At 33.7% G+C, this 253,432-nt stretch overlaps 14 protein-coding genes and 3 long non-coding RNA genes across 21 annotated transcripts; 8 read left to right on the forward strand and 9 right to left on the reverse strand.

The window, feature by feature from the left end:
• Positions 1 to 1,092: 1,092 nt before the first annotated feature.
• Positions 1,093 to 10,078, reverse strand: LOC138318170 (phospholipid scramblase 1-like). 2 transcript variants are annotated; one of them, XM_069260331.1, is made up of 10 exons: positions 9,947 to 10,078; positions 6,820 to 6,874; positions 6,316 to 6,411; positions 5,728 to 5,805; positions 5,319 to 5,398; positions 4,939 to 5,069; positions 4,412 to 4,532; positions 3,983 to 4,085; positions 3,698 to 3,756; positions 1,093 to 3,321 (listed from the first exon to the last, which is right to left on the reverse strand). In XM_069260331.1, the coding sequence occupies exons 2-10, from the start codon at positions 6,848 to 6,850 to the stop codon at positions 3,277 to 3,279; spliced, it is 744 nt and encodes a 247-aa protein (XP_069116432.1). In that variant the 5' UTR covers positions 6,851 to 6,874; positions 9,947 to 10,078; the 3' UTR covers positions 1,093 to 3,276. The 2 variants fall into 2 exon arrangements, with proteins under 2 accessions (XP_069116432.1, XP_069116440.1); XM_069260339.1 differs by having other exon boundaries at positions 9,884 to 10,028.
• Positions 10,079 to 16,803: 6,725 nt separating this feature from the next.
• Positions 16,804 to 39,870, forward strand: LOC138307938 (xanthine dehydrogenase/oxidase-like). The gene is given in 30 exon segments (XM_069249196.1): positions 16,804 to 16,840; positions 17,375 to 17,484; positions 18,484 to 18,610; positions 18,992 to 19,053; positions 21,989 to 22,124; positions 22,680 to 22,850; positions 23,095 to 23,171; positions 23,683 to 23,776; positions 24,134 to 24,240; positions 24,601 to 24,779; positions 25,224 to 25,368; positions 26,291 to 26,468; positions 27,215 to 27,393; positions 28,056 to 28,175; positions 28,812 to 29,033; positions 29,521 to 29,584; positions 30,375 to 30,444; positions 31,732 to 31,819; positions 32,143 to 32,229; positions 32,766 to 32,957; positions 33,160 to 33,305; positions 33,600 to 33,681; positions 34,291 to 34,386; positions 35,256 to 35,384; positions 36,214 to 36,288; positions 36,552 to 36,604; positions 38,017 to 38,131; positions 38,619 to 38,705; positions 39,166 to 39,333; positions 39,630 to 39,870. Coding segments are annotated over 30 exon segments (3,549 nt in total). The 3' UTR covers positions 39,783 to 39,870.
• A 1,574-nt stretch (positions 39,871 to 41,444) lies between these two features.
• Positions 41,445 to 61,440, reverse strand: LOC138318181 (RING finger protein 207-like). 3 transcript variants are annotated; one of them, XM_069260351.1, is made up of 17 exons: positions 61,328 to 61,414; positions 60,329 to 60,384; positions 59,274 to 59,477; positions 58,183 to 58,294; positions 57,281 to 57,425; positions 56,832 to 56,913; positions 56,484 to 56,559; positions 55,884 to 56,056; positions 54,650 to 54,791; positions 53,710 to 53,810; positions 53,227 to 53,328; positions 49,731 to 49,899; positions 48,638 to 48,823; positions 48,020 to 48,071; positions 47,507 to 47,624; positions 46,134 to 46,226; positions 41,445 to 45,701 (listed from the first exon to the last, which is right to left on the reverse strand). In XM_069260351.1, exons 1-17 carry the CDS (start codon positions 61,352 to 61,354, stop codon positions 44,444 to 44,446), a joined length of 3,096 nt encoding a protein of 1,031 aa, XP_069116452.1. In that variant the 5' UTR covers positions 61,355 to 61,414; the 3' UTR covers positions 41,445 to 44,443. The 3 variants fall into 3 exon arrangements, with proteins under 3 accessions (XP_069116452.1, XP_069116461.1, XP_069116470.1); XM_069260360.1 differs by lacking the exon at positions 60,329 to 60,384 and having other exon boundaries at positions 61,328 to 61,440; XM_069260369.1 differs by lacking the exon at positions 61,328 to 61,414 and having other exon boundaries at positions 60,279 to 60,384.
• Positions 61,441 to 63,744: 2,304 nt separating this feature from the next.
• Positions 63,745 to 75,344, forward strand: LOC138318197 (uncharacterized). Its single transcript, XM_069260383.1, has 3 exons — positions 63,745 to 63,883; positions 66,254 to 66,332; positions 68,777 to 75,344. Exon 3 carries the CDS (start codon positions 68,877 to 68,879, stop codon positions 74,097 to 74,099), a length of 5,223 nt encoding a protein of 1,740 aa, XP_069116484.1. The 5' UTR covers positions 63,745 to 63,883; positions 66,254 to 66,332; positions 68,777 to 68,876; the 3' UTR covers positions 74,100 to 75,344.
• A 4,657-nt stretch (positions 75,345 to 80,001) lies between these two features.
• Positions 80,002 to 103,966, forward strand: LOC138308823 (uncharacterized; the record flags this gene model as incomplete). The annotated part of the gene is made up of 17 exons (XM_069250202.1): positions 80,002 to 80,099; positions 83,461 to 83,695; positions 84,721 to 84,807; positions 85,304 to 85,529; positions 86,350 to 86,447; positions 87,211 to 87,247; positions 87,808 to 87,892; positions 88,690 to 88,783; positions 90,212 to 90,289; positions 91,453 to 91,598; positions 93,403 to 93,443; positions 93,814 to 93,919; positions 96,596 to 96,763; positions 97,385 to 97,508; positions 98,400 to 98,528; positions 99,289 to 99,340; positions 99,620 to 103,966. Coding segments are annotated over 17 exons (2,649 nt in total), but the record flags the coding sequence as incomplete, so codon positions are not given.
• A 2,311-nt stretch (positions 103,967 to 106,277) lies between these two features.
• On the forward strand, positions 106,278 to 109,385 carry LOC138318205 (isatin hydrolase-like). The gene is made up of 2 exons (XM_069260395.1): positions 106,278 to 106,494; positions 108,224 to 109,385. The coding sequence occupies exons 1-2, from the start codon at positions 106,334 to 106,336 to the stop codon at positions 108,915 to 108,917; spliced, it is 855 nt and encodes a 284-aa protein (XP_069116496.1). The 5' UTR covers positions 106,278 to 106,333; the 3' UTR covers positions 108,918 to 109,385.
• Positions 109,386 to 119,533: 10,148 nt separating this feature from the next.
• On the reverse strand, positions 119,534 to 121,965 carry LOC138318222 (uncharacterized). Its single transcript, XM_069260418.1, has 3 exons — positions 121,820 to 121,965; positions 120,718 to 120,778; positions 119,534 to 120,455 (listed from the first exon to the last, which is right to left on the reverse strand). The coding sequence occupies exons 2-3, from the start codon at positions 120,776 to 120,778 to the stop codon at positions 120,232 to 120,234; spliced, it is 285 nt and encodes a 94-aa protein (XP_069116519.1). The 5' UTR covers positions 121,820 to 121,965; the 3' UTR covers positions 119,534 to 120,231.
• A 3,292-nt stretch (positions 121,966 to 125,257) lies between these two features.
• LOC138318213 (uncharacterized) lies at positions 125,258 to 127,622 on the reverse strand. The gene is made up of 3 exons (XM_069260405.1): positions 127,442 to 127,622; positions 127,039 to 127,096; positions 125,258 to 126,179 (listed from the first exon to the last, which is right to left on the reverse strand). Exons 2-3 carry the CDS (start codon positions 127,094 to 127,096, stop codon positions 125,791 to 125,793), a joined length of 447 nt encoding a protein of 148 aa, XP_069116506.1. The 5' UTR covers positions 127,442 to 127,622; the 3' UTR covers positions 125,258 to 125,790.
• A 5,141-nt stretch (positions 127,623 to 132,763) lies between these two features.
• Positions 132,764 to 136,547, forward strand: LOC138309670 (uncharacterized). The gene is made up of 3 exons (XR_011206304.1): positions 132,764 to 132,860; positions 133,301 to 133,361; positions 135,334 to 136,547. It is a non-coding gene; the product is annotated as an uncharacterized lncRNA (long non-coding RNA).
• Positions 136,548 to 140,650: 4,103 nt separating this feature from the next.
• Positions 140,651 to 141,115, reverse strand: LOC138309677 (uncharacterized). Its single transcript, XR_011206305.1, has 2 exons — positions 141,059 to 141,115; positions 140,651 to 140,737 (listed from the first exon to the last, which is right to left on the reverse strand). It is a non-coding gene; the product is annotated as an uncharacterized lncRNA (long non-coding RNA).
• Positions 141,116 to 144,193: 3,078 nt separating this feature from the next.
• On the reverse strand, positions 144,194 to 145,233 carry LOC138309682 (uncharacterized). The gene is made up of 3 exons (XR_011206306.1): positions 145,116 to 145,233; positions 144,603 to 144,651; positions 144,194 to 144,326 (listed from the first exon to the last, which is right to left on the reverse strand). It is a non-coding gene; the product is annotated as an uncharacterized lncRNA (long non-coding RNA).
• A 15,072-nt stretch (positions 145,234 to 160,305) lies between these two features.
• On the reverse strand, positions 160,306 to 165,452 carry LOC138318227 (isatin hydrolase-like). Its single transcript, XM_069260430.1, has 2 exons — positions 165,174 to 165,452; positions 160,306 to 161,844 (listed from the first exon to the last, which is right to left on the reverse strand). The coding sequence occupies exons 1-2, from the start codon at positions 165,356 to 165,358 to the stop codon at positions 161,160 to 161,162; spliced, it is 870 nt and encodes a 289-aa protein (XP_069116531.1). The 5' UTR covers positions 165,359 to 165,452; the 3' UTR covers positions 160,306 to 161,159.
• A 10,486-nt stretch (positions 165,453 to 175,938) lies between these two features.
• Positions 175,939 to 183,079, forward strand: LOC138318238 (uncharacterized). The gene is made up of 6 exons (XM_069260440.1): positions 175,939 to 176,201; positions 176,774 to 178,020; positions 179,475 to 179,538; positions 179,783 to 180,395; positions 181,302 to 181,516; positions 182,480 to 183,079. The coding sequence occupies exons 1-6, from the start codon at positions 176,144 to 176,146 to the stop codon at positions 182,788 to 182,790; spliced, it is 2,508 nt and encodes an 835-aa protein (XP_069116541.1). The 5' UTR covers positions 175,939 to 176,143; the 3' UTR covers positions 182,791 to 183,079.
• A 2,707-nt stretch (positions 183,080 to 185,786) lies between these two features.
• On the reverse strand, positions 185,787 to 191,004 carry LOC138318247 (MICOS complex subunit Mic10-like). Its single transcript, XM_069260452.1, has 4 exons — positions 190,906 to 191,004; positions 188,906 to 188,962; positions 188,188 to 188,294; positions 185,787 to 186,494 (listed from the first exon to the last, which is right to left on the reverse strand). The coding sequence occupies exons 1-4, from the start codon at positions 190,976 to 190,978 to the stop codon at positions 186,477 to 186,479; spliced, it is 255 nt and encodes an 84-aa protein (XP_069116553.1). The 5' UTR covers positions 190,979 to 191,004; the 3' UTR covers positions 185,787 to 186,476.
• A 29,468-nt stretch (positions 191,005 to 220,472) lies between these two features.
• On the reverse strand, positions 220,473 to 230,192 carry LOC138309669 (uncharacterized). The gene is made up of 7 exons (XM_069251166.1): positions 230,138 to 230,192; positions 227,400 to 227,620; positions 225,169 to 225,312; positions 223,898 to 224,051; positions 222,939 to 223,187; positions 221,063 to 221,251; positions 220,473 to 220,825 (listed from the first exon to the last, which is right to left on the reverse strand). Exons 1-7 carry the CDS (start codon positions 230,190 to 230,192, stop codon positions 220,614 to 220,616), a joined length of 1,224 nt encoding a protein of 407 aa, XP_069107267.1. The 3' UTR covers positions 220,473 to 220,613.
• A 2,650-nt stretch (positions 230,193 to 232,842) lies between these two features.
• On the forward strand, positions 232,843 to 238,091 carry LOC138318264 (C-type mannose receptor 2-like). 2 transcript variants are annotated; one of them, XM_069260476.1, is made up of 6 exons: positions 232,843 to 233,058; positions 234,632 to 234,925; positions 235,741 to 235,914; positions 236,379 to 236,489; positions 236,817 to 237,077; positions 237,373 to 238,090. In XM_069260476.1, the coding sequence occupies exons 1-6, from the start codon at positions 233,004 to 233,006 to the stop codon at positions 237,528 to 237,530; spliced, it is 1,053 nt and encodes a 350-aa protein (XP_069116577.1). In that variant the 5' UTR covers positions 232,843 to 233,003; the 3' UTR covers positions 237,531 to 238,090. The 2 variants fall into 2 exon arrangements, with proteins under 2 accessions (XP_069116577.1, XP_069116583.1); XM_069260482.1 differs by lacking the exon at positions 235,741 to 235,914 and having other exon boundaries at positions 237,373 to 238,091.
• Positions 238,092 to 239,012: 921 nt separating this feature from the next.
• On the forward strand, positions 239,013 to 244,181 carry LOC138318255 (C-type mannose receptor 2-like). Its single transcript, XM_069260464.1, has 6 exons — positions 239,013 to 239,316; positions 239,856 to 240,128; positions 240,429 to 240,602; positions 241,415 to 241,549; positions 241,886 to 242,146; positions 242,431 to 244,181. Exons 1-6 carry the CDS (start codon positions 239,262 to 239,264, stop codon positions 242,589 to 242,591), a joined length of 1,059 nt encoding a protein of 352 aa, XP_069116565.1. The 5' UTR covers positions 239,013 to 239,261; the 3' UTR covers positions 242,592 to 244,181.
• The last annotated feature ends 9,251 nt before the right edge of the window (positions 244,182 to 253,432 follow it).

The following is a 253,432-nucleotide window of genomic DNA, read 5'->3' on the forward strand; positions in this document are numbered from 1 at the left end:
GTTTGTGTTTTAATTAACAATAATATGTATGAAATATTCAAAAAGATGCGTTTATTCATTTTTGTGCTTGTGACCTGATTTATAATTTGGTAACTTGATAATTCAGTTGGTACATATCATAGATTACTCTTAAAACGACAATGTGTGGATTTATACCAAATATTGAGAGCTAAGGCACGATTTGTTACAATATATAAGAGTAACAAACTCGAAAAGTTTAAAATTATCCCCACATATTCAATATTATAAACTTTAGGTATTGGCATTGATTTCTTGCACTATATAAATGATCATTTACTAGTAACATCGATTATATTTCAGTTCATTTCATTTTAAAATATTTTATTAAATCATTCGATTAAATAGGGATTTGGCAGGAGGCTATGTCTATATAAGCTCTCTTACTGTGGATACAAACATGTATATCTCAAAATCATATAATTACGAATATATGTAATTTTCCAGACAATACTGAAATTAAATATCTATTTAGGATACACTTGTACGTTATACTATGATAACACTCCGATAATGAGCAGGTATAAAACAGCATTAAATATTACTTACCATAACTTTATTCATCCAAAGGGAAAATCAAAAACAAGTTTATGAACAACATACAAAGAGTATGCACACAGGCTGTGATCAGGGATTTATTTATATTTCAATATTTTAGATGCGCACACAAAACACTACAGCTTCTTCTTTATCTCCGTTTTCTTTATTCGTCTCCGTTACAAAAGAGTTCCAAACATATCGTAATAAATGCCGCATGGGACAATTTAGTAGGTCAATTAGTGACAGGAAGCAAACAACCACTTTTAACATCTTCATCCATTCCATATACACAACACACCATCAGTAATACGAATTTGGTATTTTTCCAGAAATCACTACTTTTATTAACAAAACTGGAAGAAAACACCTGTAAGAACGACGGAAAGAGGGAACGGTGTCTACAATCAGAATGCCATACAAAAACAAGATTCCTGTGTGTCAGATTGGTTAGGTCTCCTTTCAATGAATCAAGAATGCTACCGCATAAAATTGGGACTATATAGTAGAGTATAAATAAAACTAATGAACAAAACCCATGCTTCAATAAATGTTTAATAAGTATTTAAAAAACTACAGTCTTGACATTGAAAATATAAATAAACAAGTAAAATATACTAGAAAGTTATCAATCATAAGATCTTACCAAACATTAATGAGTCGGTTCCGTAATGGTACTTTGTATCATATCGTTATGTGTAGACATGCTGTATTAAAAGGCCAGATAATATACAAAATTTGTAAAACGCTTTTTCAAAGGGAATATGATCTAAATCTGTTATTTCAAATTGACGAAGCTATAGGCATATTTCCTACAAGACTTGTAGGGAACGTCTTTATTTGGAACACGGAAACGCTTGTAAGCACCGTGTCTAGTTCTTTTTTTTTATTAAAATTACTGTTATCACAAAGGTAATTCTATTTTCGTCATTTTGCATAAAGAAATAAAGATTGTAAATTAAGGAAAAACACAATGTCATGACTGTTTCCTTTATAAATAAGACTAAAACGATTTCTGTCTGAACAAAAATTCCGAAGTTATAAAGCTAAACACATGCGGGATAACACCAGGATTCCCTTATGTTTCAAAGACAATTCGAGAAAATAACTCTGTCTGGGAAGACAATTCTAGATGTATCCCTCCACAGAAGGTTATAGTTAGTTCATTATACAAAACGATGGTAAAATAAAACTATTGATCTGTTATATTCAACACTCTGTACGGCATATTCTTATGATTCCTCTTTTTGTTAAGTATGGCAGATTTGTCGTAAAAAAACAATATACATATTTGCTATTTTGACGGAAGTACCAAACGACGTCCACTTCCGATCACGTGCGGAACTTCGAATGGGTTATATCCTCTCACCTTCCAATATTATGCAATAAAGTTTAATCAATTAAATAAGAATCCTAATCTCAATTCTAACTCGTATAAGTTAATCTTGTAAACATACTTCAACACATACTATCCATGTTTGCCAGATTTGTCCAATTGACAGAAATATGTAGCAGTTCGTGTCATCTATCCAAAACGGTGCGTGTTTATTAAAAAGTTTACGAAATAAAAAGAATTAACAAAGAACATGATGTTTTCTGCCATAAAGGTTAAATGTGAAATTGAATGCAGACGATAACATTTAGACACTATCACATTAACAGCGATAGGTTCGTGTATACTACCAATTCTTCTACGAGCAAAATCGCTCCAATTCAAAACTTTTCGAATGTTACAGAAAAGTACAGAGCGTTGCTACACAACTATGGTATCAGTTTGTCTAGAATTCTGTATGACATATTTTTTACTTCATCAGGGTATGAAAGAAATTTTGTTTGCAAACTGTGTGAATCCGCGTAGCGGTTTCTCACAAAAGTAATAAGGTAATATAGTTTTATTCTCCATTTGTTTGCTTTTATACTTTCACTAACTAAAGTTAATCTAAAATCTGACAGACAACACAGATAAGTAACATTAGTAATGTACACAGTTTTATCACTAAACAATCAATATTTATTAACGGATGACATTTCTCTCTTTTTATATACATATGTATAAAATATCTCTATCAAAATCTCAAAAAAAATTCAAAATTAAAAAAAAAACATCCTAAATCCAACATCAAGAATCAATTATAATTTTTTATTAGTTTACTTTCAAATATTCTATCATATGTGATGCCATGATATAAGCCATTAAGATCATGGACAACATGTACTATACTGATGAGGACATTTCAAAAATACATATATCCAGTCTAGAGATTTATTTTATCAGTTCCTATCTTTTTTAAAGCAAGGTTGATAAAACTGTAACCGAACACGATAAACAAGTGTCAAAAATTTCTAGTTCCAGATGATACATTTCGGTAAAACTTCTTTCTATCAGGCATAACTAAAGATTATTTATACGGAAATATTTTTTTCTATAAAAATATGAATGATAATCATCTTAAGGTCATTGACATGCAAAAATCTCCATATGAAATAAACTGTACGGCCGATCTTCGATTACTGGAATTTTTTATAAACATGATATCTTAAGACTATCTAAGAACATATTCTATATATCGAAGTACGTACACACATAATTCAATTAACATCGATATAAAGATAACGTGTCATTTTAACATATATTGACATAAAAAGGTTGACAATGATATAAAGCCTATTTTATTTTATTTTTCGATCTGCGTGGGCCGTAACATCGTCATACAGATGTTTTTAACCTCCTCCGCCACCGTCGTTTCTCTCGAAGATCAAATAATCCTGAAAGAAAATTGACATTAGGATTTTTTCTTTTGGTAATAGTACTGATAATTTCTAATTGAACTCCATTTGTTATTGTGATACGATTATATCATTCTATGTAATAAGATTACAATAGTAACACAAGCATAGCGCAGGCCAACACATAACATAATGACAGTAAAAGAAAATTTAGTTTGTTATTTGAATCGTGAACAAATAAATCTTTATGAAGATTATGTTCTGCGAATAGTTTCAAAAGGTTTCTAAATATAAATGTCGTGATGCAGAACATAACATTTTCTACCAGTAATCATAAAGAGTATTTGACAACTGTCAGAACAAGTATGACGAAGATTTATGAAATAAAATTAAACAGAAATGAGTATATATTCACCAAGACAAAGACAGATCCGAATATGGAGAGTTTTCTCTGGACATCCATGCCGGGAGGATCTAGAAATAATAATATTAAGAAGAAAAACGTTGGTCGGGTTTTCTTTATAATTACACATGGATATATTTGTGATGTTTCTCAAATTCAGAGAACAGAGCATTTCAATTTCAATCTTATTTGTATATCTTCCTGTTTATGTCATTCTATCATGGTACTCATCTAAGTGATGAAAATAAATACCAAAATACTGTTTGCAAGTCCTTCAAATGATCCCAATGTACTTACAATGGCAACCAAACGTGTTGGCATAGGTACAACACCCTCTACCAATCCCATCCCAAATCTTCGTCACTTTGGCGTTTGCATCAGAACCACCAGGGTTGGTCAGCTAATTTTAAAAATCAGATACTTAATAATCAGGATTTTAGTTTTTACCTAATAGATTTTTCCATTTTACTATCTACAAAATATTTAATACCAAGACGAAACGTCCAAGACTCATTTATCTGACATGGAGGAATTTACTTATTGTCTTAAATCATATGGAATAGGTTAGTTGTTTAATTCATTGGTGATAATTCGTTGCAATGTATAAAATGCTATATCAGATCTTGAAAATAACATTAGATGCAAAAAATACATGTAGATAATTTTGATTCCCCGCGAAAAACAAGAACAAAATAGCGTTTGTGCTTGTCATTTATGAACACATACCGGGTACTCTAAATCGTCCGTACATCCGGGTCCTTGGCAAGGAATACAGGGTCCATTTATTTCATACATTTGTTGCCCAGATCCATCGAACACATGAAATTTCGGGAAACAGCAATAATACCTTATGATAGAAATTAACATGATATTAAAATATGATAGGAAAAAGGAACAAATACGCGCAGTCGTGTCCCGACAGCGTCAAATAGAATTACGAATAACATAAAAACCGTCAGTGTCAATAATATGTAATAGTCTAAGAGTGGTGATAATGGAATTCATCTTACCCGAAACTTTCAGTGTATATCCGTGACGAATAGTAGCCATCCTTAAATTTTCCCTACTTGCTACAAAAACCTCAATTACTAAACTTTTATTTAATGCAAGAACGTAGCTACATGTTACATTTTTATTTCGCCAAAAAGAAGATTGTGTTTATTTATTTTATACGTGTAATCTTGTAACTAGTTCTGTAAGGGAATTAAGATATATTTTGCTCAAATATATTTGATATATACACCACCACTTACATTTGGCGCGAACGCGAAATGTTATGACCTACAGGACTATCCGTGAACATTTCAATGGCGCAACAGTCGGCACTAGCACAACAACTTCCGCCCGCGCAGCATTTGAAGTCTTTCCGGACTTGTGCAATCTCCTGAAACCGGAAGATCAATATTGGTAGAAAATGAGTTTGCTTTGAGAGTATAATATTATAAATGGTTGCTTTTCTCTTTGAATTTAAGAACTGACAGCCCTGACTGAGTATATATCATATACTGGAAAGAAGCAATAATTGCATTATAACAGTTATATAGCAGCCACTCATATAACGTTTGCTTTGGTGTAAGAAGTTCCTTTTGCATCTCTCAATATCATATATAGCTATCCCATAATTATATCCTACCTGACCCGACATATCTGTGACGTGGAGCACGAGACCTCTTTGTACCGGCATGCAACATTGTCTCTCACACGTATCAGATTCTGCAAAAAACACGAGTAAAACATGCAAAGATTTTCTCCTATATTCTGACCCCAGTAAGAGGAAACTTTTTTGATGGACTACAATTGTAATTGGAAACTGGTTGTCCCTCATCTTTTGGTGTGGTAATCAGTCGATATGGTATCAATACAAAATGTTGATTCAGCAGTGTTCATATTCAGAATATAATAAAGTAAATCACCCTACTATTTATCTATGTTTGTGTTGTTTGCAATACAGATTTGCTTTCACAATCAACATGCAATCGAAGTTAGTTTTGACGGGGAAAAGGTTATTTTTGTTTCCTATTTAGCAAAATTTCTATCATTACCTTCTTGGACCCTCATGAACGCTCGATCATTTTCGTCACACACTTCATATCGGTTTGCCACCTCCCATGGAGTCAGCACTGAAATGTTCAGCATATTTTTTACTCAATTTATATTCTAGTTGATTTAATGTATATCATGCATTTACTTTCATGAGAGTATACCTTATAGAATTGGTCCACTAACTGCAAACCAAATGAGTTTCATATGCAATCACGTTTAGCGTATTTAGTATTAAACATTCATTTTCTAAGTCTGTCAGTAACTTGTTCTATATTTAAAACAATGATAGATATTCGGATATTCAGGTTATTGCTCGGAAGTTTAATCTGAAAATCGTATACAATATTTACCTTTCACAAAGTAAGTTTCTATTAAGCGGACAAAAACAATGCTTAGAAATATTGCTTCATGTGTGAAAAAAATATCTCATTCAATATAATAAATCCATATAATATTTTTTCTTCATTTTTTAACAATATTTTACACAAATGAAACACGTATGTGCTATAAAGAGTATTAAAAAACATTTTCAGAAGCATATTGTGAACTTAATACATAAAAGTCACACTACGACCACTTATACATACATTCCGCTATGTCAACCTTCTGCCGGATCTTAATGAAGTTCAAACTTGCCAAATACTCCAACGCCCCCGTAGCTCCCATGGGATTTTGACTAAAACCTATAAGGTAAGTTTCCAATAAGGAGACTGTAAGATATATGTATTTAAAACAAAGACAATTAATTTGTTTTTGTGTAAATGTCCGATCAGGTGTGTCATTACTTTACGTGTGAATCAATTAAATTTTATCATTTTGTTCATCTAAGAGTAGAGGGATTGGAGGTAAAAATGTTGTATATGAAATTTTTACAAAATAGGGTCGGTATTTGGATTTGTCAAAATAAGGTAATACAATGTACACGTAATTAAAAGAGGCGGCTTTTAACATGAATCTTCTAATTTGAGCAATTTCGTTGCGGTCTACCAATTACGAAATCATTCAACTTTATTTTTATATTAAGGACAAGAATAGATTGGAGATTAGAAAGCATCGCTAAGACATTATTCAAATAAATAGAAAATACGTGCCAACTGGTTGCTGCTTCACAACTCCGGCCATCTTGGCCCTTTGTCAGCCAGAAATCTGAAAACATAAAATACATGTACATAAGCATTGAAAATAATCTTAGATGTGCATTAACTTAGTCCAGGTATGGTGATTTCAGAGCGTGCCAGGTTTGTGAGTTTGGGGTAAAGCCGGAGTAACCAGAAATAAACCACCGTTTGAGGTCATTACCTATATTACTGTATATTGTAATGACTACTTGCCAATAGATAATTGAACCGATCTTTGCTGGATACTTTACACTGATAGTGGATAGCATAAAACGTGCCCTCGGTTTGGTGTTTAGTTACCAGACGGTCCGAAGCCAAGGTTGGGAAAGGGAGACGGGGTGAAATATCTTAAATGTCTCAAATAGAAATTAAATAGTGATCTAAATCTTGACTTTAAACAACCAACCAACTAGTTTGTGATATTTCCGCTAAACAATTTAACGAACTATGAACGACATTTAAAGTCTTGTGTATTAAAATGTACATTTGTAATCGATGGCGCTTATCAGGTAATCGATGGCGCTTGATATCTCTGTGTACACATCATTAACGTACCATGCTCGAACGGCGTAATGACCAACTTGTTCGTAGTGCTGAGAAGGGTTCGGAGTTGGTATATATATATATATATATATTGTTATAATTGTTTTACGCACATAATGGGAATATAAGAAGAGATACGACAATCGATGGCATGCTCTTAAACATTCAATCGAAATGACAAAATAATGTATGTTGTCAGACTGCTGTTTATAATATAAAGTAAATAATTACTTCAAGATCATTTCGTATATTGATATAAACCAGACAAGCCTGTTTTCAAAAGTATCAGTATACATATAAAACGCTTCGCCTCGCAATCAATATGTGGAAACAATTTCGAAATACCACATCACGTATTGATGACGTGACTGCTCAACTAACGTAAATGAACTTGTTATGCCATGTTTTTTTGTGTATTTATTTTATTAATAGAATATCCTATTGTGAAAAGAAAAGTATATTGTTAGTTTCATAACACAAGGTTATTTGATAATACCATTACAATGTGTTAGTACTATCTTTAAATATCGCTTAGTAAATCATGCCCATTGTTGCTTCTTAATCCTGATTTCACTGTGAATGGCGATACCCACAACTCTATCAAAAAACATGTAAGCTTGTAATCGTCTATGAAATGTAGGAAGTGGTAACCTACACCATTTTTTCGACGAATTGAAAATATGCGTATAATTCAACGGATCACATAACATTATATAGACCTATATTGAGTCATACGTTTTGATCGTTATTAATATTATCCTGCTGTATTGTAGTGAAAAAAAAGTGGAATACCGTTACAAAATCAAATATGTTGCGATTGAGTGAGTTTTGACTGATGTAAATGTGTTCCCTAAAGATAAATTAGATCTACATGATTTCATGGTAAGGATACCATTGACCTGCTACCACATTGACATAATGTTTTTTTTTCTCGACTGAGAAATTGCTTAATATTATATGACTCGAATGTAACTCCTTAAACTTTCACCTGGACAGAAAGAATCCTGATAATTGGCCGCTATGTCCGTCCATTGCGGATAATTTTGAAATGTAATTTTGTAATTCAGAAATTGTACTGCCTCCCGCTAACTGTTCTCATCTCACTTGACATGTCAAGTTAGTGTTTAATTGTTATTGTTTCTTAATAAAACTTTTATTTGCATGACCGAAATGTTGAAATGGTTTTAGTCGCTGAAATGTTTATTTTTACAAAAAGTAATAACTGATCAGTAGTGTAGCGTTTATCTTTTATTTATCTATTCCAACCATTCACTCGGAACTCTGGAATAACCATTACGTATCACAAACATTTTTACTATTTCCTCATTTCCTTTCAGTATTATTATATTACTTTTATTATTATCCTGCAATAATTAAAGTTATAGCCTATATGAAAAGACTACTCATGCATTGACGCTTTGGTGTAATATCCGTTGAGAAGGATTATGTATAGGTAAACTAAAACCTACTTCCATATCATCACATTCATGTTAAATTTTCATGTATTCTACATGTCTCTATTTTTATGAATACAATTTATGTAATTTAAACAAAGGATGAAACTTTTCTTTCATGTCATAGCTCTTGTCTTGAACATTTGCCAAATACTATATATAGTGCCGAGTATCACGCAAAGAACCTATTTACGGTCTCATCCGATTAAGATTTGTTGTGCGATTATCAGAATATGGTTTGATCCAACAATGCTTGAAGCATATACCTGTCGTGAAATGATCCTAAGATTCTAATTCAGTCTCTTATATGTTGTGATATATATGAACAAATCTGGTTGGATGAGAACGTAACATTCGACAGCTCGGGGAACGAAAGCCGAATATCATAAAACATTTACCAGTTTCCCATTGCAATTTGTTTACCATAATAGCACACAGGTATACTGTGCAGACGATCGATACACGCGTAATGGACTTGGTCAAACCAAACGACAGTCTCTAAAGCTGGTATTGACAAATAATCCCTTGTTGTGAACGATATAATCTCCAGGTATATCGACATTTTGTATAGAATTATATACACTGGTGACCTAGGTGTTGTCTGACGTCAAACATTCGATAGATATATATGGCTTGCATCTATCAAAGTAAATTTCAATCAACCTCTAGAAAATGATAGTTAATGACCTGAAAATGGCTGCTGTTCTCAATATATAGGAAACACGAAGCGTTTGAGGAATTGGGTCACATATCAATAATATTTATAGCAACAACAGATCATGAACTTAACTAAAGCTATCCTAGCTGTGGTTATTTTTTTTGTTTCTATAGAAAACTGATTGATAATATTTTACAAGTCTACGGCCACATTATATCATCCCTTCTGATAACCGTATCACTCCATGTACCAGGTGAACTCAAGCGCATATATATAATTACTTACCTGTCCATAGAGCATATACATATATACATTAAATGATTGGAAGTTCATACAAACAATAGATAAAGATGTGATTCAGGTCACCAGAAATCCATTTCACCTGATGTATTACTGTTTCCAAGATGGCAGCAGCTATACCAATGAAGATAAAAGCTATGCTTACCCTCACTAAACAGTAATATGCAGCAGTTCACCTCCGGCCACAATCCACCCGTTCAGTGTTAACAGGCTATTTATAACGTCCAAGTAGGACTGTTTCACAATGCAATTGATACCTGGGCATGAGGGCTATACATGTATAATAAACATAAGAGGGGCACCAACGGGGTTAGCAGAGGTGAACATTTTAGAAAATAAATTATTAGCACTCATGTATGTATTATTCTATATGAATACTAGAACCGTGTATTCTATTCAATCTTTCAGTTTTGTTATACATGTATACCCGATATATACCCCATTTCAGCTTACTTTAAATTAAGCAAATATCGTCTCAATTACACCCTCATTTCATTATCTGTACAAAATTGAAATTGCGCAATACTCATTAAAAAACTAAACTACATAATAAAATATTGAGCAACATTCAGTTCGTACATTTTCAGATATAATTCATATGCTATATATGTCTTTTGTTTTATGCTCATAGTTATGTTCATGATAGAAGCAGAGAGAAAAACTTAATGTCACATTTTCTCCAACAAATAACGAAATTAGTTTCATTTGTTGCAAATAAATGTTTCCGGATGTGAATCATCGTAAGGTTTTAATCGCGTCACTTTTTGTCGGTAATGAACCTCAATCACTGGTTGTGTCAATTCCGTTTATAATTCTGAATACTTGTAAAGCATCAGAACCAAGCTTTTCAAAAAGTGATAAGCTTATCCAGTTGATTGGTGAAATTTTCAATTATTATTTGTTGCAAAATCTGTGATTATGTCTGCTCTAAAATGTGCATGAATATATATAATGGAATAACTCATAATTTCCTAACATTTTGTTAGGTTTGGTGGTCAAGAAATTATTTTATTTTGATTTGAAAATTGCCGTTAAATTTAGACTAGCTTAATGATCTTTTGAATAACTGGGTCCTAGGTCTTTTGTGTCTCTATGTATAGTAATCTGCGTTGACGTAATCGTTTGGAATAGGGCAAGTCAAAAGATCCTTCACGAGGTTGGTGGTTTCGTCGAATATATTTCAGTCGCTGAATATCCTTCCGCAGCAGTGTAACATATTCAGAGATGTGGTAATACAGAAGCTGATAACTTAAAGGTCCTAGAAACTATAGACCTTATGATAAGGCTTTAATTTCCTATCAGCAGCCAAGATATTTTTTTTAATTTCTTTCATACCCCGATGAAGTTAAAAATAGTAATATCAATGCTTAAATAATTACATTTAGATACTATGGTGGCAAGGGAAGGACATATAAAATTTTAAAAAAATGTGTCCAAACGCAATGATTACTTCAGGTGATATAGTATATTGTTACAATATCATTATATATATTTAGTTAATACATTCATTGAAGTCTATGGGGGTATTCCGAATTTGCATATTACAGAGATATCTGCACTTGCGGGTAGGCATTGATTGTGACGTCATGTGTTTGTGAGCGTAACGTGATATGTTTCAGAGAAAACGACGTGAATTGCGCTCACAAAATAATGACGTAACAATCGATAACTACCCGCAAGGGAGCTAACTCTGTAATATGCAAAGACGGAATAACTGATACCAACGTCGTGACCATTATGACGTCACTAATGAGACATGGCAACGTCAACTGATCACCATCAAAATGGCTGTTCCATTTTGTGGAGTATGTCGTCGATGTTAAAAGGGTTTTCTGGTCTAATTTGAGCAATGTAATTGCAGACCCCTCTAAATGAGTTCATAATGTTAATATAAGCATATATTTTTAGTTTGTACTGACATGTACTCAATAACCATGCTTTCTAGTATTATCATGATCAGTGTATAATGATAGCACAACACGCGTGGCGATTCTGTTGTTACGTGAATAGCCAATGGCGTAGCATTGCGGTGGGAAATGTGGGCTCATGACCTCACTTTTGGTGGGAAGATATGAATGACTCAAATACAACCAGCTGTTCAATCAAATTCGTTGAAGATGACAAGAGAGGGTTACATTATTTACACTTGCTCCATTATCATTATACCCCCATGACGTCAACAAAATAAAGATCTATTCCTTAATAAACTGTCTTTCGACTGGAATTGATGGTTTATATAGATGCTTAAGCTTTGCAGACAATAATCTTATAATGCGCGCTAAGATCGTCTACAAAGCTCTGCCATCTATATAGATAATATAATATGTAGGAAGATGCATTACAGCGCCATGGCAAACGTGTTCGCGATTTTCGAAGATGGTCGACATCCTTTGAGAGAGCATCGCTTAGTATAAAACATTATGTGAACAAATATAAAGGTTGTGCACTTACCTAGTATTGTGTGGTGTTACCTTTTGATTTCCTACCTTTGATAATGTTTGTCCGGCGAGGTATAGAGTTCAGTTTGAGGAAAGATTATGGCAGCACTGGCGACAACAATACATATGTTACAAAACTCCATCTTCTGCAGTACAGACTAGAACACCACAGACTTATTTGTATGTGTAAAATGGTAGGGAGACTTACGATAAAGACATTGGCATTTGAAGTATTCAATGTGTAAAACATATAAGTCAATATTTAAAAAAACAACGATAATCAAAATTATTAATATTTTAGCAGCAATACTCAAATACCACAGCAAGTCTAATTGTGTGAGACATATTGCTCTGTACTCAGCGTTAATACGGACGTTTTAATCGAAAGGCCGCTTACATGACATGGCTCAGTACAAAAGGGTTGATTGGTCTATTAGCCTATACAATGTATCATTTAAATGTCTAATGGCATTGTAATTGCAATTGCAATTCATGCTTGATATCACATTTAAAATATTGAAAATTTGGAATAAACATAATAACACCCAATTTGCATTATTTTTACTGCTAAACAACTTTCCTTCGTATGCGTTTTACTTTCGCTAAAATTATGATTCACGTTAAGGATTAATCCGCAAATTAATTCATGTATCTACATCACTTAAATTAAGCAGATTAATAAAAAATGCATGGCATTGCGATATCAATAAAGCATTTGTTTCAAACATGGAAATTGTATGGCATTGATATTTCTAAAAATAGGTGATCAAATATGTTACACTGATCCATGGTCTTCATTTCATAAATGAAAGGTGGTGAAATATGCTAATCTATTAACTTCGTACATCTGAAACGGGCGTATGCACTTAATTATATCTAAGCTGTTCTTTGCTGTAGACAGTATGAATTATAAGTCGTGTGCAAAAATGTTTGTTTACTATGTAGAGACACAGTTAAGTTAAGCATTCCGAAATTATATTTTCAAAAGTATTAATGTTCCCTTATACTTTCTCGAAAATTAGTATTCCTTCGGTATCTATACAAATAAGAAGCGATATCTTGTATGTGCATATCTAAGTAACAGATCCATGATTATTTGTAAACAGCCGTATATATTAAACTGTGCAGACGCAGATGTTACCTCCGTTTATTTTAAAATTAACAATTTTTAGGGAAAATGCTCATTATGTACGAATCAATATGGATTAAATATCTAGAAAATAAAACCAAAATATGAATTTATCGTCGTTAGTTTGTCTTGTTCTCTGTGCATGATGTATGACGGATACCAAGCTGTCAATCAAATAACACGTGACACATTTTGTCTTGTGTATGCTAGTATGTTTGCAACGACATTGCATAGGTATATGTGTGTTTGTAAGCACGAGGCATACTGACTGGCGATCAGTCAACTAGAAATAGAGAGAGTCATAATATTTCAGTACCTCATTTGGCTATACAAGGTAAGTTTAATGTGCTTAGAAATAACTCAAGCAGATACGAGAATATCTACCTATACAATATAGAATCTTGGTAATATTTGACATGCTGACATTTTGTTCTGAAAAGATATCTTTTCATATCATTTCATTTTGTGATCGTATTAATTACGCTTAGCATTTCACTAAAGGTAGGATATGTAATATTACAACATCATTGTTTTCGCGCAAATCTATGCCTTTGTTTGGATTTCTCATATCGCAAGGCATACATGTACACGAGAAGTTGTACAATTGTAAAAAAGCACTTTATTTGCGCGCTTTAGTTGTCTTCTCGAAAAGATTGTAAATTAATGACGGTGATCTAGGACAATGATACTTCTACGAAAATAATCGACCGAATTATTTTGAAGAAAAATATTTGCATGTAGCGTAGGATTTTGTGTTTAACCTCAAAACGTTAAAGAGTCGGTAGTTATCAATAGTGGAACTGTATAAATTTAAAAGTTATCATTACGATTACGACAAAGGAGTAAATGGTACATTTATCGATCCAATCATCCAGGATAGCTTTGCATTAACTCCTCGTCAGACTTCACTGGGTCAACACAATTATGGGTAAAATTTGAACATCATTTTGAGAAAGCACGTTGACTTAACTGTAAAGCAGGCAAATTACAGAATTTGAAATAACAATAGAGGATCTTGACGCCCACCAAAGAATGATCAACGTCTCACAATTGAAAGTAGAATCTTATCTCTGCTTTTCAAACTTTTATTACATTTTATTACATATGAAATTTGAGAAAGATCCTTTCAGTACTTTCTGAGATATATAACACTAAAAAACTTCAATTATCAAAATCCAGGATGATGGCCAGCTTGCTGACCGATCGATCCCAAAATGCAATATGCACAACTAGACCCCTAAGGAAAAACCTACACATGAAATTTGAGACAGATCACTTCATTACTTTCTGAGAAATAGCGGTAACAAACTTTAACTACCAAAATCCAAGATGGCTGCCTGGAAACCGTCTTGTTGACTGATTGTTCCCAAAATGCAATACGCAAAACTAGGGTCCTAGGGAAACCTACATGTGAAATTTGAGAGAGATCCTTTCAGTACTTTCTGCGAAATAGCGGTAACAAGCTTTAACTATCAAAATCCAAGATGGCGGCCTGGCGGCTATCTAGTCGACCGATCGGTCCCAAAATGTAATATGTAAAACTAGGGCCCTAGGAAAACCTACACATGGAATTTGAGAAAGATCCCCTTAGCCCTTTCTGGGAAATAGCGGTAACAAGAAATGTAAATGGACGGACGGACGGACGAAGAACCACGGACAAAAAGCGATTTGAATAGCCTACCATCTGATGATGGTGGGCTAAAAATACAACGAAAGATTTTATGTATGAATAAATTGACTTGCGGATACGGCTTTCTTAAAACTTATCATTGCAAACATGTTGCAAAATGGCGGTATATCTTCCTATATCCCATATTCATATATGAAAGATACTTAAAATATATCGACACAAGAATGGCACCCTCCATTCCATATATAAGACTATTACATTATGTATAAGGATCGTTTATCTGAATATGAATTATTGATGTAATGTATGTTTTTAAATTATTCCTGTTTACATATTCGATGCCAAATGACTATGCTTGTTCATTTTCACATTAACAGGTCTTGGGTAGGATGGATGGATCCGGAGATATATTAACAATTTATATCAATGGTACAAAGGTATATAATTTTTAGAAATAACTTTATTAGGTAATATGTACTTATTCATGACCCTCGAGTTGATAAATCATGTTTTTCCACCTGAAAGTAGGTCGATTTAAGGAATATACTTTTATTTTGTTGATGTTATGAGGGTATAATGAAAATGGAGTGTAAATTATGTAACCCCGGCGAATATATTTACAGTTTTTCACGTAAACGGATATTATTTATTCTTGAAACGTTTGAGTTTTTTTATTAAAATATCCATATTTTGTTCTCTCCGTCATTTATGTGTTCCCACCAAAATCGGGGTCATGACCCCACGTTGCTACGCCAGCGACTATTCCCATAACAATAGAATCGCCGCACGTGTTGTACTATCATTATACACTGATAATGATAATACTAGAAAGAATGGTTATTGAGTCAATGTCAGTGCAAACTGTAAATATATTGGTATAACAAAGAGCATAATGATCAATATACTCTAAATCTACTAGTTCAAAACTTACTGCTGGTATGTCGTTAGTTTGTTCTGTGTTAGATTTGGTACACTGAGTAGAAATCTTATATGCGCTATTTCCATTAAATGCTTGACTATGAAATGATTGCCATGAAATTTTAGATTACTTGTCAACGTAAGGTTAACTGATAATCTTTGAATCTCTATTTAATTCATGAAGAAAATAAATGTTAACCAGTATGACTTACAAAGTTGCCCTTTTTCCTAGCACGAGATTCCTCATCCTAATCCATCTACAACACTACTCCAGTATTTACGTGACGGCCGTATCCTTTTGAAGCAGCATACCTCGGCCATATTGATCAATTATGGACCTTTGTATAGGTCAACAGTATGTTTTTTTTTCACCTTGGTAACGTAAATTAATGCCAAAGGGCTTTTTTTTAGATAATATCAGATTCGATCAAGGCGATATATCACCACATGAACCCAATCAAAGGTTCTTTATATGTATATTAGAATATGTAGCTTCATACACAAATGCCAACAAAGATTGTCTGCTGTGCCAGTTAATTACAAGAAGAACGATGGCCATATGACTCAACCATGACGTTATGAGCAAATGGACATTACATAATTAATAAACAATAATTAAAACCAACAACACATAACAAATTATACCAAAGAGCTTATTAAGTAATCAATCGATTACGACATCGTTAATGGTCGATCGTCTGACATTTGGCAGATTTGTTATTTTACTTAAAAGAAAGGAAATCTAAATTGATCACCAATTTCTCAATTGACATTAGAATGGACATGATAACACTGCAATATATCTTGTGCACCTTAAATGCATTAAAGTCGGTTTGACTGGAACGAAGAATGGATGTTCCCAAGGAGGATGTTGGGCCTGTACTGTGATGACGTCATGGTGGATCCCAGGTCGGGATGATGTTAGGTATCCTTTTTTAGTAGATCCATATGATAAATATTTATATCTTATAAAAGCAAATTTCGTACGTGCTGCTCTCGAATGTTCAATTTACAAATAAGACGAAAATCATTTCAAAAAAAAAATCAAAGAAATAAGAAATTCATTGGAATTGAAATTTATTTCTAGCATTTTGTATGGTATTGGGCATTAGTTTAATGACTATTTCCATTCATTCTTAAATATTTTTATAGGATGCAAAATTAAGCTATAAAATGAACGGGTCTTAATTCAGTTCTTTATCACAAGATCTAAACGTTTTCGGATAAAATCTACGAGACGGATATAATAGATTTCTGAACAGAGGTGAGTTCATATGAATTTTATAATTGTCCTTCATCTAAGCCATGGCAGCCATTAATTTCGCTTATTTCTAAATCTATGACTCGTAATAATATTTAAGTTATTATATAAGAAAACTAACACATATAATGTGTCATAGTGATAACAAATGGTATCACAGAAAAACAAATACGTCAATTTATCTTTGACTCTGTACTGATACAAAAATGTCAACGCTTGTATAACTCCACTCTGTTATCTTCATGGTTGCGCTGTCACTACAATTGAGGGCTTAGGAAGTCAGCAAACTGGACTACATCCGATACAGGTAAGGAACTGTGTCAGCAAATGTGTCAGATACAAATACGTGTATGTCATTTATGGACCACCCTGGTAGAATAAATAATACCGTATGGAATGAACCAAAGGTCCTTAATTTTTATATCAGATATTTAGTTTCTATGGTCAGTATTTAATCGTCATAAAAACAATATCTCATGTCATGTTAATTACCAGTCGAGAAAGGCATTGACCATATGACGCCATTCTGAAGAACTCAACGTTTGCGTAATGAAGTTAACAGAGGAATAATGACTTAGTGAAACATCAAGTTATTATTCCTTTTTGAACTTGATTGTCAAACACTGCATTCTTCAGGGTTGCATTCTTTGACCAATGCTTTGCTAGTAATTCATATGCATGTTAAAGATTGGTTATGACATTTTTAAAAGATACAAGACACAAGAATTTAAAATAATGACTTCAACCAATGTCCATAATTGATATATATTATAGATATACTCATATTCTCCGCTATTCTCATTGATAAAATTCAATAGAGTACGTATACCATGCGAATGGGTCAATATCACTTTATTGCTCATTTCTTACATTTATTTTTCTTTCGATACACAATCATAGCTGCGTTACGACTTTATATCCTCTTTGACCTTTTATCATTTCTTCCAACTAGTTTTCGGTTATGTGACGGATCTTGTATAAACAAACATTTTTGCGTTATCAGGCCTAATCACTTTTTCTCTGCGATTTCATTGCGCATTTTACTGTTGAAGAGCTATATTGATCTCTTTACTGAAATATCTTTTCGGCAATTTATTTTTCTCAGATTATAATCGCTTGTGATATTATATCGCAAGTAAGTTAGTTTACATTAATGTAAAACAACACAGACTTTGCCGCAAGCGTCTTCTGGCGCAAATGAAGACAAAAGGCAAAGCAAATCTGTCTGGTTTTGTTTTTTATGTACTAACATATCCATATATAGACTGTTAAACCTGTTTCCTTTTATGGTGACAATTCCCATTAGGAGAATTTGGTGGCATGTCATGGTGTCCAGTGTGGATATTGTTCCCCCGGAATCGTCATGTCTGTATACACACTCACACGAGGGGGTAGGAAGCCGACACAAGATCGTCTAGAACAAACTCTGGAAGGTACGAATAACTGATCATGATTCGATCATAATTTAATCTTGTTTGCAATGAAGGTTTCCGTTATTATTTTATAAACTATAATGACGTCATTGTCGGTTGTTACGCCCATCTAACAAAAAAATACAAATACAACATGTGGGTAAAGAATGACTTACCGTCGTTTAGTCCCTTCTTCCGCTGATTCTGTATGACGTCACAAAAATCATATTAAAAGATGACGTCACGATAACAGGAATGTGGGACTAATCGACGATAAATCGTTCTTTAGCCACATGTCGTTTTCGTTTATCGAAAACATCGTATTAAGATTCATTAGTATTGAGAAAGTGAATTATATATATATAAATGTAAATAATCTGTACAATTGCAATGCGTTTTCAGGTAACCTATGTCGATGTACTGGATACAGATCTATTATAGAGTCGTTTAAACCTTTCTGTAAGGTAAGCTCTGTGTTAATTGTTATGAGTACATTTAGCAAAGAATGTGGAACATAAATTTGATATTTTAAATATCAAAAGTTTCCACTTCACGAAATGAAATATAACTATTATTCATCAAGACATTTTACTAGATATAAAGAGATATAAATGAGATATATAGATAAAAAATACAGTAAAACCCCTATAACTCGAACAGCAGGGGACCAGATCAATAGTTCGAGGAATACAGGGTATTCGACTCATCCGAGGTTGGTCATGATCGACCGTTGACAGTCAAAATTTCCGGTCTCCCTTGACAAACAATATATTGCAATGACATTTTAATTACCGTAATTTCAGCATTTTAGATTTTTTTGATGAAAGTGTATTTGATAGCAATATCAAGTTGAAAAAATATGTATTACATAATTTGAAGGTTTGAAAATACTGATGACAAAGTAAATCAAATGTAAACGATCGTCAAACGTAGTACAAAATACCATATTGGTTGAAACAGACAATGTCCACAATTTCGATGATTTAATTAACAAAAATCATTTAACACATTTACAAAATAAATACACACTATAAAGTTATTAACCAACATAGTTATGAACAAACAACGACACCTATGTCTACCTTGTAAAAGCGTTAGGTTACACGTGTTCACGAAGAAAGTTACGAAAATACAATATGCGGGAAAAGATACGGAACGCACTGATAAAATCTAACATGGGTCAATGTGATTTGTACTTAGCACTATCAAATTTTGGTATCGTTTATATCTTTTGAAGAAAAAACAACACAGAAATAAAAAAAAATATTGAACTTATACAGGAAGTCGGACGTCAGCGATTTCTTCCAACTCATTTGTCATTTCACGAATCAACATCTTCCGTATTTTTGTATTTAAGCGAAGATTATGACGAGAGAGACATCGATAATTCAATGCCTTTTCTGAAATATTCAAATAAAGTTTGCATCAAACAACGACTGGCGATCGTGAAGGTAGGTAATACTGACAGCGTTAATCCCTTAATTAGCGAAAGGCTTGATACGACACCTGTATAAACACAGGTCGTGAGCTATTATCCGTGACGGTCGGTGCAATCAGGTGTGACACAGGTAAAATTTATCAAGGGCCGAACATCTGTTCGACGAATGCATGGGTAGATACTATGCATTTGCTGAATCGGGGATATATTTCTGTTCGAGGAATAAGGGGTATTCGACGAATAGCTGTTCGAGCTATCCGGGGTTTTGTTACATAGATTATATAGGGACACGGTCGGGACCGTACGACCAGTTCGACGAATAGGGGGTATTCGAGGAATCCGGGTTCGAGTTAGAGGGGTTTTACTGTATTTCATGACTATTTATGAATCCTTTTTCCGTTTGGTTCTGTCATATATAAAAGAAAATGAGAATCAGTTGTTTAGAAGCATTGCGTCATCACCACGGAATCATCTGCCAAAACTGCAGACGTCATCACAATATGTGTTATTGTCACGTCACGTAATTGTGTGTATTGGGTGTGGACTGTCTTCCATTGTAAAGAGTTGGTTGTCCCTTCCCTAACGGCCAAGGAGTATTCCTGCTAAACACGGCAAAAGTTGAATTTCGAAAAGAAATTATAGCCATAAGAACTATTTTAGTCTTTTGTTTTCCAAGACAACGCCAAAGGGATATTGATTACCTTGATCTTGTTGGCAATCTATTGCTAATTGATAATTTAGCGTGAACTAAATCTTGATCGATTTTTTGATTGAGGAATCCTTCTTAAGTTACCTCTATTTGTTTACTATGTTGGATTGCTAATTCATCATTGTTTAAGTCGACTCTTATATATAAAATTTACATTACAATCTAAAACTTTAAACATACACAGTCAATTTAATAGGTTCATTTCTTTTTTATTGTCTTCTAGGAAAAGGCATGCGGTGATATTGAAGATATACATAAAGTGATGGTAATAAGTATCAATGAATATTATTGTTTAAAACTGATGTTAGACAAAATTGAACAATTCGTGACCTCCCACACATTTGTCCTTCCATTAAGAGTATATAAAACCACCTTAAGAAAATCTGAACTTAAAACTCTCATATTTCGGTACTATGTATTTTGAGAACAACGATTGTTACAGTAGACATGCAGGGTTAATTCTTGTTCTTGGTGATGGTTAGGTGGTGTTAGAAATTCCAATACATCTCGAAAAAATCACCTTTCATGATCACACGTTTGGGCATCTAGACACTATACTATTATTCCACACTTGGATTATGGAGTTGTACATATTTTTAATCATATCTAACACATTTCGTTTACTCTGAGTCTCACCATTATTATGTCAGTTCTCGTATTTTTATGGGAAGCAATTTCTCAAAATTTGCTGCTTATGTCTAAGTTGTGATTCCCGCACAAAAAATATTACGTTTTCCACGAGAGTATTTTTGCTTCATTGCAGACATGTGAACAAAAACGTCACCAAAAGAATTTACCACTGAGCAACTCTCAATTTTCTCACGACCTAATGGTAATTATATAAATAATTTAGCTTTTTCAAGTATGCATATTATCGTTTGCAAATGAACAATGCGTGTTAATCCAATGAACGTACCAAACACCAATCATAAATATGTATATTATGTATAGGACGTAAACACGTTTTGATATTCGGCAAAAGTCTTATTTCAAAGTTATGTAAACAAGATCAGAAAAGAAGTTTTGGAAAGCTGTTAAAACTAATATGATCAACTGGATGTTTGAACGATAATACATTTGGCAAAAAAATTTTGACATTTGGAACTTAAAACCTTTTTATTCATAAAACAAAACTTTTTGTTTTTAATTTTGCAAAAATCAAATCTAAATTCGCAAAAAGTAGAATCTAATGTAAATCAATCGCTCATTTGAGATGATTATCAACTGATATGTATTCGTCATTTTCAAACAGAAACTTGCTTCTTCCAAAATCGTACATTTTACTTCTGGGGATAATATTTGGATTCGCCCTACGAATCTACAGGACGTTCTTCGATTAATGAAGGATTTTCCAGATGCAAAACTTGTGATGGGAGCAACCGCGATAGGTGTGTTTCCATAGAGTGTTGCAATATTTGTTGGTCGCATGCAATAATGGCTATTCACTTAATAAACCCTGTGACGTTACGGTTTTATCCAAAATGCTGCTTAAATTCTCAGTAAAATTGAACGCAAACTTTAGACACCAGTTTTCATAATTGGATGATTGATTTGCACTCTCTGTCATATATTTTTTACTGTAGAAATCAAAATGGCGGGATATCTGTAACAATAACGGTGAGGTATAAGAAAAAACCCATTCATATGTGGATAGGAAAAGATTGGCATTTTTTACCATAGGGATAATAAAAATCTGGTATTACCTAATTTTATGACACTTGGGTAGAATATGTCTATCCTTTTTATCTACACGTCAAAGAGTCATGATTTGTGAGACAATCCAAACATTTTTATATATAATATGCATGAATGATATTAAAGATTTTAAGTAAAAATTCACGCACCGGTGTAGTTATTCTGCTTCAAAAAAACAAATATGATTGATTCGCTTTTATAATGTTTATTTCTAATGCAATCCCAATGCAATTGACTTCGATTCACAGGCGACAGTATACGAACAGGTCACATGACCGGAAGTAAATTAATATGCTGCTCACATGTGCAGGAAATGAACGTGATACGAAACCAAGATAACTGTCTTGAAGTTGGTGCTGCCATTGATCTAGCCTACTTAGAGAATTATTTGGAAGATGTCATCTCCACTTCAAAACCAGGTGAGGATAATATTACAACATAATTTCAGTAGGCGAAAAAAGGTCATTAAATGTACATTAAAGACTCATATCATCTTTAACTACTTATTTGATTTTAAAGCTAAAAACCTGTTTGAAATTTTCCACCTGATAATTTGGTGAATACATTTTTAAAAAGTGTTTAAAAAGGGGGTCATTGCTTGTCTGAAATCACATTATCCTAAAATTGCCTACAAGCGTAAACCGATATATAACTTTATTTCAGACGAAAGAGATTCCTGCTTCCAGACACTGAGGAATAGTTTGAGATGGATAGCATCAGATCAAATTAAGCATACAGCGGTATGGTTTCTATTAAATGTTTTGTCGCGAAGTATCATACCCGATATTATAGTCGTAATATCTATCCCTGGAATGTGTCATTGCAAAACTGAAGGCTCTGTGTGCGACCAAAGATCAGACAGGTGCAAGTAGTTTGGCTTTGTGATGTACATCAACAGAATGAAATAACGAAACACTGTATTTAATTATGTGGCGTTTTACTTTGACGTTGGATGTCGCTATCTGTATATAATCTGCCTTACTCTCTGCAGGCCTGTCATTGGTCGGCTTTTCCCCCTACTGAACTGCCTTCAGTTTCTCTATTGCATATCACACGGGTGGAATTAACTTAACGACAGTGATAATATGAACATATTTGCCTACAAACAGTAGTACCCACGAATGGTCTATACAATACAGTATCCAATGTCTAATATAGGCCACTTAGTGATATGTAAATTTTTTGTCTTTGTACTCTTTTACTCTGTTTGTTTGAAGCCTTCTTTACTTTATCTTTCTATCCTTTCCACAGACAATAGGCGGACACATTGCATCGAGTAATCCGCGATCAGACCTGCTCCCAGTGTTGGTAGCTCTTGGTGCTTCCGTAATGATAACATCTTCTAGTAAGTTTGAATAATGGAGGAATCGTAATTTGTATTTTCCTCTCAATAGATTTGGAATTAATGTGAACTGATATCATGTAACTTTAATTTCATGGTTTAGTAGACATCGCAGATCTAGCTAATTATATAAAGAAATTGATAACAATATTGAAAAAAAGCCAAAATCTATTGCACAGTGGCTATCTCGATAGTATAGCGAAAGTAGAATAATGTTTTAAACGGTGCTTTCTGATAGACGGTACATACGAAATAAAGCTCGTTCAAAACTGAATAATATATATCAAAAATGGTAATCATCACCAAATTAACAAACAGTCGGCCTATACATCAATTTTACCCTTTTTATTATATTACAAGGTGGGCAGCGTGAGGTTTTGATTGATAGGGATTTCCAATCAGAGCCGTGGACAACTCGTCTTGGCACCAGTGAAGTCATAATATTACTACGTATACCTACAGCACATGTAAGAAACTATTTGATTTTTTGGAATAAAGTTCAGTATAACACACGAATAATTTATAATATCTTTTGTACCTGTAATGGAAACAATTGTGTGGTTATTTAGGGACCTTTTTATTTTGTGTTTTTATTTTTTGTGAATCGAACACGGAAATAAGTTGCTTGACAGTATTTTCCTACTAACATTTAGCGATTTGAAGCTTGATAAATCTATACTACATGTAATTGTGTTATAAAGCAGACTACGATAATATATTTATGACATATATAAATTTAGAGATATTTCTACTGTTTCCTTTCTTGTAAAATCCATATCGAGCTTGAATATAATCAAAAATATAAACGTTTTTTTTATTTATTTCAGCTCTGTAGAACGTTTTATTATAAACAGTCCAAGCGGAAAGGTTTTGACTACGCTCTCGTGAACGCGTGCTTTACAGTTACTCTAGCAGACGACAAAGTGACGTCATCACGACTTTGTTTTGGCGGAATTGGACGGACAGTCCTCATAGCAACAACAACCGCAGCCGTTCTTATTGGAAAGTAAGTATGCCTTCACAGAATATAAACGAAATAGTAACAATTGATTTATTGAGTGATTAGTTTTCTTCGTTGATTTATTCCATCATGCATTAGTTATAAAAAATGTTACTAAATTATGAATTATAATTGTTTTCCACTTATACCAACACGTGTTAACATATTATAGAATATGTGTTTGCATCGAAAATAATGGCATAGCAATTAAAACTTTTGATATATAAAAGCTAAAATCTTAAATTACTACAATAAAACTTACCTTAACGAACACCTCAGCATAAAGTCTACCTGCATAATAAGACCACTTTTCTAGGATCTCAATTGACCAATTTCAACACAATTGAACCAGTGTATAAAGACCACCTGAATATAAAGGCAATACTTCCTCTGTCTCTTCGGTGCTTTTTATAGACATATTTGACTAAATTATCATGTATGATTGTGCAGAAAACCTGATGCATCGTCCTGTAAAGAAGAATTGGATACACTGACAGAAGAAATCAAGAGTGCTCAAACAGAAAATGTAAACAATTACAAACTTAAGCTGTCATTGGGATTTTTCAAGAAGTTCTGGAAACAGATATCAAATGAGGTATGAATGCCATCAAACAAAGAACGCATCTGTTGATTTCCTGCGATATATATATGATAGCAGTGGAGAGTCATTTAGATGTTCTGTCGTCTGGCGCAGTGATAGTCAACTACCGCGCGGTATTTAGGACGACAGCCGGAAACGTAAGACGACCTGCGTTATGAAAATTGACATTTAATTTAATTTAATTTAATTGTTCAGAAGTTGATGATGCGTGTAGTATTAACAGTAAATTGATAACTTTTGCGACTCTACAAAATTATAGATCTCGTTTTACATTCCCATTTTAAAAATTAAAAGCTGTTTCGGAAAGGTAGTGGGCCTTTAATTGTGTAAGTACAAATTAAAGGAACACAAATATTTAAGTCCTACTTCTTGCTGTAAATCAACTTACTTTCTCAGCGATTTAATTACGCGAATTGGTTCTTTTGTTTTTAAGCTGTTATTAAACGTATCTTCGTGCGTGGTGATTTTTTTCCCGATTTCTAATCGCATGGCGCAATATTTAATCCACAATTACTTAGTTTACAGTTTTCCTTTGAGATTAAATTCCCAATTTGTGATAATAATGGTTAAGTTCGATTTATATTGTATTTTCCACCAGGAAGGAACAACCAGTGCGTGTTAAGTTGTTTATATCACAACTTGAACAATATTGTGTTCACATAACATTATATCGATTGAATTCCTTAGAAAGTTTTCATCTAGATAGTCATTCTTCTTTTACAAAACTATGCGACTAATATTCACATTTAGTGATTTCAGATCTTATATTTCAATATAAATTTAAGATTTTTGATTTAGCCAATATAGTATGATAACGACTTTGGCAATACCTGCGATTGTTATGTTTTGCCTGGTTAATATAAAGTTATAAAAAAGGTATTTTGATTAAATCATCAAAATGAAAATAATCCCATAGGTACATGAACACAAGGACGCTCATGATTGGGGAACAGTTACTGGTATACAGGCTTGGGAGTCAGCCTGTCCTACACATGCGGACCACGATGCCGTGGGACAACCAATTCCCAATGTGGCAGGGTATTCTTTGGTGACAGGCGAAGCAACATTTACTGCAGATATCCCGCCATCGAAAAGTAAATATCTTTCATTTGTATAAACCACATAATACCTTTACCTGCTTGTATTCAACTATGCAAAGATAAATACTTAAACAAACACAACTACTTAATTTATCGTGATGCGTGGAAGGGGACTATAATTTGTAAACTTTTGATTTCATTTTTTAGAAGTGGTAACGGAACAATGTTACTTCAAGCATACACTTTTATGTAATGGTTTTTACTTTCAGTTTTGTGGTAAAATATTTTTTGGTTTTCTTGAACAGACGAAATGCGTTCGTATTTACTTTCATTATTGTATATAGAATATAGTGGTCAATGACTGTACGAAAGTAATATGTTCTGGCTGATTTTGGGGGACAAAAATCATCAATTTTGTTTTAATCAAATGATGCATGTGGCTGCCACCATTGATGACTTAAAAGAGCCAAAAAAGAAAACAGAAAAGTCAGAAAAGTATATAACAATATAATAAACGTGACTTTACTTATTCTTTATGAAACAAAGCTCCCATATATGTACCGAAAAAAAGAGGCTTGGGAATATAAAATTTGCCTATTTTGTTTTCTTTAATGCATCCAGGCGCGAACATATTAACAAGTAAATATTTTATATGTGAATTATTTCATTGTAGTTGCTCAGTGCCGAATTAAGCACGAAGCAAACAATTTAAAATCTGCTCAGCGAAACAATTTAAAATCTGCTCAGCGAAAATTTCCGCTCTCCAGAATATACACATTTACGGTATATCTCTTATTCAGATGAGTTGTACGTCGAACTGGTGTGCAGCAAAAGAGCGCATGCTCGCATTCTTTCATTAGATGTAACAAAAGCAATGCAAGTTCCTGGCTACATAGACTTCGTGGATTCGAAATGGATACCCGGGACGAACAAATGGGGCCCGTATGTTCAAGATGATGTTTTATTTGCAACTCAAGAGGTAAATTTGATATTATATCATTACTTTATGAAGGTTTGTTTACTTGTTTGCATGCGTTTCGGCTAATTTCCGACATTTGTCCACTAACACTTCACCTGTTTTGTAAGGCCGAAGCTTACGTAGGGCGGTTGTCATATATTGGAGACAAAAAGTGTTACAAGATCGTAACAAGATCTGAGGCTTTTGGTAAAAAATCAGACTCGTTGGTTATTGCATCAACGCAGTCATTTTTATGAAATCATTACCCGACCAACAAAACCTATCAACGGCGAATTTCACAAATTTTCCATTTGCACGTGCGATATGAGAATAATTTTAACATAAGATGTGTTCAGAATAACGAAAAAAGATAATTGGAAATGAAAGCTATTTACCTTTTCGTTATTGCATATTTGTTCAAACATATCATTACAAGTCCTCCTGGACCATTTCTTGGTTTCGATATCGAATACATTGTGAGACGGTTAACAAGAACCGCTGGTTGGGTGTGTTTTCCGGTTAGTATGGTTTTCTTCGCCTCCCTAGCATGACACGTCCTTAAATGACCCTGTCTGTTTTTGTGCATCATGTTTAATCTACAAAAATAATTAAGTAAAATGAAAAACCTGCAAACATTACACATAAAGTATACCAAATTTTGTCATACTGGTTTACTTACTAAGGTGCATTACTTCGGCCAGCCAATGGGAGCTGTAGTGGCAGAGTCAGAAGATGCAGCAAAAAAGGCCGCAAAAATGGTGGATGTGAAATATGAAGATCTCCCTTCCATTTTGACAATTCAGGTATTTAATAAGTTTTATGAAAAGTAATTCTAAATACTAAATATGTATATGATTTTTAATACATTATTGGTAATATTCTTTCGTATGATTTTCGTCGGAAGTATATGACGTTTACGTAAGGAACAAGATCTATATGAGTGTAAGTAAAGGCAATCCCAAATATAACATTTTAATTGACTTCTGTTAGCCTTTAGTTTTGGCAAGCAAAATAATGGACTTGGTTTGTACATAAAAAAGATGAGCTCTTGGAGTAGAAGTACACTTATTATATAGTGTTATTGAAAAACCGTTGGTCAAATAAAATCTTTCAAAATGGCAAAATATTTCTTACCACCGACAGAATCGCGTGCCATGAGTATTTATAACAAATTGTGCTTCATTTGAAAAGCGAATATGTGATCTTACTCGAAAGAAAACAACAATAGATTCAACACACTGCATGTCCAATCGAGATAATGTTCTATTGTAGTAACGAAATTATATTAAGCATATGTGTATTGTATTATGGATTTACGATGTCAATGTATAGTACCATTTCGTTTGCTATATAGCATTTCTTCATAAAATCGCGAAAAACAATTCACGTATATAACGGTATGTCTTTTGTATGATATTTCATACTTTTATCTTGAAAAGGACGCTATTGAGAAGGAATCGTTTCTGCCATTCAACACAAAACCAATACAGGACGGAAATCCCATGCAGACATTTGGTATATGTGACTTTGTGCGTGACGGCGTGATCCAGTCAGGTTATCAGGAACATATGTATATGGAACCTATAGCAGCAGTCGTATACCCACGTGACGGTGATCAACTTGAAGTGTTTGTTACAACACAGTCTCAGAAGTTTTGTCAGGTATGGCGTATATTGTGTATCAGAATTCAATATTGTTTTTGTAACTATCAAGTTTTTTTAAAACTTGGTTTTGGAACTAAATTGTCATGTATTAGAACGTGTGCAATCATTTATGAATTAAGTTATGAAGAAGATTTTGAACATTATATAACATTAAAATATATAGTATATCTTGTTATTATGTACTTTGATAAATTCAATTAATATTTTTTACCTATTGTATGTATACCATCACCTGTAAATATTTCATGTTGATTGGAGAAGGCTTCTTAATTTGAAATAATATTTTTATTGATTTTATTTGGCTATATCCTAAAAACCAAAGTTTCTTTCAATTGTTCATATTTCATTAATTCCAATTTCTGTCAGATAAACTATAATATGCAACAGTAAATTACCACTCAACGTGTCATTTAAGATATGTTTATGTATATACAAAGATAAAATAGAAACATTTGCATAGTATATATAATCTTTTGTTTGATAGAAAACACTTTCAGAGCTTTTGGGAATTCCTGAGAATCGCATAACAGTAAGAACGAGACGACTGGGTGAGTACATTTAGAGCTAACTATAGATAAATTGGTATACCTAGTGACTGGTTCTGAAGTATATCATATAAAAGTACATACTGTTTACAGTTTTCTTAATTTGTAGTTATTTAATATGTAGAATTCGTATCATAACAATACCTTATAAAACTCCCAAATGTAGGACTCCCTAATATTCCCACAATGAACCCTGCCTATGAAAAAATAACAATTTTCTTTACGGAAATGATAGTTGCACATCGTTTCACGATAACAAAACATCGCTAGATCAAGCGGCGCTTTTGTTGAATATAATTTACATATTTAACCGATTTACTTTAGAATACTCTTTTCTTAAATCAACAAAACATTAATTGAAAAATGAGGTTAAATTTGTACTTATCTATATACTTACATATATGCTTTACTTACACATGACCTTTCTGTTCATATATCCATCCACAACCTTGTCAATAGTGTTTCCGTACGTTTTTTTTATAAAAATGGCTGCCATCGTGAGAACACAAACAATTCCGACATTTTAATGGAAATCGATGGTTCACACAAGATTTGTGTCACGTGATTATTGATGACATTAATTTTGAAACATTTCTGAAAACGAGGTTGTCAAAATACCAACGGATATATGTATAACGTCGTCGTTCAATCTATGTATGTTGCTTATTATTTAACGGTGATTGTATAGGGAAATGTATTGTCAAAACGCCAATGTTAAAGTAGATAGGAACTAAGGCACCAGTTTCGATATTATATCTGTAATATTAACACCAGAAGCTACGGATTAATTCAGGTGGTGGTTTCGGTGGCAAAGAATACAGAGTGATGTTTGCCTTAGGTCCTGCGGCAATTGCGGCAAACAGGTAAGTTCACTGATCATTCTTGAAAATAGGTTTAATTATTCTATTAATTATTTTATTTTTACAAATATAAATAATTATTCTTTCTTTGTTTTCATACTTAATCTGGCTTTCTGATTGCCCGATGCATTTTTAATGAACCCTTCCAATCAAAAAGTAAGCATTGAAAATAAATTTCGTTTGTAACTTTTGAGAGAATCGCGAATTTATACAGTTTGCAAACAAAATTTCTTTCATATCCCGATGAAGTTTAAAAAAAACCCAACGGCATAAATACTTATATAAAGAATTAAATGCGTTGAAAAAGAGACAATGAAGACTTCTTTTATAGAAAAAAGTCCCATCATACATCAGCCATGTCTTGATTACGTAGCCTTAATTGTTACATCAGTCTGCATTAGAAACAGAAACGTCAAACTATATCATGCTTACTATAATCGTTATTGTATCAGGGCGGGATTTAATTACACTACTGATGTTACACTGGAAATTTAGCTTGATACCTATTTTAAGTTTCACCATTCGCCTTAGACCTCTGACATACCATGAATCCAGAAAAAAACCAGTTGTTTTGAATAACACACACTTTGCAGCTGACCTAAGGGGTCTCCATTATTTTGCTCATCACTGAGTAGCTGGGATATGGAATATATTGATACCGTTCTTTTATTTTGTTATTCAATCTTTGATATTTTAATACAACATTGTTATTGACATGTGATATATAGTATTAAAAATCAAAAGAAAAGTAATCACCGTGATGAGAAAATGAGAATAAAACACAGTATCAGCTATGCAAATTATATCAATATGTAATATGCGTTTGTATGTATGTATGTATGTATGTATGTATGTATGTATGTATGTATGTATGTATGTATGTGTGTGTGTGTGTGTGTGTGTGTTTGTTTGTGTGCGGCATGTATGTATGTATGTGAGGGTGTATGTACGTATGTATATATGAATGTATGTATGTATGAATTATGTATGTCTGTATGTATGTATATAAAGTGTTTATTGCATGTTTGCTTGCATGTAAACGTATAATTGATAAGTGTGTACTGTATGCATTTGTTAAAAGTGTATATTGTATATTGTGCAGGTGTATGTGTTGAAGTAGAATAGAAAAAGTTTAAAAAAGAAAATTTGCTATTAGATGGTGGTTAAGTGATTCTCTACTGCTTTGAAGAGAAAAGAAAAAAAAAGGAAAAAAAAGGAAAAAAAATCTTTGATATTTTCAAACGGTTTTTCCGAGTACTCTTTAAATCTTTATTATTCATCTCATCACAGATTTAGAAGGCCAGTACGGTGTGTATTCGATAGGTCTATAGATATGATGATCAGTGGAAAACGTCATCCTGTTCTTACCGAATACAAGGTAAACACCATCTTATCGGGGCATGTTAATATTATATAGCACTGTATCAGCCAATCAAATGACATATAACCAGATGACGTCATTTTATATTTCAATTTATCTTTGTTATTATTGGAAATTGTATTGATGAATATAAAGCTCAGTATGTTATTTGAGTATCCTGCTAGCTACCGTTTCCAATTTGAATTACCACAACATTTAGTATTTATTTTACCATTTAAATGAGCTCTTTGAAACAATCATAAATCGCATAACTTTATTAGCGATTCCTCGGATGAGAATATATTAATTCATTTAATCTGTCAATATAAATCCGTTATCAGGTTGGATTTAGTAAGAGCGGTCGCTTAGAAGCGGTTACACTACAGATGTTCATCGATGCTTGATATTCTGTAGATACATCAATTTCGGTAACGTATAAACAATATAGATTCATTTTTTTTGTTTTGTTTTAATTGTTTAACCATTTTCCTTCTTTTTTTCATCTAAAATTAACATTATATGCATATGTAAACCTCTGTTATAATGAACCTTTTGGGACCAACGACATTATTTCGTTATAGGAAAAGTGCGTTATACACATATAATAGACCTTTAAAAACATTGACGTGAATGATAGCTATTACGTTAAAACCACGAATTCGTTGTAAGCGTACATTTATGTCCATGATGGTAAGTAGATAGATTTGAATCTCGGTCTCAACCCGAGTCATTTCATCTTTATGTCCAGTTAAGTCTAATTAGCACACATTTCATTTTCCATTGAGCGTCCCTTATTGTTTATCACTCAAGATACATTGCTGTCTTCAATGTGTTGCAAGACCACCACGACTTATTTGTTCTTTATACAAAAAACATCTCCGATATTTTTACCTTTTTGTGTCTATACAGCTGACTACTAAGGCATTTAGTAATGTTGGTCACCTGACTTCTATTTACTTTGAAGGTCTTGAACAAAGCCATGCTACATGTAGACGGTAGTTATAAACTCCCTAATCTTAGAGTGGAAGGGCATGTCTGCAGAACCAATACGCCTTCAAATACATCATTTCGAGGATATGGGGCGCCAGAGGCGGCTTTCGTTATAGAGTCAATTCTTGCAGATGTAGCGGAAACACTAACCATGTCATTGGAGCAGGTATTTCTTTAACTCAAAACTCATGTTTGAAAATATATGTTGTTGTTTGTAATGAACTTTTGTTTTATGTGCTATGGATATTCTTTGAATAGAAATTAAGTTGAATGAAACTGAACAGAAAACATGCTCAGCAGATTTAATATTCTGTCCGACTGAGAACCAGGGCAAGGGGGTGGAAAAGTTTATAATTGATTGATTTCAGGTCCAATCTGTGAACTTGTACACAGAAGGCGCCTCGACCCACTTCAACCAACTGCTGGCGAAGTGTAATTTGGAACGATGTATGGATGAGTGTCAGATACAGAGTAAGCTTGCACAGCAAAGGGAAGAAACCTGTCTCTTCAACAAGTAAGCATTTGGTGATAATTTCACCATGCAAGTAATTACATAATATCAATTTGCTGGGGGAAAAAACTGTTTAATAACAAAAAAAAACCATGAATTTTTTTCTCGTGATCGGTTACAATTTATGAAAATTAATTTCAACTAAATTTATCCATGTACAATAAAGATGTGTAACTGTAAATCACGAATTTAAATCTAAAGCATTATGAAAAGGTATTTTTGTATTAAAACTCGAAATTTAGTCGCGACACGAATGATTTTACAGTATAATTACGCTATACATGAAACGTATTGCAGGTCTCATAAGTACAAGAAGAGGGGGATAACTATGATGCCATGTAAATCTGGTGTTACCGCTTCAGTACAATCATCGAATCAGGTAAAATACCTAGTGTTTGTCATACACGACTGAAACAAATAGCTCCTTCAATAAAGCATTAAAGATATGCTAATATAAGAAATTATCGATAATAATATCAAGCAAATGGAGACAAGTATGGCAGGTCAAACTTTGCAAAATTGAAAAATATATAAATTCGATAAAAAACTATATGTTCAATATTCTTCAATATTTATGTGATATAAATATTCATGTTCAATATTTTGAAATATATATATGTGATAAAAATATATATGAAATTGTTCAATATTTTCTATATATAAATGTTCTAAATATACATATATGTTCAATATATACTCAAATATATGTGCGATGTTTTCAATAAATATATGCAATATCTTAAATATGTATGTGATAATTTATAAATACATATGTGATAAATTAGAGATATAGCGATATGATGTTTTTTTGTGACCTTTGACTTATAATAAAAACTTAAAAAATGTCATTAAAAATAAAAATAACAAATAAAAAATATAAAACATGTTATTTATCAAAATCAGGATACAACATAAAACATCTGATATATTTCATTTCTTCTTCAGTGTATAATATATCTGATAAGACTTATTGTTTATTTCATTTTAGGGAAGCGCTCTTGTGAATATCTACTTAGATGGATCGGTTATGATATCGCATGGAGGTATAGAGATGGGACAAGGTCTCCATACAAAAATTATTCAAGTACGTCACAGTTTCGTATTTCAATGTTACAGAGTTGTCCCCCTTGCGGGTAGGTTATCAAAGTCCACGTCGTTTTCTTTGAAACGTATGAATCGATCAATACCTTCTAGCAAGGACAGAATATTCTGTAATGTGCAAAAACAGAATAGGCAATAATACCTGATACTTCCATAGATTTATCGTTTGTGAAGATCTTTGATTGCACTTAACAGTGGTTTGGCTTTGTATTTCTGATTCATAAAGATAATACTATACCTCTTTGTTTGGAATCCAGGGAAGTATTTACATTTTAAGCATTTAAGTTTCTAAAATTTCATTTCAGAACGTTTCAGAACGTCAAAGGTACTTTTCATTATTAGGGAAAATATAAATACCCCATTTAATATCACTTCGGAGCCCTAAAACCGTTAAAAAACATAAGTCATACAGAAGTAGTTTTAACACTGCGAAAAGACAATGTTCTAATGGTATCTACTATGAAAGTAAAAATCCTAGATATGATATTATATGATATAAGATATGAATATAATAGCATGGAAAATAGGGTAATATAATAGCCACACATGTGCTTTAAACATGCATTTTCAAGAACTTCGTCATCAATGAGAAATACATGAATATTTAGTATATTAATAATAAAACAGCGACAATGAGAATAATAAAAAGACAATGAATTATGTTATTTTATAGATATTATTAATAGTTCTGAATAATGAATTTTGAGTGCTCTATCTTCACTGAAGTATTGCTACGTTATTTTTTAGGCAGGAAGTGAAATTGAAAGTTTTGTCTCGATTGAATATATGTTTAATTATGTTGATATAGACACATTGTAGTAAAAATGAATGATTCATATTACCATGTTGTAGATTGCTTCAAGAGAACTAGGTGTTCCGATTCATATGGTTCACATTTCTGAGACTGCGACAAACATAATTCCCAATTCTGTATCGACATCAGCAAGCTTCAGTGCCGACATTTACGGATTAGCAATTCAAGTAGGTCATTTATGTATCCAAACGTAAGACAGCAAACATTTCCACTGACATAAAAGAAACATGGTTGGCAGTTGTTCAGAAAAGGGTCAAATGTCATAATATTAATGTCTAGATTGTGAGATGAACAAATTGCATTCTGTGATATTATAAGTACGATATTGACATGAGTTGAAACACTTTTTACTTTAAATATTGAGTCCTAACAGAAAAGGATATAGAGAGTTCATAAACGTTTGTCAACAAGTAAAAGCATAGGTCTAAGACTCCTGGAGGCGAGTCCCGTAAACTATTGGGGTTATTCATATACATGTACGTGTTTACATACGGGATTTCATTGAAATATAAGTCGAGATCGATGCTTAATATCGATTCCGCACTGTTGAGTACACAACACTAAGCTATAGCATTGTAACAGCCAAATTCACTTAATGTGCCTACCATATTTCAGTTCGATGTAATTTTTTTTTAAATTTTGTTTATTGATTTTTTTTTTCAATTTAAACATTTTTTTCTGAATTAACGTTTGAAAATCAATTGGGATTTGCATATTACAGAGTTACCTGCACTTGCGGGTAGGTATTGATTGTGAGGTCATAATTTTGCTGGTGTAACGTCATACTTTTCGGAGAAAATGACCTGAATTGCACTCACAAAATTATGACGTAACGATCGATACCTACCCACAAGGGAGTTAACTCTGTAATATGCAAAGACGGAATATTATCGTAGAAAAAATGTAAAGCTTAAAGTAGTAAATTGTGAACCAGACTCTTTCATTAGTGTGTACGATAAAGATCTAATATTTATATCCTAAAATACATTTCTACAGGACGCTTGCAGAACGATATTAGAAAGACTAACGCCAATTCAACAGAAGAACCCTACGTCGTCCTGGAATGAATTGGTATTGATTTTACAAGAGATGCAAATGCTTATCATTAACTGGTTTTATTTTGTTTGCTTAGTGATAAAATTAATAATGCTGAATAATTCATAAATAAGATAATTTAAAGTTATAATAATCTATGGTACATGGTAATATATATACATGTATATATGAAAAGTATTTAGGAATAGATAAATACTGCTTGTTATTCACAATTTAAAAAAGGGTTTACGAACAATAGAATAACTCATATTATTTTTTTTTCATATTTTATCATCAAGCTTGAGAAGGCGTTTGCTGAAAGAATCAGTCTGTCTGCCACGGGTTATGCCAGGTTTGTTTAATTTTGCGAATGGTTTATTTCGTGATTTACTTTCTGGGATTGAAAGTTGCGAATTCCGCAAATAACTTAAGGAGCTTTTAAAACGTCTCTTACGTGATTTGTTGTGGTATTAAAAAGAATTGTATAAACTTCACAAGGTTAAGGTTAATATGCTTTAGAGAAAATGAAACCACGCTAACTATACATGTACAATACACTTTTGTATATTCATCAATATTTTGATAATAATTGAGTGGGTTATCTGTTTAGTGGCTTTTGCCATAGACATCCTCCTAGTATAACATACTCGTGCGTTACATGAACTGTAAATAGTTCAGCATGTTACCAACTTGTACAACAGAGATATTCGGATATGTTTCTTCTTTAACGACATCTGTTATAAAGGCATACAGCCATAAAGTGGATACACGTATATGTACAGGGTGTCCAGAAAACATGTCCCGACTTTGACAGGTAATACCTTTTGCAATACTTTTTTTGAAGATTCAAAATGACTTGGAAAGCAGCAGTATCCGAATTTAAGTTAACTGGCTACAAATGTACAGATTACATCATAATTATGTGTGATGACGTCATAATAGAAATGATGAAATCATCGATAATGTCACAATTTAGTGACTTTCCACCACCATGAAGATCCAGGCTGGAGTTCTTGCACTCGACAATGCGGTCGGAATATCCCCTACGTTATTTAATGAAACGTTATGAAAATGTCACCCAGGTATGCAGTCCATCTCCAGGAAGCAGATTAACAGAATTATGAGGTGGTGAGGAAATTCGGGTACAGAATTCATCATGTAATCAAACAGAAGTGCCGACACCTCGCGCAAGTTCTTTAACTGAGAATTATTGCAAAAACTCGCAAAATTAACGACATATGACTTTCTCTCGATTTTCATTGTAAGTAGTAACAAAAAGATATTTGTCCGGCTTGTTATATATCGTTGTACAGAGCAAATTACTACCTTTCTAATGGTCATATGGCTATAGATCAAATTCCTCCGCCTATCAAAACATTTGTATAAAGCGTCAAACTCGAGACATGTTTTTGAGACACCCTGTATGCCACCATTAGGTACTAGCTAAAAAAGGCTCCATCCTGTTAACTGCTTCATTCAAGTATCGTTAAGGATATGCAGGGAGGGGGAGAGGCATGATGTCAGTTCTAGCCAGAGGCAAAGAGGGCATTAACCTCCCCGTCTTTATTGACATAGTAAACTATATTTTATGATCCTTCTTTCATTACTTATATTGCCATCAAAGCTCTTTCATATATTTCAACAAGCAGTTTTAATTAAAATGCACAAATGTTTGATCATTATAGATATGTTTTCTATACAAATCCAAAATACATGTTTCATATGTGTTATATACGTCATAAAAGGTGATTATCTCTTTGACAGGATAGGAACACATCATCGCGACTTTGAGAAGGGAGTAGGGGAACCATATCACTATTATTCTTATGGTGCCGGCTGTTCCTTGGTGGAGATAGACTGTTTGACAGGTGAACACCAGGTATGGCATATCACACTCACTAACCACGTAACCTTATCTCAATTATGATATATCACAGTTAATAATGGAGTAAAACGAATGGGAGTTACTCTGATTTTCAAGAATGTATATCTCCTCTTATGTCCTTAATCGTTATATGCATTTTGGTCTACAAGGGATCGTCATAAAATAAAAATGACAATATCAAGACCTTTAATGCTAAAATAGTGAACCAACTAGTTTTTTTCTATAAAGTAACGTTTACATATAGCCGGTAACTGCGCGAAATTAAAAGTGCTCAGACCTGGTCAAGATTCATTTTGACTAAGCTTATATTTGCTTATCTAAAATAATAATGTTTATAGTATTCTTTGCATTGCTGCAAGACGTCTTTTATTAATAACAAGGCAACCCGTCGCATAAATGCTCATATTCTGATTATTAAATATATCTGCATATAAAGATTATTTATTCATTTTGTAATATAATGTCTCCGTTTGCGTTTAAGGTGCTGAGAACAGATATTGTAATGGATGTCGGCAATAGTCTAAATCCCGGAATAGATATAGGGCAGATAGAAGGAGCATTCATGCAGGTATTCAGGATATTTCACAAAAACCTTTTTAACTTTCATTAGTATTTTAGATTTGGGTAGTGTCGGCTCATATTCATTGAAGTAAAACCTTCATAGACTACTCAGTGTTACAACATTAGTGTTTTGCCTTCTATATGTAGTTGCGGAATACATACATATGTACTTGTCGAAAACAATATCTTAACGCTTTCTTACTACACATTTGCAACATTTGCTATTTGTGTCGTAGATTCTCATTGACTACATACGAGAGGTTTATATACTATAATGTAATATTCTACTTCAGAACAAAAGTGAAAAGTATTTGCGTTTGACGCTTTTGTCTATACCATAAAATGTTTGTCCATACACCGTCATAAAAAATCTATATTAATCTTTCCATGGCTTGTATGTAATAGATGTATTATTTATTGTTATATATTTATTTATTCATCATTTATTTATTTTTTTTCATTGGCAGGGTTATGGCTGGGTGACAACTGAAGAGATACTGGTAGATTCCGATGGTAAATACAATGTCTCTGGTCCAGTTGATTACAAGATACCAAACGTCAAAGGTGTTCCAAGAGACTTTAGAATATCCCTTCTTAAGGATGCTCCGAATGATCGAGCTATATATTCTTCAAAGGTAGGTCCATACTCCCTTTTGGCCACCAAATCGTAACATTTTGATGGAAAATTAACGTCATTTAACATTTTCAGGACTAAAATGTTTTTGTTTGTTAACTTTGGTTTGTCTTTATTAGCTATTCAATGTTCCTTGTTTTTCAAAACATTTCCCTTTTCACTGTCTTAGATAAACGCAATGTTTGAGGTTCATGGGTAACATTATCAATTACGCTTACCTTGTTGCACAATTCAAGATTACTACCAAGCCATTAATCAATATATGAATGCTATATAAAATGTTATTTCCATTTACAGGGAATAGGCGAACCACCACTAATTCTGTCCATTTCGGTATACTCAGCAATAAGAAATGCTATCAACTCAGCTAGAGCTGACGCTGGACTACCTCCGGTCAAAAGTCTGAACATTCCACTTACAGTCGAAACCATAAGATGCGCATGTCCTTGAAACATTTAACTGCAACGACATCGTGTCCCAAAATATACATGTATGACACAAATATTTTATAAAAGAGGGGGAATATGAAATGGCTTCAACATTGGTAAACTTCAGTACATGTAATCTATTTTAGAAAAGTTGCATTTTGAGATCGGTCATAATACGAAAGCACCAATGTGGGTTTTATGTTATTTTGTTAAGATGGCAATTGATGATTACTGAAAACACAATCATTTTTTGTGCGTAATTAAATTTTGCGTATTACGGATACAGTAAGAGTATATTTCTCAAAATCGCCTTTGGGCCGCGGTGGCCGAGTGGTGAAGATATCTCGACATATTACAACAAACCCTTCACCAAATGAGGCAGTTGCCAGTCGGTGGTTTTCCTCCAGGTTCTTCGGTTTTCCTCGACCAACAAACCTGGCATGTCTTAATCCGACTGTTAATCCTTTCTTTGTCCGACTATTCGCTTTAAACTTGTAAAACCTCATCAGAATTCCGAAAATAAAAAAAAATGTAAAAATGGCATTAACCATGGAAAACGCGAAATTAAGAAGCCAACAAAATCAGCTGTTTACATAATGTACAGTATATTATTGTGCAGTCAAGAATTGTAATTTGTTCAGAAATTTTATTATTATCTAGATTGTTTTATATAAAATGGTTATGAAACGTCAAATTTCTAGGTAATAGGAGGGCGTACTGATATTTTATAGTCATAAAATAAAATGCGAATTTGATACCAGTGGGTAACGCCAGCATTAATCAGTTGTACTACAATTCAAGATAAATTATAAGAAATAAGTTTAAACCGTCGTACCACGATATATGGATGGAATGTGCGTGAGGTTCCAAAATCCGCCATTGCTCATATTTCTCCAATTTTTAAGTATTAAATATCGACTTAAGATCATAAAACAGTCTTAAGTAAAGTAGTCTTACATTATGTCATTTTTATTGGCGGAGCAAACTCTTAAGTCGAAGTCTGCTTTATGATAATGGGTACTTTACTCATATTTGTGTGTGTTTTTATCTATTCATCCTTTAACAAAAGCACAAATGACATGCAGTATTTTCTAACAATACCCTGGAGACCTCTCGTGTGTACCTTGTGAATATATGTATCATGAAGGCTTGTAAAAGACGTTATATTCTTTATTGCATACCCATTAACCATCATGGTACATTATTTACTTATTAGTTTTTTTAACACGGTAAAAGTTTTTTTCCCATACATTCGTCATGTTATTAATTGTGTCCACAATTTAAAACAAATTCAAAATGCCATGCCATATGATATGAAACATAACTGCAATGCTATTTGTTGACAGAAATATGTTCTGAACCCTGTGGACTTGTTTTCCTGAATTGGATATTTTAAGCATATTCTGTCAAAATTAGCAAGCTACACAACAATTAATGAGATGTTTATAAATAAGTCAGTTTGACCCCTGTGACATTGAATGACGGCGAATGGGTAGCCCTTCCTCCCGTGACCAGCATAAAATTATCCGAATATAATCATATAATTGTCAGTGGCACTTATATTGAATTAATAAGATATTTTGTTTTTCTTCAAAGGTAAGCATTCTATACGTATATATATATAAGAAAATTTCCATTTAAGTTTTTTACCTGAAATAATAAGAGGTCATTTTGAAAAGCATAATTTTAAATTTATATTTTATTTTCAAAAGTCAAAATTATGAAATTCAAACATGACAAAGCATGAGCAAAATAAAATAGGTAACCGTCCTTGTAAACATCACCTGGATCAAATATATTAGTACAATAATGACTAGAAAAATATCCCTTTTAGATACAAACATCCATCATTGCATGATTTATAGATACGCATGGTAAAATAATAATCAATGTGTTTGCCCTTTCACAATAAGAACATTATCAAAAGAAACAAAAAATATATAAATCTTTGTTAAAAAATTCACAGGGATATGTGTCACATCAATGGTGTAAAGTAATCAACACTCTTTACGAAGTTATAAGCAATCTCACACTCATTGATAGCATTATCGGTCTGCAAAAAAAGGCCAAAACATAGTTATTTGACAAATATCACATAATATTTTTACACAATACTTCGTGTATAGTAAATTCACAATCACCAAAAGTACACACCTCAGCGTTGTGCAATACATGCATGAAAACAGGCTTTTAAAATAAAATAATAAAAAACAGTATTCAGTTTTGATTTTATCTTCACAAAATCGAATTAACATTTTAAGCCATAAATAAAAGCACTAAATGTTATGAATAAATACAAATGCTGGAGTATATTCAGAAGTTCAGAACAATGAGTTTCAATAATCAAAATGATCAGAACAATGCATAATTCATTATAACTGAAATATGTTCTAATATACAAAAGAGGGCTTTATTGTTAAAAAGTGGAAGACCATACAATCAAAACTTAATATAAACATGATAAATATCAAGTATCATTGACAATAATATCACTAGCATATAGATGGTATAAAAAATGTTTCTGGTAGTGTTGCATAAGAAATTATATTTTTATGTAAAATGTGCTTTAGTCTAGTTAACATAAATATGTATAAATCAGAAAACTTTTGTCTCAGTTATAACCAAAGAAATTTATTAATTAAGATATTTGATCTGGGATATCTATCAATACAAGAAAATAAGAAAAATGGATTTTCCAATAGACATGTTTCTGGTACATGAATAATATTAACAAACTTTATCTAAATAGTATAAAGTATTTCGAACGATACTTGGAACTTGTTTGCCTAAATATTAACTACCATGGCTACACTAACAAAACAAGGGAGTCCATTAAAGGATAAACGTTACTTGTAAAAGTAAAAGTACAGTATGTTTTACAATAGTGTTACAAATATGTTATAATATATAAACATATAATTTCATAATACCCCCTTTACATTAAAGATGCTCCACCGCCGACAGAGCATAAATGATATTCATCATTTGAACAATAATTGGTGTTTAATCGTGTATATAGCTAATTAACACAAAAATAATATAAAATAGGTTATTTTGCTTTTGGTGCATGCGCAATCAGTACTTCATTCCATATAGCATATAGTGCCACGGAATTTTTTCGGGATAACTTAAAGTAAAATTAGAAGCTAAAACTTTTCAATGGTGTAAAGTAAGTAACTTTTGTAACTGAAGAAAAATACTAAATCGTCTGCTCCTGTTTTTGATAATGAAAAAATATCATTTGTCAGCGGTGGAGCATCTTTAACAGTCAGAGATCCCAAAAGGATCTTGGTGCCCAACAAAGATTGATGCATAATACACAACTATGGCCCAAATGCAAGGAGATCCAACCTACATATGGAATTTGAGATAGATCCTTTCAGTACTTTCTGAGAAATAGTGGTAACTAACTTCAACTATCAAAATTCAAGATGGCGACTTGTCAGCCATCCTGTTGACCGATCGGTCCTAAAGGCCAGTATGCACATCTAGGGCCCAAGGGAACCTGCATGAGTTATTTGAGAACGATCCCTTCAGTGCTTTCTGAGAAAGAGTGGTAACAATTTTTAATATCGAAATCTAAGATGGACGGACGACAGACGAAAAGTAATTTGAATATTTGGAAATCAGATGATGGGGGGCTAAAAGCTACCTCTAGACCTCTTAAAGAGACTTTGTGAAGCTATTAATACAAAAACAAATTACAGCACAACATTAGTTTGCATAGTGAAAACCTTTTGAAGTGGACAATAAAGGAAAAAATGTTATTAATTGGTAAGGCTTCAAATAACTCCCAATATCAAATACAAAAGTCTGCAAAAAGAAATACAAGACTGACGATAATGCTCTGCTATCTTAACACATAGTAACCCACGTAAAAGGCAAAAATCGTTTTGAAAGACCTTAAGCATGTGCTTAAATTGAGACAAACACACTGTCCACAAAATTGCACATTACAAAAAATGTAATGGTACTTTATGGGCTTAAACCTAGTTGCAAATTCAGTAAAGATTATGAATTAGACTTTCAAGCTTTCCCTAGACTTTCAAGCTTTCCCTAAATAATCTGTTAACACAACAGAAATCTAGCCTGGCCATTGGGTATTAACAACCTTTGAGTATAAGCTAACAGTACACTATACTAAGTCAATTACAACCTCATGATATCTCATTAATTAATATCTTCAAACTTCACAAAAACCAATTTGAGATTTAATTTTCCATAAATAAATACTAAAAACAGCACCAAAACTCTCATTCATTGTGACCTCATTCAAATAAAGAACACAGCCTTATGAGGTAAGAAATTAAAGGTAAATTGTGATTGAATTTGATACTATTGTTTATAAAAAGGACACATAATATTTATCAAGTTCGCTTGTATTTAATTTGCATTTTAAATCTTGTAAATACTAGACTATGATCCAATATCCATTGAATCCTCGATTTATATTAATGCCACTGAAGATCTCAAAGTTTATCAAGACAGTTGTATCTACATTGACCTGGTAGTAGGAGATTAATTTTTTTTTTTTTAATTTCATACTAATATGATAAATATATTTAATCTAACAGTAACTGTAGTGTTTTTATCCCTTTTGTCAGGATAACGTTATTATTTATTTGTTAGCACCAGTACCTACAACTCTCAATGTTTACCATTAACTTCTACATGAGTAGTAACCTAATCAGGTTTAATCCTTCTTCGCCGTCTGCCACTTGCCTGATTTCCCGCACGACTTTGAGTTGGACTTTTAAGTTCTGCGTCATTTGGCTGATCTGAAGCCTTAACATCTTCAGATTTAGAACAATTATCCCCCTTTGGTGACACTTCTCCATTCTCTACACTTGGTACAGCACTATCATTTAGTTTTTGAGACAAAACTTTTTCATTATCCAGTTTTTGTGGTATTCCGTTTGATAAAGGGCATTTGTTTTTTGGTGACCTTGAACCTTGTGTGACAGTGTCCTGGGGTGACCTTGACCCTTGTGCCACACTGTCCTGTGGCGATCTTGGCCGCTGAGGAACAGTGGTACCATTGTCTATAGAAACCTTTAGCCTTTCAATTCTTGCTCTTAGGGTCTCGCCTCCGGTCATATCGTCTTCCTGACCATCGACCTCGGAAATGTCCCCAGGGGAAACAATCTTGCTTGATGGGGTATTTGACCTTGGGGATACAGATCCAGACGTTGGAGAATTTGAAGAAACAGTCTGACTCTCAGGAGTCTGGCCACCAGGAGAAGAGGAAATAGGCGAGATATCACAGGACACTTCCTTGGTGGTGATGGAAGTTTTTAAAGACAGTTTGGTATCGGTAATATTAACCCCCGGTTCACCGTCCATGCATTTATTACTTAATGAAGAAGATTTTGTTACGGTAGTATTATTAGTTTGTGAAATCGAGGCTACCTCTGAGATAGGCTTTGTTTGTCTTGTCTCCGATACAGTTCCTTCAGCACATTTCACTACCTCTGAGAGAGCCCTCTGCCCTACACTTTCCTCTGACTGCTCGGTCGAATTTTCCCCCTTTTCTTGTTTATCAATTTCATCCAATAATGTTGACAAGTCCACATCTTCTATTAATGGTGATTTGGGTAGTATATCATTAATGTCTTCTTTCTTTTTAGGAGATGCAATTTCTGTAATTTTATTTTTATTTACATCAACTTTGGACACCTCACCTTTGGAAACTTTTCCAGCTGTTTCCATTTCCGTGAGATAGGCATCTAAAGTTAAGGCTTTACCGGGAGACTGAGAGAGCTCCTTCTCTACTGATCCTTCTTTTCCATCCTTTGATTCTCGTCTCCGCTGTGCGCCTTCTCGTCTTAAGGAGGGAGCTCTCAATAAGCCTTTTGTTTTGATGAGTTCCTCGTCCATCGGGTTTGTACGATTGGCTGACTGTGATTCTCTCTCCTCTTCAGCAGTACGAATAGCCTCGACCCTATTTACAAAACAACGGATATATTTGTTATTATCTAATTAATTTTCATTAATGGAGGATTCTATAACTACAGTCATAGGTTATGCCCTAGTATGAAGCTTATAAGAAATTCTTATGTTGTAAAAGCAACATTATAAAATATATCAGTAACAGAATGAAAAATCTAAATACACTATTTTCCTTCTCTCTCCAATCGCATATCAAGTGGTAGATATTGATTGTGACGTCATGTGTTTGCGAACATAACACAATACTTTTTTGAGCTAACAAAGTGAGTCTCACATACAAAATAATGATGTTACAATTGTTATATACTCACAAGGGAGATAACTCGGTTATGTGCAAAGACGGAATAAATTAACTAATTTTAAAGGACCGAGTTGCCTTGGTATGATATTTATCCAAAAACAAACGGAAATTTAGGACACATACCTGTGCTGTGAATCAGGCTCCATGGTGTTAATTTGTTCAAAGATGGCAGCGATTTGGTTGTCATGGTCACTCTCCTTTGATGATGTAGCCAATCTATTTAGAAAATCATGAAAAATACATTTTCTTTAAATTGAAATTTAATCTATTCTTAGAAATCTTTTCATCAGTGATATGGATTATCACCCTAGAATTTTTACAACATTATATGTAGTTAATTTTTTATTTTTTTTTATTTTTAAACTATATTTGGTAAACTAGAAATATGTCTGTTAGAAGAAGTTAGAGAAGTGCTCGCTAACTACTTCTTAACCTTAATTTCCAGTATGAAATCATCTTCGGCAACAGGTGTATGTAGCAGTTTCGCTCATTATCCTTGGGACTATTGCAAGGAGATGTTTTACGCCCTGATGTATTGTAATAAATACTTTCCTTTACTTCATCAGAAATTTGAAGTGAAATTACTTTGTTAAGTGTATTCTTTGTTACAAAGAAGTGTGTTTATTATCATAATGATATTGACACAATAGACTTGTTTCGCTCTTTAAAATAGTCGTGCGCTAGAACAATGTCAAGTCACTGTGCAAGTGATGACTTACCTGTGCCGTGTTTGAAAACCTTTCTGGGGTACATTAGATCTAGTGCTCAGACACTCAGACTGATATTTCATAATGTTGTTTTTTATTCGGTTTCGCAAGGCTGTGTAATTTTATAAATATCTATTAGAACTGAAGCAAATGCCGTCTGTGGTCACAAGGTTAATAAACGATAGTGCAATGTGCACCTAGGACCTAGAAAGATGTGAAATACAAAATATGTGACCGGTAATACAAGTAATCTGTTTCGTCATTTTCTTTTATTGACTATATAAAACTGATTTGCATTGTATTGTTACGGAAGTTTCTAAAGTCGATCAGATGCTTAGAATATCATGACCAATGCATGAGTTTGTATGATATGTTGCTTGAAGTTCACACCAAATAAATGCGTTTATCACTGTGTGATGTCACTGTTAATAATTTATACTAAATTATCGCTGACAAGTATATCTTAGTATATGTTTTTGAAAGGTTGGTGTCATTAAATCACGGCAAAATCTATTAAACGGTATAAGACACTGACTTCCGGCAACGCGTGTGCAGTTGGAATCTGCGCATAGCGGATGTACGCAGACTCCACACCCGACAAGGAAAATAATAGTGCGAGTATGCTCGAACTAAAAAATATTAAACAGAAAACTGTGTTGTCAATTAGACCCCACCTCCCCCCTATAGATATATGGAAAAAGAAGAGAGAGCAAAATCCTGTTAATTTTAAGAAACATTTACAACATGTAGAACATATGTCTATAAGGTCTTGAAATAAGTAGCACTCACTTCGGGGCTAGTCTCTCAGTAAGAGCTGTAATTGAGGTAACAAAGCGGGAAAGCTGATTCAGGATGGTCCTAAGATGGCTTGTCTCCTGATGTAGTCTCATCACATCTTGTAGTTGTGCTAGAATGCAAATACATTGATTGTGTATGCAAGTCTATAGCTATTATGTGTGGAAAATATCAACAGTCATGGCAAGTATTGCTATATACATAGATATATAAATAAAATCTTTTTGCTTGTCTTTTTAATTTAGCTATATCATTAATATCGATATTCACAAAATAATTTTTAAAAATAAATCAGGATTCCTATGCAATTAACTAAGACTCCAGCTACATTACATTTCATGATCAATACAGATATGAATTAAGGGAAACTGAATCGTATCAATTGCCAATGGCCAGGTAGACACATTTCAATAACAACTATAAAGAATTTGTTTCTAAATTGAACTCCAATGTTGCCATGTAATATTTCACTCCTGTAACAATCTTTTAGACTTAATGATACTATACCTTGATACACTTCCTGTTCACACGTTATCCGCTGAACACATTCCTCCCAATGCTGAAAGTCAAAACAGGAAAATGTTATCTATATACTAGATTAAGGAAATGAAGTACTCAAAAGGAAAAACACTGACCTGTGGTCAGTACCTGGCAACTGACTCATGTTGGATTCAAACTCAAAACACAGATGGATGGCAACTAGTAATATTTCAGAAGACTGAAGAACTATGGCTTCATGATATAGTCATTTTATGATAAACTAACAGGCCCATTTTTTAAATTCCCTAAAAATTTGATTGATAAACCATAACTTAAGAAAAGTCTTTGATTTCAACATAAAAAGGCATTACAAAATCAAAGGATCTTATTATTTAAAAGACTTTCTCTGATGAGTTTTAATTTTAGTTAGAATGCAAAGTTAATCAGTCTGCATGGTTTCTCTAGATTCTATGACTCTTAATATAACTTAATAAGATGTTATCTAATTCCAGGTTTTGCTGGTTTCAACTATCAATTGAATTTTTTCCTTTGTCCAAACAACTTTGATCTATTCAACACTTTTACTCAATATAACAAGTATGTTGGACCTTCAGATTACACTAAAACAAGAAGAATTCCATTTACCTTTTCCAGGAGAGGTTGCTTCTGTTCCATCCTGGTTTTGTGACCCTCCAGTTTTTGCTCGACCTGTTCAACTTTACCCTGTAGTTCCTCCATTACTGTCTGTTTGGTGAGACATCGACGGAGAGTTAAGTCCCTTTGTAGCTCCTGTAGATGGCTCTTCAATCGTTCCACCATCTGGGACAAGCTCTGAGGAAAGGATAAAATGCTACTTAGCTAACAGCAAAAGAATTTTAAGAAATGGAATAGTAATTGCATTAGAAAAGATTTGAATTATATGCTTACTCTGTTTTCTAATCAATTTGGTTAAAATGAAGTGAAAAAAATCTTGTGTGATAAAAACAAACAGAAAGACAGGTTTACAGCATGCAGCAAGTTGAGAAATGGTTGTTTAGACACAAAATTTAACACTGCTTAAGTTGGGTATCAAATTCTGTATCAATATTCAATGATTTGCTGTAAGTTGTTCTTCCCATTGTAATATCAGCTACTTTTTTTTTTACTATTTCAATGTGTTTCTTTCAATGCTGCCTTTTCTTGATTTTCTCTTTAGTCTGTCATATCACATTTAAGTTAGAAACATAAACAAACACTCATTGTCTATTGCCATAAAGTTATATTAAGGGAGTTACTTCCCCTTACCCTTTTATCACCTTTAAAATGTAGGAGGCACTGAGGTTACCTCATCTTCGAGGTCAATGATTAGCTGATGTCAGCTAATTCTGAGATAGACAATGCCAAATTACAAAGTTTTGATAGTAGAAAAGGTAGAGATTTAAAACACCTCAGTACCAACACTAACGGCCAAGTCACTTAAGCTTGCATTAATAACAAGTTATTGAAATATGAGACCAGTAGTAAAGTAGAAAAAATGGACACAAAAAATTCCTTCTGGCAACAATTTATGTGCACATTTTTAAGAAATTTAAAAGTAGGTTTTAAAAGACTACAGAAATTGATTATGTCATATCAATGTTTATTTCTTGTACAATTATTTCACTTTGATTTGTATGTTTTGTTACTCTTTTTGCATAAGAATTATATTCTACAGTCTATTTCATGCAATGATTTAATGAAATACTAAAAAGCTTCTAACCTTATGAGAAGTGTCAAAGTCCTGACAGTGTTCAGCAAATGCTCCTTTCCCTTCTGCTAGCTTCAGTTTATTGAGGGCAACTTGCCGTCTTTCATTCTGTGAAAGGTTACCAGACTTCACTTTTGTTTGGAGATCAAATGTGCTTTTCTCAAGCCTGAACAAATCAGATCTGCAAAGACAGTACACAATAATGCATTTAACATCATTTTATACACTCATTTTTCTAAATTTAATTTTGGAGCTAAATCAATTTTGAACAACATTACTGAATTCGGTCATTTATTACATATATATGTATTAATATATTTTTTCTGATGAAAGACAAACATTTTGTTCCTGAGTAATGTGTAAATATGTACAACTAGGGTATAATTGATAATTTCACATGAAATTTTATGAAAAAAAGTCCTATTGGGCAACATTGGACAGCAAAAGTAAGGTCTTTGAGAGCAGTTTGTACAATCTATAAAATACTGAACAGTTATATTTACAGTGGCAAACATTTAAACAAGAGGCCCAGAGGGCCTGTATCGCTCACCTGGTTTGTAATGCCAAGTAATGTTCTGAATACAGGTTCATTGTTTCTTTTCTGAAGGAATTTTAATATTAACCTCTAAGTCCCCTATTGGGCCCCACCCCTCCTGCCCCCAGGGAGTCAGAGCCAAAGTTCTGTTCTCCTTCCCCCAAGGATGTTTATGGTCAAATTTGGTCACAATCCAAGCAAATCTCTAGGACAAGTAGCGATTAATAGAATTTATCTCTATTTCCCCTATCGGCTCCCCCCCCTCCTGCCCCCGGAGGGTCAGAGCCAAAATTTATACAAGTTCTGTTCTCCTACCCCCAAGGATGTTTATGGCCAAATTTGGTTACAATCCATGCAGAACTCTAGGACAAGTACCGATTTATAGGATTTACCTATAATTCCCCTATTGGGCCCCGCCCCTCCTGCCCCCCGGGACCAGTGCCAAAATTTATACAAACTCAGTTCTTATTCTCCTAAGGATATTTCTGGCCAAATTTTGTTACATTCCATGCAGAACTCTATGACTAGTAGCGATTTAAAGGATTTACCTCTATTTCCCCTATTGGGCCCCGCCCCTCCTGCCCCGGGGGGGTCAGAGCCAAAATTTATACAAGTTCTGTTCTCCTACCCCCAAGGATGTTTATGACCAAATTTGGTTACAATCCATGCAGATCTCTATGACAAGTACTGATTTATAGGATTTACCTATACAGTCGAAACTCGTTATCTCAAAATCGCTTGAGTCGAAATTCCGGTTGAGTCGAATTAATTTTCAAGTCCCGTTTTTCGTCCTTCTTTGTGTATGTATTTTAAGATCGGATGACTCGAATTTCGATGTCTCGAAACTCCGGTTGTGTCAAAGTCAATTCCTGGTCCCTAGAACGGATATTCAGCGGAAAAAACAGTCGCTATCTCGAATTTAATTTTAGTCAAAATTTTAAATAAAAAAACCCAACAATTACGTAAATATAACATGGATACAAACAATTGAAATTCACCTGTGGTTTGTCGTAACACGTGATTGGTTTACCTGCACATATCGCGATCGGTATATGCAGATTCGGGCCTATGGGAACATACTACAACAATGACTGCTAATATTTAATAATTGTTTAATAATCCTCTCAAGTCTGGCTTCCTAATTAGTGTCACTTTACAATTGTGACTTACCTGTACATAAACAGGACGCTTGTTTACACAATCACACTCAGCATGGCTCGATCAGCGTGGCTGATCATGACCGGAAGCGTGTTTGTTTAGGAATCATTAGAAACGAAAGTGTGTTCTAAGGTTTGTATGGAATGTTGATAGTGCAAAATAATATAACAAACCCACAATGTTAAATGTTTAACTAGTCGTTGCAGATGTACTAGTATCTTAGCCATACAATGTATTTTTTCGTTGGTATAGAAATCTACTTTCGTTTCATTTACCGTAAATTATATATTAACCAGTAGAAACGGAGAATGTAGTCTGCTCACGGTAGGTGAAAACTATTGTTTATTTTTACTATTAGGAAATACCATTAAATTCTGAAATAAGAAAGGTGCTTGTTTTTATTTGTTCAGGTAATATATCCCGTATAAGTTTGATGTGTGAACCATTGAAGTCAGTATACGTATACCACCGGGAAATCAGGGTGCATGCCTATTATCGTGACAATCATATTATCGTAATTCAATTTTTTTTTATTTACGAATGTATTTTTAAAAAATCCCAAAACATCTGAAAACATATAACTAAAAAGATTTGATACAAACCTTATCAGTTGGAAAAATCACGATAATATGCTGATCACGGTAATAGGCATGTACCCGGCTGTCATAAGATATAAGGACCGTTGAAAACCATGTTCTGACCAAACCTAATGGCATTACGTTTGAGTCGAATTCCGGATGAGTCGAATTATTTTCGTTGGTCCGTTGAATTTCGAGATAACGAGTTTCGACTGTAATTCCCTTATTGGGCCCCGCCCCTCCTGCCCCCCGGGACCAGTGCCAAAATTTATGCAAACACAGTTCTGATCTCCCAAGGATATTTCTGGCCAAATTTGGTTACATTCCATGCAGACCTCTATGACTAGTAGCGATTTAAAGGATTTACCTCTATTTCCCCTATTGGGCCCCGCCCCTCCTGCCCCCGGGGGACCAGAGCCAAAATTTATACAAGTTCTGTTCCCCTTCCCCCAAGGATGTTTGTGGCCAAATTTGGTTACAATCCATGTAGAACTCTATGACTAGTAGCGATTTAAAGGATTTACCTCTATTTCCCCTATTTGGCCCCGCCCCTCCTGCCCCCGGGGGACCAGAGCCAAAATTTATACAAGTTCTGTTCCCCTTCCCCCAAGGTTGTTTATGGCCAAATTTGGTTACATTCCATTCAGAACTCTATGACTAGTAGCGATTTAAAGGATTTACCTCTATTTCCCCTATTGGGCCCCGCCTCTCCTGCCCCTGGGGGATCAGAGAAAACATTTATACAAGTTCTGTTCCCCTTCCCCCAAGGATAGATTTAAAGGATTTACCTCTATTTCCCCTATTGGGCCCCACCCCTCCTGTCCCCGGGGGGTCAGAGTCAAAATTTATACAAGTTCTGTTCCCCCTCCCCCAAGGATGCTTGTGGCCAAATTCGGTTACAATCCATGCAGAACTCTATGACTAGTAGCGATTTAAAGGAAATGTTGACGGACGGACGGACGGACGGACGGACGGACGACGGACGCCGCGCCATGACATAAGCTCACCGGCCCTTCGGGCCAGGTGAGCTAAAAACCAACAATATTCAAAATTTCTCCACATTCATTTTAATTTTGTTTTAAAATATTAAACTAATATCCTGATATGTCAAATACAAGCAGCAGTATTTGCAAAGTATTTTTCAATATCAATCATCAAAATAGTCCATTGACTCAATATCAATGTTATGAGGTTTAAAATTATTTCTGTTGCGAAATTGGCCGAGCATGAGACTAACCGTGGAGCAGTGGTTGCTGCAGTTGACAAGGTCAGGGAGCCAGCCGGAGACGATGACAATGCAGACGATACCCTCTTGGGAAACAGTAATGGCTCCAGACATCTATTCGTAGTGTATAAGGGTATAGATAGTATGTTATATGTATATTGTATCAAAATGTCTATACTAGAATATTAATATCACATTGAATAATTCTCACAAAAATAAGGAAAGAGATACATGTAGATAGAATCCAATATCAGAGTTATATAATGTAAGTAAACTTTTGATGGATTTTAGGTACATTTAAGCCTGTCTAATAATAATAAGGGATCAAGAAAATATGGTCTTTATAGACAGGTAGTCTTTATACACAGGGCATATTGTGTACGCTGAAATTACCAATTAGGAACTCTGAGAAATGATCTTATTAAGCAGGTGGTCTTTATACAGAGGTGGTTGTGCTAAGGCAGGTATTCTAAATACATAGTTCACTGAACTTACTTGGCAATCTGACTTTTAAAGTCTGTATAGATCTGGCTCCCTTGAGAAGGATGTAGAGGGTATTGAAGATGAATAATAGACTTCAAGCGTTCCATCAGAATCTACAAACAATGTAATACAAGTATTCATAAATAGACATTCATCCCCTATTACATTTCTTCACCTTCCTGCATCTCCTCTTTATGCTTTATTTTTTATCTATTACTGGCATAATATTGTAGAGCTATAGGCTGTCAAAACCATCTGAAATACACTGTTTTTTGTTTTTGTTTTTGAAAATTACTTGAATCGGCAAGTGAATTCTAAAAGTACACTAGACTGGACTTTATTATTTATGGCACATTAGCTCTAGACTAGTTTTTTCTTCTTTTGGAAACCTTGACATCAAGATTTTAAGTATTGTATCATTTTACATACTCTGAGTCTAATCAAAACATGTGGTCAAAATATATAAATGATAATAATGTAAATACAAATATGATCAGGCTCTGGAATCATAAAACATTCTCAGTGTTTTTGCTTTGCCAATCCAAATGACTTTACCTATGGTATTAAAAGTTATATGTGATTGGCCAAGTCTAAACTTAAGACTGTTTTATCAATTTTTATGAGTTTTATGAGATCTATGGTCTAAAGATATGTTCAGGGCATTTTGATGAATAATCTTACCTTATTATAGAGATTATTATTATACAAATGAACCTATTCAAAGATATTCAAACTAAGACATCTTATCATGATACATGTAATTCCCCATTTCAGCTTCAAATCTAACTATTGACTATATAATAAAACTTCTGATCTAATCTTCATCAATATTCCTCTCTTGAAGAATATAAAATATTTATTTTTCCAACATTATTACTGTATCAAAGTTTCAGACCAAGAAGAAATACAAATTGTTATACAGATTACATTTCAGGACAATATGTAAACTTACATATGCGAGGTCCAAGAACTCAAATTTATTGGCGGAGCTTGAGAATGCAGCACAGGTGACTAGGTGTGTATGTAGAGTTGGTAACAGCGTCGTCAGACTGGCTAACTCCTCTGTAAATAACTTCTGCTTGTCTTGGTACTGCCTGATCAAACAACATTATATCAAATACAAGTGTTGTTAGAAGTCAAGAAGTGGCAAAATTTGTTTCAAAGTTTTTAGTACTGCATGAAAAATTGCATTTGCTTGGATATGAATTTTGCATTTATCCATCTCTTAATTGGTGACTTATTTAAAGATGCTCAACTGCTGACAAATCATATTTTTTTCACTATCAAAAAGAGGAGCAGACGATTTAGTATTTTTCTTCAGTTGCAAAAGTTACTAACTTTACACCATTACCACCATTGTAATGTTTGAATTTCTAATTTTATTAAGTTAAAAATGTAAAAAATAATTAATTGCATCCCGAAAAAATTCCTTGGCACTATATCCTATATGGAATGAAGAACGGATTGCCCATGCAACAAAGGCAAAATAAATTATTTTATGTTATTTTTTTGTGTTAATTAGACATATATATACATGATTAAACAACAATTATTGTTCAAATGATGAATATCATTTGTGCTCTGTCGGTGGTGAAGCATCTTTAATTAAACCCAACTTAATTACTATTAAAAATAAGAAAAATATTTTACAACACCTATCTATTGCTGTAGTTCTTGAGTTTTTGGTATTGATTCCTGGAAACAAAATATCAAGGTCCTTCCATATGACAGCATATCGCATGAACATTATTCATCAATCATATTTATGATTTTCACATTATACATCTACTAATAGTAACCAAGCATCCATAAAAACAATCACAGGATGAACTTTTTCTCGTCTTTCATTTATAATGTGTGTCCATATTGCTGTTATCCTTGATACTCCAGGGGTTACTATAACTGATATTATATCCACCCCTGGACTATCTCATAGTAAAACTGAAGGCAGAGAGAGCGACACCCAACTTCAAAGCCACACAGTCAAACACAGAGTACTCTTATTAGCTCTTTTGATGTACATCAAACAACCAAATTACCTGTTTTGTTCTATTGTCTTCAATTTTACTACAAGAGAGTCCAAGGGTAGATATAACGTTAGTAACCCCTAGAGTATTGCAATGTATTGCTGAATACACTCTCATTTAGGATTTACTGGACAATCAATTTACAAACACGTTTCTCACCTATCCACCTCCATTAAAAGCGTCTCTTGTTTTTCTGTAATTTCTTTAACCATAGAGTTGTAGAGATCTTTGATGGCAGACTTTTCCAGTTCTGAGTTCTGAGTGATTTCTTCAAGTAAGGCACGGAGCAACATAATGGAGTCTTGAACAGAGTTCTGTAGGTCTCTGATAGCCTTATTAGGAAAAGGAATATATAGAATTTAACTTAAAATACACCATCAATGGTCTTATGGAATCAAAATAGGTAACACATATATCAAGTAGCTTACAGATCTGATTCCACGTTTGGATATTCCATCTCTGCATATTGCAGAGTTACCTCCCTTGTACGTAGGTATCCATTGCGATATCATTATTTAGTGAGCAAAATTCGCATTGTTTTCTCAGTAAATTATGATGTTACGCTCACAAAAAAATAATGTCCCAATCAATACCTACCTGCAAGGGCAGGTAACTCTGTAATATGCAAATATGAAATACTTGTAAATAGGCTTAATCACGGCAGTAAGAATTTATATGAGAACAGTTTTGTAATATAAAACCATGACAATATCAACTTGTTTATTTCAATACAAGAAGGGGAAAACGACTCCAGCATACCTGCATTCTCTGATCCAACTTTTTACAGCTTTGGTGGTATGCCGTTTCCATGTCAACACAGTATGAACGACTTTCTCTAAAAATATAAATGTATGATCAATTACAAGCACTACATTACAACACACCTGAAAATCCATAATGAGTCATAATCTATTGTTTTTCAAACAGATTTATTCTTACTTTAGAGTGACTAATAGAATAGATAGACAACCTGAATCCAGTATACTATATCAACCCCTCCTAACTTTGGCGCAGGGTGGGAAGTATAGAAAGAAAATCTTATATTGTCACAATAAATGTATTAAATTAAGATAATTGTTTCAAACATTTAAGATATGATACACTCACATTTTCATATCTCTAAAACAATTAATACACAGCATTGTTTTCTTTTCTGTAGAAAACAGAATGAAGGGCTCTTGGTGGAGGGCTGGAACAAAGAACAGTTCTTACAGTAAACTAAAGCAGGCAATTTATAATAAAACAAAAATTGCATTTACAATGAACTGTAATGAAATATTGTATGATGAAATGCATAGCCTGTAAATGCATATCTTTGTTCTGTTTTGATTATGTTTACCGTCTTTGCAACTGCAACAATAAAAGTACCAATGTGTAATTAATGTAAGATTTGATTCTAATGTGTGTCATTTTTTTTTTGGCGGCAAAAACCTTCAGTTATTTCAAATTTGTGAAGCACAAATGTATATGTGTACAGAAATATTGGGTCAGTCAGATTATACATTACAAAAGTCCAATTCATGGTTAAGTGGAGATTGTGTTAATCACATACTTACCACATTCTCTATGTATCTCTTTAGTGCGTTTCGACAACAGGACTATGTCGTGCCGCGTAAACATCTTGGCACGATGAGTCTCATCACGACACCCTTCACACAATGGCTGGGAACAGGTGTTACAAAAATACATCTGGCCCTCATCCTGTATGAATTAAGCAGGATGTGTTATGCAATTGATTCATCCCATACTCAGGCTTTTTCCAGTATTAGTTATTCAGATTTAAAGCATCTTCTACTTCTTTTTCAACATAATTACTCAAAATACGCGACTTGGTTCTAAAGCCATCATCAATGTTATGCATGATGATATAAACATACTTTTGAAATATTGATAAAATCTCGAAGCTCTATATCTGAGTGACAAAAAATGTGATTTTTATGGTTGAACGAAATATTAATTTGGCTAACAGATGTATGATGTACAGACAATAGAACACAGTGCACTTTTTAACATAATAACTTTGCATTTTATCTAGAGTGCACTTCAATTCAGTTTATATATCAATAGACCAAATTAGTATACAATTTCTTTCAACCTTTACGAATAAAAACTTTAAAAAAAGAGAGACAATATTGTCATCTACCAAACTGGTTTAAACTTTTATGTGTTCAGCAACATACATTATGTACATTGTTAAAAAAATATATTTTCAAGTTCTCTGATCACAAAAAGTTAACCAAATAGGAATTGGAGATATTACATAACTGTATGTCAGATAGAGGAAAATAAGGCTTAAAATGAAATATTGATTGTTTCCCCTTTTTGACCTACCCGCCTCAAACACCCCTACCCAAAATATTTTAGTGGCTTCATCTGCAATTACGTGTTTGTATTTTTGCATAAAATTGTTTGCAAAAACATTTGATGTCTTACAAATTGTGATAAATCGTTTCATCACCTTATCACAGTTGGCACACTGCTCCCGCTCTTCACTAGAAGACATCACCAGGAACTGGAGTAGCTTATCTTTAGGTGGTAAGCTCTCTCCCTCTTTGAGTGTTGTACTGTCTCTATAGGAATTTAAAGCCATATTTAATACACACAAGCTTTAATCTGGCTATGAAAACATACTTGTTTGATTAGCTTAATGTCCTATTAACAGCCAGGGTCATTTAAGGACGTGCCAGGTTTGTTGGTGGTGGAAAGCCGGAGTACCCGGAGAAAAACCACCGACCAGCGGCCAGTACCTGGCAACTGCCCCACATGGGATTCAAACTTGCGACCCAGAGGTGGAGGGCATGTGGTAATATGTCAGTACATCTTAACCACTCGGCCACCGCGGCCCCGAAAACATACTTAAAAGCAGAGTTTCTGAAAATAGTTTACAAATTTTTCAGAAACTCTGCATTTTTTTTTTTTTTTTTTGAAAACATACTTAAAAGCAGTTTCTGAAAAATTTGCAAACTGTCTTATCTTCATAACCAAATTGAATCAAAACATAGAGATATCAATGTTTGAACATTACGTACATTGTTGTGTATGACATTTTTTTATTGTTTTCAACCTACATTTTCTTGTATAGATCAAATCCTGAGACAAGGCTAACACCAACTTTCTATGATTTATTGTAAATTAAAAACATACTTCCCTTAGCAAATCCAGCATTCTGGTCTATACCTTATTTTTCTAAATATAGGTAAACATGATGATAGAACATATTGCACAACACTTATTACTTCATACATCCAGATTACTCTTTATATTAATTGGCCATTGATCACTTCAATGCAGTTTTGTCATACAATTTGCACTAAGTAGTAGCAGATTCGGGAGAGCAATTTCTTAGAAATCTGAAGCGTCAAAACATATGACAAATAGACACATGCTTCAAACTCAAGGGTCACATCTAATTTTTGGGAGTCAAAAACAAGGGTTTACTGGATGCTCTGATGTTGTGAATTGTAATCATCTTATAATTATATAGTACATCACTAAAATATTATGAACTTTATAAAAATACTTCAATTAATTATTTTGAATGACAATTACTTGCACAAGGGACAATGCATTTTTCCATCTTTGGCCCTCCCTCGCAGACATGTTGAACAGAAACTGTGGTAACACCCTAAAATGCATGGATCTTCATATTTCTCATTGCACAGAAAACACATTAGTGGATTTCGCCCAATGACATCAACATCGTCCAGATTGTCTGGGCCAGGGTCACGCTGAAAAATCTCGCCAGACATCACCCTAGAAAGAAATAATTCAGTTTGAAGTACATGTTTAAACATAGCATGAGCAATTACCTAAATCCAAAATAATGAAGGAAGTTCTTAAATTAATAATATTCTATCCAAATGGGCTATGATATACATGACAGATTATATATTTATTATGCATATAGATGTGGAAGATTCAATATCACTGACAGTTATAATAAAATTGTGAATTTAACTTATATTAAATGGAACATGAAAAATAAGATAAAATTTTATTTTTGTATTTTCAAAGATTGTATTAAATTCATTCGATCAGAGTGGTTTTTCATAGTTTCTGTACTTTAAATTTACATCATTGAATAAGTGTTAATAACTGTGTTACATGTTGATAGCCTTATATAAACTTGTTAAGACATTATGCATGGCACATCAGCAGTGCAATGAATTATACATGTCTTGTGTAAAGTAAGTGATCTAGCTTATGGGAGTTTCGAGATCCAAAAACGACATGGGTAAAGACTTTATTCAACCTTATATTTATAAACCATGGGTTTGATTTCGTGGTTATCATTGGTGTCTTAAATTTCCAGAATTTGTATACCCATATTCCTGAATTTGTGCAAAACCCAAAAAAATAAGGTTGTTACTTGTTTGCTTGAGGGCAAAACTGATAAAAAGCTTTTAAATAGACACCAATTTTAAAGGGTCAGTCAGGTTACTGGAAACACATATATTTTTTTGTATTGCCTTATGATGTCACAAATCAACAGTAAATCAGACATCACGAAATAAGCCGTTCTGACGGACATGTAAGGAAAAATTTGATGCGAACCGCCTATTTTAAATCCTGTCCGGATCGACCGTACAGCAATTATTGAGTACCGGAAGTTGGTAGAAATGGCATGACCCGTCTCTGAAGTATTACGCAGGTGCCGAACCTGGCAAAAGGAATGTAGAATTTAAATGAGTAAGATAATCATGAAAGCAGCTACTTGGATACTTATAGTAGGAAGTTATATTTACTTCATAAATTCACATTAATGTTCGGTCCGTCAATATCATTTTTTTCAACTTTCGCGATGTCTGGTAAATTGTATTTTACTCGAAGGGATCCTACCAATTGTCATGAAGGAACAGTCGTCATGATTTGGGTAAAAATTTAATTTTTTGTATCTCATGAAACACAATATTTCCACAATAACAAAACTGCACCATTCTGAAGTATTAGTCAACAGCTTCAGCCATTTTGAAATCTGGACGCACAATAGAATATGCACTTAATCATGACTACTGTTCCATCACAACTACTATTTAGGTCCCAGTACAAACGTCGTTTTTGGATCTCAAAACTTATTGATGGGGTTTATTTTCCAGAAAATCATACAGTACAAAGTTCAAAAAAGACGAAAGTGTATTATTATTAGAATTAAATCATAAGAATTTTTTTAACAGTTCCTCCACTTATACATCAAATTATTTACAGTAGAATTTACAGATTACTTAATTAATATGAAACAGACTAGCTCTTGGTGTCTAGTCACACCAGAGACACTTCGGTCCCATTTCTATCAAAAATGCAATGGTGGACAAGTGGTCTTTTACAGCGACTTGCAATTGTCTTGACGAGTCTGTGATAGATCTAGAAACAAAAGCAGCAACAATGACATCAGTCTATTGGAAGTAACACTATTGACCAACCCTTTCGATAGCCTAAACCGAACTTTAAAAAGTTTCAAAATCTTGTGACAACTTCATAAAGTCTCGAGCACATCTCCTACTTATTGTTCGATTCAATTCGTAATATTGTTGTAAATACTAAAATATGAGTAATGTCGATCAAAATGAATGAAATTCCAACAAATATATCAGGTGAGTGTTAACCTTCTGTAAATCACACCATGGCAACATCAATCAGCTTCATCATCGGCTTCCATCAGTATCAAACACCGAAAGCAGACATCTTGCAACTGAGCGCCACCTGGATTTTGAGGGGAGATAACCCATTATTTCCGCTGAGACGACCCTAGCAGTCGAAAAAGAGAAAGAGTATTCAATCAAAATTTGATTTATGGATTCATTTGAATTGATTTTTTTTGTTATGGAGATATAACATAAAAATCTGCGTATGATTCAGCGAAACGGTTCATGATGAGAGTTACAATACATGTATATATATATATAGGGTTTTGTGTTACATATAATAATATAGATAACTATAGTATAATATCCATAACATAAGCCCGATCTTAGATTCAAATTAATTATCCTAATAATTCAATTTACTAAAGGCAAAATCTTCAAAAGTCATTTTTTTTCAATGAAATAAATACGACGTTGAATGCCATTTTCCACCTTTATGATATGATAAAGTAATTTTTAATCAAATGAAAATGTTCGATCGTTAAATTACAGACCATTTAATCCTGTTATTCAGATTAATATCCACAATATTATAATCCATTGGCTTAAAGTTTATTTCATTTATCTGGACCCAGTTTCATGAACATCCTTAATTAACTTTAAAGGCCCATTAACTTTCCGGAGCAAAATATAAAGGTTTCTTAAAAAACATTAATAACATCAGAAAATTATATTACCTGCGTAATATATGAAAATAGTGGAGAGTCAATTCGCTGTTTTGCAGTTTGGCGCAGTGATAGTCAACTACCGCGCGGTATTTAGGACGACAGTGGGAAACATAATACGACCCGCGTTATGAAAATAAACATTTTATTTATTTTAATCAAATCGTTCAGAAGGTGATGATAAATGTAGTATTAACGGTAAGTTAATAATTTTTAAGACTCTACAAAAATATGGATCTTGTTTTACATTCCCATTTTAAAAATTAAAAGCCGTTTCGGAAAGGTAGCGGGCCTTTAAGGAATTCCTTACATTTCTCAAGTTTACAAATTACTAAAGTTACTTAAGGAGAAAATCTTAGCCTAGCGGTTAAGGAACCTTCCTTTAAATCTCTAATGCTTTCCTACGAAGAAGGGATTTCTTAAATTTAAGGAATGTTCATGAAACTGGGCACAGGCGAAATGGTGTTAAGTTTGAAAAGTCGTTTCTGATCGGCTGTTATGATTTCATACAATGGATAATTTATATGGTTCTGAAGAGATTCATATGTGATAAATTGAATTATCGAGTAAGGGTTAAAAATGATTTCATTTTTTTTTATGTTTTTGGAGATAATATCATTATAACACAAAAATATCAGTGCACAAAATCACATACCGCAGTGTATCTCATCAGTATATCTCGAGCAACGTTCTAGTAAACATATATAAAGTTTTGCTTGATTTGAAAGTCGAATGCTTATTATGACGCTGTCTTATGACATACAGGTCTACGTCACAATCGAGTTAATTAATTTACAGTCTAATATCATCTCCTTATTCATAAAATAATCTAAGTTATTCAAATTAAATTATAAGGATTATTCTCAACATCTTTAATGGTTTATGAAGTGTAACGGTATATCGCATGCACTCAATATTAATTAAGCGGAGGAAGCGATTTCTTGGTTGGTTTAACTGATTATCGTTGTTAGAACGAGCTTAAGTTCATAGGTGACTGTCTATCAAAATTTAGGACTGAGGTGATTTAATTTTAGCTCCGCATAGAATACATTGAGTAAAAACAGTTTCAATCCCATGTGAATGCACGTCCACAAAAATATCAATTATGACCCCGAAAAGGAAAGAGTATTAATTTGTACTGTTTCTGGTGCTATCAGAATTCGAAACATACACTATGTATATAATGCGTGGTTTACATACAGTACTTCAGAAACATACATACATGTAGAGTATGTACATGTATATGTTTCTGCATGCATACAACTTCAATTGCTAGATATATCTTACGATATATATTGATTTTGGTGAATATGGTTTGTGAACTATCGATCTATTTATAATGTAACATGATCAAATGTGTACAGCTTGTGTATTTCTAGGCATATATCACAAAAAATTATGCTTTCATGATATCGATGGAAACTTTTTACTCTCCCTCCCGTACTTACAAAAATGTATATATATATATATATATATATATGTCATCGGTGCATGTAACGTAACCTGGTCGCAAACCATTATTTCGCGCAACATATATATGGCGATGCAATGAGCTCATCATAGTATTTGGCCATTCCGCACACGTACATGTATGTAAACCGTATGCGTACTGTATAGTAGAGTATGTTCTGTCCTTAGAATCGGCCGATTGCACTGGTCGATTTCCCTAAGACGAACCCAATCTGATCGGAGTTATTTCCCTTAGAACAGACTACAAAACAAAATATGCATCGGATGGCTGTATCTAGTAGCGATGCGTTTCGGAGTGGTGTAAATTGATGATTTTTTCATAGGAATCCTTTTGTGGCGATAGTGAAATATTAGGACCTGCTATGCCGATACCAATCTCACGGTAAGAAACGATATTTGCATCTGTCAATGTCCCGTATTTACGAACATTCGTCGCCTGTTATCGTTGTTTGCGGCCGCCGCTAGGTCGAGCTCGGAAGCTGTAGGCGAACTCGGTGTCGCGTCATCGGGTCGCAAACTGCCTCGTAAGCGTAGTAATCTATGTTCATTTTATATCGAAATAGGCGTAATTACGTCTAGAATTTCATTTTGTCGCATACTTCAATGATTTACCGATGTTCCGAACGGTTTGACGGGGTGCAAAGTCGAGGAATTGCTTGGCGGAAGTCGAAATATATGTTAAACAGTAGCAATGTTTGTACGCATGCGCCAGCTTTATCTCGGTCACCAGAGGCGCTTTAGGGGAAATCATTACGTACCTATGTAACATTCAAAGGAAATTTATCAGTTAGGCCTATTACTAATTTTTACAAAATAATAATTGACATTTACTTATAACGATTTCATTTGAAATGTAAGAATATTTATTGTGAACTGGAATGATATTAATATCTTTATATCAATAATTAATATTAAAACGATATAAAATCCATTATCATGAAATAAATAAAGTAATCATTTGATCACAAATTACAGTTGTACTTAATATTCAATTTTCCGTTAGAAACTTAGAAGTATTTTACTTATTGTTAGTTTCAATATCTGTGCATACAAAGATTAAAACAAATATCTATAAAGTGTACATTTTAGAATACTTATAAACACTAATATTTGAATGATAAACAATATTTGAAAAGTTTTTACAAAATGTCTCTCTGAAATTGTTTCAAATGCATGTAATACTTTTATGGTGTAAATGTAATTTTTTTTTCTAATTTCCATCAATTCTTATACAATTTTGCTTGTAAAAAGTTTGTTACATTGTTTGGGTTTTTTGATAGAGAGGGAGGAGGAAGAGAAAAAATAAAGAACAAAGAATTGGGAAGGAAAGAAGGGATAATGGGATGAACTAGAAAGGAGAGAGGTGTGAAAAATAAGAATTAAATGTAGATATATAAGCTTATATGAAAAATAATGAATAAACCAATGAAAACATAAGTAAAAAAATAAAGAAAGAAAGAGGAAAAAAGGTAGGTTAGAAGTTAGATAGACATTTTATTTTTGATAGTGATAATTGAATTAAAAATTACTTCTCAACATCCCGATCAAAAGCAAGCATGGTGAATGAATGTATGACAACAAATAAATATATATTCTATTTTAATAAAAGATTTGTAGGACTGTAAGGGATTTGTAAGTTCTAGCTTTATCCATTTTTTCCAATCTTTAGTAAATTTTAAAAAAATATTCTCCTTTTCCATAAGCTGTATATCTTTGAACATAATAATAATCTTAAATACAGTTTAAAAAAGCCATCACATCTAAAGAACCATGTAAACATCTTTTTTTTTATAAATATAGTGTTTGATAAAAAGAGCAATTTCATTATCTATTCTTTGATATATATGCCGTTATGATTAAGTTTTCCGAAAAGCATAGTTTCTTTATTAATTGCAAATGGTATGAACAGAATATCGAAGACTTTCAAAATTAGCTAAAAATTTCTGAACTTCAGAGCATTCCCAAAATAGATGAGTGAGTTGTCTCCCTTTCTAAAGCACATAAAAAAATTTGAGGATTATTAGAGAGACCAATTTTACAAAGATAAGTGTTAGTTTTTAGTATATATATAGTGGGAAATTCGGAACTGAAGCCACTGAAGTTTAGTATTATTGGTAGAGATGAACTGTATATTATATATCTTTCCATGTTTCTTGATCATAGTCAAAAGAGGTTCCCCATTTAACTTGACCAGTTATTACAGTATTGTTTTTGACAAGTACTCTGTAAAAATCTTGGACTCCACAAATGTTTTTCAGTATAATTTCAAGACTAAAAGGAATAATTGGATAAAATAATTTTTCATTTGGTAAATTTACATTCTTCAGATACTTTTTAATGCTGGATATCAGCTCTATGATATTGAAGATAATTACTTATTATACCATAAATATTACCAAATTCATCATATGCAAGGAATGAACTTGGAGAAACACTTTTTAACACGTCTTGTTTAATTGAAATTTCCTTTCTAAACCATGATTGGTAGAAAATAGTTTTATTTCCAACAATAATGTTTTTATTGTACCAAATCGGTGTCTTATTATACTGGATATATCAACACCATTTTTATCGACTTTTTCCTTCCTTTGCCCGAATATTCACTTAAAGTATGTAAAAATGATATTCACATAAAAAGTGAATATAATATTTAATGTAAAATGAAAAATGATAATTTTAATAATGAATGATTAGGTACACAAATTAAATGGATGTTTGTGCTTGAAATATAACTATTTTTTACATTTTGTAGAAAACCATCAACATGAAGACTTTTGGATTTGAAGTTCTTTGATGCAGAATATGATGACAGAATTGTGCAGTATATTACAGTAAGTAGTTGGTCAGTAAAGTCTCATGAAAGATGCTCCACCGCTGGCAAATGATATTTTTTCTCTATCAAAAACAGGAACAGCCAAATTTTTCTTTGGTTACAAAACTTACTTACTTTACACCATTTCCTCCATGTAAGAGCTCGAGTTAGAGCTTCTTATTTTACTTTAATATGAAAATATCAAAAAATAATTAATTGTATCCCGAAAAAACTCCATGACTCTATCTATGTCCTATATGGAATGAAATACTGATTGGGCATGCACAAAAAACAGAACAAATTATTTTGTATATGTATTTTTGGGTTAATTAGACACATATATATATACACGAATTGATAATAATTGTTCAAGTGATGAGTATCATTAATGATCTGTCGGGGATGGAGCATCTTTTAATCATATGAAAATTACAAAGGTTGAATTTTGTATTGCTGATATTCATGAAATATAATGCAGTAAATTTTGATGAAATTGCGTTTTAAATTCATACATCTTCTGTACCCTTGAGTGGATTACAAAAAGATTTATGTCGAAACGTCATTGAGTGAATTAAGGCAATAATATTTTACATGAATATAATAAGTCTTGTCCAACTCCTAGGGACAGAAGGGCAGGACATGGTATATTAAATTACTGATCAATGAGTGATCATAATGTATATAAACAATTTGCATTTGTAACTTAAGCTTCTTCTCAATATCATGAGGCACAGATACCTGTTATTTGGCCCACAGGCTGTAGTTTGCCAGGATGACTATATATATATATATATTTAAGCTACAGAGGACTCTGTATGGTTTTTCAAAACAGAGGACTCTGTATGGTTTTTCAAAACTGTTATTAAGTGATTTATTTGTTGTATTTTAAATACTTAGTGTATCCCTAATTTAATTGTAGCGATATTTTTCTAATTTTGTAGCTTTGGTTGTCACACGAAATATACATAAATTTTGAAAATGTGGAAATTTTGGCCATTATTTTTTATTAAGTTTTTGTTTTAGAAACCAATTCAGGCTGTCTCAATAACTGAAAGGCCCAGGCCAGGGAAATCATATTAGACATAGCTTAATTAAGGGTTGCACGCATGCACCTTGACCTTCATTCAAGGTCACAGGGGTCAAAATGGCTAAAATCTATAAATGACTTCTCACGAATTTAACTAAAGAGGCTAAGATATCCAATATTTGGCTGTGACATACTGATATGAAGGGCAACTAACCTAGTTGTTCAAACAAATGACCTTGAACTTCATTAAAGGTAACATGGGTCAAAATTGCTAAAATCTATAAACGACTTCTCGTGATCTATGAATAACCATAAAGAAGCTTAATTACAGACCTGAAATTGGGCCTGTGGCATATAGGGATTGAATGTATTTTTTATAATTTCAAAGCGGCTATGAATAGCAGAAGCTTTCTACATAACCCCTGGAGCGTGTTAGAGCTCCTCGGAAGATATGTAGATAGATTCTGCTATGCATAGACGCTATGAAAATTAGAAAAATAGATTCAATCCATATATTAACATTTGAATAATTTATAAAGATAAAAATTATTGAAAGGTTATTATATTATATATAAAATTATGACACCCATATACGACGAGAAAGGAGATTAATGGAACAGCTGGATGACAATGTCTTTCCACAACGTCGTGTTTTCAAGCTTCTGCCTTCCGGTTGACCTTTTCTTTGCAAATAAACTACAAACAAGAAATATAGTTAAAATAAGATTTGATTGACTTATTAAAATCAACCTTAGTTGATTCTATATCAAGAAACAACACATTAAAGATTATACAATGAAATATTGTGGGGGACTATTTTTTTATTGATATGAAACTGGCGTGATGTTTAAAGTCAGTTGATCAATGCACGAGAATCGTTGTATTCATAGTGTATTCATAGTGTTTTCATAGGCAAATGTTTGTTTTCATCAGTTGGTTGCATCATTTAGTGACGAAACACTCAGAATATTAATATACTGGTATGAAGGCCAGGGCAAAATCAACCTTATTCAAACAAATGACAGTGAACTATAGAGTGCCTGGAAAAAACCCACGTGATCGGGCAGGCGACCCCAAACCTTTTCATGCCCATGCCGATGATCGCACCCCAGCCGGCTAAGTGAAAGGCGAGCAGCTTAACTACTACACCACCCGACTACCCTCTCTGAAGTTTCTCTGTGACACAGTCCAAGAGTAAATAGAATAATAAAAACATTGTAGATATTAAATGTACTAAAACCTTTCAATAATTAAAAGATTCCCTTGAAAGGAAGAGACCTACAGATTACAGAACAGATATTTTATCTGCATCATGATTTATGTTAGCATGCACTGAGTTAATGTAATACCAAAATTACAGAAAAAATATTTAATTGATTTGAGAGATGATATTATTTACTAGTATTAACAGATGTGCTTATGTTTTGTATTTTCAGGTGATGTAATCACAAGCTATTGGTCATAGTAGGAAGCCATGCGAGACTAGCGCAAATACAGAACGAGCAGACCCACCTCTAGATCTGCAAGACTGCAACTATGACTGACTTCCAGGACTTAGACATACTGTCCCTCATCAATGATCGTCCAGGATGGGAAATTGGTATGGAAGATGAGGACGATTTGGATATTGCTGATGAACATGGTGCAAATCAACTTCCTAACTGTTTTGCAAGTGATGGAAACCTTCAGAACCAACCATTTGCTAATTCAACAATTGACAGTTGCAACAACAGTACACAACAAGATAATGGGGATGTAACTGATGAGTACGGCGATAACAGTGATAGAAGCGATGAAAACAATGATAGTGAAGGTGACAGTAATAAAATAAGTTCTGATGAGGAAGACGCAAATGATGACAATAGTGACAATGACAGTATTAAAAATAATTCAATGGAGGAAGTGGCAAATGATGATGATGAAATTGATGATGATGAGGAGGAGGATGATAAAGCTAGCCGCTATAGCTCTGATGAAGAAATAGAGAAATCAGATAATGACAGAAGCAATAATGAAATAGATTCTGATGAAGAAGGTGGTGAAGAAGTTGACAATGATAATGATATTAGATCTAATTCTGAGAATGAAGATGCTGATGATTGTGACACTGAGGTTGAGAATGATGTAAAAAACGAGAAAAGAAATGACATGGCAGAAGAAGAAGAAGAGGAGGAGGAGGAAGATACTTATGATGAAAATTCTGTCACTAGTTTACATGATAAAGCAGAAACTCAGGAACAGCAGGGTGGGAACGATTTTTTGAGTGATGTTAGTGACACTGATTTAGCTATAGATGGCAGTGATAAAGAGGCAGACAAAGAGAACGAAGAAGAAAATAAATTGTATGATTCCAATGATGTTATTGTCTTAAAACTGAGCGATATTAGTGAAGACGAAAGTGAGAAAAATCATTTTACTGATAATGAAAGTGATACGGAAGAACAAAGTGATACCGGAGCAGGCAATGCTATTGAAGACATTAGTGATGACGAAATGACAGAAGATCATCTACCTCATCAGCAAGAAGACAATTTAGATGACGGCGATGCAAGTAGCAATGGCGAGAATATCAGTGTCCATGATGATGACCAGGTCAACAACAAAGGTGATGATAATAGCGTTGGTGACATAGATGAAAAAGAGGATGATGAAGAACATCAGAATAAAGGAGTTGAGAGTGATGCCTTAAGCGATTTGAGCATGGATGTCACTACACATGACAATGAAGTGGAAGAGGGAATATGCACTGACGACGAAAACTCTAGCTTGGCCGATGAGCACGATGGCGACGGTGATATAGAATGGAGTGATGCGGATGAAAATGAAAATACAAATAACTTCATAAAGGATTTAGTTGATAAACTAGGAGAAAGTGATCAAGAATGTCCAAGGGGCCCACGTGAAGAAAATGACTGTTCTGGAAAAGAAAAGCATACGATAGACGATACTCTGACCAGCGCCACTCTAACTGATCAAAGCGACAACAAAACAGAAAATGATGATACTGTAGAAGCATCAGATTCACCGTTTGGGTTTGTGATTGGCGATGTCGTCGGTGTGACACAAGAAGAATTTGACAGGCAAGATTCCAATGTGTCTTTGGGGACCTCGTTACAGCAGCAAAGCCAAGAAAACGCCAATGAGAATGATGTGAGTAACACCCAGAAAATAGAGGGGCAGGAAACAAGCATGGAGGTAGAAATGACAACACCAAGCGTATATCCTAGAATAGAATCTTATCACAGCGAGAACTACTATTTCGGCAATGCACAGATCAAACAGGAACCAATGGACGACGATGACTACATACAAGAGCATGACTATTTTGATCATAGCAGCACATTAGACACGGCAGAGGCTGATTCGACAGAAATTGGGTTGGATGCAGATGAACTATTAAGTTATCAGGATATGTATGATATAACGGAACTTGGTCTGTACAAATGTAAATACTGCTCAGCCAGATTGACCACGTTCAAGGCAGTCAAAGCACACATCAATAAATGTCACCAGAATGGTTACAAGTGTCAGCAATGTGGTGAAGTCTTTTCAAGATCACAGGATTTGGCAGGGCATTGCCGAAGTCATCGGAAAGAGGAAAGGGAATTAAAAGAAGCATTGGGTAAACAAGGAGAAGCTACTGCATGCAAACAATCGCGATACAGGCCCAAAAATAAAAACACTTTCGTTGAGAAGGACGGTCAACGTTTGTACAAATGCAGGTTTTGCGAAAAGAAGTTTGATATGACCCAAAAACTAGCCAATCATATGCAGTGGAAACACAAAGCAGAAAGAGCACTTGAAATGAAGCTTGAAAAAAAGACAGATGAGAAAATTCCAGTTACAGTTTCGCTTTGTGGAGCAAAAATGACCATAAAAATAGACAATGACGATAAGAGTATTATACATCGAAAGACGCCGGTTTACCAGAATACGTATCAGTGTATGCATTGTTCTGAAGTTTTCACAAAACAACAGACAATGGCTGTTCATGTGAGAAATCGTCACCCTCGACATGACAAAGATGACAAACCGAAAGTCAGTGAAAAATCACCATCTCGTATGAAGAAAAAAACCAAGAAGAAAAATAAGCGGAAACGACAATTAAGCGAAAAGAAAACCAAGGAAGAGCGCATGGATAAAGATACTTGTACTGTACCTGAGGAAGTTGTCTCGCCCCCTAAGAAAATAAAACTTGAGTATACGGTGCAGCGACCATCTTTGAAATGTAAACTTTGCTCAAAGACATTTGAATTACACAATGAATTGAAATCACATTTAAATGGCGTCCATGCACAATACTGCTGTAGGTATTGTCCAAAAGCTTTTTATAAACTTGAAAAGTTTATGTGTCATTCATTTGAACACCTCGGCGATCTTCGATGTTACGTTGATGAGGCTGGACAAGCAATGATGAAATGCAGGAAATGCAAGATATCGCTTCTGGCAAAAGGTGATGTAACAATAAAACATGTCTATTCTCACATCAAAGGCAAAACGCCGTTAGGGCAGACGTTAAGTCTTGAGAAACAGATCTTTCTGGAATGCAATACTTGTGGTCAACCTTTCATTTCCAGAGAGTATTTGTTAAAACACGAAATGAAACACGTAATATCGTTAGCAAAAGAAGCTAAATCGAAGCCCGAAACGCAACCTGTTGCAGATAGTGACGCTCGAGCGTCATCGAAGTCGAATCAGTGTAGTTCAGAAGTGGTTGTGAATGCAAAGCCCAATAGTCCTGAAGCAGTTGTGACTGTAAAAAACGTTAGTCCAGAAGCAGTCGTGAATGGAAAACACAGTAGACCAGACCCAGTCGTCAAAGAAAAAAACAATGCTATATCTACATCTAAAACGACACATAAAAATATAGAAATGGTCGCTCATCCAATCGTACGCGAGGCATCAAAACCCTGCGGAAGTAACGGAGGTTCAAAAATTGACGAGAACAAAAAAGTACTACTCCGTAGCAATCCTGTAAGTTCAGAAATGATATCGGTGGCTAAAATACCGTTCAAATGTGGAATGTGTGAAGCTCGGTTCCCAAACTCTCAATATCTTTTGCATCACATGACTCTTCACATGAACGGCCAGTACGTGTTCAAAATTGAAGTTGACAAGAAGAAAGATGAAATTCCAAGTGGTACCGAAAGTTCAGAACCTTCGGACATTGCAAACGTTAAAACAACAGCGGCACCCACCCAAAAACCTACTAGCGGTAGTGAAATGGCGTCTTCAATTGTGAAACAGCTTTCTAGTGGATCCAACATGGGGTCTATCATTAATAATAATATTCCATTGGATAATGGTGCTGTCGTAAACTCCGCTAACTCTAATACAGACCATACGTATACCTCAAAGAGTAAGCAGCCAAATGCAAGCTCTGAAGAGAAGCAACCCTGTACCAGTAAGCCATCCACATGCGCAGTAGGTAGTACATCGTCTATCGCACCACCTGTCAAGAAGAAATACATCATTCTTCCTACAAGGCCGGTATTTAATATCCCTGGTTCGACCAAATCTGCTACAAGTCTCTCCAGTTCGACAAAACCTGCCTTGATTATCCCAAATTCGAAGAATTCGATTGTAAGTATCGCCAATGCTAAACAATGCACAAGAATCACACCTACTACAACAAAGAAGCTACAAGAAATGCTCAACAAAAAGGAACAGATGCCGACCAGAATTGAGCAAAAACCGACTAAAAATGAAAATATACCAGCCAAAAATGAACAGATTCCAGCAAACAATCAGCAGGTGCCGATTAGAAAAGAACAGGTGTCGACTAAATCTGTCTTGCCTAATTTGGAAGTGTTAAAACTACCAGCTGTAGGTAGCATGTCACCGAAACAACGAAATGAAGAGTCGGCATCGGATCCTACTGCTGCATATAAAGCAGTAGTAGAAAGCAAGATTCGCGAACTGCTCGAACTCAACAAGTGCACTTTTAAAGCGGGTCCTAGCAGTGTTGGTGTACAAACACGATATACGTCCCTGATTTCTAAGAAAACACCCGTAGAACCGAAAAGCACGGAATCAACTGTGTCCACAGAGGCTTCATCAACGCAGTATCAAGAGGAACCTCGAAACGATGAGACGACTACTAATGAAACGACAGCAAGCGAACTTTGTTCTGGCGATGATAGCATGGATATTCACAATGTGCCCAGTTCGTCTTCAACACAGTTAGTGAGCAACGAATACAGTGACACGGAGACGCTGAGCGCCTACTCTGGATCTCCTGCAGGTACGCCTGGGTCACAATCACCGGTGGTCGGCGTGAGTTCCGATTCCGACTCGTACGATCTAAGTGAGGATGAGAAAGCGTTGTTCGAGGAGACCACAACATCTGTGACTATACCTCTACCGTCAGAGGAATTAAAACAGGAAACGCAGAACGAATCAAAAGCTATAAAGAAAGAGTTCAATCCGCCAACGTCTAAAGTTTCTATCAGGAACTACAAGAACCAACTGGACTTTGCCCAGGGAAGTTGGTTTGAATGTGAATTGTGTATGTATTTGTGTAGGACATACAAGGAGTTCACTTCTCATATGGATAGCCATAAGAAATCGAAGAGGATGCGACTGGTGAAATGTTCTGTGTGTCGTAGGAAATTTATATCTAAATGGCATCTGACTAAACATATGGAAAATCACAGAGACAATGCGTATTCGTGTTCAAAGTGTGGTGCAAATTTCGTGACAGCCGTGGAAGTAATGGAGCACATGCAGATTCCATGTTCCAGATTCCATGCGTCATAGCTATAGACATATACAATGTGAGGTTATTTTCACCTTGATTTCTCGGTTGCCAATCAGAAATGCTTTCCCGTCCGATTTGTCAATTTAATTTTAGCATTTATTCTTTGTAAACGCTTTTCTAACTGCCAAACTCCACATACAATTGGTAAATAGATATTGTCTTTGTTGTTACATGTAATTGTGCCATGCTACAGTTACTATTTTGTGCATTATTTTCAATATGGGACGAATGTGTCTGTCATGATAATCTTAGGTTTTTGTGAATTCCTAGAGCCCAAATGCAGTACATGCAACTCCAACGATAACGTTCAAAATGAATTTTAATGGTTTAAGCCCTTTGCTTTAAAATTCTAGATTCTATTTTTTATTTTGATGGATCCGATTGTGATTCATGTATTCGAAAATTTTACCACTGTCCAAGCACGTGATGGTCCCGTTTAACCTTTCGCTGTCAAGGTGCCTAATATTGCCCCACTAGTCTACAATGTCTAGGTCACGTAGAGTAGTTGCTGGTTTTGCAGATAAATCCGTAAGTCTCCATCACGGTCCGTAAGAGTTATGCCTCTTGAATTAACTGAAGATGATGGTACATTTTCATTTGTGTGTAGCAACGTACTAGTTTACGTGTTCTATAAAACAACTGGTTTTTTTTGCAATAACCTTATTTCGATTTACAGTGTAAAAGCTCTATAAATGGTAGTGTCAGCTATTTTTTCTAAGAAATTAATATTTGCGAATTTTTATAGCATTCCAAATACGCTCAATTGAATCACACGTGAATGTAAGATTGTCATGGTTATGAAGCTGAGGTTCAAATTGAATCTATGTCGTTAGTAGTCCAATCACAGGCGTTTGGCTCTATACTCTATATACCTTTTTTCTCTATATACACATGTAATGCTGCCACAGTATAACATACATATGTAGAGAAAAATATCTTTAGAGCCAAACGCCTGTGGTCCAGTTCATTCTGTCGTTCAATCGGCTTTTTATATAGGACTTGTATTCATGAAATTAAGACTTTATCAAAAGGCGATAGATGGCGGAATGATTTTGGACTAAATTATTTTTTCAGCAAAGTACCAGAAAACAATATCAAAATAAACCCTATTATGGTTATATCTCAATATGGTAATGGTAGATGTAAACATAGAGTGATATTGTAGATATGGAAAAATAAACTAAAACTATTTTAATCAAACAGAAAAAAACGCATTTACGCGTACACGTTTGATAATTATGATGTCTTGATAATTATGATGTCTTGAATATGAAATAGGACGATTATGACCCGTGGGAGAAAAGAATCTCGATCTGTCTTGTAGCGGGTTCATTCAGGGTAATGCATAGTGTAATATGAATAAGCTATGTGATAATTTGAATCTCGTTTCTTTAAGAAAAATGTCTCATGTTATTGTTACAAAAATAATGTATAATAGCAAGAACTTTCAAATTCGCGAATATTAATCATGCTGCATGTAATCAAATTATTCCACATATATGTTAATTGGTTATCAGCCAATGCAAATTCGCGATTTTAGCCGTATTGTTTCTCTTTAAAACAAATCCGCGATCTTTTTTATTTTGTGGGGGGGGAAAAATTGCTGTTATTTTATCGCACGTAAAATCGATTGTTTTAGAGCATTTTTTGCTTGCTGATTTTATTCATACGCCAATATTAATTGGTTTTACGTTTAATGATATTCTATATATAGCATCACGATGATTGGAGATATAGAGAAGGGGTGCGTTTCAAATTCAAACAAAAAGAAAGAACTTAAAAAAAGTAATGAAATTATTCCTTATCCATGTTAGGGGTCTTTCTCATTGTTAAGTTGATGTCCTTTTCAAAAAAAATTAAAATGATGATTTGGAAGCAGATTGGTTCCCATGGTTCGTTTCCTGTAAATTTTAAATTAGCTTCTTTCGACTTGTGGAATACAATGTTATTCCAGAAACATATATACATAGAGATTGGAAACTCCTTCTGTGTCTTTGTTGACAGACAGGGCGACATCCGGTTTATAGGCATTTTTGAATGCATGAAAATCAGCAATTTTACTTTGGTTTTTTTTCGAAAACCAGAAATTCAAAACTGGAAGTGCATTTTGTTTTATTAATATGCAAGTTAAAATATTATTTTTGCTATCCAAAATAGTACTCAAACCATCTTAAAATTAATGAACTTTTAAAACTGGAAGTGCATATCAAAGTTATTCTTCTGTATTTAACTATTCCAGAATTTATCTGAAACCCCCCTAGGGACATACAGAGGTACATTTGCCGATCGTAAAAATGGTGGAGTTTCCAATCTCTATGTATACATGTTTCTGGTAATTCCTATACGATTTATTCATCGGTGTTGTATACATTTACTATATTTGATAATTTTAAAAACTGTGAATATGTTTTTTTTTAGTTATATCTGCCGTTACAAAATCAATTGCTAAGTATTATTCATAATTGAATATTTAAAAGTTACAGAAATCCCAGATGTTACTATGACCATCAGTATAAAGGATTCAACGACAGTGATAGTAACCGCTGGACTATCGAGGATGCTTGTTACTGTTCGTAAATTTTAAAAACTACGAACTATTTTAATATTTGATTTAAGGAACAAACGTTCAAAATGCATTAACTGATATATTTATGTCAAAGACATATCTGATTATGGATTATAAGTACATTATACGACTGTTTCATGAAGAGTTCTAAAGTTCATGGTTGGTTCATTGGTAGATATTTGAAAATTTGTTCGTTGTTAAATTCATAGAGTTCAACATTTGTAAAAAAAAATTAGTGTTGTCAACTTTTGATACTTCTCATGCTGGAATATACGTAACTCTCGACTCCTATCTATATTCCTATAGCTCTATTCCCGCAACGGATTGGGAGGGAGTATTCTAGAATAATCTTGTCTGTATGTCTGTCTGTCTGTCTGTGCGCAGAATGTGTTTGCCTTGGACAACTTGATTCAATACCAATGAAACTTCACAGCAAAATTGGGGACCATGTGTATCTGTACAGCTATGCATGCAGACTTTTTTGCTGACATTTTACATGGATATCCATGCCTCTATACACATGTATTGTTAACAGGATTAGAACTAATATAATTGGCTTTTGGACATTATTTTTTTTTCAAATTTGGTCTATGACTGTCTATAATTTGACACATCAAATTTGTTATATTATATAAATTATAATGGTTACCATGCATAAAAGCATAATGGGTAAATATTTCGTTGCCATGATCTCAAATAAGCGAAAAAGGATTATTATTTGCCAGTCATTGTATTTTCAGTTATGTTTTCCTATGATAAATCACACCGGGTTTTCTATTCTTATACATGGATACCTCCATAGCATATAATACTGCCGAAATACACGTAGCCAATGGTATTTCTTCTAGAGAGAAAGGAAACGAAACAATGTGGTTCCACAAAGAAAACTGAATCTTTGCGCAAACGTTCATTTGTATTCAATTAGGCAAATGGTATACTTATATACGCTTTATGTATATCTGTTGGTTTGTAATAATGTCCAATGTTTCTAATTGTTTTGTTGTCATACATGTATGTATTGACTATACATGTATAACGGAGTTGTGTTCAGACATAATACGTTATAAAAGAAATGATTATTAAAACTATGAAACAGATATCGGATCTTAGTATTATTGTATGGCCGTTTGCAATCCAGCTCCAAGTAATTCATTGGTCATTACAGCAATTGCTGAAGATATTGAGATTTTTGATTCAATCCCAACGAAAGTGACTATTTTTCGGAGGCGACAGTAAGGTATCGTTAAACGAATTGAAATGCTGTTCATATCTACGTAACATATTCTCGTAATCGCAATGGAACTTGAGAATATCAGTACAGGGAAATTTGACCATTTCGTAAGAGTACACACTCTTTGCTTGCTTGACGATACCAGTCATTCAAATCTAAAACAAATGTGAGTCAAAATGCAACCAGCATGTGTTTCAAAAAGTAGAATGTACAGAAGATCCCAAGCCTTGCAGTCTCGTTAGATTACATTACCCGGACCTCTTGTGGGTCATTTCTCCGTTAGAAAAAACGCTTCAAACACTGACAATGGTTGTTCAATGGACAAATTCTGTCAATCTACGAGTTTGAGGCCTCTAGATCTGTGGATCATTTTCCAGATATTAACCTTAGGTCGGTGGTTTTTCTTCGTTTTCTCTGGATTTCCGCTAACATTAAAATCTTGCTGTTTTTTGTTCTCTAGAGAAAAAGATATTTACCTGAATAGCATAATGTACCAATGTAATTTACCAGGTTCAAAACGAAAGCATTTGTGTATACGCTCTTCTGCCGTTATTTAGTTCTGAAAAATAATATTCGGCATCCAATTGTATTTAAATTATTTGACATTTGGCGCCTTTACAGCATTGTTTTCAACCAAAAACATTTTTACTTAGATTTGTCGTGATTCACATTAAAAGAAAATAAGCTGAATTATGATATATGCAAGCAGCCCAGAGCGCATTTCAATTACATCATCTCACGACTTCCAATCTTTATGAAGAATATCTGTATTAAATGTAAAATTATCGTTAAACTCATTGACCTGCAGAAAGAAGTGATTTCGGTTAATTGCAGCTATATTGTATACTGTACAGTGCTTCAAGTTTGCGAGATCAATATTTTGAGGCGTCCTTTATACAGGCTTATCTCGGAGATAAAATTTTGCGGTTCAATGATTCCTAGAATTCTTTTAGCTATTGTTCTCAGGTATGTTTAAGGATTTTTTTAGTATATCCCCAGTGTTTAGAATTCGCAGCTTACAGTGAAAACGTGAATATAATGAAAAAAACAAACCGTGAAATTTAGCTGCTATGTTCGGTATATTTCGGTTTGCAGCTTATATTAAAGGCCCACTACCTTTCCGAAACGACTTCAATTGTTTTAATGGCAATCTAAAAGTTATTACTAATGCTTACCATACTGAAAAAAATAATGAAAATACAACTGTGAATAAAATTTTATTTTTATAACGCGGGTCGTCTTTTATTTCCCGCCGTCGTCCTAATTACACACTCACACGTTAGTTGACTATCTCTGCGCCAGACGGTAAAACAGCGAAATGAATCTTCAGTGTTAACACAAATTATACAGACGATCTTGCATTGTAACCTTAGAATCTTAGGCCATCGATATTTGTTTTCTGATATAAGTATTGTTTTGAATAAACTTTTGATTTTTGTTTCTGAAAGGTAGTCGGCTTTAAGTGCCCAGTATCCAAAATGAAATTAGAAATGTTTTCTTTTATTACACACTATCTCAGCAGTCGGAAATTACATATGATGATGCATGACAATATATGGTTTTTTTTGTTTGTTAAATTATATGTTTATTTTTACGTCAATTTATGACGCATTATAAACACCGTGTGATTCCGTGATTACGTCACCAATACACATATTACTATGTCATGTTACTTATAAAGTCTATACACCTAGAGCTTATAACAAATGTATGGAAATCGCTACCCCCGGGCCGTAATACTCGGCCCTACTCACTGAGGGGTGACGCTTTATCTCCCTCGTCCTTTCAGGATAGTCATCTAGGAACAAGCACACACATACTGATCTTCCGATATTCCGTCCCCGGGGGACAAAACACCGGGATATGTTCATATCAAACATAGCTATGGTCCTTTGTTTAAATACCCTTGTCTGAATAAACGTATATGTGTCATTTCAAAATTGTTTAAAGCGTATGATATTCATTGTTTGATGTAGGATTATAATTTTACCAGGAAATTTGTGGGGGTTTGAGGGACAGGAGAGAAGGAAATGACGTTTTAATGAAGGAGTGAGACTAGGTCTTTTAGTTTCTTTCATTTCGAGGGGATTGTGAAAGGTGAAAAATAACGATGAAGTTTATCGTGTGTTTCGTGGTTGGATTAGTGTTATGTGCTGGTTTCCCATCTATGAAGAAAGGAACTGATAAAGAAGGTAATAGTACATTTGTCCTTTTTATTGGAAAATAACATGTGAAGTCGTTAAAATGTTACACCGTTCGAAGTTTCTACATTATTTTCGTGTTTACATCAAACGTTCCTACACGTTTTGTACAAACTGTATTTCTGTAACCATTACATGTTTTAGGAAATATAATAAACAATTAGTTGAATAATTAAGTTACCCGAACCGCTAATTTACTAAAAGGATTTCTCTGCTGCCTTCCGCATTTTATATCTTTATTCCAAAAAAAACAACCTTTCTATAATCGCTGCGCGATGTAAGGACCTAAGCTACTGTTACATGCATTCTGATAATTGTCTGGGGTTTTTTTCCAAATAAAGTATGAACAGGCATTAGATTATGATAAAGGTTTTGTAGTTGACCCAATTTTCCTAATGATTTCTCCTCAAAATCAATCGTAAGATCTCGGAGAAATTTTCGGCATTCTTCGTAAATATATATTTCCGAAGATTGCCGGATTTCTCCGAGAATATAAATTATTGCCGGAAATGTATCTTCAAAGTATCTAACGTTATAACGGGGACGAAAGCCTAACTACAACACAGATGATTTTAATGTAATGTACATATATGTAGCATATATACAGTATTAACACAAACCGGATATAATGTTTAAGGTAACACATTGCCTTAAACTTACACAAATAACAAACAAAATCTACTATCGGACAACGTATACCAAATTACATGATCTGAGTGCGACATATACTTTCTCAACTTCAGGTATATAATACATGTAGATCTTAGATTCCTTTCAGTTTAAATTCACAAGAATTTTAAAATCACAATCATGATGTTAAAGGGACATTAACTCGACATAAGATATTCCGTATGTTTAGATATGACTTTCAGATGTTCATTGATGCTTTCATGACAATGACAATGACTGGTTATCTAAAACGTCAGTAAAACAAGGGGAATACCAACCCCGAATATTTAAAAAAAAAAAAAAAAAAAAAAAAAAAAACCAACGTCATATACATTTTTTGGAAAGCAAAACGAAAGTTGGTCGAACACGAGGCTATAATTAACAACAAACTTAGTGACACGGCAAGAAACAGTTTTCCATATTCTTAAAAATTATTCGAATTTACGATCGTTGGCGTATGAAGTGCAAGCATTTGTTATCAATTTGTTTTAGCGTTGGAATGATATAAATCGAAAGTCAAACGAAAGGTTTCATTCAACTGGGTATCACTAAGGGAGGTTCTCGTCTTAATGGCACATGTACATATGTTCATCACGCAAGCATATAAAGCAAGAAATTGTTCCCGTTTCTTGCATTCGGCAAAAAATAATATGTCTGTTTAGGGTTACCCGACCGACCCTGATTTTCTACCCCCTACACTAATTTTTTTCCCACTTTTCTACGAAAAAATATTAAAAAGTCGGAATTTTGTTCGGTTCGGCCATCATTTTAGAGTGAAAAACACTAAAAAAACAAATCCTCCCGACCGACCGACCTTTTTTTTGTCAATGTAACCCTAAACAAAAATTTTTTTGGCCTCACAGCGTTCCATCTAAAATTACCTTCTTTCCCAGTCGGGCGCGTTTCTATCGGAACTTCACCCACGTTTTCTAAATTTGTGCAGTGCAATGTTGGAGGTCATGAAAGTTCAATGTTTTACCTTACTAAGCACATCTTCCAGGCCATAAATATGTATTTTACTCAAACTTTCAATGTGTATTTAGGTTCATGTTCCTTTAAGGAAGCTCCTATAATTGAACAAATATTTCAGACTCTAGTGTTACCCGTGGACGAGATAAAATCGCCATATGAACCTTTAATACCTAACTGAAAACTAGGTCGTGTGTCATATTACAACACCTGTACCCCTAGGGGCCTAGATCTCCTGTCGACATGTCATAGTTTATTTTGAGATGTATACCATATGTGCGTAATATCGTGTGTCGGTGGTTATAAGCTGTAACCGTATAATCAATCTGATTTCTAATAGGACGTACTTTATAGTTTTGTTAAGAGTCACACGTTCATGACACTTAATCAAAAAATGTCTCGTCGTGCTATACCTCTAATATGGTAGGAATAAGGGCACCCGTTGGTTAGCACCAAGAGTACGCGTAGCCCTAGCAAATGATATAATAGATTTAGTTTTTTTACTGAGTCTGATGCGACACAACACATACACATGGTATTTAGTTAACAGTTTGATTTAATAGTACTTCGCGTCCTGGAGTCTCTCCCTCAACTCCCTAAATTCCCAGTATATATCTAACAACCTAACACCAACTCCGCCCGCCCCTTTTTATATGTATTAAAAAGGCACGTGCCCCCTAAAATACACTTATATTAATAATCTATCTAAATTCTTACATCCACTACACCCTTTCCACATCGGTGCGTTATCGTATTCGCTCTCCCCCATCTCAGGGGCCGCGGTGGCCGAGTGGTCAAGATGTCCCGACATATTACCACAAGCCCTCCACCTCTGGGATGCGGGTTCGAATCCCATGTGGGGCAGTTGCCAGGTACTGACCGCTGATCGGTGGTTTTCCTCCTGGTACTCCGGCTTTCCTCTACCAACAAATCTGGCACGTCCTTACATGAACCTGGCTGTTAATAGGACGTAAAAAAATAAACAAACCAAATCTCCCCCATCTGAAAGCCTGGCTTCACACTGACCACCCCCAATCACTACTATTATCTACAGACTGTCAGGTCGCTGGCTAGTGGCTACAGAACCCAAAACTACCGACCACAACAAATACTATGTCCATAACCTCTATTGTTCCATCTGTGATGTAATTTGCCTGTTATTCCACACCCCTCGTACATTATACTCATCATATGAATTATCTTAATTTCCCTTACATTTCACTAATAATCAGCCCATTTTGTAACTCTGAATAAAATTAGAAACAATCTTAATATTTTGTTCTTCAGCAAAACAATGACATAAACAAACAAAGTTTTGGCTGTAACTATTGAGCACAAGAATGTTTACTCAGCTGTAAATATATAAAATCACAATTTTACAGCTATAATGTGAATTTCTTGAAAATGGCGAGAAAAATATTCAAGTTTTTCAGTACAAAAATATTATGAATTAAAATCTATGAATATATAAGTAAAAAAGAAAAAACACGAGACTTCTTTCCTGCTACGAAGTCTAGTGTGTTTTCTTATTTTATGTATATATGCACCTTCGCAAGATACATTGTTTTTTGCTATATGAATTTATATATATATATCTCATAATCTTACTTTTATCGACATTCGAGTTGATATTGTTATCTTATATTTACAATGTTTCCTGTATCATTTATTCAAAGATAATTTCTTTACATCTTATTATTATTTCTAAAATTTGTCATACATTTTTCCACAGAAATTGTAAAGATTAAACTGGTATTTCCCATGAAAAATGAAGACAGTAGCAAACATGGGAAACAGAAGCGATCATCAGACATCTTCCCAAGTACTCTTTCCTTCCAGTTCCGGGTCAACAATAATGACGTCATCATGGACCTAGAAAAGAACACGATGGCTAACGTGCCTCCAATTATGAGAGTAGATAAACTCCGGCCAATTTATGACACCAAACCAGACATACAGGTGGTCTAATGCTGTATATATATATGTCATTATCAAATAAACAAACATACCTTAGTTCTAAAAATAATTAGATGAATGATTTAATTTATTTATACATTCTGAACTCCTCAGTAAACAACGATTATCAATGTTCCTTTACCACCTGCTGTCACTGTGACCGAGTGGTTTGAGTTCCCCGATATTGTACATAAAACTATTTTAAAAGATCTCCGTCTGAGTTCTGGGTTCGAAACCACGTGGACCAGTTGTCAGATACTAAACGTATGTATATGCTTTCTTTCTTTCTTTCTTTCTTTCTTTCTTTCTTTCTTTCTTTCTTTCTTTCTTTCTTTCTTTTTTCTTTCTTTCTTTCTTTCTTTCTTTCTTTCTTTCTTTCTTTCTTTCTTTCTTTCTTTCTTTCTTTCTTTCTTTCTTTCTTTCTTTCTTTCTTTCTTTCTTTCTTTCTTTCTTTCTTTCTTTCTTTCTTTTTTTCTTTCTTTCCCTTTTTTTTTACTTTCCATCCTGTCCAAAATCTGGCTGATGGTAGGATGTTTACAAAAATCTTCCAACTTCACGGGCTTTTGACAGCATTACGTATGGTCATTTATAATTAATGACGTGACAAGGCCATGTTTCTGATGTTCTTGTCGACATCGAGAACCTTAACAATGAAATCACAACCAAGTGTGCACGGATAAAGACTTTGGTGACCTTAACCATCTGGGTATTGCAAGTCGACCACTTCTAACAACAGAGTAGAGGGTCAGACTGATAGAATGCCAGACACATTAATCATTTGGACAGATTTTGCTCCAAGCGTTTTGTTTACGTGTGGCCTCATTTCCTTAAAAGTTTTTTGTCCTCAACATCAAGATTCAAATGTACAATGAGCTTAATGACAAACAAACAATGGAACCAGTATTTGTTCAAAAAGCAACATTATACCTCTTTATCTCTTTCCCTTTGTCGGTAAATGTAAATATGATTTTATGATATGACAAATAACATTATTATAAGTATTTTTTGTTTCTCTATTTTCATTGCAGAGGAACTTTGCGCTGTACCAGGGTTTGAGGATGGGAGCCTCGGCCCTGGTTCGATTTCCATATGACGATATCAGTAAATTTGAACTAGTGAGTTGATTTAACTTGCAATACTCTTTTTAGATATAACGAAACGATGTCAGTCGAAAATTAATCCATTCTTGTACAATTGCATCATATGACTAATAACAGAATTATTTTTTTTTATTCAATTTTATTTTTTGTTTTATTTTGCTGATTAAACATACTCTGACATGCATGTTTCTTCGCTTCAATTGCCATCAAAAAGAGATATTGTTACCTTTGAAAGAATGCCAATTATTTTTTGTAATGTGACGCAACATCCTTCTCAAACTGCAATTACCTACCCTCATTTATTATATCTGGGCAACCGTAACATTAAAAAAAACTTTTAAAAATAACACACCGAGTCTATTTGTGACAAAACAGAATTATATTACGCCTTCACACCAGCTAATAGAAAGCGATGTAATTTTTTAATCTTGAGGTGATGAACATTTTGAACCAAATGAAAAAGCTCATTACATTCAAGATTGTAATATCATTTAAACCTTTGTTTTTGTAGCACGCTAGCTACCAACATGGATCAGACTGGTACGCTATTGAGCCTTTGTCAACGTCAAGCCGACGGAAAAGGTCCAGTGTGCCCATCCAAACAGCAGAGACCGTTCCACCTACCACCACACCACCACCTCCGGACACGGACCAGTTGGTGGCTGACCACAAAGTGACCTTGATGACCCAAGATATCCAACTTGGTTCCTTCTTTAACGACATTATCGTAATACAAGGTGGAGTTGATTGATTTCGTTTTCGATGTAGTTTGTTTTCTCTCACAATATTTTTCAACAATTCTTCTTTTCGGAGTTAAAAGTATCATAGAATTCCAAAATTCTTCTTCGATATCGTATAACGAACGATGCACTGTATATTGTACAAATGACAAAATTTCAAGCTTGTTCTTTTTTATGATTAAATCGTTAAATTTCAAATATCAAGTACATCCCTAATACAAATGGTATGGCATATTATCGTTGTAGCTGAAGTTGTTATGGTAACCATATTCTAAATATGCATAAATTATGCAACTGTGAAATTTTGTCTATATTGACCATTGTCTTGCAAAGAATTTAGAATTCATACAAACTTTGAATTTTTCTTAAAGATGTAAATATCAGATGTGTTAAATATTGCTCCGTATTGATTTAGACGAAATAATAATAATAATTAAAATAGATCAGAAAATTAACAGAGATGTACTTAATATTTCAAATACAACAACTTAATTTTTACACTAACGTTAGCTACAAAATTACATATATTCAAGTTTCAAACCATGCATAATTCTCTTGCTTTTACTTTTTGACTGTTATATATTTTCTGATAGTAAACAATGTTAAAGAGCACGACTAAAATGATTGCACTGGACCATAAAAGTAAAATCGCATGAGTTATACATCCATGTTCTCGTAACCTTTCCCCTTCAATCCAAAGCGTAAATTTTCTTCCATGCGAATATTTCTATTGGATATATCTCAATGTAAAAAAAACAAATTCAGTGTTTAATTTCAAATATATCTTGTGCATTATCTCCCATTCATTTTTTATCAGATGATCTTCTCAATTCCACCGTCAGTCCTCTTGAACCTTTCCCGGTCTTACGCTTGGGAGATAGCCCATACAACATTCCAATGGTAGAGCTCCAATCTGTAAGTTTCGATTTTATACTGAAACTATTTTAAGTATAGGCCATATGATTTTAACAGGTAAACAATCTTAAGCTATCTTGGCCGAGCTGTTCAAAAAATTATTAAAGATGCTCCACCGCTGAAAAATGACATTTTTTCACTATCATAAACACGAGCAGACGATTTAGTATTTTTCTTCAGTTTCAAAAGTTACTTACTTTACACCATTACCACCATTGAAAAGTTTGAGCTTCTAATTTCCCTTTAAGTTAAAGTTACAAAAAATAATTAATTGCATCCAGAAAAAATTCCGTGGCACTATATTCTATATGGAATTAAGTAACGAGTGCGCATGCACCAAAGGCAAAATAAATTATTTTGTATTATTTATTGTGTTAGTTAGACATATATACACACGATTTAACACCAATTATTGTTTAAATGATTAATACCATTTTTGCTCTGTCGGCGGTGGAGCATCTTTAAGCTAATCACAGTTTAATGATAATTTTCTAATCAAAATGACATCATATTTTGACAAACTTATCAAGTGAATAAATAAGCTAATCACCTTTTGAACAACCAAGCCATGAAGATTTCCCCTTTTACATACTTTAAATTATGTGTACGCAAAGTAAAGTTTGTCTGCAATAATTTGTACCTTGAACATTCAATTGTTATACATAAATAAACAAATATTCCAAATAAAAAATATAGTGTTTTACCTGCAATAGCGTTTTTAGTTATTAACGTTGTCAAAATTAACCTAATATTCTTTTTATAGATTCCAGCTCGCAGAAAGAAAAGACAGTCAACCTGGGGTAAGTATATATCATCAGTCCTTTGTAGGTATTTATACGACGCTAGAGTGTGAGATGGCCTTGACAGCTATTTCTTTTTCAACCTTCGTTGCAATGGTATGAAATATACAATGTATGTACCAATCCAAAATGGTGTTTTGAAATTTATTATTTTAACCAATCATATAATGTGTTACAAGGGGCCAGGCCAATCATATAACGTGTCAAAAGGGGTCACGTCCATTATTTAAATAATCTCTATCATGATGTCTATCAAACCCTTGTGAAAACATAGGTTGGCACTGTATATTTCTTAAAGTGATTTGTGTACTTGTGTGTGGGACTGCTTCAACAGAGTGGTATACAGTGGGTACGATGCGCATTTAGTGCCTTAATGAATAAATACGCAAATAATCTATTTCCACGCAAAGAAAACCAAAAGAGAACCAAAGAAGAGCACTCTTGCGGATCAATTTTCTTGAATGCTGAATTTTTCAGAAATCATCGCACGTACTGCTACTATCAAAGTTTTGAGTGTTTGCGTTGTTTCTTAAGATCGTTTTGCTCAAATGTTGTTTCAGGCGACTGGCACCCAAGAGAACGACGTCAGATTCCGACAAAATACGTAGAGTACCTTGTCGTGTTAGACTACGCCAACTTCCTTAAGTGAGTTTTCTTTTTCTTTTATTCTTCCTATTGCCAAAATTTGAAGTACATTTAATTTTTAACTTCACTTTCAGTAGAAATCTATTCTACCAATTTGCTCTCATCTCAATGGTCGTATGCGAGTGTACATATGACAAATACGATGGACCAGCGATAAACCGGACGCCGATAGTCAGGAAATGCACACTCCGGATATATCAGAGAACGGTATTGATTATAGACCAAACAAATTGAATCCGGCGGTCCAGAAAATTCGAAATTCTGACGATTGTTTAATGTCATTGGGGATGCAAGTGTTTCTATTATCGAGGGTCCACTGTATTACTTTTATTGTGGGTTACATTTCACGAAAGTCGCATGTTTTTCGTTAAAATCATAAACATGGTAAGGGAAATGAATGGAATGTCCAGCTTTGTATCCTTGACCACAAACAGTGAACTAATACTATAGAAAAGGTAAAATTTTGTCGAAACATTAAAGAAAGTAGTTCAAATATACAGTAGTCTCTCATAGCGAAAAACCAGTGATATATTCTTTTTTTCACTTACTTTCTCATGTCTCATTTATTTTTTGTAAGCATTTTTTTATAAAATCATCTTAAATTGAGCGTATTATATATAATTATCGCACTATTATTTCCTTTCATATATTCTTATTTTTTTCGTATAAGTATGGTTATTGTAAACTTTTGAGTTCAGTAAAGTGCATTTCGGTCGGGATGAAACGTTTTAAATAAGCAGGGTCTTTGAGCTCGAGTTATGAATGCATGATAATTTGACAACGTGTCGATCTTGCAGATGGTATCAGGTGGCTCCTGGTAATACAGAAAGCGAGCGTTACAACAACGCTGTGAACTCGCTGGTGCAGTATTATCTGTTTGTAACTAACGGGGTAAGTTTTTACTTGGATACCTTTACATGGTATATACATGTAGTCAAAACAATTTTGTAGATATATTTTATAAGCATTGGCTTAAAGGGGCAATTCAATGAGGCTAATTCTGTTACATAACCACGAAGCAAAATATGGCATAAATGTATTGTTCTTTATTCCTCATGAAACATACAACAAGAAATATGGACAAATTCCACGACATTGTTAAGTATTTTGATAAATACCGTTGGAATTCCATATAGTTGATCAATACGATTAAGCAGGAATAACATGTACGCTGTACTCATACTCGAGCCAAAGTCACGTACGTTAAACAAATGCAATACATAACCACTGAGGAGTTGGCGAAATTATATCTGGACAAGAACATGCACATAATGACTTAAACACACTACTGTAAGAGCGATTCCAGTAAGTTCTATACGAAACTTTCTTCACTACACTAGCAAGAGCCATGGTTCGGCATACAAGACGTCCGACCAAAATGTGTAATGGCGGACAGCAAGCGAGTCTGAACATTTCAGATACATTTCACTACTGTGGGATTTTCTGGCATATCACAGAAGAACTCATCTAATTTAATTTTCATTAGAGTTGGTTTGTTTCCAATATACAAGTATATGCAAATTTTAATGTTTTTTTTTTTAATTTGCATCATCAATCTATACGTTTGTAACGTCGCTTCTCATTGGCTGAAAAAACGACGTAATGATTTCATGGGAAAAGGAGACTCATAATAAAATTGGAAATAGGAAGAGATAACCTATAGAATAATGAATTATACGATTAAAGTGTGAATATATTTTATGTTATAGAGATATAATACAAACATCTGAGTTTTTTTCCTAATCACTCAGAATTTTATGTGTTATATCTCCATAACATACAAAAAATAGTGAACCAAACGGTGATTAATTCATAGCTGTTACTTGTATAAGTCACCTTATTTATACAGCTCTCGATATTTTAAGAAGACGAAGAAGAGAGAAAAATAAGATTTAAAGTTAATAAATAGTTATTTGTATATGGTTCACCAAGTATCGCGGTATTTGAGACGTCGATTTATGTACTATTGAGTCTCGAAATCATACGACACATTTTGCAAGTACAAATAACCACTTGAAAGACAAAACTGTCACTCATGATGTCATCATAAACATTAATCGCACAAATAAGAACATCTCCAAGAATTTCTATTTCTATATGAAGCGAAATTGAATAATATAATGTTGATATTGGGTTTTCATTTCATTGTGTTCCCTCTATGTAAAGGTTGGCGTTCATTTTAGTTTTTCACAGGAATAGCAGATTATTGGAATGGTTATCATTATATGATATTTATTTTTTATTTTTCATTTAATTATTTAATCTTTTAGGTAATCGTACGCTTATTTATTAAAGTTTTTATTAAAATTAATTATGTAGATAGACGTACGCTTCCAGTCGGCTCAGACATCACAAGGGGACCTCAGAGTGACCTTGGCCGGGTTCGTCATAGCAACGGTAAGTAATGGAAGTTTAATCATACTGTCGTTATATCCACCACTGGAGTATGTCATAGAGAAACTGAAGGCTTTGTATGGGTCAACAAATGAGACAGATAGTCTGGTCATTTAATGTTCATCAAACGAATCGAATAACGGTACATTGTATGGCATTGGCGTTGGTCTTCGCTCTCCGTAATGTTCCTCTGTGTAGGCCTATGATTGGTCGTTTTTTCTCTTGAAATTCCTTCAATTTCATTTGTTACTCCGTTCTATTTCTGGATTGAGCGCAGTGTAAAGGAATTCGATAGCTTATTTGTCTGTTGGTATTCTTTAGCATAATGTGACTAGACGGAATGTACTGAGTTTGCATGATAAAGGGGAAATAGTCAGACGTACTATTACAATGAAACAAAGCGTAATCATAAAACCCTGTATCAGAAACACTCTCCACTCGGAACATACGATTCACTACAGCGGTGACTGTCCTTAGTGTGTGCCTTAGCTGTTGGTAGGCGTTAAGATAAATTTATTGTAAATTAAGTATTTTATTGTATAATAAAAACTATTATGATGTCAACGTTGAAAAAGTGGAAGGCAAAGCGTAATATATTATGCCTGTTATCATTATTTCCAATACATATTAATGGAGACGTTTTGAAATACGGAATTAAATGCCAAAAAAGTGCCATATTTGTTTCACGTTTTCTTATTCATTGTCTGTTTATGTAGATATATTTTCATGTTTATGGAGATAGCTGTTCCAATGGCTGTTCCGTCTTTTACGATATTGAATTATTTATTTCATCACAAAATTGTAATCAAGTGTACATATATAAGCATTGGAAGTCTTTCAGTTGGCATTCATGCTAAATTTGATTGCCAACTGGACAGACACAAATGTCGATATGTATGCCAACTGGAAGACGTTCAATGCTTATATGAACTTCGATGACAGCGAACATCAAATTTTATTTCAAAAAGAGTCCTTCAGAGAATATGTCCTTTGCCAACAGCGTTCATACTGTCGTATATGTAGTCAAAATGAAGATCATTCCTTACATAAACATGATTATAATGAAGTGTAAAAATATATACATTAATCTAATAAACAAATTAAAACAGCATGACTATGATTTTACAAAACACATGTTTAAAAAAAACTATATTTTTTATTCACAGGACGTATCCGATTCCCCTTGGACTGAGAAAAATAGAATCGGTTCGTCAGCAGTGTATGATGGCAAAAGTTTGGAGGATTTCGCAAAATGGATAAACTCACAGAAGTCGTCACTTCCGGAACATGACCACGCAGCCTTATTTACCGGGTAATCATATGCTGAACGGATAAGTACTGTTATTGTTGTGTTATTGCTTCCATACAACTCTATCTATAGGCTATATTTATACTCCAATAATATGCAAATTCATAATGATAATTATTTAGCTCTTTTGTTGTCAACATTTTCCCAGCGAAATCTACTAAATTTTGTAGATGTTGCTTCAAGGCAATAATCCTGTCACACTTACAATGTAGAGGTTTTCAAACGTTGATTACTTTATTGGGCTTAATCCACTATGAACAGTTAAGGTCATGTAAGGACGTCCTCCCTACATGCAAAGAATTGCGCGTATGACTGTCTCTGTGTTTTGGGAAACTGTGGCATAGCCATGTTAATATGACTGAAGTCAAGGCCTTAATGGCGCAGCCAGATGTTTCAGTAGCCCATTGATTATACAGTACAATGTTAAAACGTGCAATTTATGGAATAACGGAGCCGAATTTTCTGTTTATTTTTTGTTCGTATATTCACACTTTATCCTTCTCCAAAAATCCTCATTTGAGAAGAGAAGGAAACCTCCATTAGAGAACGAAGAAATTTTATTTCCGTAACGGATAGTCCATTTTTGGTCAGCAGATTATATTGGTAGGCGGTGTAAATCACTTGAACGCTTGCAAATAAAAGTCGATAGCACTGATCTTCTGCCAGATGAAAACTACGTTTGTCAGATCATAAGAGCGTTTGAATCGCTCGATTATATAATGAGCTTACTTAAAAGCATCATATCCATGGTGATTACCCATGATTCCCCTCCCCATAAGTACAGAAAATGGCGGCCGTAAACTGAAGCTGTCAGTGTGTAGGATTGGATTTTTGAAGATTGGTTATTTTCTTATATGTTCATGTACGTGTTACCGTAGAAGTGCTACGCACTTCGGGCCCTTCGCTGCGCTCTTATAATAGGACTCTTGCCAGTTTTAGTTCTGTTTAATTGAAGCAAGCCAACAAAGACACTAAATAGCAGCTTCACACCCCATCCGGTCACATTATACTGACAATGGGAAAAACAGTCCTTCTACTCCCCTTAATCTGAACGCTAAGCTATAGACTTTGGTGTATTTCGACCAAGAGACAAAATCCTGAGCCTTCCTCACACGGCGGGCGCTGAACTCAAGGTAAAAAATGAGCCCGGGGAAGTTATAAAAAAGAGAATAAATTAAATACGTGAAGTTGGGATCGAAAAACACACATTGAATATGCACCAACGTACGAGTATTTAAATTGTTTTTTGTCATTACCATTACCTTGATCAAAGTTAGATTTAAACTGTCATTTGGGCATATAACGGGGTATCTATTTAAGAATTAATGTTGCTATTTTTAACTTCATATGGGTATAAAAGAAATTTTGTTTTTCAAACTGTGTGAATCCGTGTAGTAGTATGAAAACCAATAAAAATTGATTATAAACGTTTGAAAAAATATTTGATCGGAAAACATCATAATTCTATGAAACAACCAATTGCCGGATATATAGAGAAATGTAATGGGGTTATTTAGCCCTGTTCAAATGAATTACCAATGTGATGTAAGTGTTCATTGCATTTAATGCTCTCAGAAATTGCACACACACAAAAAAAAAAAAAGAAGAAAATCCCTTGTTTGTTGAGTGATTGTTGAATAAGAACAGAACATTATAAGTGTTGGTTGACTTCCACGTCAAGAAGAAAAAAAAACATCGGATATCACAAAAAAACATATCAGATGTTGTTCAAATGAATCTGAATAGGCAAAACAGAATACATAACCAAAGATAAAATGTACAACCTGTGTTTTATCCTATTATTCAGATTTGACCTTGCCCTATCTGAAAAGGACACAGCCACAATTGGTAAGTAATGGAACATGTAAGCCACTTTTTATAGACGATCACGTAACATTCTAATTAAGATAAAATCCAGGCAATGCTCGTGTATGACAATGGTGATAATTTAGACATGCTTTTACTATGTCAGCTTGAATGCTTGTTCATCCTAAATCTGACTCAAATGTCACGTATGTGACCCATTTTGTGTATAATTATAGGTATAATTATGTACTATAAATAAGATCATTTCTTTTCAAGATCTGCAACCTATACTTCTCATCCATTATTATTCTATTTACAATGACGTAACTATAATATATCAAAATCAAATATAAGTTTTATATTACTTATTTTGCAAGTTAACATGAACCTTGACCTTTTTACCTATATACAGGGATAGCGTACCTCAGCCGTGTTTGCCTGTCCTTCTCCGCCTCCGTTAACCAGGAACCGTATAACGCCCTATCGATCCACATATCAGCACATGAACTAGGTCACAGGTAATTCTGGTCAACATGTATTTCAGCGGTTAACCTAAAATAAAATAAAAATGAAATTTTCAATTACTTTAACAAAAAATTATATGTTATTTTACGTTACCGTTTTTTCTTTGCTATATAACCTTACCAGCCAAGAAATCGTTACCATCGTAGATGCATGTTGTCGCGCAAGAATACACACGTCAGAACACTGAAATATCAGAAAGTTAGGGAAATATTGTATTGAAATGAAAAAAGACAAACATGTATTTTGTTTATTCTCTGATCTTGACAACATTTCCAGTCAAGTTGAAGCAGCTGTTTCGGGATTCCATCAATCGATCTGCTGTTACTTAGTACATCACGTATAACGTTGAAATATTAAAACCTATCTCATCGGAATACTACATTCAAATCAAATGATAGGTCCAAATGTTAAAACATTATGTATAAGAAATCATCTTTAGTTTTTTATTTAAGAATTAATATAGCTTTCGTTTTAATTTCATAGTGGTATGAAAACAACTCTGCTTACAAACTGTCTGGATCTACGCGAACTTTCAAAAAATTTGCTCACAAAATATTTTTATAGCCCGATATACGTTGTAATGTAAATTCCATTAAGTTTTCTAGAGATTGCATTTTTCCAAATACGTAACTTTAATATTTTTATTGTTACGTCATGATAACGTTTTTGATAATCTCGTAGGTTGTTATATAGCGGTATGAATTAGTCAACAAGAGGTATTATGAAAATAAATCATTATTATTTCATTTCAGATTAAATATTTGAAACCAACATATTTGCCTAGTTTTCTCTACTTTATTTGAAGGGAGATATATTATGTTTGCTGTTTATATGTTGCTGCTTTACCATTTGTTTTGCTAAATTGAAGCATTGATGAATACCATTTAAACTCACTTATATTCGCAATCGACTTCATTTCGCGGTATTTGAAATTAGCGAAAATGAAACGCCGCAAAAATATTTCAAATACAAGATCCTTAAACTGTCAATTTACGAAATCAAATACATGTAATCGCAAAAACAGGTTACTTTGCAGTATGTGATGTTCTATATATCAACGATTATTCGCATTATTTAAGTGGAATACTAGTACCATTTTCTGCTTTCTTGATAAAATCATGCTTGGCCAAGATATTTCGAGTAATTTAAATGAATTTACGCTTTTTTAAAACATGTCACGTAGGAAGAAAGTAAAGCTTTAATGGAATATGCAGATAAAGTTATTGTATTCAGCAATACTTCGCTGCAGGCTTTATATTGAATTTTTACCTGACAATCTATGTACATTTGTATAAATCAGATGCATGTATGTTACATTGACACCATTAACTGGCATATATATAGTGGAAGAAATCTACATTTAAATGATGGAAATTGGTGGTGTTTGTAGTCAAGGTACTCATGTCAGTTGACGAAAAAAACTCATTTATCACTTTTCTATGTCGCATGTCTCTAACTCAAGCAGACGGTGCTTACATTAAATTCGAATAATCATTATGTATTTCGTACAAAAACTCATTCGTTGCATGAGAAGCCTTCTCGTTTGTAAACATATCTCTTTATATACATTACAACCGACTTCATAACAGGAACATTACAACCGACTTCATAACAGGAAAATGTTTTTCCATATTATATATGTATCTATCAAAAATCGTTAATGGACGGAACTTTCAATGTATTCACACCTCCATATCTCTAACTTTAATCTCTCTTATTTATATTAATCCAGTTATGTAGACTTTTGTCGTCTACCTGTTTTGATTATTTATCACGTCCTCATAGAGTTTAACCACTGTTCTGTTTTGATTATGTGCAATCATTCATGGTTTCCGAAAGTACGTTTTTTTGAGGTTTTCAATACATTGTAAGTGAAAATGTTTATAAACTTGAGAAAGTTTAATTTTCAAATTTTGAAAAGAAAAAGGCGTTAGCGAGTTTCTAGTAAAATATGAAAATTAACTGACGAGAGTTTAGATAAACTTGATAAATAACTGCCACGCATTAGAGAGCTTGTTTATACCATAACTGTAACCCTGTTTTTTGTTTACATTCATAGAAAGTTATCACAATACATTGTATCACAATATCTCTCCGTCCTAAAATATAGTGCCGACATAGAGAGCCAATATTCTGTTGTTTAATACTTTTTAATATGCAACCACACGTTTTACACTAAATGCAATGCTATCCTAAACATGAGCTTTGAAAAGTCGTCCGAAATTGCAAGCCAATTAGAAGCAAGAGATGTAGGAGTTAACCAATCGGAGGCGCGCTTTGGTATGTAATATAAACGATAACAAACTGCTATGGAGTTTACCACAGAATTTTAATAGTAAATGAGATGAATTAAGCATAAAGCATATTCGTTCTCTCACTGCGAAAAAAACTAAATACCATTACTTCTATATGCGCGTTCGTATTACATTGGGACCACGAACGCAACATTCGATTATTCATTTTTTACATTAAAATTAAAAATTGGATAGGTCAGAATTTTAAGGAATCAAAGTTTCCCCTATCTTTCTAAAAGAGTATACAATAAAGATACATGCATAAATTAGCCCAACACTTTTAATTAGCGGACTATTTTACGTCACAACATTGTCTCGAGAGTTCTCTGAAATATCATCATAGCGATCATTTCCGTATATCATTTATTATTTCAGCCTGGGCGCTAACCATGATACAAGTAACTCCGGAAGTTGTTCAAGTTCTCTACACTACCTGATGGCCCCACGTCTTCCGGACGTAAACGAAACCCTGGCGTCAAATCCCTACGAATTTTCGTCTTGTTCAAGGGCACAGATAGGCACATACCTCAGAAATTTAGGAAGGTGAGATCGACATTCATTTTAGAATTGGAAAATATTATTAATATCAGCCTTTTCGTACAAAAAAAGCAATCGACCGGCAAAAAAGATTGAATAAAACGAATCATTCTCATAGTCATCATGAATATACATTTCTTCAATCAATTGAATCAAATCAGGTACTGTAAGTGATTTACAGTTTCTTTATTTTTGTGTTTAACCGTTACATGACTGTGTAAACGTGTCGTTTTCATACGTATGATTTTTTTTCTTCAAAATTTCAATTTTCATACTAGGGTTATTGGTCACGAGCTGACTTTAAATCATCATCGATGTTCTAGGGGTAACTACCACCCTTGGACTGTGTCATAGCAAAACTGAAAGCTTTGTGTGAGGCAACATAACAGAAAGCTGTGTGTGAGACAATAGATGGAACACGTCATTTGGTTCTTGGCTATATATCAAACGAATCGAATGGTAGTAATAGTATATGATATGGTGTTGCTCTCCGTAATCTTCGACGTATCTGGTTGGTCAGTTTTTCTCTCCTGAAATACCTTCAGTTTCGTTGTGACCTAGGCTAGGGCTGGATATAACGACAGTCAATATTGAGGATGAATTTAAATATTAATAAATGCATTTCAGTGACTGCCTATCAAACGTCCCTGACATTTTGAGCATGGTTACGCTGGATGAAAAACCAGGGAACATTTACCCAGTGGACCAACAATGCCATACGCCTCCAGAACAAGACTGGGTTATATGTCGGGTACAAAATTTATTATTTTATATAGCATTGACAATATCGTTCTATCAAATAATTTTGAAATTCGGCATTTGCACCGGCACTTGTGATTGGCCGATACAAAGGCAGAATTTCTAAGGGAACGGGGAATTTCTAGGAGAATAGAACTTTATTTATACAAATAGAAAAATAAAATATGAAAATAAGATGCTGGTATAAGAACAACACGAGTCAGTAACATCCACACTTAAAAGTCACTTTTTATATTAAAACTTTTTTTCATCAGTAACATATTGTCATATAATTCAATTTCGTATGTTACACTTATTTATATAGGTTAGAAGTTGGATGCTATTTTTCAATAGACCGAAAGAATGCCACATCGAGTATTATAGTGTCATACAAAAAGAATATTTTCGCGGAAAATCCTAAAAGCGGCACAGTCATTGGTCAAACTAAACTATTGGCTGAGTGTCAATGCGCCACATATTTGTTTTGTAAAACTTAATAAAAACACCTATACTCATGCCTAATTAAAACTTTACTGTGTTATTCAAATTACATTATAAGGATTATTCTCAATTTTTGGTAGTTTCTGAAGTCATAGACAAAAAAGAACGGACTTTCTTTTTCATAGACACGACGAAGAATGTCCTTCCGTTTTTTCTCTATGACCTCAGACACCAAAAAGAAATTGAAAATAATCATAAAAGTCCTCATGTATATAGCATATTTCTATGTTTGAAATAATTTCCTACTTTCATTATGAATACCACATCAAAATATGCATTTCTCATAAGTTCGGTAGAGCTAGATGAAACTAATTGCTACTTTTTATTTGTAATTTATGAAAATTATATTCATGAACTAATTTTGTAACATTTTTAAAATGGAACCCTCTTTTTATGCATTCAGGAGAATTACATTAACTATCCTTTGAAATGGGCTACAATCTGTCATCAACTAGAGTGTCGACAAAAAGACTCTTCTGTTTGCGTTAATCGGCGACAGGCCTATGATGGTACGCCGTGTGGCTATATGAAGGTATGCGCATTGCATGACGTACAATTTGATTTTAGTCTTTACTTACATGACGATTGGCAGATTCAGTAATGCAACGGGATATTAATGTTGTCTAGATCACATTTCTTTTATTCTTTGTACTTTAATGGTTTGATAAATAAATCAGGGCCGCGGTGATCGAACGGTTAAGATGTCATGGCATATTAATACAAGCCCTTCCATCTCTGGGTAATGAGTTCGAATCCCATATGGAGCAGTTGCCAGGTACTGATCGCTGGTCAGTGGTTTTTTTTCGGGTACTCCGGGTTTCCTCAATCATCAAACCTGGCACGTCCTTATATGACCCTGACTGTTCATAAGACGTTAAACTAAATAAAGAAACGAAACAAATTATTATTTGTTTAATCAAAGCAAAATCATGACTTCACCAAAATTACAATGATAATACGAGATTATGTGACAATTTTTATACATGAGTTTGTAAACACAATATCTTAACTGGAATCGTTTATACATGAGTTTGTAAACAAAATATCTTAACTACAATCGTATTGTCATGGTAAACTCTAAATCGGCCTACTACTAACTCTAAAAAGACATCTAATCGTTAGGTGAATAAGGATGTTTATTTTATTAACCAATATTCTATAATATATACTGCAAAACAAATACTTGACGTCACCTTATAATTCACTCTTAGATCGATCAGAAGCTCAGGTATATAGTGGTGTTTAAAAGACAGATTGATGTTTTAGAATAACCAATACTATAAATATTTCAGTGGTGCGAAAAGGGGCGTTGTGTAAGTTCACAGAAGTCGTCATCCAGATCAGGTGAGTTGCAAGATTTGACTGTAAATTAATCACCGAATAGGTAAAGATAACTAGTTTTGTTGTGGTGGAATGAAATGAAAATGTGAATATATAATCTAATGAATGCTCGATATTTTTTGTTTTACAAGCTGAGGTTTTGCTAGCCTGTTTTAACCCGTGAATGTGATAAAATTTGAGTTTCAAATATGCCCATAGGTTTACTTTTTATAATTTTACATTAACGTTTAAGATTGATCAATATTTGATTTTAGCTCATTGATGTTGGTTTCCTTTTTACAGACGTCTGTCCTCTTGGAGATGACCCTACTTTTAATTGCGTGTTCAATCAATGTTCAACATACAACACAACTGTACGGATGGCGACCTGTTGTACAACATGTTTAGAGGCGACCACAACTAAACCCACAACTCCAACTACTACTCCAACTACCACTACCACAACTACCACTACAACAACACCAACAACAACAACCACAACACCAACTACCACTACAACAACACCAACAACTACCACAACAACTCCAACAACAACCACAACAACTCCAACAACTACCACAACAACTCCAACAACTACCACAACAACTCCAACAATAACCACAACAACTCCAACAACTACCACAACAACTCCAACAACAACCACAACAACACCAACAACAACCACAACAACTCCAACAACAACCACAACAACTCCAACAACAACACCAACAACTACAACAACAACAACAACTCCAACAACAACCACAACAACTCCAACAACAACCACAACAACTCCAACAACTACCACAACAACTCCAACAACTACAACAACACCAACAACAACAACAACAACACCAACATCCACAACACCAACAACCGCAACAACAACAACCACAACAACAACTACACCCAAATCAATAACAGCACCAACAACTACAAGACCGACAACACCTACAACTACTTCTACTACACCTACAACTCCCAAGACAACAACAAATCCAACCACTAAGAAGTCAACCACCACGCCACCGACAACAACAACTACATCTTCTTCAACAACCCCTCGCGATACTTCAAAAGACCCGATGAATTCCTTCGAGCTCCGGGAACTTGTCTCACATTTTATAGCTCTTGCAATGATTGTTTAGAATTGCACTCTCCGTTAAACTGCTTTAGTTATATTTTTTCAAATATGTGACACTTCAGAATATATAGATTGAAATAGATTTGTTAACATGTGTCTTCATAGATTTCGACATTTTTTTCAATTTTCAAAGATCGTGTTTTGAATTCTGAGGACTTTCATCACCAGCAACATTACTACCTTATCCTTGCAATAATTAATTTTGATACATTTTTCATTGTGTATGTTTCTTTTACATTGTCTACTCAACACTATTACGCATTGTATGTTGCATAAGTTTAAGATACTACATAGTATGTTTATTTTTAAACAATTTAATTTTTACATCACACTTCACTATTTGAACACATGCAACTATCGTTAGTAGACTATTAATCATTAATTATCTTTCGTTCATTCACAGAAAAGAACTGCTGTACTATGTGTTATATTTGAAACTTATTTAGTTTGGAATAATTTGAATGGCCATTTGACGTAGAATAAAATTTTCATTAACAATGTTAAAGTTTATGAAAACGCCATTATATATTATATTCTGTGGATATTATATTATACTCTGTGTAGATATCATCAAATGATTTTATAATATTTACCATTATTATTTTGCTTTTTTTATGCATTTTTATTCACTAGTTCGTACTATGATACTAAGTAAGCTTTACGTTTATCATGAATATGCACAAATATCAATGGATATAAATGCGCTATACCATCAACCGAAGTGTCGGCGTGAACATTAACAGAAAGTAGCCGACTTAATACAAATCAAATTTAGTTATGCCTGGTATTTCAAATGTCAATTTACATTCAGATAACAGTTTCAAACAGATGAATTTGGTGAATATGTATATTCTGTTAGATTAATTGAATGCATTAGACCGTGTTCAATAACGTAAGGATATTACTCAAGAAAACACTCTACATAAGATTCAATCGTCGAAATTCAATGTTTGCACGTTTTATTCTAAAATATATATCAAAAACCTAACTGTAAATGTAACGATATATATTTATATATACTGCATGATAAACCGCAAATGATGGTTATGTATTACTGCAACCTTCCACAAAAAGAATCACATTTGATGAAAATTGTCGAATACGAATAAAACCCACAATACTCTTTAGGCGTTTTTTTTGTTTACGTTTCTGGACGAACATCAATATTTCATTTGCGGGTTTATGTCAAGTATACATCACTTGAGATGTACAACACATTGACCTTGTAATCCAGGACAGTTTTATTACTTATTTTTGTCTTGTACATGTATATACGATATTCATGAGATATGTTATTTTTCTGACCTAAATTACGTGTATATATGCTCTAGTCGCAGGTAAAGTGGTATATATATATATACTTTCAGAAAGGTTACTGTCTGAAATAAAGATTACTGTGATAAATTGCGGACCCCTTTCTGCTACATACTCTACGGATGATTTATAGTGTTCAGTTATTACTATTAATTTGAAATTAAATATTAGGAAAGCACTCAGCTATACATAGTTTGTATTTATCTAAGAATAATTATACCTATTTCTATTTATTAGGAACTCAATTTTGTATAATATATCGATGGTAACAAAATTCATATGCCGTAAAGCATAGACATTTAATATTACAACAAACGCTTAAATCAATAAAATGTCTTATCTTAAAAGTTATATTTTCCGTAACTGGGCGAAAATTTTGACATGTTATTTTTTCTTCAGTAATTTATTGTAAACCAGCCAGTTTGATGAATTAAGCTTTAAAAATCTTCAAATTGACAAAAACACATGTACGGTAATCATTATATTATAATCATTAGTTACACTATATATTTAATGCTGTGTAAAATTCTTGATTTTTATGCCTTTTGAATGTTTAGATTGAAACATGCCTTCAGATATCACTTTACGATTACCAATAACACTGCAAAAATGTTAAATGAAATTGCAGACCAAAACTTGGCTTCATGGTCTCATTCATTTTACTGCGCTATAGATGTAAACAATCATCTTAAGATCTTATGTATACCAGTAAACTTAAAACATACGTATTGTAAGTATTGTGATTCTCAAAATATTATTTTTGATGGTGAATAAAATATTAAAAGATCTTCTTGATTCGTTAGTATGAAAATTATAGCACATATATCTTTAATGAACATGCATGACTCACCAGATTTTTGTGTTTATCTTAAAGGGACATTTCAGTCTCAGAGAACATTAAAATTTGTACATATATCGGAAAAACCCAGTTCTAATGGAGATTAGATCAATCGGTTTTACTGTGATATGCCAGAAAAGCCCATGGTGGTAAAATGCGTGTGAAATGTTCAAACTCGCTCGCTGTCCGCCATTACACATTGTGGTCGAATATCTTGTATGCCGAACCCTGTCCCTTGCTTGTAGAGTAATGCAAATTTTGTTTAAAACTGCTCAAATCGCTCTGACAGTAGCGTGTTTACCTTATTGTGCCTGCTTAATCGTATTGATCAACGATTCGTAATTACAATTGAAATACTAAAAAATGACGTGGAATTTGTCAATATTTTATATGTTTCATAAGAAATGTAGAACAATAAATTTATGCCATATTTTGCTTCTTGGTTATGTAAAAGAATAAGCCTGAGCGAATTGTCCCTTTAAAGAAAACTAAATCAAATGAAATGGTGAATGCATTTAGGAGAATATTTTGTCAACCAAGGAAAACTAGGTACTGACAGTAGGTCAGTTGTTTTTCATTGAATACTCTGGCTTCAACTAAATCAACCCGTTCGCCTCCTCTCAACATTTTGTCTATTTAAAGCAGTTAAAATCAAGACTAAATAAGCTCCAAGTAAAAGTATACGATATTTTGTTAGAAATTGTGAATACCGAAATAGCAATCATGTGTTTTTTTCAATATCGATTCACAAAACATATGGAAAACCTCGCTAGATTCCGCCTTAGGCGTCCGCTCATAGACGGAGTGCATTGCATTTTATTTTATGACAATGCATATATGTTTCAATTGTCTTCCTGTGTATTCTATTAGTCATTTTATTTTTATATCATTTGAAAATGTTCGTCTTATGTTTGACTTGTTAATAGAGAGGACTAAAAATTTGACAATATATGCTGTTAACTGCCAAAATATGTCTTGTCTAACTTATTTTATTGATTATTTGACCATAATACGTGCATAAAAATGTGGTGTGGTGTAACTAGCACGCTGTGTTTCATCGTTTTGGGATATTAGTCAGGTACCGGTCGTAGGTTGGTGGTTTTTCACCAAAGTCACCAAACTGGGCAGATCCATACATGACTGTTTATCAAACAAAAAAATATATATTAAAAAATATATATATATTTATTGTTACACAATGTGTGTAAACCGTAAATTCTGAATCAATATTATTGGTTTGGTTTGATATGAAATAGAATTATGTTCAATTTAATACTTCGGTGTTGTGATGAACATTACACATTGTATTGAGATGATGGTTCATTTAGACGAATAAAATTATCATTTCGTTAAATGATATTGGTTTATTTGCTTTTTTTCATTCTTTCAACTGTTATGTAAACATCTGTATAGGACTATCAGTTGAAGAGGAGAATTGTCATGTTTTTACTGAGCTGGCGTGCGTTCATAATTTAGCATACAAAATATATTTTGAACAAGATGTGTAATAGCTAAATGTTGAAATTTTCAAAATGTTGAGAACTGCTTATTTGTTATGTATCTATGTAAGCCATGACGCATATTATGCCTCTTGAATTTATTAAGGAGTATATACATTATACAAAACATAGTAGCTTTCTTCACCTTTCTGTTCGCTGAACAATTTTCCCTATCATACCTTTTTATCACACACAGCGATTAAAAATGGAATGGGATTTATACACTAAAAGATATGCGTAAATATTTTGTATGTATGTATTTGGTGACCGAAGAAGATTTCGGTGTCAATAAAATTCAAATTAAGTAGTGTACACATATCTTTACACAAGCATTGAGCATATATGATTTTCAAATTCTTTATTACTTAAACCATATGGCTTTTCTGTCATCACCTGCTATTAGTGTAGAGGGAATCGCACTTCAACTAATAATCTAAAAACAAGCTATACGTAGCTACAATTGACTACTGTTAAAGTAAATCAACGGTCGTCATAGGGCACCTTCACGCTGGAAACAATGCTATTCTAAACGTTTAATGTATCAATGACGATCTAAATGCCTTTACGTATTAATCTAAAACGTGGATGACTTGTTTTTGTCATGTTTTACACCTGTATGACTTCACGAGAGGGGCAAATCAATGAGATATTTTTCACAGAAAACCATGTACCATAATATGTAAACACAATTAAGTCTATATTTTATGGATGCTACAATCAAAATGCAAGCAGATCTAGCGACTTGTACAATAAGAACTAAGGTTGCCATAGCTTTTTGCCATATATCTTAAAGATGCTCCACCGCCGACAGCGCTTAAAAGATATTCATCTTTTGAACAATAATTGGTGTTTAATCGTGTATATATATGTCTAATCAATACAAAAAAATGATATGCGCAATCACTACTTCATTCCATATAAGATATAGTTCCACGGATTTTTTGGGATACAATTAATTATTTTCATATATTTCACTTGAAGTAAAATTAGAAGCTAAAACTTTTTAATGGTGGTAATGGTGTAAAGTAAGTAACTTTTGTAACTGAAGAAAAATACTAAATCGTCTTCTCCTGTTTTTTGATAGCGAAAAAATACCTTTTGTCAGCGATGGGGAATCTTTAAGAAACACATTTTATTTCTCATTACAATATATTAGAAATGTTCGAAGAAAACTAGTGTAATTGTTATAAAGTGCAAAGTTCTAGCGAGAAAGGCACAAAAATACTACCATCGCTGTAGTATATACTATAGATATAGATATACTATAGGTATTTCTATTCATGAAATCAAATCTAAAATAACACATTCTAAAAGTGCTATGACTAAAGTGAAGCACATCGAATTCAAATCCGACAGATAATTTTTCAGAAGAGCTTCGTAATCAACTTCTATTTTGACATCATCTTCTGTCTGATATGTTACCAAAACCAATCATTATGGAGAGAATTAACTGGGAAGGAATCTGACAATAGTTATGTCCCTTTGAGAGGAGTAATGATGGGGTCTGAAGAAGATCGATAATTTGCCAATGGTGGAAAGGAGATATATTTTAAGACGGCGGACGAAATACATACAGATAGAAATATTAAATAATTTCAATTTTACCCTTTAAAACATTCACACCAGTTGTAAGGTTTAGGATACTTCAGCTTCGTTCGCTTTTACCTTTACGTATTCTATATTCTTAATTCCGGTTTATTATAACAACGCCACATGAACAGTCTATCTTGTCGATAGGGTGCAGCCAACCATGACAACAATGAAATAACACTTACAAAAGTTCATCGTGTGGTAAATCAGCTCAAAAGCCTCCGGGGCTTAACATTCTTACGGAAGCACTTTAGGCTCACATAGGAATCTTGTGTCAAGATGACGAAAATATTAAATTTGGTGGCCGCCATATAATCATGAAGCAGCCGCCACAAAAATATCTGCGAGAAAAGGTGGCGGCTGTCAAATAATTATACGACTACCAAATAGCTATACTGCAGCTGCTAGAAAAAATATTTTGGCGACCACCATATTGATTATCGTGATAATAGTGTTTTGGCCACCATATATCTAAGTGGCGGTCGCCAAATATTACAAATAAAAGCAAATACTTTCCTATCTGAGCCTAATACGTTTCCGTATTTTAGCATTCTCCACATGAAGATATAGTAAAACTCGGCTGAATGCAGTGACAGTCTAATTTTTAGAGACTTAGGTGTTGTTTGAACAAGATGGTGCTCCTCGTGGTATTAGGACTGTTTTTACATGGATGCAATGGTCTTAGAATGGTGGATCTTAGTTATGATCTTCATTCTGGTGCTATTACCTGGCCTTTCAATCCCCGATTCAACATGTCAGTGATGTATAGTGGCTTTTGGAAAACACATATATGGTAAGTCGATTGGCGAGTGTTATCTTTATATAGTGAAAATTCTATGCATGTTTTATGGCAAAAAGAACAGAAAAAGGAGACATGCATAAAGACTAATGTCTTTATTGAATGCACCTTTAAAGCAATGTCTTATCTAATTTATATGTGTTTGTTTGTTTAATGTTGTTGTAAATAATTTCGATAGCTATTTTCTTTTGTAAATTACTTTCTTTACTTTCATCGAAATCAGCATGTCCACATTACATATATTTCTATAGTTGCACACGTGACATAACGTGAATAAAGAAGAAATAGGTATAGCTCACATTTACGCATGTTCAAGTAGAAAATGACAGTTCGGGATCTATTTATTGGCAAACTCTAAAATGTTAGGTGTTCGATCAATCGTAATTCTTTATAATGTAAATGACTAAAACTTGAATAAATCGACTTTTGACACATAATGACGAATGCATGCACTACATTTCACCTTAACCTAAAAATAGTCGTGACACACATACCTTTTCTACACACTCTATAAATCCATCAGGTACGTCAGATGTCGGCAAACGGTACACCTTCAGCACAACAAAATATTTCGCATGTATTAAAACTATATTTTATAAATGGCCTAGGTAAAAGTATAGCAAGAATATTAATGATAGACAGAAAAATGAAAATAAACGAAAGGCATTTATGGCTTTATCATTTTTACTCAACATACAAATACAAATGTATTACGAATTTTTAGTGGATTTTTGTTTGTTTCATAGTTTGCTTGTTTTTTGCTTTTGTATTTATTATTATGATTGTGCTTGTTTATTGTTTCGTTTTGTTGGTTTAACGACCTATGACCAGTAAATGTCACGAATACAAATTAAAGGAGATAGATTTGTGATGAGAAGGTCTCAGGTTAATACGCCAGTTCAGCTGAAGGTTGTCACCGTTGTTATCATGTGACCTATATACAGCAGTACTGCGTCTGAGTCAATAACTATATATTAATCGTCTCCATTTACAGCTACACCGCTTGAAGCGCCCAGACCTCTTTTTGTTCAATACGCATAGAATTTAACCAGGGAGTCAAAGTTTCCCTTTGACCTAGATTTAGTTATTACGCTTGGCGACTATTACCAATTGAAGTGTGTGATTGTTCGGAAATGTTTTTCGTTTTACTGTTTAACGGGTACATTTCGTGGGAGTAATTTTCGCCGTATTCACGTTTTCCTGAAATGCGCGAATTCAAAGCACCAGATGTACCGCGAAATTAAAGTTCCACTAATATGTCCGTTAACGAAATCGCGAAATATGCACCCCCCCTCCGAAAAGCTGCACAATAAAATAATAATAATAATAAAAAAAAATCCAAATAAATTAATATAAATAAATAAAACAAGGGCAATGCAAAAATCTGATGTAATTATTAAAATATATGAAATCAAACAAACGAATAAGTTAACAAAGTAGTAAAAATGTTTATATAAATATGAAGTGACAATCGATAAAATAATGCATATATGATAAAATGGTTCCTTGGTGAAATGGTGAAAAAGACGCATGAATTCTCCTGGGACACTTTAAAGTTACTGTGTGGTATATACATGATGTGCATATACATGTATATTTTGGCATATGCAAAGCGTATTTTAGGGTAAAATGCTATATAAAACAGTCTGAAAAAGTTAGAATCGAAATTTGAAATTAAACTGGTGTAAATAAAGTAAGATTTTTAATTTTTTTTTAAATACAGGCTTGAGAACAACAGGCTAGATTTAGCAGAACATACTGGCACTCATGTCGACGCCCCAAACCATGTTGCAGCTGGAGTCGGACCATGGAATAATCACCAAATTCCAATTGAACGACTAGGGGGTCCTGGAGTCATAATCGATGTAAAAGACAAGGCAGAAGCCAATAACGACTACCGCGTCACCATTGATGACCTGAAGGCATGGGAGGAACGTAATGGCAGAATACCTTATGGGGCTGTGGTTCTGATGAACTCTGGGTGGCAGAAATACTACCCCGACTACAGTGCCGTTTTCAAAACAGACAATATTAGCGACGACTCCACCTACCACTTTCCTAGCTGGCACGAGGACGCAATTAATTGGTTAGTAACAAACCGCGTGGTGTATTGTGTTGGCGGAGACACGCCCTCAACAGATTACGGCCAATCAACAACGTTCCCTGTCCATCTTATTCTCAGCAAAGAGAACATCATTGGTATAGAGAGTGCAGCCTATCTAGAGAGATTGCCTGAAAGTGGATCCACTATCTTTGTCCCTGTCTTAAAAATCAGAGATGGAAGTGGGGGTCCTGCAAGAATGTTCGCTACTTTGCCTGACGATGATGGCGACGAAACGAACAAAGCTGGGACTCTCCTGATGTCGCCAACACTTCAGTTCGTCCTGTTACTGTTGGTCCGGGTGCTATATTTCTAAAACACATTGAATGTTGACATTTCATCACTAATATACCATATAATTAAAGTGACTCTTCGATCAACTTTCATTTGTTAAACAAGTTTGAACATTGTGCATACTCTTCGTTCGGAGACTCTCTGTATATAATTGTAGTTTTTGTAGAATCGAGAGCTTAATCGTACGCTTTTCTATGAAAAAAAGTTAATTTTTACATGCAATCTATATCTCCTTTAATAATTATTACATTTTTTGTATATTATAGAGTTACCTCCCTTGCGTGTAGGTATCCATCGTGGTGACACAATCCATAGATATATATGTACCTCCAAGGGCAGATAACTCTTCAATATACAATATTTACATTGCCACTGCACAGTACCTATGTGTGGCAACACGCCGGAAATTTCTCCAACTCAACTCTTTCCCGCCATGGCTGTTATATCAAATGATAGTTTTCACTATACAAACGTATTAGCTTTATTTTCAAAATTTTTTTATAGCGGAAATTACTATATAAATGTAAATATAAGCATTGGTTGTCATGATTTTTTGACATGCATTGGTGTGTAACATACAATGGGTGTTCTATCATGTCTATCATGGTGCACTAACGCGCAACCATTGGCTATGCTAGAACACCTAATGTATGTTACACACCAATGCATGTCAAAAATATGATAACCAATGCTTAAACATAGACGAACAGTTTTTTGATATTGTGTCGTAACTCAGATACATTTCATATTATTTGAATGTATGCGTTTGTTAGGTGGCACCACGTAGACAATGACAATCTGATTGAAATACAGATCCTTATAACCACTCCGTTCAATAGAGGATCTGAGAAAATCCGATTAAGGGTCATGTTCGTATGACCTTTATAACACGTGTAATTCAGATCAAATGCACTTTGTTCACGTTGCTCTGTCAATTGACAACGCCATTTCGCCCCAACATACAAATACGATTAGCTTTATTGTGATCTTTGGGCGAGATGACTAAGTACACGAAAATAATTCTGACAGATTTTCAACTATTTCGTCCTATGAAATTTACTGTCAAAATTTTGCCAGCAGCAATTTGATTGGCTATTTACAAAGGTCACCTGGACATGACCCCTAATGGGATTTTCTCAGATCTCTCTTATCTAACGTAGTGATAATAAGGATCTGTATTTTAATCAGATTGACAATGAAATCCAACAAGTTGTTGCAATAACATCGCACTTATATAGTAAATACTATACAAAAATGTTTATCGCTTGTCAACAAATGACGTAAACGGTTATACTGTAGATCATTTTCTATATAGCAGTTAATAAGTACAGAGTATGAAATGAAGAGGAAGAACGACAACTCTGTTATAACAAACTTTTCGCTCTGAAACAAAATGTTAACACGACTAAATAAACCTACCAACCCGCTTATTTTCGCGATTTGGGTAATAAGGAAACTAACCGATACATTTTGCTGAAATTTTACATGTAATTAAGTTAATCTTAGCGTGATCTATCGTTGAAATAATCGTGTCAGCTTCGAAAATTCATTAAAGGTGATATTTTTGGGGTCAAACAGGCAAAAATCGGCATTTTAATCACTGGTTTCTGTTTAATCCGTCCTAGTAAATTAACCAATAAAACTGAGAAGCTGGAACTCTATATTTAAATAGTCCATGTAATTCTTAACATTACGGTATTGTTGACTTTTGGAAATGTTATGCACAACGGCCACAACACAGCCTTGAATAATGGTGGTATTTCGCAGGTTCTCGGTAAATTTCCACAACATATGAGATATTTCGAGTCCCGGGCGCCATCCTTTGGTGCTATTCTGAACAATTGGACCGGCAAATGTACCATTTAAAAATAAGTGATATTTATGAAAGTTTCTGTAGAACTGACTAAACATCATAGAATGCGTTAATAATTTATGCGTTAATCGTCACATTTTTGTTACAAAATGCGCCCAAAAAGTGCAACAGTGAAATGGATCGGTTTAGCAGTGTCTCGATCGCACAAATTCTGAAAATTTCTTGCCATCACAAACCAGGTAAGCGACGCAGGCCCTCTTGGGCCTTTTTTTTTTTAAATTACCATTAATTTCCATTGTTTTGTTCCCCTCTCTGCGGTCTCTTCCGACTGGACAGTTTAGGATTAAGTGTAGGTTGAATTTTAAACAGTTTATTGTTTGTTTCGGTAGACCACCTTTGTTGCCAATGGTGTTTGATGGCTGACTGAATTGAAGGTTTGATGTCGGTGTATGGTAGTTTCAAATATGTTTGTGCTAGGCGAAGAGCAGTCTTAGCTGCTTTATCAGCCTGTTCATTCCCCTTTATACCCACATGACTGGGAATCCAGAGATAAGTAATTTGAGTTTTAGAAGATAATCGAAATGTTCGGATTAAAAGATTTTGGATTAGAGTATTTCTAGGGCTTCTTGATTTCAAAGCCTGAAGAACCGAAAGAGAGTCTGAACAGATGATTGCCTTTTCAATGCGGTGTTCTTCGATATGGTCAAGCGCCAGACCGATAGCACATGCTTCCGCAGAGAAAATGGAGGCAACATCCGGGAGTCGGATAGAGGAGCAGTGATTAGATGTACAGCATGCTGCCGCAAACTTTATCACCATCTTTTGAGCCGTCAGTATAGATCTTAACATGATCAGGGAAAGCCCTAATGCACTCCCGAAAGGAGGATTTGTGTTCTTCGGGTAATGCACTGGATTTTGCCCTCTCATGTAGAGATAAATTGATATCAGGTGTTTGAATGAGTCATGGTGGTACATCCGATACGGTGTACTCGTCAATGGTGTCGAAAGTTATATTAAGTTCCAGCAAAAATTTTGAAATTCTGATGCCAAATGTTGGTATGAGCTTTTGATTTTGTGTAAATATTTCTTGATGTTGTGGATTGAATACAAGGTTAAATGCAGGATTTTTGGGGTTGGATTTCAGTTGAGCAGCATACTGTAAGGATAATTTCTTTCGTCGATCGTCTAGAGATGGCTCATTAGCTTCCACATGGAGACTCTTCACAGGTGTTGTTCGAAAAGCTCCAAGTGCGAGACGCAGTCCCTGATTCTGTATAGGGTCAAGCATCTGTAGATAGGAGCTGCGAGCCGATCCATAGACAATAGAGCCGTAGTCAAGTTTTGATCTAATAAGTGCCCGATAGATACGTAGAAGCATTTCACGGTCTGCACCCCAATCAGAATGGGAAAGAACTCGTAGAATGTTCAGCGCCTTCGAGCACTTATCCTTCAGATGTTTGATATGTGGAACAAGGGACAGTTTCGAATCAAATATTAGTCCCAAGAAATTTAGTTTGTTCAACTACTGGAATTTTAATTCCATTGAGTGTGAGGTCAGGATCATTGTGTGGTTTTCGTTTTTGACAGAAGTGCATACAGACAGTTTTTGATCTTGAAAATCTAAAGCCATTTTCGTCAGCCCAATTTTGTAATTTGCCTAAACATTGTTGTAGTTGCCGTTCTATAGTGTGCATGTTTTTTGATCTGTAACAGATCAAGAAATCGTCCACAAATAGAGACCCTTCCGTAGATTGGCCAAGACATTTGGTTATGCTGTTAATTTTTAGTCCAAAAAGTGTGACGGACAAGATACCACCCTGAGGGACGCCCATCTCCTGTGTTTCTGTTTCTGAATAAGTTGAACCCGTTCGAACTTTGAAATGCATGTCAGATATAAAATTTGATATAAACTTTGGCAAATTACCACGTATACCGATATCATGGAGATCGTTCATGATTCCATATTGCCAAGTTGTGTCGTATGCCTTTTCAAGGTCAAAGAATACGGCCACAAGATGTTCTTTCTTGGCAAATGCTTCTCGTATAAATGATTCTAGTCTAACTAATTTCCATTGTTGGTGTTTTTATAGAAAAATCTTATAGGTAAATTACCAGTATATATTATATAATGACTATAATCCAAGGTTAACATAAATAACCTTGACCTTCATTTAAGATCACAGGGGTCAAATAGACTAAAAGACTTAAATGACTTCAAACTATGGCATACTTTTCACAAGCTAATAAAATTGGTTCCGTTTAAGAGTATTAACAAGAGTTATCTCCCTTTTCTCTTCTCTTCATTTCATCCGCGACACTCCTTCAGGTGTCGCCTAACTATTAAGTAATGTTGTAAAAGTATTTTACTGAGATATGTGTATATCTTCTGAGAGAGAAATATATCAATGAATGTACAATGGCATGTATTCACATAAAAAAGAAAAATTTGATTGTGCGTCTACGACGTGGTCATTGAATAGTTTACTCGTTGTAAATATATATAAATATATGTATATACGTATACTGTTGTGTAAATAAACATATGTTGTAATACCAATTACATTGTATTGGTTGTTGTTTTTGTTCCTTCATTTGCCATTGTCAGAGACTTACAGTTGTTGCGCGACGTTATGCTACACACTTATTATATATGTACCATAGATACAAAATTGTGATTTTTATATTTTAAACATTAGTTCTAATAGTTCAGTATCATTATATCTCAGGCACAGGAGATTTGTATAACAGGTCAACATTAACGCTGGGCTTTCGAATAATTGAATTGGTTTAGTGTCAATTTCTCTTTGACATTTCAATAGGATTAGTAAATTGAATTTAGGTATCTAGCTGTGTTTTCATTCATTTATTCCGTGAACCTTGACTGCGACAGGTGTACATATACTTTCATAAAGCTTGCTCAACCAGTCTTCAAGTGAATAGTCGGGCAAAGAGAACCACCTAAATGTGTTCGTTGACTTTCCTTACATATCAAATCGACGGTCAAGTTCTTTTTATGTTGTCCCGAGTTTTGACCATTGAAATTATGAAAAAGCCCGGTGTAAATTTGATACAATTCTAAAAGTAAATTCGTGCAACTCTTTGAAAGAGAGATTATTTTAGGATTCCTACAATATTAATTTTTTTTGCAGACATGATGGATAATTTTTATTTATTTTTATTTTCATAAGAAATTATTTTGGAAATCTTAACACCATTTTCATCGACTTGAGTCGTTTTTTGCCCGACTATTCACTTTAATATGTTGTTTATTGTAAAGACATGTCGAGTTAATTAAGTATCTTATTGTAGACCTTAGAAAATTTAGTAATCAATTCACAATAAAAAAAATATTAGAGTGTCAAATATAAGAAATCATACCAATTATCATTTTAAATAGCTTTTCCTGATGTTCACTCATCTAAAATAATTATATACAATATATTCTAGTCTTTACATGTCCGTTTAAGATATATTTCGGTTGAAAAGTTGTAAATAATTAACTTATAGTTTTAATAAATGTTAATAAATTGTTACATATTCTAATAGGAGTTGTTAAAAAATAAAGTTATAGTTGTTTTCTATGGAATTTGAACAAACATTAATTGTACAGTAGTTTTCCGTTGAATTTGAAGTAACCCTACATTTGTTTTCCGTGGAATTTGAACACAAGAGTTTTCGTGGAATTGAACTAACCTAAGAAGTTTCGTGGATTGAATAACCAAGAGTTTCGTGGAATGTGAACTAACCTACAGTAGTTTTCCGCGGAATGTGTACAGAAGTTTTCCGTGGAATTTGAACTAACCCTACAGTTTTTTCTGTGGAATGTGAACTAACCTTACAGTAGTTTTCCGTGGAATGTGAACTAACCCTACAGTAGTTTTCCGTGGAATGTGAACTAACCCTACAGAAGTTTTCCGTGGAATGTGAACTAACCCTACAGTAGTTTTCCGTGGAATGTGAACTAACCCTACAGTAGTTTTCCGTGGAATGTGAACTAACCCTACAGTAGTTTTCCGTGGAATGTGAACTAACCCTACAGAAGTTTTCCGTGGAATTTGAACTAACCCTACAGTAGTTTTCCGTGGAATTGTGAACTAACCCTACAGTAGTTTTCCGTGGAATGTGAACAAACACTGCAGTTGTTTTCCATGGAATGTGAACTAACCCTACAGTAGTTTTCCGTGGAATGTGAACTACATATAACCCTACAGTAGTTTTCCATGGAATGTGAACTAACCCTACAGTAGTTTTCCGTGGAATGTGAACTCACCCTACATTAGTTTTTTCGTGGAATCGTGGAATGTGAACTAACCCTACAGTAGTTTTCCGTGGAATGTGAACTAACCCTACAGTAGTTTTCCGTGGAATGTGAACTAACCCTACAATAGTTTTCCGTGGAATGTGAACTAACCCTACAATAGTTTTCCGTGGAATGTGAACTAACCCTACAATAGTTTTCCGTGGAATGTGAACTAACCCTACAATAGTTTTCCGTGGAATGTGAACTAACCCTACAATAGTTTTCCGTGGAATGTGAACTAACCCTACAATAGTTTTCCGTGGAATGTGAACTAACCCTACAAAAGTTTTCCGTGGAATTTGAAATAACCCTACAGAAGTTTTCCGTGGAATTTGAACTAACCCTACAGAAGTTTTCCGTGAAATTTGAACTAATACTGCAGTTGTTATCCGTACAATGCTGATGAATGGACCATTGATATTTTACTTTTTTTCTATTCAAAAGTTGTCAGTTTTCAATACTATTGGTTTATACTTTTCAATAGTGGTTATGGTGCGAAGTAAGAAGCTTTTGAAACCGAGGAAAAAACTAAGTCTTCTGATCCTATTAATAAAACACCATTTGATAACGGTTAAGCATCTATAACCTAAACGGAACTCGGGACTCACAACCACATTCAGCCATCTAAAATTTTGTAAGGATTATCGTTCTTTGTCCACGCATAAAGACAACACTGTGACTATGTTGACGGAATTCATTATCATCATAATTAATACTATGGAGTATTTGGTTAACTGCTTTCTCTGACCAGGTTAATATTTAAACACCATTTCTGTTATCTACTAACTATTAAGAATTCGCACTGGGATAATTAATACACACCGCCATCTCTTAACCCAGTCACATCTCAAAGGTCTACACGTATTTTTGTACCTTATTATAGATCTTCTGCTTTATTTTGCACTTATTTTTAAACTTGCTTTAACAATAAAACACCTAACAAATGTTCGTTGTTTCAACATCATTCAACATTGATACCAGAAGAAAAACAACCGACCCGCGGTCAGTACCTGGCAACTGTTCCACATGGGATTCGAACTCGCGACTTACAGGTGGATGCATGACTTGTGGTGATATGGCGGGGCATAGTCTAGCACCGATTCCAATGATCTGGTGTACTATCAAAATACTATAGATATAAGAATGTCGTGAATATCCAAAGAAAAAAGAGACATGCACAGTTGTTAGTGATGCATGTACGTTATAAGTCCACCTTCATACGTATGTAAATGTATATATTTTTGTTGTATGAATATCTTTAAACTGTGTAAATCTATTGTGCACTATTTAATTCTTAAATTATGGCTAGTATTAAACATGAAAAATCCAGTTGGAGAAAAGCAAATCGATTAATTAATACAAAAAAAAAGATAGAACCTCGTGTTTTAGTTCATATGTCATTGTATATACTAAAACACGAGGTTGTATCATTTTTGTTTTTGAACAAACACCACAACAATTTACGAGTCATGCATAGACAATTAATATAAAGTGACTTATGTTCAAGTACACCTAAAACGTGATAGACATATATAAATCGCTAGGTCTATAAACAGGGTCGTGAACCTTAAAGAAGGCATGTTCTCATATCTATCTATCTATGGCTGACAGTGACACGTGTATCGGTTCCAAATATGTCACAGCTATAATGCAAGCAGTTACACACATATTTTACTCCGTGCCTTGTGGGTTATATCCTGAAGAACTTGTAAACTAAGATTCAATACTATAACAGTGAAAAACACTGTAATCTTAACATTTACGTAAGCTGAAACTTTTCTCAAAAAATTGTGTAAGAAAGAGGTCCTAGGCTGGTCCTGAGGATTCGTATACAATATCGACAATGTCAAACATGTTATGTACAGGATAAATCAGCGTTCCTACTTGAGAGACACAGCGAAGTAAATTTTGCTGAAAGTCGTTTCAATTTTCACTGTGATGGTTAAGCATTTAAGTGTAAATTTAAAATCTTTTCATTTTTTTGTTATTTTTACATTTCAGTTAAGTTAAAGTATTTTGATTTTTAGTTATAAATGCTGAAAAATAATAATAAAAAAATTGTACAATTAAAAAAAGAAGTTGACGTCTTATAAGTCCACAATACTATGTCATTGATGGATCAATTTATGCATTTTTTATTAATTTATTTTTCATTACATTTGGACAAAAATGTAAGTGTCATTATAAAATCATCCTTTGTACGCCTTTTGCTTTGTTGTTATGTCAACATTCATCAAAGCCTTTCGAAGTAGAGGTAACGTGATCCTTTTTTTTGCAGCGACATCATTCTAAACCGATATTTTTTCAGCAGTTATGTAGTAAACTTTATTCTCTTTATGAACAGAAAACAATTGTGTAAAGAATACTTTAGATAAATGCATTGTAACTTAAAAATAAATTTCAATAAAAAATATGCTTATTACGTAATAAATGTCCTGGTAGCTATAGCAAAGCGTGTAGGTCTTATGCAATACATGTAACTCTGGACGAGGTTTTACAGCAGATTAATGAAAAGTTTTCGAACAACATGGAGTCGTTTTATCTTACATTTATAGTCTGCCTTGGCCTGCCTTTGTCTACCAGTCTGAAGATTGTTGATCTGACTTATGAGTTGGATACTGCAGCTATCATATGGCCTACAAACCCCAAGTTCAATCTGACTTTCCTCTACAGAGGATCATTCGACCATGCTTGGTGAGTCGAAACAATATATAATGACTACATAACATTTCATAAATCTTGTTTTATAGTAAGCTGTACAAAGTAGTTTGCTTCAAGGAATTATTAAGGATAGTAACAAAATAGCAGGTTGATCATGGCAATGAGAAATACCTAAGACTGTTTGAAAATAACCATGCAAAATGCATATTGTGTAGCAATTCCATAAAACTGGTTTGGCTGGACAATGCTATGAATAGGAAAAACTATTTTCATTTACATATAATTCTGTTTCAAAGGTCAAAAATGACAAAACAACGGAAGTACTTTGTTCTCTCCAAATTTTCACTTATATGAAATTTGATCCGCGTAATGTTAAGAAACGATTGGGTTATATATTCCGTCATTGCATATTACAGAGTTAGCTCCTTTGCGGGTAGGTATTGATTGTTACGTCATTATTTTATGAGCGCAATTCGCGTCGTTTTCTCCAAAGAGTGTGACGTTACGCCCGAAAACTCAAACAATCAATATATGTACCTCCAAGGGCAAGTAACTCTGTAATATGCAAATACAGAATACATTGAAAACCCGATTTCGAAATAAGTAAAGCCGATATATCTTCGGGTTTATTCAAAATCAAGATTTGTATTTGACTAACATGAAAAGCCTGCTACATTGTTTATTTTGATTGATTTATCATTTGATACTCATTTATGTCATTTTATAGTTATGTTGTCATTTTGATGAGTCTGTCAGTGTCCTGTTACGTTTTTATTTGTTTTGGTTTTTATTGATACTTACGGAGCCCTTTGACTGACATGCTACACACTGATTTATTTTTCGTTTTATCGAAATATTTATGATTTTTAACGAAATACTATTTCGTTTTATCGAAATGCTATTTCAGTTATAAACGAATAATATCTTTTTAAAACGATATATTATTTCATTAAAACGAAATAACATTTCGATAAAACGAAATGAGTTTTCGTTAAATCGAAATACGATTTCGTTTTATCGAAATATTATTTCGTTTTAACGAGTCAATAACTGAGATATTACATAACCATTTTAATGACTCATGATCATTTCTTAAAAGCCCTGAGGTTCAGATAACACCCAGAGACTGAATGGGAAGGGATTCATGAAAGTTGTCATGCTCAAAGGGACGGGATGATTAGGATATTTATCTAAATGGTCATGTCATTTACATTGTATCGTGTGTTTCTTTCTCTTCTGAAGTAGACAAATTATTAACAGTATAAGTACTAGTTCTATTGTATACCGCAAATAAATAAAATAAAATACTAAAAAATCAAAATCATATCATTGCATGGTATTCATTAAATTGTATGCTTTAAAGAAACCGTAAAATTGCGAAAGGTGTACCCCAAGTAAATAACCAGTAAAACGCTATTCATACAACGGAACTCTGCAAAGTGACCACGTATTAGTTACCATTGTCCATTTTATGTTGATTTACGCCAAAAGTATATTAAGAAATATTATAACAGAAGACCAAGTGTTTTGATATTATTAAGCGTTAACAACGTTAAAGAATTACAAAATACTGGTAAATTCATTCATTTTGCTTTTTATAAAAGGTCAGAAAAGTTAAAAAGTTGAGACATTTGGCTGGAAATTTAATATCTATTATCTAAATCACTCTCCACCTCTTTTGTTATATCAATTGTATATTTTACATGATGTAATTTGTACTTATGGACCGTAAGGTCCACGGAATAAAATGAATTGAATTGAAATTGAAATAGTTAATTAGAAACGTGGAAAAGCATGGCACATCTAATGTAATAAAGCATATCTTGTATTGCTAAATAATACACAAAACAATATAACAAATTGAACTAGTTGAATTTCCATAAAAAACAGGCTATCATTTGTTTTCCTTTTTAATTTGTAAAGTACAGATGCATAAAAAATACCTATCAACACAATGCACAATGGAGTCTCGATAATCCGGAGACCGGCTTCCCCCAGCCTAAAGCGTACCGATTGCGATTTTTTTAATCATCCACTTTCGTATACTTAGTCATTATTGTCAAAATTGTGAGTTTTCGGACTATCGGCGTCCGGATATTCGCGGGACAGATGAAACACATGGGATCTTAATGGCTTATGACGTTACAATTTATTTCAAAACGACAATATTAAAACGTCCTGAATTATTTTGTTCCAATATTATTTGCGAACTACATAATGGGGAAAAGGGAATCACCGTCAAGACACACAAACGTGGTTTACTCTTTCAATTTGCATTGTCATTAATTCACGAGTATGTATTGAGAGATGTTGTAATGTAGTTAATCCCGACACTGACTGTCAAGTTTTGTTTCTTATTTGTCAATTTCAAGTCGTTGAATAAGACCTCTCCACTTGTCAATAAGCTCTTGGACATCAAATAAATGAGTAAACCCACCAATTAAGACAATTTTTCTATTTGTGTTCCTCCTCACAAATGTACAGTATGGTATTCGAATTACATTGTCATAACATCCATACTGATACATTGGCTTTCGATGAAAGACGAAATCGGATGATATTTTAGGTTCGCATCTTAATTAACATATAACCGGTACTGAATAGCAAAATCAGGAACTCGTAGCTCAACTGGACACTATTTGCTCCATTTCCACCTGAACCACTTCCGCCGCTAGTTCCGCCACTACTAGAACCGCTACCTCCAGAGGAACCACTACTGGAACTACCTCCGGACGAACTACCGCTAGAGCCACCTCCGCTGGGCGCTGAGGTCGCCGCTTTCACATCTGAAACAATGAAATTAAAATATTTTACAAGTGAATAGGATAAATTATTACAAAATAACTTAGTTCAGAAACAACCATATATAGACAAACTATACACTATTAGATTGTTGCCACAGTTTGGTCATGACTTGTTTCCCTATAGAAATTCTTATATATTTTTTTAAATGAATACGTAGCTGCATGTATGAGAATTAAGAAGTCAGGTGAACCGCCTATTTGTGTTTCTTGTCTTTTTAACGTCAACAAAAAATACAGTATTTACCTTTTGCTGCAATTAATATGATCGTAAGAGCCACAAGGACAGCAAATACAAGTATCTTCATCTGCAATCAAAGACGGCCATGTGATAATGATAGTATTTCTCGGTTTGATATTACAGTGCACGTACTATATAAAGTATCGTGCGTCTGTTGAGGTACAAATGTAAACAAACGATACGTTTGGTTAATCATAAGCATAGATAAATTCAAAATTATTATTAAATATTACATTATGGTAAACACATTTATAAATTTCGTTTCTAGTAAAAAATACAAATAAAGTGTATTTTTTATAATTTCATTATACAATTAATGTCTGAATAGACACAAAGGCGCCAGAACGTTTGAATGACATAAATATATAATTCCAACAGTTTAAGGAGGCAAATAGGTACAGGATAATTGCTATTATTTTGTTATTTATCCCACATTCATTCACAATATTGAAACATATACTTGTATTGAACAAGCCCTTTTTTCAAGCATACATGAATGCCAAGAGAGTAATAAAGAAATTTTTTTTTTTTTTATAAAAAACGGACTGTCATATTAGAGACATCAAAAGTGTAAATTGATACCGTAGTGAAAACGACGCTTATTCATAGAAAATGATTTTTTATATCCAACAATAGTATCAATGAAAAGTAAAATAAATGTTATTCTCTCATACCTACACGTGTAAACACTGGCTGGTCTACGGCAATACAATCATATCGTCTGAGGCTGTATTTCACGGTTCCCCCACTTCACAGCGTCAACAAAATAACTATTTTCTAGATAAAATTTCAACTTTTTTTCAGAAACTAGGCTGGACTTACTTAAAAGATACAAATAACGGGAACATGGTTTGAAAATATCACGCAATTTTTATATATGGAGAATTAACTTGCAGTCGCGTTTATTTTCCAAATGTATTTCAAAATGGCGGAAAAGCATAGTAGTAAAATTGCAATAAAACGCCGAGGTATGAGAGAAAAATATTTCGGATCACAAAATGTTGTAAAACCTTCGGCAGGCTTCTGGTTTAACAATATTTTGTGACCCTCGTGTAGAATATCCCTATCCTTCATATCCACATATAAAAGAATCTTATAATATAGTTACCTTCGATTGGCTAGAATAAAGCGGCTCCAACCTGAAGCTCCCACTTACTGTGTGCCAAAGTTCAATAGCTGTTTAACTACGAGGTCTTTTATAGCATTACTTGTCCGAACATTATAATGCCAATTCTTGATTAATGACTGTCGTTGTGTCGTTCAGGGTTGTAGTCCTTAGCGCCACGTTGATCTAAGTTATCTAAACTTTGATTGTCGCCCAAATCAATTCGTATTAAACTCATACCGACATGTACGTTACATATCCAAACCAACGACATGATAGCAACAAAACAGTTGACGGAAATACAATTGATTACAGAAAGACATCGAAGACGACATTCATTGCAGTGCAAATGTGTTATGTGGTCAAATTGTATATCACCGGTCATTTATTTGGTTTAGTACTTATTATTCATAATTCCTGCGTGATATATCAGCCCATCTGCTGAATATTATGATCTTAATCAATGAACAAACGTCGAATAATTCGTACAATAAAATTTTTCTAGCAAACAAATTACGACAAATTAGTAGTTTACCTGATAAATTCTTGATTGCTATATACCGTATAACGTGATTTTTCGCTGGTGTCTAATTTCGCCATCTTTGCCATATAACATACAGTATACCAAGTAAAGAGATCGTCCATAAACTTGAGACCCCGCTTAATCCGAACACTCGGATATCTCAAAGTTTTATCTTGGTCCCTTTGTATTAACCGAGTTCCACTGTAGTATGGCGAAAAATAAATTGGCGAATAATGTGGACAGTTGGACAACAAATAAGACACGCGTTCAGGTTTTCATTACTTCGATTATTTGACACCAGAGTATTTATAACTATGTACATGTAAGCGTGTTGGTTCGCCCATGACTAATAGAAACAGTGATTATATCCCATGAAAGTAAATATATTAATGGATTGCCCATGTTGTTTTAGGTTTAGTTACAATGACAACACAATGGTTTGGTTTGTTTAGTTTTACGTCCTATTAACAGCCAGGGTCATGTAAGGACGTGCCAGGTTTGTTGGTGGAGGAAAGCCGGAGTACCCGGAAAAAACCACCGGCCAGCGGTCAGTACCTGGCAACTGCCCCACATGGGATTCGAACCCGCATCCCAGAGGTGGAGGGCTTGTGGTAATATGTCGGGACATCTTAACCACTCGGCCACCGCGGCCCCATTACACAATGGTCAGTGTCAGTTGCTAATCAAGTCTCTGCTACGACAACCAACGTTAATTGGGATACATGATAAAGTTCGCGGTTTTAATTTCAACTCTTAGATATTCTAATTTTGGGTATAAATGGCGAAATTTGTGAGAGGCAAAAATAACCCGTTTTACGGTATTTTATACTACCAAACTGTAAGAATTGAAACATTGTGTTAACTTGCTTGACTTAGGTTATCTACTTTAATCTCACATTTTATACAACGTTATCATGACTGGTCCGACATGATTTATTTTCCTATTTACATACCTACAGAGATAAAGGTCTGCTGTGCTCTATAGATTTAACCTTAGAGTGTTATATCACTTTTTCTTATGTACTACGGAGTTATATTGTCTTCGATACCATTTATATCTATACCTTGACCTGACGTTTATGTCGGAATCGAAGAGAACATTCTTATTGGCTATGCAGGCTACCTGACGGTAAGGTCAAACACAATAACAATCCTATCGAAAAAGCTAAACATCCGTTGGCAAAGCAAGTCGACAAAATCATTTGAAATAAACCATTTATTCTCTAAAGCTAATTAATCGAAGAACCGACGGTTTGCAACCATATTTGTATTATTGTTAGCATTATTTAACTTTTCGATGCTAATTTTAATGAATAATGTCAGTATGTCTTAAAATAGATATGTATTTCATAGTTCGTGATAGAAAGAAAGAAATGGCATCTCATAGGCTATTTTTTTAAAGATTTTTTTTCTTTTTTTTTTTAAGTTTTAAGAATGTTGTACCACATCTTCATGGTAAATGTATACAAAAGGATTTTGTCAATTTCGTATCTGTTTATTTTAACATTTCAGGTTTCTGTCTGATCCTTAGATCATAATGGCATAATGATTATCAAATTTTGTTGAACGCGGTGCCCATGGAGCGTACTGCAAATACTGTGGTTTATGGAATAATACATGCACAAGTAACTATATATTGTACCAAGTAACAAGTAATTATATGCACATGGTTCTTTTTGCCAATTCGTATTGTTTTACTCAAATGGAAATATTCTGTATATGCATATAACAGCGTTATCTGTTCTTGTGGATAGGTATTAATTGCGACGTCTTTAGATGGTTAGTTTACCGTCATTCGCGCGACTTTCATTCACAAATATTAGCAGCACAATGTATACCTACATACAGAAAATGTAACTCTGTCATGTGCAAAGACGAAAATTGTCACACGGCGATGTTGACTTTGGTTATATTAGCAGACATTTTTCTTAGATGCCACGAATAAGCATTTTACGTTGATATCAGGTATGTAAACATAAATATAATTTGTTCATCAAAGTATGTCAAATCGACATTTCCCAGTTAGATCTTTTTGACGAAATTCAGATATCGAGATATCGGTTGGTCGCATTAAAGTAACATAATCACAATAGTTAAAAACAGACATCATTGTATTTTTTCAAGTATTTTGTATGATAAAGGGCATATTAATCACATTAATTCTCTTCGTTTTTTCAAATCAGCAAGAGGAATTGGATACCAATTCATATACTTCCCATCCCATTTGCACACCGATAATTCATTGTGTAATAATAGCAAAGCGGGAACGTTAATACTGTGTCATTTTAAAACATGGACTAATTTGGCAGGAAGTTCTTATGGCAGCTATTGTTATCTATTTAAAAGAATGATGAATGATTGGGCGTTTTAGGAGTATACAGGCTGGCTATTTGGCTCAAATATGTTGATAAGATTATTTCACCAGAATGCTAACATTAAATTATCTCCCCCTGGGATGAAATCGAGTCTAGATTAAGACATGTCAGAGAGACAAAATTTATCATGAATTTTTTGTGTGATTTTTTCATTTCATTTGACTTTAACAGCTTTATTTATTCTTTAGAACATTTTTTTATTTAAATTAAAGATAAATCGAGTCGTTTGATCGTCAGGAGGTATGAGTATAGAGTTTATCTATTATGTGGTTTAGTATGCACAAGAACATCGTTGAAACCTACCGAGAAGGGGCTTTAAAGAGAATCAATATATATCCCCGTAATCTATCGCACGTGATCATCAATTGGTCAAGGTCAAAAGTATTGCCTTCTAAAAACAGGGGGTTTTAGGTCACGAACTCTTGAGTATTAATCATGTACATGAAGGCGCCTGATAACAAATACACTCAGAAGTATTTTCATCGATGAACAAAGCTTTCGTCACAGCAAATGTCTTAGGAAAAAGAACAATAAACCAAGTACAAAAAAGATATTTGAATATTTTAGGAATACGTTGGCACAAATAATATCATTTTGTTCTATTTTTGTTCGTCTCGTGAAATCAGAAACAGGTTAAATTCGCTCTGTCACTCTAACGTTAGAAGAAAAATGACGGAGAAAAATGGATACACTCCGTCTAACGTTAAATAATTTGAGATTAATTCTAATGATGTCATAATATGTAGAATATTTTAATGTGAACATACTGCAACAGTTCTATATCATTTTTTTTTTATAAAAATATTTTGATCAAATCACGATTGTCATAAGCTGTTATACAGCTTGGTGATGAGATACACATTTCAATTGATGAAATGTCTCATAGCACATTTCTTAGCATATCAATTCATATCAATGTTAATCAATGTCCACAATTATAAGAATTTGATCGTAACAATGGAAGCCAACCATATTATCCTTTGCTATTTTGAAGCTGCATTATCTGTAGCGCCACAACTCAACATTCTGATTCCAATTCGTTAGTTTTTATTTTAGATTCCCTGTTGAACGTTTGGTTAATTACTATTCCCCGCCAATACATATCCTGCAGTCAGAAGTGCAGCGAGAACCCAATGGCTCATTCGAATACAATCCACTCCACTTCCGTTGGAACCAATGCCAGTGGAACCACTACCAGAGGTTTTGCCACTGCCAGTAGAGCTACCACCAGTAGGACCACTTCCGCCTCCACTAGAACTACTACTAGTAGGTCCACTATTTGCGGTGGACACACCACTGCCGCTATTAGAACCTCCTCCGCCGGAATTCAAACTACCAACGGAAGTAGCTATAGTAACTACGGAACCACTTCCGCTACTGGATCCACCCCCGACGGTAGATGTACCTCCACCAGCAGTTGCAGCAACAGACAAGGAAGGAAGTGATGTTGTCGACGCCATTATATCTGGAGTAAAATTTAAAAAAAATTGAAGCATTATTCTCATTATCTTTTGGATTTATGAAGCCATAGATATAAAACGAAAGGCAATTCTGCATAGAGGCGAGAGGACTCATATTTGAGTTTGGTCAATGACTGTTCCGCTTTTCCAATTTACTTCAAAAACAGTATTTGTGTATGACTTCATAATACTCGACGTGCAACCCTTTCAGACTATGCAAAAATAATCTCAAACTTTTAACCAATAGAAGAATATGAAATTGAATCACAAAAAAATCAGTTACCAAAAATTCTTTCTGTTTATAAAGGTGTTTCATAAATTTTAATATGGACTTAACACTCGCAAAGATCCTCAAAATGCTCTGAAGACACAGAATCAGTGAATACTGTTGCCTTTAAATGTTACATCAAATAACTGGTGAAGGATGATAGAATTAATTTCTGTACAAAATTTTAAAGATTATGGTAGAAAAAATTGTGTTTTTTTTTACAATTTGGAAATTGCATATTAACGTTAATTAATTAATTTTGTAGAATCAAAAGAATGGTAATTTTAGAGGCCAGCGCAGAATTAGAAACATAATAAAACTAGTTAAGTTAAAGAAAGGGTTCGTGCGTTTATCATTTGATGTACAAATGCATTAAAGTATGTTTCCAAATTTTGAGATTAAAAATGAATAAGTTGAACTCAAGTCAACATACCTTAAATAGAATGTCGTCGGGGAATGGTCGGTTAAGATACTTTAAAATTATCGCTCTATCAACATATTGATGAGTTGATTGTCGTACTATTACGGCAATAATTATTACACTGAATAAAATATTTAAGTTTCATAGTGAGTCTTTTCAGAAAATATGTACGAACCTTTCCAAGTTACAGAAACTACCAAACACATCGTGGCCACACAAACTGACAGTTTCATCTGAAAACAAAACCGACAAAAATCAAGAATAATTTTACGCGCTTTGAAATACGAATGCAAATACTAATTTCATCAGATAATACCGTTTTCTAAAATTCTATTAAATTCATTTTTGTTTCATTATGAACAAAATCAACAATATAACCTCTATGTTTGGAGTTTTAACTAAAGAAGACATATCGAAATATACTCCAGTCCAGTCAAGAGAACATCTCGAATTATTTCCTATTCAAAATAACAAGATATCAAAATGCATAATGTTTAATATTTAATATTATTTCACTTATATACATCTACGAACAATAGTTTTATTTAATTTTGTTCTTCGTGTTATTCAGAACCTACCTTGTATAAATATGGTAAGCCTCAGGGAAAGTTCTTGATGGTTGGTAAGTTAACCAAATGCCCGGCGATTGTATTCTTCAGATTTGAGTTACGCCTTATATAGCTGGCCGTTTTCAGTTTTTCAATATGCCGATCCATGATTTATGATTCTGTCTTCATCATACTCGACAATAAGTCGTAAACCCCCGGAAACAGCATATCCATTTTATCATTGTATTTGCTTTTGGATCATCCCAGAGTGTATGTCGCAGTATTGTCTGAGGTCACAATCTTATAGAAGCAACAGGTCATTACAAAGACATTCAAGCATCGTCATGTCTCAGATTGAGTATAGCGAATTACATGAACTTTATGGTACATAATAAGAATTCAAGTTTGATAACGGGAATCTTGTCTGAAATCAAAATCAATAAATCATTCGCCAGTTTGTGAACCACTTAACTTTCTTTTCACCTATTTAATATCCATCTTCTTGATCGGTAATATTTTACGCGTTTCTCTGAGTTGCTCTCACTTTCTCAATAATTATATTTTACCATAAAGTGAGTCACACGTTTATCGTAAATGAACATGCGATTTATGTTACAGATAAATGGAATGCCCTGATTTATTTCCCATATCCGTAAGTCGTCTTTCCTCAGAAGTCCCTTGAGTTATGACGAAATTCCTTTCGCTATTTTCTTTGATGTTTTTCCTCATTGAGCGATACAATAGTTGTATTTTATGCGATTATAAGTTTCATTAAATAAAGTTAAGTTAACTGGATGGAAAGCAGAATAAACCAAATAAGTTAATATATGCTATACATGTACTTATATTACCGGAATGTTTTACAAGTTTTACATATTTGATAGCCAATGTTGTTGTCTTTATTAATTTCAATGGATGACACTGGGGTAAAAATTAAAGAACTAAATTGATATCACATACGACCTTATATCACCATTGAAAAATATTCTGAATGCACTATTTCAGCTTTTGAACTACATGTAGAAAACTTCAAATTTGTTTCTAGTGGAATGAGTGACATAAATATTTGAGAAATGATCCCAAATGTTAATGAACTGAATTTGTAATGGACAATGTCAGATCACTCGTTAAACGCCATTGTATCAAACTCATTAAACTCGAATACCCCTTTATTACTTAATAGCACATTTCATCCATCCCCAGCCACCTATTAACAGAATACATCAAATCCCCAAGGTGCTTGTTTTAATAATGATTAATAAGTTTGAATGTATTTGCCTTGAAATGAACATTGACCTATTAGAAATCCCTCAAGCATAGCCACGAAGCACATTATTACAAAAAAAACTATCATTCTACCGTCCCTCCAGAAAAAACATACAAAAAAATAAAAGAAAAGAAAAGAAAAAGATACCGACTAATTCAACGTTATCGTGAAGAAATTTAAGTAATACAATTGGCGTTCCTGGTGGAATAGCTACATGATTTAACAGATGTAATATGTACGCTATACCCATACTCAAGATTCGCAAACGCAATAAGCAGCTGCCTGTCATTTGCGAAGTGCCTCCTATATAAAAAGAACTATATTTCTTACAAGATCATGTATCTAACAAGGTGTACTACTATGAGAGCGATTGGAGCAGATGCATACAAATATTTTTACTCCGCTGGCGCAGGCTTGGTTTCGGCTTACAAAACGTAGAAACACTAATGTGCTATGGAGGCAAGTGAGCTACATATAGATGTCGCATCACACACACACACAAACACTCTCTGACCACGTAGTGGACACTTACATCCAAGTCACAGTGATACAACACATATCCTTAGAAATTGTTTCTTTAACTGTGTTTGAACTTTTTTCCAATGAAGCATAGTGAGATGTGTGCATAATTCAATTCAATACATGTACCAATAATAACTATTACGGAAAGCGACAATTAATTCGTGGATGGAATAATCTATAGATATATTTTCAACCAATATTCTTTCGGTAATAATGTAAAACCGGGATTAGTAGATATAAACCCTCATCTTCAATTTCTATCAATGGTAGTAATTATATGACATCCATTACTAAATGAACTTTTAAGTCAAGTCAAGTAGATTTTATTTTGAGTCGGTAAATGGTTAAACATACAACACCAAAGCCTTTGGCGATCTTTTACAACCGACGTGTCAAATTGTCGAAAACTGATTTAACTTTTTAAGAAATTATTATTTTATTTTTTGAGCGTCAATTCAAAATCAAATAGACATGTAGACCCTTGGCCACGCTTATTCATTATTAAACCGAGTGGGATGAATAGGTAATGCTGTAAGAGTCGAAACTGGAATTAAACACCAAGTTCCTAGGTTCTGTGATTGATAACAACGTTAATACACACTTTATATCTATTGATTTGGAACGAATGTTCGTGCCGTTTATTTGGCTACAGATATGCAAAGGTAAGTTCCTCAGTGATAAAGAAAGCGGGACAAATAACTGGATACAGTCTTATCGAAATGGGTTTTCCACCATAGTTTGAATGCGTATATATGTACCATAGGCTTTACGTTATTGACATACATGTGCCATTTATAACGGCTGTTAAAGGCAACGAAAACCAATCTTTAGGTAGAGTTTAACTTGCTATACGAGGAAAGTGTTTGTTATAGGTATAAGGACTCTTAAAAAAGTTGAGGTTTGGAAAAACCTTAAATAAAACTTAAAATTAATGAATATGAAAATGGTATCTAGCAGAAGAAACTATACCAATCTCCATCATGCATATGTATTCAAGAACGTTGCTCTTACACAATATAGAAATAAAACAAATAACAAACAAAATCAACGTCAACATGGATTTTACACACAAAGTTATTTCAGATCGGAGTGTTATGATTGTGTCAAAAACTATATACAAATGTATATACATACATTGTTATGTAGATTATATTTCTATGTTTTCCTTCCGGGTGTTGAATTTGTTAAGATATGATTTAGTATGTGTCTTAAATATCTGTTGACATTTTACAACACAGTAAAAAGCTTTTCTGAGTAATTAATTAAATAAATAAGGATTTGTCATGCAACATTTATTTAGTGTATGTAAGTAGTTAAATCATACTTTGCGACCTCCTAATTGAAACCCATGTAAAGAAGAAGAAAAAAAACCCATTTCGTTTTTCTGTTATTAAAACTGTCGACAGATGACGGTTATCAATAGTCAAGTATACCATATTAATTAGATAGAATGGGTTAATTGAATATTTCATTTTATAATCGACAAAGGAAAACCTCGTCAAGAGAACCTGCGCATCATTACCTTTATTACCAAGACGTTAAATACGCTTTTAATATACTAATTAATACATTAATATATCACTCTAACACGTTCTATTAATTCTGAGTAGAGCCATTTTGTCTTAGAGTTTGTATGATTTGAAGTTTTATTTCATTGATGATTATTTTGGAAATTATCTGAATTTCAATGGTAGGATGTCATAATATTATAAAGTCTATGTCGATGGCGATTAAGAAATTTGATATATATATATTTTTTAAATTTTGATACCATATTTTGAATTCAAAATGCTTTTCCTCAGACGTGCAGCTAGACATCGATGTTGAAGACTTGCCAAAATATCAAGTACAGGTCAAATGTGATAGAAACAAATCTATTACCCCAATGTTACCACTGTAAGGGTAGACTTATCAGCAGAGAGATAACATACCCTGGTCAGCTGTTTATTTAGTAGTGTCGTTTACGATAAATGATACAAGTACGTTTATCGCATAGTTGCTGTGTAATAATATTGCAAGGCTTATAAACGAAGCATAAGACAAATTTTATAGCCGAAATGCTATTGATTATTTTATTTCTCATACAATAAGATTAATTTATTGTTTTTTATTTACTGATGAAGTTGAGTAATATGCTCTTGATGAAATTTTTTCGATGATTTTAACATTTTACGCATTAGCAATAATATATTCCTCCGAACAGAAGACAATCCCTGTCAAGTTTTGTTTTCTATGATTATTGTGAAACATGGTATGGTTATGGTTTTATGTAGAGAATAATACAATAACACTCCAGTATAAAATTCAATGAAGGACTTACCTAATTTACATCTAAGGCAAATACTCTGTAACTCAGTGGAAACGACTGTTTTAAAAATATCGGTACCATGCATTGAACCCATATAGGAAATAAAAACTTCTTATAACAGTAATCATTCAATCGGGTGTTCTATCAACAAGAGCCCTGTTCCTTCTGCCTTTTTATCACGTTGCATATATACTATACCGTAAACCGCGAGAAGTTTCTGGAGATACACTATTTAGCGTAAGCGCGAAAAAGTTTTCAAACTTTGAAATGTATAATTGTATAAAATGTACATGAATAAACCATGTTTAGTACGAAATCATGTCTTCGCCAATATGTTGAAAATGACAAAGATGTGATATATGTATTATTTGAAAATTAAGGGAAAATTGGGGCATCGACAGGTTATGAAAGCTCGCAAACTTGATAAAAACTAAAAAAGAAAGCGGTCATTTTCAGTTGTCGGGAATGAAGCATTATTTTCACTTTCATATCCTTTGCTTATTTTTTTTTTTTTTTCAAATACCTTTTCAAAATTAGCACCAATCAAAAAATAACTTATCAAGAAGTTTTCTTTCTTTCTTTCGTTTTTAATGTATATGATTCTTCAACCTGACTCATGCAAAGCTTGATATTTATTGCTATCATTAACATATTATTTCCCAAATTCATTCCACTTTTTCCTTCTAATGTGTCATTCATATTACCACAGGACATTAGGCTTTGACCTCCATTTTGGTTATTTTGATATTTGCATTTATAGACAAATTAAAAAGATTACAAACTTAATTAATTGTTAGCTAGTTTTATAACTTTGCGAGAATGCTATGTATAATCGCAATAGCGCTAGTTTACTCATCATAATAATCCTGTTTACATTTGCTTGTATAATGCATATCCTCGTTGAAAAAACTTTCTTTGACCAAAATCATTTCTGCTATTCTAATTTTATACACACATACATTTAATCAATTGTCATGCAAGTGCTGTACTTCATTTTGCTCTCCCCATTTTGTGCCTCTATCAATTATTTATTTTTTCTATTTCTTTAATGTTTGTGAAATACTTTTGTTTGTCATTTATTGCAAACACAAACCTTTCCCAATTGTATTGGATAAATATCGATTGGAAGTTTTGATAAGAAAATGGTTAAACACAAATATTGATTTTTTTTATCTAACGGATGACAGACGTGTATGCAAACTGGGCTGCCCAATCAAAACTGGTCAAGATATTGTGTTATATAAAATGCTTGTTACCTTATCTTGAAACATTATTGCAGTCATTGGTTTACCGATAAAGTCAACGCAAAAAACATTTTGTTCAATATTCTGAAGGAATCTTAATCAGTCGAGGTAATTATTTGATTTTAAAATTTATAAGACGCAGGGTAGATTTGTTTATATGAAAACAATAACGTTTCCTTATAACTTGAAATGAAACGTTTTTTTTCCATTATGTAGTAATATGATAACTTTCAATTACCTAAGATAAATTACACAAATTATATCAATTTAGTTTTTCAAATGATATATTAACAGTACAATATATAAATGAACTTAGAGAAAAGATTGAAGGAAAATCTTGCTTTGTTTCATTATGATATTATTTCTGAAGTATTGATATTAGTTATATTAGCAATAAATAAATATAAAATGAAATAAGTAAAAAAAGACACAAGAATTTAACTTTATTAAGACAAACGCTTGGCATATCCGGAGATAAAAATACTATGATATTCAAATGACTGATACTAATACACAATGTGCAATCCTTGTTTTATTTTTTATTTCAGATGAATATCCAGGAACATGTTTTCACCATGTTTCTACTACTGATGATTAGCATAGCACAGGGTGAGTAATATAATTTGCAATTCGTTATAAATGTCTGGAAATTATACAAGTAAAACAATTACGCTATATCTATTATTAATTTCAGTGTAATTTCGCTTTATTTTCGAACAATTTAGTTACCAATAACATGAAAACAAAGACAAGAAAGATACATAATATGTAAATAATTTTCCCATAGAAATTTGTACAAGAGAAAATCGTGAATTTATGTTGCTCTCAAGAATTCAAACAACAATACAGTGTTGGAATAACCCATCCTCGATACTTCAGTAGTTACTATTAGTGTCGTTACATCCAACCCTGGAATACTTCAAAGCAAAGTTAAAGGTAGTTCAAAAGAAGATGAAAACAGACCAATCACAGGCCTTCCTTTGAAGATTAAAGAGACATCGACGCCTAACATCTGTCAACCACAGTTTACGGTTATTCGATTAGTTTGATATACAAAAAAGTACCAAACTACCTGTGTCATCTGATGTTGCCCACAGAGCCTGCTGTTTGTTTGAAAACGTTATGCTAAAAATGTACAAAAAGTACGCAATATGGCTTGGACGCAACTGTGAAAAATTGTCAACGAGGCAACATGTCCTATTAGCCTTACCTTTCAAATTTTACTAACAGCGGTGTTTTATTTCACCTCATCGTTTTTGCCGAACTTATACGATCGTCTTCAGAGGAAAACTATCGTTAACATATTGAACATCCGCGATAATCCATGGATTTCTATTATTGTCGTTATATACATCCCTGGACTAGGTGATAAAGCAAATCTGACCAATAAAGGTACATTGCGGCTGACTTTGTGGCTTTCAAGTTGCGCGTCATTGTCGATAATGTTCAAAGGAAGTTTATACTGACCACTTTTTGGCCAGTTTTGTTCTCATTAATTGTCTTTGGTTTGCTATGACGTATTCCAGGGGTTGATAACACGGTAGCGAAAATATCGAGGATTCATATCAAATAATTCAGTTTACATGACATTAGTAGACAGATATTAATTCAAGGTCATTCTAGGTACTTATTATAGGTAATTATTTAGGGATAGTTATCCTTGCGTTATGATGATACGTGGTGGTCAGTTTACTTTTCTCGTGATGTTGGCCATTTTTGTTGATTTTCATGCGTTAGAATATTTGCCATGATTTCTACTTAGCTGGTAGACTTTCATTCTACTCCAGTTCTCCAGTTCACAAATCTTTAGAATTCTTGCATTAGGTAAAATAATGGTTATGCATAATACACTTTTGAAAACAACTAAATTTCTTAAGTTGTCATTTTTTCACAAAATATGAAATTTCATATCAGCTTTTTCTGAGTAATCAGTTTATTGTCAGGAAATGGTTTTTATTTCTATATTTTTTTCTCTACATTTTTGGGGAATAATTTTAGATGTGATAACGTATAATTAATTCTAAACCATGCCATACACTAAAACAAATGAAATGTACTTGTTTATCAAAACTAAAGGAATACAAATTACCAATCCACTGGCAATTAAAAAAAAACAATTAGAGAAATTTGGTCGAACCTAAAGCAATGTAAACACCATTCATAATTGTCTTTGTTCATTAATCGAGAGTTGTTCCCTTCTTCGAATTGATAAATTGGATGTTCTCTGATGGCACATCATTTACTGGTCAACTGGCCATAAAAAATATGTTAAGGTTGTGTTATCGCTTTTTCTAAGATAAACTACTTTTTATTATTTGATGTCATAACCAGTCTGTTTCACCAGAGTTCCTTCACACTGAACGAAGGGAAGGAACTCTGTAAGAGCAGAATTATTAGTATTACATTATGTGTGTATCGTCAGTTTAAACTAAGATAAGCGTTAACATTTATTGAGGATTTCTTAGTGCATGGCAGTCATGTGTTATAGCTGGTAACATGATAATCTTCTTTCTTGGAAATTAGCAAATTCTGCATTCTGCTCTAGATCTGCTTATTGTGATTATAACTTTTCTTTTGATAGTGTCTGCAATGACTCCTGCGGCACAGCCACTTCCCGCCGCGACACACGCACCTGCCGCGACACACGCACCTGCCGCGACACACGCACCTGCAGTGACACACGCACCTGTAGTGACACCCGCACCTGGCGGGGCACATCCAGCTGGACCCAAGAAGAATGGAAGCTGTGGAAAAAATGCTGCAGTGAGCTTCGCTACAATCTTAATTATGAGCATTTTAAGTGTCATCTTGATATGATGATATATTTCAGTATTGCTTGTCATAAGCATTTTCATCGGCTTATAATACAAAATGATGTTATCATCCCTTAACATAAACATGATTTTTCTAACATAACGTTCGATTGGTTGACACGGCAGTGTAATAATTTCTAAAAGAAAGAAAGGAGTCTATCAATAAAAGTTTAATCACAGGTAAGCAATGATAAATAATGCAAACGATGTTGCTAGAAACACGAAACAGCTGTTTATATACGACGTTTGAAAAAAGAATCATATTTAGACGACTGAGATAATTATTTATGGATCTGAAACGTACCGGGAAGGATATTCATTGTGACGTAGTGATTTGAACAAAGACGTGACGTCATGAAACAGTGACGTAGCTTTAGATTCGAGGATGACGTGGAATAATGTCTACCTTTTCTGGAATTTCGCAGCACATTTTATCTTTGAAACAATTCAGATTGTAAGTTCTTGAGGAAATGTGACAAAACGTATACAAATCCCAGTCCGTGAAATCTCATACGTAACACACATTCTTTTTTAATACTCTTTCTTTATCACATCATCGTTTTATCCAGTGAATTCGTACGTGTAATATTTGCCATATATCACTAACGTTTTAAATTATCGCCGTTACGGTCCATAAATATTAACAAAAAGGCGACAAACAACTTATTTTATTTTCATTTTTATTATTTAACTATACGAATTATAGTTCTTTTAATTTTGATGTTGATCTTGTTGGAATTTGTGACGATTTAGGCAAAGGTTGTCAATGTTAAGAATAAGATTAAATTAAGCATCTAATCTTGCTTAAAGATTGATTTTGAATTGCTCTTCACACAAACTGATTATCATCTTTCTACATTTGGATAATCAAATTAATTTTCTTTGTGATATTGAATGTTAATGTAAATGTCATTTATCGCGTAAAAGTGTCAATGAAAATATAAGAAACATTTGAAATAAATATAGTTTTGATTCACATTAATCAACTGTCTATTAGTCATGTTATGCAATGTAGTTCTGCAGCATCTAAAATTGGTACTGCGGCTGTAAGCCAACCAACCGTATATTGTATTCTCTGAAACTACGATTCCAACTTTATGGAAAAATGTTTAAAAAAAATCTAGATCTACTCTTATATTATCAGTTTAACACTGGAAAACATTTAATATATAACCAAAATATGAAAGTGTACGCTAACATTTCTATAAACATCGTTAGAGTGGGGGTGGGAGGTGGTTGTAGACCAGAACGTTTTCCTCAGAAAAGATAATTGAAAGCAAAATACGCAGTGTTCCAATAAACATGTATTGTAGAAGACATTATATTGATAAAAACAATTATTAATAATGTATTTACATAATCTCGAAATTATTATTTTTCACTAAATCTAGTGTGCAATTTTGTGCTGTTTTAGTTTTGTGTAGTATTGCGCTCAGTTTTCTTTTATTGTTAATATTCTGGCCAATTGTTGTAATTTCCTTATTTTTAATAACTAACATAGTATAATAAAAGTAAAATCCGGAGCTAGAGAAGGTAATTATTGAAGACAAAATGGTATGGATGTCAAATAACTTTGGCATCTCATCAACTTACCAAGACCTTAGGTGGATCTGCGGTTACCATAGAATTACCACTACACAATGTATTGCTTAACTCCACGCATTCAGATATAGCAGCTTTGTTACTTTGTTTCGTTTGGCAAAGGAAAGTAACTCTGAAGATCAGAATGTACGATTCTAAAAGAATATAAATTAATAATTATGCACAAATAACTATACCAGGTGAATATGTAATCCAAAAAGATTCCAACCACTCAGATAATAATTATCAGATAATACCCTGTCATTCGACACCAGTTTATCTTTAGAATCCCTTCTGATGTTTGTTGATTGGATTTTATAACGTCATATTTACTGCAAGGGTCATGAATGCGGTTTTAGCGTGTATATAGTGAATGGTGTGTGTTTTGGGAGGCTGCGGTATATTAGTGAAGTCACTTTTTGTATAGTGAACTCATGTTTTTTTTAATAGTGCTATATCAATGAAACATACCGCCGAAGACACCAATCAACGCACCCCTCCCGGTCATATTATACTGACAACGAGCGCTTAGCAGGAGTAGCAGAACCTACCATTTTTATAGACTATTGTTTGGGTCGGCCAGGGGACAGGACCTAGAGCCTACCTCGCGGTAGCGAACGCTCAACAGAAGGCCAAAAGTGAGGCGGTGTCAAGATAGACGTCAGAAAGAAGAAAGTTATGAAGAAGAGACAAGATAAGATATTAAATTTAGTTGCCTTTTATCTTCATGCAATAGGGGAAGCAGGCACAAATCTAACGCCCTTCCTGCAGGGCTTTTAAAAAGACAAAATAGCATAATCTGGTTAACAAACAGATATAATCTACACTTAAAATATGTTCACGGCAAGCAAATATATAACATCTTTTGGTTTAAAATCTTATTATAGGACTACTTTGATAAAAAAAATTCTTCAAAAAAGAAATTCTCCTTTGTTTATTGAGCTAACAAACAAACATAGATATTTAGATATTTTGTAGTACAAAAATGTAACACATATTTTTTTAAATAACCAATACGTATATTCCTCATACGTATAACTATCGCTCATCACCCTTGGGACTATTTCAAGGAAATGGTTTACGTATATTGTAAAAACCTACCTGTTATGCTTGGAAGTCTTTCTGAGATACAGGTACCCAGACTGATATTGTACATTGTATAATTTTTTTGCTGTTTCTCTTACACAATGCTAGGTAATTTTATAATATTTATTAGAACCGATGTGGTCTATGGTCACGGGTTATTAAGCAATAGTGCAACGTACAACTAGGACCTAGAATGATTAAATATAGAATTAAATATTATCTGCAAGGTAACGCTTTAAATTTTTTTGATTGGTACTAAAAGTTATCCGTTTTGGTACTGTTTTATTGACTATATAAACCTGATAGTCAATTGTTAATTGTATCATTCCGGAGGTTTACAAAGTGGATCAGACGCTTAGAATATCGTGACCAGTGCAAGAGTGTGTGATTCGCCGCTTGAAGTTTACACCAAACGAATGTGTTTAGTACTGTCTAATGTCACTGTTATTAATTTATAATAGATTATCGCTGACAGATATCTCCTAGTTTATGTATTTCAAAGGTTGGTATCACTAAATCACGGCGAAATCTATTAAGCAAGAAACGTATATTTAAGACGGTATTAGACAGTAACTTTTGGTATCATGTGCGCAGTTGGACTCCACATCCGACAAGGAGAACAATAGTGCGAGAATACGCTCGCACTAAAAATTATCGATTGCCTAAGATGATATTACAACACTCAATAAATGCAATAATCCCTGTGTGATCTATTTCAACAGTTAAGATTCATTTCGCTGTTTTGCCGTCTGGCACAGTTATAGTCAAATAACGTGCGGAGATTAAGGCGACGGCGTAAAACATAAGACGACCCGCGTTATGCAATTAACATTTGATTTATTTTTATTGCATTGTTCAGATGATGATAATAAGTGTAGTAATAACTTTAAGTATTAACTTTTCCGACTCTACAAAATTATCAATAATGTTTTAATTCTCATATAAAAAATAAAAGCGGTTTCGGAATGACGGTGGTCCTTTGATATTTTTGAATATTACAAAGTGCAAATGATACTAAGATAGAAATCACAAAAAAGAAGTACTGTTTTCTCCGTCGTTAACTTTATCTAGTAATTATGTTTTAATATGTATTTTATGGATATGTTCTTCACGCGCACTATACATTTTTAAACAGAATATACGATTTCAATCAATATCTTATGGGGCATCTTATGTGATGGGAGTAAAATTATTACATAAGATGTGAATATTTATAAACCTACATGTAGATCAAAGTAGCATACATACAATTGTACATAAATTATCATATTCATACATTAATATATTTTACAGCAAACGCTCGCCATCGCTATTGCAAAATTATACTGTCATTTACAAATTACGAAGCTATAATAATGCATACATTATTTTTTCATAAACCAAAGATAAGCATGTAAATAAAATCATTAAAATAAATTGACTAACATAATTTCGTTTGAAGATTTGTTAGAATTTAATGCTTTAGATTGGCATTCTCTTATTAAAAGGTATTATTGAGCATTAAACTCAACGACGAATACTTAACAGCAGGATTAAAATAATCATTATGCGTCAATTTCTATGGTCCTGTATTGAGAAAATGGAAAAATTGTTACACCATACGCCGGTAATATAAGTTATCAAGAACCTGCTGAGAAATAATTAAGGGACAATTAATTCAATTCAATGAAACAGAAAAGATGACAGGATATTTTGACCTGAAATTGACCTGAAATTGACCAGAATTTCTGGTCAAGTTCAGGTAAATTTCAGGTCAAGATTTCTTGACATGAACTTCAGGTTAGAAAATATTGGCTGGGTAGTTCTGTCAAAGTTCATCGTGTCAGGCAATCAGAATGCGTACAGAGTTTATACCATGTGTGGTATAAACAAATTGTTAATCAACAGCTTAGTGTTTAAACAATGTCCTGAGAGTATAATAACACCGCTTATTGTGGGAGAAACCAAGATTACACCCGTATATATCTAATTAGTTTCACTGCATTCCCACTGGATTCTACTACCACTGACGGCGAGATACAAGTACAACTACCACAATAAAAATGCAATGTTCCTTAAATAGTGAATGATGAATGTTGAATGCCGGAAATATATATTTCAAATATATAGCAATTTCAACTTTTCAAACGAGGAACCAGGAAGGGGCATTAAAAAGAAGAAGACAAGTCATGTAATCATAAATAATTTCGGATTCCAATATTCCACTATTGATCACCATAGAGGACCACCTGTTATATTTTGGAAAGGGATCCAATTGTGACATCCAATAATTGGAAAAAAATAATCATTATCAGAAAGAAGATTATCACAAAGACCGAGAACTATTTTCAGTTCTTCATTGATTTTATTTGACCATCGACATCAACTGCATAATCTGAACTTTGATCTTCTTTCCATTCACACGCGAAAGTTACATGGTTTTCTTGGGTCAAAACTGTCCTTTTCTTGCTTCAGCTTGAATGCTATTGCTTCCGCTTGATGAAGATTCTGATATTGCCCTTTCAGCTGTAAAAATATAATAAATATCTAAAAATGTGCAATACGAAACCAAACGGAACAAAAATCAAGTAAAACAATTAAAAAGAAACCAAATTATGTTAGTATTTCAATACTGCAAAACAAATATATTCTAGCCAGAACGTAGCCTGTAACGGATTGTTGTCAGATACCCCACCCCCTACCCTCACCCTCACCCCATCCCTACGAAACGGAATGATAGTGAGGGAGTGTAGTTTGATTATATATTGAGAATGACATTGTATGGAATATCAATTTTCCAAAGAAGACACATCTCAATTTTGATATCACGCATGATGTAATGTATACCTCTTGTTTTGTACAGCTGTTTTCCTTGAGCGCTTCGCTTGAGTGATCTCTGTGAAAGACAATGACAAGATGCTGTAGAACGACAATAGTTCTTATAAACAATAATATAAAACATATAAACAAACAGTTTTTAATTGAAATAAATTTATGTCCAATAAGGGATTATTTCACATTAGTATCTGAGGATCCCAAGCAAACATGACTTCCATTTAGAAAAAAAAGTCATTCATGTTAAAGTTGATATATTTACATGCAATGAAGTTGACTGCCAATGATTCCAAAGCTTCATGCAAATGATCCAGTATGCTGAATGTAATTTTCGATTTTTATTTTGAGTAAAGATCCAATATATTGATTTGTTCATGTAACACATTATACGCGAAAAGCGGAAAGGTGAGATTTATATAGACTACATGATATCAAACACGTTTTTAACGAATATATAGTTAGATGTAAAACGTAGTAATTTTCATTCCCCAGTAAGATATCTGTAATATGTTTATAACGAAGTGATTTCCCTGTTCCCCAGAGGTTCGTTATAACTGTGTTTTACTGTTTCCATAATAAAGGTCCACAATAGATTAACGATCATAGAAACATTATTATAGACCCGCTTGATATTATTCTATATCATTTTGAGCTAAATTAACAAAATATTGAATGATGCTACAACAGAAGTTAGTGAAGTTAGTGATAGTAACCACTGTAGTATCTAGAATGACGTTAGTTTTTACAGTGTTTTACTGTTTTCATTTTAAAGGTGCACAATTGATTTGAAATAATAGAAGTATTCTATACACAGAAAGTGTTGCCCTGTTTTAATATGAGTTGAATTTGGTTGATGCTCCAACAGACATAACAAAGCTCAAAACAGATTATACAGATTGGGAAAATTTTGCAGGGAATATTGCTACATGTATACTTACAGTGAATTTGTACACCTGAGCATTCCTCTGTCACATATAAGGAGAAAGGTCAACACCAAACAACAAAATATGAAACTTGTGTTCAACATTTTTCAATCGTCGTTAGTTCGCACTAAAACTAACCACGCCAAAAGACCGTGTATGTATAGGGGTTACTAACTTTCATACTATATATCGATTCATATGAAGTAATATATAAAAATTACCTCATTAAGTCTCTGATCGTGCTATATATTTATGTTACAATGTAAAAATATTAACATGGTTATACCGATGTCAAAACGAAGAAAAAAAAAGATTACGAAAAGTACCAAAGATATAATAATCAAAACTCTGTGATTTTAAAATCGTGATGTGGAGATTTCGAAAACACACTCATCATCTACAAAGGATACATTTTATTAGAATAAGGCGGATTTGCATGGCGTTCTGACTACGTCCGTTATTACTGTATCCTAGATATATACCGTAAAGCCGGTTATTTTCGTGGACCAAAATTTTCCCAGTTACCAAAGATAAAATCATCAAAATCCTGTATAATCGTTTCAAAATAGTTGAAAATCTTCGATTTTGAGATTTCGGAAAAATATTCTTCATCTGTAGAGAATACATTTCAATAGTAGCAACATAATTCGGATATATTAATTGGCCTTTTAACTCCATCCGTTATCACTTTAGCCTATATATATATATTCCTAGAGGTGGCATCAAAATCGTTATAGCAAACCATGAACTATGTCATAGCAAAACTGAATGCAGCTCAGGACAAAAAAACCTTACCAATCACAGGTCTACAGAGATCTTTTGAGAATTACGGAGACGAAGTTCAACTTCAAAGCCATACAATTACCGTTATTCGATTCTTTTGATGGATATCGAAAGGTCAAATATCCTGTTCCACACACAGAGTTTTGCTATGAGATCAGTGTCAGTACGTCTAATGAGAATTAAATGATATATACATACCAAATTTATCAAAGATTCGAATCTACCTATTACCTGATGACTTCACCTGTGTCATATTCTGTGCAATATGTGTCACTAAGGTAATATAACCAGACACTAATTTCTCGGAACAAAAATTGCAGACTGAAATCCAAACTTTAGTTTTCACTTTTATCTAAATTATGGAATATCATTAAGTCAACATTTTAAGATTTGTTCTATCCTTGTGTTACCAATGATCAAAAGAAGGAAGATGTGCAAGTATATACAATGAACTAAGAAAAGATTGCAGTAACATTTCAGTCGCTCGATGACCTCGTCATCATGGCCGGTTTATGCTACTTGTGATGTTGTTTCCGTGATTAAATGTTCCTAGTCTAGACTAGTGTTCACTTGGACTTAAGAATAGCAACAGATTAAAGAAATTGGATAAATTTGTTTCCTTTCAGGTGTGTAGAGTAATCTACAGTTTGTTTCTTAAATATATTGGCTAGGTTTCATCCGTACTGTACATCGGGCTAAATTTAGTTTCGAACACGTGGATGATCGAATGCAATGTTTACATTGATTGCTATATCCAGAATTCAAGGAAATGCTCTATTAAGCTATGTTGATAAACACATATGCAAATTACTTCTAAAATATTAGCATGGCATTTTAAGAATATATTTTGGATACAGGCGCTGTGTTCTTAATTTTTTTTTTATTTCATGCTTCGACTCCAGAGGAGATTTCCCTTAAATGCGTGTTTTGGTGTGAAAAGGGAATTTCCCTAGGAAGTAGTTCTTACTAGAAGGGTGATATAAGATCTTGTATCAAACAAATGCGATACAAACCAACAGAACATATTAGTTGTATCACTATTGTAACATACAAAATGTAGCATAGGTATGTGGTAAAAACCAGTATCACACCCGTCTATAACTGCGTTCTCACTGCATTCTATTACCACTAACGTTGAGATACAATCACAAATACCACTATGACATTGCAAGAAAATATGTTCCTTTAATAGTAAATGTTGATTGTTGATGCATCATGTGTTTCAAATATATAACAATTTACCTTTTTGAAAGAAAAAGACAAGTAAATAATTCGGATTCCGATATTCCACAATTGATCACCGTAGAGAATAACGAGGTAAATTTTGGAAAGAGACCAAAATCTGACATCCAATAATTTGAAAATAAATCATTATCATTATAATGAAAAAGTATCAAAAAGACAATAAATATAACTTTTTTCAACTTTTCATTGATTTTATTTGACAATCGACTTCTAAACCTGAATTCTTTCAATTCACACGTGAAAGCTACATCTCTTTCGTCAAAATTGTACTGTCCTTGCTTCAGCTTCAATGCTGTTGCTAATTGGATATCCTGTTATGTCCCTTTCAGCTGTGAAAAAAACGAGAAAACAAAACGAAACGAAATCAAGCGAAACAATAAAGAAATAATGTTAGTGCAATACCTAGCTAGACGTTTTGCAGTACTGCAAAACAAATATGTCGTAGCCAGAATTAAGGTGACCCGTAATGATGTGAGTTCCCTCAGAAACGGAGTGATAGTGAGGGAGTGTAGTTTAATTATATTTAGAATGACATGATGTGGAATATCAATTTCCCCAAGGGGACTCAATCTCAATTTTGATAACACGCCTGATGTCATGCATACCTCTAGTTTTGTACAGCTGTTTTCCTTGACCGTAACGCATGATGGATCTCTGGAAAAGATGAAAAATAGTGACGGCACGATGCTGTAAAACGGCAATAGTTCTTATAAATAATAATATTAAATGAATATTGAACACTTTAATTGAAATACATGTATGTCCAATATGGAATAATTCCCCAGCACACATGACTTCCATTTAAAAACTAAATCATTCACGTCAAAGGTTATGTATTTAAATGCAATAAAGTTGACTGCCCATGATTCCAAAACTTCATGCAATTGATCCAGTATGCTGAATGTAATTTTCGATTTTGATTTCGAGTAAAGATCCAATATGTTGATATATTCATCTAACTCATTATACACGAAAAGTGGAAAAGTGTGGTTTGTATAGACTACTATATATCGTTTTGAGTTAAATTAACAAAACGTTGGATGATGCTACAAGACATCACTAAGCTTAAAACATATTATACAGATTGAGAAAAGTTTGCGGGATATATTTCAACTCACAATTTGTCTTTCTCTTTCCCTTTCAGCACTTCCTCCATTACAAATAATGAGAACGGTCAACACCAAGCAACAAAATATGACGCTTCTGTTCAACATGATTCAAACGTATTCAGTCCGCACTACAACTAACCACGCCAATAGTCCATTTATACAGGGGCACATTGATCTGTATGACGTAACATGTACAAATTGCAGAAGGCAGTCTCTGATTTTAATCAAAAGCGTATTTTGATAGCGAATGAGATGTAAATCGTTTCATGTATTTATGATAAAATGTAGATATCTAAATATATTTCGAACGAAAATCAAAATCAGATTACGATAGTTTTAAAGATAAAATCGTCAAAATCGAAAATTGTGATGTGGAGATTTCGGAAAAACGCTCATCATCTGCAGAGGATGCATTTCAATAGAAGCAACATATGGCGGATACATTGCATGGCGTTCTATCTACGTCCGTTATTAACATATTCTAGATAATAATTTGATGTGAAATCACGTCCTGACATTTATCTAGAACATCCCAAACTTTTATGTAATTAGCATATTAGTCGACTTAAGGATCTGCTATGGTGAGGTTTCAGTCTCGTTGAAGTCTTGTTTCAACCTTAATCAAAGATTTTTTTATGATTTCAAAAACTAATTGTCTCAATTTGGAGTAAGTTGCCATATAGAAAATATGTCAAAAAATAGATTTCAATTGACTGAAGATTTATTTTTTTACACATTTTTTTTCAGAAATGACCAATTTTGCGGCTATTTCGAAAAGATGTCTTTCTTACACTCTGAAGGTGAAATTTCATCAGTTTTTACTTCAATATCTTTACTTAACTCGCCTGTGTGACAACATGTTTAGTTATATCAAGTTAATTCTTGCTGTAACTCTTTTTAGGTTTACTGAGATAATAATGATAAGCATTTAAGGTTGAATGTCTAATCTATTGGTTTTCATTTTTTACATAATAGTGAACATAAAGAGATTCGAAATTTTATCAAGAAACGCTGAAAAATAATTGCATCGGGACAAAAACTCAAACACACTGACCCCCTATTTTTATGATGGTTTTAGAAACAGCAATCTGTTTTCTTGAACTTCAAATTGTTAGAAAAGTTAGTCATCGGATTTTTTTTTCTGTGAAGCGTTAAATCAACCAATTTTTGTTAAAAAACCAAAAAAACAAAAACAGGGTATTTTTATCTTGAAAACTTGGAGGGTAATGGTAACATATACAGATGATCTGAGCAAAAATAATCGGTTGAATGTGTGATATTATTATTTTCTTAAAGAAAACATTGTTTTTAAAAAAATTGCGAATATTCATACACATCAGACAACTGATCTGTAAAATATTGCTTACGTTTGTCGTGTGTGTGCTCAAAGCAGTGAAATAACGGTAAAAATCACAATTTACGTCAAATAGCTATCTTTGATTCATAATAGCTCAAAATCAGTAAAACCACTGTATCATTTTTTTTACATTAACTTTGGTATGAATTCCTATTTCCGAAAATCTATACTGGAAAAACAGCTAGTCATTAGAAAAAAAAATACTTTTAACCAGAGCGGATGCTTAAACATACTATCAAAAATCGTATAAAATGATGCCATTTGTAACGCTATCACTGATGGACTAATTCACATAAAGAAGAATCCTACAGGAGCAGTATTAAGTTTCATGAGGTTTTTCCACCGTTAGGTTTAACTATAGTTTCACTGTTTGATTTAGGAAATTTGAAAGATATTTTCATCAATAATCGTGTCCAAACCGAAAGGAGTCGGTGAGAAGAGATATTGATGATTTTACACACCGTTATTAATTTACAGATTAGTGTGGCGTCGTTCGATGAAGGTCGCTGCTATTATTGATTTAATAAAGATGCTGTTTAATTATCAAAAGTTGATGTAAATATTACCTCAAAATGATAAATGAGGAAAAAAAATGCAAGGACAATATCAGGCAATCGCCGAAATTAGGTTATAAAAGACACCGAAATCATGGCAAAAATGCCAAAAACACGTCAAGTTGCTTAGTGTTAACGACGTCAAGATCATCCGTTGCGACCCCCATTTGTCTGATGGCTGGCACTTTTGACATTTTGCCGCAATAGCGAAAGGGTAAACTGCGTCAGTTATCATTACCACAGTCACCACAGTCGTAGAGAAATGTCACAGTAAAAAAGGCATTTCAGGAGAAACTTACTAATCACAGATATGCAGAGATCTTATGAGGATTACAGAGATCGAATTCTAACTGTACCGATATTAGAATATGATGATGTATATCGAATGGCCAAACAACCTGTCGCACACGTCCTGTTGCTATATGAGATCAGTTTTCGATTTAAGTACGTCTAATGGGAATTAAATGATATGAACATATCACATTTATCAAAGAACAGGATTCGCCTGATATCTGGTGGCTTCACATTTGCCATATTCTGTGTATGCCATTTGGGTAATATGACCAGGCACTAAGTTCTCAAAACAATAGTGCAGACTAAGTCAAACCTTCAGTTTTCTCTTTTATCTTAGTGAGGTAAACTTATTTTATCAATTGTCCTTGTGTTATCTATATCAAAATTGACTTAAATCAGATTTTTGACTCAGTCACTTTCTTTCTAAAAGCCTTTTACCTGGGATTCTCCGGTCCGGATAGGGAACCCAAAATTGACATCATGGTAAAATAATACTCTCAAAATGTCTAATCCAGTATACACTTGTGCACATCAAGGAAACCAAAAGAGGAAATTTCATGTATATATATATATCTAGGAGATTACAGCAATGTTGTCGAAGGTAGAAACATTGTATATGAGCAGGGCCATATCCAGGGCCTGTTTCTGAAGCGTATACAGATATTCCATTCAAAATTTAAGAAACAGAACATGTGGTTATATGACATAGAGCCAAAGTAAAATCTTCTGTGCGATATTGAGAATCTTGCTGAGAAAATTGCGGTAATAAGAGTAGTAAAAAGAGGTTACACAATAAGTGGTTACTGTGCCTGCTTGTAACTTTTGAAAAATAACTGCGAGTGTGAAATAAATTCTATATCCAGAAAACATTGAGTCTATTGGTCTGTATTTACCACAATAAAAAGAATTTCAATGATATTCAAGTAAACAAGATTTTGTAAACATGATGGCACGTTTTGGAGGGACTGACGTTCCTTTATATGTCAAACAAATTCACGTAAATAATGTCGACGATTGATATACAAAGTTTGTTTTTTTGTTTTGCGAGGAATTGTTAAACCTAAGAAAGGTGATATTCCCCGATACCCAAGGGACGAAGGAAATATCACCTTCAAAGGTGTAACAATCCAAAAAGTCAATAATTGTTTTGTTATATGAAACGATGCTTACAATACAAGCTATGCTGTTGGAAATGAAAAAAATGAAGAAAAGATAGCATAACGACTAATTAAAGAAATACAAGAAATTGTCATTTACGTATCATCAGTAGGTACTCTTACTTTGTATTTTTGCTATTCTTCTTAACAATATTAACTTTGAACATACAGCTATATGTACATTTAATAATATGTGTACTGTTTTTCTAATCTACCACAATCTAACTTTTTCCCACTAAGCGAACTCTTGTTATAGAGGTGGAGTTGGAAAACTTTCTCGTTAACCGGAAACCGGAAGTCAACACAAGATCCAACATTGCGCTGGACAGTATCCAAAGTCACACTCTCGCGTGATTACAAAATCACATTCTCGCGTGATTACAAACAAGTTACTCTTGGAAAATTTCAAAATGAAAACAATAGTGTAAGATAAATATTCCAATTCATTCTTACCTGAATTTAACAATTACATTTTGTCCTGAACCTTAAACTTGTTTTACCAATCGGAACTCCTCGGGCATTCTCATTCCGTGCTTGCCGGAAAGGCCCGAGGAAGTCCGATTGCTCGTTTTACGTGTCCATTTGCTTCGGAATTTTCGGCCTGGCAACGGAGAACGACGTTGAGATATATTTTGTAGCCGCTGTCACGTATTTATGCAGAAAGGAAAATAGAAGTATCCTGTGTTCAATATTGTTTTTCTTCTTATAAACTCAATACCAGTAATTCAACAATGCTATGATGATTATAATAATTAATAATTCTATCAATACTTTCTAGCTGTACAGTTAGTCGGTGCACACAATAAGCAATAAAAACAAAACACATGTCAATATCGAAAAGACTGATGGGTCAGGGGGAGGTTACTCTTTTGGCGTATTTCTATTTAGTAACAAAATTTAAAAAAAAAAACACACACAAAAAAGCCAAAACCCCCCGAAAGAATGGATTAACTGTTGCGCTCTCAGATAGGCTTTGCCTAAATTACAGTATGTTTAAACAAAACGAATCTCGTTAAAATGCTTGCTAGAGGTTGATGTTTACCGAATGTTACTATTTTTAGATTTTGGTTTCATTATTCATTTTTTTCAATTTGAAGATTTTGATGTTTTTAAATTAAAATTTGGTCCATTAATACGTTTTCATGACGTAATTCATATTTGATTAAGATTGTTTTTGCTAGTGTCGACAATTATATTTCAAACGCCTCCTCTGACTCCACCAACTCTTACTCACACAATATCTTCCACTTATTACCGTGACCAACTCTTGTTAATATGGTGCTGATTCGAAATCAAATATGGACGCAATGACGTCACCTCCGGTTTAACCTAGACAGTCATAACTTGTGAACCACTGAGCCAATTTCTTTCATTTTTTTATATGTTATATAGGATACTATATGAAGAAACTTTGTAATATATTGTACATTTTGCTCAAAAATATTAACTTCCGGTTATTCAATGCTCATAGTGCAAAATCGCCGTTTTTGGTGGAAATAACGATTTTTTTTTTGTAAAGTTCTAAGTAGTATAGAAGCTTGATATTTTGCATGTTGTATGCTTAGGTAGACTATCAGGTTTAAGAAAAATGAACTACATTGACCTACATCCAAGGTCATAGAATTCTTGTGATTGTAAAGCTATGAACGTTTCCCGGTGAAAATTCAGCTCATTGACTCAGCCGTAGCTCGTTAACCACCCAGCCAACATCGTTCATTTTTTTTTATAATGTATGTAGAATGGTAAATAAAAATCTTTGTCTTTGAACTTTTTTCTCCAAATTGACAATTTCCGGTTGCTTTTTGGGTCCCCACAAAAAAAAAATCGTCGTTTTTTTGTGAAATACGGCAATGTTTTTTTCTACCGTTCTACAATATTTATAGGCCACATATTCATCATTAGGTAGTCCCTATTAGATTTGAAAAATAATAGAGTTTGACCTTTATCCAAGGTCAAAAATTGATAGTTGTTTTAGGAAATAAAATTGAAAAAAAATGTTAGGCATTACATATTTTTCCACACATATGCTCAATATATATTAATTCAATACGAGTTACCTCTCTTAGTGCAATTTAACTTATTTAGATGCTTTGTTCTGTTACCTAAAATTTAAATACCCACTAATGTGAAAAACCCGTCAAATTTCCCATGACAATTTCTAGATGGTTTTGAGATTATTTCTCAATTGATGACTAATTCTTGCTAAATTGATCTATCCAGTTTTCCTTTGTCCGTAAGTTGAGAGCACATCATGATCAGATAAACTAGATAAACATTATAAATGAAGTAGAATTTTAAACAAATAAATGCAAATTTCAAGCAATAAGTCATTAAGAATAAGAGAACACATTAACGTAATTGAATTTAGTTTGGTATCTAGCCTCTGGTACGATAATATTCCATTTTAAACCCACCAGAATACCATAATTATGAAGAATTTTTTTTTCATGACGTTCTATTTCTTTCACGCAATTTGCTTCATGTACTATTTATATAAATGAGTATGACTCAATTTGTTACCAGAGCTAAGACGAAAAACCGAATGATAACAAGAGTCATTTTACAAAAGACATGCCAGATAATGATCACTGTTGAGATTTGGCTCTGGTTTTAACAGCAAATGTCATGTAACGACGTGCCAAGGTTTGATGGTGGAGGAAAGCTGGAGTACTCAGAGAAAAAAAACCCACCGATCAGCGGTCGGTACCTGGCAACTGTCCCACATGGGATTCGAACTCGTGACTCAGAAGTGGAGGGCTTGTGCTAATATTTCGAGACATCTTAGCCATAAGGACACAGTCAGCAGCCTCGTTGAAAAGCACGTGGTATATTGGAAATGGATCCAATTCTGATTTAATTTAAAGATTGAAGAAATATTGAATGGAGCAGAAACTGCGCATACTTCGCAGTTCACTTCATTTCCACGTGATTAATTTACTTCGTCAGTCAATGCAAGCTACAAAATTGATAATCAATCATTAAATTTTCGTTAACCGACTTTAAATTCCCGCTGCCATCATTATACAAATTTGCAATGTTGTACCAGTAATCTACATTAATGTATCATATTCTCGTAGCCAAAGCAACCAATGTTCCGAAACTATCTTCATTCTTTGGAGGTTATACGATTTGAATTTGTGATTTTGAAATACTTTTTTCATTTACAAGGATAAATGGCTTAAATTGAATCACAAAAACAACAACATTATTATGTCGCTTCAAATAAAAAAAAACAAACAAACAAACAAACAAACAAACTTTTTCAGCATTTTTCCGGGGACTTGACATTAAGTAAGCATTTCATTAAATTATATTTGCGTATTCTTCAAACTATTGCATTGTACTGAAAGTTTATAATCACTTTATCAAGCATATCTGTCATTGTGTCTGCATTAAATATTATTGGCCTAATCGTAGAAAGAACAATCGCATTCAAAACGAAATGGCGAAAATCTTTGTTATAATGTAACCAATGTCAAAATGTAGTCTTACGTCAGCCTGAGGTCAGCGCGTGACCAAGCATTTCCATCAAGAGATAAAGTGATCGGAGTTTACTAATTTAACTGAGGCGAAATGAAATGAAAACGTTACAGTATGAAATTGGATAAGAAGTCATCAGGAAAAGAGTAATAAAAAGAATGAGAACTATTTTCAATATTGCATTGATTTTAATCGGTCATCGACTTCAGCTACATACTGCAATATGGCCTTCTCTTAGTACAAAGCATTCAGCTGTGCCGTCTGTCTACTCGAACGTTGCATCCCTTCCGTCAAACTCCCGAATTTCTTGAATGCCTTTGGGATACGTATGTTCTCTTTTACGCCATTACATCTGCTAGTGAACATAACTTGTCATAGTTATATATTACCTCACTGTGCATATGATCGTCCAACGATCGTAGCCGTTGTGGTGGACGGATGTTGGACCCTCTGGATAGAAGGTCAGTTTTACAAGACAGATCCTCTTGTCTTTGTTTCTTTGAGTATTTAATCATGTGTATTGATAAAATACATGCACCGCTAATAATCCACGTGTATGACCGTTCCCCCGCTTCAACCACAAATAACAAATGTATCCATCGAAAACAAGTGAATTTCGTTTCAATCAATCGATGTCTGATATGGATCTAAGCGTAGATCATATAATCACATGGCTCCCCAGGATGTTAATTATCGTTCAGTCAGACGACATCTCAAAACACATTAGAGATACTTTGAAAATCGGTGTTTTCCACAACTTCGACCAAACTATAGTGTGTAAGCCCGTGGCCGTCAGCTTCGCCAGACGCCTGCACAAAAAACGGGTACACCGGACGATCACCTCACGGCCCCCTTATCGCACGTGATCATAAATCATACATTATTACGATGACTGTATTAATTCACTAATACTATTTACTTTTATAGTCAATATTTGGAATATATAACAATTTAAAGTTCTGATCCTGAGATTGAACATGAATTCTGCAACTCGCGTCTACACAAATTTAACTTTTGTTTGTCATGTATATGTCTTAAAGATATAAATATCACTGAAATTTTTTTCGGCGTGCTGCGGACTGTATAATTCTACCTTACGTGAAGGCGTCCATCCCCCCATTAGCTTGTTCATTTGAAGTATAACCGCATACCTTCCAACTTTTGACCCACGAACTTTATATTTGAATAATTTAAGCCCTACTTTAAAACTGACGATTTTTATTGCATAAAAATTTTAATAAAAAAAGGTCGACGAAGGTGTGTAGTGGTAAAATATTGGTATTGGATATTGCGTATTTATGTTATACATGCATGTAAGGAGCAATTCCTCTTTTTAAGAATTATATTCAATATTGGGGCGCTAAAACCGACTCCCAATACGAAATATATTTCATAGAGAACTCGTCAGATTTGCTTTCCATATCGCGAGACTATGGTTTAACATATAAACTGATAATCCAATCCCTATATGTAATATGCGAACCGAAAGGAAAAAAGAGAAACTAACGAAACGAAACAAACAACTAAAACACCGAATCAAATCTTGTCAAATTCACAAGTACGCAAATGGGTATTGACCCACCCTTTTCGTAATCGTGAACGAAATATTTGCCATACTTCCTAAATATTTTTTATCACATTTTGTAAAATATGTGTTTTTCGTAGAACTTATATTGTTTCTTGACAGTTTCATCGGTACTTGTGTAAAAGAATGCTATGCTGTGACAGCCCTCTCTATATGATACTTCTGGGTGCATTTGCAATCATTTATGCAACATCTTTATGAGCTAGTTTTGTTTGCTTTTTTGATGATAAGCTGTCCCTCAACGTATTCTTAAAGGCCCACTACCTTTCCGAAACGGCTTTTGATTTTTAAATGGGAATGTAAAACGAGATCAATAATTTTGTAGAGTCACAAAAGTTATTAATTTACCGTTAATACTACATAAATGAACACCTTCTCAACATTTTATCTAAAATAGATAAAATTAACATATTTTATATAGAATAAATAAAATGTTAATTTTCATAACGCGGGCGTCTTTTGTTTCCCGCCGTCGTCCTAAATACCGCGCGATAGTTGACAATCACTGCACCAGACGGCAAAGCAGCGAAATAACTCTCCGTTGTTTTCATATATTACGCAGGATCTTTAAAATCTTGAATATGTTTGGTGTTGTAACCTCGTCCAAGGCCATCAGTATGTATTTTCTGATGAAATTAATGTTTTTTATACCAAATTAAAAAAAACCTTATAAAATAGGTTTAGCGGACTAAACATCCTATTGACAGCCAGGGAAAAATCATCGACCAGCGGTCACTACTAGGCAAATGCACAACATGCGATTGGAACTCGCATCCCGGAGGTAGAGAGCTTATCGTAATATGTCGGGACATCTTTTTTTAAGGATAAAAATAATTTCATTTTTCCCGTCAATAGGGCCCCTGGGGTTGAGTCCCCAGAGGTTCCTCACAAAACAAACAAATAAAAATAATTAAAGACATCTTAACCACTCGGTCACCGCGGCCCTTACGTGATTTTGCCCAAACGGCAACAGCCATAAACTGCAACTACTCAACTCATTGTCGTGGCAACGATATCAAAATTACTCTATTGTTTTACATTCAAAGTAAAATGATTAAATGGATCTCAACACTTCTATTATATGGATATCATAAGTCTGTACAACATGATATGCACTATATATGACATAATATGGATTATATGATTTGATATGGACTGTATGACGTGATATGGATTATATGACGTGATATGGACTGTATGGCATGATATGGACTGTATGACATGATATGGAGAGTATAGAGTATACGTTGATATGAACAGTATTATAAGACTCTTTCATATGTGGATATGAAGGATAGGGATATTCTACCCGAGGGTCACAAAATGTAGTAAAACCCGAGGCTTGCCGAGGGTTTTGCAACATTTTGTGATCCCGAGGGTAGGATTTCCCTATCCTTCATATCCACTTATGAAAGAGTATTTTTCTTTCATACCACGACGTTTTATTGCAATTTTACAACTATAATATGCCGCCATTTTGAAATAAATTCGAAGAAATCCACGGCTTGAAGTCAATTTCCATACATGAAAAATTACACGATATTTTCAACACAAATTCCGTTGCTTGCATCTTTTATAGTAAAACCAGTCAATTCTGTGAAAAAAATGTTAAAATTTTACCGAGGAAATAGAGATTTTGTTGACGCCGTGACGTCACGAGGCTTTATTGCATGGGTAGCCATGCAATACAGCCTCAGGCGACATGAGTGTATTGCCCTAGACCAGCCAGTATTACACGTGTAGGTATGGAAGAAATCAAGATATTTACCTGTATGACTTGGTATGGACTGTATAAAATGATATGGATTATATGACGTGATATGGACAGTATTACATGATATGAACTGTATGACATGATATTAAATTTCAGTGTTCTCGTGAAAACTACTTTCGGTTTATAAGATCACTGGCTATGTTATGTATACCTCCAATCCGTTGTACTCTTTGGACCCTTGTCTTCCCGGCAAACCTCTGTAAAAGACGAAACAAATGATTGGCAATATGTTGAAAATCGAAAATAGTTCCTTTAAAAAATATCAAAGTAAGATAAATAAAGGTAAATAGGAAAATGGGCGTCTACAGATTATTTCATGACATTTAATGAAATATCCTCGGCATATATGTCTTCAATTTGGTTATATTAAATCACAAATTAACGATTAGCTTTAATTCAAGTTATTCACGTGATGTTATATGCTTTGGACTTGGCTGTCCATGGTTTTAAACCTGCATCCAAATGGTTATGTATGATGGTTATACTTATCTTATATATATATTTTTTCTATATTTTTAATTCAGGTTTGGCATGTTTACATGTTCTATGTACATATAACAAGTCAACATCACATTCATACTATCGTCCCTTCTTTAATTTACAACAATTCCAGGATTTTTAAGGATTTTCATTGGCGTAATGATTTTATCATTATCCCCATAGCGTAAAAATGATGCCGTTGCAAGTAATACCTTCATTGATTTACTGAATCAATGGCGCAATTGTTTCATATAGAAAAGAGTCCCCCACAAGTAATTTGAAACTTTACGAGATAAGAGATAAAAATAAGATCATGAGATTAGATAAGGATTAATATCAACATTTTTTTATATAATGGAGATATAACACAAAGGTCAGAGCGTATTCTCATTATAAACCACTTCGAAGTTGATTTAATGTAAACTCAGATTTTTGTGTTTTGTCTACTGAATTGAAAAGGTCTATCAAGTTCATTCTTAAATTATAAAAGTATTCTCTACAAACTTCCTACTGATCCATACCATGTTAAGTTTAATTTGGTGTTAATTAGATGGTTCCAAAACAGATACCGTGAGGCCGTTTTATTCGCGGACCAAAATGTTCGCGATTCGATCTAAAAATGAGAAAATCATATGTTAGCGATTCAAAATTTTCTCGATGATTATTTTAAAGGTAGATATCATTAAATCATTATTCAATATTTCGCGAATCAAATTTTTGTGATCCTAGCAATGTGACACGAATTGCGAAAATATCACCCCTGCGAAAATAACAGACTTTACGGTATGACTATGCTTTAAGACAGATTATAAGAGAAAAGTAAATGGATTTAATTACGAGAGAAACTGTTACTCACAACCGATCTGATGTCCGACTTGACCCTGTGAGCATTCCCTCCACCACAAACGAGGAGAAAGGTCAACACCAAACAAAACAATATGATGCTTCTCTTCACCATGATTCAATCTTCGTCAGTCCGCACTTAATTTAACCACCCTAATAGTCCGTATATATAGGGTTTATTTCATATCGATCCATATGACGTAACATGTACAAATTGCATAACGTTGTCTCTTATTTCAATCATAAGCGTGTTTTGATAGCAAATGAGATAAAATGTAAATATCTTAATATGACTTAATATATGACAAAAATACGAAAAGTGTCAAAAATAAAATCGTTAAAGCCCCGTAATTAGAAAATCGCGATGAGATTTTGAAATCACACTCTTCATAGAGGATGTATTTTAATAGAAGCAACATAAGGCGGGTTGATCAAATGGCGTTCTACCTACGTCCGTTGTCACTGCATACATTACAAGGGATCAAGTATCTAAATGCTTGTACATAGATCAAAGTTGTAAGTTTTGTAATGCATTATTAAAAAAGATGAATATTGGTTAGCTATTGTGTTCTTTGATTAAAGTCGAGGTTTTCATATGACATTAGATAGATAAAATTGAGTACTTCAACTGAAACTTCGACCGGGGTAACCTTTTGTTTTAATGAGGTGTATTTTACACTAAACAACAATGTTATTCTTATGTTTTACCTATTATATTAAAATGATATATAGAAAATCCGGAGTTCGAATCCATATCAATATTATCTAGAGCTAATAACCTATCAGAAAACATTTTTTATTTCTTAGATTCATCCTTAACCACCCATCCAATATGCAATGACGTGGTCAAATTTTTACTCGGGACTCAATATGCCTTACACAGGAGGGGCCATTTCCAAGGTCTATTGTTCAGTTTTTTTTTCTCTCTATATATATATAACTAATAACGAAGAAAACGACGAGAAATGCTCGCACAAAAAATAACGTTACCATCAATACCTAACCACAAAGGCAGATAACTCAAAGACGGAATATCCATCTCTTTACTATGCCATGGTGAAAACTGAAGGCATTTCAGAAATGTATTTTGATGTGCATCGAGGAACCAAACTATCAGCCGCAAAGTCATTATTTTACTATGATTAAGCTAATGGATGGATTTATATATATCCATAGTGTTTTTTCTGATGAAATATGTTTTTATCGCAACTATGAAACAAACAAGACTGATTATAACGTAGAATAAAACCACAAAAGTATATCAAATCCAAATTCCTTAATTAATAATTTAGAATTTTTTTTTTTGTAAAGTCTGATTTTTACATATTCAACTGTTAATATCAGTTGTAAATTGTTTCAAAATAACGTTTGGTAAGTGAAAGACGTATACGGGTTAACACAGCGTTGACGAAATAAACTAAAAGCCTAAAATAATTTTTGCAAAAGAAGTATTTATAAAACTTGAGAAAAATCAACTGCTTTTGTGGTTACTGACAACACTTTTATGTGAAACTACTATCAAATCGATATTGAGAAGGCATGTATGGGCTATCGTAGCATACCTATGTCAAAATTAACATAGAAATATATTTTTATTCAGTTATTATGTTTTGATGAGGAGCCATTTTATAATGTCGTCATTTCCATTCTTCAATATTCCGTATGGTTAGCATATGATTGCTAGGGAAATCGTTCAAATAGGGGGACTTAAAATTGGCTAGCATTTGACGAAACGTACAAAATGCAGTCCAGTCAGAATTTAGGCCTGTCTATTAAACAAAAAAGGGCATTGATAACTTAACAATAGGTGAATTTGTCCGCAATGCGTCTTATCACAATTTACTCAAAGAATTATGGCAGAATTACTTCCTTTCCTTCCACTGTGTTATGGAGTGACACGACGGGAAATAAATCACAGAGCGAACCGAAGGGACGTAACTCTATCACGGAACGAACTGAAGGGACGTAACTCTATCACGGAACGAACAGAAGGGACATAACTCTGGTAGATCAGAATGCTGTCTGCTTACGTTAACGACTTTAAACATAATAGTACATCATGACCACAAAATGGAATATGTGTTTCGGTTGAAGTTTAGACCAATCAATTACAAATCATGATCAAATTTCTCGAGGAAACTTCCGATTTCAGTACGTCTAATGGAAATTAAATGGTTTGATGTATCAAATTTGTTACTAAGGTAATATGACTAGGCATCGATGTCTCGAAACAAAATTGTTGATTGAAGTAAACATTTTCGTTATTTCCAATATCATATCTATATTAAAAATAACATAATTCCAGTTTTTTTTAACTTTAGCTGTGCCGGACATAATTGACGTCATGATTAGAATAACGCTCTCAAGGTGTTACCTCTACTCCAGTATACGCTAATTAACATCAAATAATCCAAATTGGAAAAGGCAACAAACTAAACTCAATCATATATGTAAAAATCTTATTAACAAGGAGATGATGGATTTTTTTATGATTACTATGATAAATATCTAAGTGATCACAGAGATGCCCTTGAAGGTAGAAACATTTATAATGACAATATACACATTTTGGAGTCGGCTGTGTTGAACTGAAGAAAACGTAATTAGACAGAATCTGCACATCGGTTTGATCAAAGTTTTCGGTATTGGAAGTATATTTCTTCAGGGACTTGAGGTGCGTTTCTTGTCGCCATCAGAACAATATCTGTATAGAATAGGGCCATATCTAGGATAAATCGTATACAGAAGTGCCATGATACTACATTGAGGAAACCAAGCATGTAGAATATTCATTTGGCATTGGGCATTTCGTTGTGAAAGTTGTCGTAACATAACACGTATAAGTACGTGTAACTAGAGGTTACACGTACTAGAGGTTACACGTAACACAAACAGTGGCTATGTGTTGTTCTGTGGTAGTCTGAATCTAAAGACTTAATTTCATGTCTCCAACCTCGAACTATGTGACACATATCAACCCGAATATAATCAACTACAAGTAGGCCAGAATTTGTAGATGTAACGTCACGTATGAGCGGGACTGAGAGAAGTCTTGGGTCATATTAGAAAATTTTTCGAACGATGTGCAATAAATTCACGTAAATTGTAGTTATTTGTCAGTGTGTTGTAGTTGCATAATACATTTATGCAAAAACACACATACGTGTTATCCGAAGTATCCAATGTGTGCGGAAGCATATATTAAGGATTACTTTTCTCTCACACAAGCGGGAGAGAACTGTTGTTTTTATTTGAAACTATCGGGACAGGTGCAGGTCAACTTTTCGAACTGGATTTGATTTTTGCACACAAGTTATGGAAATCATGCCCATGGCGGTCAACCAGAATTATGATTGCGTACTGGCTTGTCATCGAGCTACAGTTGTATGACTTTTTTTCGAAATCATACGGTTGGTTTTGTGCTTATAAAGGTACATTTGAGTAAGGATATGTTTCGTTAAAATAGTAAATGTTCTGATTGTAAGGTAGTCATTCGAGCCGTTCGTTCGCATTTTAATGCTTTGACTACTAAGTAAATTAGACGAGAGAAAAGACAACAAAGACAGTAAAAATTAAATTCACCTTGACGACACTGAATTGCATTTTGAATTCGGATAAATCTCGTGTTTTGAAGTACAAAGCGACGATTTAAAACTCACAATAACAACTAAAACAAAGAGTAGACACATATTTATTAAAGAAGGTACAGTTAATATTTACATATAATAGAAGGTTAGCGATTGATTTATACATAGTTATTGTCGAAACATACAATCAACATGCATTCACCATATTAGATCAAAGGAGATCACACCAACTACATAAAGGCTCATATGTTATTTTACCTTTTTTCAATTTACCAAAACTAAACACATGACACACAATTATACAGTAATCAGGTATCCGATTCATTCTCTTCAATAAGTCAGTATTATCAAAAATTTAACTTCAAAAGGCACATTCGATTAAGTCATAATTATCAAAAAGATATGTTCAAATAACACATTCGATTAAGTCAGAATTAACAAAAAGATTTGTTCAAATAACACATTCGATTAAGTCAGAATTATCAAAAAGATATGTTCAAAAAGCACATTCGATTAAAAATTATAACAGAATCGAAATTGTATAAGATGTTTGACCCTTAGTTCATGGGTAGAGCATAACAAAAGTATCCTGTTTTTGGTGTGCAGATTGTTTTTCCATGGCAATGGTCAATGTTAATGTTGATCCGAAGCTACTGAATATGATTTATAATAACATATGTAATAATTTTGCACAACAGGGCTTGCGTAAATACTGTTTACCTCATTATTTTCGGGAGATATACATTTTTCCGTAATTTAATTTAGCTCGAACGAGAATTTGAATTTTCTGTAAACAATTGTATTGTCGATTGTCAGAAAGAGCCTTTGATAGCGAGTTTATATATCCGTGAACATGCTGAGTGTAGCAAACATAACGATGACGCGGAATATAATGTACGCGAAAATAAAGAGGTTTTCAGCATCTTACCACAACTCAACTGCTTATGCAACAAGCAGTTTTACAAGAAATAAGATAGCAACAGCCGAGACATGTTTTGACAAGGTAGCCGCGCCATTTGTTCTATCTCCTTCGTCTTCGATGGCAGCAAACATTCTCGCGGGTGCACCAGACGCACCTTTGAACTTAAGCATAGGGAGGTAGATGTAAGCCCCGTTGTGTGGAAGTTTGTCCATGTTGGCAACGTTCTCAACAATAAGGATACCTTCCCCCATGATCAGTTGATGAACTGGAAATGTGGTGCTTCTTCCGTTATCTGCAGAAGGTGTGTCAACTCCTATTGCATTAACATCGCGATTGTTAACCAGCCACTGAGCGGCGTTTAAGTGAAACCCAGGGTAGTGTAGGGTGGATTGGTCCTGTTTGTACGTTGTAGAATTGAAGACGCGTGCGAAATCAGGATACATTGCACCCCAGCCGGAGTTCATCAGAACAATAGCTCCCTTGGGTATTTTGCCGTTCTTTGCTTCCCAATTCATCAAGTCTTTATCGGTGACTGCATAGTCGATGTCCTTTTTTACTTTGTCTTTGACATTGATAACAACACCTGGACCCATCAGTCGTTCCAAGCGGATCTGGTGTGGCTCAAGGCCTCCCTTGGAGAAGTGGTTCGGGGAATCAACATGAGTACCTGTGTGTACACCGAATTCAATGTTTCCGAACTGCAACCTAAAAACATAAATGAAAAAAAATATTTCCAAGCAGCTGTTTTATGACATTTTTCATATAGATAATATTATCGGATAAGAAATCGGTGTTCACCGGCAGGATGCTTTATTTCCTCTATTTCGAGAGGACACCTACACTGAGCTCTAATGTGTCTTTGTGTTTCCATCTAAATATTATTTACAATCCTTTTCAACTTCTCTGTTCATTTGACTTCAATTTTGTCGATTTTTCACATTGAATCATGTAGCGTACCTTAATCATTGTAGGGTTACATGGTAATTATACAACAGCACAATAACTGTCATCTAAAATCAAGTTTCTTATCTAACAATTTTAGGTAGTTTTGGATAGAGGTACAGAGTCAATGAATGCTGCCATCCCGACTGTTGACGTTCACCAGTGACTTCACTCGACACAACACCTTGTAATGAAGCGACTGCAGGTATAGCTTATGTATGTATAATATCCCGTAGTCTATTGATGCGTAGATACTTAGCAAATTATGCTTTTTGTGTTTAATATGATCATCGAACAAGCTTTTAACCACTGGGACACATTAACGGGTTCTTTAACTGTACTAGTAAAATTAAAATCGTGTATCGCAAGGAAAGCATCTGAACAATGTCTGTCAATGATACTGCGACAATTTTTTTTTCACATTTATCGTAGATGTTAGTGACAGAAATGTATCATTATTATATTGTTTCAATTTCTTTGATTAAGACAGACAAAACGATATAACACTAGAAATAGTCATCGACAATTTTGCGGGGTTTTCATTGCATTTAATTTACAATGCCATCATTGCCAGGTAAGTTAAGAACTGAAAATATTGTATGGAATCAAGATTTGCATTTATAGGCATTGTATGTGTTTTCAAGTTATCACCACGAAATGAATTTCTAAGTGACATTGACCTTCATACCTGAATACAAGTTTGAAAGATCTGCATGAAGTTTGATCAGCCCACAAGAACTCTCATCTTACTGAAAACGACGATTTTGCATTAAGAGTCCATGACCAACCGGAAGTTGACATTTTAGAGGAAAGTGTACAGACACAAATTTTCTCCATATACTATTCCACATATTATAGAAAACAAACTAAAGAAATTGGCTCAGTGGTTAACGAGCTACGGCTTTCTAAATTGAACCGGAAGTGACGTCATAACGGCCATATTTGTATTTTAATCGACGCCATATCAACATGATATTATAGTGATTACATAAGGAACATTTTGTCCGAGTTTTGTTTCGACCGGATTATTGGAATCGACGAAAGTCTTTAAGATATAATTTAAGAAATTGACAAAAAAGATAAAGATATTAATTACACCTAAAAATATAGGTGAAGCGATCGTAAATCTGATATATCAAAATCATCAGGAGGACATACTGCATCGATTTCGTGCAAACGTCCGGAAATCAAAGTAAAATATAAATCTAAAACTTGTAACAATTGGTGAACTTTGACCTCAAGCGAGCTTTTTAATGAGACATATTTTATGTTAGCATGTTATGAAAGAAAGTTAAATAAGGGAATTCCCTACAACAATATATCTTCAGATTTTAAATAAGTTTTATACTTTTTGAGTTAAAGCTATTTTTTGTGTTTTTAGCTTTTACATCAAGGCGGCCATAATGTATTGTTTGACCTACTTGATTTTATTCACTGCACATTTCCAGATACATGGCCTTAATATTCTGAAATAGTTTTTATCCTATATCTTTTCATTTTACTTGTAGAGCGTAAACAAAAACACAATACTGTGTTAAATATTTTGGCGAGAATTTAGCAAAGATCAAAGTTTTCTTGTTTTTTTTTTTCAAAATGACATAAAACCTTAACCGGAAATGCTACCGATAAATCAAAGACATCAAATTCATCAGAATGACATTCTGCATTGATCTGTAAAAAATTGCAAAATAAAAAAAAGGTTAAATGGGTGAACTTTGACCCCTAACGAAATTTTTATTTGACCTTTGACCTAATTACGATATATTAGATAAAAGTTAGTCTTTGATACGATCAACATATACATAAAAGAACATTCGCTGTATATCAAATGATTTTATAGCTGTTTTAAACTTTTGCGATATGACGTCATGGCGTCAAGAAGAAGAAGAAGAAGAAGAAGAAGAAGAATAAAAGGAAAAGAAAAAGAATAAAGATAACAAAAACAAAACAAAAAAAGCCCGACATTTATAGAAAAATAACTATATAATTATCTGGGACGAAAATGTTTCAATGAAAGCCGCTCCTAAGACTCTTAAGTGGCCTACATTATAGTTTCCATTAAGATACTTCAAGGTCAGCTACATATTTTTTGTATGTTATCAGTTATAAAACATAACATGTTTTGAGTTTACATGGTAATTATAGGCGTCAAAAAGGACAAAAATATCATATTGCTTCATTTCCCTCATACTGATTATGCATAATCTGTCTATTTAAATTAACAAAACAAGTCAAAATATCGACAATGTAGATCTTTGTGTCCTTCTGTAGTGAGGAGAATGCATTTATAAAGACTGGTCTGTCAAAATAGGATAAAAGTCAGATGCAAGGTCAAGGCATTAGCTACTAGACTAGTATACTGTATGTTATACGATAAAATGGAATGAGTCCATGGTATTATCAATATTTACGATATGAATACAGATAACGATAATATGGAGTTTTATAAATGCAAGCACGTCAATATGAACATTACTAATTGAGATATATATTAGTTCCTTTTTTCTGTTAAATAGTATGAAAGTAAAACTATATGAAGTTAGATTTTAAGAAACAAAGGTTAGGATGTTAATGCAGTCATTGATCAAATATGGATTGCTGCCCTCCATAATGTATTCCTGCTTAGCTTCCGTTTAGCAGATACCTTACCTAACGATAGAGGTACTAAATATGTTAAATAATTTGAAATGCAGATGAACAGCCATTAAAATAGAAATAATGCATATTGAAGACCAACTTTCTATCGCGTGCGATTCATTTTGCGATCAAACAAATCGCAGATTGATATCTACATGACCTATATTGAGTCAAATGTAAATCGAATATTTTTTTCGATTCGCAAATTTTTTCCCCTCCCTGCAAACTTGTTTTGGAATGGAAACGCGTAAAAAGAACCATAGAAAGAAAATTGTTTTACGTTAATTAGAAATATATATATATTCTTTTTATTACATCAGAAGAAATGAATGATGTAAGTGTGTAAATAAGTGAATATTTTAAATGTATATTGATATTTATATCACGGTTAACAGTAAAATTACTATTCTATTTCTTGAACGAATTTTTACAATAAAACAAGCATATAGACTTACCATGGAACCGTTCCATATTTTCCTTTATGGACAACTGTGTAATTGAGTCGAGGATTTATTGGGTATGTCAAGGCATTGTTATCCATATCATAAGATAGATCAACAATTCGTCGACATTCCACAGGTGAAATCGACATCAAAATCGGAGCAGCCATAATAGCTATGATTTTTTTAAACGTATCCATTTGTATTTTTTAAAGCAAACCCGTTCTATGATGTCTGGCATATAATGTATAATACTTCTCAAAGGCGTATGTGGCATTCGGTTTTGCACACGGCACTGTTTCTGACGTGAAGGCCGAAAGATAGTAATAACCACGAATGCGCATGCGTGATATCCAAAATTTTTTTATAAAAGAAACATCTGCACTCCATTAATTTGAACAAAAATAAGTAGACGGTGTGGTCCTATATCGAATATTTTGATATAAAAATGCATCAAATGATATTAGGGTGGGTATTGTTTGGCTCTATCGCAGTGTATTTCATACAGAGAGAACAAGCGATTGCAATATGAGAACATGCTAAGGTAGGAGTCCGAAAGATGAGGGCAAATGAAAAAAAAACCGACATGTGTACATTCTCTAGCTGTGTTTAGTATATAGCCAGTATAAACAAAACGACAACACTTCAGGAATGTGTAGGATCAGAAAAAAGCTGTGCAAGCTTGATCTCCTACATGGTTTTCTGTAATATCGGTGCATACTTACATAAAAATGTGCAAATTGTACGTTATTTTGCGTTTCGATCGATGGGGAATGAACATCATGTTAGATGGCAATATGGAATTCGGTATTTAGTTTAAGTATGTATATTACAGTAAGTGTTGTAAGTAAAGTGTTAACATGTTCGCGTAATAAACACTTTCTCCACTGCGATGCCTGAACTTGACATATTTACGTCTGGTTGCCTTGAGATAGTATACAAGAATAGCCTAACCTAATTGATTATACTATATGATATAGATTCAACGTCCTACATAATGGCCGTGGGCTTTGTACCAAATCCAACCATCGCAAGACACTGCCAAATGCACCAACATGAAATTAGGCTTATATTTTGCATTTTGAATGATGTAAGTTACACGGACTTAATCATGGGCCGACATGAATATTATATCTTGATATGCTTACAGCTGACAACAATGTTCTATAGTATTGTTAGGCTTAATTATTGTGATTGATTACACAAATGGAAACTATTTGCAATAGTGTCCGAGGAAGCGGGCTCTATAATGAAATGGTGAGCAATAGAACATTAATTTATTGTGATATCACTACTACATTACGTCATTATAATGTTGTGTTCGACTAAGATGGCGGACATGTTGTGGTATACGGGGGAAAGTTGTCGCTTTTCTACAGAAGACAGTTGGCTAGTTCTGTATTTATCTAGTTTCAGGCTTCATGAAACTAATTCTCGTTTAAAGAACCAAATTTCGTCGACTATTTATGTTGAAATGAAGATAGCGTTCAAAGGTGTCCATTGAAGTGGCTCTATAACGATGAAATGAACGTAGATAGATATTTTATTAATTACATACAGTGATTAATTTTATTTTAGTAACTTTTACTACACCGAATAACCAGCCTTTGTTTTTTATTGCAGAGAAAGAGTGATTGGACAGAGGCATTTTTTACAAACAAATGGGACTAATTCACGTACCATGTGATATCTCATAACGTTTGTGCGGGAATAGCATTTCCGGTGGTGATGAATATCATCTTTGAACGCCATTTCTTCACCGATAGAAACAATAGTCCCGAACAAACGTTACTGGGTATCACGTTGTACGTGATTTAGTCCCATTTAATGTTTAACTGGATGATATAATCCTGAGAAGATGTTGAGCATGGTATGATAGATAGAATGTACAGAACTGGTAATGTTCACATATATGTTCTCTTTCTGTGTAAATACAAACGTCTCACCACATCTGTGCTTTCATGACAGATGACTGATATGTGACTGAACGTCTCTCTTCCGGACCGCGCCTAACACACATCGAATACACAGCTGTGATATCTCAACATCATTCTACTTTGTTTAAGGTTTTTCAGAATTGTCTTTTAGTTTTAGCTCTTGTCCACCAGATAAAGCATATGTTTGTCACCTACCTTAGTCATTGCATGATGATCAATGGCGACTGAATTGAGGGTATTACATATTAAGGATTTTATATCTTAGATGATTCTCTGGAATAACACCGTGATATGGTGTGTCCCTTGCACAACTCAAATTTACATAAAAATATATATAGGGATAGTTCGAATGTCACTTTCATGAAACTATGAAATATCACGAACTTCAGTTTTAACACGAGACGATGTATATCTCCACTCTATGCATTATCGCATACATGTCGCATTTTCCCTTAAATTCATCATATAAAAATCAAAATAGCCACTTCTTTCCTATTTGCCAATCAGATTGATCCTTTACTTCAATTTTTCTCCGCTGATCGGATTTTTATCCTGTTATGTTGTATGTGGTGTGAAAAGGATAACATTTTATACTCTATCTCCAAAAACTGGCGATTCGGTTATCTATCAATGCGTTTACGGTCTTTTTAAGACGCCCATCCGAGAATAATTTTATAAAGTTTGTCTCTCATAATTATGAAACGGTCAGAATTGACTTAGATTGCAAAAGTTGAGTCTAACAGCGTTTTTGAATGACATGTTGGTATTTACATAATGTATTCGGAATACAGGTAAAAAAAACACGGAAATACTGGCTAGTTATGTATTGGGATCTGATGTATTGTGTCAAATTTGTGTGCAGTTCGATAGGCCTACACTAACAATGACGTACGTCGGGATCAGCGCTTGGTAATATATGAATGCCATATAACCGTTCACCGGCTCCAATGTCAGCCCGACAACGTCATAAAATTCTACAAATTTGTTAAAATTTTAACAGACGTTATATCAACATCACTTAAGAATAATGGGGTGTGTGATCGAATGCAAATCAGACAGTATTTTCTGCTGCATTCTTTAAAGTGTTGATTGAAATAGCATTATATAATGTAAACAATAGTTCCCGCTATTGCGAGAGGGATGATTAAGTCTATTGGTGGTTAATGCTTGTAATAAAATGCTCCACACATTTGTGAAAGAGAGGTCTATATGAATATAGGACACCTGTGTTAATCTGTAAAAGCAAAGTCCGTTCATTTCAATGATGTGACAGCTACCGATAAACCAGACAGTTTACTATTCACACGTATGCTCAATGATTTACACTTCATGACATTGAAACGATAAGGAATCAAATTTAAGAGATACCACTGACTCAAATTAACTCTGTATAGAAACATAGTAGTGAACGTGTATATCTGTTTTCTGAAGGGCTTTCGTTAGATATATAGTTATCAAATTTTGTTTCCACCAACAACATCTGCGGTAGAGTACGGTACATTTACTGTAACTTGTGCATTTCCACGGGTCCAAATTTTCCCGATTTAAACCAAAAATAATGATAAAAAAATGTCATTTAGATTCCGCTATTTCTCAATAAAGTTATTCGTGTATGAAACGTAATCATAGAAATGTTCTGTGAAAATGCGAAAAATATCACAGTGGAAATAAATGGCTAAGCGGTGTGTTTTTACATACGCAAATAAAAATTAACGTTTTGCTTGTATACAGATCTTTTTTATGTAGTTTTCATTTACAGTCAAAACATTTAACTGCTCTATCTATGACTCCTTTTTCGGCAGTAGGTATATATAATACTATAATATGTTTATATCGGCGTCAAATATGCTAAGCATATTGCATAATGAGTTCATAAAAACAAATAACAACAAATACTAAAAATGAGATTTTGAGGAATTAAAAGAAATTACAGATTGGTTTTTTTCTCGTCCGTATAATTCTCAATGGATTAATAGGTTATGATTAAATGTTATTATAATAATTAAAAAAGATGAATATGATCTTCATACATATACAGTAATTCAATAACATTTGCAATTGATTTCTGATAAAAGTATGTCATTTAGATTAGAAATAAAATGATTTGTTATTTTTATTCTATCTGGCTTGCATTTACTTGCCAGCATTATATCATTCATGATCTAATACTACACAAAATATACATTTTCTATCAATTTCTGGTTCTGGAACTATCGTGATTTGCGATAACTTGGAAATTTAAAATATCCATGATAAAGCTAAGTGTAGCTATCTTAGTATAAGTCTGTACTGAATTTTTGTGTACATGACTTATCTTTGTTTCTATGAATTCATATGTCTTATCAAAACAAAATTACATATAAAGTAATTCGTTTTGCTCTTGTTATGTGCGCAATCACTAGCTCATTCCATAAAGAATTTTTTTTTGATGCAATTAACTTTTATAATAACTTTGATATTGAAGTAAAATAAGAAGGTCAAACTTTCAAACTTTACAACGATGGTAATAGTGTAAAGTAATTAACTTTTGTTGTTGAAGAAAAATACTAAATTATCTGCTTCTATTTGTGATAGATAAAATATCATTCGTCGGCTGTGTAGCATCTTTCATTATTGCACCATCGGATTACCACTAACGTTGCTATTAACTGGTTAAGTGATTTGTAATCTTGAAACCATGAAAGAAGTACCCAGACGAATATTTCATTTTCACAGTTTTTTTTTTTAATTATTTATCCCGATGCAGCGATGCGTTGAAAAGTTGAATTTGCTCATGCAATAGATTTGCTATTGTAATTGCCTTTTGTGACATTTCAAATTGAACATGGCTTCAAAATCGATTTATGTACTTCCAACTAATACCAATTTGTTTGTAAGAGATAAAGGTATTTTCTAGTTCTGTTCATGTCATATCCTACGGATATACTGTCTGCTGTCTCATATTGGGAATCGTGAACATAATTACCACACCGGCACTTGTATATTACCTTATCTCCCCTTAGAGAACGCCAAACGAAACCGTCTCTATCATTCAACAGACCGTCGATGGTTATCGCTGGGGCGGCGAATTTATGTGAAATAGAATACATAAAAAACTTTCTCGGTTCGGCCACTATCCCTCTTTAAAACTGTGGAATTAAGGAGCAGTGCTAGTTTGTATAAACCAGCAGACAGCAGGAGATTTATCTATCTTTCCTAATATCGGGGTTCAGTTTCGTGAACACTTCATAACGTTAAAGACCCAATCACTATCAAAATAAAAATAAAGAAGTTTTAAGAAATGATAGCAATAAAGTTAGGTTATAACACCAAATAAATGCAAGTTTACCTGTGTAATGTATGTTAACAGTGAATAATTATTTATCTGTTTTGCATCTTGTGCAGCGTAGTCTACCAATCTCACTACAATGTCACTAACCATGGCATTTCCATCTTCATTATTGTCTGTTCCACCCACTACGAATGAGTTTAAGAACCGTGATGACAAAAATCGTTATTTACTATTGAATAGTTAATTTCCACCTCTGGTAAAATTGGACGCAAACATATATTAACCATCTTTTAAAAACTAATATATGAAAACATTGCAACAATGAATGCAAATCAAATGCAATGCAAATGTACCGACATATTACCACATGCCCTCCACCTCTGGGTCGCGAGTTCGAATACCATGTGGGGCAGTTGCCAGGTACTGGCCGCTGGTCGGTGGTTTTTCTCCGGGTACTCCGGCTTTCCTCCACCAACAAACCTGGCACGTCCTTAAATGACCCTGGCTGTTAACAGGACGTTAAACTAATTAAACCAAAATGAAAATAAAGTACTAGTAAACGATGACAAATTGATAAACGATTTGCAAATTATTCTAAAAATCATTTTTACATGATGATGGAAATTAAAAACATATATGCATAATTACCTATGTTTTATATTAACTAAAATGCTAAAATATAGAAAGTCAGCGAAATAATTGTCATGTATTACTAAAATCGGGCTGCGACTTTCCAGCGTTCTAATTAAGTCTTTAATCCATGGACACGCGAAGGTCAATATATACACTCCACGTTTCCATTTATTCGAAACACCGAGTCGATATTGCTGTTGTGACTTCATCTTGTCCAAAGGTCTAGCTCCACAGGGTGTTGTCATTCACTCTTATCGGATTTTAATAAGAATAGTAAATGATATCAATATGCACGTTTATGAAAATAGTGTTTTTGCTACAGGAACACTTCAAATCAATTGCATATGTTATAAAAAATAGATTCTACCGATATTTGCTTTTACCGCCCTGGTAGCATCTAAAATAATAACTTTTGGCTACGCCATATTGACATCAACAAAGGTCTATAATTGTGTAAATATGTGTATATATAAATGATAACATAAATGAATAAAAGAGAAACCCTCTCACTTATTTTAAATTTGTAGATATATACAAATGTATTTGTGCTCAATTTTATGCCACAAGAATTTAAAAAATATGATGTCATAATTAACAAATAGGTGACATAACATCAATAATATAAATGATTACATGTATGAATACAAGAGAAACCCTTTCACTTAATTTAAAGTTATATATCAATATTTGTATTTGTATGAATGAGTTTGGAGAATGAATGGAGCAAATCAAATGTGATGAATGAAAGCGATCGAGTAAAAGAAGTGAAAGAGACCTCCTGTGAGAGGCTATATGTTGTAAGAGGGATGAACCCAGGGTCCCAACCCTGGCATCCCTCTAATTTGCTGGGGAATAAAATCGATTTTGAAACCTTAAAAAAAAGAATAAATAAATATGTGTTTAGAACATTTGCTAAAATAAACTTGAATTCAGATTTCTTTATTTTAATTGGGTAAATCTTTGCTTAAAAAATCTTATTATTATGATAATAAGCTTTATAATTTCTACAATAAATGCACTTCCAATGTTATGGACAAAATACTTACTAAAATCATGAAAGTAATCAGCTTATTTTCATACTGTCTTGACTCTGAATAAAAAGCATATATTTCGAACGAATTGAAATTAATATTTAGAAGCACGACATTGACCGACTTGCGCATATTAAAATCAAAACAAACACGAAAAACTTCAAACTCTAAAAGAAAAAGGTACGGAGAACACATCCGCGTTGAATTCAGTTAAAACCTGAATGTAACCTAGAATGTCAGTATTGCGATAACAAAAATCCGCATACCCTAGAACAAATACAAGACATGACTAATCGCCTGAAAGCAATTTCGAAACTTTTGCCTACGTCGTCTAAAAATACCGTATCTTGCACTTGCAGGACGCCCTCCATTCCAGCATTCTGCTAGATCTCACAGGTATTGAAAAGAAATCGTTTACAGATTTGATATATGTATGGGTGTGAACAGGAGGCCTGTGGACACATGATTATGACAAACACAAGCGAAGTGAGATTTTGCGGAGGTTCCTATCCAGGGCTAAAGTCCGTTCTTCCCTTAGGATAATTCTGGTGGTCCTCGGTGGGATCGGAATTGGGTTAGGATGCCCAGAAGTACCATTTGTAATCCCTCTCCATATCATCACCAGTTTTTCAATCACAGTAGATAGGATAAACCGTTTACATAAACTGTATAAAGTGTATACACTAAACATGTTTAGCTTAAGATAATCACAGAGAGCGAATTATGTATACATCCATCGGTACTCAAAGTATGATTAGCTGAATTATTTGATTAATGAATTTTTTTTCTCATTTGCTGCAAAACCTGTAATTATGTCTTCATTAAAATTCGTAATTAGGTAAACAATGAAGTTCTTAAGTTCCTGTATCAGTTTGCTAAGTTTGTCAAATGAATTTATTTAGATTAGAAAAATTTAGTTTAACTGTGATTAAAGCTAATCATCATTTGTACAACTGAACCCTTACTATCTATCTACTAACAGCGGATCACACGCACAAAGGTGCAATTTGATATGCGACGCAAAAGACCAAGACATGAATAATTGTCCTCCAATATGAAGAAATATGGAAAGACGGAACATTATACCGCCTCTTACAAGTCTCATTCCTATTGATTTCAATGAGGTCAGGTGATATAATCGTTAGTAGAAATCATATCAGGTTTGGAGTTATCGCATCTGCCCTTAAAGTCATTAGCAACAAGATGGCGGTCGAGTAACGCTTTGCGACAACGGTACTCAGAAAGATGGACACAAAACGTGCGAATTATATAGCTGTTGGCCACTTTCAAAAGAAAAACGAAGTCGGCAAGACCTTTTTAAGATTATTAAACAGAAATATACAATGCCAGATACAAGTTTATTTTGGACCCAATATTTTCCGTATTAGGGCACTACACGTAACAAACTGTGTAACTAATGGTGTTTATCAACTATGGCTGGGGATACATGTATCATTATCCTAAGATACGCGTGTTGCGGTTGCTGGGTATTTGTTGGAGCTGATTATTTACATTATTTAAAGGTATTAAGATTGAACAAAATAAACTAAAAGGAAATGGGACGTGGTGTTTAGGGCTATATTTACTTTTTTTTCTTTATGGAATACCTAAACGAAGTGGAATCTGCATTTAAAAAATTCTTTCATACACTGCTCTCCAAAATTTCTGTTACACGTATCGTTTTACAAATATACATAAGTTCAGAAATATGTAAACCTTTTCAATATAGGCACCAGTATATATCATTTATAATCTCTAACTCATTAATAGTGTTTTCGAGAGTTTTCGCAGAGATCAATTGCCAGCAAATTTTAACATACGTAACAAAACTTTTGAAGATCGGTGTAAATAGTTTCAAATACTTTTTATCACATAACTACAAATACCTTCATTACACAAAATTTACGTCAAAATGTATTCCGAAAATCCAGAAGAGGACACCATTTTGTCCCGACGTCCTCGTAATCCTGATGTCACGTCATTTTTCCTGACGTCATTTTATTGCTTCTGTGTGACGTTTCAATGGATTTCCAGCCAATGAAAATCGCTCCAGGTCATATTCCACTAGTGACATACGCAAAAATATTACACGGGGGATATCACATGACATCAGGCGGATTATTGGATAAATCGAATGAATTACTAATAAATATGTCCTTATATACATATACGTGTATAAATATTGGTGATGATTTATACATTAGAATAATTATCATCATTTCCGATTGCAAGTCACTCAGACCTGTCTATAAAAACCACTCATGGGACAGAAATGGTCCTTGGGGAAATGTTTAGGCACAGGCAAAATTTTATTTTGATGCTAAAGTAATGTGAAACCTGAATATGTTGTACTATCATAAAGGTATTTTAGTATAGAGATAGATACTAAGAACGATTTTACTGTATGTTAAAAAGGAGGTTTTGTGTTTAATCTGAATAACTTTCTAACGATGTCAAGTATGCATGCTTAGAATTTCGTATCCTTGAATTTCGCGGAGAAAAATGTGCTAGATATATGATTATTAGATTAATTGGAAGCTAGGCCGACATATCAGTATAGCGAAAGATAATTAATGCTTAATCAATTGAGCGCTTCAATGAGTGTCGGTATCTCATGAAATGGCTTAAGTCAATAAAATGTCTCATTCGTCGTTTTGTTTCTCTTTTTTTTAATATCTATTAATTGTGTCATATTTGAATAAAATTACTAAGTGCATGTTTTCCATAAACCATTTTCAGAATAAACAACGCATAAAAATCAATTTGTTATTCTAAACCATCCCTCGGGACAATAAGTTTATAAATCATTGCCATTTAGTCTATATATCCACAAAAGGCGATGACCCTTGGTCAAACAAACAATGGATAGCTACAAAAACAGTGACTAGACAACAGTTTATTTAGTGACCAAGTACCTAGCGCGGCATGTAAATATATTTACATACTTAAGTGATATTTATTGATTTGACGCTATATGTGGTCAACATAAGAACACAAGAAAGAACAATAACAGAGGGGCAATGGGGCTAACAAAATAATGGATATATATCTATATCTGAAATATATCTGAAGAATCTTGCTCGCTATTTTTTGTCTTGCCCTCAAAGACTCGAATCCGCCTTTGTACGAAGCTATCTGCTCTCGCGTGTAAATGTAGGTATTGCTTATGACGTCATTATTTTGTGAGCGAACCTCACGCCGTTTTCAGTGCAGAATATGATGTTGTTCTCATATATACAAACGACGTCAACATCAATATATATCGGCAGATAATTCTATAAATATGCAAATACGGAATATCTATACCTAGCAAGCTACCTTTGTTTAGTGCTTATGGATATATCACAATTATTTGGATATGTCGGCAAATAACGTTTTTCTTAGTCTGACCAAAGAGTAGATGATTTATTTGTAGTAGAAAGAAGTCATCGAATGTGAAAATTATTTCTCACTCTTAAGTATTTTCTTACTTACAAAGAATATTTGTTAAAGCTCGTGTAATTTGTATCTTTACACATTAACTCACGCTTGTGAAATAAACTCTATATCCAAAAACCACTCGGTGCGTAACCTTTATTTATTAATTTTCTGTTTGATAGATGGTCAATCTTCATGAATGCACAAGCACAACTGAAAATGTTAAATTTATATATTTTTTATGAAAATATGGTCAAGACGTGTTTTGTGCTATATACAAATGTAAATTCATGTATCAAATGTATTTCTGATAACTAAAACACAGTATATATATAAACAGAAACATTTTTACATTTCTAAATCCTTACGGTGTATTAGCCATATGCAAAAGCTGCGCTATTTTATCGGTGCAAGTGTAGGTTATTTGTATAAACAATGTAATTTATAATATCTACGCAGTTTTCATCATAACGTTTTCTGCGTCATAACGAATGACCTTAAAAGGTCAATTAATCAATAGGCAGTCATTGTTTCGCAGTACTGTTACCCATTTCTTCACTACATAAACAGTCCCATTCGATAATAGAAACGGAAACACGAGACACTATAACTTATACAAATGAAATTGATCGACTGGGAAACTTCTGGCCAGAGAATTAGCGGACAGCAGTTGAGCCGGATGCTCTATTTGGGAAAATGGCAGACCCAAGCTTTCATAAATGGATGTTGGCCTTTTGTATAATATGTGCGGGACGTAAGTATTTATAAAAAATATATCGTTTTACTTTCAGGAAATAATTTTCCTGTCTGTATTTCTGCAATGTAAATTGATAATTTTTTTGAAACAGAATAAAGAGATACATGGATTTACGTGGAAGGAACACAAAATACCCTAACACAAAAAAATAGAGTTTTCAAGAACATTAAGAACAAATTAGAGCGCAAAACCGAATCTTGTTTAAACATTTTACGGCTAATGTTTAAAGTATGTAATAATTTCACCGTTAGATTTTGTCCGAATAGAAATAATAAATTCATATTGGCAGAAATAAAAAAGTGCATTATAAATAGTCTGATTCTAATTTCTAATTTAAATATCGCGAAACTAAGATTAACTTATTAACCTTAGTGAGATCCGAATCAATACGTTTACAATAAAATGGTGTAGAACTTTCATTTTTAATATATAAGCATCCAGATATTTAATCAATTTGAAAATTGTTGCTGTCAGGTATTTAAGACCAAATGGCATGCCTGTTCTTGTGTTATTTTTTTTTTTCGTTTGGCATGTGGTTTCACCTAATAAAACAACATGTTAATTTCTAGTTCCAGAAGTCATGGCAGTTTTGTTCCTTGTTACGTCTACTTCACGGACATATACGACAAAGCTCTTCATTTTCAACAAACAACCATTTTCTGTTGTCGCTACCGTCAGCGGGTTGAACAATGACTCCTCTGGTTTGCTTCCTGGAAACTCTCGGGATCTAGCTATCATAGCTAAAAGCTATTCCTCCATTGAATTACCCGCAAGTATGAGTATGAATGCCACGGGTATTTACGACGAACATGCCCTTGCTATCCATTCTAACTCGGATATAGATATATTGATGCAAAGTCAGACATCTTCGTTGGGAAATTTGATCAGAGTGCCTCATGTTTTGCAGTATAGTGTGTTGTGCTTTCCCGTGACCCCGGGATGTATTAACTACAATGTTATACATATCGTGTCCAGGTATACAACTGAGGTATATATAACATTCCCAGTCAATAAACCAAACACTAAGTTTTTGTCTCTGTATGGTAAAATGTACTATGGGGGTGATACACTTTTCTTAGAACTCCAGAGCTATGCCACTGCGTTAGTTGAAAGTGTTGAAGACCTAACAGGAACAATTATAACGGCAAATGAAGATATCGGAATGTTTTCAGGATGTGACTCCGACGCAGCACACAGCAATCAAGATTACAGATCAAACTGGGTGCTAGGAAAGAATGATATGGGTTTGCAGTTTGTCGTTATGGCACATGAAGAACCGAGTTTTTCGTATGAGAAATATGTGATTGTAGCAGCATCGGAAAACACAACAGTTGTTATTTATTCTGGGGATGATTGCTTTGAGGAAGTCTTAGAACACAGCGGAGACAGTCGGATTATAGGATTGAACAATGCTAATGAGGTCGTGTTAGCCAACAAGCTCATATCAGTTGTGCATTTACCATTCAACATGGCTGGGCTCCATAACATGTATTACGTCATACCTGTGTCACTTTTTCACTCAGCATATATGGCGCCGTCATTTAACGGCTTGACTTTAAATGTCAAAATGGTTTTTCACAACGATAGCTATAATAGATTTGGGGTAGACTCGCAGCCAGTTACAGTCGATGTGCGCGATTCGCATCTTGATGACTTCATCGCTGTAGGAAAACTGAGTGGTGTCTTCTCTCTTAACAATATCCATTTCATACAGGACATGGACGGTTACTTATTCGGCGGGTATATATGGTATACCGATACCAATGATAGACTTTTCATTACAACACTTGGCCGGAAAGCTATTCGGTCTTTCAAGGTGAGTGAACGATATTTCGACTTTACGCTTCCTGATGTATTTGGTGATAGCAAAAGGAAACCAACCCAATGACACGTGTAGTTAAATCCCCTTTATAATGACATCTGATAATCGCAAATTAATGAATAAGTAATACTTGAAGCACTATTTGAATATTTGTTGTCAAAATTACAATTAGAGAAATGGCTTCATTATGCAGAGTTTAACAATCACTCCCCTATATAATTGTAATTTATATTGTAACCATGTATGTATATATGTTTTGCCTATGGGCAGTAAGGCCCGCGGAATAAAGAGACTTGAAACTTGAATACTGTAATACGCGTGTATTCAAGTTCGAGAGATGTTGTTAGATACATGTATTTAGAAAAAAACACATAATGAGAAAAGCGACATGTCTGTCCTATTCGATATATCTGTTTTAGCACTGTATTTGATAAAAGTATGCCTAAATATTACCTAAATGTTAGTCGCATGAATGGTATTTTCATATCTTGATTCGGACCACCAATTTTGAAATTATGAAACAAGAATATTGTCAGAAAAAACATCGCCTATTACATAGTATCAAACTTTTTAAAAGATTTCAACTGTATTTGTAGAAGGAATTGTATCCTAAACACTAAAGACAATAAGACATGCTCTCTGTCTCTGCGTTCTAAAACAGTCAGTTACACAAAGAAATTAAATGTCATACGGAGGTCATGAGCATAAGGCATTTTATCGGATTAAACACAAGAGATGCGAAAACATTCCACGTATGATAAAAGCAAGGTGTTTATTCGAATATATCAAGGCATGTAACAAAATCTTTACAAAACATTTAAAGATATATTTACGTTTCAATAGTTTTTGTCTCTCCAAAACCGATTACGTATTGTAAATATAATGTTATGCACACGAGTAGGTTATTTTTTAAAAGTTACAAAACTAAGCTCCCACAACTCCGATATAGTTAGATCATCTACAAGAAGGTCAGGCTAAGATAAACGTTATTTGCCGACATATGCAAATAAGGTGCAGTGATGACGTCATTAGTGAATAGGCAAATTCAAAAATCTTAAATGTGTAAAGATGCATTAATTATAGATTCTACATAATTTTAATTATGAACAACTTCTACATGCATTCCTAATTACCGACCTTCTTTTTTGGGTCTAGATTTTTAGCTACTTGAACAATATACTTATCGTTGTCGAACTACATGTGGGCATGTTTATAGCAAAGGGACTTCTACTTCCAGCCAAATAACCATCAAGTCATTGTTCTATAGAACTAACCCTTAGTGTACTCGTACGGAAAAAATAACTCTGGCCAAAAGGCAATTATGCATTTGGAATCGATAGTGAAACTGACGTCACACTGTGGGAAAGCAATTAAAAAAAATACACTGCTATAAACTACAAATATTGCAAGACAAACAGTATTTTTAAATGCATACTTTTGTGTTACAGACCTGTGGAACAAATGAAACGCAACTGTATAGAGGTTGCGTTGATCTATTTGAACACTGTGAAGGTACGTGTATATCAAATAAGCATAACTTTTCTTTGTAGTGGTGATCATATAATTCTGATACCTTGATTAAAGACAAATCTCAATAACTTATGTCGATACACAAGTCAGCGTATTACAACAATCATAAATAGTTTGACCAGCGTTTATTGTTAAAGTGATATAATTTTGACAACTCAACAAGAACTTTTTTAAAATAAAATGTTACCAACAATAAACAGGTCAATTTTTCAACATTCTTTTAAAGCGGTGAGTGGCGCAGCGACCCCCTCGCATCTGACACCACAGAGCACATATACACATCACCATCCAAGTACAACAACATCATCAACTGCCAACATAACAGCTACAACAGATATAGATGTAAGTGGTAGTGGTGATGGTGGCCTGGAATCAACAACAAACAGTCCACCATTGTCATCGAATCCTCCGACGACAACAACCCAGAGCAGCAGCTCATCATCGACAAAACCAAAAACGCCTACAATACTGTCAGTTGTGAGTACAGATACTACTGCAACAACAACTCCTACGGCAAAGCAGACGACAACAACTACTTCAACGGCAAAGCAGACGACAACAACAACTTCTACGGCAGCGCAGACAATAACAATAACTTCTACGGCAACGCAGACGACAACAACAACCACAGGTGGCACGACCGTTCATTCCGGGTGTCCTACAAATGCTGCGATTTATAACAACAACGGAAATGTGATATGTTACTGGGCGATGAGTACCACATATACCACATACAAACAATCAATAGCGGCGGATTTCTGTGCGCAAAGTGGAGGTCAATTACCCATCATACCAAACTCAGTAGCAAACGATGTTGTGGTCAATCTGATCGCATCAAGGTAAGCAATCCAAAGAAATCACGTGAAACAATATATAGGAGATATCGGTAACATATCTGTAATATATACAGATGATTATATGTAAAACTTTGTTCTGTCGTATTTCTTTTTCTTGATTTACCACACGTCCCATTTGTGGATTCGTACTAGTGATACGACACAGCGGCATGGAATGCGTTTGGATTTTTCCATATTTTCATATGGGTGCCGCACCCATATGGAAGATACGCTTCGAATGTAAAAGCCAAGGTGCTGTGTTAGCAATAAAATGAATATAACAGTAATACCCGCATAATTTCGACAAGCATTGCAATAAATAATCCATTTAGTTTTACCGGATATAAATAGTCTTTGTCTTGTTTTCAAGAAAGCATTTCGATGACAAATGAAAAATATCTAGTCCGCCATCTGGGATCCAAGTGGTGCGCTTCTGAAAACGAACCACTTGTACCGGTAGTTCTGCTTGTATGGGGTGTTCCGTTTGAGATACAACAGATTCGTATAGATACAACTGTTACGAATCTGCACTGCACGGTATGTGTCTTATAATCGCATTTCTTGTTGTGTAAATCCAATGCGTATGAGTAACTGTTATTACCGTGATAAGTGAATAGTGCTACCATTAGCATGTACGCAAAGCAAGAATAAATTATTTTTGGAGGGGGGTTCAAACTCTTTCCAATATATCATGTGTGTAATATGCGACGTTAAATAAAGTATCTTGTATTGTATGAAAAAAAATATTGTAATAGTGTATCACCGGTGACAAACTCGAAGTTTATTACAATACAAAAAATGTGATCTGTTATGAAAAGGGTGTTTTTATGTTATCATATCCATGAGATTTGAAATAGAAATATTAACTAATGATGAATTTACATGTATTATTATGATATATCATTTCAGGGTTGAACATTTCTTCTTGAACTACAAAACTAAAGACGATATGAGTGGGAAACTCAAAACATCTTTAGGAGATATTCAGGAGTGGACGAACGGATTGAACACAACTCACGACAGTCACAAATGTATTGCTGTCAGCAGTACAGGCTCCTGGAGTATCACTGATTGTAGCATTTCGGTGGACAACGGCATCCTTTGCTCAATGTGTGAAGTTGGAGGTAAGGGTAAAAATACAATAATTACATATTGCTTTTCTCTTCTTTTCAATATTCCTTTGGACACTTTGTCAATGAGTTCACATAGTAGGAAAAATTCATGTAAAGTCTACATAGCATCTACACACTTCAGTTGTCAAATCCAATATGTTCACTTTCAGCATGTGGCGTTTGGATGTGTTTCAATATATATATCAATTGTATATTATATTGTTGTATAAAGAATTCAAATTAAGAAAGTTTAAACTAACCTTCATTTGTTGAAGACCACTTTTAGTATTTTCTGTAAATATGTCAAAATCCATGATCAATTTTCATTAGCCATTTGCTTTCTTTTCTGCTTATGCGCAAAATACAATTGGTAGCATTATAGGAATCAGGACGAATGATATATGAAATTTAAGAGAGCTCACTTCAGTATTTTTTGTGAAATGATAACGATGTTCTATTGTCAAAATCAAATCGTCATTTTTTCACTTATCTGTCTCATTATTTACTATGCATACCTAGGATCCAAGAGAGATGAGACAGTGCTCTCTGAGAAATAGCGGTAACAATCACCATCTGTCAAAAACCCGAGATGGATACCTATCAGCCAATCGGTTAAAATTGAAAAAACCACACACTCAACTAGGGTCCTAGGGGAACATCTTTTTGAGAATTTGAAAATGATCATTTCAATACTTTCGGAGAAATAGCGGTAATAAACTTATCAAAATTCAAGAAGACTGCCTGTCCGAAATTCAATATCCATAACTATGTCTGAAATTTCAGAGAGAACCTTCTGTATTTTTTGAGGAATGGTAGTGGAATGAATTATTTATGGATGGACAAGATGAATCACGGACAACAGGCGATTTGATAAGTTGAAAGTTATCTATCTATTTACCATTAGACAACAACTTAGACTTCAGTCTTGAAAAAACATATTATATTGTGTATTACCTTAATTTTGTTGTGTTGCAGGCACGAGTTGCTATACAAATTCATCATGTGGCACCTGCTCTTGTTCCTACATTATCAACTCTGTTAATATGACAAAGGAGCTACAAGCTTCCTTGGATAAGTTGAAGCAGACCACTGCGGTAAATAAGAAGGCCCTGTCATCTTCGCTTCGAAGGATGACGTGTGCCGACGACCCCCGTCCTTCCTCTGCTGCCATGGGATATCTAGGCGCGTCACTTCTCACCATTATTTTTGGCGGGCTAATTATAATGGATATGCCGTTCCTGATTCTGGAGTTTAAAGCACACGTGTTAGGCAAGCGTCATGGTTAACACGATTTTGTTGTGCTTTTGGTAGTCTTTTTTTCGCCAATCATGTAGATATATAATATACAAATGTATCATGTACATATCCAAAGTGCTGTAAGTATTGTATTGTTATCATTTTAATTTAGATTATTTTAAAATAAAAATACCGGAGATGCAAGTATTGTATGATGTACATCGATCGTAAATAAGAACTATATTAATTTCTGACATTAATATCATTTAGAAATGTACATATTTTGTATTCAATAAATGTTTTAGTTGTCGCTCTTAAATTGTCTTCTATTATATTTGGAAACAAAAAAATATCTCACTTTAAAAGTGAGGAATGAATAGCATCACCTTGACGAACGCCGTCAACAAAGAGAGAAAAAATCCACTGCACTTCAGATCAAGACTCAGCCATGTATGTCAATTTGGAACAAGTAATACTTCAGAATTACTTCAGATTATGTTTGTTTCGTATCTTTTACCAGAAGCCGTTTTAGTTTTATTTGTAAGTTGATTGTTCATCTATTGAACAAATGGCTCCAGGTATCTATGCCTCTTAGTAAATGCGAAATTACGTCTGTCATTAGATGGAAAAATTGATAGTGCTGAAAGGCCTCTCGTGGTCTTTCAGATATACATTTGGACATGACGCAGCTTGAAGGCATGGACCTATCGAACTGTCATTAGTTGATCCAGATATTTATTTTAAATAAGGGCCGTCTTTTTTATTTTAATTAAAGTTATTAAAGTTACTTCAAGTATGATTCCAGACGGGCGTGGAGATTTTGAAAGGGCTTATATGAGCTTTGTCAAGGCTCGTCTAAATACCATATAAAATCAGCAAGTCCGTCATTAATTTATAAACTAACGATAATAGATCCGATCAATCAAACTATATAAACGAAATAAAAAGCAAAGGTAATCATATAGGGCTGGCATGAAGGGCTACCAAGTTTGGTCAAATGAATGATCTTGACCTGCATTTGGGTCATAGCCATCAAATTGGCTAAAACCTTAAAACAACTTCTTGTTGTTAACTTAAGAGGACCTAGGGCTCGGTTGTTCAAACAGTGATGAGGCTAATCTGTTTAACAATTATTTTCAAACCAAGATAAGTTAATTTCTGTTCAAGCTAACATGACAAAATTATACTATTTTTTTAGTACTCCATACTTTACCTAATCGCTAACTTTTGAAAAGATATAATGACAGGTTTTGCAGCAAACCAGAAATGAAAATTTCACTAATCATGTGATTAAGATAATATATGTTTTAACAATCGTGCCAGATATTTGGACTGCAACATAATGAGATGAAGGATTACTCAAAGTTTGTACATATGAATGACCTTGACCTTCATTCAAGGTGACAGGGATCAAATTGGCTACAACCTTTCACAACTTACTGTGTACTTCAGTTCTACTATATGTTGTATTGTATAAATAGTTATATTATTGTTATGGCCCATTAGGCCTCTTGTTTTTTTTCCATATTCACCCCCAAATTACTTACATGTAAATCAAGATAGTTCCTTTGAATAGACAATGCACATATAGCTGTGGTATATCTGCTACTACAAGTCAAATAACAGTTAACTGGATTATTAATTGTAGAAAAAAACAACACTGAAGAGTTAAGCATATTTTAAAAGTATTTAACCTCTGAAACCTCTGAGACCAATGCAGTTGATTTTAACAAACTTGGTAGCCTTTCATCCCAGCACCTACAGGCAAACTATTGGATATCTGAGCTGGTTATATTTAGTAAATATGTGACTCTGCATATGTAGGTCAAGGTCATTTACATAACACCACTTCTTCCAAACACGATACAGGAGCAACATTTGTTGTTGTCGATTTTTTTTTTTTGATTTTTTTTATTGATTTTTTTTTTAAGTTTTCCACTGAAGAGAATTACATTGTTTATTTATTTTATCATATCTGTACATCTGACTGTCACTGACGGCAAAGGTTTTCCTTGTAAGGAATTTTGAATCCTTTAACTGTACTTTACGCAAAATGTCAGGGCCAGCTGGCTATTTGAAAAAGAGATGACTGAAGATTTTACTAGTAGAAGAACTTATCCCCAGTGACTTGAATGGCAGTTGAAATCATTCATTTGAATAAATTTGGTAGTTCTTTACCAAAGCATGCTACCTGCCCAATACAGGAACTTAGCCCAAAACTAATATCCTGTTACCCTTCATTTCAATCTACAGTTGTATCATCCAATAATTATTAACTGTGAAAATAGGATCAAATGCTCACCAAACACCTAGACACAAATTCCATCTTAATTTTTGAGTTTTATTTGATTACTGACACATGATGACTTGAATACTTTCGCTTTGGAATTTTTATTTACCATCCTTTAAAATCATTAAATATTGTAATTTTTTAGTGTAATCAGGCAATATATTAATTTTGATTAATTATAGAAGTTTCTGTTGTTTCCATGGTAACAATGGCAAAAAATGTGATGTGAAACATTTTTGGCATCCATAGATTATGTCACATGACCAAGTTTGAACAAAACAATCAAAATGACTTATGAGTTACTTGGTGCCATATTACAAAACATGAGTATGGTGACCTGGTTACCATGACTATGAACTGCCTTCCGCTTATTATGACATCTTTGTGGCGTCACAATTGCCGCGCCAGTGAACACCAAAAATGGCTGTTCAAATAGCTGTTCTGTCTTTGATAATAATGAATTATTTATTAATTATAGTCTATGAAAAATCTTGTTATCAAATGTATATAATTGAATGTTTTTTTTTCCAGTTGGCTTTCATAGCCAATATGAATGCCAAATACAAGATAGAGGCAAATTCAATATGAAGTGCTAGCACAATTCATGGCATGTAGTTTGCATCTGTCTAGCTGGCATTCATATTGGCTATGAATGCCAACTGAAAGACATTCAATGCTTAAATGTGATTAGCCAAGTGTTACCATTACAATGTACTTAAGAAGATGTACACACTTGTAAACTCAACACACACAACACTATTTATTGTAAGTTTTTATTTGGTCACAAATAAATGTGAAATAATCTATATATTTGTAGTTACATGTACTTTTATATGATTTTAAATGAATCTAGTCTTTTAGGTACTAGATTTTTTTCTCTTCTGAGAGTTTTTGCAGTATTTGATTTATCATAGTCAGTAAATAGTATATCCTGGTAGTTTGAATTGTCAACGTAAATTTTGTTTTTTTATCATATCTCACTTTTTTGATCATAACTCACAACTATTGAGTCATTGACTGTCTTCATAAAAATTATTTTCAGGAATATGAAATATTCTTCTAGTGATTTACGTACACTGTAGTACATTTGTATTTTAAAACATTTAAACAATATGTTTCAAGATTTTAATATTCAAATATGTTTTAAATATTCAACATTCAAATATGTTTTAAATATTCAAACATTTGAAGATACAGTTTCTAATACATTTTTATATTTAAATAGGAATACGGATAAACACATTCCTCACCTACACAACTTGCAAAATTGTAATCTCTGCTCCAAGTCAAAATTGTTTCACGGTGACAAATCAAAGGGAAATAATTCCTGTATCAGCTCACAATCTGTATCATTATACAGCACATCACAATTTCTATCACCAAAGTCTGTCACAAGCACTCTCCTCTCAGCCACTTAAAATCTTTACACTTCTAACGCCGCTTCCATTAGGACTTCTTTGCATCCTGAAAAATAAAGAGATGAATTTTATATACGTGAAATATCTCTCAGACTATCATTTAAAACTGACTTTCTTTTCATTTACTTTTTCATTCTTTTCCCTCCAAAAATGTTTTTGTGATAAGCTGATGGCCATGTGTTGAATCTCAATCTGAACAGAGTGTTAAAAAAACCTAACTTGGTGAAACTAGCATTAACAACTACATTCTGTATATACATGTATATTCCCACCACCATCCTTGATACTCCATGGATTACTATTACCCTCATAGAAAAACTGAAGGCAGTTCGAGAGGAAAATATGACCAATCACAGGCCTGCAAAGACTTCCTTTGAAGACTACATGACGAGTTACACCCAACTTCAAAGCCACACAGTCAACCACAGTGTACTTTTATACAATTATTTTGATGTACATCAAAGGACTAATTTCCTGTTCTGTTCTGCCTTCAGTTTTCCTATGAGATAGTCCAAGGGTGAATATAATGTCAGTGATAGTAACCCTTGGAGTATCGAGGATGGTCAACCATATGCTACATAATATATATCTGTATATGTCATTATTTTGTATATTGACAACATGCTGCATTCATGCTTTTAAGTTTCCAGCATGATGCCAGCATACAATTAAATATAGCAGTATGGTTTCAGCGTATGCTGCAAATGCAGTACATGCTGCAAATTTGTAAGGGTATATATGTAACACTAAGCTAACAATTTTTACTGCATTTTGCTTTTTTTCTTGTCGGGGGGGGGGGGGGGGGGGGGGGGTTTATTCTATAGTGTGTGTTAATGTCTATTTACAGTAAAACAAATTAAAACAAGAGGCCCAGAGGGCCTGTATCGCTCACCTGGTTTTTTTTTAGTAATGATCACAAAGACACTTACATCATTTGTACAATTTTGAATCCCCACCCTATAAGGATGTTAGCATTGCATTGTGAGTGCTCTTTCATGCTTAGTTGCAGAGAAGAAGTCGTTTATATGAAAATAGCCAAATTGACCCCTTTTGACCCCGCCCCTCAGGCCCCCAGGGGGTCAGCCCAATCATTTGTACAATTTTGATTCCCCATCCTATAAGGATGCTACCATTGCATTATTGGTGCTATCCCATGCTTAGTTGCAGAGAAGTCATTTAAATGGAAGTATCCAAATTGACCCCTTTTGACCCCGCCCTTCAGGTCCCCCGGGGGTCAGCGCCATCATTTGTACAATTTTGAATCCCACCCTATAAGGATGCTACCATTGCATTATGAGTGCTATCCCATGCTAAGTTGCAGAGGAGAAGTTGTTTATTTTGGAAATAGCCAAATTGACCCCTTTTGACCCTGCCCCTCAGGCCCCTGGGGGATCAGCCGAATCATTTGTACAATTTTCAGTCAGTAGCCCACAAGGATGCTAACAGTCGAATTCTCATGAATCCGACCAGTGGTTAAGAGGTTATTGTCGAAGGACGGACGACGGACGCCACCTACGGTATGGCATAAGCTCACGTTGGTCCTTAATTCGGAGGTAAAAATGAAACTTATTTTGTTTCCAATCAAAATTTTTGAGAAATAAAAATAAGGTTTTGTTTGAAATTTTTGATATGACCTAATTATGTTCCATATATATAAATACATTGGGTTTTTTTCTAGCTGAACTTTGTCATGTTCTTATGGCTGAACAATAGACTTCACTTTATATTAATTAGCTTACCGGGTTTTGCTTCAGAAGATTTGGGTATTTGAACTCATTGTTGCAGTTTGCCATTCCCATCCCAAGTCCTAAACCAGTGAAGAAGAAAATCGACCATCGTGATCCACCTGTTCCAAGTTTATGTTATAAAATTTTAATTATATACCAGATCTGCAAAGAATATTTCCATGAAAATGTTTTGAAATTTCGTTAGAAAACTTTTCACTAATATGACATTGATATGCTACACATGTACATCATGTATCTAGAATTATTCAATTTTATGGTGAAAAGAACATTTTAATTCATCTAATTATTAAATCTAACATATGATAGAGAACTTATAAAAAAATACATATGTACATTGTATTTCAATGGTAGGTAAAAGTATTTCACTTCAAATCTCCCCTTGTTCAGAGTAAAACAAGAAATGATCTATATGAATCAATTCCAATACAATATCGTACCATGGTAAAAATACATGTGGAATTTAATTGAGAAAGATTTTGGTGAGCTTTTAATAACATATTTGCAGAATTATCAAAATCCAAAATGGCCTAGCAGCTGACAGCTAAATGAAGACAAAGTATATAAAATGAAAAATCCAGGAAAGTTGCCATATCTCACGTTAAGAGAGATTTGTCTAATACTCTTGCTTTCTGAGTAAGCATTAAATCAGTGGAAACAAACTAAATACACTGCAATCAGAATCTGGAGAATTATAATCATATATCCTTACTTTTTGTTCTTCCAAATCTTGTGAGTGATAGCAGTCCTCCAATGAGTGCCCCAGAAACTGAAACATTCAAATTTCAATACTAATGCTGCTACATGTATAAATACTAACTACCAGCAACTGCATATAGACTCTTATATACATATACTTGTATACAATACAGTGCTTGAAAAAAGTACTCATGGACACCACATATTTTTACAGTGTGTGTTTCATGTGTTTTTACGTAGAATTTCCCTGATCTATACACCACTATAGGCAACAGCTTACCCAATGACATGTTGTTCAATTACTAATTCCGTCTTTGCATATTACAGAGTTTGCTCTATTGCGGGTAGGTCAATTGTGACTTCATTATTTTGTGGACGCAATTCACTTTGTTTTCTCCAAAAAGTGTGATATTACGCTCGCAAACGCTCCAAGTCACAATCAATACTTATCCGCATGGGCAAATAACTCTGTAATAAGCAAATACTGTTTTTGATACAGTTGTTGGTAATATCAAAGTATGATGACATGATGCTTGCGTTGTAATTTGTTACTTTATTTTTTGCACATTTAGTCCAACTGTTCTCATTTGTTTGCCCTTGTTGTCATTGGTTGTCTTTATTAAATAAGTGTAGTCCGGAATATATTGGATCGGATCTGGCTCATGAATCAGATGAACTGGCTGGCATTTGGCTAGAGTTCTGAGACCCTGGGTTCGAAACAAGGTCTGCAGGCTGCAATTAACATTTTCTCCTCGCTTTTTACATATAAAACTATTACTGCTTACATATAATTCTGACTAGAATGCTATTCAGACCACAGGGGACCGTAACTACTGTTTATATTATAATATATTTTTTCAGTCACTGGGTACTTTATATCCCGAGTGTCTTCCCTTGTATTGGGATATAATGTACCCAGTGACTGAAAATATATATTATAATATAAACACTAGTTACGGGCCCCTGTGTTCAGACTAACCCAAAATGGAAATAAGAAATATAACTGTGATGGGTCAGAGAGGCGATGACCTCCTATTATACCTTGAGACCTTGATTAGCTGCGATGACATATACGTAGCTCCAAACGACGGACGGAAGATTTCTGACAGATGGTCCTGCTTGGAACGGAGCACAGGGGCCCGTAACTACTGTTTATATTATAATATATAACTGTTCTCATTTGTTTGCCCTTGTTGTCATTGGTTGTCTTTATTAAATAAGTGTAGTGGAATATATTGAACTGAGTCTGGCTCATGAATCAGATGAATTGGCTGTGCATTTGGCTAGAGTTCTGAGACCCTGGGTTCGAAACAAGGTCTGCAGGCTGCAATTAACATTTTCTCCTCGCTTTTTACATATAAAACTATTACTGCTTACATATAATTCTGACTAGAATGCCATTCAGACCACAGGGGCCCGTAACTACTGTTTATATTATAATATATATTTTCAGTCACTGGGTACTTTATATCCCGAGTGTCTTCCCTTGTATTGGGATATAACGTACCCAGTGACTGAAAATATATATTATAATATAAACAGTAGTTACGGGGCCCTCCTTCTCATCCATCAGAGTTACTTCCCTTCATTTCACTCTGTCAGTTGGTATAGCGATAGCTTGACAGCCGATGGGTGCCGAGAATGCGGGGCCCTGTGAACGGAGTGGTATGATTATTCGTTCTAGACCTTGACCAATCTGAATCACTGGATTTGGATTTGAGTAGGCTAATATAAGTTATCCATGCATCCAAACAAAGTGTTTTCTTTTCAAAAATATCTACATTGAAACCAAACAAAGTATTTTCTTTTCAAAAATATCTACATTGAAACGGTAGAGTATATACCCGGCAAAAGATCATTATAATTAAAATCCGTCAAAACAGGGAACCCTGCAGGAAATGCGTCTTCCTGGCAAAAGAGAAATTAAAAAAAAATATGTCATACCAATTATTCATGCTATATTCGTTTAACTTTTAAGGGTAAAATAAAGCACGCGTAAGTAAGAATCTCTACCAGTTTTCAGTGACGTGTCCACAATACAGTTATCCCATTTTTCAACAAGAACGTCCTCCGATCTGGCAGCCATGTTGGAAGGTTATGATAGGCGCGTTCGAGTAAGTAATAAGAGTGGTCCCAGCCTCAGTTACCCCCCTTGCGAACACAATACACTGTAGAGTTTGTACATTCACTAGAGAGAGATAAAATTCATTGCAAAAGACACAATTCAAGTGTTTTAGTTGCTACTATACTTTAGTAATAAATATAGATCATTAACAGATGCATTTACATGTAAGGGGAAATGTGGATTTTTTAAGGTTAAAACTTGAACGTCAAAAACAAAAGTCAAGGAAAACAAAAGATTGTTAAAAGACCCACTACTTTTTCAAAACGGATTTTAATATAAACTTTATTTTCTTTCGTTTCTTTTTTAACTGTACAATAATTTGCAAAAGTAACTTCAAGTATAGACACAACAAAAAGAAATAGTATTTGGAAAAAAACTTATATTAATTCATACCAGAGATTTATAGATCTATCACAGGCAAAAGGGATGTGCGCAGGTTTATATAGAGTTAACTTATGGTCCCACCAGATTGCTATAAGACTATTTTTAGACGTTTTATGGGGCTAGATAAAATATAGGTAAAAATACTTTTCCATTGCACTTGATGGAGAAGATTTGCGACGTGTTATTTTTGTTGAAATGAGGCTGTTATCACCTTAATTAGTGACGACACTTTGTGTACATGTAGTTGTGTATGATGATTTTGAAATGATAATTATCTTTGTTTCCAACGGAAGTAACCGTTGTTGTGAAGACGAGCTAGAAATGTGCTTTTTAGTTGCTAAAGCTAGGTGAGTTAGAAGTTTTTTTCTCAGGGAGCTTGCCACCCGTTACGTATATCTATACATGTACATGTAGTACTATACGTAGATCTAGAGCTGATTTTAAAATAAGAAAATTTTGTTGAGTAGCACAAATTTGTAGTTTACCGTTAATATTACACTTAAACGCGTCTGAATGATTAAATTGATACAAATTAAATGTTAATTTTCATGACACGGGTCGTCTTAACTAATTATATGATTCCCGCCGTCGTCTTAGCCCGTAAGTTGACTAACTAGATATATTGTATCACTGAGCCAGACGGCAAATCTACGAAAAGAATCTTCTTAGATTACGCGGGAATCACGCATTTTTTTTTTTTTTTTTTTTTTGTGTGTGTTGTAATCTGACCTAAGGCCATCGATTTAAATTTTCTAATGTTATCATTAATTTTAAGAAACTTTTATTTTTGTTTCGGATAGGTATTGAGCTTTTAATATATGGTTTAAAAATATGATTAAAGATATTTTTGTCAGTTCACACAATAAAGTGCTTCGCACGCAAAAACACCCTTGAAAATAAATATTAAATCGATGTGGAATAGTGCTTGCAAAACCTTGAAAACAAAAAAAATCGATGAATATTGAAAAAGAAAAAAAAATAAATTCATTTCCTATCGAGCAACTTCACACAACCTTCTAAGATAGTTTTGATTTCCCCCCACTTTTGTGACGAAATATGTTCAGCTATATCAATTTTTAAAGAGAAAATCATGAAACCTTTGCTAAACATGGTGACGGATTGCGTTGGGCGTGTGTCTTTAAAGGCAATGCATAATGTATATGATGTTTTTCTTCGGAATGCTAAAAGATACCATAAACCAACAAATATATCATTAAATTCTTCAAATGAAAGTAATTGGTATGTACATATATATGATGAGCACACACTTTGAGAGAATGAGAAAATAATATCAAACTTGCAAATGGTCGTTTACTTAAAGATGCTCCAACGCCGACAGAGTATAAATGATATTCATCATTTGAACAATAATTGGTGTTAAATCGTGTATAAATATGCCTAATTAACACAAAAAATAATATAAAATAATTTATTTCGCCTGTGGTGCATGTGTAATCAGTACTTCATTCCATATAGAATATAGTGCCACGGAATTTTTTCGGGATGCAATTAATTATTTTTCATATTTTTAACTTGAAGTAAAATTAGAAGCTCAAACTTTTCAATGGTGGTAATAGTGTAAAGTAAGTAACTTTTGTAACTGAAGAAAAATACTAAATCGTCTGCTCCTGTTTTTGATAGTGAAAAAATAACATTTGTCAGCGGTGGAGCATCTTTAACTGAGGCTCATTATTTTACATTCTAACTGTCCCCAATATTTATATCCTAAGATATCAGTTTTTTAGGTGCGTGCAACGTACCATCTAGAAAAAAGATGGTCATAGGACAACACCTTGAAGAACTCAGAAAAATATAGGCATATACATTCTAATATCGATAGGACTAAGACGTCACAACTGATGTTTCTTAACAAAAAAATAGGTCCATATCTTATAACAACCTCCACGTGACCATACGAATGTCACAGTACTAGTAACGCTAACGTTTTAACGCGATCCATGTATTTATCATATACATATAAGGTTTGTAATGAAATTAATTTTTGATAATTTTATCCAATTTTAATTTGTCTTTGATACAATGCATAATACAAGTATTGCGCGTATGAGCTAATCGCTTTAATCTTGTAACGCGGTTTTTGGGACACATTGTTGGCTAAAACCACACATACATTTAAATGTAAATGCATAATGTATGAATTACCACCGTCATTTTTGAAAACCCAATTGAAGACGATGCTATAATGCAAACTGAAAGTCGTTCAATGGTTCAATATATATAATTCGTCTACTTCCTATATTCTTCAGAAACAAATGAGAAATAATGCTCAAACTTCCATGAACGTTCTCTTGACAATGGAATTCAGTCAGTGTACAATGAGTCAAGGTAAAGTGCAAACCAACAGGTCATAAATCAATAAAGATCTAAATTACCCCTTAGGATTCTACATGTATGTCTACCTTTTTTTTTTTTTTTTTTTTTTTTGCAATTGATTAATTCATATTTTTGCAGAACACACTTAGTATCCGACAGATTTTAACATTTAAGAACTATATGTAACCTTTCTTGATAATTCTAACTAAATTACTGCTGGAGGTACTGTGATATGCATTAAATTTACGTGGCGGTATTGGAGTGGGGTAATATTGAGGACCATCGAGATACTTAATAAGTAGATCATCCAGCTGGTAATCGGAGCTATCAATATACTAAAAATACCATCAATAGAAACATAATTTTTACGACCATGCCCGCTAATAACTAATAGCAAATAGCTTAACTACCTATTTAACGTTTGCAAGTAAAAGGGTTGGCGACATTACCATAATGACTGTAACCAATGTTTGTACTGCGGGATGTGTTTAGGATCAGAATTCCCAATGTCCTCAGCTAAACTTTAACTTTGTTTGTTTGTTTGTTGTTTCTTTGCTTATTAATGTTTGTTAATTATTTACAAACTTGTTCTTGGTTAGAGACAATCTGGTCACTTCACGTAAAATAGCTACATACGACTACTAGTCCTGATCTTGTTGAAACTAAGGACTTTCACCGACGTCTAAAGATCTTTAACCTTGGAGATTGTGTGACCATTACAATGATCAATACAGTAATCACAGAGCTAACTCATTGAGGCGTACTGCCAAATATATCAAATAGTTTTCTGCAATGTACACAATGCATTATTAAATTCTAATATAGGTTATTTACCAATTTCCATTACAGCTAAGAATCGTGGATCGATAGTTTTCTTCCGTTAACTAGGCATAAATGAAGCGCCATGAATAAGAAAGTGTTTTCTCCAATAGTCTTCCAACCTTGAGTTTGGTTTGTATTCCGTGGGTGATTAATTTTGCGAAAATGAATAATTTAGGTTCAGTCACATGAACTTATTTCACGGTTAACAAATTATGCATAGGATAAGGAGGTCTGATCATATCGAAAGAGTTCAGTCAGATTTATAAAGGACAAGATAGGACGAAGAATGAGGAGCTCATCAACGATGACAAGTTTGTTTGTTCTACTGGGGATAATTTGCTTGAATATCGGTCTAATAAAACCAGGTGAGAATAGCACTATAACTGAATTCCCTTAAGATATTGTATTAATGATCTAGGTAACGGAGACGGCAGGCCTAGGTTTGTTGCACATTTAGTTTTAAACCATATTTTAATTTCAATTAAGTACATAAATAACAACATATTATAAATTAAGGATTTAGAAAAAAGGAGAAGATAATTGTATTAACCTGTCTCCTTAGTATATATAGCACTAACTAGAGAACTAACTAAGTTTTGAATACAAAGTATTAATTGATGATTTTAAATAGAAAAAAGAGAAGAGAGGAAGGGAGAAGAAAGAAGGAATGAAAAAGAGAAGGAAAGTGAAGATTGGGTGAAATAGAGAAAGTTATAGTCAGCAAGTCAAATTATATGAACCCAAAGTTTAAACTTGTAGCGAAACTGGATTAGTATGTAATATTTACGGAAGCAAAGCTGAGCTGAGGTTGGTATGTAAAAGATGAGAACATTTATAAATAGTATCCCTATCCTTCATATCCACGTATGAAAGAGTATTTGTCTCTTCCACCTCGACGTTTTGTTGCAATTTTACAACTATGGTATCCGGCCAATTTTAATTAAGTGGATAAAACCACGTTTGCTTGTCAATTCTTCATACACAATGTATATGATAATTGCGTGATATTTTCAACGTTAAACACGTTGTTTGCACCTTTTATAGTAAAACCAGCCTAGTCTCTGAAAAAACAGTGTAAAACTTTTACCGACAAAATACATGTGGTAATTTTGTTGAAGCCATGGCGTCACGAGGCAGTACTGCAGCGGGAAGCTATGTAATACTGCCTCGGAAGACATATGGGTATATTGCATAAGACTAGGAAGATACAATATTTGGTGAAAAAAATATACTGAACCCTGTGGACAACACAACAGTTTACGAGTCAACAGTGATATCAAAGGTTAGGACAGTTGCATGTTAAAGTACACCAAAGAGGTGATAAACAATGTATAGACATACGAAAATCAATATTGATTAAACAGGGTCTTAAACCTTAACTCAGGAAGTTCTCCTATTGAAATATTGCATCATGCTACCGCGCTTCATGGAATTTGCCTCTGTCCAGTTTGCATTCATTTTGGCTATGAATGCCAACTGAAAGACGTTCAATGCTTAAATGAAGCGCCATATATACATATATTTACATATGCCCCTATATAGTCAATGGGAGGAGAGTTGCGTTCAAATTAGCGTAAACGCAACGAAGTATGAATACAAACCAAGAGTAGGATCGGACTACTTCTAGTTCACGCTTCGGTAAGATTTTGCGTCATATGGTAATCTAAATAGACTTTAATTACTTATTTTTTTTACATTTTTCTTTTCACAGATGACAGATTTGCTTTGAATTAATAATAAACTAAAAAACGATTTCGGTCTTCTATTTGTCTCAAGACTGATCCTTAGGCGGCACAGACAATAACATGCTCGTCATTAGCCTACTCGGTTGGCCTACTATATTAAGTGTAAACAAAGTCTCCTCGTTGTCGGATTCAAAATAATATTAAAGAGTTGTTATTAGATCCAATTAAAATGTATTTGACATCAAAATAGAATATGTGTTCAAGCATTGTAACGGTAGAATTCTAATAAACAACAAAACGAATTGCTGGTCGAGGCTACAACCGGGGGCTTTCATCAGGAATGTTCGAGGAATTCCATAGTTACGTCAGTCACACACCATGCAAACACTTGTCTATCATCCGTACAATAAAATAAAAGTCGTGACAATGAAGAATTTAGTCTATATCGCGTACGTAGACCGATACATACATTATAAACATTCAGCAGCTCAACAGTCATACCATTTGATCAACAGTTACTTTCCTCGGTTGAAAATCAAATATGGCGGCTCGCTCCACTTCGGACCGCATCACTACATGTACCATGACAACTATACCGGTAGTCGTTCCGCCTCGGTTATCTCAATTTTTATTCGAAATGGACATTATTGATACATTATCAAATTGAAAAAAAACATAATTTGAAAATAATTTAAGGTGTTATTGTTATATTTCAAATCAAACTGCAGCTATAACATTCAACAATCGGAACTAGATCTTCGGTCATCCTGACTACCGTAGTTACCCAACTTAGCAACCATCACCGTTTTAAATTTGCCGTAAAAGTAGACTTATTTATGTAAATATAAAGATTGAACAGTGGTTTGATTGCGTTAAAGGTGGTATGAACGCAATGGGATACAGACATATTCTACATGTTAGCGCTACATGTAGAATGTGTCTGTATCCCATTGCGTTCATACCACCTTTAACGCAATCAAAACACTGTTCAATCTCTATATGATGTTATGATGTTGTGCCATGCCACAACAAGGGATGCATTTCATTCCACTGTACTAGAATTCCACGAAATTCATATTTTTAGCTGCCCATCAAAACGTCATAGAAATCAATGGAATGTATAAAATTCATTTAAGCTTATCCGTCACCAGGCTCTTTATTTGGAATGAACAATAATTCAATTTCACACTTGTTTTGGACCAGATATTGTCTTTTCTTGGCATCAGGTTGATCACAACTTCACAATTCTTCTCTGTAACATTTCTTTAAACGTGTCGCAGTTTCATTCTATTATGTTTCACGAGGTACATGTAGTGATGTAAATTAATTCTCCACTATCTCCATTGAATGACAGGAAGGTATTAAAATTATGTAAATCAACAAATTCTGATATCGCGCATTGCATTTGATAGTTCTAAATGGCATATTAGTGACGTCATTAAAGATGCTCCACTGCCCACAGAACATTTATAAACGATACTCGCCATTTTAACAATAATTGGTGTTTGATCGTGTATACATGTATGTCTAATTAACACAAAAAATAATTTATTTTGCTTTTGGTGCATAAGCACTCAGTACTTCAGTTTATATAGCATAATAGCTAGGATATAGTGCTACGGAAATTTTTCGGGATTTAATTCAATTCAATCAATTTTATTCCGTGGACCTTACGGTCCATAAGTACAAATTACATCATGTATAATATACAATTGATATAACAAAAGAAATGGAGAGTGATTTGTATAATATATATATTAAAAGCCAAGTGTCTCAACTTTTTAACTTTTCTGACCTTTTATTAAAAGCAAAATGAATAAATTTACCAGTATTTTGTAATTCTTTAACGTTTTTTAAACTTAATGATTTAGTTGATTTAAAAACACTTGGTCTTCTGTAATAATATTTCTTAATATACTTTTGGCGTAAATCAACATAAAATGGACATTGTAATAGAAAGTGATATTCATCTTCAAGTTCATTTAAATCATAACATGTACACAATCTATTCACTCTAGGATATTTTGTTTTCTACCCTTTTCAATATTCAGATAGTGTGCTGAAATTCTTATTTTGGTAAAACATCTTTTATATACACTGTCAATAGGCATTCTTAAATAAAATTGTTAACATAAATTATCATTTAAATGTTTATACAGCATACCTCGTGTTGTATTACTTATATTGTTAATAACATCTTGTCTATATACCTCATTAATTTTATTCTCAAAAATATTAAATGTATAACAGTCGCCGTAAATTTCATTTCATAGGTATGCTATTCCAATTTTTGCTAGCTCATTTTTAAATGTTGATTGACCACTCATCATTAGTTTCAATTCTAGTGTCTAAACATTCTGTTAAAATACAGTTAGAAGTACCTTAGTTTTAGTTTTATCCAATACTTCAAAATTTCATTTTTTCTGGTTATATACAATGGCAACCTTCCTAGTTCTTAATAGACAAAATACAAGTTGTTTTATTTACGCCAAGTACATTTTTGCAAAGTTAGTGTGCACTTTTTCTACATCAGGAGCTTCATGATGTTCCCAAATTCACTTGCATATCCCAGTATACTATTAATATCTGTATCAAAAATAGAACATTGTGTCGAAATATTTATTGCATGATTTTTCAACTTACTACATATGGAAAAATAAGCTTCTCTTCCTTGATTTCCAACTTTGATTTTAGTTTTCTTAAATTTACCATTGTAATTAAATAACATACCAAGATAATTGAATTAGTCGACGACATCAATGCTAACATTATTATAAGTCCAATGTTCAGTTTCCCTCAGTCTACCCCCGTTTCTGAAAATCATTATTTTTGTCTTATCAACATTAAGAGCCAACTTACACTTGTTATTATATTTATATAACGTATGATCAATCACTTCTTGCAGAGATTTGGGCGACTTAGCGAGTATAACTGTATCATCTGCATACATAATCAAAAACAAGTTATTCAAACCAATTTCTACTGATGGACAGTTCTCTCTTATAAAACACATTTCACAATCATTGGCATATAAACTGTACAAAATCGGTGACAATATTTCGCCTTGGAATAGTCTGATTGTGTTTCTATAATATTCAGACAAAAACTTATTATATTTGATACAAGATTTCACATTTTGGTAAAGTGATTGAATGATTTGAAGCATTTTTGGACTTGGCCAATAATTACTGACTTACCGTTTTGTAACGTCATCTTTGACTGAATAAGTCTAAACTGAAGAGAATTTTGGACTGAACACTTTTTATGATCCTAAAGCTAAGAGCTGATAAACAACCACAACACTTTCTACTTTTTTTATTTTTAAATACAAAATTATTTGTGATTTTTGAAGACAAAACCAAAAATATGGCAATCCTTTGCTTGCATTTAAATATATTTTATCGCAAACACAACACAAAAGGATCGAGTTATTTTAATTTAAAAATCCGTTTTTGTCACTATAACACAATCGATATATTAGTGATGACTTTAATATCGAATACAAATTAAACATTTCAAAGATCTTACATTAAGGTTATGTTGATGATTAACCGAGGGTCACCAGTTCCAAAAAAGTGGTAGATGAGTCGCTGCCCAAGATGGTGGAATCTTTTGAAAAGAGTGTTTCTAACACTGTCTAATTTCTTATCTATTGTGAAAATCACAGACCTGCTGTCAGTGTACCTGACAAGGATTACCAATTTTGAGTACAAAGTCTGCTTCATGTTATACGAATGTTTAAATATTGCACAAAAATATGAAGTGGAGAACAAGATTTTGTCTCACCGGGTATTACTACAGGTGCTGTAATTTTTGCAATTTTTCAAGGGGGATAACTTTTGAAAATTCACAAAATATAGCCTTAATGTCATATAATTCCTCTGTATTGTCTGTTATTTCTATTCATATACTTATGGTATGCATTGTGCATTTTATCTATGCATTATCTAATGTGTAGAGTGAAAACAAAGGTCATAATGGCTGAATGGACATAAATGGATATGTTGGCGGATATTACCAGATACAACATTCGAACGCAAGTTTACAGAAAACCAATGGATAGAAATTTGTATAATTGGTTTCAAATTATTAATTACATATTCCCCAATGTTTCTGTATTGTTTATTAAAAACAAAATATTTTTTTACCAACTTTGGTTCCATATTGTGTTAACCGCAAAGGGAGATAATCGGGATAAATATTGTAATAAATTCCGAAAAAAACAGTCATGGAATATTTAAAAAAAATATAAATCATCTTCAAGAGTTAATTACTAAATCATGTATAAAGTTTTTCAAAAAAAAAATTAAAATGTGATTTTTCTGTCAAAAATAACTCTGATTTTACCATTGGTTGACCTTGACCTCTTCAGCAGTGATTATCTCCCTTAGTTCGACCCTAAACCAAAAATTTGGTGGATATAATTTACAAGCGTAATCTATTGTTATAAAACATCAACAAAAAATTAGATTAAACGATAAAAAATGACAAAATTAGAGTGTGACTACCTTAATGACATAAAATGATAGATATATAATAAATTGTTTGGATTAGTTAGACATCTATATAAAATTACACATATCCTATTTGTTTTTATATTAATCGCTTGAAACTCGTTTAAATTGTAATGCTTTTATCATTCCTCTTCCGATAAAAGAGAACATCAATACAGTACAGACAGACGTATATCGACATCTTAATTAATCAATGTAGTATTGATACATATGTAGTATTGAAAGCATTAACTATATCTTCTGCATTTCAGGATAACCATCTAATCAAGCATAAAATTAAACATTTTAAAATGATCGAATAAATATGCAGGGTAAATCAAGTGTCAAACCTCTTACACCGTATAAAACATTTCATAAAAGTAATATTTTTTATCAAAAGTAAGGTATGCCCAGCCAATAACAGCATATACATTATGTGCTATAATATTGAATTTCAATAATAATGATGATGATGATAATAATAATAGTGTATATACATGCAATTAACATAAAACAAATGCATTTCAGATCACACAGTATGCTCGGACTATCTTGTTTCTGGTCTCTATGGCGTGGATGACCAAGCAATGAGCGCCTCCAGTGAGCATGGCGGAAGTTCTCATGGAGCTCAATGCGCTAGACTACATAATGATGATGATTACTACACTACAGGCAGAATATCGTCTTGGAGCGCTGGAATTTTAGACCTGAATCAATATATTCAGGTATGTAGAAGACACGCCAATACGATATGTATTTGCTTATCTTTGTTTGTAGTAAGGCCAAAAAATATGTCTGTTTAGGATTACCCGACCGACCCTAATTTTTTACCACTTTTCTGCGAACAAATATTAAAAAGTCCAGATTTCGATCTCAGACTCCGGCTCCGGCCATCATTTTAAAGTGAAAAACATGAAAAAAGAAAAAAATTCTCCCGACCGACCGACCCTATTTTTTTGCCAATGAAACCCTAAACAAACTTTTTTTTGGCCTTAGCATAAAATGCTGTGTTTTGAAAATAAAGGTAATGCTAAAAACTCGGATATACCAGTTCTTAGATGCTAAAGGCAACTTGAATAGATATATTTTTCTTGTTGGAGAAATTCATTGGGTTTATTATGATAGTTTCTGTACATGTATGATACATTTTGTAGCTCCATCAATCTTTTCATGTTCATCCTGATGATTCAATCTAATCGCGTGAAATTCCATTTTTAGGGAGTTTTTCTATGGATGTTGACCTGATATCAAATGTGTGTCAATATTTATGTGTTCAGGTGGAATTACCCAGGGAAACTGTTGTAGATGCCATCTTGATTCAAGGCCGTGATTATGTAACCCCGCAATGGGTGGGAACATTTTACCTCTCGTACAGCATGGATGGAACGTCATGGACCACTGTGACGTCAAACAACGAGGAGCCAAAGGTAAAAAAAAACATCACTGCAAATCCAAACAGGTCACTAAGGGTTTTAAAACGTATTTTGTCCCACAAAAAAATAATTTAATTTTGTCCATTTGACAGATCTTAAATGTGTACGAATGAGTCCATCATTCTCTTTTGCTTCGCAGGGGTATCTTTGTGACGGGAATGTGGAGAACATTCCACCAAACCATTCTAAACGTAGTTGATTCTTAGCCTTTAAGAATGGGAGAAAAAATATGAAAATTGGTCTGCTAGTGAGCAAAGGATAACTCCACACTTATGAAATATTTGGGCAAGTCAGATTTCGGCAAGCCTCGTGATGCATACCTGAAACCGTACTATGTGATAAGCTATTATAAGCTATACATATCTTATTGTAGGACTCATACCTGTCAGTGGCGTAGGAAGATGAAACATAATGGGGGGGGTGGGGGTGAAGGTCCTGAATATTTCGTAACACCCTCCCCCCACCCCCTCGCGCGCCTAGCACCACAGGAGATTTACTTTTTCATATATCATTACATATAATCCTTGTACACATCTATAGACAGTGGCGTCGCTAACTGAAATTATTGAATACGCAAATTAGCGTGCGAGTTTGGGGGGTCTGGGGTATCCCCTTGAAAAACATTACGATTTAGAATGACTGAGATGAATTTTACAAAGTATTTTGATGGTTTTTCGAGCGCCGAAGGCGCGATATTTTGGTGTTTGGGGGATCCGGGGGTTTCCCCGGGAAAAATTGTACGATTTAGAAGGACTGTGATGTGTTTAACGATGCATTTTGTTGAATTTGCGAGCGCCGAAGGCGCGATATTTTGGTGTATATGGGGTCTGGGGGTCTCCCCCGGGAATTTTTTTTACAATTTAGAACGGCTGAGATGAGTTTTACGTTGCATTTTCTTGAATTTGAGAACGCCGTAGGCGAGAGATTTTGGTTTTTGTGGGGTACGAGGGTCTCCCCCTGAGAAAAAATATTACGACTTTGTATTTTGATGATTTTAAAGCATTCTTAACACGGCAATTTTTCGATTTAAAGTTACCTGCTTTTAGAAATGATAATTGTGAGTGTCGTCATATCATATGCAACCCAGCTCGATCTGAACATACCGGATCCACACAATCGGCACATTGTTGTGTAACTCAAAATAATGATGATTTGATTTTCTTGCCAAGATATATAGAGAAATTTATCTTTTATGGAGCATTTTTTGAAATAGTATAATCCCTTAATAGAAATTTTCAGTCTAGTTCGTGTGTATTGAATTCTCCTTGTCAAAGGTTTGAACATTACGTGCTTGAGCATTTTAAAATTAAATGAAAATGAAGTTCAAATATGTGTTGCCTCTTTACAGCTTTTTTATGGAAACAATGACATGGTCACTGTCGTTGTAAACCGCCTTGATCCTGGGATTACCACAAAGTATGTCAAAATCAACCCAAGAAGCTGGAATAGTCATATAAGCCTACGTTTTGACGTCAGTGGCTGTTACACAGTAAAGAAAAGAGGTAATTGGCTAAATTCTAGATGTGTTTTGGTGATAACACATGGAATAAAAAGATAAAAGACTTAGACAAAACGACTGTAGCATGAAATTTGAGAAAGGACACGATATTTGCAAAAACACCGGCAGTATCTAGGAACAAGAAACTCGCAATCAACTCAATCAAGTCAGTGAAATATATGTAAAAGTTGTGAAACTTTAATATAATTGGTTAAAATTTGTAAAAACAAAAAAACCCAAAAATCATACTGTTCATATTCGACGAATTACTGGTAGTACTGGGCACATACGATCTTATGGCAGTTACGATATTGGCAGTTATGTTATTTATGTAGAAATGATATGCCATCGGTTATGAACAAGTAACACCATTTACACCAATCATATTTCCATTTCTGTTATTTACATAGAGGTTAATTGTCTGTTTTGTTTTTATTCCCCTCAGAAGGTAACTTTGCATCGTTCCGGCGACTTCCGGTACCTCCTCCATCGATGCTACATCAACACATCATACACGAAGCGCAGTCAACGACATTTCCGACATGCAGCTCAGTGTGTAAAAACAGAAGCAATTGTAAAACTTTCACCTTTGACATGAACCAAAAAACGTGCCGGTGTTTTGAAGCTGTAGTCAGAAGTGCTAATTCGCAATTCATCGATACGCCTACCCCCTACTTCATAAAGAATGGTAATTTTTCGGTATACGTTATCATTGTTTTGCATGTGACTATTTGGCATGGTACAAATGTATTCCGGAATATCTCATCGATATCTAATCATGTTTCAGGATGATCTAACCCGATTGTAATATTCGTTCTTACGGTATAGGTTGAAAAGTAGAACATGTTTTATCTTTTGCATCGGGTCTTTTCCTTACAAATTCCATTGTTTAATTTGATTTTTGTTTTGAAATTATTCGTCTGTTACATTTATTTTATAATTTTATTTGTTTTACATAAATCCGTATAAATGTCTAACATTATTCAAAGCAAACTTTCTCTTTTTCAGCTCTCGATCCTGGCCTTGGATTTCGGCCTATCCTAGGTGATACCTGTGATTATAAATATAAAGTTAACGAACGTGCCGCGGACCAGTCAGAGGCATTAGTACTTTGCACCAGTTACCAATCACGCTTATTCAGGGTCGACTCAGTTTCCAACATGGAGTATCTGCAAACGACCCTCGGCAGAAATAAGATAATATGTAAGATCACCATCATGTTATTTTATTATTTATTTTTTTTATTTGAATATTCAACTGATCTAAATTGTACACAATAATGAACGTAATTGATTGCTGCAATTTTTCATAGCATTTGAGCTGGAACTAAAATGTCATGATCACCATCAAGGTTAATTATTTCTTTGAATATTCAACGAATTAAATTACACACAAGAATGGACGCAATTTGCCACGGCATTTGAACTATAAGCAATAATACGGCCAACGTAAATACTTTCACGTGTAGATTTTCTCGCTAAGTCAGCTACTAAAATATTCGAGGTTTGAAAATTTGCGAGTTTTATTCGCGAAAATTTCAAGTCAGCTAAATTTGCGAAAATTTCCACCTATCGATAATTCCTTTCTAAAAGTATTTGCACAATATCGATCTCTGACGATTCTAGGAAGTTTTTTTGATATGTAACTGCAGATAGAAAGGGATTATCATTGATGTTATTTTGATGTCAACCAACTTATGTTCGCGGTAATTTAATTTTGCGGTTATTTGCGTAACGGAGATTACTGTAAACGTACTAATTTAAATGCGAAAAAGTGTAAATTATGATTTATTAGCGCGGATTCTGATTTTTTGAGAAGAAGTCGTTTAAAGATTTTAACCTTTTTACCCCCTGTGACCTTGAATGAAGGTCAAGGTCATTCATTCGAACAAGCTTGGTAGCGCTTAATCCGAGCATGCTACAGGCCGAATATCAGTACCCTGGGTTTTTCGGCTATTGAGAAAAAGTTGTTATAATGAATAGTTTACGCACGTCGTAGGGCGCACGACGACGGACGGTCATAATGACAATAGGTCATACTGATCATTCGAGTCAGATGACCTAAAAACAATGAAACAACTTTGTACGGACGTTACAATTTTTCATACTAGGTCGTTGCGTTTCCAATGATTGCCAGATATTATCGATATTGGTGCTTGTTTATTTAGTTTCTTTGTAATTCCTTAAACGCAATTGGAGTTGTATCAACATTTTGCAGGGAGTGAGCAGAAACATTTCTTCGTGTCAGGAAAGAATGAAGATGGAGAATGGAAATACAGTGATGAGCCTGAAGTCATAAACGATGATCTCTGGTCTCCTGAAAACCCTAACTCTACTAGAGGACAATGTGTGAAGTTGACACAAACAGGTCTCGCAAGCGTTGAGTGCAGTGATAGACTTTTCTCAATTTGTGGTGCATTTTGACTACTTAAATATTTTACCCTCTTTCTGTAAATCTATACGTGTATAGTGTCATCATAACCGAAAAGTCATCCAACATTCCATCCTCAGTATTTCTTAAGCATTGAAGTCACTATTTCTTAATTTCAATGAAAATTAATTTGATGTGAAAGAAATTTTGTTTGCAAACTGTGTGAATCCGCGTAGCGAGTTCTCACAGAAATTTCCAAACAAAATTTATTTCATACCCCGAAGAAATTGAAAAATAGTGACTTCAATGCTTATAATTAATTTTCCAGACTACTTTATAAAATGGAATACGTTTACACGTACGATTCCATTGATTTTTTCTAAGGGATTATTTTTTCCAAATCGATACGCAACGTCAATGTTTCTATTGTGACGTCACGATAACGTCGGGTTTCCGCGCCATTCTCGGATTTTTTTTTCATCGTGGAATGAAAAAAATGAATAGGTCAATCAGAAAGCCAGAAACAAAGAGATAATTAATTATATACGATTGTGCTCAGTGAAGTGTACGTGTGAAATCATGTATATTACAATTGAATTTCGTTACCTAAAGCTAATATCTTATCGTCAACGTTTTATAGTATATATATTTGTATAAACTTAACTCGAATAAGTCACAGTGTTACCGTGGTTTAGATTATTTAGTTTCAATCTACCTACATGTATGTTATTGTTATCGCCACATTTCCTCTTCGATATGTCATCATGTTGTCGGCACAATTTTATATTTGAACATGAAAATGTAACTTGATAATTTAGCTCCCAAAAAGCATATGTCGGTCTATCAGAGAGCCGAGGCTAATATGAGCAAATTATACAGGTATATGTCCACAGAGTGCGTATTTGAAACATCTAATTCACACATCGTCGTAAAATATTATGTGTATCAAATATTGAAGTATGCGAGCATTATTTTCTTTGTAATTCCAGTCTGTTGAGGTCGACTGTTTTGGCTATGAAAAATTGTTGACATTTTCTCTTGATTTCACAACTATCAGACAGACAGAGAAAAATGTGTACAATAATTTAACAGTTTTCACTATGACAAAAAGAGCGAAATAAGACCATACAACTTTCGGTCGATTAATTCTGGAAAGGGACACTTCTTAAGGATAGACTGTATGGTTGTCATGATACCAGTATATATACTAAATATTATAGGAATTATATTATTAAAATAGGAATAAACCACTACTAGGACACTGGCATTGCTTGTCAAAAGTATTTTCTGACATTAATTGGTCATGCTTGAAAGTAAATAACATGAAAAAGGTATTATTAATTGATGATAACGGTATATGTGACGCAACGTGATTCACAGAACAGGATGCAAACCTCTGGAACACCGTGAAAAGTTTTAAGTCTGTATGTCACTGGCACGGTTGAAAATGCTCATAACCTTAGCCCGCTGTATATCTAAATCTATTATCTTTCTTTATTGCACTTGGAAATATTTACATAAATTAGAGTACAGTCAATTTTACTTTTGTAAATAGCGAGCATATAATAACTATTGTCATGTACCGTATCATAGTAGTGCAATTATGATCATATTATATCGTTGCTATCATCTCGGGACTTCGATATAAAATTCCAGAAAGACTGCCCTGTTGCTTTAATTTCTACTTTACCCTCAAATAGAATTATAGGATTAAATAATGTCTGAATAATACCGACAACTAAAATACAGAATATACAAAAGTAAAACTTACATTGATTAAATATCTTTCTAATCTCAATATTTTGTCTTGTGAGTGTCTAGAGAGTTGTTGCTGTGGAGAAAAAGGGGTTGCTATGGTGTAACTATGGGCTGTAAAATGGTCAAGTGTAATGAAACATGACATGATTTCGATGATTCAATATACACATTACAAAATACTTACTTTCCTAAAGTTTCCACCTTTATCTACATTTTAGAAATTCTAAAAAGTAATTCAAATGTCTGATTTAGCATAATTACTGTATACTCGTTGCCAGGCATGTTGCTAGGCAACAATATAACAACATGTATTGAAACTGTTTTTTTATAATTCCCATATATTGATGTATTTATACTATCAAAATAAAGGCAACCTTTGTTGGGGCCAAAATTGACCCTTGCTGCACCTACTCCTTTTTCATCTTTGTTTTTTTTTCTATGACAATAATTACGCCGTTATCTCAGAAGCGAGAAACAGCGATACTACTCTTTCCTTTCCTGTATGAACATATAACATGAATTGTAAGAATATACACATTCTCAATACAAGCAACATCAAATGATATCTAAATAAATCGTATTTGTCGATTTGGGAGAGATGAATACACATTATATATTCTATATATGATAAGTGATATAAGTGATGAAAATATTGCTGAAACGTCAACAAGCAGCTCAATATCATTTATCGTGTAATTCTGTTTTAATTAAGATCTAACAATAGCATTAATGATGAATGTCAAAATCAGGTTACGGTACTCCGTCTTTGCTTACTACATGTACATAGTGCCCTTTCAACTAAGTATCTATTGTGACGTCATTATTTTGTACGCGATTATTCCGTCGTTTTGTCAGACAGATGTAACGTTTGCTCACAAAAACATGAGGTATCTGTGAAATTTATGCTCGAAATTTTTACCTAGATCATGTTTCTTGGATCATTGGTTTCGAATTGGTAAATTACACCTTTGAATGGGTAGTGTCACTTTATATGACCGATGATTGTTTGAAGTATAGTCTTTAATTGGAACAAGATAGATAAGGGTCCAATAGATAAGGGTCAAATATATATACGCTGTACAGAATATGGGGACTGTAATATAAAAATAGGTATGAGGTCATAAGTTTTGGAGTTGTGTTTCCAGTTTCCGGGGTGCTAGACTCTCAGCTAAAAATGAATATACATTTTTGTAAGGTCATAAATAAGGTTTGACTATAGTGTGTCAAATTCTCTGTATCTTAAATTATAATCTTAAAAGAGGCATTGGTAGGGCTATAGGCTTTAATCTGAAGATATATATCTCGTTATGGATGGAGGCTTATTATCAGTTTGTTGGTCCAGTTCCCACATTCCAAGCCATTGGATAAAAATAGAGCATGAGGTCATTTGGGGAAGGTGTGGTTTGTTGTGGTGGTCACTGCCAGTGAAAGCTATATATTTAGTCATATAGTGTATTAATTTACGACCATTATACCATACAAATAACTCAAAATACATTGCTGGGGAAAGTCACAGATTTTATGGAAAAGAAGGAATCAGCATGAATCAATCAGCACACATATACCCGGAACCCGAATATTTCAAACTGAATGTCCACCTGCAGAGTTACAGACAAACAGCAACCAACTGAATGCCCACTAACATGGCGATGCGACAAACGGTACTAAACGGAATGCCCACCAGCTGCATAGTGACCAACAAACATCAACACTGTAAGGCTGTTTCCTGAAAAACCAGGTGAACAACACTCTTGTGTAAGCACACCATGCTCCAAGCAGTTGCCTATAAAACACTATGATTAGCTCACAGTCAATACCTAACCTTTATTCTATCACCCATCTCCTGCAGAGTTAACTCCCCTCACATGTATCACTTTTCCTCCTGAGTTGCGTGCCTTGGGAAACCAAGCAGATCTATCACGGATACCTGTTCCACTTAAAAAAGGAAAGGGAATTCACTTATTAACACATGCTGCCGCCAACTTACCAGAATTCCGATAAATTTTATTCAAAACAGCAAAACTGCGAAAAAAGAAAAAGCTAACATAAAAAACTAACATAAAAAACTTTATCCTTTATTCTTAACAATATTTTCCAGTTCTGTATGAATAACAAAGAACTGTCCAAGTCACTGAAGTCACTGGCTCAATGTTGAACTGAAATGTTATCCCTTTACATCCTTTAATTGAACTTCGTTTAATAATGATTGCACATCTGTATAAAACATCAAGGCGTTGAGGTCTATCCACACAATATAATGTTGACCACACTGGCAGAGAAATGTCCTTCACTTAAATGCTTCATTTATGGTCAAATGTCCCCGTGATAACTTTTTTTATTTCATCATACAGTGTAATACTATAATATTATATTTAAGCAGTACCTGTAGCGGATATTAATAGATTCTTATATGGGTCTGTCAGGTGAACAGGGATATCTCAACACGAGTGAAAGATTTTTGTGGTCAACCCGAGGCTTGCCGAGGGTTAATAGTCAAAATCTTTTACGAGGGTTGGAATTTCCTTATTTACCTGACAGGTCCATGTTTGATTCTTTTTCTCCCATACTGCAACGAGAAATGGTGAAAAATTCAGTTGATATGAAAGTCGCTGTGCGTAAAAATGGTGGCCGCATGTATTGATGACGCAACCGCGAGATAATCATGTCAAGTATGGGAGAATAGAAACATTTGGCATCTTTTTTAAAATAGTTTTGTGGGTCATTGAAACGAACTCTAATTGGCCCTAATTTAGAGTTTTGTTGGTTATTTCAAGCATAACTAAATATTAAAGACAAAATTATATCATAAACATGAACCTAATTACGCAATATTTGATAAATTACAGCACAATAGCAAACGGCTGCATCTTGCATGCACATTTGAAATACATAATTCAAACAATAACCTAAAATTGATGTTTCCTGGCATTATTTTATAGAAAAAAGACAAATGACTGCTAGAGAATTTAATGACCAAGATATACTACACTGTATTCTCCATTAAAGTGAAAATTTTTAATTACGATGACTTCTTATTATATACGTTTTATTATGCGAAGCTCACTCATACATATGCGACTATTATTATTCATAATTTGGAATTATTTTAAGATAGATTAACCAAACGAATTAGTGTAAGTATTAAGTTTTTAAGTCAACGGTTATGAATATGCTGTATATTTTGTTCTTTGTGACACACGGATTGCCACAACTATTTTATTAAGATGAAATTGAAACCAAACACATTAAAGAGGGTTATTATAAACGCGTTTCGTGTGACTGGAAGTTACATTAGTAATCATGTACAAGCTGTTTCAACAAATATGTTAGCTTTAACGTTCAACCAGTGATCTGTTTGTAAATGATCAATTAAAACACTATCAAGGGCCTCGTTCATGGCGTTCTTAGGCCATAACGACATTTTCCTTTAATTTCACAATCTAGACGTATATGGGTATATTCTACATATTTTAAAAACCTTTCTTCGCAGAGATTTATTTTGGGACTCGCCATCGACGCAAAACACGCGAAATAAAATCACACACAAAAATATGTTTAACCCTGGAAGACTATTGTTAAAAAATATATCGAATTTGTCTGAAACATAAGCGCTAACAAAATCAATATACAAATGTACTACATAACACCTGCTATATATGTAAATGTGTAACATTACATCTATGTGCAAACGCCAGGTTGAACTTGTCACGGACAATTGCTCGTTGATGTAGTACATATATACTGTACCTATAAATGCAGCATGTTTTATACCAAACGAAAATGTCTTATCTGTACTTCGTTGCTTTTCAGTTTCTTTGTCATGGAATTAACTTTGATCGGATATCATAAACTGCATTATGCTAAGCGGGTACGTTTGTTTGAAACAAAAAGTTCCATCAAAGACATACGTTGGAGAGAACAGAAAGGTACGTCAACTACATCAGAATCACGATTTGATTTGAACCGCCTACAGAACACATTCAAAGACGAGATATGTAAGATACGTCATTTAACATTAAGGGCCGTAGAGGATTCCGATTACCGTACAGCGCTAGTGAGTTTTCCTGCATCTGGAAATACTTGGACAAGGCACTTAATTCAACAACTGACAGGTAACATAAGCACAGCGTCATCAGAATCCATAAGGCATCAATATGATCTTCATGTAAAGTTATTTATACCATATATATTAAGTATACATTTATTATTAGTTTAGCTGACCGATAATAAGTGTTTATACAGTATCATATTTATAGCTCTACATCACGTTTTCAGTCCGTGAAAAAATAGAATAAAATAATGACAAATATTAAGATTATGTCCCTCCAAAACAAAGACCTATCATGCATTACTTATATTTCGAACATGCTCAAATAAAGTATTAGAATGCATTTGTGATGTCCAATCCTGTATTTAAAATGTTGGTTTCTTTCAACTTAAGTCGTATTTGGATAGTACAACAAAATAAGTCGTTTTTGTTTGATCATGATTTCATCTACTTTTAAAAGCTGTGGCTGCCTAAGGTATCCTCAATACTCCGTGCCCCGGCATCTTGAAACAAAATGAAGTCAAAATATATAAGGTGAAAAACGTACGTTTTGTCTTCACTTTTGTTTCAAGAAATTGGAGCTAGGGGTTAATATCACTGTCGTTATATACCACCCTTGACTTTCTCATAGTAAATCTGGAGGCAGCTGCCCCTGCGAAACGATGATGGAAAATTCATGAACACTCAGGAATTATTTATGAATAGAATTAATGAATATTACTCAATTATTCATAATTATTGTCATGCAATTCATAAACTTAAAACTTCATGAATAATGTAGGAAAAATATTTCATGAACACTCATTAATCCTTTCATTTATGCATTCATGAACATTCATAAGTCTCTTTTATTCATGAAATAATGTATATTCATGAACAACCCATTCATGGAAATTCATGAAAAGTTAATGAATATTTTAAGAATATTCATGAACTTAAAACCATCATGAATGGTCAAGAATATTTATTCGTGATAATTCATGACTTATTCATGAAGCACAACTCTACTTGGGGTCCAGGACTGAAATTTTCTATCATACCAATGACGATAGTTGTAATAAATATATCGATATATAACATTAAAAGACTTTAACATATTCACATGTTGGATCATGACTGTTATTGCTGGAAATATATATAAAAACCGTGTGACTCATGTGGTCATGTGACAAGTCATGTGACTTCAGTGGATATTCATTAAAATTCATCAAAATGAATGAAATAACATGTCAAGGATCAATAACGAAGTTTTATTCATAACTGATCTTCATTAAAATTCTTAAAATGAATGAATTTTGAAGAATTTTAATGAAAAACAGTCATGCATATAACTTCATGAATAATTCTTGACACAATGATAATGAACAATCATAAATGTTTCATTGATTCATAAAATTTCATGAAGAGTTCATGAGAGTCATTCGATGAATATTCACGAACATTTTTTTTCTTGAAAGTTCATGAATCATTTTTGAACATTCATACTGTCATGAATACCATCTCGCATGAGTTAGGAGAAGCAAACTAACCAATCACAGCCCTGCAGAGACATCTCTTAAAGTGAAACCCGACTTTAAAGTCTCGCAGGAGGCCATGATGTACCGTTTTTTATTCTTTTGAACATCAAAGGGCTAAATTCAGTTAGAATTATCGACTTAATCGAATGAATGTGTGTTGATTAGCCGATTCTGTATTTCATAATTATTCCGTTTCTGTCTGATTGTGAGAGATAATTTAACTTTTTAATAGGATTTCTGAAAACGGTTTGTGGTGAATACCCCTCCTTTACGTTTTATACCTTCATAACAAAAAATGTAAAGTTAGTCAATATTATAATTTTACTAACGATAAAATCTTCCAAATTCGAACTTTATTTTTTTATCTTTGTTTTTTGTTTATCTTTGACAATCAATACACCGGTATCTCTGAAGCGATGGTAAAAACAGCGATGCTACTCTTTCCTCTCCTTTATGAACTTATAACATGAATTGTAAGCCTATGCAGATTCTCGATAAAAGTAATATCAAATGATATCTAAATAAATCGTATTTGGAAGTATAGTTGATTGTTTTGCCCTCTACCTTTAATTGCAGGCTTACACACATGTGAGGAATCCAGGACCTTTCGTAAAGGCGTCAATGTTAGCGCTTACACTTCCAGTTCTCAATCTTGCGTTGTATACAAAAGTCACCTATATACAGAAACGGATCTGGCACCTTTTCGGAAAGCGGTTATTCTGATACGAAATCCGATGGATGCTTTGAAATCCTTCTTCCATTATCGTTATGGAGAACAGGAAGGAAAGGATTTCTCAGAGGGCAACCGCAAGGTACAAAAACATAAAGGATATGCAGATACGTCATTGTTCAATTCCCCAAGTGAGTATTGCCCACTTTCTAGGATACCGAAATCGAGATCTGTGAATCAATGTATTTCAAACCTCCGTCTAGAAGACTAATTCTCTTTTCTTATGCACAATATGCGGTTAGGTTTGACAGTTTGTACTGATTGATGTGATTTGGGATGCTGCGGTATGTTCGTCTTATGTCTGTGATTAGAAATGTGAAGCCTGCTCGTTTTATATTGCAATATCTCTGTAGCATTTCGCCTAAAACGAAGCAACACGTCATGTTATTTATTCGGTCATAGTATACTGATCAAGGGAAAACCCGTTAGACCTGCTCTCGTAAAGTCGATAATATCCGCAGGGATGATAGTTTCGAACATTTGCAGGATATTCTTTTGATTACAGAAATTACTGACTATGCTATCTTTTCCCCATATATACAGTTTTGGACTCTTGTGAGGTTGTACCAAGAATGGGTAATTTACTGTTTTAGTTACTACACTCTTTCAGTGGTCTATATTCGGGATATTCTTAATTACTCAAATTCACTAATACATTAACTTGACCAGGATTAAAAAAAATCTGTTTCCACAGAAAATATAGTTTAAATTGGGAAAATTGCTTTATCATGTCGGCTTGTTTTTTCTTTAATTGAATTATAATATATCTCTGTGTTTCAGAATGGACATCGCATGTGAGAAAAAATCTTAAAAGGTGGAAGGAATGCTATATATTCTGGTTAACTTACTTCAGAAATAACAGCATTGTGATTGTGTATGAAGAAATGAAAGAGAATATAGTTCCAGACCTGTTACGAATTTCTCAATTGCTTAAGATAGAGGCTGAGCCAAAGGAAATGTGGTGTACTCTAGTAAACAAAGAAGGACGGTTCCACCGTGTTCCGAGGAATAAGACAGAAACGAGCATACTGAACTTATTTACAGCAAAGGAGAAAGAGGAAATTTATGGAAGTGTCTGCGAGGTGTCTAATGTTGCTAAATCAATGAATCTGAATTTAAATATCTCACAATATTTGTTGAATTTGACAAAGCCTCCAGACACTGAGTGTTGATGGATGTTTCTGAGAATTGCATCTTAACTGCATGTTAACCTACCAGTATCTTGTTTTAAAGCGAACATTCGATCGTCATATATATAATGGATAATTTGCCAGGCCATCAATGCTACAATCTGAACAGAAATACGTCTCAACGACTCTAAGCTGATATGTTAGTGTTTAGTTAAATTTAATTTTCACATAAATGGCAAATCCGGAAGAAATATCGGTCAATATATTAAATATTGAAGAACGACGTACTGATTAAATAACGTTCAATATAATACAAATGTTGTGGGATACTTAATCAACGTATTAAGTTAAGAACGATTATCTATTTAGTTGTACAATGTGTCAGCTTCCGGTGATTGTGACGTCACAAGAATTGTGGCCAAATATGAAATTACGATCACGATTTATTGTGTGTAATTCTGTTTTAATTTAGATCTAACGATAACAATGTAAATTCAGATTACGGTACTCCGTCTTTGCTTACTACAAAGGAACCTTACAAGTGAGTATCCATTGTGACGTCATTATTTTGTAGGCGATTATTCCGTCGTTTTATCAGAAAAATATGACATTTGTTCACAAAAACATGAGGTATCTGTGAAGTTTAAGTTTGGAAAATTTACCTAGATCATGTCTCTTGGAACATTAGTTTTGAATTAGTAAGTTACGTCTTGGGATTGTTAGTGTTATTTTATATGACCGATGATTGTTTGAAGTGTAGTCTTTAATTTACACAAGTTAGACAAGGGTCCAATAGATAAGGGTCAAATATATATATACGCTGTACAGAACTGGGGGACTGTAATATATGAATAGGTATGATGTCATAAGTTTTGGAGTTGTATGTCCAGTTCCGTGGGTACCAGACTCTCAGCTAAAAATGAATATAAGGTCATAGATAAGGTCTTTCTATAGTGTGTCAAATTCTCTGTATCTTAGGTTATAATCTTAAAATAGGTATGAGGTCATTGGTGGGGCTAATTATAGGCTTTGATCTGAAAATAGATATGTCGTTATGGATGGAGGCTTATTATCAGTTGGTTGGTTGGTCAAGTTCCCATACTCCAAGCCATTGGATAAAAATAGAGCATGAGGTCATTTGGGGAAGAGGTAGTTTGTTGTGGTGGTCACTCCCAGTGAAAGTTATATATTGAATCATATATTGTATTATTCTAAGACCATTATACCATACAAATAACTCAAAACAAATTGCTGGGGCAAGCCACAGATTTTATGGAAAAGAAGGAAGCAGCATGAATCAATGATATACCTGAAACCCTGATATTTCCAACTGAATGTCCATCAGCATAGTGACAAACAAGCAGCAATTAACTGAATGCCCATTAGCATGGCGATCCGACAACAGCACCAAGCGGAATGCCCACCAGCTGCATAGTGACCAACAAACATCAACACTGTAGGGTTGTTTCCTGAAAAATCAGGCGAACAACACTCTTGTGTAAGCACACCATGCTCCAAGCAGTTGCCTATAAAACACTATGATGGGCTCACAGTCCATACCTAACCTTGGATTTATCACCCATCTCCTGCAAAGTTACCTCCCCTTACATGTTTCACTTAAATTCCTCCTGAATTATGTGCCTTGGGAAACCAAGCAGATCTACCATGGATACCTGATCCACTTTACAAGGAAAAGGGAATTTATTAATACATTCTGCCGCCAACTTACCAGAATTCCGCTTAATCTATTAAAAAAACAGCAAACCTGCGAGAAAAGAAAAAACACATTAACATGAAAGCTTTATCCTTCGTTCTTAACAATATTTCTCAGTTCTGTATAAATAATAAAGAGCTGTACAAGTCACTGAAGTCACTGGCCCAATATTGAACTGCAATGATATTCCTTTAAATCCTTTAATTGAACTTCGTTTAATAATGATTGCACATCTCTATAAAACATCAAGGCGTTGTGGTCTATCCACACAATATACTGTTGAGCACACTGGCAGAGAAATGTCCTTCACTTAAATGCTTCATTTATGGCCGAATATCCCAGTAATAGCTTTATGTTTCATTATACAGTGTAATACTATAATATTAGATTTAAGTAGAACCTGTAGCGTAGATTAATAGAATTTTACATGGGTCTGTCAAGTGGACAGGGATATCTCAACCCGAATGAAAGAGTATGGCTTGACAACCCGAGGCTTGCTGTGGGTTGACGGCCAATATCTTTCACGAGGGTTGAGATATCCCGGTCCACTTGACAGACCCATGTTGGATTCTTTTTCTCCCATACTTTGTAGAAAAATACGAAATTCCTGTTTGTTGCCAACTGTTTCGTTGCGCCAGGAACGTCGTTATGCGTCAAAATTAATGACATCATCTACAATGCGCGTCGCTGTTACACCCCATGTATTGATGACGTCACGTTATTGTCTAGCGCATGTGAGCTGTCTTACACCCCGCTGTGTAAGATAGAGATATATTTTCCCTAGCAACCGCAGGATATCCCTGTGCAGTATGGGAGAATAATATAATCCTATATGGGTCTGTCAGGTGGACAGGGATATATCAACCCGAGTGAAAGATTTTGGTTGGTCAACTAGAGGCATGCCGAGGGTTAATGGTCAAAATCTTTTACGAGGGTTGAGATATCTTTGTTCATCTGACAGGCCCATGCTTGATTCTTTTTCTTCCATACTGTAACGAGAAATGGTGAAAACTCAGCTGATATGATGTGCGTAAAAATGGTGGCCGCATTGATGACGTCACTGTCTAGCGCGTGTGAAATGTCTTTTCCCTAACCCGGTTTTCCCCCAGCAACCGAGGGATAACTCTGTCAATTATAGGAGAATAGAAACCGATGGCATTTTTAAAAATAGTTGTGTGGGCCATTCACGAACTGTAATTGCCGCTAGTTAGGAGTTGTGCTGGTCATTCCAAGCGTTACTAAATATTAAAGACAAAGTGACATCATAAACATTAATCTAATTACGCAATATTTGATAAATTACAGCACAATGGCAAAAGGCTTCATCTTGCCTGTACATTTGAAATATAAAATCCAAACAATAACCTAAAATTGATGTTTCTTGGCATTAATTTATAGGAAAAAAAGACAAATTACTGCTAGAGAATTTAATGACCAAGATATACTACACTGTATTCTACATAAAATATGGATACGTGAAAATTGTTAATTATGATGACTCCTTATCGTATACGTTTTTTATGCGAAGCTCACTCATACATATGCAACTATAATTATACATAATATGGAATTATTTGAAAGATAAATAAACAAATTAGAGTAAATATTAAGTTTTCTAAGTCAACTGTTATAAATATGCTATTTATTTTGTTCTTTGTGACACACGGATTGCCAGAACTATTTCATTGAGATGAAATTAAACCAGACACATTAAAGAATGTTATTATAAACGCGTTTCATGTGACTGGAAGTTACAGTAGTAATCTTGTACAAGCTGTCTCAATATAGGCATGTTAGCTGTTACGTTCAACCAGTTATGAAAGCATGCTATCGGATTATCATTTTATTTATTTCTGAACGCGAATATAATGATTTTATGAACACGAATCAATACAAAAAGAAGAGCTCTATGTTTTAATAACAACTCGAAGCACATTGCGTATGCAATTAGGACATTATATTAAACGTAAGAAATCATTGACGTTATGTAAAAATAACGCATTTTCTTTTTATGCATACTGAATTTAAAAAGCACAAACATATTAATACTAAATAATCAAAATTGTGTGTGTTCAGAATATAACAAATGTTTCACGGCTTAAATCGTCGACAAATCGATATATGGTGGGATAATAAAAGGATCTTTTCCTACCTTAGAGGCAGGACAGGGAAATCTCGAAGCAAGGAGGAAATGCATGACTGTCTAACCAGAGGCTTTACCCTGTCAAAAATTAATTAGACTTATTGCACTGTGACAAACACTAATCTGATTCGTTTTGAAATTCAAAGTCAAAGAAATATTAAAATATTGATATATCAAAACCATTTAAATAGCCATTTACGGGGTAAATATCAACGAAATATGCGAAGGTATGTGTATTTCCGATAGCGAGTATTATTAGTTCAGCATGCGCATGAAGCACGAACTCGGAGGTCAAATGTGACATTGTTTGTCCAATGGGACTGCAGAGGTTAATGCTTTTTGCATATGACGTGTTTTTTCTTTTCTATTTACGACGTATCACGCGAAAATGAAGTGCTCTATCTTATTATAAAAAAAACCTCAGAGCACAGTCGGTATGCACAAATGACATAATGATAAACGTAATAAATCTTAAATATTTGACGTTAGAGTTAAATACACGTAACATTATTTACTTTTTGTGAATACTGAATTCAATAAAAAAAACACACAAAAAAAAAACAATAAAAAAACACTAGTCCGATAATGAAATCGGAAATATTTGAAATGGGTTTATACTCATATCTTTTGTACATAAATATGGAAATAAAAAAATAAGAATGAGTGTGTTTTAAATACAACAATTCGAATAATATCGCCAAGATACTGTATTTTTGGCACTTGTTCATTTGCATGTATTCTAAGAAAAAAATATAACATGTTTATATATTTGGTTATTGAATAGTTTTGATAAAACGTTAAAGCATATGCATTAAAGTAAAAAGAAATGCAAATTATTTTGTACTTTGACAGAAGCATTAAACGTTGTACAGTACTAAAATCTACAAATGGAACGTTAGGACCGCAAACATGTGAATAGTATCTTCAAACACCCTTAGTTAGTCTTCAAACACTCTTAGGTAGTCATTCGTAATTTTAATTCATCAAATGTTCTCGAAAGAATACCATACCAACCGGGTGAAATGTAATAATACATCTATATAGAGAAGCATCATTTGAATTATCCAAAATATTATAAGTCCAACAAAATATAACAAGCCTCGGGTTTAAGAACATTTTGTGACTCTCGGGTAGAATATCCCTATCCTTCATATCCGTGTATCTGTCGTACCTTGACGTTTTGTTGCAATTTTGCTACTATGATTTTCAGCCATTTTGAAATAAATCCAAAAACACTCGACTTAAAGTAAATTCTCCATACTTGAAAATTGCGGGATTTTTCAACGCAAATCCCGTTTTTGTATCTTTTGAAGGAAGTGGAAAGTTAAGAAATTAAAGTTTCTGAAAAAATAGTTAACATTGTACCAAGAAAATAGTAATTTTATTAACGCTGTGTCTTAAAGAGGTTTATTGAATGGGTAGCCATACAATACAGCCTCAGGCGACGTGAGTGTATGCCCTAGTGTAGGTTGAGAGAAAATGCGATTCAAGTTCAAATCAAATTGTACTTTTTTGTCTCGTAAACATCTGGATCACATCAAAATGATTCACAAATTGAGAAAAACCTTTCGGAACACTTAATACTTGCTAGGCCGGTTTTCATCAATCCAACACAATGGCCGTTACTTGGATTAGGGTTGCCTGGTGACCAGAGGGCGCTGTTGATCTCTATCGGTGGTCCCTTAGCATTGTATATCCACTTCGGGTAGTCGTAAGTACCGGACACAATCAATGTAGTGTTGAGCATACCTTGAATAGTACAAAATCTAAGTTCAGGTTAATTCATTTACGCTCATCAGTATTTCAATCTTTGGATGGAAATAGCAGCATATGTACAAGCAGAAGGTTAAAGAGTAATCAACATAATATTCAGAATCTGTCCATTGAAGAGTTGTATGCTGTTACTGGTACGTATTAAATGGAGGCAAGTTACTGCCATACACTATTTGATTTCTGTTCAATCTACAACGTAACATTTGATCTTACTTAGTATATTGTTCCCATAGATAACACTCTGCAGATATTTCATTTTGGTCTCCGAGTCAATCCGAACAAGCTGCGATTGGTAGCCCTGGCATACGTCAATGGCCTTCTGTTGGTTGATTTCAATCTCGTTGACTTTGTACTTAAATATTTCCCCTGGGATATGCCGAAATCCAAGAGCTGGATCCGCAACTATATAATAGAAGGTACAAAGACCCGGTAGTTAATATATGTCTATATATAGGTTATCCAAGAAATATGTTATAACAAAACATGTGATAAATACAATATCAGTTGATTATCGTTTATCTTTATATGCGCAAATTAACTGTACCTCTTGTTGAATTTGGCTTAAGCTACATTAGTAGCCACTAATTAATTAACATTGTTTGCTCAATTTGACATTAATGGATATTGTTTAAATAAAAAAAAATTGAAAATGTTTACTTATTTGGATGGTACGTTTTCGCCGATTACATCTACAGGACAAACAATTAAGGAAGGACCACCAAAAAATTTTTTTTCAGAATATTTGTAATATATTTAAACATAATCTGTATAAATAATTGATTGTTTTGAAAAGACAATTGATCAAAATAAACTTACATCTCTGTCTTTGTTGACTTTGTAAAGTCTGATTGAGTATATTAATGGCAAGACAACATGACATTTATCCAAAGAATAATGTATCAGATATCTTGATTGCGATGTAAGATATCTCATATAGTATATGATATATCTTATATAATTTATAAGATATCTTATATACTATATAAGATATATTATATAATATATCTTATATCAAATTTTCAATGAATCTTCAAATATAAGATATCTTTTTTAATTTATCTATATACGACATCTTATATATAACACAAAAAGTCTCCATACCCAAAATATCTCTTGAGTCTACATTGAGTCAAGTACCGTATACTTCTACTCGTTCAACCAAACTCTTGGTGGCTTCGCATGCTACTCCAATATTAAGCGTTTAAATTGAACAAGACAAAAGCATGCATTTAGATTGTCCGTTATTATATTTATTGTCGATACGTCCGAACCGATAACAGGAGTTATGGAAATAAATGCTTTTGCGTTTTCAATATGTCATTGAATGCAACCAAACAGCGCTAGCTTCTCCCTTTCAGCGTCATCTCCGCCATTTCGAACGGTTCTTAAATGTGCACCAAAGTACTCCGAATAATGCTCGAGGGAGAAATTAGTTTCTGTTTTAAATGCTACGAAAACTCATAAATGAGATATCTTATATGCATTATGAGAAATCTTATGTACATAAATAAGATATCTAATTTCCTTTCTATATGAGATATCATATTTTCTATATAAGATATCTTATATAATGATATCAAATATAATGTATAAGATATCATATATTATGTATGAAATATCTTATATACTATATGAGATGTCCTATAGGTTATATGAAATATCTTATATAAATATTCATATAAAAGATCTTATATAATTATACCATATATCTTATATAATTCAATTAAATACGAGATAGACCTTGCTCCTTCCATAATTGTTATATCGGCTTGCCATATATATATATATATATATATATATACCATATATATATATATATATATATATATATATATATTAGGATAAACAAATATATTTAATCTATCAACAAAAGCACTAGAAGACATCAGCTTAATTCTGTCTAAAATCAATCCAGGTGTGTAAATATAGGGATTCATCGTCCATTTGACTGCATATACAGTAATATCAACTCAGTTGGTTCCGAACATAAAATAATGGAGCGCTAAAATGTTTGTTGTCAACTGCGTTCACAATACCGTGGGCGTAGGCAAAATGAAGACCAATCCTTAAATGATCATATTCTAATTACCATTCCGAACAAAATAGGAAACACCTCCAGATGGATTGATGGTGGATCCATGTTTGGAAAAGACTATATTTGAATACACCTGACAAAACATTCGGTGTGCGTCAATAGTGAAGGACACACACGATGTGCGTTCATGACACATTCTGCCGCATGCTTGGAATGTCGCTGACTTTGATTCGGCGATGAGCATACTCTTCAGAGCGTCATACGGCGGGGTTGGTAGCCGAACATATGTAGTCTTGGTAAAAGCTGCTGGAACAGAACAATCAAAACTAAAGATGATTCCTTAAAAAATGTTAAGATATATCTAAATTAAAACTAACGCTGATTCCTTAAAAAATTGTTAAGATATATATAAATCAAAACTAACCTTGATTTCTCACAAAATAGTTAAGATATATCTAATTCAAAACTAACGCTGAATTCTTACAAAATAGTTAAGATATATCTTAATTAAAACTAACGCTGATTTCTTATAAAACAGTTAAGATATATCTAAATCAAAACTAACGCTGATTTCTTGAAATAAAACTGGTTTTGATATATCTATATCATATTTATCGTTACAACACAGTTAAGCATACATTCGTAAACATATATATTGAACATATATAATGGACATCGAAAATGTACAATTGCACTTGTATAGTACAGTTTTCGGTTTATATCATTAATTAACATATCATATACCAATGCATAGCTTGCGTATCACTTTGTCGCACATTACATCTTATTAATTGTGTATGTTATCTTGATAAATGTTCTTAAAATAGTTCCTGTGGATCTGTCATTAATGCAATGCCATGCAAACATAAGCAATTATCTCAGTCAATGAGACGGGACATTGCAAACAGCGACGCAATTTTTGCATTAATGGCCTTATAAAATTAATTTTGAAAATTAATATGAATGATCTTTACAAGCAGAAATGAATCATATTATTACAGTAGCTTACGTACGGTCCTTTTTTACTTTGTAACATCCACTGACGTCAAACCGCATACTTATATGGCCATGCCATGATTGCGGATTAATGCGAAGATACAGTGCTGTGATTTCAGGATTTAGTGTTGTTACGCTTGTCTCAAGTGAGTTGTTGTTTCCATGAAATAACTGCAATAAATATTTAAAACTCAAACATTAATATATCCCAGGCCCTAATAGCCTTAGATGTCGATGGACCCTAAAACTCAAACGAACAAACTAACTATTCGAATATTGATATTCAAATAATTAAAGAAAAAGTTGTGAATAGGAAAGTTTTATTGTATTTAGAGGGATAATCACAAAATAAAGAAGTTATTTATACAAGTAATTGTGATTCTGAATACAATTATTGGATATATTGTCTAATTATTGTACTTTTTCATTCTACATGCGATCGTCCTCTCGATATTTCAGGGGTTTCTAAGCAACACCTTAAGTCTACATCTGTGTAATGATCCTGGGACCTGAGTACCTTTCACAGTATCAGAAAACATTCGGACAAAACTAAATTTCTTTGGAAAGTTCTATTATATTTCATTTTGAGTTACTGATTATCACACTATGCGTTCAACCTTTGAAATTGGGGTCTAAAATTTGAAATCTGAAAATCATAAAAAAGGCGTTTTGGTTTCGCAAAATCGAGTTTAGTCGCTTAAAGTAATATATGACATTGTAAAACAAACTAGTTCATAGAGAATATTCCTTGTTTCTTGATGAATACCTGTAATATTCCATCGAGTGAAGTGGAAACTTTGACATGTATCACGAGTGAAACACATCAACTTTGACATGTATCACGAGTGAAACACATCAACGTTTCCCCTAACGAAATGAAATGTTACTGGTATTTATAAGATTTTGTCTCGCTTCCATTTTCAGAAGACCAACACTACTAGTTCTGCCAAGGATTTTTCCGCCAATGTAATTAACAGAGTTATTTGTCCTTGCGATTACTACGTCGTATTTTTGTGAGCATAACGTCATATTTCTACAGAAAAATATCACGATTTTTTTCTCGCACAAACTAATGACGTAACAATCAAAATTATATTTTTACTGTGAATGCTGCATTCCGATTGGTCAAAAACGAGTGATGATATCAAAAAATGTTATTTCAACTGGAGTGAAGTATATCGCTTTTATGTGAAACGTAAAACCTTATATTTCACTGCAAAGAATACCAGAAAGATTTCTCAATATGGACCACGTGGTGTCTGTAAATAGTTCCTTAAATAAACTGTACCTTTGGTTTGTTGTTTGAAGTCACAGTCGTCCACGTGATTCCATCCATGCTATAATGGAGAAAGTACGTGCTAACCCATCGGTCAGGTATTTCACATCCTTGAAGCATGATGATATCCAACACGGCCTCTCTTGGAAATTTTACCTATAATAAGTTTACAAAGTATGCTGAATTAAAATTATGGTGAAATATTATAAGATATTTTCAATTTTGTTTTATTTAGATAAGCAACGTTTGTTTTTGTACAATATCTAATAGGTAATGATAATACCCGACCTTAAAATTAAAACAATTCGAGCTGTCTATAAAAACCTATCCGAATGACCAAGAACAAATGACCTTTATACACAGGGCAATTTGTATAAAAAGTAGCCATTTGGGACCATGAGAAAGCACTCTTATAGCAGGTGGTCTTTATACACTAGTTGTCCTTAAGGCAGGTTTGACTGTAGTGTTTGCCATTAGTCTATGAAATACCGACAGAGATGTGCAGAGAAAAATGCTAACTAAATGAAATTAACACTATAATAACATCTCTCAGCTTTTAATCTCAACTTTTAGTCGATACGATCAGGTACCATATGAAGAATACTCTAATAACATGGTTTTATCACTAAAGCTATATCGCACGAAGATAAAAATATTATCTAGGATATTTTTTTTTCAAATCTATAAGAGAGTCTTTCTACGATGGCCGACAGCGGCCGGCAAAAAACAACTCCTACAAAACGTTTTTCGTACTTAAATAGTCATTGATATTTAAGTAACTTTTATTTTCTAAAAATATTTTTTGTCATGAAAAATAATAATGTACAAAATATTTAGGTACAAAAAATATTTTCGAAAAATATTTTTTGTCGTGACAAATTTTTATCACATTTTTATGTACAAAAAACAACAGGTCTGATGCTAAACCCTGTATTTAAATGGAAGCTTCCTATTCTCAGGTGTACAATTAATCTTTCAGATAAGGAATTCAACAATGAATGTTCCATTTGGCTTGCTTAAAACATAGACTGGGTCATACACAATCAATTAATACAGGTTTCTTAGTGGACTTTATTTTATCTATATTCGAGAAAGTGCATAAAAGTCGCAAACTTTAAGTGGTAATAAACAGGTCATAATCTCTATTTTTTGTCTAGTTATTATCCCTTTTATATATCTTTGTATACCAAAGGTTTAAATGTCCATTTAACTTAACTATTTGTTGCAAAACACGCCAGATTTTCCTGCAATCCTCAGTGTAATAGAACCCCACAAGTATCTGATATGCAATTAATCATCGTGATAAGGAGTACGGCTATGACCAAATTGGGGTGGTATTCACAAAATACCACGTCGCCTTTTGTTTTACTTTACTGTGATGATAGTACTGAAAACTACGAAATGTAAAACCGTTAATGATTTTTGTTACCAATGTTAAATTATATACCAATATTAACTTTTAATCCCGAATATCAGAACTATAGTCAGAATAAGGAATTCGGCCAATGAAGATGACATGTAAAAATAGTCCAACCTTAGGCGCGTTTGCATTCCTTATCTGAAAGATTAATTGAATATCTGAGAATGGGAAGATTCCATTTAAATACAGGGTTTAGCGTCAGACCTGTTGTTTTTTGTACATAAATATTTGATAAAAATTTGTCATGACAAAAAAACATTTTAGAAAATATTTTCTGTACATAATTATTTTGTACATTATTATTTTTCATGACAAAAATATTTTTAGAAAATAAAAGTTGTACTTAAATATCAATGACTATTTAAGTACGAAAAACGTTTTTTAGGAGTTGTTTTTTTACCGGCTGTCGGCCATCGTATCTTTCCGCAATACATTTTAAACAATATAATAGGATTGTAGAGTAAAGCCTCTGTAACTAAATGCCACCTATTGCAGATACATTGTGAACGACTTCCCCTATCAATGGTTGATTCGAATGCGCCATTAAGTTTTATTACGTTATTTTACTTTAATTGAGGTCAAAGAAAAAATATTTTACTTCATAAACATTTCGCTTTGACATATTTCTTTTAATACCGGATACAGCTTTTTAAACACTGTTGTTTACGAAAAGAGAAGTACTGGTATTTTTTTACAACTTACTGAAGTGAATTTACCAAGTTAAACCCAAGATCTCACCAATTCGACTGCACGTCTGACTTACAGTGAAGGTATAGTTATGACTCATCAACTAAAATATACCATTTTATAAAACTTCATTTACCTGGATATACTGTTGACGATCATTAACTGTTGCTTTCCAGACAATTTCCTTCCCGTTGTGATCGAAATCGTAATAGAATAACCTGGCTTGTGTCATTGGTAAACGAGTGACGTGTGAAACGTAAGAATTCGAATCGGTGATGGCAGCATCATCAACACCATACAAACCAGATATCAGGTACTTGGAACACACAGTTTGGTCTGAATCGAGTTTTGATAATGCTTTCAGAGAAATGGAAAGAAATGTGTTTTTCTGTTAAATGAATACATACGTAAAATATCAGGTAATTTTTATATAAAAATTATTTCAAATGAAACAAAAATAAATAAATACGGTCTTCAATGTATCATGGCCAACAAAGCTAATCAAATTCAGTTGAATCCGTTTTTAACTTTAAATATTTCAATTTTCACAGAAGTTGGACTCAATGAAACTACTTAAAAAAATCCGGTTTCATTTACTCATGAACTTGGGTATCTTAACATCGGTTTAGTTTTCGCGCAAGAAAATATTTTATCTAGCCTAAGAAGCTTTCTACTAGGCCTAGGCATAGATCTAAACAAGGATGGTTTAAAAACAATTGCCAATATTACGAACAGATTTCTACAATTTTAAAAGAATTTTTATGAACTCTCGTTTTACTGACTCCGTGGCTCTTGTGTATCGTTCGAGTCAGCAACATTGCCTACCGAAACAAAATGTCTCTGTGTGACGTGTGTGGAAACTACGTTAGGACGTCTCAGTTACAAACAAATGACGAGGCCTAAACGGCGTTAAGAAATACTATATAAAAGTCAATGAGTGTTGATTTACTTTTAATCAGTTGTTTATCTTGTATCAAGGCTAAAGGCTACAATTATAAACCACTAGTACCTTTCCGTTCCCATCACGTTACGGTGACTCTCCATTTTAAATCGAAGCGAAAGACAACCGTATCACACAGTATAGACATTATCCTTCGCATCTTAGGCGGACGATTTTTGCAATCACTTCTTAATCTATTGTAAATGTTTATGTTTCATCTAGATTAAATTGATTATAAAGTTGTTTCTGAATAAATGTACGACAAATTGTGATATTTGCGCTATTTATCTTTAATTAGTTGTAATCTAATAACGCACTATTTTCTTACGTCTCTCGTTGTAGACTTGCACAAGCCCAGAAACTCGCATTTTTTTTAAACAAAAATCTAATACGATTGAATTGAAATTAAGGATTGAATCATGCTTTGGTCGATTTCATGGGTTGATGAATTGAGTTGCTCTTGAAACAAATTCAACATGAACTGCTTCAATTTGTTTCAAGAGCAACTCAATTCATTACCCCATGGAATCGACCAAAGCAAGATTCAATCCATGAATAAAAATAAGTCGAAAACAAACGAAACACTTAATTTTCAATTTTAAACCTATCATAGCATTTCTGTTCTTAAAAACATATATCGTTTAATGAGATCATGAAAATCAAACGGAAAAAGACCGTTCTATGGTCATAATGGTCCGCCGAACCTGCCTATATCATAGGATGATTTCCATATATATAGCTAAACCTGTCTATATTGTTATGATAGGCTTTTGCCTAATATAAATTAGGTTAAAGCCGATCCATTTTTGGCATATTACTTGTTCATAATGAAAAGATATTCGGCAAAATTTGCAGGCAAGAATAGGATACAGTGAAGCACTAATCATCCTATGGATGCATTACCTTACCAAACATTTGTACAATACATTCATTAAAAAGATAATTTTATAAATTCATTGATTTTGGCCAAAAGACGAAATCAATGAAATTAAACCCTCACAAAAATCTATGATTTGGCAGTAATGCCGTACATATCATCAACGTATTATGAAGCCATGGAAAATGTCAAACAGTTCTAAGTCAGCTGCGCACTGACAACGGACCGATATTTGCTACAAATTGAATTTTTAGTGCTTCACGCTTAATAAATTCACTATTAATGGTACTGTCAAAGATATTTGTTTATAGAAGAAGCCAACGGCTATCATATTATTTAAAAAGGACATCCACTTGTCAACGGACTCTCAGAATGAAGCTGTTAACGTTTAGATAAACAAGTTCACTTGCAATACGCTTTTTTTAAATCATAAAAAATCGATATAATTCCTAACTGGTCTGCCCTGTTAAGCTCATTCGTGCAATGATTATCATTGCATCTAATTTAGAAGTATTGCAATGTATTGTTTCTGAATACTGAATACATTGTCACTGGGTTAAAAAAATAATTACGCTTTTATAACATTATCTTATTATTCATTGATACATTTTGAACATAAGGGCAGTTATCAAATTATAGTGTATAACATACCGTATCATGTACATATACCAACCTGACAAAGCGTTAGAAAGTTCCCAGCAAATCGCGAGTAGACAAAACAGAATGTGCATCTTCTTTTCAACGTTCCCCATGCCAAACTATGTCACGGTCCTCATCCGAATGAATGATCTGAAAAATTTCTGGCACTTATCTTTTGGTTAACTGTTTGATAACACTTGAAGGTAACATATGGTGTTGTCGATAACTTATTTATATTTGGACAGATAATCTATAATATCGATTTACAATACCCCACTGGATCATTTAATTAAATGTTAATCGTTTTAGTCGCACAAGAAGCGCATTATTTCTTTCCTTTTTTTCTCTATATATTAACTTTATTTTGTTCATTTATTGGGGCCGAGAGGTTGAGATGTCTCGACATATTACCACAAACCCTCCACCTGGGTCGCGAGTTCGTATCCCATGTGGGGCAATGCCCAGCTTTCCATCCCCAACAAATCTGGCACGTCCTTACTTGACCTTGGCTGTTGATAGAATATGAAATTGATAATACCAGAGCTCCATAATATCATTACCCCGCTCGTTTTAGTCGCACAAGAAACTAAAGCATTATTTTCCCCCTTTTATTTATATATTAAATTTGTTCTATTTTTATTTTTATTTATTTATTTTTTTTTTTTGCAACGAAACCTCTGACCATATGATTTCCGTCAACAGTTTAAACAAATATGTTTATAGAATGCTATTCCAAGACCTCATTCAATTTAAATAATCGGTATAAAGTTCAAGTATACCGGGGAAACTTTAGTTTTTAAATGTTTCGATCTACCCATTCAAGGTGACAAGGACCAAGACGGGTCTGTCAGCAATCCCTCAAACCCTACCGCCTCCCTTCCATCATTTCCGAACAATTCGGTTGGCCTGGTAAAAATGTACGTCTACTGGCAATTTGCCACCTTAAACATGAAAGTATTGATCATTAATTCACATGTTAAGTATTTCTAATAATCATGACACTTGATATTGACATTATTTGCTCGAACAACACACAATTAACCACCTTGCCTACTTGTGTCGAAATTAATCTAAATTTAAAGGGTTTGTGTTTCCATATCAAGTTTATCAATACTCATGTTTTGCAAATTTGTTTCGGAATTTATGACATTCTAATCATTAGCTTTATCAGTGAAATTCTGCTTGCTTGATTTAATTATGTTTGCTTACCAATCGTATCAGTAAATTGAATAATAACATACACACTCAACAAATTAGGTCATATAACAAAAATACATGACTTATATATATTACATACAATACAGTACAGTGTACTTGTCGTCTTCTACGTAGACTGTTCAGTACAGTACTTTTGAAATGTATCTATGATAGAGAGATAGAAAAAGAGAAAAAGAGAGGGGGTTACCAGATTTATGTTTAATTACTGAACAGGACAGGATTTTATTGACAATTTCGTTATCTCGATAAAAAGTAGAAATCATGTATTTTTCACACTTGCATGTGCATTTGACATGAACAATTTTAAAGGAAATAAACTCTCTGCACTGAATTTAAGTTTTTATTTTTTTAAAGGTACTTTGTTAATTGATGGTTGAAACATCATCAGGTATGGCCATGCATGCAGCGAGTGTTACCGTTTGATATTGGTAACGAAATTTTAATTCGAAATTTCATTTATTCATTTATCTAAATCTTACGTTAACGTTCTTCCTTCGTTCAATTATGCATTTATATGGATACTTTTCAGTTTCTTAAATCGTTAATAAAATTAAACATCCAAGAGTTAAAATTTTTAGCATCACTGACGTGTCTGAAATGGCACATACTATGGTCGAATTATTTGACATTTTGTAGTTATAAATCGATAATATCATTCAATAATGCGTTAACATAAAACCTCACAGGCTCCGATTTCTCGAAACAAAAGTACAGACTTAAGTCAAAACTTAAGTTTTTCTCCTTATGTAACTTATGTTGATAAAATTGACTTAAATCAACTTTTGACCTAAGTTTGTTTCGAGAAATCGGGACCAGATGAATCTGATGCGATAGAATCAGACCGGAAATAATTATAAATTATATAGGGTTATTGTCGACATAACCGTATATCTCAATGCAAAAACTTTACTAAGGATTGATTTCTGCCTGCTTTGACACCAATACAGCAATGTCCTTTAATTTGCGAATGGGAACATAATTTGTATAAATTTTTGCACCGGCCCATCTGGGACAGGAGGGGCAGGGTCAATCAAGGGCAAGATAAACCGCTAAAGGTAAGTAACTCATTAAAATCCTTGAGAACAGAAGCTTGACATGTGCTTATAACTTGACACAGCTTTTTTGATGTCATTTTTGGCTTGACGCATGATAGACAAGGTTCATGATACTTATTATGGTGAAGGTAATATAGTTTTCCTCATATTATATACATTTGACCTTTATATACACCATGATACGCTAGGTGGCATAACATACAAATGTAATTTGTAGGTTACCCACTACAGGTTGCACACCAATGAATGTCAAAGCACGATAACCAATGCGTACTTTTAAACACATTTTGGCCGGAAATGATTTGTGAAATCGTCTTAATTTGATATTAATGATTGTTTTGACGTCATATTATCTTCAATGTTACGCATATGTCAATGCTCAACTATAGAAAATAATTCATGGCCGAATTCATGAGTCATTTCAGGACAATCATGTGGTTAAAAAGAATAAATTAATTTGTGTGTTTCTGTTTGCGGAGGTTTCGTGTTGGTGTTATTCTTGGGTTAGAGGAGTTATGCCCTATTAGGTATCTTTACCGCTAACAAACATGCACTGATAACTGATAACTAGCAGAATACTATTTTTTTTAATTCACACAAAATTACAACACAATACACGTGCACCTGACTCAAATTATGCGAGATCACACAATGGTCATCACTTGAAGGAAATTATAAATACAAGTCGGTGTTTTGAGTATGTTTCTCCCACCATTGGGTATAGATAGCATGTTAGGTTATAAATACAAGTCGGTGTTTTAAGTATGTTTCTCCCACCATTGGGTACAGATAACATATTAGGTTTGCCGTTATCTTTATCGGATGTTCTGTGCTTTATCACTGATAAGGGATAAATTGAATATTGATATTATTATCAGAGATACATTGGTGACCTAGTTACAAAGAATGATGGAGCAGTAGTGTTGGTGAAATCAAGCAACTGTTTAAAAAGTTAGATTTGATACTGCCAAACAGAAAAAGCCTAAATAGTTCTCAGGGATTCAAAACACCATGAATTCAACTTCAACTGTACATCTTATAGCGTTGATATTAGGATTTGTGATAGGTACGTACAATTCTTATTAATTGAAACTAACAGGAAGTAAACAATAATCTTCTTATCAATGTATAACAGAAACTATATATATATATTTTTTTTTTTTTTGTCTTGGTTTTTCCGCCAATCTCATTAGACGTCGGTACCCCACGTGACCACCTTTAAAACAATGATCGACTGATAAAATTGATTGAAAAAAGTTGATTGACCGATCTGTCTATAAATAGATAGGGATTTCCCGATTCAGTGCATCAAAGCGTCGAAGTCATTTAAGCGTTTGAATGCGACATGTATTATAACGTTGAAAAATTAAGCGTTTCTAATGAAAACTGCAGTATGAGGATGCATTCGCCATCTTCTACTGTACATGTATCTGAAAATCAGGATTTATAAGAAAACTGTATCTTAATCCTCGTGTCATTGGTATGATCATTTTGATATTTACCCAATCAATTTCTGGTAATATATCCTGAAATGCAAATGCAGATGTATACACTAGATTTTTATGTGTCTTTTTTATTTATTGCTTGAAAAGAAAAACCAATTCAAATAATACAACAATTGTAGCATTTTGAATTCGGTCGATGTATGTTTTTATTGCCCAAAGAAAAATTATCAACCTCGGACTACGTCCTCGGTCGATAATTTTTCTTTGGTCAATAAAACATGCATCGACCTCATCAAAATGCTATAATTGTATATTAAAATATATGATAGCATTTTAATACTTTTTAATATTGGTGATCGGGCAGGTTAAGATTTGCAGAATACATTGTTAGTATCTTACAATACAAGGATTATATATGTGCACGACTTATGAAAGCCAAGATGACCTTATTATATCAACATTCAGCCATTGGCCTATACACAACTTTCAAAACGAAAGCAAATTGCCTGATATTTATTTAGTTTGGCTTGAAGCAAGACGCTGCTTTGTTGCGTAGGAAATTATTATTTCACTAAACCTGATTAAGAGTGTTCTCCTTTTTATTACCGTGGAAAATACATAAGCGCCTTAGTAAACAGTTCCAGTAATCCCGTTTTTGAAATTCTGAGTGTCGTATGGTTATTACTTAACAGACATTAAATTACCAAAAAAATCAAAGAATTCCATTCAAAGAATCATTTACAATATATACATTTGTTATAGCTAAGACGATACCGCAAAACAGGGGTTTCGATATTATGAAAATGACGTCATTCCACTAAATGTGACGTCATGTTTCGGCGATATAGAATGCCTTTATAATTACCGGAAGGTTAAAATTCTGGGTCAAGTTAAGTTAGAAAATATTCCGTCAGAAGTGGACCAGATTCACATTAATCGTATAAGCGTAATCATATTTTTTTAAAGTACATGTTCATCCGCAGTAGTTATCAGTAATATTATGCGGTAGTTGCAGGATAAAATTCTAAAATATTATTTTACTAGATTTCGTCGATTGAGTTCATGGTTCTGTTATATAAAAATATATCATCAGATATCATCATGTATCTACTCTCAATCCTTTGTTACAATTTATTTATATAAGTTTTATCACCTTAACCATTTTTTTTCTGATCGACCTTACACGGTATACAGGACGTTCCTCTGCTAATCTCGCTGCTGAGCTTGGAGACTGTCCACCCTCACTTCCGCGAAATCAAAACGTGAGGTCGTATAATAACGTTTGTCTATACCTCATCACGGGAAAGATGTCCTGGAATGGGGCGAATTCGAACTGTCATCAGCACGGAGGTCGTCTGGTACAGATCCAGGACCAGGATAAACAAGACTTCATCTACCATACACTGAAGGCCATGCACTGGGGCGACTGGGGTGTATGGATAGGGGCCACGGACCACCACAGCGAGGGAACATGGAAATGGACAGACGGTGGGATATATTATCGTAAAAAAATATGATATAAATTATTTGACATAGACGGTAACTTATTTCAGTCAGATAAATGCTTGAGCTAGTTTTTCGTTCTTCATGACAACATGATTATCTACAATACAAAACTGTCTATTTACTATTCTTTTTAATTTTGTTGTGAATCTCTTTCGAATCATTCCATTTCTGAATGTAAACGTTTAAAACATATGATGAGACAATAAAGTTCTGAATATCTCCTCTTGTATTTGATGATAAGATATCATTTTTGTTTTAAAGCCACACTATACGTAACTACATGTATCAACAAAAATTCAAGTTAAATTCGACTCCGATGTCGTTAGTGTTTTTAGATGTTGTTGAAATTAAGATATATTAAAGAGTTTTTATAATGTTTTTTTTTAATAACTTTGGTACAGCAGTTGTTGAAAGCCGATACATGTAAACATGCCTTCATTTTAAACTGATCGCCATAGAAGTTACAATTATTGCCGAACGGAAGTCGGAAAAATCATGACCCGTTTTAGGAAGAGTTCTGACAGACGTTACGTAGTTACGGTAGTCACATGGCGTTCTCGGCAACGACATTACAATGTCGGCTAACTTTGGCTTGTTTTACTAAGTGGGACCCGCCTAGCGATGTTCAAATATTTATTTGATTTTTATCAAAATATTTTGAATCATAATCGCTCATCTTGACTTCGACTTAGTCCTATCTCTGCATGATTTACAGCAGGAATTTTTTTTCAACGTTCTTCTAAATCATGGAAAAAAATAAGAAAGATACGGATATTGGGCCTTTAAATATCCTCTAGGTACGAAACTGTCATATGGATACTGGCATCCGGGCGAAGGACCAACTCATGGATTCCTTTTTTCTAAGGCTGGGTATGAGGACTGTGCCTTAATGCGGCTCAATGATGGTGGACGATGGTTTGATTACGACTGTGGGACTATTCTATACCATCATACCTCTATCTGTGAATATCGTAAGATTATGTACTGGGTAACACATTGTTGAAATATTTTTCAAGGTGATAAAATTGTCTCGCATTATATTTTACCTGATACGGCAATCCAATACTACTACAAATAAGATTTTGTTTAATTTTGAAACAAAAGTATGAAGAATGACATTAATATAAAATATTTTGTTACATGTGACAATACTTTAATGATGTAAGAGAAAAAGAAAATTGCAGAGCCTCTGCCTGTAAGCGTATTAATAGATTAAAACGCCAGTCATGTGGAATAATTTCATTTAGATACAATGAATCATTTTGTCTTGATCATTTACAGCAGAAATGTTAGAATATGAGAAATCACTTATAAATATATGTTAAATGATTGTCCATCTAAGATGCCACAGGGGCTCTATTAGACATAGATGTGAAGTAATCAGCAAATTTCGAATGAACATTTTTGCAGTTTCACAACACATTTACTATTACAGAAAAACTTGTACGACCAACAACACAATCGCCAGCAGAAAATAGATCGACCCGGACAATATCACCAATTGTCACAGAGACAACTCGTACTACAATATTGACAACCACTACAAGTACGTTTTGAACATTCTTCATTTTCGTATAAACTTTCTGTGTAGTACATACCATGTAGGCATCGACAGCTTTTGATACATTTACATATAAAATAAGTCTCATCTATAGATAAAAGCTCTTTTTTAGATCAAAATGACAAGAAGTATCTCCAAGCATTGGCCTTAAAATGTGCAATTGACTACCACATGTTGAAAAATAATGAGAGTCATGTTCTGTATTTGATTTATTTCACAGGTTTCTCATATTAAAAATTAATTTGCTTTAACATGCGATGTATATATTGGAGAGAAATATTGGATTTTTATTTGAAAACATAATCCCAACAGAAACCTGCTCCAGATTACATCCGACTGCAGCTGCTGTGAGAATCTACAGGAACATCTGTCTGAGTTTTATCCGAGGTAACAAATCATGGAATGACGCTCAAAGTGAATGTACAACTCAGGGAGGTATGCTGTTACAGATACACGATCAGCAGGAACAGGATTTCGTATTTGGGAGCCTCAAGTCTCTACATTGGAGTGACTCCGGAGCCTGGATAGGAGCTACAGATCGAAACAATGAAGGACATTGGAAATGGAACAATGGTAAGATGACAGATATTAATTTCCGTATTCAGGATAAAAAATTGAAAATGACACATTGCAAACAAAACATTCTAAATTTGTTATGTTTCTGTTATACATACTTATTAATATTGCCTAAAGTATTATTCGATATATATGTTTATGCAACAATGCATACTTATCTAATATTATCATAATGTTTTTTAACATATACATTACTTTGTAAAACTAGATAAAAATATACATATTGTAAAACGAAGAATGAGTCGTTTTGGTGTTACGTACCATTATGTTGTTGATCTTATTGATACTGTAGGAGCATCACTTAACTACAGCAACTGGAGTCCTGATGAGGGACCACACCACATTGCCCTGAACGAAAACTGTGCTTATATAAATGTCGATAATGGGTTGTGGTATGATTTCAATTGTGGGGAAGTTATCTACAATCAGGCATATATATGCCAAGACTGATGGTTAGGAGTGTTATCTCCCTTTAACAAAAGCTGAGCAATATCTTATAACAATTCAAATTTGCTTGTGACGAGTATTTCTTATGTCTTAAAAATATTTCATCAGCTTATAAAGGGAAAAAACATCGTCGTTTGTGTGGTCGCTGAACATCGACTGATACAAAGGCGTTATGTCTTTATGGAAAAAAGAGTCCCTCAATGAATTTTAATTGTAAAGATATCATCGTTTATAGTTTGACTTTATGTTTTATTGAATAATTGTGTAATTTTATAATAACCCGTTTCGCTGTTTATGTAGAGTGTTCTCACATTTTGTGTGATGTCTACAAACATAAAACGTCTAAGTTTAAAATGGGTTATATTACTTATGGACGTTTTGACTGTGTATTTTTGAAAAAATGTAATAATTCAAATATCAAAAACGTAAAATGCAATTTTTAGACAATTTTACTCTGAAATAAATACAAATTCAAATATGTTTAGCAAATAAAACTATATTGAAGATCATTTTGTATTTGTAATTGTTTATTTTGCTTATAAATCCGTTATATTTCAGATTTTATTTTTTTTATCGTGTTGCTGTGTCATACTTAAGTGTATATAGTGTATATAGTACAGAGAAATCACACATATGGAGTAAATAGATACCAGAAAGAATTAGTCTTTGACATACATGTCATGCAGTAATGTCCCTTTCTACACAGAGGTTTGTTCTTTTCACTAAGGGACACCTGAAGGCTTTCTTATTGACCAGAGTAGTAAAGTTGAATGTATTATTAAAACAGCTGTAATTGTGTTTTATAACTTATCAATAAGTACTTATATATTCTCATATAAAAATATAAATAGGTCCTCCAACTAGGGTAGCCATTTTGAAAAAAGCTTCATTTTGCACTGAAAAATTCTGCCGTTCTAATAGTATATACTTATTCATTATCACAAATTATATCCGATAACCTAAATTTCAATCTAGATTTATCTATTTCCTAGGGATAATTACCTGTTTTCCTTTTGAGTTCATAATTAACGAACCAGTAACGGGGCCAAACTTCTATTTAAGGCTTGGTCTTCTGTTCACAGGGACCACGTCGATGATCTATTTTCATTTAGTTGTTTGTTCTTTTCAAAGAGAAAATGGTATATATTTTGTTTTTAGAGTTTTAATATCTTATTTTATATTTTTCTTCTTTCTCTTCATCTTTGTAAACTGTACACTTCCATATTAAAATTAACAAATTAACTTAATTGTGTTGATGCCATTTTATGATTACAGAAGTTACTTTCCTTTGGTTGTTTTTACCGCTACGAAAAGTGTACAGACAGCTTCCTGACTTGAACTTACCACTTAATACACCTGATTCAAATGAATTGGGGATGCAACAATGGTCTTTTTTTTAGATATTAACAAAAACGTTTTAAAATTCACTTAGCATACGCTAGTCGACGTTTTAAAGTGTTTTTCGCTCACCATTAGCTGTGATAGCATGTGAGGTGAGCTATTATCTTTATCGGATGATCTGTGCTTTTTGACACTGATAAGTGATAAATTGAAGTGGTTTTTATATCATTAACGGGCCCTATCCACCACGATCATTGACACGCATGGCGATAGAGTTACCCAAAATACTTAGGCAATATTGTCAACATTGAAACCACGAAGTTACCTAAAGAAGTTTTATTTGATACCGCCGGACAGTTATTGCCTAAAAAATCTTCAGAGACTTAAATCACAATGAAACCAACTACAGTTGTGCCTCTTACAGCATTCATATTAGGATTTGTAACAGGTATGTGAACATTATATTATTAATTTGAATCTAACAGGAAGGAAAACATGATCATTTATATTACGTCTTATAGATGAAATATTTAATAAGGGGCAAAGAAGAAATTCTGACAGTGTGGACAAAAGATTGTTGAATTTTCGAGGCGATCTGCCCATTTGTCAATACACAAGAAAAACAAATAAAATTACATATTTAGGACGCCGCGGACGTTCACAAATACATGAACAATGAACACATATAGAACATATAGATAAACTAAAGGGACAATATCTATGCGTATTGCCTGAATATCTAATACCTATGATAATAGGACTATTATATAAGTATTATTATATAACCGAAACCAATAGTAATGTAATATGTAATAGTTTTTGAACATTTTTGATATGACTGGTCGAAGGGATGCATTAATCTACTAGCATTGATCGACTATCATTTCACAAGGGCTATTTCCTTGCTTTTCAATGAAGTAACATGTTCACTGCCTTCTTTATGTCATCTCAAAACCTAAATCAAGTTTATTAATCAACCTTATTTAGGACGTCCCTCTGCTAATATCGCTGTCGAACTTGAAGACTGTCCACCCTCACTTTCATATAATGACGTCTGTCTGCTTTTCGTCTCGAGAAAGATGTCATGGAATGGGGCCAATTCGAACTGTCATCAGTACGGAGGTCGCCTGGTACAAATCCAGGACCAGGATAAGCAGGACTTCATCTACCATACACTGAAGGCCATGCACTGGGGCGACTGGGGTGTATGGATAGGGGCCACGGACCACGACAGCGAGGGAACATGGAAATGGACAGACGGTACGTCTATCTATCAAAGAAAAAAAGTAAAACATGATATGAATTCTTTGACAGAAATTTGACCACAATATTAGCAACGTGAATACGTAATATATACATAGATGAATTTTATATCCTGTTATATTTGTTGTCAACGAGGCAAAATAATCATGAAGTATAATACAAATTGAATTCATGTAATGTCCATCAAAAAACCTCAATCGTTCTCTTTTCCATTATACTGCAGGTCATAAACAAATATGTTCAATATAATTTAGAACGAAAGTGAATTCGAACCTGTTTGTATTGTGTCTGTTTTAGGAACAAATGTAACGTACGGGAATTGGCATCAGGGCGAAGGACCAACTCATGGATTCCTTTTTTCTAAGGCTGGGTATGAGGACTGTGCCTTAATGCGGCTCAATGATGGTGGACGATGGCATGATTACGACTGTGGGACCATTCTATATCATCATACCTCTATCTGTGAATATCGTAAGTCTATTTAAAGAGTAATATACATGTATTATATATATATATATATCCCGTAAGTCAATCTTCTTACATTATTTGTTTATTTTCGGAAGAAGTCTACACTATATGAAGTAACCGCTTTAGCCTCCTACGCTGCCTGAAAATGAAAGTTGTTATGGTCCTTTCGGGTCACCTCGTTGTTTATACGAGGCGTAACCTACACAACAAAGACAAAATGAGAAAAAAATATACATTTGTATACATTTGAACATTCCGTATGTAAATGTGAGCCATCATCGATTTAAAAAACGGATTTAGGACAATTTTATGTCATTGTTTTTGTATCAGGGCTGCTATCGTTTTAGTGATGGCAGTTTGCATAGTTGTATTGGATGATTTTATTTGAAGAATTGTCACTCTTCCCAACGGTAGTAACTTTTTGTTTGTTTGTGAAGATTTTTTGTTTGTTTGTGAAGATTTACTAGAAATATGTTTTAGCCGCTGAAACTTAGCGGGGTAGAATTTTTGTCTCTTGGAACTTTCCTCTCTTCTTGTAATATGTACCTGTAGAGTAAGAGTTTAACCAATTTTTTCTAGATCCCAAATACCTCTAAAATTTGTCTATAGACACTATGGTAGGTTCAGATTGTTGTTTTAACAGTCAAAATATCAGAATATCAAACTCAAATTTGTGTACAAAGATGTTCCATGCATGATAAAGGATTTGGTTTCTATTCACATGGATATAACTGTTTAAACAATCTCCAAAATAAGAACTAAGATATATTTCAGTCTTTAAAAACACTGTCAAGTGATGGTTTTCATTTTTACAGAGAAAGGTGGTCGAAATAACGTTTCACAAACGTCAGCAACTAGACCGACTTCGACAATGCCAACAACAATCACATCGACAGCGAGTAAAACAACTACAAGTACGTCAGTCACAGCGACAGCGAGCACGACTACAAGTACGTCAGTTGCATATTTAAACATACAAATCTAAATCATTTACGTGTAATAGATATCAGGAAAGCAGCACATTTCTCATTACAAAATACGTCTTTTATAAAAAGAACCATGAGAGTCCTGCTCTGTTGCCTTTATTGAAACATTTTGTATGTAGTGTAGATTCATAGACAATTTTATGACATTTTTATAACATATTTGCATTCGGCAAATCAGGAACCTTCGGCACTCTTTCGTTTATGGAGAGTGAGAGTTTCGGATTGTATTTTCAGGTTTACTGAAAGTGCCGAAAGTTCCCGATTGCCGATTCAGTTTACATTTGTTTTATTGCTCTACAGAATCCTGTCCTAGATTCAACCCAGCTACAGCTGTTGTGAAAATCTACAGGAACACTTGTCTAAGTTTTATCCGAGGTAACAAGTCATGGAATGACGCTAAAAGTGAATGTACAACTCAGGGAGGTATGCTGTTACAGATACACGATCAGCAGGAGCAGGATTTCGTCTTTGGGAGCCTCAGGTCTCTACATTGGAGTGATTCCGGAGCCTGGATAGGAGCTACAGATCGAAACAATGAAGGACATTGGAAATGGAGCAATGGTACTATTAAAGACAAATTGTACTTTTCAAATACGGGAAAATGGCAAAGAAAAGACATTTATAACACATGGCAAAAAACAGTTAACATTACGTATATATGATTTTTTCCTCCTATGTGTGAAATTATAGCTCAAACCTTCATTTGAATATATTTCATTATATATATGTTTGTTTAAACAATCAACTTAATAGTGTAGGTATCTTATATTATCTTATATTATCATATAATATTTTAGTTTACTGCTTCTTACTGTAACTAAAGCATTGGTTAATTTATAATGTAGGTGCATCACTTAACTACAGCAATTGGAGCCCTCGGGAGGGACCACACCACAGTGCCCCGAACGAGAACTGTGCCATGGTGAATGTCGATGATGGGATGTGGTACGACTACGATTGTGGAGAAGTTATCTACAATCAGGCATATATATGTCAATTCGAATAATGAAAAGTGCATAGATCGTAGTATCGCAGTGCTTAAACTAGATTTGAGAACTATCGTACAAAATGCCTTTACTAATTCTTGTTTTGACTGAAACGTTGTGAAGTTTGAGATATAGTTTCAGAGATACGTAAATCAGTATAAATTATCTAAACCGGATTTCACAGGGACCAGTATAATTGGTCTGTATACTAGTGAGAATACATTTATGGGATCTGGATTAAACAATAGCCGGTTCTGACAAGTTATACTGTACATATCTTTGTGCTTCATATGTACTGCTGTAGAGTTAAAATTTTCATTATTTTCAGTTCAAAATCATATGTATGATTATAGGGTACATTTTACTCTTTTACTGTAATTGTACATATTTTGGCAGTGGGTTTGTCTTATCTCCTTCCATGCCACCAGTATCGCGCCTATAGCATTTCTTATAATATGTTGATTAAACAATTATCACATACTTGGCCCGTCCAGCCATGTCATACGGCCATGTCTTAAATATCGTAAGACACTGTGCAATAACACTTTTATGACGTCGCATGTACAAAAAAAGAGTAGTTTTAACATCATTAACTATATATGGTGTCGCATGCTTTTCTAAGTAGATGGAAACGTCACACCCGAAACGGATTTCTACTGTTTTATATTGATACCAAATTCAAAGTTGTACTTATATTTCTATTAATAAAAGTTATGTGATATATAAAACCTTCTCGCGGCTCTGTAGTATGAAATGTATCAAAACCCATTAAATAATGTGATATGCCACTCGCCTAAAGGCTTTGAACATATCAAATTACTGAACTTATTTTATAAATTTCATATCACATAGTCACTCATGAAAGATCCTATATCAATTATATGTTCAAATGAGTGAATCCATCATAGTGCTAAGTTGTTCGAAATAAATTCTTCTCTAAGCTTTGATTGCTTCTGTCAAAACAAATACGGTTACAGACGCATTTGATATTTGTGGGCCGTAAAAACTTTAAGTTTTTTCATATTCATGCTTGACTTAAATAAAAATAATAATTATAAAAAAATAAAGTTTCAGTTTTCTGTTAGTTGAATCGTGGTCTAATTTGTTTACCCAGTGTTGAAGTTCGTCACATGGTAGTTTCTAATGTCGGGTGAATCTTGTTTTTATCAAAAGCGATCAAAGATAATCGTATATTGAACGAGATAAGTGAATGTTATATTTTGATTAGACCACATGTATATACACAATAAAATGTCATTCGAAGAAATACCTTAGCCGCAAGTTATTTCTTAGCAATTGCTTTATAAATGTATATGTAAATATTAGATAAACAGATATAATTCCAAATTGCAGTTTTACAACTAAAATGAAGGAGATTTTTTTTGTGAAAAAAATATGAACCTGTTTTGGAGTCAATATGGTGCATATTTTTCAATTGCAAATTACCGTAAAGGAGTATCCATTTGGTGTTTTGACCGGTGTATACTTACATGTATGCTGTTACGTACTGTGCACTCGTGACAGATACACCCATACCATTAGTTATGCATCATGAACTAAAATAGTTACATATATACATTTACTGCTTTTATTTCTATATGGAATTCCATGTCAGATCATTTTGCATTGTATCATGATGTAATGAATGTTGTAATCTTTAGTTTATATTTAACTTTTGGTCTTTAGCTTTTTGCAATCTACCACTTGTTGATTACCACCAGCTGATCGGGTATTTCGATCAATATTTATTCGTTTGGATCTTTTTTTTCATGTAAAAAATATTTTCTGTGTAGATAAGGTAAATACAGGTATAGTCATATAGTTATATGTTCATACAACGTTACTGAGGGTCACGTTATGAACAAAACGATTTTTGCTTGTTGAGAAATACCTCAGTAGGTTTTCTTTCTATACATACATTGTATTCGAGAAATTCATGTTATTAGGAATATATCACAAACAAATTCATTGCTATTGCAAACAGAAAAATATACAAAATTACACTTTTTGTCCCACGAAATTATTTCAGAAGAAATAATACAGGTGTTCGGAGATATTTGATTAATAAATAAAACTTTTAAGCAAGAGAAGAACACAACACAACAAACACATAAAACATACGCGTCCTTCACACGTTACACATTGTAAAAACGCACACACAAAATTCTTAAAAAATCACAGAGACTTCAACCTACGTTACAAGTCCCTGTGTAAAAAATACTGAATACGATGTTAATGAGACGTTATGCGTAAACAACTTGTCAACGCTTCCGCGGTGCTGATGCCTTTGATCTGATATCTTATGCTGTATTTTAAACCTTTCTGGCTAGGTTTGTTTGATAATTGTGCAACTGTCCCGCCGAACGGCATTCAACTCAACTACTCGCATCGTTGAATCCCATTTAAATACAGAAGTTCAATCATCCGATTATATATACTAGCGGTATGATAGGAATCAAAAACCAAGATCTCATTTAGGTTTCTTTTTACTAAAATTTGTCATACATTATCACAGGACTATCATCGTATAGCAATAGGTTGACACAAGACGGCATTATTGAAATAGTCAAAGAATCTTTGACACTTCACGGGTTACTATCAAAATCGTGATACCGTTGCTATAACGACAGTAACAGTACTGAGATATTGTATAGAACTATATGACCTCATATTTATAATGTGTATATACATATACATTACGTATATCCCATTTTATCTCTTAAAGATGAATACAAGTATTTATAGGCGTGTCCTTTTATCTTCCAAATCCATCTTTGTTACGGATACCTCATATCATTTGTTATTTTAAAATAAATAAGTAATGATATTTGTAACCATATGATAACATATCTAAAAATGAAGTCATCAGGCATAAAATATATACCTGGTATATTCCGTCGCTACAAACACCAACATAATTATAAGATCTAACAAGTCTGACAACAAATAAAACCAGTGTAATGTTTTCATTAAAGGGACAATTCACTCAGGCTAATTCTTTTATATAACCAACAAGCAAAAAATAGCATAAATGTATTGTTCTACATTTCTTATGAAACATATAACATAAGATATTGACAAATTCCACGTCATTGTTTAGTATTTTAACTGATACCGTTGTAATTACAAATCGTTGATCAATACGATTAAGCAGGTACAATATGTACGCTGTACCAATATCCGAGCCAAAGTCACGCACGTTAAACAAATGAACTACGTGTACATTACCACTGTGGAGGTGATATTATACTTTTTTAGGCAAGACAATTCACCTAATAAGGTAAACACACTTCTGTCAGAGCGATTTGAGCAGTTCTAGATAAAAGTAGCATTACTCTACGAGCAAGGGACTGGGTTCGGCATACATGATATTCGACCACAATGTGTAATGGCGGACAGCGAGTGAGTTTGAACATTTCACCACCATGGGATTTTCTGACATACCACAGTAAAACCGACTGATCTAATTTCCATTAGAACTGGGGGTTTTCCGATATGTAGAGAAATTTTAATGTTCTAGTAGAATGAATTGTCCCTTTAAAGGCCCATTACCTTTCCGGAGCAAAATATAAAGGTTTCTTAAAAAACATTAATAACATCAGAAAATGCATACCGATGACCTAAATAAAGGTTACGACACCAAACATATGCAAGATTTCATGCGTAATATATGAAAACAGTGGAGAGTCAATTCGCTGTTTTGCCGTCTGGCGCAGTGATAGTCAACTACCGCGCGGTATTTACGACGACGGCGGGAAACATAAGACGACCCGCGTTATGAAAATAAACATTTTATTTATTTTAATCAAATCGTTCGGAAGGTGATGATAAATGTAGTATTAGCGGTAAGTTAATAAGTTTTATGACTCTACAAAATTATTGATCTTGTTTTACATTCCCATTTTAAAAATTAAAAGCCGTTTCGGAAAGGTAGTGGGCCTTTAACATGTCTGTTCGCCCGTGACCAATCTGAATATCGATCATATTGAATAAAAAATAGATTCATTCCAATATTCTGCCTTTAATTGAATCACTGAAAGATTTAAAGTGCCGATATTATTCCCGGAACTGTATTCAGTTGTAAGCCTTATTTGGAATATCTGTGTATTCTACAATGACGTGGTCGTAAATGTGAGGTTTTAAATTCTTTAGTGGCCATACACATATTCTTGTTAAGAAAACTATTGAGAACAATGCAAGTAGTTGGTTTGTAATTTGAATATTTATAAACTGCGCATGCGCCAGTACTAATACGGCGGAGATTAGACAGAACAGATTGTCCTTATATATATCATTGCGTTGTAGCATAACAGTTCGCATATTGGATCACCGTATTCATTTGTTCATGTGATATTGCGATTTGTCAGTTGATGACCTACAGATTGTTGAATGCTGTGTTTGTGAAATACCCTTGAGAAAATTCAAAGACCACAACATTTTACCTGAAGCTGATTCAATCTGATTTAAACGTTGTTTGTCGGACACTTGCCGTTGAAAGTCTGGAACAACGAGGTTTTTTTTGTAAATAACGATATCATTTGTTACAGTTTTAAGCATAGCTGTATTACAAATGAGATTAACTTTCTTTAAATGTTTTTTTGGATTTTTCGGTTTTCGGAAGTGCAGTTTGTATTTAGCTCAAAGGAAGAATTGTGTTGTTCTTGTTTCGAATTTGTGTCAACTTTAACACATTTAAACATTGAACTGAACTAAATAATGACTTTCAGCAACTTATTGGATATAAATCTATGCATGTAAAACCCAATTAGGATACTTTACAATTGACATGTATCCGCATTGAGAAAAAGAAAAGAAAAATTCCAGATGGATTGTTATACGTGACTATGAGTGAAGTGTGATCTCTACGCTGTGTTTGAAAACAATCGTAAACCACATGCAAGAAGTTTTATTGATATGTCTACATGCTAACTGGATATTTTATTAACTTGATTTAAGACACTTCCGAGTAACGTTGACAGAGTTTCAAACCTTGTTTATTTTAAATTTCTTTTAATTTATTCAAACATTTTCCAAAAGTCATAGTAACACTTCTTCATATCTAAATCTATAGTACAAGTGACAGAATACCCGCCTCTTCATAGGAAGAAAACATTAATGTAAATAATGAATAATATTATCGATGTCTTAGCAAAATCCGCTGAACGATTGCAGGCAAACTATTCGAAAAAAAGGCAAAATGAAAATTTTAATTTGAAAGCTGAATGGGAAACATGGGCAATTTTGTCAGTCGTAGCCATTATATCAATGCTGTTAACTCCATTGGCAGTGGTTGCATTTTCAGTGTATTTTCTGTTTCTTCTTTGTTGGTCAGTAGTTTTATATATGACTGAATTTCCCAGCGAAAGTAATAGAAATACAGCGGGAAATGAATCTGGGATACGTGTTCTGAACCTCACCTTGCGCATTGCATATAGCATGTTTAAGAGTAGGTTATGGTTCAAAAATAATAGAAAAAAGGCTACCTTCTTTTTTCTGCATGTTTTCATATTTTCATCAATTGATCTTACCATCTTCATTTACCTACAAACCATTCTCATAATAACTGATATCTTAGTCGCTTTCATTATTTTCTTCGTCATTTATCTCGCTATAACAGTACTTTCTGCTGTTATGAATGGGTGTGACATGAAGGAACTTAAATTGGACGCATGCCACTGTTTCAACATTGTCAAAAAACCTGCTCATTTGATAAGTATCTGTCAATTTTTCTCACTGATGATATCAATTATCTTATTCATCAATCAGATATTGATTGGCTCCTCTACTATATGGACTGGTCTTCTCATTGGGTGTCTCGTTTATACATCTTTCAAACTATACTTTTCCATACTTTATTTTATTGCAGTCCTTAAGGAGGCATGCAGCGGAGACAGGTCTTCGGGAGACAGGTCTTCGGGATACAGGACTCCGCGGGTTACGTGTATCACGGTTGGGGCGAATTCTATACAACAAAATTAATATACACATGTATGCCATGTAATATCGCAATATTTCCTGATTAGCTATCAGAGAAAAAAATCACTAAAATGCATCGCCGCAATTTCTAATTAACAACTCGCTGAAATAAATCGCTGTAAACATGAACCTGAGGCACAAACTGAAGTCGCCGCAAACGATATATAGTTAGTATAAACAATATTTCATTTTCAAAACAACGTCATTAAAGATGCCCCACCGCTGACAAATGGTATTTTTTCACCATAAAAAACAGGAGCAGACGATTTAGTATTTTTCTTCAGTTACAAAAGTTACTTACTTTACACCATTACCACCATTGAAAAGTTTGAGCTTCTAATTTTACTTCAAGTTAAAAATATGAAAAATATTTAATTCCATCCCGAAAAAATTCCGTGACACTATATCCTATATGGAATGAAGTACTGATTGCGCATGCACCAAAGGCGAAATAAATTATTTTATATTATTTTTTGTGTTAATTAGGCATATATATATACACGATTAAACACCAATTATTGTTCAAATGATTAACATCATTTATGCTCTGTCGGCGGTGGAGCATCTTTAAATTACATTACATTACATTGAATTAATGTAAGGATTCAGAAAAAAAAAGTGTTTATATCCTTTTTCAAATATATCAAATACATTGCTCCTTTCTTAAAACCGCTAAAATAGTTCTGCAGAATGTATTAATATTTATATTACAAGTCGGTCATGAGCTCAATTGTTTCAGAGACATTGCAATCTTTATCTTGCAGATCACGATGAATGCAAAGCTGAAGTAATATCGTTTTATCGCATCTCTATAACATTGTATTGATTATAGGCACAATGTAGAAACCAGTTTATGGTTCATTATAATCCAATTAATATTCTAACTTAAAATATGGCTGTGATGTCATCTGTTGAGAGGTATATCTAAGTCTACTATTATCACATACTATTGAAGAATAGAAACCTTTTCCTTTGGAATAGTTTGTGAACTTTTCCATGGCAAAAGGTAACATCGGTTGAAATTGCGTGTAATGACTGGTGAACACAACAAAGAACCTAGTTAGCAGCTACTTGTTTGAATATACATAAAAAACACATGAAAATCCATTATATCCGTAATTTCACATTCATTAAATCCAGGGAGAGATGGAGCAATCTACGAAAACTACAAACAGGCAAATACAGTACAGCCATTTTTGTTATTTTAGATCCTAAGTAATTGTCGTGATTTTTTTGTTTTTCTATCACTTCATTTCAAACTTTGTTTTCACGGTTGATATATCCATAGCCCGTAAAAACTAGACCCAAAAATGTTCAGAATTCCTTAAGAAAAAATTACATATTCTTTACTTGTTCCTATGTATTATTTGCATTTGTCTATTCTTTTCATCTTATACATCTCATATTTACATTCTGCAGGACGATAATAGCTCCTCAGGAATGCTTTCATAAATCTTGTGCCGCGTGATTTCACTTTTCTGTGCACATGTAGTATGTTTCATTGGATGTTATATGTATCACTGTCTTAAATCTCTCAAAAAAGGCCTTTTCAAGACCTTGTCATGCATACAATAATATTTATTTTGACATATAGCACGTTTAATCCAATCTAGCTATTTTTCCCCAAAGTAACCTTGCCCAGTGGACAGTCCATTACCTTTTTGAGGTGAACTTTTAACCTTATTATGATAAAAAAAATATTAATTAATAGGCCTAATGTGTTTCTTAAAATCTTGTAATCAGCTCCATCATGAAAAAAGGGTTTTGATCCAAATCATACACTTCATATCCAAAAATCAACATTACTAGGTTCAAAACTGCATGAATAGCTTCATATATATGGTCCTCCGTGTTGAACAGTGCACGTGACTTGTATTTGACTAATTTCGGTCATTTATATAGAAGCCATTGCTAACCTACTGTCAAACATATTTTTTGTTTTTGTAACCAATCCTATATAATTCTTTCCCTTATCAGAAGATATCATTTGAAGAAAATATCTCCACTAATGCTCTTTGAGAGTTTTACCTTTGCCTTGTTTTATGTAATGGATAGCATAGTTACACAATGCATGCCTGAAGCATGAAAAATGTCAACATCTGGATAAAAAAGAAGAACAGACAATGTTCTGACCGTCATTACTGTGCAAGAAAGTGACTTTTGATGCTTTACAATAAGGACATTGTCATAATACGGAAGACAAAGTGGACAATTAGGATTTTTTAACGGAGAGTGTAAACCAGTACAAAACTAAAAATATGAGTAAATTTGGAAGTTACCATTTCGGGTTTAATGACGCCCTGAGCTTCAATAAGAATTCTCATTCAATGTATTTCCAAAAATCACTTAGATACAGCATTGTACCAACTCGACTTGATTTTTGCCCAAAGAGCGGCAGAGGAACATGAAAACTTGTGGAAATATGAGTCAAATAACTTTCAAACAGGATGAAGATATGGAAAAAATACCTGAAATATCGTGAATGTGTATAACAAACTACCGCCAGAGGGATTTTACATAGAAAGAAGTGTTATGAGAGTGTAAATCATCCAAAATGGTGACTGAACCGGATTTATCAGCATTGCATTAGTATATGGTAATATTTTAATATGTATATTATGTGTAATGGGCTCTGAACTATGTAAATATGTAATTTAAAAAAAAAAAGTTTTAGATATTATGATTCATAACATATTGATGTAAAATATAAGTACACCTCACTTTATAACTTTGTTTTAAAATTATAGAGCAAAGGATTGGAAGTGTGATGTGCTCAACCTTCGCCCCAGAAATTTCAATTGGAGGACTCGCCCCTGTTGGGATACACCAGCTTCAGCAGACTGTAGGTCGTTTTATGTAACAAAACATTCTCTTAGACCGACGGCAGCTACCTGTGTGTATGCAGTCATTTTAGATGAGAAGCTGGTAGCGGAAACAAACTTGGCACCAACTAACAGCGGCCAAATCATATGAACGGACTTGAAGTGAATTCGATCTCCCAAAAGGATAACGTGCTTTTTAAACACTGACAAATATAATACTCATGCAGCAGACAATTCGTCATTGATCATATTATATGTACATTATATTGAAAATATGAAAACAAGAGATCGTTATGGAACTTGAACTGAATTGTGTTGTTTGAAACAGTGGATTAAAAAAAAGTTTTATGTTGTTCTTTTGGATTATTTTTTTTCTAATTTGGATTAAAATAATATTTAGTATAAAAAGGAATTTCACATGGAAACCTTACATGTGACCCTCTCCCTTTATTACGTTTATAAGTGACTGTCTTACAACAGAGTTATATCTTACACAGTAAATGGTAACGTTACATTGTAGGACAGTTACAGGTAATCCCATAATCTAGGAGTTATAAGTACTGGGTTTTCTCCGGGCACTCCGGTTTCCTCCCACACTAAGATCCCTCGCGCGCTTACATCCGGGCCATCGAGAGTGATTTACATAAGTTGTAGAACTTGTTTCGTAATCGATGTAAAATAAATAAAGTTTATATTTATATATAAGTACTGAAACATCAGTACTGAGATCACAATCATGTTTTAATAATTAAACACAAGTCTGATGATAATTATGATTTGGTGTTTGTCTTTAGCATCTCGTCTTGGCTGCTGCTTATTACACATTTGGGATTAAAAGGTATTCGATTTCACCATATTTGTGCGACTGATGCAAACAAATAGGTATATATACACTTTATATAATTAGGGCATTGGGCCAATATGTGAGTATTTTCTTACGACGTAGTTAGTTTAATTTTGTTTTAGTACTTATTTGAAGTTTTAATCTAAAACATCTCTTTGGTGGTATCTATTGTAGTTTCTGTAATGTAACTCTCATGTTATCGACTTTTACCTGTGTACATTGTCTTATGTAGTACGTATACCGTGTATTGTGTATTATGTGAATTATTATTATGACGTCACCTATACGACAAATATTTCGCTACTTTATATCCAAAATACGGAAAATATAATCATCTACTTACTCAAAATCAAATAAATCCAATATATGTCTATAAAGTATATATTCTAGGGTGTGTTCTTTTTTCGGTAATATGTTCTAAGACACCTCTGACTGCACATAAACTATCCAAATATGAAAATTGTGCAATTTGAAGTTTAATGTAAATACAGTGGAATTTTCTTAAACCGATCATGGTCGATGCAAAGAATTTTGGACGGTTTAGAGAGGTTTGTGTGTTGGAGAAGTGAACCAAATATCGGTCATCACGATACTGAAAAAAAACACTTTCATATTTGTCCTCAGTAAGTAGAAGGAATTCCACGTCCTACATTCTGACCATTCAATATATCTTTCAGATGATTACTTACCGGACGTTCTAACTCATGTCCTCATACGTATCACAAAAATAAAACAAATCTTATAAATACGCACTGCATGATCCGGAAATGACATCATAAGGGAAACAAAACAATCAGGGAAAACGTTAGATTTTTGTATGAATAAACAAATTTATTTCTATAGATAATAACAGACAATGAAATTAACATTACCTTCGTTATAAGCCAAATATATATTTAAAGAAGTCCAATTATGATAGACTTGTACAGCATTAATTAGAGAATTTAGATTTACAGATTTGTGAAGATAACGTATTTTATACACATAGTTTTCACTATAATGAGTATTTCATTATCAATAAGCCAAATATATATTTAAAGAAGTCCAAAAAGGAAAGATTCTTTATTGAAACTAAAAGGAATAAAAAGAGTGTCTAAAAGAGTTTCAAGACTCACAAGGAGTTTTTGCATCTCTTGACATTCCCAAAGCAAGTGTGTATTAGTTTCATATTCCGAGTTGCAAAGTGATGCTATGATAGTATTATTAGATCTACATTGAC

Source organism: Argopecten irradians, chromosome 1, assembly GCF_041381155.1.
Source record: "Argopecten irradians isolate NY chromosome 1, Ai_NY, whole genome shotgun sequence".
Lineage (NCBI taxonomy): Eukaryota > Metazoa > Mollusca > Bivalvia > Pectinida > Pectinidae > Argopecten > Argopecten irradians.

Bases quoted from the DNA above. Each gene is read 5' to 3' on its own strand.
- LOC138318170 (XM_069260331.1), bottom strand. From the start codon at position 6,850: ATGGCCGGAGTTGTGAAGCAGCAACCAGTTG. The intron at 5,806-6,315 runs GTATGTATAAGT...TGAACATTTCAG, and splicing joins GAAGGTTGACATAGCGGAAT to TGCTGACTCCATGGGAGGTG. The intron at 4,533-4,938 runs GTAAGTGGTGGT...TTCTATCATAAG, and splicing joins ATTTCGCGTTCGCGCCAAAT to GTATTATTGCTGTTTCCCGA.
- LOC138318181 (XM_069260351.1), bottom strand. From the start codon at position 61,354: ATGTTGCCATGGTGTGATTTACAGAAG. The intron at 59,478-60,328 runs GTACTCAATAAT...ATTTCTTTCTAG, and splicing joins GCCATTTCTACCAACTTCCG to GGTGATGTCTGGCGAGATTT. The intron at 57,426-58,182 runs GTGATGAAACGA...TAATTCATACAG, and splicing joins AGTGTGCCAACTGTGATAAG to GATGAGGGCCAGATGTATTT.
- LOC138318197 (XM_069260383.1), top strand. From the start codon at position 68,877: ATGACTGACTTCCAGGACTTAGACATACTGTCCCTCATCAATGATCGT.
- LOC138318205 (XM_069260395.1), top strand. From the start codon at position 106,334: ATGGTGCTCCTCGTGGTATTAGGACTGTTTTTACATGGATGCAATGGT. The intron at 106,495-108,223 runs GTAAGTCGATTG...TTTTAAATACAG, and splicing joins TTTTGGAAAACACATATATG to GCTTGAGAACAACAGGCTAG.
- LOC138318222 (XM_069260418.1), bottom strand. From the start codon at position 120,778: ATGAAGATACTTGTATTTGCTGTCCTTGTGGCTCTTACGATCATATTA. The intron at 120,456-120,717 runs GTAAATACTGTA...TCATTGTTTCAG, and splicing joins CATATTAATTGCAGCAAAAG to ATGTGAAAGCGGCGACCTCA.
- LOC138318213 (XM_069260405.1), bottom strand. From the start codon at position 127,096: ATGAAACTGTCAGTTTGTGTGGCCACGATGTGTTTGGTAGTTTCTGTA. The intron at 126,180-127,038 runs GTTCGTACATAT...ATTTTACTCCAG, and splicing joins AGTTTCTGTAACTTGGAAAG to ATATAATGGCGTCGACAACA.
- LOC138318227 (XM_069260430.1), bottom strand. From the start codon at position 165,358: ATGGATACGTTTAAAAAAATCATAGCTATTATGGCTGCTCCGATTTTG. The intron at 161,845-165,173 runs GTAAGTCTATAT...TTATGTTTTTAG, and splicing joins AAATATGGAACGGTTCCATG to GTTGCAGTTCGGAAACATTG.
- LOC138318238 (XM_069260440.1), top strand. From the start codon at position 176,144: ATGGCAGACCCAAGCTTTCATAAATGGATGTTGGCCTTTTGTATAATA. The intron at 179,539-179,782 runs GTACGTGTATAT...ATTCTTTTAAAG, and splicing joins TCTATTTGAACACTGTGAAG to CGGTGAGTGGCGCAGCGACC. The intron at 180,396-181,301 runs GTAAGCAATCCA...ATATCATTTCAG, and splicing joins GTCAATCTGATCGCATCAAG to GGTTGAACATTTCTTCTTGA.
- LOC138318247 (XM_069260452.1), bottom strand. From the start codon at position 190,978: ATGGCTGCCAGATCGGAGGACGTTCTTGTTGAAAAATGGGATAACTGT. The intron at 188,963-190,905 runs GTAGAGATTCTT...TGAATGTTTCAG, and splicing joins GGACACGTCACTGAAAACTG to TTTCTGGGGCACTCATTGGA. The intron at 188,295-188,905 runs GTAAGGATATAT...AACTTGGAACAG, and splicing joins AAGATTTGGAAGAACAAAAA to GTGGATCACGATGGTCGATT.
- LOC138309669 (XM_069251166.1), bottom strand. From the start codon at position 230,192: ATGGAAAGCTGGGCATTGCCCCACATGGGATACGAACTCGCGACCCAG. The intron at 225,313-227,399 runs GTAAATGAAGTT...AACTTATTATAG, and splicing joins ATCGTCAACAGTATATCCAG to GTAAAATTTCCAAGAGAGGC. The intron at 221,252-222,938 runs GTAATTAGAATA...TCTATTATATAG, and splicing joins TTCCTATTTTGTTCGGAATG to TTGCGGATCCAGCTCTTGGA.
- LOC138318264 (XM_069260476.1), top strand. From the start codon at position 233,004: ATGAATTCAACTTCAACTGTACATCTTATAGCGTTGATATTAGGATTT. The intron at 236,490-236,816 runs GTACGTTTTGAA...TAATCCCAACAG, and splicing joins AATATTGACAACCACTACAA to AAACCTGCTCCAGATTACAT. The intron at 237,078-237,372 runs GTAAGATGACAG...TTGATACTGTAG, and splicing joins ACATTGGAAATGGAACAATG to GAGCATCACTTAACTACAGC.
- LOC138318255 (XM_069260464.1), top strand. From the start codon at position 239,262: ATGAAACCAACTACAGTTGTGCCTCTTACAGCATTCATATTAGGATTT. The intron at 239,317-239,855 runs GTATGTGAACAT...AACCTTATTTAG, and splicing joins CATATTAGGATTTGTAACAG to GACGTCCCTCTGCTAATATC. The intron at 240,129-240,428 runs GTACGTCTATCT...TGTCTGTTTTAG, and splicing joins AACATGGAAATGGACAGACG to GAACAAATGTAACGTACGGG.